Source organism: Salvelinus fontinalis, chromosome 21 (genome assembly GCF_029448725.1).
Source record: "Salvelinus fontinalis isolate EN_2023a chromosome 21, ASM2944872v1, whole genome shotgun sequence".
Classification (NCBI taxonomy): domain Eukaryota; kingdom Metazoa; phylum Chordata; class Actinopteri; order Salmoniformes; family Salmonidae; genus Salvelinus; species Salvelinus fontinalis.
The window spans coordinates 40,071,773-40,360,130 of NC_074685.1; the positions used below are offsets into that span (position 1 = coordinate 40,071,773).

The 288,358-nt window shown below is 42.8% G+C and overlaps 2 protein-coding genes and 1 non-coding gene across 8 annotated transcripts; 1 reads left to right on the forward strand and 2 right to left on the reverse strand.

The window, feature by feature from the left end:
* Nucleotides 1-9,887: 9,887 nt before the first annotated feature.
* LOC129818881 (CBP80/20-dependent translation initiation factor-like) lies at nucleotides 9,888-135,832 on the reverse strand. 5 transcript variants are annotated; one of them, XM_055875187.1, is made up of 14 exons: nucleotides 135,685-135,832; nucleotides 122,040-122,268; nucleotides 119,388-119,459; nucleotides 113,000-113,122; nucleotides 108,930-109,003; nucleotides 106,659-106,763; nucleotides 106,420-106,512; nucleotides 106,027-106,102; nucleotides 85,022-85,098; nucleotides 49,681-50,188; nucleotides 44,594-44,893; nucleotides 32,903-33,058; nucleotides 15,090-15,143; nucleotides 9,888-14,178 (listed from the first exon to the last, which is right to left on the reverse strand). In XM_055875187.1, exons 2-14 carry the CDS (start codon nucleotides 122,220-122,222, stop codon nucleotides 13,960-13,962), a joined length of 2,040 nt encoding a protein of 679 aa, XP_055731162.1. In that variant the 5' UTR covers nucleotides 122,223-122,268; nucleotides 135,685-135,832; the 3' UTR covers nucleotides 9,888-13,959. The 5 variants fall into 5 exon arrangements, with proteins under 5 accessions (XP_055731162.1, XP_055731161.1, XP_055731157.1 ...); XM_055875186.1 differs by having other exon boundaries at nucleotides 112,994-113,122; XM_055875182.1 differs by lacking the exon at nucleotides 119,388-119,459 and having other exon boundaries at nucleotides 112,994-113,122; nucleotides 135,685-135,763.
* A 40,684-nt stretch (nucleotides 135,833-176,516) lies between these two features.
* Nucleotides 176,517-176,569, reverse strand: LOC129819247 (U7 small nuclear RNA). The gene has a single exon (XR_008754078.1). It is a non-coding gene; the product is annotated as a U7 small nuclear RNA (small nuclear RNA).
* Nucleotides 176,570-248,855: 72,286 nt separating this feature from the next.
* LOC129818882 (zinc finger and BTB domain-containing protein 7C-like) lies at nucleotides 248,856-276,982 on the forward strand. Of its 2 annotated transcripts, none has more exons than XM_055875189.1 (3): nucleotides 248,856-249,082; nucleotides 271,879-273,256; nucleotides 275,201-276,982. In XM_055875189.1, the coding sequence occupies exons 2-3, from the start codon at nucleotides 271,899-271,901 to the stop codon at nucleotides 275,871-275,873; spliced, it is 2,031 nt and encodes a 676-aa protein (XP_055731164.1). In that variant the 5' UTR covers nucleotides 248,856-249,082; nucleotides 271,879-271,898; the 3' UTR covers nucleotides 275,874-276,982. The 2 variants fall into 2 exon arrangements, with proteins under 2 accessions (XP_055731164.1, XP_055731163.1); XM_055875188.1 differs by lacking the exon at nucleotides 248,856-249,082 and adding an exon at nucleotides 265,787-266,222.
* The last annotated feature ends 11,376 nt before the right edge of the window (nucleotides 276,983-288,358 follow it).

Here is a 288,358-nt window from a genome sequence, read left to right on the forward strand (position 1 = left end):
AAATTGCAACAGGATACAAATAGGTATAATACAAATAAGTTTTAAAAAGGTCATTATAGGGGTTTATTTATAGGTGTAATATCTCCTGGAGCGACAGCTATTTCATCTGGTGTGACACCGTCTTCATGTCACAACAAGAGAAAAAAGCTGTCACACCAGTGGAAATCTCAGGCTGTATGGTCCATTTTTGGCCTTATTGTCTACCATTTGATTTCACCACAACAAAAATGTAACTTCAATTTTTTCAATACATTCAAAGGCATCACACCAAATGCCTAAGAAATGTACCCCTTTTATGGCAACAGCAGAAAAGTGCAATATTATGATAAATATTTCTGTTAAAGCTCACAATCTGTCCAGACCATGTGCTCCAGAAATGTCTTGTGTACTTCCTCATTGCAAGAGTACCCTCCCCAGTGAAATGGTTCCCAAATGCTAGCTTGTTGTTAATCACAGAATTGTGTCACACAATGTGGACATTGATTAAATTTGTTCCCTAAAATCAATCAGAACTATTTGGAAATATCATGAATGGACTTGGGGACTACTGTTTCTTGACATAGGGAATTTATTAATGTTTTCATTAATAAACTTACGTTCAAAGTTCCACAAACTTAACTGGAACAGTGGACAATTACCATGTTTGTAATTATCCACTTATCAATTGTAAGTAAACAAATAATACACTGCATGAATGTACTCATGATCAAAGTAATAAAAAAAATAAGCTTTTAGTATAATGTCACAATTTTATCCAATTCATCTAAGTTTGACATTATGAACAAAAAACGCCCCATGTCAACTACCCATACACCATGGGGACACAAAACTCACTGACTGTGGTGCTTTTCTCCTGGAGTATTTCTTGTGTCCACACCTCTCCTGAGAACACCACTGTTGATGTTGGCTGGCTGAATGTGGGTCCTGGCAGAGGCTGCTGAGGGCTAGGTAGCAGTGCTGGACAGGGCTAGGTAGCTGTGTGTGTGTGTGTGTGTGTGTGTGTGTGTGTGTGTGTGTGTGTGTGTGTGTGTGTGTGTGTGTGTGTGTGTGTGTTGTATGTGTGTGTGTTACTGTGTGTGTGTGTTTATGTGCATGCATATTTCAGATGTACGTGTGTATGTATATACAGTGCATTCGGAAAGTATTTGACCCCTTTTTCCACATTTTGTTACGTTACAGCCTTATTCTAAAATTGATTAAAACACATTTTTCCTCATCAATCTAAACACAATACCCCATAATGGCAAAGCATTTATGCAAATTTATGAAAAATAAAAACTCAAATATGACATTTACATAAGTATTCAGACCCTTAACTCAGTACTTTATTTAAGTCTTTGGCAGCGATTACAGCCTCGAGTCTTCTTAGGTATGACACTACAAGCTTGGCACACCTGTATTTGGGGAGTTTATACCATTCTTCTCTGCAGATCCTCTCAAGCTCTGTCAGGTTGGATGGGGAGCGTTGCTGCACTGCAATTTTCAGGTCTCTCCAGAGATGTTCGATCGAGTTCAAGTCCGGGCTCTGGCTGGGCCACTCAAGGACATTCATAGACTTGTCTCGAAGCCACTCCTGCATTGTCCTGGATGTGTGCTTAGGGTCATTGTCCTGTTGGAGGGTGAACCTTCGCCCCAGTCTGAGGTCCTGAGCGCTCTGGAGCAGGTTTTCATCAAGGATCTTTGCTCCGTTCATCTTTGCCTCAATCCTGACTAGTCTCCCAGTCCCTGCCGCTGAAAAACATCCTCACAGCATGATGCTGCCACCACCATGCTTCACCGCAGTGTTGCTGCCAGATTTTCTCCAGACGTGACGCTTGGCATTCAGGCCAAAGAGTTCAATCTTGGTTTCATCAGACCAGAGAATCTTGTTTCTCATGGTCAGAGAGTCTTTAGGTGCCTTTTGGCAATGGCCATCTCAGTCTCTGGACTTGAACCCCATTGAAAACCTGTGGTTTGAATTGAAGAGGGTAGTCCATAAGCGCAGACAAAGGATATCAAGGATCTGGAAAGATTCTTTATGGAGGATTGGTCTAAGATCCCTCCCAACGTGTTCTCAAATCTCATAAAACATTTTAGAAAAAGGCCCAGTGTCGTTATCCTCGCAATGGGGAGGGTGCTAGAGTATTTTGACCCCTACCTTCAAAAACTTATTTTTTATTACTTAAAAAAAAACTCTCTTATCTCTGAGCAATTGTAGTAGTATCGATTAATATAAATTCCCAATTATTTTGGGTGCCAGTAATTATGTACCTGACTATGTAGGACTACAAGCCACTGTAGAGTTAGATTGAGTGTTACTCAGCAAGTTCCTAAAGCAGTGGTATCATTAAACAGTTCATTCAGGAAGCCAACAGGTCATGACATAATTTCCTCGCTGCCAGTCCAGGATGCAACAATATGAGTAACTGGTTCCACCACTGTTGATTATCAGGGCTTCTCTTACATGAAAACGTCCATTGTACAGTTAGTTTACAGAGTGAGGGACATAGGGCATCCAAAACCAATCCTTAAAGTCGAACTGACTGGGTTTTAGCTACTTTGCAGACATGAAACAGACAATTATTATTTTTATTTTTTTATTTTTTATTTTACCGTTATTTTACCAGGTAAGTTGACTGAGAACACGTTCTCATTTGCAGCAACGACCTGGGGAATAGTTACAGGGGACAGGAGGGGGATGAATGAGCCAATTGTAAACTGGGGATTATTAGGTGACCATGATGGTTTGAGGGCCAGATTGGGAATCATGATATTATAAAATTCCCAGTTTATGTTTCAAACCCAATTTTATAAGAGGTTTCAAAAATAGAACCTATTTGAGAATAGATTGATACAGTTCAATGCATGATAAATATACACGGAACAAAAATACAAAAAACGCAACATGTAAAGTGTTGGTCCCATGTTTCATGAGCTGAAATAAAAAATCCCATTTCTCCTTTGCCAAGATTATCCATCCACCTGACAGGTGTGGCATATCAAGAAGCTGCTTAAACAGCATAATCATTACACAGGTGCACCTTGTGCTGGGGACAATGAAAGGCCACTTTAAAATGTGCCGTTTTGTCGCAAAACACAATTCCACAGATGCTGAGGAGTATTTATGTCTGTAATAAAGCCCTTTTGTGGGGGAAAAACTCATTCTGATTGGCTGAGCCTCGCTCCCTGGTGGGTGGGCATTGACCCTCTCAGGCCCACCCATGGCTGCAACCTTGCCCAGTCATGTGAAATGCATAGATTAGGACCTAATTAATTTATTTCAATTGACTGATTTAGCTTATATGAACTGTAACTTAGTAAAATCTTTGAAATCGTTGCATGTTACGTTTATCTTTTTGTTCTGTATATTTGGCAGGGAGGCATTTTCCCATTCAGCTGTCAAAATGTGGGCTGGGATAAGCATGATTTCGATGGCCAACTAGCTGAAAAAGTTTGAGAGTGTATATCTACTGTAGATAGTGTTTCCTCGTTAGATTTGAGCTAATCTCTCTCTGGCTAGCATTAGTTGTTGTTGATGTGCACAGCCAATTGAGGGGGGGGGACCTTTTCATGGTTGTTTGATCAATGGGACTATGAAGTTACCAAATGTAGAAGGACTCCTGTGGTGTTTACATACACTGTACATGCAGAAATCCATTCAGGTGTATTTTGTGACTTTCGGAGAATGCGTTCTAATGATCTAAAGTTGCGCTGATGCTACTGCTACTGAACACAGAGTCCAGTTCAAAGTGAATGATGCCAGGCCCGTGTGACAAATAGTTTATTTGCAAATACAGTTGAAGTTGGAAGTTTACATACGCCTTAGCAAAACACATTTAAACTCAGTTTTTCACAATTCCTGACATTTAATCCAAATAAAAATTCCCCGTCTTAGGTCAGTTAGGATGCACTTTATTTTAAGAATGTGAAATGTCAGAATAATAGTACAGATAATTATTTATTTCAGCTTTTATTTCTTTCATCACGTGTGTGTGTCCCAGTGGGTCAGAAGTTTACTCAATTAGTATTTGGTAGCATTGATTTAAATTGTTTGACTTGGGTCAAACGTTTCGGGTAGCCTTCCACAAGCTTCCCACAATAAGTTGGGTGACTTTTGTCCCATTCCTCCTGACAGAGCCAGTGTAACTGAGTCAGGTTTGTAGGCCTCCATGCTCACACACGCTTTTTCAGTTCTGTCCACACATTTTCTATAGGATTAAGGTCAGGGCTTTGTGATGGCCACTCCAATGCTTTGACTTTGTGGTCCTTAAGTCATGTTGCCACAACTTTGGAAGTATGCTTGGGGTCATTGTCCATTTGGAAGACCCATTTGCGACCAAGCTTTAACTTCCTGACTGATGTCTTGAGATGTTGCTTCAATATATCCACATAATTTTTCATCCTAATGATGCCATCTATTTTGTTACGTGCACCAGTCCCTCCTGCAGCAAAGCACCCCCAAAACATGATGCTGCCACCCCTGTGCTTCACGTTTGGGATGATGTTCTCCGGCTTGCAAGCCTCCCCCTTTTTCCTCCAAACGTAACAATGGTTGGTCATTATGGCCAAACAGTTCTATTTTTGTTTCGTCAGACCAGAGGACACTTCTCCAAAAAGTACGATCTGTGTCCCAATGTGCAGTTGCAAACCATAGTCTGGCTTTTTTATGGCGGTTTTGGAGCAGTGGCTTCTAACTTGCTGAGCGGCCTTTCAGGTTGTGTTGATATAGGACTTGTTTTACTGTGGATATTGATACTTTTGTACCTGTTTTTTCCAGCATTGTTGTTCTGGGATTGATTTGCACTTTTCGCACCAAAGTACGTTCATCTCTAGGAGACAGAACGCGTCTCCTTCCTGAGCGGTATGACAGCTGCGTGGTCCCATGGTGTTTATACTTGCGTACTATTGTTTGTACAGATGAATGTGATACATTCAGGCATTTGGAAATTGCTCCCAATGATGTACCAGACTTGTGGAGGTCTACAATTTCTTTCTGAGGTCTTGGCTGATTTCTTTTGATTTTCCCATGATGTCAAGCAGAGGCACTGTGTTTGAAGGTAGGCCTTGAAATACATCCACAGGTACCCCTCCAATTGACTCAAATTATGTCAATCAGCCTATCAGAAGCTTCTAAAGCCATGGCATAATTTTCTGGAATTTTCCAAGCTGTTTAAAGGCACAGTCAACCTAGTGTATGTAAACTTCTGACCCACTGGAATTGTGATACAGTGAATTATAAGTGAAATAATCTGTCTCTAAACAATTGTTGTAAAAATGACTTGTGTCATGCACAAAGTAGAGCAAGCCTAACCGACTTGCCAAAACTATAGTTTGTTAACAAGAAATGTGTGGAGTGGATGAAAAACGAGTTTTAATGACTCCAACCTAAGTGTACGTAAACTTCCGACTTCAACTGTAGGCCTACTTTAGCTCTGATTGGCTATATCTGCGTAGACACCAGTCCTCGACAAGGCAGATGTTTTTAATAGGTTGTATTTACTGCAGTGTCTATTAATTGTCCAAACACACAGCTGCTTTCCCACTCTGTATTGCTATAGAATTTTCACAAATTCCTTAGTATATGTCCTTCCCAAACATTGTATGAATTTATGAAAATGACCATATCAATTAAATATCTTTTAAATTATAAAAAAGATGTACCTTTATTTTACAAGGCAAGTCAATTAAGAACAAATTCTTAAAATACCTTACTGTGATTGTTTTCCATTAAAATGGTCCAAAAGAAACAAAAATAACTTCTAGGCAATAATTTAGCTAGGGCTGTCTTAGAGTGGTCTGAGTGGGGAGGGGAAAACTGAAAACTAGCTTTTATTGGCTGACCGGGTTGGAGCTCTCTTTCTTATTGGTCTATTAACTAAATTACTTCCTGGTGATGTTACCAGGCAGGCCAAAACGCCATCCCACCAAAACAGGCTGAAATTTCAGGTGGTCTATTCAAATGGTTCTTACACTAAAAGTTCATTACTATAATTTTCACAATGTCACAGTATTCTTCCAACCTCATAGTGTGGAAATACATGTACTGTGCCTTCAGAAAGTATTCACACCTCTTGACTTTTTCCACATTGTGTTGTGTTACAGCCTGAATTAAAAATGTATACCATTTTCTCTCAAACAAGGGCTCCTTTTGGTAGAGAAAAAAAAACAGGCATTGAATATCCCTTTGAACATGTTGAAGTTATTAATTATACTTTGGATGGTGTATCAATACACACAGTCACTACAAAGACACAGGCGTTCTTCCTAACTCAGTTGCCGGAGAGGAAGGAAACCACTTAGGGATTTCACCATAAGGCCAAAGGTGACTTTAAAAAAGTTACAGAGTTGAATGGCTGTGATAAGAGACAACACCACTGTAGTTAATCCACAATACGAACCTAATGTACAAAGTGAAAAGAAGGAAGCCTGTACAGAATAAAAATATTCCCAAACATGCATCCTGTTTGCAACAAGACACTAAAGTAACACTGCAAAAAATGTGGCAAAGCAACTCCTGCATAATTATGCATTTCATACTGTGAAATGATTCAACAAATGTTGATCTCGGGAACAGAAATATTTCTTTCTTTTTTCAGCATCTCTTGAGAAAATGCGAATGTGCATGTACTGTGTTATCTTTGACACTGTTATGCAGATAGTATTTCAACCACATAAAATATGCACCCAAGCCAAACTGAAGTCTTATCAGAAACATGTTTTGTCATTTCCTCCGTTTTTAATTTCCTTAAAACCGGTGAAACTGATGATGTTTCGATTTTTTTTGCACAAAAGACCAATCTTTCCACTGCTTTGGAGCTATTGCGTTTTCTCCTCGGTCCCTCCACGAAACAGACAACTTTACCGGTTTTAACTAGATTACTAATGCATTAATTCTATCAATGCAAGACATTCTGGTGAGCACTACTTTATTTAGTCTTCTGGGGGAAACAAGTTGAGGAAGAAGAAAAGCTGCATGTATCAAACTGTAGTTGACGAACAAATGGCCTACCAAATGTCGGTAATTATAAGCAGAAACTTCATTGAAATTATAGTAGATTCATTACAGAAGGCTAAATTATTATGGAAATATTTTGGTGGATCAAACTGTGCAGGAAGCCTACTTTTTGAAGTGATTTGTTTGACAATCAGATGAAAACATCATTACACAACACCAATGATATGCGAAACTGAACCTGCGCAGATCGCAAAAACAACAGTAAACGGGATAAGAAGTGTTTACATGCCACATTATCCCAGGCGTCTTATCTGGGTTTCTCATACACCAGGATACAAGATTTTATTTCAGGTTATTGTAAATGGATATGATGTTTATATATAATACTTGAGTATCCCTAATAATAATGGGATACTGGTGTGTGATATTGGTGTGCATGTAAATGTGGTCAGTGAATGTTCCTGAGTGGCCCAGTTACAGTTTTGAATTAGATCTGCTTGAAAATCTATGGTAAGACTTGAAAATTGTTATCTAGTAATGATCAACAACCAATTTGCCTGAGCTTGAAGAATTTTGTAAAGAATAATGGGCAAATATTGTACAATCCAGGTGTGCAAAGCTCTTAGAGACTTACCCAGAAAGTCTCCCAGCTGTAATAACAGCCAAAGGTGATTCTAACATGTATTTACTCATGGGTGTGAATACTTATGTAAATGAGATATTTCTGTATTTCATTTTCAATACATTTGCAAAAACTTTTAAAAACATGTTTTCACTTTGCCATTATGAGGTATTGTGTGAAGATGGGTGAGAAAACAATCTATTTCATCTATTGTGAATTCAGGCTGTAACAACAAAATGTGGAATAAGTCAAAGGTTATGAATACTTTCTGAAGGCACTGTATACATAAAACACAGGTAAATCATGTTCATGTCTACACTGGGCCTTTAAAAACTACAGAAAGAAAAGTCCGATTGCAAAATCTATTCTCACATTCCCACGTTCAATATGAGGTCTGAGTCTTTACACTGCAAAGCCTAACCAGCCAGCTAAAATCCTTATCTAGCCTCTAGCTATTGGTTCCTCTATCACAGCAGTAACACACCTGCATCAGAGGGACTTTTCTTCTCTCTTTCTCTGCTCCAGTTTTCCTCACACGTCCTTTCACCTTTCTCTTCCGCTCCCCTTTAGGAAGACCACCCCTGCAGTACACGTCTGGCTCACTGGAGCGAATTATCTCACACACACACACACACACATAGCACGCCCACATGCACAAATGCATGCGATTCATTTTCACACACACATATATATATAAGGGTCAGAAATGAGCTGTGAATGCAGGTGGCATGAGCACACACGCATTCAAAAGCTCACACATAATCAGTGATTACAGGTACTGTATCTTCCCCTGCCCATCAGTGGCAGAGGTATAGGAGTGGGGACATCTGAATGGCATCATCAGGGGGATTGGGACTACTCAGCTGAGAGTTTGTGTGTTCATGGGGGTTGTGTGTCTCTCTCTCTCTCTCTTTGTGCCTTGTTATCAAGGACAGCTGAGTCACAGCCTCCCTTTGTCTGCCCTACACAATAGACCCAGGCAGTTACTCAGCCAGCTAGCTCACACCCAGCTCATCCATCAGTCCTGACAACACAGCCCCATCCTCTTCCCAGAAACAATGCCAAACACATCACCATTCATATTACAGTTCAACTGATGTTGCTGGCGAAGGCTTGGAATGGTGGCCGGAACGCATCCATTGCGACTGCTGATAACAATACATCTAAGTAGCTAAAACGTTACTTGCTGTCTGTCTTTTTCTTACTAATGTTTCAGCCCAGTTTATAGTTGTCATACTATGTAGGCTAATTCATCGACCAAAGATGACTCCCACTAACTCCTCCATGAAAAGGTCATAGAATGTCTGGACCATAAAGTCCCCCCCATCCCCCCTGTCTTGGTCAGTCAGTCCATGGGAGAGCTTTCCTCTTCCTTTTTGTGCAGACTGGCCGGCCAAACATCTCTTTGTGCTGCAGATAGTTTAGACAACATGAACTCATACTGTGATTCGGTAATGCGATCTAATTCACTGGAAGACATAGCTAGCTGGATGAGTCTCCAGCCTGCACGGTCATCTCCGTTCATCCTCCGACGCGCGGCAAAATTAGCCGTGATTCTAATTCAGCCTAGGGAGGGATGGAGGGAGCAGTCTCTCCATCCTACGTTTATCCATCTCCCCTCGGCCTGATGACACCATTAGCACAGGGCCATGCTCGTCATTCACCCAACATCCACATCATAAGACACACAGACTGAGGCGGAAACATGGTTGCAGATGGGGTGTATGACTGTCTGTTCACAGTATCATCATTTAATGTAAAGCCAAGAGAATCTAACCAAATCATGTAGTAATTCAGGGTTGTGTGTATCAAATGGTGTGCATTATTAAAAAGATGAACCACCAATTAGAATTTTTTATTGGGTGATATATGGTTAAAGGAGAACACAAAGTGAATACTGATACCACGCCTTGAGTATATCAGCCTTTAACTTCCTTGCGCCCTATGTTTGGAATAATCTCCAAAAGACATTTCAAGTGGATGCTTTGGTGTCCCTAAGGCAATTCAGCCAGCTGACAGAGGATTTTTATAATGAAGAATGTGTTCGTTTTAAATTTTCTGCGTTGTGTATCTTAATGTGTATATTTATCTATTCTTGCCTATTGATGTTCGTTTTTGTATGTGCAGGGCTCATGTTCAAGATACTTTTGCTCAATATGACTTTCCTGTTCAAATTAAAGATAAACACTATTCTAAAGATACTAATTTTTACATGAAGACACCTTCATATATTGAACGTGTTGTGAGATGAATTATCAATGTGTGCATTTTGTTCCTCATCGCCATAAGAGCCGAGAGGAAACGTCCACAATAAATCACAACTCGCACACATAGCTATACAAATCTTTAATGCATATTTACCAGAAATCATTCGAAAATGGAGGAGACACGAGCAGTAACATTTCACATGCCCCTTAACGTTCCCAGTATGTTTGATTCCCCTTCCCCTATATCAGAAGTAGACTACCCTCGTCTCACCACCCTTTCCTCTCCTCCCTCACCTCCCCAGACAGTGATTGATGTGGACGGACGCTGAAGGACAACCTGCCTGTGTTCCAGGGGCGAGCTCAGAGACCCAGGCCCCTGGGGGAGTGAACCCAGGCTCAGTGAGCCCTCCTGGGGGTAGACGCCGCAGGCTAGCCACGGGCTTGGGTCAGGGCCTAACAAAGGCAACGCAATGGGCCAAGGACACCCAGTCATACAACTAGTCAGACACACAGAATATAGTATAATGGCTATAGGTAATACTCCATTTTTAAAGTACGCAAAACCTTTTAACAGAGATGACATTAGTATGTAGTATGATTCATATAGGAGAGTCCAAGTGTGTACTGGGGCGGCATGTAGCCTAGTGTTTAGAGCGTTGGGCCAGTAACCGAAAAGTTGCTGGATCGAATCCCCGAGCTGACAAGGTCAAAATCTGTCGTTCTGCACCCGAACAGGGCGGTTAACCCACTGTTCCCCAGCAGGCCGTCGCTGTAAATAAGAATTTGCTCTTAACTTGCCTAGTTAAATATTGTTACAAATATTCTGTGTCTGAAGAATGAGAGCTCATTGGGAGCATAGCGACATGCGACAGAGCATATATCGAGAGGAAACAGAGCTCTTCTCAGGTATTACGTCCTTACTTACTCTGAAGAAGATTGTGTTCCGAGTCAAAGCAGTGCAACACAAGACAAGACATCTCCCCCAGACATACGAGGTGGTTTCTCTCGGAATAAAGAGGCTTTAGCGGCTGAACGGTGGCGTGAAGGGGGAGACGTTCTCAGGATATGGGGAAATAAAATTGTCCAGACAGTGAGAACGTTTAGCGGTTGCGTCAATACGGGCGCCTAATATTTCAGGCAGCGAAAAACCATAGTACAACACCCACATTTTTTACACCTCTTCAGTTAGTCAATTTTATAAAAAATTGCTTAATAAAAAATTAAATTGATGACCCACAACTTCCACAGCTCATTATCTGTGCACCATCTGTCTGGTAGTCTCGCCTCGCTGGGGTTTACAACGCCGTGATGATGCTATACCATATACCTCCCAATGTCAATGAGATGCAAATGGAGGGTGCGTCGCATTTAATAGCAGGGCGAGTCATGTGACCTAAAGGTCTAAGGTCAGAGGGCGCCGGGAGGCCCAGTGTCACAGACGAGGCGAGTCGCTCCTTTGCATATGGAATCGCCCAATAGCATTATATACAATCTCACCTTATACCACACTTACCAGGCTAGTGATCATCGGAATCACAATTTGAGTCACTGAAAATCAAAACCCATTGTATTTGATCAAACTGAAATGAAATACACCTTATAGGCAGGTGCATACCTAGACAGATGGGTTTGTATATACAGGTAATTGCCAAAATAATGGAAACCCTTGAGTAAATGAGATAATGTTTATTGAAAGCAGGTTTTTCCACACAGGTGTGGTTCCTGAGTTGATTAACATCCCATCATGCTTAGGGTCATGTATAAAAATGCTGCGCAGGCCATTATTTGGGCTACCACGGCTATGCCCCCATAGGACGACAATGCCCCCATCCACAGGACACGACCGGTCACTGAATGCGTCATGCTCGTCAAACCAATGTAAACCGGACGCCGTGGCCGTCTCCGTCACCAGATCTCAAACCAAACCGAAGCTGTTCTGGCTCACGGTAGCGCTATTGTTGGTGTTTCCTTTATTTTGGCAATTATCCGTATCTCCAAATTGTTTTCAAATACCCTATTGTTTTGGATGTGTGCCTACCTTAAAAGATTTGAATTCTTGAAGCAAAAAAAAAAAGAAAAAACCCAGAGATTCAATTCAATAGGAAATCAGAAGCAAGTAACACTAGTAGTACTAGGACTGACTGCCCCAGAAAGAGCAGTTCCTTCAACGCGAGCTGAGGCCATAGTAAGAACACATGGAAAGGCCACTTCCTATCCACACAACCACAACCCTATAGCTAATCATCATACCAGTCATTCCTTTCAAATCAGGAAAGGGAAGTGAACAAGTGCACACTTTGGATTGATAAATGGGACGTAGCCTTTGTCTCTCTTTGTCCCATGCCCTCCTAGAGCTTGCTTCGTTGTCTTAAATACGGGTATATTCTGTATATACGATTACATTTAATTGGATTACATAATGATGTTGATAATGTCAATATTGTTGTACGCACATTTGCAGAAGCCAGAGTAATGCGAATCACATACTAGCTAACTACATTGTCAAATACACATCTTTTTTTATCATCTGTAAAATGAAACAGATTTTTTCCTCTCTCTCAAAAGCAAATACTTCATCATCACACAGATAAAGAGTGGCAAAATGTCCAACACTGCAAAATGGCTGCTTGAACAGGAGAACATTTGAAGAAGCGATTTGTATCGGGCTCGTTTTTTGTTGTTGTTGTTGCAGGGAATTTAAAAAAAAAATCACCTCACTTAATTCGGTCACTCGGCAAGCACTCTCCACCTCTCTTGGCCTCGTCTTTCAAAAACAGCAAGGACACAACTCTAGAAATGTAGTTATAGTTCACAAGGCCACTAGTCTGACTGACTTCTTCAAATCCATAATTTCTTTGATTCTTCCTTCTGGCTAAACCTTCCCCTTTCTAGTCAACCAACCCCTCAAACCTATAGAGTCTTTGTAATGCTAGTATTGATCCATACCACCGCCAAAAAGTATTTTCTTCTTTTATCTTTTTGACTTTTAAAACAAGTAATCACCTTAAAACGGTGCAAAACAAATCAAACCTGTGCAATACATCTACACTAAAATATTCCATTATCATACATATTTACAGTACATGATTTAAAAGAAATAATACAACAATAATAGTAACAATAATATCATATAATTAATAACAAAGGTAACAAAAGCGTGGACAGAGAAAATTAAACCCCTCTGAAAATGACAATGACAACAAAAGCCCCACTAAAGCAGCGGTCCCTAGAAAAAGGCCCCCCTGTCCCCAATCCCTAATCCCTAGCCCCCCACGGCAGCCCCACTGGCCCCCAGGACAAACCCACTGCCCCCTTCAGTCAGCGGCCTGGCTGGGTTAGGGTTAGCCTGGGTTGGAGGATGGGTTGGCCTTGGCTGGAGTGTAGATGGGACTGGGAGGGTGTCTGCAGCCAGCCCACTGAGGCGCCAGAAGCCATCTGCTACCCAGCCAGCAATCCAGAGTGCGCCAGCCAGTGTCTCAGCCACACAAAGCGCCTCTGGGGAGTGGGGGGGGGGGACAAAGGCAGGCCTTACTGGAACCTAGCCCTGCAGTCTGCCCATTTGACCTGGCCCAGTGGAGGGAGGTCTGGGGAGGGGACAACCCAGACGGAGGCTTGCCTGCCTCCTCTCTCATCTCCCCCAGTCAGCCACATAGGCCCTGGGGTGGAAGGGCCTGGAACAGAGAGGAGGAGGAGGGGAGATAGATAAAGGAGAAAGACGGAGAAAGGAGGAAGGGTGGTTGGCACATGAACACAAAAGAGAAAGAGATCTCCCTGGACCCCCCTGCTTTTTCTCTTTTTAACCTCTGAGGAGAGACTGTTCACCAAGGACAGGCGGCTGCTGTTCCAACCCCCCCCCCCACATCATGCCGTCTCTTTGTCCTCCACCCATCTCAGTGACCAGGCACGCCCCCACAGTCGAATGTATGCAGGCTGCATGGCCAGTGGCCAGTCTCTTCTGTCTGTGTGCGTGGTGTAGTGTTGGTCTTGTTTTTGCATGGATTTCAGGTCTGTCTGTATGTGTCGTCAGTCCCATCTCCTTATACCTAAACGCATTTGCAGTCTAGTATGGGGCCAACCAATTATGTTCTGCGACTCTGTACGGTCCCATGTCTAGTCCAACCCCATGCATCTCAGCCATCAAACCAGCTCAGGCCTCCATGTGTCTGACCTGTGGGACAGGTCCTGGGTCTGGGGGGCTAGGCGGTGGTGAGCTTCTGGATGGTCCTGTTGTAGTACTGTGTGGTGAGGTCCTCTAGAGGGGTCCAGTGGTTGGCGTGCAGCTCGATGACCTCCATGAGCAAGGAGCGAGTTAGCTGGGACTCGGCTGGACACAGCATCTTGTCCCTGGCGGCGGCCAGGAGCTCTGTCATCATCCCTGGAAGCTGCTCCTCCAGGAGACGACCAGTGGACTGCAGCTGGAGAAGGAGGATAGGAGGGAGGAGGAGAGGGAGAGGAAAAGAGGAGAGGTGACTTAGCGTTGTAGTCGGGGGTTATGTCTAGCTGCCTGAATATTAAGAAGGCTAGTCTGAGAGACGGGTCGTGGCTGGCTGACTAAAGAGTGGGGGTGTCTGTCTGAGATGTGGCATGCTCATTAACAGATGTCGATCTCAGAAGGATGGAGTCCCATTATAAGAACCTTGGCCTGTCTGTCTGTCTGTTATTCCCAATTTCCCATACAATTCAAGGTGAAAATTATAGCAGTTACTGACTAGTTCCACTAGAGCTATGGCAGTCTTTTTAAAGCTACCTTTATTTAACTAAGCAAGTCAGTTTAGAACAAATTCTTATTTAGAATGCCGGCCTACCGGGGAACAGTGGGTTAACTGCCTTGTTCAGGGGCAGATCGACATATTTTTTTTAACCTTGTCAGCTCGGTGATTCGATCTAGCGACCTTTCGGTTACTGGCCCAATGCTCTAAACACTTGGCTACCTGCCGCCCCACCTTGCCTGCCCTATCACTCTCTCTTTCCCCCCCTTGGACAGAGCTCTTAGCTAGCCCTCCTTTCTCCAGCCCAGCTCCAGTCTACAGGCTGGGACTCGGGGAGTTTCAGACTCCGTTCTTAGCCTCTACACTACCTCGCAGTCACTCTATAATTCATGATGAGACAGAAGACTCCTTCAATACATCCAGAGAGCGAAAACGGACTCACCACACACACACTCTCCTACTATGGCTTGACTTACATGTGCATTCAAAACAAAATCCATCACACATACCACAACAATTCATTATTCATAAATGACTGTGTGCAGCTGTAGAAGGCATCAGTGAAGATGAAGGACCGTAGTGACATCCGGTAGTAGGGTTAAAGTCAAAGTACATACCTCCATAGAGTAACAGAGGACCGCGTCCTCCTTCACCTCTGGAGACTCCAGCAGCTGTAAGAGACAGACGGAGAACAGAGAGGAGCAGAAGATGAGATGATGGTACAGATGATGATGAGAGGATGGCTCTATAGAGATGATACTTTATTCATGGACTTCATTCTTTTCCATATATGGCTGGCTCAAAGTAACACAGCTCCACAGAGAGCGAGACAGACGGACATGCGTTGAGTACAGCAAACATTAGGAACGCCTTCCTAATATTGAGTTGCGTCCCCCCTTTTGCCCTCAGAACAGCCTCAATTAGTCGAGCACGGACAATACAAGATCTTGAAAGTGTTCCGCAGGGATGCTGGCCCATGTTGACGCCAATGCGTCATAAAGAGAGAGAGAGCGAGACAGCCAGAGAGAGAGCGAGACAGCCAGAGAGAGAGCGAGACAGCCAGAGAGAGAGAGCGAGACAGCCAGAGAGAGAGATGAGAAAGCTCGGCTCACTAAACATCCAGCTCAGTGTGTGTATGTCCAGCTCAGTCCAAACAGAACATAGATGAACAGAACATAGACGAGCAGAACAGGGCTGTACACTCAGTCAGGTCCAAACACCATAAGGATCTATTGCCGAGCTATCTGAGGCTTGTGCGACTGTGTTGGCAGGTCTTTATCGGGTGCGTAACTACAAACAATTAGATCATATGGACCAGCGAGAGGAGAGCAGAGCAGGATCTGTCCGCCTTTGTTCTGAGACTGCCAGAGAACAAATTACATTTGGTGACTCTGCTGCAAAAAACTACTTTCAGAACAGACAAGTAGGCATGCATGCGCGCGCACACCCACCTCACAAGCTAGTTTCGCTTCATCACAGGGAAATAATGGTGCACGGTGGTGCTTATAGTGCTTAAGAAGAAGTGAGTTAAGTAAGCACATTCCTACCCTGAAATACTGAGCTATTTCCCACACCCTGTAAGTGTCACAAATGGCACTATACCCCTAATAGTACACTACTTCAGAAAGTATTCAGACCCCTTAACTTGTAACTACGTTACAGCCTTATTCTAAAACGGATTAAACCCCCCCCCCCCCCCCCCCCCCCCCCCAATTTACCCACAATGACAAAGCAAAAACAGGTGTATTGAAATTTTTGCAAATCTATTAAAAATAAAAAACAAATCTCATTTACATACTGTAAGTATTTTAGATGCTTTACTCAGTACCTTGTTGGAGCACCTTTGGCAGCGATTACAGCCTCAAGTCTTCTTGTATATGACACTACAAGCTTGGGACACCTGCATTTGGGGAGTTTCTCCCATTCTTCTCTGCAGATCCTCTTAAGCTCTGTCAGGTTGGATGGGGAGCGTCGCTGCACGGCTATTTTCAGGTCTCTACAGAGATGTTCGATCGGGTTCAAGCATGGGCTCTGGCTGGGCCACTCAAGTACATTCAGAGACTTGTCCAGGAAGCCACTCCTGCATTGCTTGGGCTGTATGCTTAGCGTCGTTGTCCAGGTGCACCTTCACCCCAGTTGGAGGTTCTGAAGGAGCAGGTTTTCATCAAGGATCTCTCTGTACTTTGCTCCGTTCATCTTTCCCTCGATCCTAACTAGTCTCCCAGTCCCTGCCGCTGAAAAACGTGCGAGGTTTCCTGCAGACGTGACACTTGGCATTCAGGCCAAAGAGTTCCATCCCAAGGATGATCAATGGAAACAGGATGTACCCAAGTTCAATTTCGAGTCTCNAGGTTGCGCTTCGATGAGAGAATTTGTATCTATTTAATCAATTTTAGAATAAGGCTGTCACGTAACAAAAAAATGTGGGAAAAGTGGTCTCAATATTTCACGAGTGCACTGTAAAGGGAATAGGGCGCCAATTGGGATGCAGCCACTGAACCAACTAAGAGTGGTTTAACAGCTTAATGCACCAACCACTCCAATCGATGGCCAGCCCTCACAGAGACGTTGACCTTTCACCTCTGGGGGAATTGTGTGTGCGGGAGCCGAGAAGCTGGGTCCCGGGATAACTGCATTCCTAGCCAGCCAGTTTGGACAAACAAAAAATATTCCACATGGAAAAGGAACATCCTTAATGTGTCGTGCATGAAAAGTAGTAGAAGGGGAGAAGTGCTATGTTGTGGTGGTGGCTGGTGGGGAAACCACCAAGGAGGATGAAGGGATTTTGGAACTGTGATGGAAAAAAACAGGGTCAGAGGAGCTACTTTGTGTCCCGAGGACTTCCATTTTTGTAAACACATCCAAATGTATACATGAAATTATGCCCATGGCCCTACAAATTAACTCCTGTAACTTGGTGGTGTGCTTAAGCCATACTCAAAGCCTTGCACTAGCTAGCTCGGGCTTACGAAACTAAAGTCGGCAGGAGAAGTAGCTTTGCGCAAACTATGTATTATAACAAACACACATTAAGCCCTATTGGTAGAGATTCCTGTAGAGGCGGTAGATGGGTAGCTTGGTGCTAACTTTGGTGTGTCTCTCAGGGTCGCCCCCTGGGGGCAGTGTGGGGATGTGAAAGCTGTGTCTCCTAGCTTGGCTCTGAGGGAATTACCTGACTGACTGCCTGCTATCAGATGGTCCTCCGAGCCTCATCCCTCCACACTGCTGCACAGTACAGCACAGCGACCGCTAAGCTAACGCTCCCTGAGCTCCTGCACGAGTCCTCCCGTGCTTCTCAAATGGCACCCTATTCCCTATATAGTGCACTACTTTTGACCAGAGTCCTACACTGTCCCAGAGCAGCCAGTCACAGTGCCTCGCTGAAGGGCGTCAAGACCTCACCGGGCGGGCTGAGGATGGGGACATCACGTCTCCTGAGGGTATGGGGTCAGGTCCCACAGAGGTGAGGGGATGCAGAAAAAGAGGCCAGCGAGAGAAGAAATAACCACAATGTGCTACTTTCTACTTCCCTCAAGATGAAGCTGTGAGGAGTGGAGTCGGGGGGGGGGGGGGGGGGGGGGGGGGATACTGTGACGTTATCTAGCTAGTTATCTGGGCTGGTTGTCTTTGTAGGAGCAGACGGAATGGTGTCTGCAACTGGGACAAAAGGCTGGATTGATGGACAGACCACGGCGGATGAGAAACCTAGGCAGTCTGTGGAGGTCGTCTCTCTCAGTGATACACACACTTGCACCGACTGAGAGAATAGTGTTCAGGCAGAATGAACACTGTCTGACGAAGACTGAAACCGATTACAATGAGGTCCCTAGTGTACAGCCCGTCTGCGCGCATACAGCTCCCCTAAGGAGTGTGTGCGTGTGGGTGTCTCTCTCCCTCGGTTTTCTTACACGCGGAGGGATAAAGCATAAACGGGGGGTTGGGGTGGACATGTGCATAGAAAATGAGTTAAAGCAAATATTTTTTTGTTTGTTGCTAAACCGGCAAGACAACCGAATGTGGCGGCGGCAGCAGACAGACTAGAGAGGGGGGCATCAAACGCTAACCCCTGCTGTTCAGTAAACACACTATGCTACAGTACAGTGGCGGGAGAGAGGCGGTTTTCATCCTCTGTCTGCTGTCAGCACACACACCAATGGCACCACACACACCAATGGCACCACACACACCAATGGCACCACACACACCAATGGCACCACACACACCAATGGCACCACACACACCAATGGCACCACACACACCAATGGCACCACACACACCAATGGCACCACACACACCAATGGCACCATAAACACTGTTCATAGGAGAGCAGAGCAGCCTGATGGGTGTCATTATGCGCAACAGTGTGCGTGTTTGTGTGTGTGTGTGTGTGTCCGTTAGCCTGAATAAGTGCGTGACTGTGTCATATGTGTGAACGGTCTCATTACTAGCCTGAATGACACGCAGACGATCCTATACAGTACTGTTGTCTTCCGTTTGGTGCCTTTTGAACTCAACCTTGCTCTGTCTGGGGGTATCTACTGAGAGGACTAGCAGACTAGAGCCTGTGGGACTATGTTCGTCTGTCTGTGTGTGTGTGTGTGACCTGTGTGTGTGTCTGCATGCGAGCGCATGTTTGTGTGTGAGCGGGGCCGACAGTGAGACAAGCAGCTCTTTGTGAGGAGGGGGCCCTTCCAGAGAGAGAGGGATGATCAAAGAGACCAGGGGAAGGCCCTGGACACTGTCTGGGTCTGGCTGGGAGTTAAAATGGCTGACAAGCCACAATAATTACCCCGCCATGTGAAACTAAACTGGGGCTGCCTCCGAAATGGCAACCTATTCCTTTTATAGTGTATAACTTTGGAGCAGGGCCCATAGGGCTCTGGTCAAAAGCACTGCGAGACATATCCCTACCCAGGACACCAACCAACACCACCAGCCTGACACCAGCACAGAGCTTTCAACTCGATTACTATTTCATACACTGGGTAAAACAGAGCACACTTAAAAGGACTCAAATGTTGAGAGGTTGTGGGGTTTAATTAATAGATTTTGGACCAAATAGTAGGGAAAGAAATGTAATAAATGGTGCAATGTGAACAAGAGCTCTTTTGTTGGCCGTTTTTCCCCTACATGTTGTAATAGGGCTAGAGGTCCATAAAACATTGGATCTTCTCATTGTCTCTAACCAAAGCCTTTCCCTACTGTATATTCTGTTAGGGCCGACAGTATTCTGAATACAGCCGTTCCACTGTGGGAGTTACTGGTGGAGTTGGACATTTCCATCTAGGAGGATAAGGGGGAGATGGGAGCTTTAACACTGGTCTCTCTCACACATCGCACCAATTAAAAGGACAAGTAGCAGGCAGGGCAGGAGAGCAGGCCTAGGAGTACACAGCTGCACTACTAAGCCCACTGATGAGGCTAGCTATTCAGAACACACCACCAGCTCAACTTAGACTGCCTGGCCGGGGCCTACATACTGTACGTATCAAAGGCTAGAGTTTCCACTACAGCTACTAATAAGTCAAATAGAAACACCTGGTGTATTTGTGGATTGATTAACGTTACTAAAATGAAGCGGTGCTAACAGGTTTCTAAGAACGCTGCGGGGAAAACAACGCTAAGCTATAAATCAAAAGATGTATTACTTTCTAGATTCTAAAGTAACTGAGCAACTGCACTACGATGGTCACATGCCATTCCAGTTTTTGTCTATCTGTCAGCCGACGTCACCTGCTGAAGTGCAAGATGGTTGCTAGGAAGAATTACTGGTGATCTGTGGTAATTACTGAAGACTTCGGAGTAGTCTCAGCAGTAGGACCGGGACTAGGAAATTATTCCTAGACTGAGCATTGGGACTGGGGATATAAGCTGAGACATGCCCATAATGACATACCTGGTAGACCGACGGTTACCAAGCTCTAACGTTACTTACACTGCATTTAGCGCCACATGTGCAGGTGATCACCAGAACCCCCAACCACTCCTTTCCACATTCTCCCATTCCCACTTCCTTTCCTATGAATACTGAAAACTCCCAGATGTCCACAGACTTTCCTGCTCGGGAATCCTGTGTGACATCTTTTAAAGGTATCGTCACTCACTGACCTGTGACCTCTATGCTCATTGGTGGTGTTTTTCTTAGCTCTGTGGTCCCAAACACATCAGTCAAAAGAAACGAGGCTAAACATTTTCAGGACTTTAGAAATTGTGGTTGGGCGAGGCAGTTCCACCTTAAAAAGTGATTCTCGACGGCCATTCATTCTCACCCTGTCATTCGTCCCAGGATTAACATACACTCAGCTCCAAAATGATTGGCACCCTTGATAAAGATGAGCAAAGAAGACTGTATAAAATAAATACAAATCCTGAGCTACACTATATTGTATGCTTTTATAGTAATACAACTGCACCGGTGTGCGTGGCCAAAGAGCTCTATTTTCACGTCATCTGACCATAGCACTGGTTCCGATCCAAGTGCCAATGCCGTTTAGCAAACCACGGGCAATGGTCAGATGACATGAAAATAGAGCTCTTTGGCTTCATAAAACGGAAGTATATGCAGTACCTCATACCGACGGTAAAATATGGTGGTGGATTTTTTTTGTATTTGTATTTATTATGGATCCCCATTAGCTGCTGCTAATGGGGATCCAGCAGCAGCAGCTACTCTTCCTGGGGGCCAGCAAAATTAAGGCAGTTTATACCATTTTAAAACATTCACAGATTTCACAGCACACTGTGCCCTCAGGCCCCTACTCCACCACTACCACATATCTACAGTACTAAATCCATGTGTATGTATAGAGCGTATGTTATCGTTTGTCTGTGTGTGTGTGTGTGCCAATGTTTGTGTTGCTTCACAGTCCCCGCTGTTCCATAAGGTGTTTATTGATCTGTTTTTTAAATCTAATTTCACTGCTTGCGTCAGTTACTTGATGTGGAATGTAATCACGGCTGTATGTAGCACTGTGTGCCTCCCATAGTCTGTCCTGGACTTGGGGACTGTGAAGAGACCTCTTGTGGTCTCTTCAGACAGCTCGGTGCATTCAACATGTCAATATGAAGTCAATCCACTTTCAGCCAGGAGAGATTGACATGGATGTTATTAATATTAGCTCTCTGTGTTATTGGGCTAGTTTGCTTCCACTGGTCCTGGGGCCCTTGTTAATATTGGGCTAGTTTGCTTCCACTGGTCCTGGGGCCCTTGTTAAGGTCAACGACATCCTGAACTTTACCAAGTACCAGGACATTTTAGCCAAAAGCCTGGTTGCCTCTGCCAGGAGGCTGAAATTGGGCTGCAAGTGGATCTTCTAGCAATAACCCCAAGCACACACACAAATCCACAAAGAAATTGTAAATTTACCACAAAATAAAACATTTTCAATGGCCATCTCAGTCTCCAGATGTTAACCCCATTGAAAACCTTGTGGTTTGAATTGAAGAAGGCAGCCAATGAGGGCAGACTAAGGACATCAAGGATCTGGAAAGAATCTGTACGGAGGAATGGTCTAAGATCCCTCCCAATGCGTTCTCCAATCTCATAAAACATTTGTGACCGGATTCAGGAAAGTGGGCATTTGAAGCGAGTTCCTATTTCACAGTAAGGCCGCTTGAATAAAAAAAAAAGAAGAAAAATACCTTGTCCAGAAATGCCTTCTTGAACATGTGAACTTTCATGTGCCTTAATAAAAAAAAACTGGTATGTGATCTTAAATTACGAGCCTAGTTGAGCCAAGGAGAAAGCACTCCACTATATAGAGAATAGGACAGGATCCTCCCTGGCTTGCCCTGACAAAGAGCAATAGCTGTTTTGTCGGAACTAACGGAGGCTATCAACGCCATGGCTCCTTGGCCAAATCCTATGGGGAAATTCATGTTTTTTGGGGGAGGGGATAAACAGTCTGTTTTGTTCTATGAGATAATCTTCAGCTAACTTTTTTTTGGTGAATTTTGAACCATTTATGTCATCAACACAAGCACATAAAGCACATTTAGGCTTTATCATTTATAAGGGTCATGTTAACTGACTGATATATCATAGAACAAAACATAAGAACTACTAAGCCAGAGCTTATTTTCGGCGTATATCCCAAAACCTCATTCTTTCCCCCATAGGAACGGTCAACAAAATAGAGGTAGAAAATGTTAACTAATTTCATTTTTTTTAGGACTAAAAAGCTGGCGAGCTCTATTGGCTGGGATTTTGCAGGGGCTGGACATGCCGAGAGGTGAGTCCTGATTGGTCTGTCATGTCGCAGGCTTCTGTCTATAACAGACTGGGGCCTTCCCTGGTCAATGCATTCGGATAGTCTTCAGACCCAATTAACTTTTTCACATTTTGTTACATTCTGTTACGTTAAAGCCTTATTCTAAGATGGATTAAATAGTTTTTCCCCCTTCATCAATCTACACACAACACCCCATAATGACAAAGTTAAAACAAGTTTTTAGAAACACATTTACAAAGTAAGTATTCAGATCCTTTGCTCAGTTGAAGCACCTTTGGCAGCGATTACAGTCTCAAGTCTTCTTGGGTATGACGCTACAAGCTTGGCACACCTGTATTTGGGAAGTTTCTCCCATTTTAATCTGCAGATCCTCTCAAGCTATGTCAGTTTGGAAGGGGAGAGTCGCTACACAGCTACTTTCAGGTCGATGAGGTTCAAGTCTGGGCTCGGGCTGGGCCACTCAAGGACATTCAGAGACTTGTCCTGAAGCCACTACTGCGTTGTCTTGGCTGTGTGCTTAGAGTCGTTGTCTTGTTGGAAGGTGAACCTTCGCCCCAGTCTGAGGTCCTGAGCATTCTGGAACAGGTTTTCGTCAAGGATCTCTCTGTACTTTGCTCCGTTAATCTTTCCATCGATCCTGACTAGTCTCGAAGTCCCTGCTGCTGAAAACCATCCCCACAGCATGATGCTGCCACCACCATGCTCATGGTCACAGTCCTTTAGATGCCTTTTGGCAAACTCCAAGCGGGATGTCATGTGCCTTTTACTGAGGAGTGGCTTCTATCTGGCCACTCTACCATAAAGGCCTGATTTGGTGGAGTGCTGCAGAGATGGCTGTCCTTCTGGAAGGTTCTCCCACCTCCACAGAGGAACTCTGGAGCTCTGCCAGAGTGACCATCAGGTTCTTGGTCGCCTCCCTTCTCCCCCAATTCCTCAGTTTGGCAGAGTGGCCAGTTCTAGGAAGAGTATTGGTGGTTCCAAACTTCTTCCATTTAAGAATGATGGAGGCCACTGTGTTCTTGGGGACCTTCAATGCTGCAGAATGTTTTTGGTACCCTTCCCCAGACCTGTGTCTCGACACAAACATGTCTCTGAGCTCTACGGACAATTAATTCGACCTCATGGTTTGGTTTTTGCTCTGACATGCACTGTCAACTTTGGGACCTTATATAGACAGGTGTGTGCCTTTCCAAATAATGTCCAAATCAATTGAATTTACCACAGGTGGACTCCAATCAAGTTGTAGAAACATCAAGGATGATCAATGGAAACAGGATGCATGAGGTACATTTCGGAGTCTCATAGCAAATGATCTGAATACTTATGTAAATGAGGTATGTTTTTTATAAAAAAAAAAAAAAAAAAAATCTTCTAAAAACCTGTTTTCGCTTTGTCATTATGGGGTAAGGCTGTAAGGTAATAAAATGTGGAAAAAGTCAAGTGGTGGTGTGTTTACTTTCCGAATGCACTGTACATAATGTTTGCCCTCGCATATTTTTGGGACGATATAGCTACGGACAACTGCAAAAGTGTTGCTACGGCTCTCAACAACATTTCTGCCCTGAATTTAGCTGGTGCTCATGACCTTGTTTAGCTAGCTAGCTAAACAAAGGAGAAAAAAGAGACCCAATTCACAAAGAGACCAGTTCACATGTGAAATCCTAAAGAGATGGGTGGTGCGAAGACCTAAGAGGGCGTGAACAATGCTCAATAGGCACACACAAAGAAGAGCTCTCGAACTAGTGTTAGAACCTCAGGGGCGTTTTCAGGAGCCTTTTCTCAAAAGTGGGGTTACAAGTTTATCAACTTTTAAAGCAGCATAACATTCCCCAACTACAGTGTATGATATACAATTTTGAAGCTCTGAGTCTGTACTTTTATAAAATGTAAAAAGCCCAGATAGAGCTGGCTGGGCACATTTTTAGAAAAAGGCTCAGTGGCGTTATCCTAGCAAGGGGAGGGTGCTGCAGTATTGAAAACAGGGGTGCCAATAATTTTGACCCCCATCTTTTTTAGATTTATTGTTTTACTTGTTAAACAAAATCTCTTTCTCTGAGCAATTGTATAAGTAATAAAATAATAAAATTGTAAAAAAAAGATTGGGGCATACAATACATACCCAGTATTTGTACTATTTATTTGTCTTCTTTGCTCATTTTTAAATCGAGGGTGCCAATCATTTTGGACCTGACTGTACATCCATACAGTCTAGTACCTACCTATACACCTGTCATGTAACTACAGTCCATTCAGATACACATTCAACACACCTGTAATTATCGAAACCTGTTCTACCAGACAGCGGAGAACATGTAGGCTACGTCACACTTGGCTGGCGTGTGGAGGGAGCATAGCCGGTGAAAGCCATGTAAATAATGTCTAATATCTGACTGCCGTAAGCTATCAGTGACTACAGCTGCAGCCTGAAGTGGTGCTCTAAAGGCGTCCGCATGCTTCCCACCCGAAACAGTTCGGAACAGTTTGTGCATATGATGACATTTTGTGAAGTTTCTGTTGTTTTGGCCTTTGGCAAGGTATTTTTGGGCTGTCCGTGCACACTAAATGTTTTCGAGGCAAGCCGAAGTCTTCGCCACCTTCATTGGTGATTGGTCACCAGGAGGGATTCTTCAATGACGTGTTTGTTGTCATTCAAGGACAGACAACTCGTTTCATGCACATTTTTTCACTTGCAAAATACTGCACCAAACACATTAGATTGCACGACTAAGATCTCCTCTGCAAAAACACAAAAATGTATGACATTTCTTGAGTTGTCTTATATTAATTCAGACTATTTTGAGGAAGTGTATACTGGCTACAGTGTCTCAAGATGGACAAACAGTACTATTGCCGCTTTTTCTCATTTTTCAAGTGAAGGTCTTTTAACCCATAAGTCTAAGCCGGGGGAGGGGGTTCTACTACGCTATATGGAATTGTTTTATGAAGGTCATACCAAGTATCATTTAGCTATTTGGTTTTGAATTAAAACCCCTTGAAGTACCTTTTTTTTCTCTCTCCAATTATATGATGTAAAATTATTTTTGGCCTTACTGCTATTAGCATATAGAAATGCATTGAATAACATATTCACTACTTGGAACAACAGATAGTCCCCCCGCAAAAAAATTGTTCTGAAGTGTCTGTCCTATATCTGAGAAATTAAGAAATATCCGGAAATATTTTTTATATACATATTTTTTTTCAAACATGTATTTAACCCATTATTTTGGGAACTAAAGTGTCCATATATACTTTAATAAAAAATAAAAACTTTAACTGGTACTGGGGGACCTTCAGATGAGTCTTGTGGGCGTCCTAGAGCAAAACAGAGTCACCTTGCCACAGAGGGGTCATATTAGTGTGTAGCCCAAACTGTTTGGACGCTACAGACAGAAGTTGACAGGTCGTATGTAACAACTTATTTCTTGTACCTTTATTTAACTAGGCAAGTCAGTTAAGAGCACATTCTTATTTACAATGACGGGCTAGGAACAGTGGGTTAACTGCCTTGTTCAGGGGCAGAACGACAGATTTTTGACCTTGTCTGTTCGGGGATTCGATCTAGCAACCTATCGGTTACTGTCCCAAAGCTCTAACCACTAGACTGCCTGCCACGCCTTGGAGGACGCAGTAGATTGAGATGCGTCCAATGCAAAAAAATAATAATACTGTATCTCTAGTTTAAACTGACAGATTTTTGTATTATACTAACTAGATTTTCACAAGATCGCGGACATCGACCGTAGGTGGTTAAGGGTGTATGCGAGCACACTCGTTTGGTTCGACAGCCAAACTGAAGCACGCGGAAGCCTTAACGCTATACCCTCAGTGGGAAGCATGTTGGGACATGGAGCCCAGACCTAAATTGGGTACTCTCCTCGGCCGTGTCCTAAATGGCACCCTATTCCCTATATAGTGCCCTCCTTTTAAACAGGGCCCATGCCAGCCATTGTGACCTCTCACCTATATCTCCGATACTGAGCTCTTGCAGTAGCATCTCAGTGGTTGATGAAATACCTAACCCTGAGATAAGGATTTCTGCTGACTGCTTTAGCGTTAACTGCCATGACTCAGAGTTAGTCATTTACATGATCTGAGAGGATGATTGCTCTGTGTATTCTGTGGATTCGCAAACAATGTATATATACACAGTAGTATACAGTACACAATATACAGTTGAAGTCAAAAGTTTACATACACTTTGGTTGGAGTCATTAAAACTCATTTTTCAACCACTCCACAAATTTCTGGTTAACAATCTAGAGTTTTGGCAAGTCTGTTAGGACATCTACTTTGTGCATGACACAAGTCATTTTTACAACAATTGTTTACAGATTATTTAATTTATAATTCACTGTATCACATTTCCAGTGGGTCAGAAGTTAACATACACTAAGTTGACTGTGCCTTTAAACAGCTTGGAAAATTCCAGAAAATGATGTCATGGCTTTAGAAGCTTCAGATAAACTAATTGACATAATTTAAGTCAATTGGATGTGTACCTGTGGATGTATTTCAAGGCCTACCTTCAAACTCATTGCCTGTTCGCTTGACATCATGGGAAAATCAAAAGAAATCAGCCACGACCTCAGATTTTTTTTGTAGACCTCCACAAGTCTGGTTCATCCTTGGGAGCAATTTCCAAACACCTGAAGGTTCCACGTTCATCTGTACAAACAATAGTACGCAAGTATAAACACCATGGGACCACGCAGCCGTCCTACCGCTCAGGAAGGAGACGCGTTCTGTCTCTTAGAGATGAACTTACTTTGGTGCGAAAAGTGCAAATCAATCCCAGAACAACAGCAAAGGACCTTGTGAAGATGCTGGAGGAAACAGGTACAAAAGTATCTATATCCACAGTAAAATGAGTCATATATCGACATAACCTGAAAGGCCGCTCAGCAAGGAAGAAGCCACTTCTCCAAAACCGCCATAAAAAAGCCAGACTACGGTTTGCAACTGCACATGGGGACAAAAAGGAAACAAAAATAATACTGTTCGGCCATAATGACCATCGTTATGTTTGTAGGAAAAAGGGGGATGCTTGCAAGCCGTAGAACACCATCCCAACCGTGAAGCACGAGGGTGGCAACATCATGTTGTGGGGGTGCTTTGCTGCAGGAGGGACTGGTGCACTTCACAAAATAGATGGCATCATGAGGAAGGGAAATGTGGATATATTTAAGCAACATCTCAAGACACCAGTCAGGAAGTTGAAGCTTGGTCGCAAATGGGTCTTCCAAATGGACAATGCCCCCAAGCATACTTCCAAAGTTGTGGCAAAATGGCTTAAGGACAACAAAGTCAAGGTACTGGAGTGGCCATCACAAAGCCCTGACCTCAATCCTATAGAACATGAGGGCAGAATTGAAAAATAGTGTGCGAGTAAGGAGGCCTACAAACCTGACTCCGTTACACTACCTCTGTCAGGAGGAACGGGCCAAAATTCACCTAACTTACTGTGGGAAGCTTGTGGAAGGCTACCCGAAACGCAAGACCCAAGTTCAACAATTTAAAGGCAATGATACCAAATTCTAATCGAGTGTATGTAAACTTCTGACCCACTGGAAATGTGATGAAAGAAATAAAAGCTGAAATAAATCATTCTCTCTACTATTATTCTGACATTTCACATTCTTAAAATAAAGTGGTGATCCTAACTGACCTAAAACAGGGAATTTATACTTGGATTAAATGTCAGGAATTGTGAAAAACTGAGTTTAAATGTATTTGGCTAAGGTGTATGTAAACTTCCCACTTCGACTGTACAAAAATGTAAACATCCGGTTCGTTTCCGTCTGCATTTGATGATGAAAAATATGAGTTGATGACCCCAGAGAATTACGGCTAGAATATGTGTGAGCACGCCATACAGAGGGAGTTGGGGGTGCCTTCAGAAAGTATTGAACGATTTCAAAATGGATTAAATAGATTTTTTTCTCACCCATCAACACACAATACTCCATAACGACAATGTAAAAAATGTGTTTAGAAATGTTTACATAAATATTTAAATTTACATAAGTATTCACACCCCTAAGTCAATACATGTTAGAATCACCTTTGACAGCGATTACAGCTGTGAGTCTTTTTGGGTAAGTCTCTAAGAGCTTTCCACACCTGGACTATACAATATTTTCATATAATTCTTTCTAAAATTGTTTCAAGCTCTGTCAAGTTAGTTGTTGATCATTGCTAGACAGACGTTTCCAAGTCTTGCCATAGATTCAAGCCGATTTAAGTGAAAACTCTAACTATGCCACTCAGGAACATTCAATGTAATCTTGGTAAGCAACTCTATTTTATATTTACTTAACTAGGCAAGTCAGTTAAGAACAAATTCTTATTTACAATGATGATCTACCGGGGAACATTGGGTTAACTGCCTTGTTCAGGGGCAGAACGACAGATTTTTTACCTTGTCAGCTCGGGGATTTGATCCAGCAACCTTTCGGTTACTGGCCCAACGCTCTAACCACTAGGCTACCTTGGCATTGTGTTTGTGGTTCTTGTCCTGCTGAAAGGTGAATTAATTTCCCAGTGTCTGGTGGAAAGCAGACTGAACCAGGCTTTCCTCTTGGATTTTGCCTGTGCTTAGCTCCATTCAGTTTCTTTTTTATCCTGAAAACCTCCCCAGTCTTTAACAATTACAATAATACCCATAACATGATGCAGCCACCACTATGCTTGAAAATATGGAGAGTGGTACTTAGTAATGTAAAAAGTTAATAGCATTGCCACATTTTTTGCAGTATTACTTTAGTGCTTTGTTAAAAACAGGATGCATGTTTTGGAATCTTTTTATTCTGTACAGTCTTACATCTTTTCACTCTGTCAATTAGTTCTCTCCTATCACAGCCATTAAACTTTAACTGTTTTAAAGTCACCGTTGGCCTCGTGGTGAAATCCCTGAGCGGTTTCCTTCCCCTCCGGCCTGTATCTTTGTAGTGACTGATGTATTGATACACCATCCAAAACGTAATTAATAACTTCACCATACTCAAAGGTATATTCAACGTCTGATTTTATTTTTTACACATCTACCAAATGGTTCCCTTCGCGAGGCATTCGAAAATCTCCCTGGTCTTTGTGGTTGAATCTGTGTTTGAAATTTACTGTTCGACCGAGGGACTTATACAGATAGTTGCATGTGTGGGGTACAGAGACTAGGTGTTTCTGAGCTTTGGGGAAAATATCCAGGAGAATGCTCCCAGACAGCGCCCTCCTATGTGTACCCATGTCCTTCTGCCTGCTCACAGTGTACTCTATACCCTATATGTCCTCCAATAACTGTAAACCCAGCATTATGGTTTTAATACAGGGTATAGGAATGTGAGGCCCCCCCCCACCCTCCTACATGTTACAATTCTACAGCCCTATAGCGTCTGTGGAGGTGTTAGATTGTCGTCTCCTGGGGAGTGCCAGTGCCAGGGTGTGCAAGGCATGGCTGGCACCTCTCAGTGGTGTGTGGAGGCTGGGGTGAACAGTAGCAATGGGGGGTGCTGCATATACCTTCGCTCATCTCTCTCTCTCTCAACCCCCTGCTCGCTCTCTCTATCCTTTAATTGCTCTTACACCTTACACCCCCCCCCCCCCCCCCACCTTCTCTCGCTTTCTTTCTCTCTCTCTGGCAGGATTGTTTGTGAGTGGGCGAGTGTCACCGTGATTTCACTCCTATGCAGAGAAGAGCGGAGCCTGACAGAGACTCTAGAGGAAGACTGCGGCTAGTGCTGCCGACACCACAGAGCTTCCTGAGTAACTGCAGTGAGAGAGACGTCTGGTGTGTGTGTGTGTGTGTGTGTGTGTGTGTGTGTATTCGCGCATGAAAAGGGAGGTGCAGGCGTACACTGCAAAAGAAAGAAACTATTTCGGTGCAGCAATAGTAAATGTGTATCGCAAGTGGAATAAAATAATGACAATTCTACATCATCCAGTTATGGAGAGTGCGTGGGGTCGGGCTCTAACATACTGGAGCTCGAGCATCCCAACAGCTAAGACAAACAACGCTAGCATGTCACAGACAGGAGACCCCCAGCCTTTAGCCCAACAATGCAGAATGATCGATTGTGGTATGTGTGTATTTGTAGAGAACAGTATGTGCGTGTCTGTGTGTGTGTGTGCCACTTCAAAGCAGCGGTTGTAAAAGTGCCAGTGACATTCTTGGAGCTTATTCACTATTCCAGCCAGCCCAGGCACGGACCACACGCTGGAACCCACAGGTCTGTGTGTGTACATGGGTGGCTGGATATAGGATGCCACCCTGAAAACCAGACATAAACATCTTGCATCCCTGGGATTCTGAAGAGGTGGGCTCCAACAACTGGACCCTCCGGCAGGCAAGCATGGTGGCAGATCTCTCGCGCTCTCTCCTTACGCTAGCCCCCCCCCCCCCCTCCCCCATGACATGACACGTCAGACCATCATTAAGTTCGCCGACGACACAACGGTGGTAGGGCCTGATCACAGACAGCCAATAGGGAGGAGGCCAGAGACCTGGCAGTATGGTGCCAGGCCAACAACAACCTCTCCCACAAAGTCATTTAGACAAAGGAGATGATCGTGGACTACAGGAAACGGAGGGCCGAGCACAACCCGATTCCCATCGACGGGGCTGTAGTGGAGCGGGTCGAGAGCTTCAAGTTCCTCTGTGTCCACATCACTATGGTCCAAACACACTAACCCAGTTGTGAAGAAGGCACGACAACGCCTCTTCCTCCTCAGGAGGCTGAAAAGGTTTTGGCATGGGCCCTCAGATCCTCAAAAAGTTCTACAGCTGCACCATCGAGAGCATCTTGACTGGCTGCATCACCGCTTGGTATGACAAGTGCTTGGCATCCGACCGCAAGGGGCTGCAGAGTGAGTACGGCCCAGTACATCACAGGGGCCGAGCTCCCTGCCATCCAGGACCTCTATACCAGGCGGTGTCAAAAAAGTTTCAAAGACTCCAGCCCGCTCTCTCTGCGCCTGGAATCAACAGGACCCTGAACAGCTTCTACCCCCAAGCCATAAGACTAATAAACAAGAATGATAAATAGCTAATCAAATTCTCTTGCACCAACTCTACCCACACATACTTACTGTACACTGGACTCTACACCCCCCCCCCCCACACACACACTGCTGCTAGTCACTTTACCCCTAAACTCTATGTACATTACATACACACATTACCTCGTACCCCTGCACCCAGTACTGGTTCTCCCTGTATATAGCCATGTTATTTTCTACCTCCTATATATAGCCATGCTAGTTTAACTTCTCCTCATTATTCACTGTGTCTATATTTCTATTGTTTATATCTTATCTTTAACACTGCATTTCTGGAAAAGGACCCGTGAGTAAGCATTTCACTGTTAGTCTACACCTGTCTACGAAGCATGTGAGGAATTAAATTTGATTCTCACGCTAAGAGAGGTAAGAAAATGAAGGCTAATTGCTAACCTCGTCCTAGATCTGTTGGTGCTGTCTTGACAACTCATGTGGTCATTTTGAAAAGAAAACAACTAGGAGTTGACTATACAGCACAAACACATCTGGGTCCAGGCTATGATAGGCTAATGCTCGATTGTCTGGTGGTTTTCCTAGTATTTGATTTCACTTTAAACTGTTCATCTAAACCCTTCATCCTCCCCATCTCACTGTCTGTCTCGCATGTCTATGTCTCGACCACTTCTGTTTATTCTTTAGCGGTAAAGCCCCAGATTGCTACCGCGTCTGTCTGCGGTCTCTGGTTTTCATGGAAACGGCCGGAGCCATTGTGACAGACCACTTCTGCTGATGGGAATTGGAACTCTGAGGCAAGGCAGGTGTTACCGGAATCATCTTCCCCCTTTAGTTTTTTCCCCCAATTACTAAAAGTGCTGTGCTGTGGGGATGGGTAGATGGAACAGCCCTCTGAATGAGGAAGCGTTGTGATCGTAGCGAATGACAAGTTGTGTCTGTTCCAATATCCATCCGGAAATAATGTCCCTGCAGTGGTATGCTAGTGTAGATATTGGAAGATAGCCAACGTTATAGTACTGTATGTAGGTTACATTGCGACATAGTTGGGCAAAGATGAGTAGAGGAGGAATGTCCGTGTGCGAGAGTGTACTATCCTCTCTGCGACATGGGGGCGACTCTGAAGGGCTCTTAGGTGGTGGTGTGTTAGTGTATAGAGGAAGATGTGTGTTTATGGTGGTACGGAGTGTACTAACCTCTCTGAGACAGGTGTATATGGGACAGACCAGGACTCGGAAGGGCTCTCCGGCGCTGGACCTCATTGTTCCAAACATCTCACACAGGAAGGTGATGAACCCCAACCAGAGCTCTACGTCAGACGCCTGCAGCTCCTCCCGACGAGAGAAGTCCTTCTGTAGAGGACAGAGAGGAGAGATGTAATGTTAGGGAGCAGAGAGATGAGACACTGTCAAAACAACACAGCAGAGAAAAGTCCTTTGGTCGGGGACAGAGATGGGTGAATACAATGTTAACCAGGCTAAGGATAATTGTGTCATATTTCAATTGTTTTATCAAGGTATTTCACTTAGAAATCAGCCTCTGTTAACTTCTCTGGGGCAGGTGGGACGCAAGCGTCCCACCGGCCATTAGCCAGGGAAAATACAGAGCGCCATATTCAAATAACATGATATAAAAATCAAACTTTCATTAAATCACACATGTAAGATACCAAATTAAAGCTACACTCGTTGTGAATCCAGCCAACATGTCAGATTTCAAAAAAGCTTTTCGGCGAAAGCATAAGATGCTATTATCTGATGATAGCACAAAAGTATACAAAGAGAGAAGCATATTTCATCACTGCAAGCACGACACAAAACACAGAAATAAAATAGAAATCATGCCTTACCTTTGACGAAATCCTTTTGTTGGCACTCCAATATGTCCCATAAACATCACAAATGGTCCTTTTGTTCGATTAATTCCGTCGATATATATCCAAAATGTCTATTTATTTGGACCGTTTCATCCAGAAAAACACAGCTTCCAACTTTCGCCACTTCTCTACAAAATATATCAAAGGTTTCATGTAAACTTTACCAAAACATTTCAAACTAATTTTGAAATACAACGTTAGGTATTTTTAAACGTTAATAATCGATCAATTTGAAGACGGGATGATCTGTGTTCAATACAAAACCAAACCAAACTGAGGCAACTTTTTTCATAACATGACTCTCTCCAAAAATGTACTTCATGTGACCCTCATTTACGATAGCCCTACTTCTTCAGTACACAAAGGAATAACCTCAACCAATTTCCAAGGACTGGTGACATCCAGTGGAAGCGGTAGGAACTGCAAGCAAGTCCATTAGAAATCTGGTCTCTTTTAGATAATTCATTGAAAAGACAGTGACATCAAAAAAATACAAATTCTGAATGGTTTGTCCTCAGGGTTTTGCCTGCTACATAAGTTCTGTTATTCTCACAGATATGATTCAAACAGTTTTAGAAACTCCAGAGTGTTCTCTATCCAAATCTACTAATAATACACATATCCTATATTCTGGGGATGAGTAGCAGGCAGTTGAATTTTTGCATGCTATTTTTCCGAAAGTGAAAATGCTGGCCCCTGCCCCGAAGAAGTTAAGCAAATTCGCTTCACAACAATTTGGCTGATAGCCACACTTCCCAGCTTGAATTGAGTGCACCCTACAAGACTGAGGTATCAGGTTGCACATCCACAGCCATTGGAAGCTGGGAAGACCCGCATTAACTTTCATTCGCTGGTCAGACTGTCAATTTATGGCGGAAGGACACGTCGCACCTTCATATTCCGGACAGCGTTGGAAAACTAAGAACCTTCAGCATTGATAGCAACTAGTCCCATCGTTGTACGACAAACACAAATGGTTTAATTTCAAATTTAATTTAAAAAAAAAATGTATTTGAACCACTGTGTTCATCACAGACGGACAACTTTTACAGGAGATGAAATCTGAGATCGTATTAAATCAGTAGTCTCTGTGTTTTGTTTCTTATGTTTTGTACTTTTTGTGGACCCTAGTAAGAGTAGCTGTTAGTTCTGCAAAACCTAAAAATGGGGATCCAAATAAACTAAAAACGTTCAGGGAGGGGAGGGATGCAAAAATCACAAAGCTGTGACACAAAAATAAGGCTACTTTTTCCTACCCACTAGCTATATGATGAATTGTTACAGTAATAATGCAACTGACATGATATAGGAGGACATTTGTGAATTTGATTGTAAATATATATAGATGCGATTCTCAAATAGAATATTTCAGGCCCTATTCAACCATTTTTCATGAATGGGAGCTTAATCATATATTGATATTTCATAATTGTATATCGTATTGGTACTACAGTATGTCCTTGAGCTTGGGTCGTCAAAAGTGAGTTCATCTCAGCAATGTTTTTTTCACCAGGTAGGTGAGATTTCTTTGCATTACTATCTTGTCATGAGAAATGATCAAATTCGTGCATAGCCATAGAGACATCCAGAATGTCAGCCATTAGCATTGAACATGTTAACACAGTTATAAGTCAGTCCATATGTAGGGGACAGAAAGCACAGAGACATCTCAAAACCAAACTAGGGCACAGGGTATGCCTCAAGGTATCCTTCCGTAGCAGCTAGAGAGAGGAGAGATACTGTGACTCTGAGTCCTTCTAGGGTAGAGAGGAGATATATACTGAAACTCACTATGAACTCAGAAGATCACAAGGGGTTGAGACCGAACAGTGATGAAGATCCAATGTGATCAGAAGGTCTCTTATTGCGCAAACACACACACACACACACACACACACACACACACACACACACACACACACACACACACACACACACACACACACACACACACACACACACACACACACACACACACACACACACACACACACACACACACACGCACACACACACACACACACAATTATTGTGCAACCAGGGGATGGGGGAGGGAAAGAATAATCTATGATTCATCCATAGAAAGGAGACACTGATGTCTCAGTGCCTATCTTAATTTACGCTCATGGAAATTGGCCTATATGGATAGGGCAAGACCGAATGATACAAGACCGAATGATACAAGACCGAATGATACAAGACCGAATGCAAACAGACAGTTGATGTTATGTGCATTTGACATTTATTGCACTTTTCAAAGCATTTGTTGATAACAAAATCGGAAATCACCCCTGGATAGACTCAGTAAGACAATAAGAAGATCAATTTAAAATGTTGGAGTAGGTGCAAGATAAGGAAATAAAAAAGTATCACAAGGGTGTGAGTGAGAGGTCTAACTGGTGTCTCCAAGTGGCCCCACCTCTCCAAAGTGTGCACAGTTTCTAAGTAATTTCAATGCACTTTTATGACTCAAGGAAAGAGCATTCAATTATAAGGTGTTTTTAGCTCTCCTAGCTTTGCCATTGAGGAACTGAAGCAAGCACACTTGTTGTTTTTGTACACGATCCAAATAAGTTCCATTATATATCGCAATCTGGTTCAGGTGGGCATCATTTTAACAGTAGCAGTGCGTGGGTAATATCACTGGGCAAGCCAAGCCCTTTTTGCCGCGCCAGGACCATTCACAGTTGAGTTTGATCAGTTTAGCTCAACGCTGATTCGCACATTTTTTATACTTTTGTCAAGGGAGGCCAGATGCTCGCTGGCTTCCCTTGCCTTCAATGCTACTGTTGGCAACAATGTCATACTCGTTTGGACCAGACAGCATCAGATACAGTACATTTGGAAAGTATTCAGACCACTTCACTTATCCACAAGTTACAGCCTTATTCTAAAATGAATTAAATCGTTTTCCCCCCTCATCAATCTAGGCACAATACCCCATAATGACAAATTTTGAGCAAATTTACCCTTTACTCAGTACTGTGTTGAAGCACCTTTGGCAGTGATTACAAGCTTGGTACACCTGTATTTGGGGAGTTTCTCCCATTCTTCTCTGCAGATCCTCTCAAGCTCTGTCAGGTTGGATGGGGAGTGTTGCTGCACAGCCATTTTCAGGTCTCTCCAGAGATGTTCGATCGGGTTCAAGTCCGGGCTCTGGCTGGGCCACTCAAGGACATTCAGAGACTTGTCCCGAAGCCACTCCTGCGTTGTCTTGGCTGTGTGCTTAGGGTCGTTGTCCTGTTGGAAGGTGAACCTTCGCCCCAGTCTGAGGTCCTGAGCGCTCTGACACAGGATCTCTGTACTTTGCTCCGTTTATCTTTCCCTCGATCCTGACTAGTCTCCTAGTCCCTGTTTCTGAAAAACATCCCCACAGCATGATGCTGCCACCACCATGCTTAACCGTAGGGATGGTATTGGCCAGGTGATGAGCAGTGCTTGGTGTCCTCCAGTTCTTGGTCACCTCCCTGACCAAGGCCTTTCTTCCCCGAAAGCTCCGTTCTTGGGGACCTTAAATGCTGCAGACACTTTTTGGTACCCTTACCCAGATCTCTGCTTCGACACAATCCTGTCTCGGAGCTCTACGGACAATTCCTTCAACCTCACGGCTCGCTTTTTGCTATGACATGCACTGTCAACAGTGGGACCTTACATAGACATGTGTGCGCCTTTCCAAATCATGTCCAATCAATTTAATTTACCACAGTTGGACTCCAATCAAGTTGGAGAAACTCTCTAGGATGAGCAATGGAAACAAGATGCACATGAGCTCAATTTCAAGTCATAGCAATGTGTCTGAATACTTATGTAAACAAGGTATTTATGTTTTTTATATTTACTAAATTTGCAAACATTTCTAAAAACCTGTTTTCACTTTGTCATTATGGGGTATTGTGTGTGGATTGATGAGGAAATTATATTACCTAATCATTTTTAGAATAAGGCTGTAATGTAAGAACATCTGGAAAAAGTGAAGGGGTCTGAATACTTTTCGAATGCACTGTAGACGGCCAACACAAAGAGCGACAGAAGGGCGCTGTTTCGCTCGTGTAGATGCTTTCTCATGTGAGATACATTCAGCCTCTTGCGAATTGAAGGAAAATTATGACACAGAGAAAAATATACAAATGATTTGACGTTGAAAAAAAATAATTGGGTAAAATTTTGTTTGAAAATATGCCACTGCATTGTAAAGCTTGTTCTGTTGCCAACATGGCTAGCTAAGTTATAAAATATTATCTTACAGTGTTAGGCTTTCAAAAGGCACTTTAGAAAAACAGATTGTAATTTTGGTGGGCTTAGAATGGAGTTGTGAGTTAATTTTCTTCACAATATGACAAACCTGTTTAGGACAACCCAGGGTCATCTAGGCTTGGGCGGTATCCAGATTTTCATATCGTCCTTCTCTCATCCTGGGATTTGCGGTATTACCCGCATAACACACAAAGGGGCGCTAAAATCACAAGAAAAGCTCATCGGGGTTTCTATTACCAGAATGCTAACGAAATTAGCACAAACTAATACCAAAAATCACAGACACTGTTAGTTAAATGCCAACAAGCGGTGGGAAAAAAGGGGAAAAAATGTGCAACGGTAAAGATAACTCATCTAGAGCTCTTTGACTTCGGGCAGAAAGCCATTATAAGATAGCTGACGGCAAACACTTAGTAGTGAATTGTATACAAGTGTAACTTCATCTCTTCATGTGTGCCGCGCAACAGAGACTCGCTGATATAGAACGCTATGGACACACCAGCTTCTGGTTTCTCCCGTTGTGCGATTTACAAACAAACGTGTGATTTGCTCAACTGTTCTGGGGGAGGTACAGTAAGCTTTAAATGTAAAATAATGTGACATGTGAAATGAAGCATAAAGAAATTAAGAAACTTTTTTTTATTATCGCCTAATGTTGACTGTAGATATTAACTTATCAATGAAATAGTTTTGACTGTATTGAAAAACCATCCTGTGGCTTCTCCAAATACCTTGGTGAATGGTATACCGCCCAAGCCTAATGTCGTCCTTGTAACTGAGGATCAAACATAGCGATCATAAATGTTGATACTGTTAATGACATGAGTTTTCAAATATGGAAATGTGAAGTGCATATTTGGACTCATGGGTAGGTGGTTTGCTTGTACGACATCAAAGCGGTATTTATTATAATCCTCAACATCTCATCTTTCAGAACACATCGACTCCTCTCGATTTACAGCATTTTCCCCTCACTCAGACAACAAATGTGCAAAAGTAGCCCATTTAGTGGGAGGAACGGCGGCATCATCTTGTCACGCACAGTGCTCAAGTTTATTACTGCTGTCAATCAAAGCCCATACAGCGCTGTGAGGCGGAAAACCTGAGCTCTGAAGTCATGTATAGCATGTTAATGTGAGCCACTGCATTCCAATTTAGGCGCTTATCAATGACAAATGTATATACGGGTGAAGCCAGTCTAAACAACTTCCATAAAGCCAGAGAATAATGTCTGGTTGAGTTATAGGGGGAATCCTTGACAACCCCCTAACGGAAGAGTGGAACACAAAACAAACTCTGCTGCTCCCAAGCAATATTCGATTTTTCAATGCGTAAGAGGAGATAATAGGTTATGACTAGCGTTGCAAAGGGTCAGAAACTTTCCGGTAAATTTCCAGAATTTTCCCGGACATTTTCCATGGGAAGTTAAGCCATGGAATTTGGGGGATTTTGCTTAAATTCATTAAAAAAAAGAAGCTTATAACAGTGAACCTTTTTTTGTGGGATACAATTCTATGTCTTGTGGCATATTTTGGTTAAACTATCCCCAATTCAACAGAATTGCAACCCTCTGCATGCACAGTGCATTCTTCCATCACATGTACAGCTGATTCAAGATCTTGCACACTAACACGGAACCCAAACCGGCTGCGCGCATGCGCTATCGTGCATACATGTATTTTGCCCCCCCAATACCTATTTTGCCCCCCCAATACCTTCCAATACCTTGACTTTGTTGTTCTTAAGCCATTTGCCACAACTTTGGAAGTATGCTTGGGGTCATTGTCCATTTGGAAGACCCATTTGCGACCAAGCTTTAACCTCCTGACTGAGGTCTTGAGATGTTGCTTCAATATATCCACATAATTTCCTACCTCATGATGCCATCTATTTTGTGAAGTGCACCAGTCCCTCCTACAGCAAAGCACCCCCACAACATGATGCTGTCACCCCCATGCTTCACGGTTGGGATGATGTCCCTTTTCCTCCAAACACCTTACCCGAGTGATGTAAATTAGCCTATCAGAAGCTTCTAAAGCCATGACATAATTTTCTGGAATTTTTCAAGCTGTTTAAAAGCACAGTCAACTTAGTGTATGTATACCTCTAACCCACCTGGAATTGTGATACAGTGAATTATAAGTGAAATAATCTGTCTAAACAATTGCTGGAAAAATGACTTGCACAAAGTAGATGTCCTAACCGACTTGCCAAAACTCTAGTTTGTTAACAAGAAATTTGTGGAGTGGTTGAAAATTGAGTTTCAATGACTCCATCCTAAGTGTATGTAAACTTACAACTTCAACTGTACATTATTTGTTGTTAACTAGTAAATAGTAGCCTACAGCAGTGTGTTTCTAACTCGTTAACCATTTCTGCTAGTTGCTTGAGCTTGCTAACTGAGGAGTGTTAATTCACCTGTTTCCATACATGTTTAATTTTTAAACATTTATCTTACAAAGGAGTTGTTTAATCTAAACTGCTTAACTATTTATCTGCACCTGGAATTGTATTTATTTTTATTTTTTTTTTTTTTTTTAAAAACTCTTTTCTAATCTTTACAGGAAAATAACACAGGCATTATCTGATGTGTGGAGACATTTCATGTAGAAGGAAAAGATGTGTACATTTGCAAATACTGTGCAAAATCATATGTGAAGAATGCAACAAAATGCAGAACCATCTGGCTAAGTGCATAAATTTCCCTCAGCGCTCACAACAAGCAACCTCTGAAAAAAGTCCCTTTACTTCTATTCGAGGTGAAAATTATGAATCAGACACCTTACTGATAGCAACAGCTCATGGTCCTCCTGGAATCAGACGTTTTTTTGACTCATTGGAGGAACGTAGTCAGAGAAATGCTGTTGAATGTCTTGCTCGAGCTGTGCATGCAAATGGTTCACCTCTGATTCTCACAGGCAATGAGTATTGGAAGAAATTTCTGGACGTTCCTCGCCCAGCATACACCCCTCCAACCAGACATGATTTATCTACTAATTTGCTGGACGCAAAGTTCAACAGAAGGTCATGCAAATCATAGAGAAAGCAGACTGTATTGCAATCATCTCTGATGGGTGGTCGAATGTTTGTGGGCAAGGAATAATTAATTACATCTCCATCCCTCAAACAGTATTCTACAAGAGCAGACACAAGGGACAACAAACACACCAGTCTCTACATTGCAGATGCGCTGAAGGCAGTCATTAATGACCTTGGACCACAGAAGGTATTTGCACTGGTGACAGACACTGCTGCAAACATGAAGGCTGCTTGGTCTAAAGTGGAGGACTCTGACACACCACACCCTGCTCATGCATTGAATCTGCTCCTCAAGGACATCATGGAACTGAAAACAATGGATACCCTCTGCAAGAGAGCCAAGGAAATGGTTAGGTATGTGAAGGGTCATCAAGTTATAGCAGCAATCTACCTCACCAAGCAAAGTGAGAAGAATAAGGGCACTACATTGAAGCTGCCCAGCAACACCCGTTGGGGTGGTGTTGTCATCATGTTTGACAGTCTCCTGGAGGGGAAGGAGTCTCTCCAAGAAATAGCCATATCACAGTCTGCCAATATTGACAGCCCCATCAAGAGGATCCTCCTGAATTATGTATTTTGGGAGAGAGTGGTAAGCAGCCTGAAACCTATAGCAGTAGCCATTGCAGGGATTGAGGGAGACAATGCCATCCTGTCTGATGTTCAGACTCTGCTTGCAGATGTAAGAGAAGAAATCCGTACTGCCCTGCCCACTTCACAGTTGCTCCAAGCAGAGGAAACTGCATTTCTGAAATACACCAAAAAGAGTGAAGACTTCTACCCCAAGTATGCTGGCAAGAGCATCCTGTCTAGTGCAGAGATCAACAAGGCCTATGGCGTCATCACTACCATGTCTCGCCACCTTGGCCTGGATGAGGAAAATGTTCTTGGCAGTCTGGCCAAGTACACTTCCAAGCAAGGGCTTTGGGATGGAGATGTAATATGGCAGTCATGCCACACATCTCATCAGCCACCCGGTGGAAGGGACTTTGTGGATCTGAAGCTCTTTCCCCTGTTGTCTACATCATCCTCCAAATCCCACCAACATCAACCTCCTCAGAGCGCAACTGGTCCTTGTTTAGGAACACACACCAAAGCATGCAACAGGCTGACCAATACAAGGGTTGAAAAATTGGTGGCCATCCGGGCAAATTTGAGGCTTTTCGAGCCTGACAACGAGCCATCCTCAACAAGGTTGGAAAGTGACAGTGAAGATGAGGCCTCAGAGTCTGATGTTCAAGAGGTGGACATTGAGGAGGTCCAGGGAGAAGACATGGAAGCCTGAGAGGAAGACAACCAAAGCTTTAGTTTCTAGACTAGGATTTCACAGATGTACGCTGAAAAAGTTTTTGGGAGATGCGATAGATCATTGGGGATCATTCAAATTTCCCTTTCTTTTGTTGTTCAGTGAAATCCTCCCATGAGAAGAGTCAACTCATTTAATTAAAGTTCAATTCGTAACTAAATTGCTTTTTGTTATTTCTATTGGAAGGATTTAATCATTTGCAATGATGTCTATTTATGATAAGGTAAAAGGTTTATGTTTCTGTCTCCATATGATATGGTAAATATATCCAATGCAAAAAACAATGCAAAAATTTGCATATTTTTCCATTAGTTCCCATATATTCCCACGGAAAGTTTCCACCGCTGAATATTCCCCAAAATGTGCAACCCTAGTTATGACCGTGATCTCCTGGTGAAGTAGTCAAACGTAGGAGGGAATAAGATCCTTGAAAGAAGCAGTATTTGAAACCACTAAAGTGGTAAAGCTTTATATATATCGATGTAATGTTTATTTCGTAGTGGGCAAAACCCTCAAGTAAAAAAAGGAACCATCGTGGGTGTTGGATGTTAACTTAATGCATGCTAACTTAGCTAATGCCTATACTTTACGTCAACTTGATAATGAGAAAGTTGAGCATAAAAACATGCGGACAAAGTTGCTGGGAACATTTAATTCAATTTAAGAGAATGAAACAGCCGGTTGGATCGCAATAAAAATAACTATGGTTAATGAAGGTTAATGCTCATTGTGCACGTATAGAGATGACATAAGATGGTAGAAATAAAAGTAGACGACAGAGAATCTGAGTTGGTGAAGTCTCAGTGTAGCTCGGTATGCTCTTCGCACGGCAAACACACACTCGGTGGTCGGCGAGCCATGCCAGACAGGACAGGAAGTTCTCTGTGACTGTGCCATAGGGGAGGAAGGGGGACGGGTTACAACGTGACACCAGGGTGAGAAGGGGGACGGGTTACAACGTGACATCAGGGTGAGAAACAAGCCTAGCACTCACTTTCTAAAAGACAGCTACAGCACTTAGCACCCAGTAGACAACCCAAACCATAGCCAGCCACACACACACACACACACACACACACACACACACACACACACACACACACACACACACACACACACACACACACACACACACACACACACACACACACACACACACACACACACACACACACACACACAGGTCAGAAAGGTAAAGAGAGGGCAAAGAGGGTAGAGAAGGGAATGTTCAGATGAGAGTTTAACAGGAATATCAACTCACTACCAAAGAAACGGTCGATAAAGAGTTCATCATTTATGCATTTTTTTCAAACATACAAACAAACAAAAAATTATATAAATAAATGGGAGACTAATAAAGCAAGTTGCATGTATCCTCATTCATTTATCTTTAACAAACATACAGTTTTTGTTTTAGTCCTTTATTCTTTACTAATGAGTAATAGAAATGTTGGATTAATGCATTATGCTAAACACCACGTGATAAATTATCTAAATGTTCCATTGTGCTCATTGAGCCCGGATGATGCTTTAGTAACAGGCCTGTTTAGAAAGGTAACAGAAACCAGGGACTAGCCAGCCAGCTGTATAATAATTCTGTGGAATAATCAACTCATTATTCTCAGGTTGAAAGAGTGGAGATCTGGCATCACATCCACTAGCAACAATCTTTTCAACAGGCCACATTCGGCTGTTTATAACATTAGAAATGCGTCCATTCCCTATTTACCGCAAATGAAGGCGGACAAAACAGAGAAGAAGAAGAGGGGAGAGGGAGTACTGTGACGCAGCAGGTGGGTTAACATTTCGCCTGGCGTGTCAGCCACAGAGAGCTGGCGGGTGGAGAGAGGAAAGGAAAGAGAGAGCAGAGGGGAGAGAGAGAGAGTTAGCGCCCAGACTGTGTCTGCAACGGAGCGTCTGTCTGGCTCCCAAAGGAGGGAGGGAAGTCGTGACACCCAGGGAGGCACTGAGCCGTAGTGCGGGCCGGGCAGACGTGGGTGGGGAGAAACCTTATCTTGGGTGATGCTAGGCAAAATGACAAAAGTTTCACCAGGAGAATGTTCTGACCCACACTCTAAAATCACATACACAACTTGATCTATTTCGACTGTCAATGTTTATTACCACTGCGTTTTTTAATGATCCGTGATTGGGGCTTTTCTGAATCTCTGTCACCTTTTTTGTCCTTTTAGTGAGGTCAAGGGTCAAAGTTGAGATAATATCAGGTTTGTTACAGCGCCTACTGACATTTTCCCAACTTCACACACAGCCCACAGGGCCAATGACACCAATTAGGACCAGCCACACCCACTGAGATAGACACCACACACTGATTGTCTGACAGACACCACACACACACGCTGAAAGACATGTACGTACCCACACAACCCCACTCCCTCCCTCCATCCATCTCACCTGTAACATATTGAGTAGTAATGATCTAAACTTGGTCCCCTCCACCATGAACAGTGCCATCTTGTCACAGAGTCTGGCAGCGGTAGCGGCGAAGCTTCTGTCGCTGAGGGCCTTGCCATAGATAGTAGAGACGATCTGGGCCAAGCTCTCTTCCGACTGGGCCGAGGTCTGGGCCTCCTCCATGAAGGAGCGGAGCTGGCCGTCCACCCCGGCACTGTTGCTCCTCATGCCGTTCAGGATCTCCAGCAAGCGGTCCACGCGGCTCCGCTGGGGGCCCGCTGGGGCCACGATCGCCTCCTCCTGGAAGACACCCGATGAAGGACGGCGGTTAAAGAACGACTTACGTATGTATGTAGTAGGTAACACTTTATTTGGATAGTCCACCTATAAAACGCTCAACAAACTATCAACAACATGTCATTGTCAACTGCATGTCGGTGGACTTTAAACAACGAATAGTGTTACTACAGAAAGCATGTGGTCTTGATACTGTGCCTCTGTGTCCTTACTGCACGAACAGTATTTCAAGCTGACAACATGCTAGCTTTCTCTACCAAATAGATGTTTAACCAAACAACTTACACAAGGGAGTTGTTCCATGTCATTTCAGTAAGCCATGTCTGTATGGAAGTTGTTCAGACTGGATTCTGAGTAGTTTTTATAGTTAGAAACAGATAAGATGAGCTTTCCTGCAACATTATTTTGTTGACATTTTAGTAGATCGCTTGAGAAATTGCACCCAAATTGGCCCTTTTAATTGATAGGACTCACATATTCAATAAATATAGTAATCAACGTGCGATTTGGACCAAACTTCTTCCTACCATTTAGTAAGACATGAGGAATCCAATAAAATGGTCAAAAGTCACCCACGGACCCCCCCCACACGCCAATCCCACCCCAACAACAGTATCAGTTCTCTATGTCTGACAAGTAGTATGGAGCTGCAGCTCAGAGTATTGGTTCTCCATCCTCCAGTGCCTTCAGAAAGTATGCACGCACCATTTCTTCTACATCTTGTTGTGTTAGAGCCTGAATCTAAAATGGATTCAATTGAGATTTTGTGTCACTGGCCTACACAAGACACCCCATGATGTCAAAGTGGAATGATGTTTGTAGATTGTTTACAAATGAGTTCAAAAATCAAAAGCTGAAATGTCTTTCGAGTCAAGCATTCATCCCCATTTGTTATGGCAAGCCTAAATACGCTAAGGAGTAAAAATCGGCTTAATAAGTCATAATACGTTGCTGGGATTCACTGTGTGCAATAATAGTGTTTAACATGATTTTTGAACGACTACCTCATTTTTGTACCGCACACATACAGTTATCTGTAAGGTCTTGAATTTCAAACACATATTCATCCCCAAAAAAACATGGAGGTTTTCAAACGCCTTGCAAAGAAGGGCACCCATTGGTAAATGGGTCAAATAAAAAAAGCAGACATTGCCCTTTGAGCGTGATGAAATTATAATGACACTTTGGATGATGTATCAATACACCCAGTCACTACAAAGATACAGGCGTCCTCCCTAACTCAGTTGCTGGAGAGGAAGGAAACCGCTCTAGGATTTCATCATGAGGCCAATGGTGAATTTAAAACAGTTACAGAGTTTAATGGCTGTGATAGGAGAAAACTGACAACAACATTGCAGTTACTCCACAATACTAACTTAAATGACAGAGTGAAAAGAAGGAAGCCTGGTACAGAAAAAAAATATTCCAAAACATGCATCCTACTTACAATATGGCACTAAAGTAAAACTGCAAAGAATTTGGCAAAGAAATTATCTTTGTGTTATGTTTGGGGCAAATCCAACAACATCACTCTTCATATTTTCAAGCATAGTGGTGGCTGCATCAGCAAGGACTAGGTTGTTTTTTAGGATAAAAATAAATGGAATAGGGGAAAGATGTACAACTGAATACCTTCAACTGAAATGTGTCTTCCGCATTTAGCCCAACCCCTCTGAATCAGAGAGGTGCGGGGGGGGGGGGGGTCTGCCTTAATTGACCTCCACGGGACCTGGCGAACAGTGCCTTGCTCAGGGGCAGAACGACAGATTTTTACCTTGTCAGCTCAGGGATTTGATCCAGCAATCTTTCGGTTACTGGCTCAACGCTCTAACCACTAGGCTACCTGCCACCCCAATAGAGCTAAGCACAGGCTAAATCTTAGAGGAAACCCCTGGTTCAGTCTGCTTTCCACCAAACACCGCAAGATAAATTCCCCTTTCAGCAGGACAATAACGTAAAAAAACACAACGGCAAATACACATTGGAGTTGCTTACCAAGACAATATTGAATGTTCCTGAGTGGCCTAGTCACAGTTGACTTAAATAGCTCGAAAAACTATGGCAAGAATTGAAAATGGGTGTCTAACAATGATTAACCACCAACTTGACAGAGCTTGTAGAATTTTGTGCAAATATTGTCCTGGTGCGAAAAGCTCTTAGACTTACCCAGAAAGACCCACAGATGTAATCACTGACAAAGATGATTCTAACATGTATTGACTCAGGGGGATGAATAATTATTTAAATTTTCAATAAATTTGCAAAAAAAATCTAAAAACATGTTTTCACTTTGCCATTATGGGGTATTGTGCGTAGGTGGGCTCAATTTTTTGTTATTCAATCCATTTTGAATTGTAATACTACAAAATGTGGAATAAGTCAAGGGGTATGAATACTTTGTATGTAATGTATTCCCTGTGAATCTGGTGACGCCCCCCAAATTTCAGAGAAATTTGCCATTTAAGTCGCTTGCATAATTCACCATAAATTAGTGTGAAAGTGCCAGGTTTTGTCCAATAGATCCCTCCTGTTCCAGCTACTGCCATACTCTTTCATCAATTTAGCTGGTGTCTTGTGGTTATTCAAATGGATAGCATTTTCTTTGCAACTTTGGTTGAAAACCAACAGCTTTTGCTCATGATGAACATAAATCAAGTCAAGCCAGTCCTCCATGAAAGCAATTCAGTTTATAGTTCTCTTAACAACCTAAATGCTTCAATCTAACTCTCCTTGAATAGCCCAACAAATGGCAGCTCTCAGAGGGCTACCTGTATGGTGCAATTCTCATATGAAGACTTTTATTACAAGTCCAAAACATTGATGTACAGTAGAAATGGGCTGGTGACTAAAATGTTGTGACAAACCTAATAAAATAATACAATTATAAAATCATTGCATGGCAGTCAAATGTTTTTCAATACAATTATTAGAAAACAGCTCTATACTGTAATGTGTGTGATTACTGACATTTACCATTTAACACAACCCAACGCAATAACATTGCAATAGACTATACAGTGTGCGTTTGTGACTTTCACCATTAAAACCAGTAGAACTGTTGTTACCTAATGGTTTGCTAGTTCACCAGAAATGGTCTCTCTCAGGGATGGGCAACTTTGATGGAGGTGGGGGCCACAAAAAAATTTAACTCATCATGAGGGGCCGCAGTGGCTCGCGGGTCTGCGTACCACAGTCAACTGATTTGTGCAAACAATCCATTTGTGCAGTTAAACTACTTAACGAAATGCATTTATACCAGTAGCCAGGGCCGGCCCTAGCCTTTTGGGGGCCCTAAGAGAGATTTGGTCGCCCCCGCCTCATGGGCAAAACATTTTACTGGCCCCCGTATTGACGGCGGATAATTTTTTGTTGTTGTTTTAAAGTACATTTCCCGTAATTCTACACATTTTGCCATGAGACAGAAAATGTTGCAATTTTCGAACACATTCCAGGAAATCCGACAATTACATTTTTTCAGAGATCAAATTGCATTTAAAACCAACTGTTTCAGGAATGCAAATCTTGCTCTATAACTACAGAAATGATTTCAGCACAATCTGAGATAGTGGGTGTCGAAATCCTCTTTTCTGTGCTTTTTGAAGTGGAACTACCCATGTAGTAAAAAAGCTCACGAGAGGAAATATGATTTGACAATAGATCAATCCGATATGACATAATGAGCTGCCCATATAAGTTAGTCAACAGGGCGGGTCAGGGAATTCTCACCATACAACACAGCACATAGAACGAGCCTTAATGAGGAAAACTGGGTCTTATTCACTAGGCAGCGAACGGAAGAAAGTGGACTGAAAGAGCTACTAAGTAGATTTATTCAATTAGAAGCGCAGTTTTAGTTTTCCATTTCAAACTGTTTTGCTACGGTATGCCTTAATGAATACAACCCAGGACTCAAACGCAGACAGAGACCTGGCTGAGGACAATATCCCATGTTTCCTCCCATTTAGCAAAATTCCTCTGTGTCTGCATCCCAAATAGCACCTTATTCACCTATATGGTGCACTACTTTTGACTATACCCCTATGGGCTGTGGTCAAATATAACACACTATATAGGGAATAGCGTGCCATCTGAGACACATCCTGTGTTTTCCCTCCAGATCGGCATGTTTGAAGCTGTCAGTTAATCTCAGTCTTGTTGTCGGAGGCTGTAAGGGGGTTAGGAGCCTCGGTGTCTTAGATACTTGCATGTCTTAGATACTTGCAAACTAAACAAACACACAGCGTTAGAAATTAGTTAGGATGTGTCCCAAATGGCACCCTACTCCGTACATAGTGAACTACTTTTGACCAGAGCCCTCATGGACACTTGTCAAAAGTAGGGGCCTATATAGGGGAAAGGGTGCCCTTTAGGACGCAGGCTTAGATGGAGGGAGGAGGAAGTAGGCCTGGGCTAAGGCTGGGCTGGTTGTGGGGACGCTGGAGCTGAGACCAGCAATACAAAAGCCTAGCACACAGCAGAACACATCAAAGGCTGTTGCGCCAGCTACTTATCCTCCTCCCAACGGGAAGAGAGAAGTTTACCCACGACAGCAAAAAATCGACAGACAAGCCACCATTGTTAATCCAGACTGAACCCTTACTGAGAAACCTGTGTGTGTGTGAATGACTTTGTACGCATCTAAAAAGGTGCATTAGTTACTGTGGGTTTATATGCGTGTACGCAACGCGCTTGTGGTGTAACGTGCATGTGTGTGTAGAAAGGGGAGGGTGTGGCCATGGCATGTGATGATGATTGACAGACAGATAAGACCGTAAAGAGCTGTAGTTTACCTTGTCTTTTAGCCTCCTCCTCAGCCTCTCTTTGGACGACGGCAGAAGACTGACTTTAGGGCCACCCTGGCCCCCAGGCTGGCTGGGAGGCCCGTCATTGGGACCCCTTGAGCTCTCTGGCTCCAGCCTAGCGCTGGCCTCCTCTGCTTTTACATCATCAGTCTCTTCGTTTTTTCTGGGTGGTGCCCCCTTGTCTCTGTCTCCCGTTGGGGTTGCCCCCCTGTCTCTGTCCACTGCCGGGACACCCTGCGGTCCCTGTTCTCCTCCCTGCCCCTGTTGGTTGTGGTGCCAGCGGCGGTTCTGGCTGTAACCATGGTGGGGGGGCCCCTGGCGCTGCCCGCCGTGGCCCTGGAACTGCTGCCCATGGCTACCCCCACACTGTCCTCTGTGCTGCTGCTGGTCACGAGGGTGTTGATTGACTGTTTGTTGTTGTTGTTGTTGTGGCGACTGCTGCTGCTGGGTCTTCCTGTCTCCTCCTCCTCCACCCGGTGGTCTCTGCTGCTGTCTCCTGTAACGAGAGGAGCAAGCGGGTAAGGGTTCTGTTAACCACGTGGCAAAGCGTGACGCGGTGACGCCCAGGCTACTCTGTCTGGCCAGCCTGAACCAAGCCAGCGACCTCAGGCACCCTGTCACAGGGCCACGGCCGACTCCATGTCCATCTGTTCAGCTGCGACTCAGTCACTCCCTCTTGGTCTGCCTGCTCTCTCTTGATCATCTATTGTAACACAGTCCGACTATGTCTCTACCGTCTAACACACTGTCTCCCCTGGCACAGACATAGCTCATCTACCAGAGTCGGTCTACTTCTTTCAGTCAAATACTAAAACACCACAGATCTGTCTTCAGCTAGCAGCTATGGCCGCCTGCTACCATAAGGCATGTGAGTTCTTATAAATAATAGGTGCTTCCCCATGTGGTGTGGGTCTCTGCTTCGCAAGGAGCTGACTGATGCAACAGGATTAAGCACTTTTGTTCTGCTGTCGCCCTTAGCTTCAGATCAACAGGCCGTGTCTGTGTAAGGAGGGGGTATAAACACTAACATTCTTTCAGGTAACGACCCTCGACTAAAATCGGATTACAATGAGATGTTTGGTTTAAAAAAAAAAGTGACTTTATGAACATGCCTTCCTTTCAACTATAAGGGTCAGGCAGCCTAGCGTTTAAGAGCGTTGGGCCGGTAACCAAAAGGTCGCTGGTTCAAGGTGGAAAAAAAGGTGTGAAAAAAAAAAAAAAAAACTGCCGTTCTGCCCTTAGTTAACTCCCATGAACAACTGCTCCCCCTGGCGCCAACGACGTGGACGTCGCTTAAGGAAGCCCCTCCATCTCTCTGATTTAGAAACATTTCGTGTGAATGCATTCAGCTCTGCAACTGAATCGGTATCCCCTTTCCTATCAAACCATCGTAAGAACACAAGAACCCAAAGCAAGCAATCCCCTATGAAAACTGTCCTCAACCAACATTCTAACCCTTCAACAAAAGCCCCATCACATCCTAAACAACACTATCCCGAGATATTTCCAGCAGATTTTTTTCCACTGCTTGTGTTCAAATTCAACACCACACCCACTCTACAGAGGTATGGAAAACACGAAGCAGGCCAACACTCATAAAATCCAATAGCGCCACCATTCATCAATTCTCTCTCTTTAAAGATTGGCCAGCCAGGCAGGCATAGACCCAGGCCACGCAGAGCAGAGCTATGTGACCAACCAGCCAGCAAGCCAACCATTCAGTCAGCCAGGCTGTATTTTGTGTTTCCAGCGCTGCAGTGATTAATAATAAGTTAGCCAGCCAGCCAAACAGGGCCAGCTACAGCAATGCTATATAGCCAGTCAGTCAGCCAGCCAGCCAGCCAGCCAGAGCAGGCCAGTCAGAGCCAGCCAGTCAGTAGCCGGTTTCCATGATAAGGCAAGCCAGAGAGCCAGAGCCAGCCAGTTCCATTTGCTACATTGACATATGCCAGACAGCCAGCCAGGCAGGCAGTCAGCTAGCCAGCCTGTTTTCCAGTGCTGCAGTGATATATAGCCACCCAGTCAGGGCCAAACCAGCCAGACAGTGTTTCTCAGTACTGCAGTGCCACTGCCTGCCAAACCCCTGTGACCTACATTACATTCTCTAGAAGAGCTGGATCCTACACGGCTGGCTCACTGGCTCCACGGCTTTTAATTAGAAGACCATAGGTGTTCAGTGCTCTGCTCTCTGTTCCTTTCCCATGTTATATTTCAATGGGCTATTTATAGTGTTTATGGGACTAGGGCGCATGCAGTACTACCTGAGCTACAGTATGTTAGCCTAGCATAGAGGAGGGGAGGGCTGTGTGTGTGATTGTATTGTGTGTGTGTGTGGTGGTTATTAAACGGATATGTGACAGTAGATACGAAAGGGGGTCACGGGGAACAGGAGAGTCACGGTGCCCCGTGTGCAACAGTAGCTAGCTTCCTGAACCCCCGGGGACCAGCAGCACAGAATGATTCTTCCCTCCCCACCGTGTTTATATCAAACTATATAGAGACACGCAAGCAACAAAACACTACAAAAACACCACCACAGTCCAAACACACAGATGTTTCCACAAATAGATGTCCTACAGCTTAACACGCACAACGACAGAGTCACTCACATTGTTTTGCAATATGTCAAACAGACAATCACTGAATTTCCACATTGCATTACAACTCAGATATAGAGCAGTAAATTGAGTCAAAGACTAGTTGGGGGATGTGGTGGGTCCAGGTTTAGAAGAAGAGCCTAAAGCAATGACTGTCTGTCACACTGATCCGCTGTCAGATGTTCCCTGGGACAAGTTCCCTGAGCGTCACGCCTGGCTGCCTCAGACAGAAGAGCAGAGAAACAAACACACAAATTGCAGCAGACATACAGACCTCACTTTACCCCCAACTTAATAATGCAGGGATTTTCCTGCCATGGAAATCCTTAAGCGCTTTTTCAGGTCGCTTAAATCCAAACAGTATCATTTTCTAAATTATACATTCGCAGGATGGAAAAAGGCTTTCAGTGTTGACTTAAAGGATGTAAAGTATGTCGAAAAGATAATGGACCTATATAGTTTGAAATAATATCATATTTGAGAAATCACTCAAATCAAACCTAGGTTTCCATCCAATTGGTGAGATTTATGCGAATATTCTGAAATCCGTATAAATAGATGGGCATCTTCCCACCAGATGTGTTTTCATCAAATTTACTTGTTGGGGATAAAAAGGCTGTGCGTGATGACGTAGCGCACATAAAAATGACTTTTGCAGTTAAATGAAATGGGCTTCCATGGCATTTATCTCTACTGATGGTTTTGTCCAAAAAATTAAGTGTTATAGGTTATAGCGAATGTGCCCATTCTGGTCTTGGCACGTTCGCTCTAGCCAACAGCTCACAGATACAGTGCGGGTATAGCCTACATGATGACATTATAATTATTGGTCAAACAGCAGCCAAGCATCGATCATCACGTCACCAGAATAAGACTCTCGATATTTTTGGGGAAAGGAGCATCAAGCTCATCATCGTGCACTTTCACCACCCTGTAAAGTTCATCCTAATTTATTTCAATCTATAGCCTAATAAACGGCATGCTTTCCCGAGTCGTAGTAGGTGGACTACACGATATATCATCGCGCAACTCCAAGTTGATTTCGATATAATGGTCATTATACCAATAAAAGGTGATTCAACTGCCATTTCTCGCATGTTTTCATCAGGCCTGTCGTGACATTTCTTTATCGGACATGTACTTTACTTGCATAAAAAAGGTTGGAAGGAAACCTGGTTAGACTGGGAGAATTGAAAATTCCAAAAACAATGAATTTGTTATTATGTTTGCGCAAAAGAACACAGCATTAGCCATGGCAAAATGCATGGAATTGCAGGAAATTAGCTTTAAACTGCAACATTTTCTCTCAGCTGCATGGCAAAATGTGTAGAATTGCAGGAAATGTTCTTTAACTTCTTTGGGCTGCAGGGGCAGTATTGAGTAACTTGGATGAAAGGTGCCCATTTCAAACGGTCTCGTACTCAATTCTTGCTCGTACAATATGCATATTATTATTACTATTGGATAGAAAACTCTCAAGTTTCTAAAACCGTTTGAATTATATCTGTGAGTAAAACAGAACTCCTTTTGCAGCAAACTTCCTGTCAGAAAGTGAAAAATCGCAAATCGAGGCTCTGTTCCAGGGCCTACCTAATCTTTTGCTTGAAATCTATTAGTATACATGCACTTCATACACCTTCCACTAGATGTCAATAGGCAGTGACAGAAGAAATGGAGTGTATATCTAGATCTGAGGTCAAATAAGAGCTCTTGGCATGACGTGACACCAATTTCCTCTTTTCAGGAAGGCGCGAGAAGGAACCGGGGATTGCCTTCTGAAAAGCTGTCGTTATAGACGGCTACTATCTCCGGCTTTGATTTTATTTGATAAATGTGACAATATCGTAAAGTATGTTTTTTCAATATAGTTTAATCAGATTATTGAATTTTTTCCGGGAGTTTTGGCATGTTCCGTTCTTTGCGTTTGTTCACGAAGGACAGCTTCGCGCCACTTGGCAAGTTTTGCTTGCTCATTCGAGAGGGAAAAATGACATTCTAAATCAAAACAACGATTGTTCTGGACAAAGGACCACTTGTACAACATTCTGATGGAAGATCAGCAAAAGTAGGACCCATTTATGATGTTATTTCCTATTTCTGTGGAAAATGTGTCGTTGTGTTTTCCGCTTTGATTTTGGGCGCTCTCTCGCAATAACGTAAGCTGGATGTCGTGCTGAAGTTATTTTTTGAATTCTAACACAGCGATTGCATTAAGAACTAAGCTATCTTTAATTTGCTGTCCAACATGTATTTTTTAGTAACGTTTATGAATAGTTATTTGATTAGATTAGGTGCCTCTCCAAGATTTCTCTGGACATTATTGCATTTTGCCTAGTATTCACATTGTATAACCACGATTTGTGCCGCTAAATATGCACATTTTCGAACAAACAATATATGTATTGTGTAATATGATGTTATAGGACTGTCATCTGATGAATTTTGAGAAGGTTAGTGAAAAAATGTATATCTTTTGCTGGTTTATTCGTTATCGCTACTGTTGGCTTGAATCAATGCTGTTGTGTTTTTGGCTATTGTAGTAAGCTAATATAATGCTATATTGTGTTTTCGCTGTAAAACACTTAAAGAATCGGAAATATTGGCTAGATTCACAAGATGTTTGTCTTTAATTTGATGTACACCATGTATTTTTCATAAATGTTTTATGATGAGTATTTAGGTATTTCAATTTGGTCTCTGTAATTGTTCTAGCGGCTTCGGTGCTATTTCCGATTGTAGCTGCAATGTAAAACTATGATTTATACCTCAAATATACAAATTTTTCCAACAAAACATCGATTTATTGTATAACTTGTTATAAGACTGTCATCTGATGAAGTTGTTTCTTGGTTAGTTTGGTTGGTTCTTAGTTAGTTAGGTTGGTTTTGTGCAAGCTACCTGTGCTGTGAAAAATGTCTGTGCTTTTTTGTATTTGGTGGTGAGCTAACATAAATACACGTGGTGTTTTCGCTGTAAAACATTTTAAAAATCGGACATGTTGGCTAGATTCACAAGATGTGTATCTTTCATTTGCTGTATTGGACTTGTTAATGTGTGAAAGTTAAATATTTCTAAAAAATATATCTTTTGAATTTCACGCCCTGCACTTGAGCTGGCTGTTGTCATAAGTGTACCGACACCGGGCTGCAGCCATAACAGGTTTTAAACTGAAGAGAAAAAAAAATATCAGCTTTCTTCAAGACATTTGTATAATTGCACGAAATTGGCTTAAATTGAATAATTACTTGCCACCGCCAAGACGGGGGCCTTTAAAATGTTTCAGCCTCTCCAACAGGGTCGACCGCATCCCCTGCCACGCCCCCTGCCACTCTCACCATCTAAGCCTCTGTTTTATCCAGAAAAGCCCCTGTAAGGATCATAATAATTGACTGAATTTACGCAACGTTTTGTCCAGACGCTTATAGCGCTTTACATAGTGAGGAGGGAATGCAACCACGCCCCTGCTCACAGCCAACAAAACTTAACCTCGGTAGCCTCTTGCATGCAGCCCTCCCAGCTCATAAAAACAGGACCCCCACCACCCGGAATAATATCAACATTTTCCCCCGAAGCCTTAGTGCGAGCCTTCGAGGGTAAACGTAGCCCCGGCCAGACCAATGGAGGAGAGGCTGGGAGTCGGCCTGACAGGCTCAAAATAAAGATGTTCCGAGTCGAGGGCCCCAGGTTCCGACCGTGGCATTCTATGTCTTTATGAGTGTTAACCTCGGCCCTATCCCCAACCCCCACCCCTCCCCCAACACTGAAACATCTTGGGGGCAGATGCCTAGAAGTCTCACCCGAGCTCCTGTGTGTTTCATGGTAGAATACTCAGGAGAGAGAAACAGCACAGTCTAACACCCGGGTTTTATTTTTCAGTGGAACAATAGCCCAACTTGTAAAAGACAAAGGCACACCTGAACTGCTTTCCAAGAGGTGTTGAGTGTTTGAGTGGTCTAGTCTCAGTCCTCCTGACTTAAATCTATAGAATTTCGGGGGCAGAAAACTAAGGAGAAGTAAAGTGTTCCAGATTTCAGTAGAATGATCAGGAGCAGAGGAGAGAAACAGAACATAGTGCAATATTCATGTAAGGATTTAATAAAAAGACAGAAAGCAGCGAGTTGAGGTGAGAGCAGTGTTGGATTAATGGACAACAGTGTGCAATGTGCATGCATAATGAGTACGGGAGGGTTGAATAAAGGGATTCACAATGTGAAGAAAACGAAGGCTGCCTGTGTGTCCAAAAGTAAAACATTTTAGAAAATGAAATGCTAGCCATTCAGAACGGTAGAAAAGAGAAGTGCAGGTGCTGCTGCAGGGTTGGTTTCAACTTTCCCACAAAAGCCTGTCTGAACTCAGACATTTATGTTCAGTAACGCTTTTCAAATTCATAATAGGAGATCAACCAAGTCAGCTTATACAGACATTTTCCTGAACAAAAGTTCTTACCTTAAAAAATAAAATAAAAAATAGTCTAGCTATATCTATGGTGCCCCATAGATGTCATGGTGGCGAGAAAGAAAACAACAGCCAGGCTTATTTATTCCCATAGATTGTTATTTGTTCCCAACTTCCCTCCCTCAAATTAGTTCCCTCAATATAAAACATTTGTTCCTTCAATGAATTCATTCATTTCCTCAATGTATTTATTTGTTCCCTCGGATCAGCCGCGCAGATCGATCAAAGCGCCACTGAACGTCGACCATGGACCCAGCTCTCGATTGCTAGGACTTCTTATGTAGACTACTTCGTCATTTCGTCTAGTTTGCTTTGTTTGTCATGCATTCTTGTTAAATAGAAGTAGGCCTATACACTTCGTGCAAACTCTGATTCATGCCACATGGACAGTCCATTTTGTGCGCCTCTTTCCCATGACCCAGAGTTTTACCCCACATGCACAGGGCTATAGCTAACCTCGTCCCCAGGCTATTGAGCACAAAAGTGTTTGGGAACAAGATTAAGGCCATAGCTCACGCCCAGTAAATCATGGCACCGGCCCAAGCGCCTGAATGCGTTTATGATTGGTTTACAATTGTGTATGTGACTCAGCGGCAGAAAGGAAAGGAATGCTAATTTATTATTTATAATTTCCAGGAGGCTTCGGTGTTAACACGTGCAATGAAATGTTCTCATCCGTACACAAGGCAAGAATTTCGGGCATACTCTAGCTAGCTAGCTAGCTACCTATCCTAGCCTGAATGTTGGCTAACATCCAAACCTATTTCCCCTAACCCTAATTCTACCCATAACCCCCTAGAAATAGCATTTGACCTTGTGGGGACAAACACAATGTCCCCAGTTGGTCACATTTTTGTTAATTTACTATTCTTGTGGGGACTTCCGGTCCCCACAAGTATAGTTAAACACGTCCACACACACACACACATTTCTGGGGAAGGCCTTTGGGGTGCAGAAGAAGCAACGAATAGAAAATCTTGCCGATTCCGAGGATAATAAGATTGAGGGAATTAAAGAATAAAATTGAGGGATAAAAAAAAGAACGGTTTAACCTGGCATTTTTGTCTCCCACCATGACCACTATATATATATAAATATATATAAAAACATTTTATACCTTACTTTTCACAACAGACCTTGAAAATATGTTATCCCAATCGGAATAAAACAGCATCACTTTGATGTGTAGTTAATGGCTGTCTGAAAAGTAATTATCTATCTAGCAGGAGATAAAATAAAATGCTAAATAATTGTTTTGAAAATTAAATTGGGCTGAAATGCACCAGCATTTACAAAACACTATGAATAAAAGTAAACTTTGAATACGTAATATAGTAACAATAGGCCAACAGGTACCTGGATGTTGACTATGCTATGTATATTTGCACTTTGTGGTTGTGTGTGTACATGGTTCTCTGTGCACCATGAGGCACTAAGCATGCGGAGACAGAAGAGTGCAGGAGTACAGGACTCAAGGTGAAGGAGAGGAGAAAGCACTCTCTGCCATCTGGGTGGTACTCTCTTAAGGGAGGCGGGCCTGGAGATAATGTAGTTTGAACCTCGGGTGGATGAGGATGGGCATAGTGAAGTGTTGTAAGAAGATGCCTGTGACCCCGTCTTGCACTCTAGCTGGCTGTTTGTGGGGGGTGGGGGGGGTGTCTTGTCTACCCATCAGCCTCTCTGCTTGCCCTCCCTGGTCCCCTCTCTCAGGGAGGTAGGGGGTCATTTCAGTGTCTGCTTCAGTGTCTGTCGGCCTTCCCTACCTCCACGCCATCACACCAGATATCTCTCACTGCCATGTCCTCTACATGACTCCACACCATCCCCGTAGAGACTTGTTAGAGTTAGACCAGGGTACTGGAGGGGATCAAAAGTGGGATTTTTATTTTTTTATTTTCAATGTTTTTATGAATATCGCTAGCAACAAAAGAACGAACTGACTTGTAATTACACACCTACAGCAGAAAAGCTGAGAATATCTTCTTCCTAATGTCAACTTTATTTCTCTCTCTCAAGCAAATTACACTTATTGGAGATAATTACACTCACTGGTGAATCTGACATAGGCTTTGAAAAAGCACCCGAGTACCAGTAACTTAGGCCATTCACCAGACGCTTTTATCCAAAGCGACTTTCAGTCATGCTTGCATACATTTTTTTTTTAACATATGGGTGGTCCCAAAACCATTATCCTGGCGTTGCAACTGCCATGGTCTACCAACTGAGGTAAAGGGGACCACAGCCGAGGCAAGCTTTCTTGGCTTGGACATTCATTTTTTATCAACACATGGCTATGCTATGCGCGCGCGCACACACACACACGGATTTAGTACTGTAGATATGTGGTAGTGGTGGAGTAGGGGCCTGAGGGCACACAGTGTGCTGTGAAATCTGTGAATGTATTGTAATGTTTTAAAATTGTATAAAATGCCTTAATTTCGCTGGACCCCATGAAGAGTACGTAGCTCCTGCTTTGGCAGCAGCTAATGGGGAACCATATTAAATACAAATACCTTTGTTTAACCAGCTAAACAGCTGCTATTAGCCTCGCAGCTGCACACAAGCCAAAGATCACCATGCGCAATGCCAAGTGTCAGCTGGAGTGGTGTAAATCTCGCCATCATTCGACTCTGGAGCAGTGGAAACGCGTTCTCTGGAGTGATGAATCACGCTTTACCGTCTGGCACTGTAAAGTTTGGTGGAGGAGGAATAATGGTCTGGGGATATTTTTCATGGTACGGGCTAGGCCCCTTAGTTCTAGTGAAGGGAAATCGTAACGTTACAGCATACAATGACATTCTAGATGATTCTGTGCTTCCAACTTTGTGGCAACAGTTTGGGGAAGGACCTTTCCTGTTTCAGCATGACAATGCCCTTGTGCACAAAGCGAAGTCAATACAGAAATGGTTTGTTGAGATCGGTGTGGAAGAACTTGACTGGCCTGCACAGAGCCCTGACCTCAACCCCATCGAACACCTTTGGGACGAATTGGAACGCCAACTGCGAGCCAGGCCTAATCGACCAACATCAGTGCCCGCACTCGCTAATGCTCTTGTGGCTGAATGGAAGCAAGTTCCAGCAGAAATGTTCCAACATGTAGAGGAAAGCCTTCCCAGAAAAGTGGAGGCTGTTACGGCAACAAAGGTGGGACCAACTCCATATTAATACCCATGATATTGGAATGAGACGCTGGACGAGCAGATATCCACATACTTTTGGTCATGTAGTGTATCTACCAAATCTATTCATTTTAAATTGTAGTTTACTTCTTGCGATTATCCTTCACCTGATGATAAGACAAGTGGGACATTTAAAAAAAAACATATGGACGTCCCTGGGTTGCCGGTTTGCCTTGGCGGGGGTCCCTGGGCAAGAACAGGTGGAAGACCCGAGTTAGAATATAGTACCACTCAACCTGAATGAGATCAACGCTATCTCAACCTAATAATAGCAGACTCCACATATCTCCCTCATGGTTTTCTCTTCCTACTTACATTCATACTATACACTTACTATACAACACATCCTCAAACTAACAGGAACAGACTCCACACATCTCCCTCATGGTTCTCCTACTTAGCTAATACAGTACTAATATGAGCCGACTTCTCACATCTCCTACCTATAACACACTTATTATTCAGGATGCTTCTCCTTACTTCTCTTTTTAATAGGACGAGCAAACGTCAGATCTCCCGCACGGCTTTCTACTAGTCCCTACCTACTAAACAATACTAAGCAGAGCAGACATCACAATCTCCCTCGTGGTTTTCTCCTCGACTTCTACCTACTACAGTACAATACTAATCAGGATACTAATCCTCACTCCTTCCCTTCTCTACTCTACTAAGGACGAGCAGATACTTCTCTCTCCCACTTTGTCAAATGTACTCATTTTTATTTAACCCTTATTTTACCAGCCATGGTCAAAGACCCAGCCATGGAAAAAAAAAAAATCAGCAGAGACCTATTTTGTTCTAGGCTGGTCTAGTTAAAAGAACGAAAGCATAGAACCATGCATAATTGATCAGCAGAAAATGACATGGAGCCAATGATCTATTCAGGGGTGTAACGGTACACGTATTTGTACCGAACCGTTCTCGCTCGCTCGCACACACCACACACACGTCAAAAGTTTGGACACACCTACTAATTCAAGGGTTTTTCTTAATTTGTACTATTTTCTACACTGAAGAATAATAGTGAAGACATCAAAACTATGAAATTACACATATGGAATCATGAAGTAACCAAAAAAGTGTTAAACAAATCAAAATATATGAGATTCTTCAAAACAGCCACCCTTTGCCTTGACAGCTTTGCACACATGGCATTCTCTCAACCCGCTTCATGAGGTAGTCACCTGGGCCCTCATTATCAATGTTGCATAGAAAAGCTTCTAAATTAACTCGTATGAAGAACATTTAGAATTTTCGCAAGTAATTTTTTTTTTTGTATTTATCAATTGCTCGTACACTTGATTTACACACACCTGTAAGTATTTTGCCTTGATAAATCAGACACGTTCTAACACACTGTGTTAGTGAAGTCTCATTTACATAAAAAAAGCGCCCTAAATGACCATTTATGGTCACAAACCTTCCCTTTAAAGCGGCAAGAAATGTCGCTAATTTCTGTCCGCCAACATGGAGAAATCAAAGAAGACAAAGAAAAAACTTTTTGGACGCAGAAATATAACTTTTGATCACCGAAGTGGAAGCAAAACAAGCTCCTCCAGCAATGCAAGATTTGCCATTTTCGAAAAGTCACAATGCCTCAGTGTTGCCTTTTTTATCATTTAACTGGTTTAACTAAATTGCCACCAACCTTATATTCCACTCTCTAATTTACTTTATTATTCAATTAGGCTTAAATGGTTTCATGTTTATGAATTCGATAGCACTCTGAGAAAACTATGAGTAGCTTAAGTGTCTATAAAAGAAATACATGAATAAACTATAAATGTATGATCCTTTTCTTCATAGTTTATGATTTGGTCCAGTATTTCATTAGCAGTTTGACTTTTCTACCACAAGGTGCTGTGTGTACGCAGGGTCAGAGGTGTGCTTACATTTACACACATTCAAGTATAAGTACAAATGGATAGATCCCACATTTTGCTTAGAAATGATCGCATGCATGGTTTACGAACATTTCTGAGGACCCTGGAATACAATTCAAACAACAGGTGTCCATTTCTTAAAAGATAATTTGTTGAATTTCATTCCTTCTTGAGCCAAATCAGTAGTGTTGTGACAAGGTAGGGGTGGTATACAGAATTATGCCCTATTTGGTAAAAGACCAAGTCCATATTATGGCAAGAACAGCTCAAATAAGCAAAGAGAAACGACAGTCCATCAAAACTTTAAGACATGAAGGTCAATCATTGTGGAACATTTTAAGAACTGTGAAAATTTCTTCAAGTCCAGTCGCAAAAACTATCAAGCGCTAAGAAACTGGCTCTCATGAGGACCGCCACAGGAAAGGAAGACCCAGAAATACCTCTGCTGCAGAGGGATAAGTTCATTAGAGTTAACTGCACCTCAGATTGCAGCCCGAATAAATGCTTCAGAGATCAAGTAACAGACACATCTCAACATCAACCGTTCAGAGGAGACTGTGTGGTTGAATTGCTGCAAAGAAACCACTACTAAAGGACACCAATAAGAAGAAGAGACTTACTTGGGCCAAGAAACACGAGCAATGGACATTAAACCAGTGGAAATCTGTCCTTTGGTCTGATGAGTCCAAATGTGAACAGATTATCTCTGCACATGTGGTTCCCACCAGAAACCATGGAGGTGGTGTGATGGTGCTTTGCCGGTGACATGGTCAGTGATTTATTTAGAATTCAAGGCACACTTAACCAGCATGGCTACCACATCATTCTGAAGCGATGCCCCATCCTATTTGGTTTGCGCGTAGTGGGACTATCATGGACAAGGACAATGACCCAAAACACATCTCCAGGCTGTGTAAGGGGTATTTGACCAAGAAGGAGAGTGATTGAGTGCTGCATCAGGTGCCCTGGTCTCCACAATCACCTGACCTCAACCTAATTGAGATGGTTTGGGATGAGTTGGACCGCAGAGTGAAGGAAAAGCAGCCAACAAGTGCTCAGCATGTGGGAACCCCTTCAAGACTGTTTGAAAAGCATTCCTCAAACTGGTTGAGAGAATGCCAAGAGTGGGCAAAGCTGTCAAAGGCAAAGGTTGGCTACTTTGAAGAATCTAAAATATAAAACATATGTTTAACACTATTTCTGTTACGTGATTTCATATGTGTTGTTTCATAGTTTTGATGTGTTCACTATTATCCTACCATGTAGAAAATAGTTAAAAAAATAAAAATCTTGAATGAGTAGGTGTATCCAAACTTTTGACTGGTACTGTGTGTATATACACTACCGTTCAAACGTTTGTGGTCACTTAGAAAAGTCCTTGTTTTTGAAAGAAAAACACTTTGTCCATTAAAATGGCATCAAATAGATCAGAAATGCAGTGCAGACAATGTTGTAAATAGCTGTAAACAGCAGATTTTTAAAATGGAAATTCTACATAGGCATACAGAGGCTCATTATCAGCAACCATCACTCATGTGTTCCAATGGCACATTGTGTTAGCTAATCCAAGTTGATCATTTTAAAAGGCTAATTGATCATTAGAAAACCCTTTTGCAATTATGTTAGCACAGTTGAAAACTGTTGATTAAAGAAACAATAAAACTGCCTTTCTTTAGACTAGTTGAGTATCTGGAGCATCAGCATTGGTGGGTTTGATTACAGGCTCAAAATGTCCAGAAACAAAGAACTTTCTTCTGAAACGCATCAGTCTATTCTTGTTCTGAGAAATGAAGGCTATTTCATGCGAGAAATTGCCAAGAAACTGAAGATCGCGTACAACGCTGTGTACTGCTCCCGTCACAGAACAGTGCAAACTGGCTCTAACCAGAATAGGAAGAGAAGTGGGAGGCCCCAGTGCACAACTGAGCAAGAGGACAAGTACATTAGTGTGCCTAGTTTGAGAAACAGACACCTCACAAGTCCTCAACTGGAAGCTTTATTAAATAGTAACCGCAAAACACCAGTCTCAACGTCAACAGTGAAGAGGCGACTCTGGGATGCTGGCCTTCTAGGCAGAGTTGCAAAGAAAAATCCATATCTCAGACTGGCCAATAAAAAGAAAAGACTAAGATGGGCAAAAGACACTGGACAGAGGAAGGCCAGCATCCCGGAGTCGCCTCTTTGCTGTTGACGTTGAGACTGGTGTTTTGAGGGTACTTTTTAATGAAGCTACCAGTTGAGGACTTGTGAGGCGTCTGTTGAGTATCTAGCCTAAAGAAGGCCAGTTTTATTGCTTCTTTAAATCAGGACAACAGTTTTCAGCTGTGCAAACATAATTGCAAAAGGGTTTTCTAACGATTAATTAGCCTTTTAAAATTTGGATTAGCTAACACAAAGTGCCATTGGAACACAGGAGTGATGGTTGCTGATAATGGGCCTCTGTACACATATGTAGATAATCCATTAAAAATTAGCCGTTTCCAGCTACACTAGTCATTTACAACATTAACAATGTCTACACAGTATTTCTGATCAATTTTATGTTCAAAAAATGTGTTATTCTTTCAAAAATAAGGACATTTCTAAGTTACCACAAACTTTTGAATGGTAGTGTATATAAAAACGAAAAACACTAGGCCTATAGGCCATTCCTACGCTGCATTGTATGCCATTGTCTCGAGTAAATCTGAACTGATAAAACATTGTAGGCTACTCCGTCAAAACAACTAGAGCCTGTGCGTACGTTGTAATCCAAATTCTTATCTTAACTGGCGGATTTACAAACTATCCTTTTCTGAGGCGCGTAGAGGAACTAATTCTGTATGATGGCGAGTGGTGGGGTCGGATAAACCTGAATTGGAGGATCGTCCATCATCGTTTAAATTTCCAGTTTGGGAACATTTTGGCTTTACAGTAGATTACAACAGCAATGGAAAGAGTTGTGGGTGAACCGTTAACTGTATGTCGCCACTGCTCAATTAGATTAAATGGCCTATGCAGAGTGGTGCATGTAACGTCTTGTTGTCGGCCAATCACAAGTCATCAATTAGTCATAGAGCCTCCGTGTGCGCCAAAGCGCGATAGGAGATTATCAAATCAATGGAAAGTGGAATTAAAATGTTAAATGAGAAGGATATGCCACAATGACTAATAGTCAACAGATAGGCTGCTAATTAATAATCTGGAGGTGTTATTTGTAACTTCACATTCTGGACATGTACCACACCAGGCCTCTACAGTGCAAGCTTCTTACTTGCATATGCACCTAAATATTTTGCTGTGCGACCTGGAATTAAGATTTAGGAGCACCAGAGCGCCTAGAAGAAAAAAAAAAACTCATCCAGATGATAATTGTTGCAATGTTTACTTCACTGTACCGCAGCCCGAGTGCCATGGAGAATACACTGAGCACCATTACTATAAAGAAAATGGCTTGTTACTTGCATTATTTTTCATTGTGCTCCTATATTTTTCACATTTTTCCAGAACTTTCCCATGGGATGTTGAGCCCTGGAATTTGGGGAATTTTGCTTAAATTCAAAAAAGTTAGTTCATAACAGTGAACCTTTTTTTTAATAGGATACACATAAGGCAATTTCTAGGTCTTGTGGCATATTTTGTTTAATCGATCCCCAATTCAACAGAAGTGCAACCCTCTGCATGCACAGTGCATTCTTCCATCACATGTGCAGTGCACTCTTCCATCACATGTACAGCTGACTCTCAAGATCTTGCACACGAATGAGATGCTATTGAGCTGTCTGAGCCAAGGCCTACATGCTTTCTGTTAAATTTGATTACAATACTGGGTGGGGTGAATATATTTTATATGACATACATGATTTTTTGTTAACTAGTAAATAGTAGCCTACAGGAAAGTGTGTTTAAATCATTTCTAACTTATTAACAATTTTTGCTAGTTAGCTTTTGCTACCATGTGGGTTTTAGCTTGCTTGAGCCTGCTAACTGAAGAGTGTTAATTCACCTGTTTCCATACATGTTACATTTTAAAACAGTCTCCTGGAGGGGAAGGAGTCTCTCCAAGAAATAGCCATATCACAGTCTGCCGATATGGACAGCCCCATCAAGAGGATCCTCCTGGATGATGTATTTTGGGAGAGACTGGTAAGCAGCCTGAAACTCCTGAAACCTATAGCAGTAGCCATTGCACGGATTGAGGGAGACAATGCCATAATATTCTGTCTCCATATGATATGGTAAATATAACCAATGCAAAAAACATCTACATTTAAATCGTATTAATATTAATTTGCATATATTCCCCTTAATTCCAATATATTCCCCTTAATTTCCACGGAAAGTTTCCACCTCTGAATATTCCCCAAAACGTGCAACCCTAGGCACTACTTTACCTGACACTGACTTGTCGTTTCCCCCTGGGCGCCAGCAGCACGATGGTCCTGGATGATGTTCCTACTAGCCATGATTGCCTGAGAAAATGGATGGGCTGGACATGCCGAGAGATGAGTTCGGATTGGTCTGCCATGCAGAACGCTTCTGACTGTAACATGAGCTGCACAGTATGTGTAGGTAATCCTTTCTTATGCAGCTTTTTAGAAAGATACTACAAATGCGTTGCTAATGCTCTCCACTTTCTGGAGGACCCAGTTTTGAAATCAGTGGAATGTCCAGTGGAAGCAGAGTATGATAGCTAAGGAGATTGACGTTTGATTACACATATGCGTTGTGAGTCGAAAAGAGAACACAAAAAAAAGGCTGTTGTATAAAACACCTGTCTCCGGATTACTTCTTCAATTTAAGGGCAACCATGGCATCGTGACAGAGAGGGAGTAGCGTTCATCTTTTGTATTCAGGTAAGAGTCTAGCTAGCTACATTTTCAGATATTATACGTTTTCTAAATTTGTCATCAAGTTGTTTTTATTGCAAGTTAAAGCCTACTGTTACGTGGTCCCGTGTGGCTCAGTTGGTAGAGCATGGCGCTTGCAACGCCAGGGTTGTGGGTTCAATTCCCACGGGGGGACCAGGATGAATATGTATGAACTTTCCAATTTGTAAGTCGCTCTGGATAAGAGCGTCTGCTAAATGACTTAAATGTAAAATACTGTTAGCTAATGTTGGCTTGCTAGCTAACATTACATGTGTAGTAATATCATTCGTACCACAGAGCCATTTGCATTACTAGTTATAGCCGGCTGTTAGCTAGCTAGCTAACATTGAACCTAGTTGGTTATGCAAGGTAGTAACGTTGAGTTTGGATTATGGTTAATGGTTTAGCTAGCTAGCTAACTACGTCTAAACAAAAGACTCCACTATGCAAGTAACCAATTTACACGTTCTGTAACCTGTACATGTGACAAATAAACTTCGATTTTATTTGATATAGTGTGTGTTTACCAGAGACGGTAATGTGAAGAACAACATGACCTGCACCAAAGTCCATTAGGTTTTATATAAGGTTAGGCCAACGAGACCGTGTCCAAGTCCAACATTTTTTCGGTAGAATGTCCTGCTTTTATTCACACAATTGCAAGCTATTTTCTGTACTTGTAAATAATTATCTTGTTGTGAGTTTATTTTCCTGTAATAATGAATACAAATTAGTTAAAGTTAAGATGTTGTCAGCTATATGATATGGTCATTATTTGAATTGGCTAGCCAGCTAACGTAATGTTAGATAGCTAACAAGCTAGAAATTAACCAAAATATTGTTTCGAAAGTTGTATGGTTTGCTAGATTGACATATATTAAATTAATTTTTAAACAGATCGGTTTATTGGTGTTAAAATACACCAGATATGCTATTTTGGGCCACCGGGCTGCTGATGTCATGCAGCCTGTCATTTTTGTGTTTATACTTTTCATAACGACAAGTTTGATGTTGGACGACAATAGAATATTAATGATGTCATTGGGACAACTGTCTACAGCAGGGGTGGGCAACTCCAGTCCTCGAGGTCCTGATTGGTGTCACACTTTTTCTCCATCCCTAGCAAACACAGCTGATTAACCTCTCTTGGGAAGGGGGCAGTATTTTGACGTCCGGATGAAAAGCGGGCCCAAAGTAAACTACCTGTTACTCAGGCCCAGAAGCTAGGATATGCATATAATTGGTAGATTTGGATAGAAAACACTAAAGTTTCTAAAACTGTTAAAATTATGTCAGTGAGTATAACAGAACTGATATGGCAGGCGAAACCCCGAGGACAAACCATCAAAAAAATATATATTTCAGCCTACCACAATTTTCAATGACTATCACTTTTATTGGGGCGGCAGGGTAGCCTAGTGGTTAGAGCGTTGGACTAGTAACCGAAAGGTTGCAAGTTCTAATCCCCGAGCTGACAAGGTACAAATCTGTCGTTCTACCCCTGAACAGGCAGTTAACCCACTGTTCCTAGGCCGTCATTGAAAATAAGAATTTGTTCTTAACTGACTTGCCTAGTTAAATAAAGGTAAAATAAAAAAAATAAAAAAAATAAATACGGCCAAGTCCTCCAAGATTGCAGTTCCTAGGGCTTCCACTAGATGTCAGTCTTTCGAAAGAGTTTCAGGCTGGTTTTGGGGAAAATGAGCCAAAAATTGTAGTTTTTCTAGGTGGCTCCCATTTGGCTGTAGTGTTTCCAAGCGCATGGAGAGAGCGCGTTCTTTGGTATTTTTCTCCGGTAAAGACAATAACGATTCTACGTCTTAAATTTGATCTATTAATTGTGTATTAGGGTACCTAAGGTTTGATTATAAACGTTGTTTGACTTGTTTGTAAAAGTTTATTAGTAGCGTTTGGGATTCATTTTGTATGCATTTTGATGGAGGGAAACTGGGTGGATTATTGACTGAAGCGCACCAGCTAAACAGAGTTTTTATTGATATAAAGAAGGAAATTATTGCACAAAAGGACCATTTGTGATGTAACTGGGACCTTTTGGAGTGCCAACAGGAGATCAAAAGGTAAGGCATTTTTTATATCGCTATTTCTGACTTTCGTGTCGCACCTGCCTGGTTGAAATAAGTTTTTCATGTGTTTGTATGCGGGGCGCTGTCCTCAGATAATCACATGGTTTGCTTTCGCCGTAAAGCCTTTTTGAAATCTGACACATTGGCTGGATTAACAAGAAGTTAAGCTTTATTTTACACTTGTGATTTTATGAAAGTTAAATATTTATAATACTTCGTTTGAATTTCGCGCTCTGCAATTTCACCGGATGTTGGCCAGGTGGGACGCTACCTGCCCATAAAAAGTTAATCAAATTGCATTCTAAACTGAAGATCATGATTAGGTGATTATTGGAGTCAGGTGTGTTAGCTGGGGTAGAACTGTGACACCAATCAGGCCCTCAAGGACTGGAATTGCCCACCCCTGGTCTACAGACATGTCGATAGACGTAGTATAAACCAGCCTTTAGTCTTGAAATCTTTGGTTGTTTAGTACACTACTGTACTCACTCTGTTTAGCACATGGCCTGTGAATCCTAAAAGAGATGGGGCTAAGGGTGGGGCTAAGGCTTAAGAGGGTATGAACAAAGCTGAATGGGTTTAGACAAAGAAGAGCTCTCCAGTAGGTGTACCAAAAATATTCAAGCGCTATTTTATCAAAAGTGGGGTTACAAGTTTATCAACTTCCAAAGCAGACTGTCCCATTGTTCCTCAACTGTAGTGTACGAGTCTCTACTTTTATCCAATGTAAAAAACACAATGTCAAATTTTGCTACATCGAACCGGTCGGTCATATTTAAAGAATAGGATTAAAATAAATCAAACTTTATTTAAAGTGCATTTAAGGTTTGATTTGATTTAGTCCTATTGTTTAACTTAGATTTTTGCTTGAGACGTACAGCGAGTTTACAAAACATTAGCAACGCCGTCCTAATATTGAGTTGCACCCCCCTTTCCCCCTGAACAGCCTGAATTTTGTCGGGGCATGGACTACAAGCTGCGTTCCACAGGGATTCTGGCCCATGTTGACTCCAACGCTTCCCCACAGTTGTGTCAAGGCTGGATGGCCATTGGGTGGTGGACCACTCTTGATTCACAAGGGAAACTGTTGAGTGTGAAAAACCCAGCAGCGTTGCAGTTCTTGACAAACTCAAACCGGTGCATCTGGCACCTAGTACCATACCCCATTCAAAGGCACTTAAAACTTTTGTCTTGCCCATTCACCCTCTGAATGGCACATACACACAATCTATGTCCTAATTGTCTCAAGGCTTAAAAATCAGTCTCCTCCCCTTCATCTACCCTGATTGAAGTGGATTTAACAAGTAACATCAATAAGGGATTATAGCTTTCACCTGGTATGTCATGGAAATAATGTTTTGTTCCTAATGTTTTGTACACCTCAGTGTAGATGTGTGTATGTACTGAAATGCTAGCTATGTGTGACTAAGGTTTATGTAGTTCTGTCCTTGAGTTGTTCTCGTCTATTGATGTTTTGTTGTGAATGTTCTGTATTATGTATGTCATGTTTCATGTCAGAGTCTTCTCCCGCAAGAGGCTGAAAAGATTTGGCATGGGCCCTCAGATCCTAACAAAGTTCTACAGCTGCACCATTGAGAGCATCTTGACTGGCTACGTCACTGCTTGGTATGGCACCCGACTGGGAAGGCGCTACAAAAGGGTGGTGTATGGCCCACTGGGGCCGAGGTCCCTGCCATCCAGAACATCTATACCAGGCGGTGTCAGAGGAAGGCACAACAAATTGTCAGCATCCAGCCACCCAAGCCATAGAATGTTCTCTATGCTACAGCATGGCAAACAGTACCAGTGCACTATGTCTGGAACCAACAGGATCCTGAACAGCTTCCACCCCCAAGCCATAAGATTTATAAACAAGACTGCTAAATAGCTAATCAAATTGCTACCTGCTGCTGCTACTGTCTATTATTTATCCTGTTGCCTACTGACTTTAACCCTACTTATTTGTACATACAGTAGCTACCCCAATTACCTCACACCCCTATACATCAACTTGGTACTGTTACTCCCTATATTTAGCCATGTTATTTTTGACTCATTATTGTTATTCACTGTTAGTCTACACCTGTGGTTTTAGAAGCATGACACATACAATGTGATTTGATTTGAGAACCTTTGATTTCGAAACACTTCAGATGTGCCCCAAATGGCACCCTTTTCCTGACAGTAGTCCACTACTTTTGACAAGAGCAAAAGTAGTGGGTTGCCATTTTTGCACGTAGCCTTCTCTGACCCAGACCAGCAGATCGATCCAGCCAGCCAGCCAGCCAGACAGCTGAGAGGAAACACTCAATATAAGCACTTCAAGGTTCAAATATTTCATTATGTCCCAGACAGATTCTTTATCAAGTGTTGTGAAGAGTCACTAGATTGAATTAGCAGTAGCAGTGCAGAAGTCTTACCTATTCCTGGTTCAGTATTACGACCCAGGGTGTACAGGGGTCTTCCTAAAAATAACTGGGGTCAATGTGTGACATTAGGATCAACATTTCAAAATGGTTTGAAACAAAAACATTTAAATCATTTTTATGGTGTTCCACATGTGTACTTCAAGGAATATATACTGAGTGTGCAACACATGTTGGTGATAGCTATGCTCCCTTATTGAAGTTACTTGTTAAATCCACTTCAAATCGGTGTATATGAAGGGTAGGAGACAGCTAAAACAAATATTTGCAAGCCTTGAGACAATTGAGACATGGATTGTGTGTGTGCGCCATTCAGAGGGTGAACGGGCAGAACAAAAGATTTAAGTTCTCCTGAGTGGTGCAGCAGTCTAAGGCACTGCATCTCAGTGCTAGAGGCGTCACTACAGACCCTGGTTTGGTTCCAGGCTGTATCACAACCGGCCGTGATTGGGAGTCCCATAGGGCGGCGCACAATTTGCCCAGCGTCATCCGGGTTAGGGTTTGTCCGGGGTAGGCCGTCATTGTAAATAAGAATTTGTTCTTAACTGACTTGCCTAGTTAAAGGTTACATTTAAAAAAATAAAAAATAAATGATTTCGACACCTTGTAGAGTCCATGCTCCAACGGGGTGCAACTCAATATTAAGAAGGTGCTCTTAATGTTTGTTTACTCAGTGTAAATATCTATAAAACATAGGCGTACGACTATACATCATTTAAGCAGGGTTTATACAGACAAAGTAGCCACCCTTTGCCTTGACAGCTCAACCAGCTTCATGAGGTAGTCACCTGGAATGCATTTCAATTAACAGGTGTGTCTTGTTAAAAGGGAATTTGTGCACTTGAAATGTTCCGCATTGACTGACCTTCATGTCTTAAAGTAATTGTGGACTGTTGTTTCTCTTTGCTTATTTGAGCTGATCTTGCCATAATATGGACTTGATCTTTTACCAAATAGGGCTATCTTCTGTATACCACCCCTACCTTGTCACAGCACAACTGATTGGCTCAAACGCATTAAGAGTGAAATAAATTCCACAAATTAACTTTTAACGGCACACCTATGAATTGAAATGCATTCCAGGTAACTACCTCATGAAGCTGGTTGAGAGAATGCCAAGAGTGTGCAAAGCTGTCATCAAGGCAAAGGGTGGCTACTTTGAAGAATCTCAAATATACAATTTTTAGATTTGTTTAACACTTTTTTTGTTTACTACATGATTCCATATGTGTTATTTCATAGTTTTGATGTCTTCACTATTATTCTACAATGTAGAAAATAGTAAAAATAAAAACCCTTGAACGATTAGGTGTGTCCAAACTTTTGACTGGTACTGTAGCTATATTAATGTAATGACGTGAAAAAACACTTGCAGATATTTATCAATGACTTATCAACAGCTGTAACCAGTTGTCCAGCATAGGAAATCCTCACTGGTACACTAGTTTATAGAAAGACCGCAGGCTCCAGACAGAATACAGCAAGCATGTTTATTTATCTGTGTGTGCGTGTGGATCTGCCCTCATCTGTGTCTATATAGAAAACATTTCAGGTTATTCCGGTTGGTTGGTAGTTGAGGAAAGGCAGAAGATTCAAACCAGGTGGCGAGACAGACAGACTGGCATGTGGTAGCCAGCTCTACTCATTGACAACTTGAGCGCACACATGCAACACACACACACAGATATGCCCAACCATCAACCAATCACAGAACAGATTCTATGCTCAACACATTTACACTGGGGCGGCAGGGTAGCCTAGTGGTTAGAGCATTGGGCTAGTAACCGAAAGGTTGCAAGTTCGAATCCCCGAGCAGACAATAAAACTGCATAGTAACAGTAGTGTTTCCCCACTCTACAAAGTAAGCAAGTGGCTGATAGTGGCTTTGGTGTGTGGATATGAGTTTACAGCTGGCAGAATGACTGCTGTGGTGGCTCTCTTGATAGCACCAAAGACTTGGTTTGTGTCTTGGGCGGGGGTTATAAGAAGTGTGCTTGCTTGGCGAATTGCTAATTTGAGATAAAATGGCTACACTCCAAAGCCAGGCGTGCTGTTTTTCTCAATCTAGATCTAGATTGTCAAGAGAATATCACCTTCCAGCTAACCCATCCCAAGTAATCAGTCCATATAGGAAGGCCTTCCCTGTAGTCAGTGAGAGGTTAGGCAGAAGCCCTCAGGAGTATTGACTCTCTGAAACGTTCCAGTGTGAAAGATTAAACATGTTCCCTGAATCGAGGCAGTAAGAAGCGCATTCCTGTAAATCGGGTCTAATTTCTACCCAGTTGCCGTGTTGGCTAAATTCAAAACGTGTGTGTTTTTCTCCCTCCTTTTCAGACAGCAGCCATAGCAGCCTCAGTAGCCTCCCTCCTCTGCAATCCACGGCAGCTACCTTCCACTGACAACGAGCAAGCAAATAAAGCTTTTCAGCAGAGCCATTGTTAAGAACTTGGGGGTGTGTGTGAGCTTGCATGTTTCCATGTTAAATGTCCCGTTACATGCGATTCATATTGAAATATACAGTAGTGTGTTCATGCACGCAGGAGTTGTTTCGTTCTTGCAACAAACCAGGAACAAATTACATCTGTATACCTATACTGAACAAAACTATTAACAACATGTAAAGTATTGTTTCCATGTTTCATGAATTGAAATAAAAGAGAACAGAAATGTTCCATATGCACAACCTTGTTCACATCCGTTAGTGAGCATTTCTCCTTTGTCAAGATAACCCATCCACCTGACAGTTGTGGCATATCAAGAAGCTGATTAAACAGCACGATCATCACAAAGGTGCACCTTGTGCCGGGGACAATAAAAGGCCACACCAAAATGTGCCGTTTTGTCACAACACAATGCCACAGATGTCTCAAGTTGAGGGAGCATGCAATTGCCATGCTGAATGCAGGAATTTCTAACGTCGCTGTTGCCAGAGAATTTAATGTTAATTTCTCTACCATAAGACGCCTCCAACGTTGTTTTAGAGAATTTGGAAGTACGTCAAAATAGCGGGATCGTCTGAGACCAGCCCTGAAATCGGTCTGTAATAAAGCCCTTTTGTGGGGAGAAGGTCCTGGCTCCCCAGTGGGTGGGCCTGGCTCCCAAATAGGTGGGCCTATGCACTGCCAGGCGCACCAATGGCTGCACCCCTGCCCAGTCATGTGAAATCCATAGATTAGGGCTTCATTTATTTATTGCAATTGGCTGATTTTCTTTATATGAACTGTAAACTCAGTAAAATCATTGAAAATTGTTGCGTTTATATTTTTGTTCAGTACAGATGCATATGTAGATGCATGTCTGTGTGTTTACCCGTGTGCAAATAGACAATGATTGTTTTATGCCGTCTATAAAATCCACTTCTTAACAGTGTGAATTAGCAATGGGCTCTCTCGTTATAAGCATTTGACTAAATGGATTGTGTGCATGTTCCTCATCTGGAGGGTAGGGTTAACTGATGGATGTCTAACTAGCTAGGCCGAGGACTGCACACTGAATGTTTCAGAGCCAAATAACTTGACATGTCTGAGAGGTGACAGACGCTGTAGCAGAGACATTAAAAATAGAGTAGACGGGCAGTGCGCATCTGTGCGCGTGTGTGAGAGAGAAGATAGGAGTGCCATTCTCCTTCAAAAGCACTATAACAAATCCTATAAATTCAAATAAATAAATCTGCATTCCCACCACCCTTGACTTGAGACATAGCATATACATAAATCATCCTGAAAGGGAGATGAATATACCTTATCACATTGGGGTGTATACAATCATGGATAGTGCACACTACATACACGTGTTTATGTATAGTGATGAGGGTTAGTGTGTTTGATACAGGGGAGAACCACTGGCCACTCTCATTGAAGCCGCTGGAGTTCAAGGCTGAACGCGGTCCTTCAGGCATTGTCAGCAGGAAACAGGATCCCCATTTTATTGAATGGAAAACTGGCGGTCTTTGTGGTCAATCTTCATGTAAATAAATAAAAAGTTTGGTGGTACCAATAACTGCTTCTAATACACCAGACGTATGTCCTTGAACAGGTTATTTAAAAATTCACAGCCTACAATACCCTGGTCGACCTTCAACTTGAGTTACTCAATGAGAGGAGGCAGCACCGAGCAAGCCCGCAACATCACTTCCTGGAGTAGCTGCACGGTATGTCTCCATGAGACGGCATCTGAACAGACTTAATTTAGTTTTAATGCGCTATTGAGCTTCTCATAGGAAAGAATGGTGTCACATGAAAATAAAATCGATGACCTACGAGCAAGATTAAACGGGACATTAAAAACTGTAACATCTTATGTTTCAAGGAGTCGTGGCTGAACGAAGACATGAATAACATATAGCTGGCGGGTTTTACACTGTATTGGCAGGATAGAACAGCAGCCTCTGGTAAGACAAGCGGTGCCGGTCTATGTATATTTGTAAACAACAGCTGGTGCACGATATCTAAGGAAGTCTCAAGGTTTTGCTCGCCTGAGCTAGAGTATCTCATGATAAGCTGCAGACCACACTATCTACCTAGAAAGTTTTCATCTATATTTTTCATAGCTGTCTACACACCACCACAGACCGATGCTGGCACTAAGACCGCACTCAATGAGCTGTATACCGCCATAAGCAAACAGGAAAACACTCATCCAGAGGCGGCGCTCCTAGTGGCCGGGGACTTTAATGCAGGGAAACTTAAATCCATTTAACCAAATTTCTACAAGCATGTTAAATGTGCAACCAGAGAAAAACAACAACTCTAGACCACCTTTACTCCACACACACAGAGACGCGTACAAAGCTCTCCCTCAACCTCCATTTTGCAAATCTGAGCATAATTCTATTCTCCTGATTCCTGCTTACAAGAAAAACATTTAAGCAGGAAGCACCAGTGACTCGGTCAATAAAAAGTAGTCAGATGAAGCAGATGCTGAGCTACAGGACTGTTTTGCTATCACAGACTGGAATATGTTCCGGGATTCTTCCGATGCATTGAGGAGCACACCACATCAGTCACTGGCTTCATCAATACGTGCATTGGTAACGTCGTACCTACAGTGACTGTACATACATACCCCAACCAGAAGCCATGGATTACAGGCAACATCCGCACTGCGCTAAAGGCTAGAGCTGATGCTTTCAAGGAGCGGAACTCTAACCCGGAAGCTTATAAGAAATCCTGCTATGCCCTCTGACGAACCATCAAACAGGCAAAGCTTCAATACAAGAATAAGATTGAATCGTACGACACCGACACGCGTCGGATGTGGCAGAGCTTGTAAACTGTTACAGACTACAAAGGGAAGCACAGCCGAGAGCTGCCCAGTGACACGAGCCTACTAGACGAGCTATATTACTTCTATGCTCGCGTCGAGGCAAGTAACACTGTGCCCAAGAACACTAAGGTAACCAGCTTAAATGACTACAGACCCGTAGAACTCACGTCTGTAGCCATGAAGTGCTTTGAAAGGCTGGTCTTGGCTCACATCAACACCATTATCCCAGAAACCCTAGACTCACTCCAATTTGCATACCACCCTAACAGATCCACAGATGATGCAATCTCTATTGCACTCCACACTGCCCTTTCCCACCTGGACAAAAGGAACACCTTTGTGAGAATGCTATTCATTGACTACAGCTCAGCGTTCAACACCATAGTGCCCTAAAAACTCATCACTAACAACACATAGTTAGATAACAACACATCCGCCACGCTGATCCTCAACACGGGTGCGAGCTCAGTCCCCTACTGTACTCCCTGTTCACTCATGACTGCACAGCCAGGCACGACTCCAACACCATCATTACGTTTGCCGATGACAACAGTGGTAGGCCTGATCACCGTCAATGACGAGAAAGTCTATAGGGAGATGGGTAGAGACCAGGCTGTGTGGTGCCAGGACAACAACCTCTCCCTCAACGTAATCAAGACAAAGGAGATGATTGTGGACTACAGGAAAAGGAGGACCAAGCACACCCCTATTCTCATCGACGGGGCTGTAGTGGAGCAGGTTGACAGCTTCAAGTTCTTTGGCGTCCACATCACCAACAAACAAACAAACAAACAAACATGGTCCAAGCACACCAAGACAATCGTGAAGAGGGCACAACAAAACCGATCCCCCTCAGGAGACTGAAAAGATTTGGCATGGGTCCTGAGATCCTCAAAAGGTTCTACAGCTGCACCAGAGAGCATCCTGACTGGTTGCATCACTGCCTGGTATGGCAACCACTGGCACTCTGACCGCAAGGCACTGCAGAGCTTTCTGCCATCCAGGAACTCTATACCAGGCGGTGTCAGAGGAAGGCCCTAAAAATTGTCAAATACTCCAGCCACCCTAGTCATGGACTGTTCTCTTTGCTACCGCACGGCAAGCAGTACCGTAGCGCCAAGTCTAGGTCCAAGAGGCTTCTAAACAGCTTCTACCCCCAAGCCATAAGACTCCTGAACATCTAATCAAATGGCCACCTAGACTATTTGCATCCCCCCCCTTTTGTCCTGCTGCTACTCTCTGTTATTATCCATGCATAGTCACTTTAATAACTCTCTCTACATGTACATATTACCTCGACTAACCATTGACTCTGTACCGGGTACCCCCTGTATATAGCCTCGTTTTCGTTATTTTACTGCTGCTCTTTAATTATTTGCAACTTTTATTTCTTATTCATATTTTTGGGGTATATTTTTTAAAACTGCATTGTTGGTTAAGTAAGCATTTCACTGTAAGGTCTACACCCTTTGAATTCGGCGCATGTGACAAACGCTACCCTATTCCCTATACCAGAGCTCTATGGTAGTGCATCGAATAGGGAGCCGTTTGGGAAATAGAGAGATGCTGCTGGGGAGATAGACTACTGATATAAACACTGATCTATTGGTTTAATGGCCAATTATGGCCATTTCTCTGGCTGGTATATTCCCAGATTAGTAATGATTTATGTTTCCCTTATTGGCTGTGATCACCTATACAGTATTTATACAGGAGATATTGTGTGTGTGTATGCGGTGTGTGTGTGTAACTCTAGCTGGAGTATTGCCTCATGTGATTCTGCAGCAAGGTGTTCCTGCCAGGGGAAAGATTTGTACTTAAGCCAGAAAACTCTGACAAACAAGACCGCAGTGTCCTCCGTGCCAGCAGCACAGGCGCTCACACACACACACACAGCAGTGCAGAGAAAACAGAGCAGAGCTTTTTCCCACTGGGCACAAACTGGTTGAATCAACATTGTTTTAATGTGATGTGTTTGTGTTTTAATGTAAAAAGTATTGTGATGTGGAATCTCTGGAAAATACATTGGATTTGAAAAAAGTAATACACTTTTGTTTTGAGGTTGAAATGTCAACCACAAGTTAACATAGACAAACCTTGTATAAAATATGTTGAATTTGTACCTTTAAAAACAACGTCAGATGTTCAATGTTATATCCACTATCAGAAAAAAGAACAATAAGCTGGGCAGTACATCCTACTGGAAAATTGATCTTCAGTTGAAGTCGGACGTTTACATACACCTTAGCAAAATACATTTAAACTCAGTTTTTCACAATTCCTTACATTTAATCATAGTACAAATCCCCTGTCTTAGGTCAGTTAGGATCACCACTTTATTTTAAGAATGTCAAATGTCAGAATAATAGTAGAGAGAAGGATTTATTTCAGCTTTTATTTCTTTCATCACATTCCCAGTGGGTCAGACACTCTAATATTATTTGGTAGCATTGCCTTTAAATTGTTTAACTTGGGTCAAACGTTTCAGGTAGCCTTCCACAAGCTTCCCACAATAAGTTGGGTGAATTTTGGCCCATTCCTCCTGACAGAGCTGGTGTTACTGAGTCAGGTTTATAGGCCTCCTTGCTCGCACACGCTTTTTCAGTTCTGCTCACAAATTTTCTATAGGATTGAGGTCAGGGCTTTGTGATGGCCACTCCAATATCTTGACTTTGTTGCCATTTTGCCACAACTTTGGAATTATGCTTGGGGTCATTGTCCATTTGGAAGACCCATTTGTGACCAAGCTTCAACTTCCTGACTGATGTCTTGAGATGTTGCTTCAATATATCCACATCATTTTCCTCCCTCATGATGCCATCTATATTGTGAAGTGCACCAGTCCCTCCTGCAGCAAAGCAACCCCACAACATGATGCTGCCACCCCCGTGCTTCACGGTTGGGATGGTGTTCTTCAGCTTGCAAGCTTCCCCCTTTTTCCTCCAAAGATAATAATGGTCCTTATGGCCAAATAGTTATATTTTTGTTTCATCAGACCAGAGGACATTTCTCTAAAAAGTACGATCTTTGTTCCCATGTGCAGTTGCAAACCGTAGTCTGGATTTTTTAATTCCGGTTTTGGAGCAGTGGCTTCTTTGCTGAGCGGCCTTTCAGATGATTTTTTTTTTTTTTTTTTTTAACCGTTATTTTACCAGGTAAGTTGACTGAGAACACGTTCTCATTTGCAGCAACGACCTGGGGAATAGTTACAGGGGAGAGGAGGGGGATGAATGAGCCAATTGTAAACTGGGGATTATTAGGTGACCATGATGGTTTGAGGGCCAGATTGGGAATTTAGCCAGGACACCGGGGTTAACACCCCTACTCTTACGATAAGTGCCATGGGATCTTTAATGACCTCAGAGTCAGGACACCCGTTTAACGTCCCATCCGAAAGACGGCACCCTACACAGGACAGTGTCCCCAATCACTGCCCTGGGGCATTGGGATATTTTTTTAGACCAGAGGAAAGAGTGCCTCCTACTGGCCCTCCAACACCACTTCCAGCAGCATCTGGTCTCCCATCCAGGGACTGACCAGGACCAACCCTGCTTAGCTTCAGAAGCAAGCCAGCAGTGGTATGCAGGGTGGTATGTCGATATAGGACTGGTTTTACTGTAAATATAGATACTTTTGTACCTGTTTCCGCCAGTATCTTCACAAGGTCCTTTGCAAATTGTTGTTCGGGATTGATTTGCACTTTTCGCACCAAAGTACTTTCATCTCTAGGAGAAAGAACGCGTCTCCTTTCTGAGAGGTTTGATGGCTGCGTGGTCCCATGGTGTTTATACAGATGGACGTGGTACCTTCAGCCATTTGGAAATTGCTCCCATCACAGAACAGTGCAAACTGGCACTAACCAGAATAGAAAGAGGCGTGGGAGACCCCGGTCCACAACTGAGCATGAGGACAAGTACATTAGAGTGCCACGTTTGAGAAACAGACACCTCACAAGTCCTCAACTGGCAGCGTCATTAAATAGTACCCCAAAACACCAGTCTCAACGTCAACAGTGAAGAGGCGACTCCGGGACGTGCTTTTCTTTCACAAGGACATTTCTAAGTGAAACCAAACTTTTGAACGGTAGTGTATGTGCAAAAGTAATATCGCACAACTCGATGAAACCTTCACTCTCCGCAGACATTTAGAAACAAAATATGCCAATTTGAAAAATAAGCCACGGGAGTTTGAGTGAGAATTAAGATGACTTTCAAGTAGTAAGACGTATAAACGCAACAGACCCCATTAATAAGAAGGGGCTAGAAGCATCTTATATGGTGAGCTACTGAATGGCTAGGACAGGCAAGCCCCATACTATTGTGGAGGACTTCATTATTCCTGCTGCCACAGATATGGCTGGGACAACACTGGGGGAAAAGGACAAAAAAACTATACAGACTATGTCTTCATCAAACAACTGTTTCACGACACATCAGTGACATGGCAGGAGATGTTTTGAAACAATTACTGCTTCGCATACAAGCCAGTGAATTCTATGCATTACAGCTGGATGAATCAACAGACGTGGCGGGCCTGACACAGCTCCTGGTATATGTTCGTTACGTTTATGGGGGGTCAATTAAGGAAGACATCCTCTTCTGCAAACCAGGACAGCTTTGTGACATCAAATGGACTTGTGGTCAAGATGTGTTGGTATTTGTACTGATGGCGCAAAAGCCATGACAGGGAGACAGTGGAGTGGTAACGCTCGCACGCCACTTGGGTACACTGCAGCATCCACCATGAGGCTCTAGCTGCCAAAGGAATGCCTGACAGCTTGAAAGACGTTTTGGATACTACAGTGAAAATGGTTAACTTTGTTAAAGCAAGGCCCCTGAACTCTTGTGTATTTTCTGCACTATGCAATGATATGGGCAGTGACCATGTAATGCTTTTACAACATACAGTGTGCGGTGGTTATCAAGGGGCAAAGTATTGACACTTTTTTAAAATTGGGAGACAAGCTTAAAGTAATCTTTACTGACCATAATTTTCACTTGTCTGACCGCTTGCATGATGACGAGGTTCTAACACGACTGGCCTATCTGGGTGATGTTTTTTCTCCCCTGAATGATCAATCTAGGATTACAGGGACTCTCTCTGCAACTGTTGCCCTCTTCCTAAGAGGGCAACAACCCAGCAGCAGGACCGGTACCTCCGCCTTAGTGCAAGGAGGTGCACTGCCAGAGCCCTGCAAAATGACCTCCAGCAGGCCACAAATGTGCATAGTCGCAGAGAGCCAGGAAGCATAGGAACTGAGAAGTGGTCTGTGGTCACCACCTGCAGAATCACTCCTGTTTTGGGGGGTGTCTTGCTAATTGCCTATAATTTCCACCTTTTGTCTATTCCATTTGCACAACAGCATGTGAAATGTATTGTCAATCAGTGTTGCTTCCTAAGAGGACAGTTTGATTTCACAGAAGTGTGATTGACTTGGAGTTACATTGTGTTGTTTAAGTGTTCCCTTTATTTTTTTGAGCAGTGTAGTTGCAGAGAGTCCCTGTAATCCTAGATTGATCATTTTTTTGAGCAGTGTATATTCAATGTGTGGGACAAAATTGAGGCTATGATTAAGAAGTTGGAGCTCTTCTCTGTCTGCATTAACAAGGACAACACACAGGTCTTTCCATCATTGTATGCTTTTTTGTGTGCAAATGAACTCAAGCTTACAGACAAATGTCAAATGTGATATAGCGAAGCACCTGAGTTGGGTGTGCAATTACGCAGGTACTTTCCCGAAACGGATGACACAAACTGGATTCGTTATCCCTTTCATGCCCTGCCTCCGGTCCACTTACCGATATTTGAAAAAGAGAGCCTCATCGAAATTGCAACAAGCTGTTCTGTGAAAATGTAATTTACAATCTGAAGCCACTGACAGATTTCTGGATTGGGCTGCGCTCAGAGTATCCTGCCTTGGCAAATCGCGCTGTTAAGACACTGATGCCCTTTACAAACACGTACCTATGTGAGAGTGGATTCTCGGCCCTCACTAGCATGAAAACGAAATACAGGCACAGCCTTCTCATTAACAAATAAGGTTTTATATGTAACATGGCTAAATAAAGAGAAAAAGTATCGATTATTATACTATTATTTGTGCCCTGGTCCTATAAGAGTTATTTTTCACTTCCCAGGAGCCGGGTTGTGACAAACTCACATTCATTCTTATGTTTAATAAATGCATCGTATAGTGTGTGTGTGGCAGGCTTACAATGATGGCAAAAAACAACAACATTTGAGTGTGCGCTGACCATGGTGCTAGAGGGGGTACGCAGCTGGAGGTTAAATGTTGGAAGGGGTACGGGACTATAAAAAGTTTGGGAACCACTGATCTAGGGCTACCCTTTGGCTTACACGGGACCCAAACCGGCTGCGCGCGTGCGCCATCGTGCATAAATGTATTTTGTCCCACTCACACCAAATGAGATCACAACACGCAGGTTATAATATCAAAACAAAGTCTGAACCAATTATATTAATTTGGGGACAGGTCGAAAAGCATTAAACATGTATGGTAATTTTATAGCTAGCTTGCACTTGCTAGCTAATTTCTCCTATTTAGCTAGCTTGCTGTTGCTAGCTAATTTGTCCTGGGATATAAACATTGAGTTGTTATTTTACCTGAAATGCACAAGGTCCTCTACTCCGACAATTAATCCACACATAAAACGGCCAACCGAATCGTTTCTAGTCATCTCTCCTCCTTCCGGGCCTTTTCTTCTCTTGACTTTATAATGCGATCTGCATTTCATAAATTAGGTGCATTACCGCCACTGACCTCTTTCGTCTTTCAGTCACCCACATGGGTATAACCAATGAGGAGATGGCAACCGTGGGTACCTGCTTCTATAAACCAATGAGGAGATAGGAGAGGCAGGAGTTGCAGCGCGATCTGCGTCAGAAATAGTACTGCCTTCTATTTTAGCCCTTGGCAACGCAGACGCTCGTTGGCGCGTGCTAGCGGTGTGGGTGCAATAATTGAATAGCATAGATTTCTAAATGTATCTACACACACACACACACACACACACACACACACACACACACACACACCGTTATTACCGCACGTTAGCTGGGCCTGACGACGAGCTCTGTGAGGGGAGAAAGTGGCTCTGGCCCCGCCCTGAGAGAGATGCATTGTGGGTGTGTTTCTAGAGACAGCGGGCCGAAAGAAGACTGTAATAGCTGAAAATGTAGAGCGGGACTGTATCATTCCAGAAAAAGTAGTGAGTGAGAGAAAAGGAAGGGAAAAAAGGGAGGAAATGAGGAGAGCAGTAGGAGAGGACTGGGCCAGGCGTTGGATGTGTGTGTGTATAGAAGTGTTGGGGGCAGTGCAGGCCTGAGTGTGTGTGCTTGAACACAAGTGTGTGGAAATGCTTGGTTGGGGCGATGAGGCCCACCCCTTGGCTGAACCTCCATTCACTCCTGGCTCTGCGCTGCTCTGTGGTCGGGGCTGGAGCTGGCTGAGGGTAATTACAGTTCTGCTCTGAAAGCCACAGCACTGCAGAAAGTATGCTCCAGTATGCACATATGGTCCAGTATAGAGCAATAGAACTGCTATATATATTTTTTTATTATTTACTCTCTGAAACTTCTAAATGTAATCATAGCCCTTGGTTGTCATACTCCAACCCATACAACCATGCAATTGCAGTACCTTACTGACATAAAAGGCAAACCACACAAGAAACTGATCTTTCCTCCTGTAGCCAGAGGCAACATTATTTTCTCTCAGTAAATATTAACAATACAAAAACACAGCCAGCCCGGCAGCCAGCCAGGCAGGCAGGCAGGGCACCAAGTCGAAGCCATTACCTGTGATATCTTCCAGCCAGTTTCTCTGTAGTCTATACTAGTATACTGTGATCTGGCCTCAGCAATATTTTAATTTCACCACAGCTATTTAACCACACAATCACTGTGAATCAATTATATACCACTGGTTTTAAAATAGTAGAAAGAAAGAGAGGAATACATAGAAGAGAATATAAAATAAGTTAACTTTTCACTCTCTGGCTCAACTATCCGCCTTTCAGTCAGAGACGCAAATATTTTCTTTCTCAGTTGTTTCTTAGCAACCGGGGAGAACTTTCCAATGACGTCATGCGGAAACATTTTCAGAAGATTAAACTGCGATTAAACTAATTTCATTGAGTTAAGGAACGTTGAACGCTGCAGTGAGCAAAATAACTGAGAGACAGAGGTTCATATCGACAGTCAAGTGTGATTGGAGATGACAGTGGCTGCATCCCAAATTGCACCCTATTCCCTATAGTGGGCCTATAGGGGCTCCGGTCAAAAGTAGTGCACTATAAAAAGGCAATAGGATGCCATTTAGGACACAGGCCGTATCATTACACAGACCAGATACGTGAAGAAATAGACTTCAGTAAGATTTGTAAAAAAAAAAAAAACGAAATCTGCCTTTTCTGTCTGTGTGTAAGTGAGTCTGGGGCCAGGAGAATTTCTGCTTTGACTGGAGAGAAGAGTTAAGGGTTCTGGCCTGGCCTAGTGTTTCATCAGCGTTGCAACAACGTTCCAGGAGGGGAGAAAGTGTGTGTGTGTGTGTGTGTGTGTGTGTGCTTACCGTCGGTCGTTCCTCCTGCGACGGAAAAGCTTTTTGGTTTGTGCGATCTCAGCTTCATTAGGCAGGGGCGGGAAACCCTGCAGAGCGAGAGAGAGAGAGAGAGAGAGACTTAGCAAAACACTTTCATCTAAAGCGAGTTACAGTGTGGGCATAGATTGTACGGTCATTGTATGCACAAACTGAATTTCTGAGTGATCTTTTCTTTAGCGAACATGCGTAGTGTATATAACGGGTTGTCGTTAGATGGTATTACAGCTACGGGTGGAAGTGACGCACAAATCGGCGTCATTTCTGTGTCTTTTCTCCCAAGACAGAGAGGAATCCAGCACCCCCCTCCCCCATGTCTAGTTACCACCTTCCCTGCCCCTCCGACAGCTCAGTCTACGCCCATGCAGGCATTGAGCGACGCATGGAACCCACCGCAAATTATAGGTCCACCTCACAACCTCCATTAAGGAAGGAAGGAAGGCAGAGCCACACAGCCAATGCAGAGCTCCTCTCCTCTCCTACCCTTAACTTCTCACAGGAATGTTGGCAGCCTACAATTTCCCCAGACAAGCTCTGAAAGAGGGGAGAAGGTGGGGGGGGAGCACTTAGAAGCAGCGGGGAACCGGCTCCAAGTCAAGACAGCTATATTCCATATGTTGTGTGTGTCGGTGGATGTGTGTGTTGGAGTGTGAGTGTAATAATAATAATCATCATTTGGTGGGTGCTTATATTTGGCCTATTATTTGTACAATTTGGAATTGGTAATGTGTTATTATTATGATTCTTTTTTTGCATATGCCAACTCTCCCTGAGTCACCCTCGGGGAGTGGGGTCACGGCTGGGGTCAGCCATTATCAACAGTGACCGTGGCGCAATCAGGGTTAAGCACTTTGCTTAAGGGCAGATTTTCACTTTGTCGGCTTGAGGATTCGAACTAGCGACCTTTCAGTCACTGGCCCAACGTGCCACCCCTGTGTGTGTGCTCTAAAGGAACAACTTCATCGCTTAAACATGGCGGTTTGGTTGTTTTCAGTCAAAACTGGTTTGTCTGGGATGGAACTAGTGTCTGGTGTTGTCATGGTTACAGATGGTCAACTCCAAGTTTGAGGAGGAGGATGACTGGGGGGGAAGGGTGTTCAAACATGTGTTTTTGTGTTTGCGCGTTAAAAGTGCTGATAATGTTTGTGCACGGTTTGTGTGCCGTAATGTGTGTAACAAGATGTGTTGTACATTTCTGGGGTGGGTTCGTAGTTTCTGTTTGACATGGAGTGTGTGTGTGTGTCTACAACTTCTCTCTATTCTGCCCCTCTGCGGTGACGTGGTATGGCAGTGTGTGGCTCCAGCCCAGGTTCCAACCCTGTTATCTCGCCATCAGCAGTGTCTGCACAGGAAGCAGTGGAAACGCTCACTCTTGGGCAGACACCCTCACTCTAAACCCCCACAGCCCCGCACTTTAATTGCACTTCAGTCAACAGAAATCAGGCGTGCCGCAGAGCCAGCCAGGGTAGGGAAGAGACAGGCACAGCCCATACCGCCAACCCTCCTAACACTAACCCATCCCCAACCCTTCATCTTATAAGAAACCCAATCCAATAGGCTATGTAGCTAGCTGCACATGATGATATTGTACGATTATCAGACCCCTTGACTTTTTCCACTCTAAGTTACAGCCTTATTCTAAAATGGATTAAATCATGTTTTCCCCCTCTTCAATCTACACACAATACCCCATAATGACAAAGTGAAAACATATTTTTTTATTTTTAGAGTAAATTAATAAAATATAAAAAACACCAGAAATATCTTGCTATGAGACTCGAAATTGAGCTCAAGTGCATCCTGTTTCCATTTATTATCATTGAGATGTTTATAAGGTCCACAGTTGACAGTGCATGTCAGAGCAAAAACCAAGCCATGAGGTCGAAGGAATTGTACGTAGAGCTCCGAAACAGGATTGTGCCGAGGCACAGATCTGGGAAAGGGTACCCAAAAAAAGTATGAAGCATTGAAGGTCCCCACGAACAACATGGTCTCCATCATTCTTAAATGGAAAAAGTTTGGAACCACTAAGACTCTTCCTACAGCTGGCCGCCCGGCCAAACTGAGCAATTGGGGGAGAAGGGCCTTAGTCAGGGAGGGGACTAAGAACCCGATGGTCACTCTGACAGAGCTCCAGAGTTCCTCTGCGGAGATGGGAGAACCTTCCAGAAGGACAACCATCTTTAAAGCACTCCACCAATTAGGTCTTTATGGTAGAGTTGCCAGACGGAAGCCACTCCTCAGTAGAAGGCACCTAAAGACTCTCAGACCATGAGACACAAGATTCTCTGGTTTAATGAAACCAAGATTGAACTCTTTTGCCTGAATGCCAAGCGTCACGTCTGGAGGAAACCTGGCACCATCCCTAAAGTGAAGCATGGTGGTGGAAGCATCATGCTGTGGGGATGTTTTTCAGTGGCAGGGACTGGGAGACTAGTCTGGATCGAGGCAAAGATGAATGGAACAAAGTACACAGACATCCTTGATGAAAACCTGCTCCAGAGCGCTCAGGACCTCAGACTGGGGCGAAGGTTCACTTTCCAACAGGACAACAACCCTAAACACACAGCCAAGACATCGCAGGAGTGGCTTCGGGACAAGTCTCAATGTCCTTGAGTGGCCCAGCCAGGCCTGGACTTGAACCCGATCGAACATCTCTAGAGACCTGAAAATAGCTGTGCAGCAACGCTCCTCATTCAACCTGGCAGAGCTTGAAAGGATCTGCAGAGAGGAATGGGAGAAAATCCCAAGCTTGTAGCGTCATACCCAAGAAGACTTGAGGCTGTAATCTCTGCCAAAGGTGCTTCAACAAAGTACTGAGTAAAGGGACTGAATACTTAAGTAAATGTAATATTTCAGTTGTATTTATTTTTGCAAAACAAAATCTAAAAAAACAGTTTTTGCTTTGTCATCATGGGCTATCGTATGTAGCAATAACAAGGCTATATACAGGGAGTACTGGTACAGAGTCAATGTGGGGTTAGTCGAGGTCATTTGTTCATGTAGGTGGGGGTAAAGTGGCTATGCATAGACAAACAGTGAGTAGCAGCAGTGTAAAAACAAAATGGGGGGGGGGGGGGGGGGTCAACGTAAATAGTCTGTGTCCATTTGATTAATCATTCAGCAGTCTTATGGCTTGGGGGTAGAAGATGTTAAGGAGCCTTTTGGTCCTAGACTTGGTGCTCCGGTACCACTTGCCGTGCGGTAGCAGGGAAAACAGTCCATGACTAGGGTGGCTTAAGTCTTTGGCAATTTTTTGGGCCTTCCTCTGACACACCTAGTATATAGGAGGTCCTGGACGGCAGGAAGCTTTGCCCCAGTGATGTACTGGGACGCACGCACTACCCTCTGTAGCGCCTTACAGTCAGATGCCGAGAAGTTGCCATACCAGGCGGTGATGCAACCGGTCAGGATGCACTCGATGGTGCAGCTGTAGAATCTTTTGAGGATCTGGGGACCCAAGCCAAATCTTTTCAGTCTCCTGAGAGGGAAAAGGTGTTGTCGTGCCCTCTTCACGACTGTCTTGGTGTGTTTGAACCATGATAGATCATTGGTGATGTGGACACCAAGGAACTTGAAACTCTCGACCCGCTCCACTACCGCCCAGTTGATGATAATCGGGGCTTGTTTGGCCCGCCTTTTCCTGTAGTCCATGATCAGCTTCTTTGTCTTGCTCACATTGAGGGAGAGGTTGTTGTCCTGACACCTCACTATAGGCCTACCACTGTTGTGTCGCCAGCAAACTTAATGATGGTGTTGGAGTCGTGTTTGGCCATGCAGTTGTGGGTGAACTGCATGGCCAGTTCCATGAGGGGCCTCAGTGTTGAGGGTCAGTGTGGCAGACGTGTTGTTGCCTATCCTTACCACTTGGGGGCGGCCAGTCAGGAAGTCCAGGATCCAGTTGCAGAGGGAGGTGTTTAGTCCCAGGGTCCTTAACTTAGTGGGCACAATGGTGTTGAACGCTGAGTCAATCAACAGCATTCTCACATAGGTGTTCCTTTTGTCCAGGTGGGAAAGAGCAGTGTGGAGTGCAATTGAGATTGCGCCATCTGTGGATCTGTTGGTGCGGTATGCAAATTGGAGTGGGTCTAGGGTATCTGGGATAATGCTGTTGATGTGAGCCATGACCAGCCTTTCAAAGCACTTCATGGCTCCCGACGTGAGTGCTACGGGGCAGTACTCATTTAGGCAGTTTACCTTCACTTCCTTGGGCATAGGGACTATAGTGGTCAGCTTGAAACATGTAGGTATTACAGACTCCGTCAGGGTCTGCTCAGTTGTGCAACGGGGTCTCCCAGTCCTCTTCCTATTCTGGTTAGAGCCAGTTTGCACTGTTCTGTGACGGGAGTAGTACACAGCGTTGTACCAGATCTTCAGTTTCTTGGCAATTTCTCGCATGGAATAGCCTTCATTTCTCAGAACAAGAATAGACTGACGAGTTTCAGAAGAAAGTACTTTGTTTCTGGCCATGGTGAGCCTGTAATCAAATCCACAAATGCTGATGCTCCAGATACTCAACTAGTCTAAAGGCCAGTTGTATTGCTTCTTTAAATCAGCACAACAGTTTTCAGATGGGCTAACATAATTGCAAAGGGGGTTTCTAATGATCAATTAGCCTTTCAAATTATCAACTTGGATTAGCTAACACAACGTGCCATTGGAACACAGGAGTGATGGTTGCTGATCATGGGCCTCTGTACGCCTATGTAGATATTCCATTAAAAATCTGCCGTTTCTTGCTACAATAGTGATTTACAACATAAACAATGTCTACACTGTATTTCTGATCAATTTTATGACATTTTAATGGACAAAAAAATTGCTTTTCCATCAAAAACAAGGACATTTCTTAGTGAACCCAAACTTTTGAACGGTAGTCTATGTTCAAATATTATTAGTGTTTGCTTCAGCCTGCCTGAAGTGCCTGATGGCCAGGTTTTCATACTATTCTGAGACTATTCTATTGGTTCCATTGCACCAGGCAAGCTCGATCAAGCCCAGTTAAATTGTCTGAAATGATTTCAAATAGCATTTGAACCCTGGTCTGTTCAAGACGTAGCTCATTCAGAAGAAGTGAACCTTTCTAGAGGCCCAGACCGCAGGAGGGTGGGCTTCCTTCCCAGTCAGTCTCCCACGCAGAGTCCCCAAGCCAGGCCAGCAGTATAAAACCCTAGAGCACTAAGAGGATCATACCTGGCTTAACAGAGACACGCACACAGCACTGAGCCATTCACTTACACATAAAAACCTTCAGAACTCCACTTTAGGTTACACATTTCAGACATAGTCTGGGAGAAGTTAACCAACGAAATTAATGTTGCTGTTCTTTCGAATTTACTTCCCCACCCCCTTCTCCCTCTATCAAGTTTTCTTCCTCTGTCTAACTAAGCTGCTGTGGTGGTGCTGGGCTCTGATTGGAGGCTGATTGGATACAGATGTGCGCGGAGGCTGGAGGCAGGGGAAGGCCTTTGTAGTGTGGCATGGTGGTAATACGAGCCTGAGACACGCAGCAGAGAACCACAGGAACAGAGGCCCAGCCCCAAGCAGCTAGCCCCGGCCAGATAGTCTTGCCCCGGGGTGTAAGGCAGGAGGAGAGGGGATTCAGAAGGAAAGAGCGCCACCACACAGTACCGGTATGACAACAATGCCAGACAGCCAACACAACCATCTAGTTTTTTATTATTTTTTATTATGAAGTACCCCGGATCCCAGGTCAGTTAGAGGTGTACACAAGTACATTCTGGTGGGTAAGCAGAGGAGATACCCGTGTAGTTATCCTTCTACGGAAAATAAACACAGATCAGTGCCAGTAATATTAATTCATAATAAGTCTGCTTCATTCAGCATTTAACTGGTTAACTTCAGAGAACGCTCGGAGCCAGGGAGACAGATAAAAGATGGGGAAAGGGGGAGAAAAAGTGGGAGGGAGAGAGGCAGAGTTGCATGTTTAGCTACTGTTGTTTTCCTGTAGGATATCATTAGCTGTAATCCTGCTTCCAAATGGTTACCAGATGACTATCTCAACTCCAGTATACTCACGCAGTCATCAAAGCTGAAGAAAAAATGCAAATATTTAGAGAAACGTTAGCCAGGGAGATTTGGGGTTTGCATGGGAATCTGCCGTGACTCATTCCATCATAACTTAAGAGTTTTAAGTGCCGTAAACAAATAAAAAGCCCATTTAAAATAGACAAACTCAGACATGGACGTCAAGACTATTGTCTTCAGACCGGGTCCTGTCTGTACTCCTGAAGCGTCTTTTAGACTATGCCGATTGCATTTGGGTGTCTTTCATCAGTGCAGACAGAGGACCAGACTGATCAAAGAGGTGTGTGCTCAGCACGTCCCCTTCCCCAGCCAGGCAGTATGACCTTTGACCTAGCAGCAGACATAGGGAAGGAGCCTTGGAGGGCTCTGTGGACGTGACGACGGGCCATGGGCTTGTGTGTGTGTGTGTGTAGTATGGAAACATCACCAGGTAGCGCACGTACAGCACCACATTCCAGGGGCTGGGGTTCAGGGGTCAAGAGAAGGGGCTCCAAACTCAGACAGTAACAAACCTTCAGAACATTGAATGTATGACCATGACAACTGTTGTGGAAGAGAAGCCATAACAAGTCATATGCCACCGAGAGCAAGGAAGTCTGTTATAACACAGTTGATGGAATGGAAGTCAGTCTGGTTGAGGTGACTTCCTCTAACCCCTTACTGTGTAATTATCCTGCTAGATTAAGCTTCATTCACAAAGCCTACACTCCATTGTTCAATCTCTGCTTATTTATGCTTGTTTGGCCTCCCTACAAAAGCAATAAATTAAGGAGAAAAAAAATGGCTTAATGTCATTACAGCATGTATTATTTCTAGACTATGGCCTATACAAATTAACTTTCTTTTTGCCGCCTCGCGGTGAAAAATGTGATACGGATATGCCTTCCTCTCTGGGCAGGAAGGAAAACAGTAAAAAAAAAACACACACAAAAACATGTTGAGTCTTAAAGCTGAGATCCGCAACAGCCATGTTTTGGGCCATGTTCTCCACAGAACAAACACAGTGTCTTTAATTGTTATTGGGGACAACTGGAACTGATTGACGACCATGTCGGACACATGGAAATTTGTCCATAGAGTGTAGAGAGCGAGTAGGGAGAGGGGGAGAAAAGAAGAGAGTGAAAGAGGGGGAGAGAGAGACCGAGAGAGTGACAGAGCGCGAGAGAGATTCTTAGCCACAGCCACTGGAAAGAGAGCTGCTACTGGGAGGGAGGAAGGAAGGGGAGCAGAGTCAGGGCCGTCTGATAACAGACCTGATAACATACTGTGTGTGTGAGAGAGTGTCGCAAGCAGCCAGCCAAGCAGCTATATTCCATTTGCTGCTGCATCTTGTACCTCAGGCGGCAGCCATTTTGTAATCTATCTTTGCAGACTTTCCTCTTCAGGGGACCTATAATCAATTACAAAGGGGACTGAGGGGAATATGTGAATTATAAAACATTATCTTGCAATTACTGCCCTGTCCTTTATGTCTGCATTAAATTACTGTTGTTCAATGAGAAATAATGACATACTCCAACACTGCAAATACAATGTATGATATCCTAACAAGAATGAAGTCATACACAACCGGTCAAAAGTTTTAGAAAACCTACTCATTCATGGGATTTTCTTTATTTGGACTATTTTCTACATTATAGAATAATAGTGAAGACATCAAAACTAAACTGCGTTTATTTTCAGCAAACTTAACATGTGTAAATATTTGTATGAACATAACAAGTTTCAACAACTTAGACATAAACTGAATCAAGTTCCACAGACATGTGTCTAACAGAAATTTAATAATGTGTCCCTGAAGAGGGGGGGGGGGGGGGTCAAAATCAAAAGTAACAGTCAGTATCTGGTGTGGCCACCAGCTGCATTAAGAACTGCAGTGCATCTCCTCCTCATGGACTGCACCAGATTTGCTGTGAGATGTTACCCCACTCTTCCACCTGCAAGTTCCTGGACATTTCTGGGGGGGGAATGGCCCTAGCCCTCACCCTCCAATCCAACAGGTCCCAGACGTGCTCAATGGGATTGAGATCCGGTCTCTTCGCTGGCCATGGTAGAACACTGACATTCCTGTCTTGCAGGAAATCACGCACAGAACGAGCAGTACGGCTGGTGGCATTGTCATGCCAGGATGAGCCTGCAGGAAGGGTACCACATGAGAGAGGATGATGTCTTCCCTGTAACGCACAGTGTTGAGATTGCCTGCAATGACAACAAGCTCAGTCCGATAATGCTGTGACACACCGCCCCAGACCATGACGGACCCTCCACCACGATCCCGCTCCAGAGTACAGGCCTCGGTGTAACACTCATTCCATACGACGATAAATGTGAATCCGACCATCACCCCTGGTGAGACAAAACCGCGACTTGTCAGTGAAGAACACTTTTTGCCAGTCCTGTGGGGTCCAGCGACGGTGAGTTTGTGCCCATAGGCGAGGTTGTTGCCGGTGATGTCTGGTGAGGATCTGCCTTACAACAGGCCTACAAGCCCTCAGTTCAGCCTCTCTCAGCCTATTGCGGACAGTCTGAGCACTGATGGAGGGATTGTGCGTTCCTGGTGTAACTCGGGCAGTTGTTGCCATCCTGTATCTGTCCCGCAGGTGTGATGTTCGGATGTACCGATCCTGTGCAGGTGTTGTTACACGTGGTATAGCGCGGTCTTAGGCCCTGGCCACATCTGCAGTACTCATGCCTCCTTGCAGCATGCCTAAGGCACGTTCACGCAGATGAGCAGGGACCCTGGGCATCTTTCTTTTGGTGTTTTTCAGAGAGTCAGTAGAAAGGCCTCTTTAGTGACCTAAGTTTTCATAACTGTGACCTTAATTGCCTACCGTCTGTAAGCTGTTAGTGTCTTAACGACCGTTCCACAGGTGCATGTTCATTAATTGTTTATGGGTGATTGAACAAGCATGGGAAACAGTGTTTAAACCCTTTACAATGAAGATCTGTGAAGTTATTTGGATTTTTACAAATTATCTTTGAAAGACAGGGTCCTGAAAAAGGGAAGTTTATTTTTTTGCTGAGTATATGAAATAACACATATGGAATCAGTTAATCAAAAAAGTGTTAAACAAATCAAAATATATTTTGCCTTAATAGCTTTGCACACTCTTGGCATTCTCTCAACCAGCTTCACTTGGAATGCTTTTCCAACAGTCTTGAAGGAGTTCCCACATATGCTGAGCACTTGTTGGCTGCTTTTCCATCACTCTGCGAACCGACTCATCCCAAGCCATCTAAAATTGGGTTGAGGTCAGGGGGTTGTCATCTGATGCAGCACTCCATCATTCTCCTGCTTGGTAAAATATCCCGGAAATGTGTTGGGACATTGTCCTGTTGAAAAACAAATGATAGTCCCACTAAGAGCAAACCACACGGGATGGCGTAACACTGCATAATGCTCTGGTAGCCATGCTGGTTAAGTGTGAATTCTAATTAAATCACAAACCGTGTCACCAGCAAAGCACCCCCACACCATAACACCTCCTCCTCCATGTCTTACAAAGACACAGCAGTTGGAACCAAAAATCTCCAATTACACTCCAGACCAAAAGGACACATTTCCACCGGTCTATTGTTCATTGCTCGTGTTTCTTGGACCAAGCAAGTCTCTTCTTCTTAGCGGTGTCCTTTAGTAGTGGTTTCTTTGCAGCAATTCAACCATGAAGGCCTGATTCACTCAGTCTCCTCTGAACAGTTGATGTTGAGATGTGTCTGTTACTTGAACTCTGTGAAGCATTTATTTGGGCTGCAATTTCTGAGGCTGGTAATGAACTTATCCTCTGCAGCAGAGGTAACTCTCGGTCTTCCATTCCTGTGGCGGTCCTCATGAGAGCCAGTTTCATCATAGCGCTTGATGGTTTTTGCGACTGCAAAAATGTTCCGTTTTAACTTATCTTCATGTCTTAAAGTAATGATGAACTGTCGTTTCTCAGATTACTTGAGCTGTTCTTGCCATAATATGGACTTGGTCTTTTACCAAATAGGGTTATCTTCTGTATACGTCCTTACCTTGTCAGAACACAACTGATTGGCTCAAACGCATTAACTAAGAAATTCCACAAATGAACGCATTCCAAGTAACTACCTCATGAAGCTGGTTGAGAGAATGCCAAGAGGGTGCAAAGCTGTTATCAAGGCAAAAGGTGACTACTTTGAAGAATCTCAAATATAAATTGTATTTTGATTTGTTTAACACTTTTTTGGTTACTACATGATTCCATATGTGTTATTTCATAGTTTTGATGTCTTCACTATTATTCTACAATGTAGAAAATAGCCAAAATACAGAAAAACCCTTGAATGAGTAGGTGTTCTAAAAACATTTTGACCAGTAGTGTAAATAACTTATTGTTCAAACGACAGACACATGTAATGAAAATATGCAGAGGGGTTCTCAACAAAAAAGGGAAAGTGAAAGAAATGAACCAGCTCTTTTTCTTCAGGGCTTTGGGCTACACAGGCATAGAGCCAAACAAGCTTTGTTACTACAGCACTTGCTACTATTCCTTTTTTTAATGCGTTTTTAGATGAGGTCTGCGATCCAAATGACACCTTATCCTTTTATAGTGCACTACTTTTGACCTGGGCTCTGGCCAAAAGTAGTGCACTACGTATATAGGGAATAGGGTGACATCCCTCCCAGTTTGGTAATCTTATACTAGGACTCATATCTCACTGCCTCACCACTACCCCCTCTCTGGTCCCGACTCTACACATTGCATGTGTACTGTTGGACCATGTTGCTTGTAACCAAGCTGACGCGAACAGAACTACTTTTCATCACTGCCTGCCACGGTGAGTTCCTCAGCACGGAGGGCATCGCTTGTTTACATATCTCTCCTCTCTACCCAGGCCAGGCCCAAGTCTTACACATTCCCCCCCTCATCTTTCCCAAGCCATTGTAAGGCCAAAGTCTTGAAATGCAAAACCGCCAAGAAGTCATTCATATTGGCTAAAAATAGGTCACAGATGCTTTCATTTCGTCTCTCACATGAAGTGTACACTACACTATTACAGATACCTGTTTTGCTTGTCTTTGCCCATTTCAAACCCGCGCTAGTCTTTCATGTGTAATGCATGTGGAACTAGCACTGTAACTTGACACATCACTAAAGCGAATGGCCCATGTTATCCAACTGGTGCTAGCCAACAGGCAGCACAGAGCTACACAGGGTCCTGTACTCCACGGACGTTCCTTCTCCCGAGTACAGACGTCGGTCCAAGTTTCCCCTCTGACCTCACGGCTCACATTATTTCATTAAGTGAGGTATTCCCGGAGCCGAGACGGCAGGCGGGCGAATGGAGGCGCACACGGGAAAGAGAAGCGTCGTCGCTCAAACCAAAACAGGAAGCGCTGTGGAATGTCTTTCCACCACAGGCCAGGCAAGTCCTCCAATAGGCTACCCGCTCTCTGTCTCACAGTCCAAACCCTGGATCAACTGGGGGAGCGGGTGGACACATACAGACGCACAGGGATGCACACACACACACACACAGATGCAAACACACACAAACATTATACCCGTACAACCTCATTGTGTGCGTGATTGTGTGTGGGCAGTGAAGGGATTACAATGCCTCAGCTATAAAAAACAGACTCTGGCAACCTCAAAGACCCCAAAAACATTTGACCGTTTTGCAAAAAACAGCCACCACCTAGCCACACCAGCTAAGTTCTACTTTTACTCGGGAACCCGCAAGTAACAACCGGACCACAGATCTTGATGGGTGAGAAAATGAGGTATGCTTAGAACTGGTGGAATAATCAAGCATTACAACACACCAGTAAGAGTCATTATATTCCAAAAGCATGGATCCAAAGACCTGCAACACAGCCAGCCAATCACCACTCCAATCAGCACTAGTCTGTCCCATCAGATAGGCCTGCTGGATGGATGAGTCAGAAATAAGGATAACACAAAAATGTGAAATCTAAACATCCACTGCCTCATCTCTCCTAGACGGATATTACATTTCTATACATTACCGTGTCTGTCTTGATTCCTTTCCAGAAGGTCTGTTACATAACCTTGTCTGTCTTGATTCCTTTCCAGAAGGTCTGTTACATAACCTTGTCTGTCTCGATCCCTTTCCAGAAGGTCTGTTAGAAAAACTCAACTCTGGAGTCAGGACTGAGAAACATCAAATGGCTTATTATTCTCAGGCTCTCGTCTAATTGCTTATTATTCTGTCTTCAGGCTCTAGACTAGAGTAATGGCTTATTATTCCCAGGCTTGAGTGTTCAGTATCTAGTCTAGTAGTCTAATGGCTTGTTATTCAGGATCTAGTTTAGTGGAATGGCTTATTATTCACAGGCAGGGACCCTATGTTCTCTGTCTTTGTTCTCTGGCCAATGGTCACTGGATGCATAAGAAGCCATTATGAGTGGAGCTGCCAGTCTAGTGTCAGGACTCAGGCAGCGATCCGTGGATTAAAGACAAATGGGGAGAGAGAGACTGCTGGAGGACTGATACTTTAGTAGAGGGAGTCGAGCAGTGCTTTGCTGTTCTTCAGTTCACTCAGTCAGGCCCGGGATCAGGCTGTCGTCACAATGAGAGGCTGTAAGATAACACACCCCTCCCCCATACCCCAGTCCCCGCAACATGCAAAGTGTTGGTCCCATGTTTCATGAGCTGAAATAAAAGATCACAGAACTGTTCCATACGCACAAAAACCTTATTTCTCTCAAATGTTGTGCACACATTTGTTTACATCCCTGTTAGTGAGAATTTCTCCTTTGCCAAGATAATCCATCCACCTGACAGGTGTGGTATATCAAAAAGCTGATTAAACAGCATGATTATTACACAGGCGCACCTTGTGCTGGGGACAAAAGGCCACATTAAAATGTGCAGATTTGTCACACAATGCCACAGATGTCTCAAGTTTTGACGGGAGCATGCAATTGGCATGTTGACTGCATGAAAGGCCACCGGAGCTGTTGCCAAATAGAGAAATTAACATTAAACTACCATAAGCCACCACCAATGTCGTTTTAGAGAATATGACAGTACGTCCAAATGGCCTCACAACCATGTGTAACTACGCCAGCCCAGGACTTCCGGCTTCTTTACCTGTGGGATTGTCTGAGTCCAAAGTATTTCTGTCTGTAATAAAGCCCTTTTGTGGGGGAAAACTCATTCTGATTGGCTGGGCCTGGCTCCCAAGTAGGTAAGCATATGCCCTCCCAGGACCACCTATAGCTGCGCCTCTGCCCAGTCGTGAAATTCATAGATTAGGGCCTAATTTCTTTATTTAAATTGACTGAATTCCTTATATGAACTGTAACTCAGTAGAATTGTTACATTTATATTTCTGTTCAGTATACATAAACAAAGAGTAATAAAAATAACCATAATTATTTTGTGGTATCCAGTTGGTAGTTAGTCTTGTCCCATCACTGCAACTCCCGTACGGACTCGGGAGAGGCGAAGGTCGAGAGCCACGCGTACTACGAAACACGACCCAACCAAGCCACACTGCTTCTTGACACAATGCCCGCTTAACCCGGAAGCCAGCCACACCAATGAGTCGGAGGAAATACCGTAGAACTGGCGACCGTGTCAGCGTGCATGCGCTGGGCCCGCAGCTGGAGTCGCTAGAGCGCGATGGGACAAGGACATCTCGCCGGCCAAACCCTCCCCTAAGCTGGACGACGCTGGGCCAATTGTGCCCCATGGTCGTCCCGGTTGCAACCCGCTGCGACAGAGCTTGGACTCGAACCAGGATCTCTAGTGGCACAGCTAGCAACTGCGATGCAGTGTCTTAGACCACTGCACCACTAGAGGCCCCATATGAATCAGTTTTAACTAATGGTTATAACTAATACACTTGAATTCTATTAATGGATGATGTTTAACGATTGATTAAATTGTATTGTGTTGTTGGATATCTTATTGATCAGCCTGGGAGGCAGAGAGAGAGAGAGAACAAGACACTGCCTAATGGGCCCATATCTGACTGTCATATAATCACAGAGACACACAGTAGTCTGGTAGTCTGGTTTGGCAGGGGCACAGAGAGGGGCCTCTATAGCGGGTGGGCGGGTGTGGCCCACACAGACACTATGTTTACCTCTACCATCCACCCGTCAAGTCCTTCTCCCCTCCTCTCTCTTTCTTCCCCCTCCGTGTCCCATCGCATCCACGCAGCTCCTCTCGTCTCCCTCCATTCCTCCCATCTCTTTCTCTCTCTCAATCCCATCTCAAATCAGGCCAGTGTGGTTTGTCTGGTTTCCAGTCTCATAAATACAGGGGAAGGAGGATGACCCAAAATGGGGATCGGGGGCCATGGCGTGCAGGATATCCAGAGCTGCGTCCCAAATGGCAAACTATTCCCTTTAGTGCACAACTTCTGACCAGGCTCCATAGAGCGCTGGTCAAATGTAGTGCAGTATAAAGGGAATAGGGTGCCCTTTGGGACAGCCCAGGCCAAGCTCCCACTCCCCACAGGGGAGGTACCTCCAACAGCCAGACTGACTGACTGACTGACTATTATGATGCAATCGTCCTCGGTCTGGCCAACCAATAAGATGCCCAGGATCAGACCACCAGAAGTGATGATTATGGAGTGGAAAGTGTTCATTCATGAACTTGGATGTGTTGTTAAATGTCAAAGAATTTTGATGTATATTATATTGAGGTTTGGCGTATAAAGACATAATACATAAAGAACTAACGCATGAATTCACACACAAAAACGGCAGCGGGGGAAAACAACAGTGATTGAGTTTGAGTGCCAAATACATTGTGTGTGTGTGTGTGTCTGTATACACATCTCCTCCAGAGCATGTTCCCTGATCCCTAAAAACAGTTCCTCTGTGGTCGGTCACTGGGAGAAGAGCGAGCTCTCTGCTCTCCTCGCCGACTGACAATGGCAGGAAAAGGGAGTAGGACGGGGCTGCTCGCCGCACTGACCTCCACATTGTTCCACTGTGGACGTGAAGGAGGGAGAAGGAGGAGGACAAGAATGGAGGAGGGAGCAGACCCAGGCAGGCCTGTGTTACATACCGGCCCCAGTTAGAGTCATGAGGGCTAGCTGGCTGGCTGGCTGCACCGAAGACTCCTGCTCCGGTGCACGTAGACCGGGGGGGGCCAGCCAGTCTGAGGCGACGTCTTTGGTCTGGCCCTCTGGTCGCTTTGTTCAGCAGGAAGGAACCAGAGCGGACGGAGCGGATGTGTCCTCAGTAACTCTGTGGTCCCTGCTCGGGCACCACCGGTCAGCCCGCCAGGCCCCGACCGACTGGCTCGGTACCAAAGCACCACCAGAAAGAGAATGTGCAGGAGGGTAAGCCTCAGCCTGGGGCCAGATTAGTTTGTGTTGATCTTGTCAACTCCTATGGTCATTGACATGACAATGACCATAGGAAGTGGCAAAACAGAAAAAAAGTGATCTGGGATAAGGCTATCAGCCTTCCTCCCTCCTGGGAAAACAACCAGCCCCACTGAGACTGAGGCAGAAGACAGGGGAGAAAAACTACAGTTGATCTACTATAAGCTCCCACTGCACCTCAGTGCAAGACTGTAGTCCCTGGTTCAAATCCAGGCCGCATCACATCCGGCCGTGATTGGGAGTCCCATAGGGCGGCACACAAATTGGTCCAGCGTCGTCCAGTTCTGGCCGGGGTAGGCCGTCATTGTAAATAGGAATTTGTTCTTAAAATGACTTGCCTAGTTAAACAAAAAGTTAAATAAAAACATAAAAATCACCCCGATGTTGACCAACATTAGTTGAGTCTTCATCAGGGGTCACCACCAGGCTTCGGTTGAATCTCCACCAGGCTTCGGTTGATAAGACCATTGAGAGTTAATGAGAACAAATGGAGCGACGGACAGGAGCGCACACCGGACATAAGCACGCTTCCACGCGAGTACACGGAAACAGACGAGCCGGCTCTCACGTCAACGCAAAAACAGAGCCCTTTAAGCCACGGGAAAAGAGAGAACACGATCAAATGCGAGTAACACCCATTGAAATCAAAATGGTGCCGGAGGACTTCTGCACACAAGTCGCAGTCGCACAAACAAGCAGGGTTCACACACTTTGACAAATTTCCATGACCAATCATTTGCTGCGTCTATGCATACATGAAAAAGTAAGCATAAATGTGGTCTCTGATCCAACTTACTATCTCCTGGCGTTGCTCCCTTCAGCAAGTCACTTAACGACCCACAAAGTTGAACAGCAGCATTGTTAGGCTACCGTACAAAACACATGGTCAAACACAGCTAACAGCTAACACTCCAACGGGAAAGCTAATTGGTGTGCAGTGCAGGCTTTTGATCCAGCCCTGCTCAAACACACCCGAGTCAGCTTATCAAGGTCCTGCTGAGCAGATTACTTTTTAGAACGTGGTGCCTTATAGCACGGCTGGAACAAAAGCCTGCACATCCTGTCGCTCTCCTGGGGGATGGCTGGCCACCCTTATATAAAATTTTGCAATAAAAACACTGTCTTCTTAAAATAATTCCCTCTTTCAATGAATTGGACAGCATGGGAGTTGTTTGTCAATTAGGCTATTCTAAAAATATTTATTTAACATTGTCAGAATAACATGGCTACTGTTGAAAAGAGGGGAACCCCAGCTTTGTATTTCTCATCTCCTAATATTCCGTGCTTGAGACATTGTTTTACAACCGAAACATGTAGCACCTGTCCCGTTCACCTTCTGCACGTCGGCCATTTGAGGTTATTAACGAATGCCAGCGGAACGTTTTTAGGACATAGCGATGACGTTAACACATGCTAATAATAGCTAAATAGTCGGAGAGCGAAATAACTAGCCAGGGCACGAGCTATCTAGTTAAGAGTCTGTTGTCTAGAATTATTTTATAGGCTACCTGCTGCTGCAATGTCTCCCTTGCTCTCCGTCACCAACTGCCCATTCACATTGGCACACATACTCTATGCAGGTGATGCACATACAGTACACACGGAGACATGCCTATGGCGGGTCATTCTGATCATGGCTGATATGTAGATTTTTACACGATTGACACATTATTTAAAAAGTTTCCCTAAATGAATTACATGAAACGATTTTAAACATATTTCCATGACTTTTCTGATTGTATTATTTTTTTTCGAGGCCTGGAATACACAATTTCCAGATGGCCATGATTTTTCGAGGACTTATGATCGTACGAACCCTGAACAGGGCAACTAGATGTTAGGGTACTAAAAAAAAAGTACATATTTACAGACACAATTATCTGTCCTACCCAGTACCACACACACACACACACACACACACACACACACACACACACACACACACACACACACACACACACACACACACACACACACACACACACACACACACACACACACACACACACACACACACACACACACACACACACACACACACACACACACACACGGTTTAATTTCACAGACAGACCAATGTATGAAAACACGTCACAACAAATTCAGTTGTGTGGATGGGTTGTGTTGTTGACATGCATGCTCAGAATGCCCCAGAGCACACAGACGTATAGGCCTGTCACAATAACACATCTCCTGTTGACATCAGCCGCCAAATGCACATATAGTTGTGTATGTCACAACAGCACGTCTTCGGTTGACATCATCTGCCCAATGACTGAGCTGTCCGTCCGTCCGTCTGTCACTATAAACTATGGGAACATGAGAGGGGTCCCTGCCATGCCCTGCTCTTAAAGCTGACCTGATGTAAACCATCTCTGCTAGGGTAAAGGTGGGTGGGACCACATGACACACACCCACTCCCAGTGTAAACTATGTCAGGAGCGGGAATGAGGAGCGGGAACGGGCTTGACTCATTTTTAAAATGAAGCGCGTCTCACTCCAGCACCAGGGATTCATCCTGAAAGAATCTAACATGTCTACACTGTCATCGTAACACAGGCGCTAGGGTCGGGAGGGGTGAGTGTGTGGAGCAATCAGCTGCATTCCAGGGAAGCTAGCAGGGCTCCCGAGGGACATGTCTTGCAGAGATGTTCTCCCTCTCGGAAGTGACTTAGGAAGTGGTGGAGGAGAGGGGGGGTTGTGGGTTACGTAGTCTCTTGGCCCAGACTACCCCCTGGAGTCTAAAGGGTGAAGACTGTGGAAGTGGCAGGTCACTGTTGACTAACTGGTCTAGTCAGTATTACATTAACACACAGAGTTCTGTCTGCACAGAGTGTCCCTGTTCCCCATTGCATTGCACTCAGGGCCAGGTTCAGACATTAGGCCTACATCAGGGTTGTGTTCAGTAGGGCACGCTGTAGCAAAAAACATTTTGCAACAGACCAAAATCTGTGTTGTTATTGGATGATTTCAGGTAGTACCTCACTGTTCCAAAACATTTAACGGTGTATCCCTACTGAACACGGCCCAAAGCTGCACATACGACGAGCCCTACTCCTATTCACGATTCTGATTCGCAGGATGTACACACGTTCTCGCCACACACACAAACGTGACACTGACTGCCCTTCACCATCAGGGAGACAGAGTGGAACAAACATACAGTAAGCTTCCTTCCTACGCCAGCAGCACGCCAGTCTCCTTCCAAAACATTCGATGTGTCGCTTTACAGCCATTCTGATTTAGACTTGTGTGTTTTGGATCATCGTCTTACTGCGTGGCCCAGCTGCGCTTCAGCTTCCACCACCATGCTTGACCGTTGGTGTGAGGTTCTTACTGTGGAATGCACCGTTTTGGATTTCTCGCCAGAAATAACAGCACCCATATTGTCCAAAAAACGTCAACTCTAGTTTGCCAAAACTAGCACCTGGATGATCGTCAAGACTCCTGGAAGAATGTTCAGGCAAGTCAAAAGTGGAACTTCTTGGACGACATGGGCGTCCCGTTATTCCTGCCCGAAAACCAAACGCTACATTCCACATTTCGAACGTCATAGCAACAGTCAAGCGCGGTGGTGGTATAGTGAGGGTTTGGGGAAGCTTTGCTGCCTGGACGACTTGCCATCAAAGAAACCATGAATTCTGCTCTGCATGAGATCATTCTAAAGGGGAATGTCAGGCCATCCGTCCGTAAGCTGAAGCGCAGCTGGGTCATGCAGCAAGACTATGATCCAAAACACATGAAAGTACATCAGAATGACTGAAAAGAGGCACATTTAAAGTTTTGGAATGGCCTAGTCCATGTCCAGACCTAAACCCGATTGAGATGTGACAGGACCTGAGACGAGCAGTTCATGCTCGAAAACCCACAAATGTCAGGTAAAGCAGTTCTGCATGGAAGATTGGGCCAAAATTCTTCCATACAGGAAGTGTTCAGTTGCAGGCATTACAGCTAAAGGTGGTACAACCAGTTATTGAGTGTAAGGGGGCAATTACTTGTTCACACAGGGGCATTTGATGTTGCATAATTATTTTATTTTATTAACAAAGTTATCTAAATGTTCACGCAGGTTCCCTTTATCTAATATTAGGGTTTGATTGAACAAAAATATGCAGAGAAAAACAGAAAAAGGTGGAAATATATTTTCACGGCATTGCACACACAGAGCTCCAGTCAATCACAGAGGCTTAGCGGCCTGGCGTGGTCCGCTGCTATATTTAGTCAGGTTATCAGTGAGATAAACCCAGGGAATGACTGGCTGGACCTGGTCATAGGATCCTAGCAGGGGACAATAAAGAGCTCCATGTGGCTGTGTTACTAAGACCAACAGAGGGCAATTGGCATCAGACCCACTGAATGTCACTATTGACAAACACTGTGAGGAAAACAGGCCTGGCATTGCCAGGTCTCATGATAAATAGTATCAGGCACTGCCGAGTAGAGGAAGCATGATCATAAAACACTAATATTCAGTCATCTTGAGGAGGTACTCTCTTTGGTCTATTTTCTACTTTCTTGGCTATGATTTGAGTTTTACTTTCAGGGTCATCTGCATCCTTGCAGTCGCAGTTCCTTCCCTTACGTTTTTGTGTGGGGCGTCTGTGTATTTTAGAATGCAGTCAGGCAAAGGAGACGGTGGTCACAATGAAACGATAACAATAGCCTGGAGACTGGCTTGGCCTGGCGTGGGATGGCGTCATGGCTGGCTGGCAGGGCTGTGACGTGGGCAGGGGTGGGGGATGTGTGTGTGTGTCCTGCCCTGTCCTCATGACCCTCCAGTGCCCCTGTGCCAACATCCTGCCCGTCAGCAGACCACTGCAGAGCAGACAAACCCGACTGGCGCACAGTGACGCAGTACTGTAGACATGCAAGACCCAACCTAGTTGTATCTGTATCCTATTCCTGCCAGCAATAATTGCCCCTTGGGATGATTCAAGTTGACTGAATTGCATTGTTTTACAGTTATCTTGGCTACAGAGCTAAAGAAAGTTACACCCCCGTCTTGGTCGTAGGGATGTGTTCTATTTAGGGTTTTGAAGCGTTAGTAGGATAGATCCAGAGATCCAGCAAAGGTTAAGTCTCATCAGCACTACAGTGCTTTGGGATGAGGATGGATGGAACTTACCTTGAAACTACCACAGGGTGGCAGTAAAGGGACACCATTTCACCACTAGTAGTCAGTCCACTCACACAAGAACACTCAACAATTCTTTCACTCAAGTACGGTTGTTCAATCTTCTAACCATCAGGTGGAGCTCCCTACCAACAAGTAAGTTTATGGTCTTGATAGAAAGCAGAAAGAGGATTTTTATTTATTTATACAATTTTGAACCTTTATTTAACTAGGCAAGTCAGTTAAGAACAAATGCTTATTACAATGACGGCCAACTGGGAAGCAGTGAGTTAACTGCCTTGTTCAGGGGGCAGAACAACATATTTTTTTTACCTTATCAGCTCGGGGATTCGATCCAGCAACCTTTCGGTTACTGGCCCAACGCTCTAACCACTAGGCTACCTGCTGCCCCTATAGAGGACAGAGCTACAGATAGAAGATTTGATCTACAGAAGAGGAGAGAGATAGAAGATTGGTAACTTACAGTGAGGCCTGGCAGGAACTGCTCCAGCTCGTTCAAGTTGATCCCATCGTCACACTCAAACTTGCCTTTCATCATCCTGAAAGACAGAGACAGACACACAGATGGAGACAGGGTGAACAGGTGTGGTAGATTGGGCTCTGATCGGGACTTCCTTATACAGTGGGCTGTGGCTCAATCTCAATTCATCTTTCCTCACATCCCCTTTCCTCGCCTCCTTCTCAAAAGTCATTGAAGAAGGTTTGAGGTGGCGGACCGTCTCCAATACGGTCGAGAAGGATGTGAGGATAGGTTGTGAGGAATCGTGGAAAGACTCATTGAGATTGAGCCTACGCCCAGTACTGAGGCCGAGAGAAGTGGGGCAGGAAGAGTCTAGCAGAGGCTACAGACACCTACAGTTCTAAGTAGTAATGGAATGGACCAGCATCATCATTGTCATGTTTATCCCATGGAAGAGGATCAATGGGAGGGATGAATGGGCTTTCAGATCTGCAAAGAGGAAACATTGAAGGGTTAGGGCCAAGGGAAAAATGGTAGCGAGTGAATTAGGAGTGACCATGTTCCTCTACGTTCAAGTCAAGGAGACTTTTTTTTTTTTTTTTTTTTTTTTAAATTGAGGCTGAAGATGCACTGACCCCTCTCTGTCGATGTGTGGAAGGTGCTTTGGTGTTCCCCGGAAGGGTTTCCTGTGGAACTGGCTGAAGTCCAGCTTCTCAGGCTGGAGGTCCCACGTTGCCCCCCTACAAAAACAACACAACATAGGTGAGGAAGATGACACGACAGTTAATACACTCAGGCTGGACGCCCAACTACAACACGGGACAGGACGAGGTCTGTTAATAGCAGGAAAGACATCCACTGTTCTTGGAGCATAAACTGTGAAGTCTCCATCTACTCTACCATCTGCCCACTTCTCTAAGGCCCCAAAACAAGACGTGGGATCATCCATTTAAATCACCCCTGATGCCAAGCTGCCCCCTAATGATGCCTATAGGCAGCCTAGCTACTTTAGGAACACCCCCTGAAGATGCCCGGTCATCCGAACGACTTTAAATGACCCCCCTGATGATGCCCGGCTAATCGCTCCTTAAACTCTCAGTCAGACGACGCTACCATATGTTTCAGTGTGCCGATTAAAACGTAAATCACAAAATTTAAAGAGTGGCAGTTTTAATCCAGCCATTACATTAATCTATCATGAATCGGATACAGAATATAAAAACTTGTTGGTAAGCAAATACAGTCCCTGGTCACGGAAAAGGGGGGGGAAGTTTCTGACTGATCCAATTACAGCTTTGTCGTAGTAACAGGGTGGGCTTCCACTGTGTGTGCGTGGCTTCCTTCCTTCTATGCCAACGTGATTTAACAACCTCTCGGAGGAAAAGTTAACATGGCATTACCATGCAGCCGTCGCCACGGCAGCCTCCCGCTACACTGGCGACACCCAACACCCGCCCCCACTATGTCATCATCACATAACACCGCTCCTCTTTTCATTCAATACACCTACCTAGCTAACGAGTCACACGAGAGATTCAAGCCTTCGTGTTTTTTCAGTGCTGGTTCGGCTTCTTTTTTTAAACCCCCCCCCCCCCAAAAACGCTGGTCATCTCATCCCAGAAGAGTTTGTTTTGTATACGTGTTCATCTTTGAAGCATGTACTTGTGATTACAGAGTGAGTCTACCCCTCTGGAAGGCATCACAAACAGGCCAAGAGCTGAATCTCAGGCTGCATCCTAAATGGTACCATATTGCCTACATAGAGCCAAACTTTTGACCAGGGCCAATTGGGCTCTGGTCAAAATCAGTGCACTTGTATAGATAATAGGATTCCATTTTGGGTGCATACTCAGAACGGTGACATTGTCGTCATGTCTCCAGTAAGTAGAGAATCTCGGCTAATTGAGCTTGTAGCAAAATAAAAAACTCTGGGATCCACAGCAAAACAAATGCTGATATGACTATTCATATTGTAATAATTACTTTATTTAAACCAGAGATTACTGTTACATACTGTGCTAAATTGTACCACCCTCTGCACTACTTCCACACAAAATCAGAACAGGCCACATTTCCCCCCGTTTAGGCTGTTAGGGGGCAGAAATCATCAGCGATTGAAAAAGAGCTTGCTGATGCTGAAAGACGGCGTGGCTGTAAATGTATTTCATTTAGCCTGAGGCTAAGCCGCTGCTAATGTAGTTATTTTGTTGGAACAGTCTGGCCCCTGTGGTTGTTTTTTCTCTATCTCCAGTCTGACAACACCAAAGCAGGTAATGTTTTCCTAGCATCAGCTTGTCTGGTCTGGAGAGGGTAGCCACCACTACGAGGACAAGAGACTGTACAGTCCCACTGCCTGACGACTCATCCTGAAGTTAATTCCGCTGCTCTATCAATCAGCCTATACATTCATTCCGAAACTGCCATCCTAGTAGTCATTTGTGCCGATGTCAAAATGAGGGGGTTATAAAACAAACTATTCAGCGATTGGATAGTCTCCAACCAATCAGAGTATCAAAGCCAATGACATGATTAGTGGAGGCCTGCTCTTGCCCAACCCATCAGTTTCCGGGACCAATCAGAACGTGTTTGCATTCTACAAGACGTCGGGGAGGAATGCAAATCCACACGCAGTGAGCGTGGTGTTTGGCGGGAGCGATGTGGATGTGTCGTCAGGCTAACCTGGACTACCCATCCAACCACCCATAAAGACAATGAAGCCTATGAATGTAAACAGACTACAAGCTATACATCTGTAGAAGCTTGTAATACTGCATATTTTTCCTATCCATTGATGGGTAGGAAACGTGTCGGTCAATACATGACATACCCACGAGTCCGTGGTGTGTGTGGTGACGGGGAGCTGTGGGGTGGTGAGTAATGACTGAGTATATAGTTACATGACGTACCCATGAGAGTCCATGGTGTTAGCAGCCCAGATGTCGGTACCCAGGATGTCAAAGGACCCTTCTCTGTTCCCGTTCTGAAAGACAACGCGATACAACAGTGTATTATCTATATATCACTTCGACAGAACACGTCTACTACTGCAGCTAATATTGATCAAAAAGAGGCATCTTGGTGTCCATTATCACAGCGCTTCACTGGACTAATACTTCACTTGAGTACTAACAGTCACTGACATTGATGTAGGTGACGCTCGTTAAAGGGTGTATAACGACACATTTTAAACAGGGAAAACAACTGTTACAAATCAACCCGACAACCACCCAGTAGCCTATTCACAACCAAGAGTAATCTCATTTCACCCAAAAAAAAAAAAAAAAAAACTACTTTATGTGTAATTTGCAGAGATCCTGAAAAACAGTTGTCAATTGCTTTTGCGACATCACTGGGGGGGGGGGGGGGGGGGGGACCACTCACTACACGGGTGGCGTTGCACTGCAAACACTGTGTGCATGTTCAGCAGTTCACATCATGTAGCTGTTCTATGGAGTTATTTAGCAACAAAATGTTCCGACAATAGCCCAGTAGTCAAACTACATGTCACAGATAATTCACTGAAGTTCATGTTGATCGAGCGATAAATAGATGACAAGGTGATTTGCAAGGCTACATGCATGCGTTGCATGATCCATGTTGCAAATCTGAAGCGCAAGCCTTTGATCATATAGGCCTGTCCCATATCTGGATGCTCATAATAGATGTATTTCTATGTATAAAATCAGATATCTATATGAATGAATAGGCAGGTCCATCTTAATTCTGGTATTAGGCAATGGCCTATCGATTTCGAACAAAAATATTCATCCTTTTCCAGGTTACATCCATGGCCACTGCTATAGTAATATGCTGCAGTCGATTGACTGGTTCTTTCAGTGATGTCAAAGTCCATTATTTCAGAACGTTGAAAAGTACTTTGCAAAATGTTGGTTTAAATTTCATATTGTTTATTTTTTAGGGATGAAATGTTAATATACTCAAAAACAAAAATATAAAATGCAACAAGCAAAGTGTTGGTTCCATGTTTCATGAGCTGAAATAAAAGATCCCAGAAATGTTCCATACACACAAAAAACATTATTTGTCTCAAATTTTGGGCAAACATTTGTTTACATCTCTGTAAGTGAGCATTTCTCCTTTGCTAAAATAATCCATCCACCTGACAGGTGTGGCAAATCAAGAAGCTGTTTAAACAGCATGTTCATTACACAGGTGCACCTTGTGCTGGGGACAATAAGGCAACTAAAATGTGCAGTTGTGTCACTCAACACATGTCAAGTTGAGGTTGTGTGCAATTGGCATGCTGACTACCAGAGAATTTAATGTTCATTTCTCCAACGTCGTTTTAGAGAATTTGGCAGTACGTCCAACATGCCTCACAAAGGCAGACCACGTGTCACCACGCCAGCTCAGGACCTCCACATCCGACTTCTTCACCTGCAGGGGGTTGTAGAGTGCTGAAGAGTATATCTGTCTGTAATAAAGCCTTTTTGTGGGGGAAAATCTAATTCTGATTGGCTGGGCTGGCCAGTCATGTGAAATCCACAGATTAGGGCCTAATGAATTTATTTTGATTGAATTATTTCCTTCTACGAACAGTAACTCAGGAAAATCTTTGAAATTGTTGCATGTTAAGTTTATATTTTTGTTTAGTATATCGTGCATTCGGGAAAGTATTCAGACCCTTGACTTTTTCCACATTTTGTTATTCTAAAATGGATATTTATTTTTTTAAGTAGTATTTCTCAATCAACACACAATACCCCATAACGACAAAGCAAAAAACAGTTTTTTTAATTTTTGGGCAGATTTATTAAAAATAGAAAACAGAAATAACTTATTTGCATAAGTTTTCAGACCTGTTGCTATGAGACTCGAAATTGAGCTCAGGTGCATTGATTGGACATGATTTGGAAAGGCACACGTCTATATAAAAGGTCCCACAGTTGACGGTGCATGTCAGAGCAAAACCAAGCTATGATGTCCATAGAGAAATTGTCCGTAGAGCTCCGGGACAGGATTGTGTCGAGGCACTGATCTGCGGAAGAGTACTAAAACATTTCTGCAGCATTGAAGGTCCCCAAGAACACATTGGCCTCGATCATTCTTAAATGGAAGAAATTTTGAACCGCCAAGACTCTTCCTAGAGCTGGCCGTCTGGCCAAAATGAGCAATTGGGGGAGAAGGGCCTTGGTCAGGGAGGTGACCAAGAACCCAATGGTCACTCTGACAGAGCTCTTCTGTGGAGATAGGAGAACCTTCCAGAAGGACAACCATCTCTGCAGCACCACCAATCAGGCCTTTATGTTAGAGTGGCCAGACGAAAGCCATTCCTCAGAAAAAGGCACGACAGCCCACTTGGAGTTTGCCAAAAGGCACCTAAAGATTCTCAGACCATGAAAGACAAGATTCTCTGGTCTGATGAAACCAAGATTGAACTCTTTGGCCTGAATGCCAAGTGTCACGTCTGGAGGAATCCTGGCACCATCCCTATGGTGAAGCATGGTGGTGGCAGCATCATGCTGTGGGAATGTTTTTTCAGCGGCAGGGACTGGGAGACTAGTCAGGATCGAGGGAAAGATGAACGGAGCAAAGTACAGAGAGATCCTTGATGAAAACCTGCTCCAGAGCGCTCAGGACCTCAGACTGGGGCGAAGGTTCACCTTCCAATAGGACAACGACCCTAAGCAGAGCCAGGACAACGCAGGAGTCTCTGAATGTCATTGAGTGGCCCAGCCAGAGCCCAGGCTTGAACCCGATCTAACATCTCTGGAGAGACCTGAAAATAGCTGTGCAGCGACGCTCCCCATCCAACCCGACAGAGCGGAATGGGAGAAACTCCCCAGATACAGGTGTGCCAAGCTTGTAGCGTCATACCCAAGACTCAAGGCTGTAATCGCTGCTAAAGGTGCTTCAACAAAGTACTGAGTAAAAGATGTGAATACTGTGTGTTTTTTTATATATATATTTTTTGCAACATTTTCTAATAATCTGTTTTTGCTTTGTCATTAAGGAGTATTGTGTGTAGATTGATGAGGGGGGAAAAAACGATTTCATCAATTTTAGAATAAGACTAACGTAACAAAATATGGAAACGGTCAAGGTGCCTGGTGAAGTGTTTCCTTCTCCACGACCCCTTGTTTCATATACATCCTTTAAAGTACCATTCAGTGGAAAGATGATCATCCCATCACAACGGATATGAGGGACTTTTTTTTCTATACAAAACGTGTTTTTTCCCACATTTACTTTGTAGTTAACATTAAATTGAGAAGTTTTAGGGGAACGTTTGTTTACCCAGAAGACAGTTATCATCATCATCATCGCTAACTGGCTACATGAAGTAAATGATAGACAAACATACGCATCACACAGGCAATATTGCTGGAAATGAATTGGTAGATATTGTCTTACCTTTGGCTTTTTAAGCCAATTGTGACAAACTAGGGGTGGGATAATGTCAATGTGGATTGGATAGTAGTCGGGAGCTTGAGGTGTCTGATACGTGTGAGATTTGTTCATGACAGTTTGCGGTGGAAAACGTGAAAAATACATTCAGAATTGTTTGGCGAGCTACTCATAGGTGGGCTCCGAGCTACTGGTAGCTCACGATGGACCTGTAGGAGACCCTTGGGCTACAAGATGAATTGATGGACCACGTCAAATTGGCTAGCTAGTTACAGTAGCTAAAGACAGAGCACATCAATTTGGCTAGTTAACGAGCTAACTGTCAGGGGATAAACTAGAAAGTTATTTCCAAATATTGCTCCATTTGGTAACAGATAACTTTACCAGGACGAGTTAAACGCAAATACTTGCACATGTCAAGCTGTTTCCAAAAAAGCCTAATCTCTCAACAAGCAAGATAAATGACAAGTTGTTTGCTACATGCCAAATAGATAGGCTACCCTTCCTCAAGTATCGCAGTTTTTTTTGTTGTAACTGATGATCGAGCTAAATGTCTGGGGACGTGGTGGTCTAATGTAAAAGCAGCAGTATAGTTAGTTACCTGTACCTTGGCTGGCCCTCCGAATTGGTTGTTCCTCCCTCTGCTACCAGACCTGGAGCCTGAACCAGGTCTAGAGCCAGAGCTGGGCCTGGACCCTGTACTGCCATTACTACTGTGATCCCACTCATCCTGCAGGGAAGGGGGGGGGGGGGGTAGAGACAGACAGAAATAGATAGTGGGAGGAAGAGAGGGATTAAGATCAATACCATATCAAATCCTCCTTTGCAGAAAACACAGAACATGTGATATGCAATGCTGATTGTATTGTCAATAAGACACATTTCTATTATCTATGAGGGAGGAGAGTGGAGAGTAAGGATCTGATATATTCCCAGCCACAGTTCGTGGTTAGCAGCATGTGGGGTAATAAATTGAGATATAGACAATTACAGACCTCATGCAGTCTGCTGCTGAGTCTGAAGACCATTTACATGAGAGAGAGAGGTGTGGGTGGAGGGAGGGGCGTTGGTCATGTTGGGTAGCAAAGGGAGAAGGAGAATGCTGACAGGGCTGGTAACCCTGAGCAACCACAGTAGCTGCAAGTAGCAGCACAACTGACTGCTACTGGCTGAATAAAGGTTGCAGCAGCCAGTGACTGTTTTGTCCCAATGGTCACCGTCTGGCCCCATACCCTAGTACAGGCTGGCTGGCTGCATACATACACAGGTTGACAAATAGAGCAACCAGTCAGTGCCTTGGTTCAGTGGATGGACGGACACACACACACACACCTCTTAACCCTACTACAGCCTGCCTGCCCGACTGGCTGGCTGGGGTATTCCGCTAACCCCTGGTGACCCGTTCCCTCTCATTTATATCCAGTCCTTCTCTAGTGGTTTCTGTCTGTGTGTGTACATTCCTCAGAGCAGTTTTAGACAACCTCCCAGTTTCACAAAAAAAAATGTTACGTTTTCTCCCTGATGCACATAACCCAGACCCACAACACTGTACGCAGATACCACACAGACAGACTCAACAGGCCAGGCCAGAGAGTCATGTTCTCTGTTCATTCAATTTCATGTCATTTGATTATTTCATCAGTGCCTCTCACAAAGTCATTTGTCAGACTTAACGCAAGCCGCCTTATCCCACCAAATGACAGCCTAGTGCTTGGGAAAGGAAAAATATATATCAGGCGACGATACAAAGAATAATACGTCTCCCCTTTTCCTCCCTCTCCTTTTTCTTTTCCCACAGGAACAGCTGAGAGGGAGAAAGGCTAAAGCAGCGTCAAAAGTAGTGCATGTATAGGGATTAGGGAGCCAATTGGGCTGCAGTTTAGGCTAAAATCAACACATCCTCACAAGGGCCTGATCAGCATCTGAATAGCTCTCTATTTCTGGGATAGATCTGGGAGCAACATGAGTCATGACTGTGCTGATTGAGATGAAAGTGAAAACTAGGTCCTCTGTGATCCCAGAGAAGTCAAGCGATTCAGTTACACTGCTATCCCGAAACTGCGGTCCTCAAATCTCTTCCTCAGAAACCGACACACCCCAGACACTCTAACCTCTAATCCTCAGTCTTCACCTGACTACAACCAACCCAACTGTCCACAAGACAGCCTCAAGTCACTCTGTGTGCAAACAAGGGCTTAGAAAGGGCTCCAACTGCTTAGTTCAAATGAAAGTGAAGCAAAGAAGCAGATGACTGAATCAGTGCCCAGAAGACAGGCTGCTGCAGCAGCAGCCCAGCGTCTGCGTCACTCTCTCCAGCAACACAACCACCTCACATACCTGACCATACCGTCTATCTATGCCTTTATGACCTAAGGTACAAACTATTAATACTGACCCAAAAATAAATATTTATTTCAACCTCAGGTCACCTCACCATACAGTATCAATGTATTGTTACCATACACAACCTATAGGCCCGAACTATTGAATCATTTTTACATGCACATACTAACCACGTCAGGGCATCGACTGGAACAAAATGAAAACCTTACCTAACTCAAAGCCATCGCAGTTTATGTAAGTATCAGAGCCTGAGGTAGCTTGTATGTAGCTGAAACAGCATTTCTGGTTATGGGGAGCTCCTAAGGCAAGGGTCTCCAACCTTTCCTAGCATGAGAGCTACTTTTTAATAAACAAATAGGCACAATCTTCTCCTCTACCCTGCAATGTGTCCCCGGGCCCTTGGGGTAAAATAAATGTGTTTCTGTCAATATAGCCAGTAAAATAGTGGTTCATAAACAGTATTTGGCATAGCAGGCCTCATAAAATGCTCTATTGTATTTTTCTGCATTCTGTTCTGGGTTTCAGCAACGTGGCGTTGGTGGATGGAGCGAGACATGATGTCCCAGATGTGCTCAATTGGATTCAGGTCTGGGGAACGGGCGGGCCAGTCCATAGCATCAATGACTTCCTCTTGCAGGAACTTCTGACACACTCCAGCCACATGAGGTCTAGCATTGTCTTGCATTAGGAGGAACCCAGGGCCAACCGCACCAGCATATGGTCTCACAAGGGGTCTGAGGATGTCATCTCGGTACCTAATGGCAGTCAGGCTACCTCTGGCGAGCACATGGAGGGCTGTGCGGCCCCCCAAAGAAATGCCACCCCACACCATGACTGACACACCGCCAAACCGGTCATGCTGGAGGATGTTGCAGGCAGCAGAACGTTCTCCACGGAGTCTCCAGACTGTCACGTCTGTCACATGTGCTCAGTGTGAACCTGCTTTCTTCTGTGAAGAGCACAGGGCGCCAGTGGCGAATTTGCCACTCTTGGTGTTCTCTGGCAAATGCCAAACGTCCTGCACGGTGTTGGGCTGTAAGCACAACCCCCACCTGTGGACGTCGGGCCCTCATACCATGGAGTCTGTTTCTGACCGTTTGAGCAGACACATGCACATTTGTGGCCTGCTGAAGGTCATTTTGCAGGGCCCTGGCAGTGCTCCTCCTGCTCCTCCTTCCACAAAGGCGAAGGTAGCGGTCCTGCTGCTGGGTTGTTGCCCTCCTACGGCCTCCTCCACGTCTCCTGATGTACTGGCCTGTCTCCTGGTAGCGCCTCCATGCTCTGGACACTACGCTGACAGACACAGCAAACCTTCTTGCCACAGCTCGCATTGATGTGCCATCCTGGATGAGCTGCACTACCTGAGCCACTTGTGTGGGTTGTAGACTCCGTCTCATGCTACCACTAGAGTGAAAGCACCGCCAGTATTCAAAAGTGACCAAAACATCAGCCAGGAAGCATAGGAACTGAGAAGTGGCCTGTGGTCACCACCTGCAGAACCACTCCTTTATTGGGGGTGTCTTGCTAATTGCCTATAATTTCCACCTGTTGTCTATTCCATTTGCACAACAGCATGTGAAATGTATTGTCAATCAGTGTTGCTCCCTAAGTGGACAGTTTGATTTCACAGAAGTGTGACTGACTTAGAGTTACATTGTGTTGTTTAAGTGTTTCCATTTATTTTTTTGAGCAGTGTAGTTCTGTCAGGTAAGCCTATTTTTGTATTTAGTTGAGAAGGTTTTTGTGGAAGATATTTCTGTCTACACCATTGAGCTACCCACAAGACGGTTATCCTTAGCATCGATAACTGGTTACACACGTAGTGATAAACGCACGCACCAGACAGGGGCAATATTGTGTTACTTTTGGCTTTTTAAGCCAATAGTGGCTAACCAGGGTTGGGATAATGTCAATGTGGCTTTGGGGGTTTGCAATGATAAAAAAAAGAAGAAATGAAATGTACTTTCAGAATTGCTTGGCGAGCTCCTCATAGGTGGGCTGAGAGCTACTTGAAGACCCCTGCCCTACTAAGGTAAGGTGTGTGTGTGTGCGAGGAGAACTTTACAGGCCTGTGTTAAAAAGAATAGGATGAGCTGGTGTGAAATCGCCTGCCTTGGGTTTGCCTCCTCTCAAACGCAAACAAATATTTTATTTTTGCTAGGTAGCGTTAGCTAGCGCTAGGCGTCTGTACTTGTGTCAAAACAAATAGAATAGTCAGAATCGCTTTACATATCATATCGGGGAAAGGGGGAAAAAAGAGGACTTACCCTGGGCAAGCAGTGGTCGGTCCTACACAATCAAAACGACACTAACAATGGAACACTACCACACATTAGAGGTTGACCGATTAATCGGAATGGCCAATTAATTAGGGACGATTTCAAGTTTTCATAACAATCAGTAATTTTGGGACATCGATTATGGCCGATTACATTGCACTCCACGAGGAGACTGCGTGGCAGGCCGACCACCTGTTACGCGAGTGCAACAAGGAGCCATGGTAAGGTTCTAGCTAGCATTAAACTTATCATATAAAAAACAATCAACCTTCACATAATCACTAGTTAACTACACATGGTTGATGGTATTACTAGTTTATCCAGCTTGTCCTGCGTTGCATATAATCGATGTGGTGCCTGTTAATTTATCAGTGAATCATAGCCTACTTCGCCAAACGGGTGATTTAACAAGCGCATTCGTGAAGAAAGCACTGTCGTTGCACCAATGTGTACCTAACCATAAACATCAATGTCTTTCTTAAAATCAATACACAAATATATCTTTTTAAACCTGCATATTTAGTTAAAAGAAATTAATGTTAGCAGGCAATATTAACTAGGGAAATTGTGTCACTTCTCTTGCATTCATTGCACACAGAGTCAGGGTATATGCAACATTTTGGGCCGCCTGGCTCGTTGCGAACTAATTTTCCAGAATATTACATAATTATGACATAACATTGAAGGTTGTGCAATGTAACAGCAGTATTTAGACTTATGGATGCCACCCGTTAGATAACATATGGAACGCTTCCGTATTTCACTGAAAGAATAAACGTTTTGTTTTCGAAATGTCAGGTCATTAATATGGTCAAATCCAGAAACTAAGGCTCGTATTTCTGTGTGTTATTATATTATAATTAAGTCTATGATTTGATAGAGCAGTCTGACTGGGCGGTGGTAGGCAGCAGCAGGCTCGTAAGCATTCATTCAAACAGCACTTTACTGCGTTTTGCCAGCAGCTCTTCGTTGTGCTTCAAGCATTGCGCCGTTTATGACTTCAAGCCTATCAACTCCCGGGATTTGGCTGGCAATACTAAAGTACCTATTAGAACATGCAATAGTCAAAGGTATATGAAATACAAATGGTATAGAGAGAAATAGTCCTATAATAACTACAACCTAAAACTTCTTACCTGGGAATATTGAAGACTCATGTTAAAAGGAACCACCAGCTTTCATATGTTCTCATGTTCTGAACAAGGAACTTAAACGTTAGCTTTTTAACATGGCACATATTGCACTTTTACTTTCTTCTCCAACAGTTTTTGCATTATTTAAACCAAATTGAACATGTTTCATTATTTATTTGAGACTAAATAGATTTTACTGGTGTATTATATTAAGTTAAAATAAAAGTCTTCATTGATCATTCAGTAGTTGTAAATGTCATTATCACAAATACATATATATATATAAATAAATAAAAATTGTCAGATTAATCGGTATCGGCTTTTTTTTGTCCTCCAATAACCAGTACCGGCATTGAAAAATCATAATCGGTCGACCTCTACCACACATCATTGGTTGAAACAGGAGGAGACAGAGAGAGCCAGAGACGTGCGTGTCTCCCTGCACCCTGTGCTAGCAGACACGAGCAAATGCGCTCTGCCACGTCGTCGTTGCCAACAGGCACAGACAAACACAAAGCCAGAGGGAATGGGGGAAACCCCATCCACCAGACTAGAAGAACCCTGGCTATGAAGTCAGCATTCAGGAACATAACTGAACACGACCCTGTTCTCAGCTATAAAACCGGGCTACAACCCCCTATTTTCCACCACTGACAGAACAACACCTACTGTACCATGATATCCCAGGGTAGTTAGCTATGGAAACACACTATCACCATAAAGCCCATGCAAATAGGAAGAGGATTAGTGAGAGAGGTCTCAATTTATGAGCAGCCAGTCTGGATATGTTATCAGCCCAGCTGCCAGTATGCCTCGGTGGAAACTCACTTATGCCTACATTTTGCAAGTGATGAACACTTGTCTACATCCATCCTACACTTCAGCAGAGCCTCGAACTGAGATACATCGTAGGCAAAGCTATAAATCAGAGACGAAATAAGTTGAATTCAAAATGCATCTGGTCTCTTTTAGCATGGAGCTTGCTTATTTATGGCGGTTGTGTCCTATGGGCATTTGCTATACGACCAAAGAAGTAGACACCCAATGAAACAGCAGTAATGTGCTGTATGTCTGACTGGAGCCATATGTTAGTAACCTTGGCTGTCATTGAGATCTCGTTTCCCCCTAATCAATGACCGTACATAGAGGTTCAGCACAGCTGTGGGTTGTGTGTAGACCTTCAGCCAGCCAGCATTTCCTCCAGAATCCAGACACATCACACACATTCCAAAACACTCACTGGTTTGGTGGAGCCCCTCCCCCACGAGGGTGACCAACTCCCGTCTTTCTTGTCATTGCAGTCCTCTGTCCACTAGGTCAGAGGGAGAGAGAGGGGAAAAATTGGAATGACAATTACTCAACACTATTTTGTGATGATGGTGGAAAGAAAGAAGTTTACAAATCTCTCCTTCTCCACCCTCTGCCAGCTGGTCAATGTTGTCCCCTACTTTTTGCTTGGCTATGCATCCCATTAGGTAAACTAGCCTGCTTTCTGTGCACGTACGAGAGCCACCAGTTTTGGGTTTTCGAGTTACAGTGCCTTCGGAAAGTATTCACACCCCTTGACTTTTTCCACAGTCACGTTACAGCCTTATTCCAACTTAATTACAAAATAAAGCAATCTACACATAATACCCCATAATGACAAAGCAAAAACAGGTTTAGAAATTTTTGCAAATGTATATATATAAAAAAAATTGAAATTGAAAAATTGAATTGAAAAAAAGAAATTGAGCTCAGGTGCATCCTTTTTCCATTGATCATCCTTGAGATGTTGCTACAACTTGATTGGAGTCAAACTGTGGTAAATGCAATTGATTGGACATGATTTGGAAAGACACACACCTCTATATAAAGTCCCACAGTTGAAAGTGCATGTCAGAGCAAAAACCAAGCCTTGAGGTCAAAGGAATTGTCCGTAGAGCTCAGAGAAAAGATTGTGTCGAGGCACAGATCTGGGGAAGGGTACAAAAACATTTCTGCAAAATTGAAGGTCCCCAAGAACACAGTGGCCTTCATCATTCTTAAAATGGAAGTAGTTTCGAACCACCAAGACTCTTCTCCTAGATCTGGCCGCCTGGCCAAACTCAGCAATCGGGGGAGAAGGAACTTGGTCAGGGAGGTGACCAAGAACCCGATGGTCACTCTGACAGAGTTCTAGAGTTCCTCTGTGGACATGGGAGAACCTTCCAGAAGGACAAACATCTCTGCAGCACTCCACCAAATCAGGCCTTTAGGGTAGTGGCCAGACGGAAGATACACCTCAGTAAAAGGCACATGACAGCCCGTTTGGAGTTTGCCAAAAGGCACCTAAAGACCCTCAGACTATGAGAAACAAGATTCTCTGGTCTGATGAAAGCAAGAGTGAACTCTCAGGCCTGAATGCCAAGCATCACGTCTGCAGGAAATCTGGCACCATCACTACGGTGAAGCATGGTGGTGGAAGCATCATAACTTGGGGATGTTGTTTTGCTCTCTTCAAGGCAAAGATGAACGGAGCAAAGTACAGAGATCCTTGATGAAAACCTGTTCCAGAGCACTTAGGACCTCAGACTGGGGCGAAGGTTAACCTTCCAACAGGACAATGAGCCTTAGCACACAGCCAAGACAATGCAGGAGTGGCTTCGGGACAAGTCTCAGAATGTCCTTGAGCAGCCCAGCCCAAGCCCGGACTCAAACACGATCTAACATCTCTGGAGAGACCTGAAAATAGCTGTGCAGCAATACTCCAAATCCAACCTGACAGAGCTTGAGAGGATCTGCAGAGAGGAATGGGAGAAACTCCCCAAATACAGGTGTCCCAAGCTTGTAGCGTCATACATACCCAAGAAGACTCGATGCTGTAATCTCTGCCAAAGGTGTTTCAACTAAGTACTGAGTAAAGGGTCTGAATACTTACGTAAATGTGATATTTTTTTTAATTTTTATATATATAAATGTGCAAAATTTCAAAAAACATGTTTTGCTTTTTCATTATGGTCTATTGTGTGTAGATTGATTAAGGGGAATAAAAAACAATTGAATCGATTATTTTAAACTAATCCCGGGTCGCTAATTATTGGTTTGATAACAAACAACGATGTACAGTCACGATACCTAGCTAGCTAACAACCTGGTAACTTGACAGTAGGTTGAGGCACAGGAAGAAAGGAAAAGTGTTTGACACTCATAAGACGTGCTTGAAAATGGTAGGATTCATACAGGCCTAATGCAAGCCTAAACTATATCAAAACACCTATTTATTTCTGCTGCTTCTTAAATTGCTCGGTGCCTAACGTTTTAAAAGCTGGGAGTAGTGGGTGTGTTTGTGGGAGAGCGAGAGAGTGGTGTGTGTGTGTTTATGAGAGTGAGGGAGACAGAGTGAGGGAGGGAGAGTGCGGGTGTGTCATGTATATCATGACATGTATATCATGACATGTATATCACAGGAGGTCGTGGCACCTTAATTAGGGAGGACGGGCTCGTGTTAATGGCTGTAGCGGAATGGTATCAAACACATGGTTTCTATGCGTTTGATTCCATTAAATGAGCCGTCCTCCAGCAGCCTACACTGATGCATATTCCTTCCTACCATTCCTCCAACCAATATGAGCAAATCAGCCGTTCTATGCAGTATTCTACTATACACGGAACAGTGTGAAGTTAAATGTAATGTGTTGCATTAAGTGGAAGTGTGAATTTCAGTGCCACGTTTTTGGAGAACGGGGGACGGAGCGAACAGGATGCTCGGCCACTGATTTTTTCCCCACCATGGTATCGCGATACTATTTGGTATCGTGATACTTTGGTCTGGTATCATTTGTTAAAATGTCGGTATCGTGACAAGCCTAGACTACTTGTATCAGCATCAATGTTGCCACTCTGGTCCCGTTTAGCATTAGCCTTAGCTAACCTGTGAAATGTGGGACTGGGGCTTGTCGTCTCCGTCCAGGTACGTCTCGTTTTTGTCTCCCAGAAGGCCTTGCACCTGGTACTCCAGCACGTAGCTGTCGATGAAGCGCTCCAGCTCCTCAATCTCCTGTGAGCGCGTGCTGCCAGCCTCTGAGGACGCGGACGCCACCGACGAGTTTTCCATGGCAACCTGCTGCCTGCCCGCCGGCGGGGGAGAGAGAGGAGAGGACCTGCAGAGAGGTGCAGGAGAAATGGCTGGTTAGTAGAGAGATCAAATCAAAAAACATGACCGCAACATATCCACTTAAAAAACCACCATGTTGAGTCAAGAAGCTATAAGTGTGTCATTCAGACAGATAGTTCAAACATTTTCATTCAAGAAAAGTTCATTCAAAAACATCCATTAAGAAAATGTCAAATAGACACTGTCAGACTTCTCAGAATACTGAACACCAAATCCAAACCACGCCCATTCAGGGCAGAGCAGTAATAACACTACTCCATCAGCAGGTGAGGCATAGTGTGTTTACATCCTAGGAAGAGTTGGCCTTCAGTCCTACTGCTACACCCAGGCCCAGCAGGTGTAACAGTATCACTTTAGTCCGTCCCCTCACCCCGACCCGGGCGCGAACCAGGGACCCTCTGCACACATCAACAACAGTCACCCACGAAGCATCGTTACCCATCGCTCCACAAAAGCCGCGGCCCTTGCAGAGCAAGGGGAACCACTACTTCAAGGTCTCAAAGCGAGTGACGTCACCAATTGAAATGCTATTAGCGCGCACCACCGCTAACTAGCTAGCCATTTCACATCGGTTACACAGGCAGCAGAACAACAGTCTATTCTCACCTCCTAACATTGTCCCCAGACCAGAGCCAGACAGTCAGTTATGAAACGGGACAGCTTTGTCTCTCTGCAGGGGTTTTATAGGCACTAACTCAGCCATGGCTCGTTGGCCAAAGTCTATGGGGATATCAGACATCCAAATGAAGGTATGTAGTAAACACAGGCTTAACAGATCTTATAAATGTTGTTCTATGAAAATCTTCATCAGCCAACATCACTTTTTGTGAATTAGGAAGCATTTATGTAATCCAAACAAGCACATAAAGGCTACATATTCATACAGGTCGTGATAATACACTGATATTATCTCATAGAACAAAATGTTTAAAGATCTCATATAAGCCTCAGACCTTATTTTCCCTATTAATTTCCCCCATAGGAATGGCTGAACGAACCAAAGGTAACTCATTTCAGTTTTTTAGGACTACAAGATGGCGAGCTCTATGCCTTTCACCCTGCTTGTGTTGTCTCTTGTCGTGATGTGTGTTTCATCCTATATATATATATATATATAATTATTATTTATTTTTTTTCTTCTTTCTTTTTAATCCCAGGCCCCGTCCTCGCAGAAAGTAATTTGCCTTTTGGTATTATCGTCATTATAAATAAGAATTTGTTATTAACTGACTTGCCTAGTTAAATAAAGGTTAAATAAAAACCATAAAAATATATTTTAAAAATCCATCTTTCCTTCACTTTCTCTCCCTCTTCCCAACTCTACCTCTCCCTCCCTGTGTTTTATCTGACAGTGAAGCGCCTATGTTGGTGGTCACATGACTAAGGCCTGCTGCTAAGCTTCTTCACACCACTGCCCTGCCTGAGCACTGGCCATGCCACGCAAGAGGATTTACTATGACAGCAGAGCAGCCTGAATAGTGGTATAGTAGTAGGCCTGTGTTGAGGACTGCCTGAGGCAGTTGCATGTAGGCTACTCTCAACCAATTAATGGGGGGGGGTAAATGCAGACTAATTTTCTGATTAACACAGACTGATTAACGCTTCTTGTTCCTGTAATTTTACGTACTAATGCTCTGATCCTCATTCTATTGCTGCTATACCTATAGGTTTTAAATCTCACCGTGTGTAGACATGATTCACTAATCTGGGGCCTGATTAGCCTAGCTAATGAGGCTAATGCTAACTCCACTGATGCCTACACATTCACCAGTTGACCACATTAAAAGTAGCCTGGCTGAAGCAACTCACGTGGTCTACAGCGAGGGAGAGCTGTGACACACTGGTCTGAACAGGAGTCCGTTAACGCAGTATTCGCTAGTGATGGGAGGGGGTTGTATAGTTAAATATAGGGATATTATTTTGGATGAAATATCTTATTGTATTGACAATATCGCAATATAATTTTGCCACTAGACAGCTGTACATGCACCAAAACGCCAGTATTTTTCCTTCATAGCTTGTTCTCCATCTTTTTAAATAGGGAGCCAATTTATTTTTCAGCACTTTTCTTTCCATGACTGATCAAAACATGTTTTGTCATGGCTCTGTCTTGTCCATCTGATGCAGAAATATGGTGAGCAAGGGTTTTTTGGAACATCGAATCTCAAAATCACAGTATCGAATCGCAATGCATATAGCAGAGGCATTCAACTCTTACCCTACGAGGTCCAGAGCCTGCTGGTTTTCTGTTATACCTGAATTAATTACACTCACCTGGTGACACAGGTCTAAATAGTGTCCGTTTAAGAAAATAAATGGGGGAAAAAAGCAGTGGAACTGGCTTCGAGGTCCAGAGTTGAGTATGAGGGGCATATAGAATCTTAAGAATCGCAATACATATCGTATCAGCACCGAAGTATCGTGATAATATTGTATCGTGAGGTCCCTGGCAATTCCCAGCCCTAATAAGAACCAAAGCGTTGGTCAGTGTCCCGGTAACCCTAATCACACTTAAAACTATAAAAATGCAACAAAGATTTTAGAGTTACATATTAGGAAATCAGGCAATAGGAATAAATTCATTAGGCCCTAGTCTATGGATTTCAAATGAATGGGAATACATAAATCTGTTGGTCACAGATAGCTTCAAAAAAGTAAGTGCATGAATCAGTGGTGTGACCACAATTTGCCTCATGCAGCGCGACACATCTTCGCATAGAGTTGATCAGGCTGTTGATTGCAGCCTGTGGAATGTTGTCCCACTCCTCTTCAATAGCTGTGCAAAGTTGCTGGATATTGGCCAGTCCACGTGATATGCTGATAAAATTTTAGGGAGCCTTGTTTTCAGATTAGTTTAGTTAAAATCCCCAGCTACAATAAATGCAGCCTCAGGATATGTGGTTTCCAGTTTACATAGAGTCCAATGAAGTTCTTTCAGGGACGTCGAGGTGTCTGCTTGGTGAGGGGGATATACACCGCTGTGATTATAATCGAAGAGAATTCTCTTGGTAGATAATGCGGTCGGCTCCCTCATGTGGTACCCTTCCTGCAGGCTCATCCTGACATGACCCTCCAGCATGACAATGCCACCAGCCATACTGCTCATTCTGTGTGTGATTTCCTGCAAGACAGGAAAGTCAGTGTTCTACCATGGCCAGCGAAGAGCCCGGATCTCAATCCCATTGAGCACGTCTGGGACCTTTTGGATCGGAGGGATAGGGCTAGGGACATTCCCCTCAGAAATGTCCGGGAACTTGCAGGTGCCTTGGTGGAAGAGTGGGGTAACATCTCACAGCAAGAACTGGCAAATCTGGTGCAGTCCATGAGGAGGAGATGCACTGCAGTATTTAATGCAGCTGGTGGCCACACCAGATACTGATTGTTACTTTTGATTTCGACCCCCCCCCCCCCCCCCCCCCTTTGTTCAGGGACACATTATTCCATTTCTGTTAGTCACATGTCTGTGGAACTTGTTCAGTTTATGTCTCAGTTGTTGAATCCTATGTTCATACAAGTATTTACACATGTTAAGTTGCTGAAAATAAACGCAGTTGTCAGTGAGAGCACGTTTCTTTTTTTGCTGAGTTTATAAACAGATCTACCACTTCTTAGACTTGCTTTCAATAAGAATGACAGATCAATAAATCACATTTATGTGAATTTGGTCGGGTCGCCCAAAAAGATACATATTGCATCTTTAAGAATGCTTCCTAGAAGCACTCTATTCAGACACGCACGCACACCCTGCTGCTGCAGGTAGGATGAAATTATATTTCTTGTTTTCAACTAGCGCCGGCAGTTGGCTGTACAGCCGATTACAGACTCAATTTCAGCCAGGCACTTTCCCACTTAAATTAACTAGGCTACTTTTCAATTCGCTAGCCAGAAAAAAGTCTGCCAAGCCTTCTCCCGCTAGAATGAACATTATGCATCTTCTAGTGATCTATTGATAGGACAGGCGCGTGTCAGTCACAAAGTGAGCGATGACAGGGAAACACTGCTGGTTGGACAGTGCGCTGTCGGTCCCGCCTCTCAGTACATGGGTGTGTGTGTGCTATGGTGGCAGTCAAATTTCTCTACACGCAGGAAGAGAGCATGCATTTGTATGTCCCACAATGTGAGTGAATTTGCTTCCCATATATAATGTGGAAACAATGAGTCGAAATCCATTTAGGCTATTGTTTTCTGGCACATTCATTTATTTTCTTTCACGTGCAGATTCCGACATTAGCGCTGGCCAGTAAAAACGCGTCGGGCCAGTGGTTCTCGACAGGGCCAGTTCAACATTTACCTACTCTGTCGCAGTGTTAATGTCATGCTATTTGTATTTGAGCATATGATTGGCAGTTCATTCAAGCGCCACATAAGAATAAATACTCACCGAAAGGCAAATGGACATTATGGCCGAAATTGTTTAAGCCTATCATTATTGATTTTTGTTGTTCTCTCAAAATAAGCATTGTTGTACAATTAAGGTTAAATACACTGCATTTCATACAGTCAGCAATAATCTAATGAATGCAGGGCGTGTGAAGTTATACCTAAGCTAAATATAAGCCTTCCACAACCATAAGAACCACTAATAATGTAATGAATTTATCAAAATAGTTTAACTTGCTTTTTTTGTGCAATAATCACTGATCTGGCTTTCAAGTCTATGAAAATGCCCTTTTTTTTTGGGCTACAAATATAACCAGAACCATGCATAATGCACATTCACTAATAGTGACTAACTTCTTGCATGGAAAATGATCACGTCTCATCAACAATCCGTCAAGCCCATGTGCTAGTGATGTGCCAGCTAACCTTTATATTTTTACGTTAGGCCAACTTGAATCTATTTGCCAGCTAACAAGGTTGAACAGCGGAATTGTTATTTACAACCCCTTATGTCGGTCTCCAACTATTAGAAACGCATGTCAGCCTGCCCACTTCTTTCAGATGTTGAAGTGGCCTACCTTATTTCGCAGAATGAGAACGAGTTGCCAACATTTGTCAAAAAATAAGTCCAGTATGTTTTCTATGGGCTTATTTTGGGCCTAAGCTCGTCGCCTGACTTCCCGCCATTGGGACAACGACTCCCATTGTCATTATACACAGATCTCTGGTGTGAATAGGATAATAGCACACATCGCAGAGGATCGAAGGAGATGAGACCAAAAATACAACATGAGAACATAAACGGACATAAACGGACATAAAAAACTAAACCGGGATTCTTGCGATACAGGCATTTTGGAATATCGGGCAAAAACATAACTTCTAATTAATTTGATATATCGCCCAGTCCTATTGTATACCCAAATCAAGCTTGACAAGTTGCTATACCCTCTTGACTATAAATGAGGTGGCATGTTGCCTTCATTACAACAACATGGAAATTAGAAAATGCTTTTCAGGCTTATCAGCCCTCTCTCTCTATATGCCTGGTAACACCACAGTGTGAGTAAACAGTCCTGTGTGAGTATGAATCTAAATCTGCTAGCTTTGGTCTAGATACAGGACGTCATAGCTGTACTGAGGGGCTTGTGGGGGCGACAGGCAGAAGTGGGGGGCCCACCTTCACATGCAGTCTAAGGTGTGACAATGGGAGCATTGTTCCTCCGGTTTGACACTGGTGGGGCATTGGGAGCAGGGACTAGGACAGGGGTGTGCAGGCCTGGCAGCAGCCCCACTGGGCTTCCCTAGATGCCTGGTTCACCAACATGTGCATCAATGCCGAGGCTAAGGTATCGTCTTACAGCAAAGCCTGAGATATACATGATGCATGCAGCACGATATCATACAATGGCCTCAAAGCCAGTGGGGCTGCAGGTAGCCCAGTGGTTAGAGCATTGGGACAGTAACAGAAAGGTTGCTAGATTGAACCCCCGAGCTGACAAGGTAAAAATCTGTTGTTCTGTCCCTGAATAAGGCAGTTAACACTTTTGGTCACTACATGATTCCATAGTTTGATGTGTTCACTATTATTCTAGAAAGTAGAAAATAGTAAAAATATTTTTTTTTTAAACTGGAATGAGTAGGTGTCCAAACTTTTGACTGGTACCGTATGTTGACACCACAACTAGTGGATTCGGCTATTTCAGCCACACCTGTTGATGACAGGTTTCTAAAATCGAGCACATAGCCATGCATCTCCATAGCCAAACATTGGTAGGAGAATGTCCATACTTAAAGCAGAACCTAAATCCTTTTCCAATCGTTTCGTTCTGAACAGAAAAATATGTTGTCCCGTTCCACTGTTCCGACCAGCAAAATAAAGTTCTGAACCGGATCGAACGTCAAAAGTACCGGGTATATTTGGTCATTCTCTGTTCCTTTTTTTTTTTATACGTTTAGCCCAACATTAAAACTACACCAATCACGCAGTGCAGATAGAGCTGCTATAGATCAGTGAGGTGTTTCCATGCGTAATGGAAACACAAGATGCAACTGAAATGTTGAAGGTGGGGAGAGAGAAAGAGAGAGAGGGGGTGGAGGAGAAGGCTTGGCTTGAAGAACTGGGCATCTTGTGATGACAAGCATTATCTGAATTAGGCCCACAGAATTATACCTACAGAGGAGCGGCTTCTATGGAGGAACTTTGAATGCCTTTGAATGTCAGAGTTGGCTTAACGTTGGACCCGAGATAGATAGCTAGCTAAGAAGTGTGTGCAGAGGGGCACTAGAATTAAAAACACGTGTTACCTTTTTGTAGTTAATCCAATCCAATGTGATAACTATAGTATTTGTAACTATCATTGAAAAAGTGAATCCATACTTCTCTAAGTTAAAATCTCTCTCCCTATCTTCTGAATCACACTTGTCACGTCCGTAAGCTACAGTTTATCTTTGGAGGGGGCGGGGCAGGTAGCCTACACGCTGGACGAGGTTTCTGATTGACAGGGGAGAGCTTTGCATAGGCGCTTTGTTGCGTTTTTTTTTGTGTGTGACTGAAAGAACATGCCTGGAATGTAAAATAGTGTTATTAACCGATTCCCACAAATGTTAAAATAACAGTTCTGCGCCGGTATAGTATAGATCACTTTCGTTCCCGGTTCTGATTCTGTTCCATGAACAATTGAGGTCTTTTTTTGGATCTGTTCCCTGAACCGGTTCTAACTGTGGTGCACATTGTTAGAAACGTATCGTTCTATGTTTCGTCAGCGCATCAATTTATCGCAATATGGATTTTTGTCTATCACCCAGCTCTAATATATTCCCATACTGGACGAAATCCTTGGATTCGCAGGCAGCTTCAGACCGTAAAGCTGGGTGATAGACACGCAGCAGAAGAATGTACTCACTGCTTCTAATACACTAAAAGCCTATTCTATCTAGTACAGTTCCCTGCTTATTATAATAAAACGATGTGGGTGACTTATAACTCCTTATATAGACTAAGCAAATCATTCTGACATCCTCTCATCTATGGCTGCCCACACCACTTCCAATAACACCAAAAATATTGCCTCAAAAAAGTCTCTGTGCAACATTTAAGCGAGGGCTCATCCATCATCCCTGGCATTAGCCTAGTTTTACTTTGTTTTGTGCATCGGTAACAGTAGCGCATTCGAGGACTCAAGCCAAGGTCACATGATGATTTCCATCCAGGTCTTCACAATCTCATCACTGTAGTGACACACAGGGCCAGAGGCTGTGACCCCAGCACTGCATTAGTAAGCTACAGAAATCAATGCAGAGTGCTTAGGTTAGAGAACTGCCTGGCTGCTGTGCTGCAGCCTAAACTGACCTGACACAAAAACACTGCAGCCTAGGTTGACAACACTGCTGAAGCCCGGATAAGTTAAGCTTGGGCTGTGTCTCCTTCAACATGTTCCCTTCCCTCTGCCCTCACAGAGCAGATGTTCCCATCACTTCCCTTCACAGATCTGAGAGGACTGGATATGTGAGAGCAATATGGCAGAAACTAGGTGGCGCTCATAGTGTTGTCAGTGTTATTTTTGAAAGTAATTTCTACTTCGATACCAGATTTAGTATCACGATACTCAATACCATTACGGTTTTCGATACCAAAAAGATACTACGACAAAACAAATGCGGCGCATTAGCCAAAGTCTCAGAATGGCGCTTTGATCCAGACAGATAAAATCCGCTACTGCTCTGTTCAATAGGTGGGCATTTTTTTGTTCAATACCATTACATTACAAAATGTGTATGTCCCTTTTTTAGAGACTGCCATGTTTGCATTAATGAATCGATTTGACTTTGGTAAAAACAATCTACCTACAAAACAACATAAGGTCATTTATTTGAATGGTAAATCTCTATTGATAAACTGGGTAAATCAATATGTAGCCTAGGTCTATTCACAAGACCGGTAAATGCATATTATTCAATAGGAATGTGTGCATGCATTGAGTTACTGAGCTTGTTTCAGCTGATTTCATGGGGCTACAGATGACAAACAATCCCTTCCATTTAGGACTTAGTTTATTGTGGCAACTGTTAGCAGAACATATACTTTAAATTGCATTGATCAACAACATTTGCATTGAAGAAGCAGTCTCTTTTAGAAAAGTGTGCGCTGTATCTTTAAGAAAGTAATGATGTCATTCATGAGGCAGAATGTGGCTGTGGAGACAAAGAAGTGAATTTGTTTTTGGTGGCGAGGGAAACGATGTGAATTAATAACATGTTTTGTGGCAATCAGCTTTGAAAATCAGAGTATTTTGCGTTATGGTTTGCATATTATCACCAAAAAAGTACTAGGGTAGTGAAATCAGCTGTAAGCTTGCAAGGAAAGTTAGCCCTACAATTAAAGCTGGAAGCTACCGGTATCGTCTTGCATTGTAAAAGTGTTCTAGACTATCGACATTGTTGTGCAAACAGTTTCAACATTTCTACATGCCGTGTTGCATTATTCAAGTGTGTTAACTTCTGTGCAGCACGGCCCACCACAAGGAATTGCTAAAGCGCGAGGAGCCAAGTAAAGCCCCCCCCGGCCAAACGATGCTGGGCCAATTGTGCGCCGCCCTATGGGACTCCCGGTCACGGCCGGTTGTGACACAGCCTGGGATCGAACCCGGGTCTGTAGTGATGAATCAAGCACTGCGATGCCGTGCCTTAGACCGCTGCAGCACTCGGGAGGCCGAAGTAATCTCTTTGATAAAAGTGCGCGTGCTGTTTCTAAGACCCATGATGTCATTCACACAAGCATTTCAAGGCTGAGAAAAGATGATCTTGACTGGGAGAGATGTGAGGCGGGGGAGAGGAAGTGAATGAATGAAGTGTTTGGTGGCAATCAGCTTTGAAATCAGCAATATTTTTGCGTTATGGTTTGTATATTATAACAAACAAAGTACTAGGTTAGTGAATTGATGTTAGCTTTAGCTGTCAGCTAACAAGGAATGTTAGCTTTCAAAGCTGGAAGCTACCGTTACCTTTTGCATCGTGACGTGCTCTAGCATCTGTGGACATTGTAAATTACTGTTTGCAGAACAGCTTAAAAAATGCTACATGCCAACGTCGCATTATTCAAGTGTGTTAACTTCTGTGCAGCATTAGTGGGGAGTCCAGTGCAGGCTAGCAATGAGTAAGAGGAGCAGGCACGGTGTGCACTAGAGGTTGACCGACTATGATTTTTCAACGCCGATACCGATTATTGGAGGACCAAAAAAAGCCGATACCGATTAAACCGGACGATTTTTATATATATTTGTGATAATGACAATTACAACAATACTGAATGAACAAAAACCCTTTTAAATTAATATAATACAGAAATAAAATCTATTTAGTCTCAAATAAATAATGAAACATGTTCAATTTGTTTTAAATAATGCAAAAGCCGTGTTGGAGAAGAAAGTGCAGTATGTGCCATGTAAAAAAGCTAACGTTTAAGTTCCTTGCTCAGAACATGAGAACATATGAAAACTGGTGGTTCAATATTCCCAGTTCTTCAATATTCCCAGTTAAGAAGTTTTAAATTGTAGTTATTATAGGAATTATGACGTGCCAACTATCTCTCTATACCATTTGTATTTCATATACCTTTGACTATTGGATCTTCTTATGGGCACTTTAGTATTGCCAGCCTAATCTCTGGAGTTGATAGGCTTGAAGTCATAAACAGCGCTGTGCATCACGCATGGCTAAGAGCTGCTCACAAAAGCAGGAAAGTGCTGTTTGAATGAATGCCTATGAGCCTGCTGCTGCTTACCACCACTCTATCAAATATCAAATCATAGACTTAATTATAATAAACACACAGAATTACGAGCCTTTGCTCATTAATATGGTCAAATCCGGAAACTATCATTTCGAAAACAAAACGTTTATTCTTTCAGTGAAATACGGAACCATTACGTAATTTGTTTAACGGGTGGCAACCATAAGTCTAAATATTTCTGTTACATTGCACAACCTTCAATGTTATGTCATAATTATGTAAAATTCTGGCTAGGAAGAAACACAGTTCACAACGAGCCAGGCGGCCCAAACTGCTACATATACCCTGACTCTGCTTGCACTGAACGCACGAGAAGTGACAATATCCCAAGTTAATATTTCCTGCTAACATGCATTTATTTAAAATAAATATGCAAGTTTAAAAAAGATATACTTCTGTGTATTGATTTTAAGAAAGGCATTGATGTTTATGGTTAGGTACATTTGTGCAACGAAAGTGCTTTTTTCGCGAATGCACTTTTGTTAAATCATCACCCGTTCGGGGAAGTTGAATTAGGCTGTGATTCGATGATAAATTAACAGGCACCGCATTGATTATATGCAACGCAGGACAAGCTAGTTAACCTAGTAATATCATCAACCATATGTAGTTAACTAGTGATTATGTGAAGATTGATTGTTTTTTATAAGATACGTTTAATGTAAGCTAGCAACTTACCATGGTTCCTTGCAGCCACAAGGTCCTTTTGAAGCTGCACTCGCATAACAGGTGGTCAGCCTGCCATACAGTTTCCTCGTGGATTGCAATGTAATCTGCCGTAATCGGCATCCAAAAAGGCAGATTACCAATTGTTATGAAAACTTGAAAAATCGGCCCTAATTAATCGGTCGACCTCTAGTGTGCACTATAATAAGAGGTGGGCTGTGCTGATAGACAGGCTTGATTCATGACACACATTTGACAGACGTACCGAAAGTAACACAAATTCTAGTACCTATCAGTTTTTAATGTTTTAGTATTGAAAAAGTACTGAAGTTTTGGTATACTGTACAACACTACTAGTATGTGACTAGGGCTGTTATGTTAGAGCTGGGCGATATAGACAAAAAAGACATCACAATAAATCTAACTCTTTTGCTCGATAACGATAAATACAACGATAAACACTTATGGACAATTAGGCTTACTTTCCATTAGAGGTAGATTTTTTTGTGCTAAGTACAACTGAGATGGAATTGCCTATGATTAAAAAAGTTATTTAATCTAACATAGGCAGGTAATTCAAGATCGATATTTTGATGTGCAACCTATAGAATCCAGAATGATCAGATTTATTTTGGGCTCTTCAGAGATGGACTTGCCGACATCTTTGTGCATAGGCCTAGGCTATATTATTAGCCTATTCACCACCTGAGGAAGTGTGAACTCAAAACACTTAGCAGGTAGGCCAACTAAATATGATATTGTTGCTAGATAGATTAATCAATTAGTCTACATGGCTATCAGTAAATGTAATGCCCCACAAGACTTCCCAGTGCTAGGTCTAGGCTACTTGATGTAGGCCTATTAAGTGCAAATGGAGAGCTCTGCTTCACGGGCACTTCAAAACCATACTACATAGCCTACTCTGGTTGTAAAGTGGTGCCATGAACCCAATATACATTAAATACTCACAGAAAGCTGTGACTGCTGTCTGTAACTTGAAAAGTAGTTGCTTTGAAAACGTTATTTTTTCCACAATTGCATTTTGAACAATTGTCATATGCTTTTGCGTATAATATATCTATCCCTCTGTATGCACAGTGGGGAGAGGGAGTGAAGAGTGGCTTGCACACACAGCAGCCGACAGTAAAACAGGGACAGGCAGATACTTTTATAGATTTATAATGCATAGGTTATTACTGTTGACCAAATAATGTTTTTTTCGAACAAACAGAACAAAATCACCGAAAATTATGAGCCAAGCAAAATACTTTGGTAAGAGGAGGGGAATGTCAGTAGGTTAATTTTCTGTTTATTGTCCTAGCTTTATGTTAACATCCTAAGGTTGATGTCCACACCCCAGTGGAGATCGAATTTGCATAAGAATGTTAAGTGCCAAAGGGCACTTAATAAGGGCACATGTAAAAAAAAATATATATATAATACATACATAGTATATATATATAATGTATGTATTATTATTATTTTTTACATGTGCCCTTATTAAGTGCCCTTTGGCAACAAATTATTTTTTTAAAGGAAGTTTGTATTGTATTGTATGTATGACAGACACTTCAGAACAAACTTCCTTTTGATTTTTTTTTTTTGGGGGGGGGGGGGGGGGGGGGAGTCTACCTGTTGTTCCATGTAGTGAATATGTTATTCAGCGCGTTTGTATGTGCTAATACCGGGCCAAATAAATATTGATCATTTATTTTCTATATTTAGCTAAAATTCTAAGCCTAATTTCAGTTTGTGACAAAACAAGCAGCGTAGATAATCAGTGTACCATCTAAACCACTGAAATATATTTTCAATAACCAAAAATATAGTATTTTCAGCTGTTTGAAGCTGGTGTGCAAAATCAATAGTAAAAGACGCAAAAACTAAACTTAAGAAGGCGAAGCGTAGACAATGGCGCACACGGCAGATCTACCGCGTCTTAGACTTGCTTTCAACCACACAGATCTAGAACTACATTTATATGTGAATTTGCTCGGGTTGAACCAAAAAGTTCGATACTGCAGCGACCATAAGAATCGACTAGCTGTGTAGCTAGCTAGTTAGCAACTACTAACGTCTCGGCTGGGACAACACTTAGCGGATGGTTTGAGAGTAACACATGCTCGCTAGCTAATAATAACAACAAAAAACGTATTTTCGATATGGAATCTTTTTCAGTGTGTTTTATTTTACCGGACGCGTGCCTGAAAAACATGTTGACTATCAGAAAAAAAAGAATGACCACACATCTGTCCGGCCTCGGGCGCCATCACGCTAGTTAACGTTACTTACGTTAGTTTAATTCATGCTCAAACTCAAATCCCAAGGTTGCCTACTGTCATAACTATAAAGTTACAAGCCAGTCACAGCTTTATGTCGAGCCACAATCAGTTGAAATGTCTTTCATCCTCATCATTTAGCCACTCCAGGTCTCAGGCAGCGAAAACATGCACAACATTGGATCTGGTCACACACCGTTGCTAGCTTTAGATGAACACTCAACTGGCAAACATTATTTCAGCTAGATAGCGAAGCTAAACCATTTACAGAAAACAATATCCTCACCCAAATATTGGATTCGGACGGCTGGGGAATCCGGGATCACCTCCGGATATTAAACCCACTGTGTCATGGGTATATTTCACGGGAGAGAAACGTATTCGGAAGAAAAAGATTACGCTCCCCGACACACAAGCAGGGTGAAACGCATGAATGTGACGTGTAGTCCGGTTTGCGCGCAGGACATGTGTACGTGAGGCATGGATTCTGGGAGCTGGAGTTCTAGTGAGACATCGCAGTCTAGTTGAAATGTAAATATTTTGTAATTATACATACTTATACAGACATTTTAGAAGGATCTATGAAGTTATTGGGGGACATTTGATGTGTTTTATTATTTCTGAAGTCAATTTCAGTTTGTTGATGTTTTTTATTGTCCCTGTGTTGTGTTTTATCTAGGCCTATTCTAATGCTATTACGGTACAAATGATCCACTGTTCAAATGTTTATTTACATTTTATTTCATACAATTTATATATTTTTGTGTTTCAATAGATTCGAAGGAACGGACCTTCTCATGCAACAGCCTGCATTGTTATACAATATACTGTACCATTTATTGTTATCTATAAATAAAATCAAACAACGATCATGTTTTAAGACAAGGAGTTTTTGCTTTGTTATGGTGTTAATTGATTTGAGCGCAGTGATGGGTTGTTATCTGTGTGTCCAACGAAGTAACTCAAGCAGAGAGAATCTCTTTGTGGTGTATGTAGCTCATGTCCTGTCTTGTATTTTTTACTTAAGTCCACAAGTGACCCCTTGTGGGTACTGGATGAAATACAACTTTTGCAATCATGAATGTGCAATGACATTTTAACCAGGCAGTGTAAATATATAGGTAACTGCCAAAATAAAGGAAATACTTGAAATGAGGGATACAAAGTATATTGAAAGCAGGTGCTTCCACACAGGTGTGTTTCCTAAGTTAATTAACATCCCACCATGCTTATTTATAAAAATGCCCAGTTGGCTACCATGGCTAGAAGAAGAGATCTCAGTGAGTTACCATGGCTAGAAGGGGTCTCAAAGGAGCATAGGGGGTTTAAAGTGTGTGTGTGTATGTGTGTGCGTGTGCGTGGGTGCCTCGGTCACTAGATCTCAACCCAATTGATCACTTAGGAGAGATTCTGGAGTGGTGCCTGAGACAACGTTTTCCACCACCATCAACAAATCACCAAATAATTAAAATTCTCGTGGAAGAATGGTGTCGTATCCCTCCAATAGAATTCCAGACACTTGTAAAATCTATGGCAAGGCTCATTGAAGCTGTTCTGGCCCAATGCCCTATTTAGAAACGTTATGTTGGTTTTTCCTTTATTATGGCAATTACCTGTATGTTCCGCTGTAATGTAGCTTCTGTAATCATTCAACCCAACTGCTTTTATAGAATACTGAAACAGATTAAATTGACAGGTTGACTGGTCATCACATTTTCATGAACCTCTGAATTTGGGACATTACCATATTTAGTGTGTAGACAGCACCGTATGCTTCCAGATGAGAGGAAGAACATTTGTGTAAAAAAAAAGATACAAGTAACATGTCTTACAGCCAAGGGAGATGGTGGGAAGGTGCTGCTGGACAACAACTTACGAGGAAGTCAGGTGTTTAATTTACAGCAAAGTGGTCAGTAGTCGATTTTAATATACAAAGGATCCAGAAAAAAATACAAAAGCTATATAAATCTGTCTATCAAACACTTTTAGAGTGAACTACAGCTATTAGGTTTAGGCCTATAGAACCCCACAGTGGAGGTGTCATAATACCCATAAAACCTACTGGTCAAACGGGGAAATGGTTCCAACCGTTTTTCCACCATTGATTTTTCCCATAGGGGATTTTAGAAACACTTAAAATATGGGCTGTGTTTTGTGTAGGCTGACCCTGGCGTGACATTTTGATAACCATGTCAACCTATCTTGAACAAGGTGAGTTTTATTGACATATCCGGCTCTATTTACTCTCAGTTTTGAAAATGCTAATTAGCATCAAAGTAGACATCATGCAAAACTACAAATCCCTGCAAGCCCCTGCACGTCATCTCTAGCTGACACCTTTGCTATCAATTCACAGAATTGTCCATTGAAAGAAATGTAGCCTATTTATTCATTACTACATTTGGCTAACATGATATCAAATACATCAAACACATGGTTTCCATTGCCATTCCATTTGCTCCTTTCCGGCCATTATCATGAGCTGTTCCCCCCTCAGCAGCCTCCACTGGTACATCACAGATTTAAACTCATAACCATGGCATGACGTTCATAAATTCCTTGCCATAGATCAAAAAGGTCTACACAATTCATAAACTCAAAATATTACAAATCTCAGTGCATACATATTCTTAAAATAACAAACAGGGAGGAAGTAATCCCCTGAGCCAACATCAGAGCCTCCTAACTGGGTAGAACCCAATGGGCGCGTTTGAGCAGATCACTTTAGTCAAGTCGGTGGCTATCGGTCTGTCGTAGAAATGACCACCAAGGACTCAACGTCAAAGTTAAATGAACAGATCTTTATTATTATGGCGGGAGAGGTTACAGCAAACTTAATACTCAAAGTAAAAGCTCTGAAGGGATGTTCTCCCTTCAGCACTCTTTAGACTCATGCTCAAACTAGCCGTCTCTGCTCTCAGGGTGCAAGCTGATCATGCTGATCATGACCTTGCACACATTGTTACTTTGGCCCAAAGCCTAGAAACGATGTGTTCCATTCTTTCTGTTCTTCTATCAGTCCCCTCCCTGAGAGCAGTCACAGAACATCCTAACACAATAACGAGAAACAATACGCTACATGTAGTCACACATTTGGAGAGACGCAGAGGATACAAAACATTTCCACTACACTCCCTCCTTTTATCCCCATTTGTGATAACACATTTTTCTTTGACTTCTTAACATACATTCAGTCTATCATCAGGAGTGCATTTTAGTAAATACTGATTCTTACATGCAATAGGAATAACAATAGACACAAATCCATCTTCATATTTGATCCTTTTTCCATTACCCTTTACATTAGAAGGTTGCTGTCGTTTAACAACCTACCTTAAAACCTTCAGGTACTTAATCAAGCATGGATACTAACTAATTATTGCATATTATCATCCATTATAGGGGGAAAGGGGAGTTTCTGAAGAGTCAGCAAGTTATCAGTATCACCTTCTTTAGTACATGATAGTTGCTGAGACTTGAGTTGCCACGGAAGCACAAATGGCCTTACAACAACAAAGCAAAATGGTTAAACACATGAAACAAAATATTCCAGCTATCACCCACTGAGCTATCTGGGAGCCCCAAGCTCCAAAGAGGCCTTTCAGCCAACCAGTAAACACCGACTCTAATTTCCCAGAATGAGACTTTTCAACAGTGGCAATGTAGTTAGCAAAATCAGTCACATTTGAAGACACATCTGGGACAAAAGTCCAGCATTTATCGCCAGTACCTCCTTGACCAGCCAATAAGTAGTTAAGTGCCTCCCTGTTTTGCAGGGCGACCTTATGGAGTGCTTTCACTTCCTCGTTCAGAGCAATCAAGGCATCTCTAGTAGCATTTCCCATTTTCTCAACTTTAATAGCCAAATCTCGAATTTGATCTAAGGCACATGCAACTCCATTTTGAGGCAGCTAAACACGAGCGAAACGGGAGAAGGTTTGCACCTGACTGACATCTGCAAGGGATCGCTTATTAAAACGAGGAGTCGGCTGATGATATTCCCTGAACCGAACCCTCAATTCTGTTGCAGTTTTTCCAATGACTCTTATGGCCGGCACCACAAACCCAACAATACACTTCCCTCCCAAATTAGGTGGTAAACTAGAATAAGAAAATCGGCCACACAACCAATAGGTACTATTTGGGGCTCCTTTCAGTGCAATATACTTATTGTCAACATAAGTTCTATAACTCACATTTCCTGGTGTTCCTGTAACAGAATAATGTACCGCAAGAGAGCAGTTATTGCTACCATTAACCAACATAGTACAGTTACAAAAAATGTCACCCAAATGGTTACTTCCATTTCCTCTAATACACCAGGGGGCTACCAGGGATCCTACTATGGGGATGGGTGGGTCACTGTAATTGTTTGGTCTAGGATATAGAAGGCTGAGAACAGCATTGTACATTGAAAAATAAGTAATGGGGTCGGGTTTCATTGGGGGGAAATTGGCCAATGACAATATTGAGGACAGTTGAATAGTTAAGTTCACCCCCAAGGGAACCCCTACATATGGGAGACCCTTTCCTACTCCCACATGACCCAACCCACATACCCAACAATAAGTCTTATATGAGGTGACATTTCCCACCATTTCAGCTTGAGAGAGAAACAGATTCCCTCCCTCATCTTGAATTTTTACTTCTCATTTCCTTTGGCTGACTTCTCCTTCTGGACCACTACTCCGAGTGTGTGGAGGTTCCTTTGGCCCAGGACTTTCATCTGTAGAAGGGGGAAACAGAAGAGGAAGCAGCCAGCTTGGTCGCAAAATCAGCTTTAGCCTTCCGTTGAGAAACACTGTCCTTTACAGAAGTTTGTGCTTGGCATTTGACCACTGCAATCGATGAGGGGAGCTGAAAGGCCATAATCAAAGAGGAGACAAGATCACTGTGAGCAATAGATTTTCCAGACCAAGTTAAAAAATCCTCTATTCTTCCACAACGTGCCAAAATCATGCACAACACCAAATGCCTATCTACTCTTCAGTGTAGATTTTAACAGAGCAATCCTTACCCAAAATACATGCTCTGGTTAAACCCAATAACTCTGCTGCCTGAACAGACAAGTGAGAGGGATGTCTAGCACTTTCCACTGTTTGAACAGCGGTGACAACAGCATAGCCTACTAAAGGTTCACCCTTGTCGTTTCGCTGGGCAGAGCCATCCACAAAACAATCTTTTAGGTCAAGCCTATGTCCATAGTCAATCTCAATGGTCAATTCACAGTTATGTTCTTCACCGGCATCCGCTGTAGGAAGACAAGTAGATGGGTTAAGCGCAGAACATCTTTTCAGCTTAACGTGAGACGTTATCAACAGTATGTTCTGATAATCCAGCAATATGGCAGGCGTAAGATGGGCAGTATTAGCCTGTGTAGTACTGGCATGAACCACGTTGGGAACATGCACCATCAGCACAGTCATTGCTACAATATCAGAACATGCCAAAACCGCAGCAGTTGCTACAGCAACAGAGCAGAGGCATGAAACCATGCCTCAGATAAGTGTCTAAATGCTTAGAGTAGTACCCCAACATGCACATGGCCAACTCCGTGGTACTGTGTCAACACAGCAGACATAAACCCATGATTCTCTGAGACAAAAATATGGAATGGTTTGGTATGGTCAGGAAAACCCAAACAGGGGGTTGACATTAGAGCCTGCTTTAACTTAATCCAGGCTTATTCAGCCTCAGGTGTCCATTCCACCACTTCAGACATTTCCATCTTTCTGCCATAAATACAATCCTGCAGAGGCTTGTATTGACTCTGCATAGTCTCTCAACCATGGGCAACAGTAGCTAGCCACTCCCAACAGTGACATCATGTGCTGCCTAGTAACAGGTTTAGGCAGGGACTCTCTTTAGAGAGGGGGTGACCCTCAGAAATAATGTCATAACCCACATTTTTTTACTGAACTCCTAGACAACTGCATCTTAGAGGGGGAAACTTTGTGACCATTTACAACTAAGAAAATCAACAATGCCTTAGCATCTTCGTGACAGATCTCCTCCGACAAGGAACAGACCAACAGGTCATCAACGTATTGAACCACAGTGCTACCTCCAGGGAGAACAAAACCTTCCAGGTTCCTCGCTATTTCCTGGGGAAAATGACAGTTGATTCAACGTAGCCTTATTGCATCACCGTCCAAGTCCATTTCCCCCAAGAAACGTCAAAGAGAACCAATCCTGTGACCCGGGGTCAACAGGGATGCTGAAAAAAGCATTAGCCAAATCAATAACCAAAAAACAACATCTCCCTGGGGGAACATGGGAAAGAATGGTAACTGTGTTCGGCACCAGGGGTGCTCTTGCGTTAACAGCATCATTAACTATTCTTGTACAAAACAATATTCACCAGATGGCTTCCTAACAGGTCAAATATGGGTGTTACAGGGAAAATTTGGGCATGGGATCAAAGCCCCATTTTCAACCAGGGCCTGATGGATGGGAATAATACCATTTTCTGCTTCTTTGCAATGAGGGTACTGAGCTTTATATGGTCTATGATTATTCTTCGGGACAACTTTCACCAGAGTGGCACCTCTCATCTTCCCAATATCGGTCTTGGAGACAGCCTAGAGCTGGCACTTCATCCAGCCATGGTATGTGGGAGTTATCTCGGGACATGACCATCATACTTTCGTTAGGAGTGGTTCCTTTTGTATATCGTTCGAGTAGTAACCCAACAAGATACAACATCTTTCCATTGTCGATTGGGGGATTTCAACATACTAGTGTGGGACAGCGCCCAGTACTTCATACATTGATCTCTGCACATCAGACAGCAAAACTCCGTCAATTCCTCACCATAGTATAGTCCATCAATTGTCACTTCCACTCTGCTTCTCTGCTTTGTCCATCTTTGTTGATATTTAGGGTCTTCTTCACACGAGGCGACAGCTTCTGTGCAGGATTGTTCAAATGCCAGGCATAATAACACTGGGACGTGGACGGGTATATCCCGCTTGTAGGGGAATGGAGGGACAAGCCCTCAGCAGTGCACGCAACAGACAGGTTCATCTTGCACATCAGATCACTTCTCAGGAGGTTTACAGGGCAGGCGGAAGAGTACAGAAATCCTTGTTTCTAACTTCCATCTTCCCATTTAACGTGTAGGGGGTAAGTGAGGCATTCTTCAGAGGGAATTCCTGATGCTCCAACAGTGCGGATTTTTGTTTTTGGGGGGGGGGGGGGGATTACTTTCAGGCCAGATTGTTTCAACACTGAGATAGCAGCCCCAGTGTCTACTAGGAATGGAATCTTCTGGCCAAGTATTTCAATTTCTATCAGGGGATTTTCAGTCAAAAGTGGTAAGTTCCAGCATCTGGCATGCTTCTTGTGGTTCTTCATCATCGGAGTCTTCTTCTATTTCCACCTCATCCCATGTTCTTTGCCCACCAAAGGAATTTCCAACCTTTATATCTTCAGGTGGTCCTGGCCATTCACCCTGGTCATCTCCATCACCAGGACAGTCCCTTGGAAAATGTCCTGGGTTGCCACAGTTGTAGCAGCTCCAGTCTCTCCCTCCAGAGGCGCCTTGCGCTCCTCGCCCCATGCCTCTTCCTCCTCCTTGGCCTCGTGCTAGACCTCCACCTCCACGGTATCCTCTTTCCCCTCCTCCAGCAAAAAACATCAACTGTGCAGCTTATAGTGCAGCCGATCCATCACGACTGGACTGCCGACGTGATCTCCCGATGTGGTCTCAACAGGCTATTCTGTTACGATATCGCCAAAGAATCATCTACTAGCCCCGGCCCGCTAGCTTTTCTGAACGCTGTGTCCCCTACTTAACTAGCGTAGTAGTGACTACCAAACAGCACTCTGACTCACCTATTGCTGCTCTTTTGTCCCTATGATCACTCGGGCTACACAGCTGATGCCCCCTTGACTGTTTCAATAACACGGTACCTCATTCTGTTTACCTTTCGGCCCCAGTCTCGAACTCAGGTCCTGTACGTACCTAACTGACCCGCTCTGCCCATTCATCACCATTTACCCGTTGCTGTCTTAGCTCCCCTGATCAACACCTGTGATTGCTTTATTTCTCTCTCTAATGTCAATATTCCTTGTCTACTGCTGTCTTGGCTAGTTTTTGTTTGATTTCACTATAGAGCCCTCAGTCCCACTCAAAATGCCTTAGATAGCTCTTTCGTGCCACCCCACACACATGCGGAGACCTCACCTAGGTTAACTGATGCCTCCAGAAACGAAACCTCTCTCGTCGTCACTCAACGCATAGGTTTACCTCCACTGTACTGACATCCTACCATACCCTTGTCTGTACATTATGCCTTGACTCTATTCTACCACGCAGAGAAATCTGCTCCTTTTATTCTCTGTCACCAACACACTAGACGACCAGTTCTTATAGCCTTTAGCTGTACCCTTATCCTACTCCTTTTCTGTTCCTTTGGTGATGTAGAGGTTAACCCAGGCCCTGTAGCCCCCAGCCCTGTAGCCCCTACTCCTATTCCCCTATATGATTTGTTGACTTCTGCAACCGTAAAAGCCTTGGTTTCGTTCATGTTATCATCAGAAGTTTCCTCCCTAAGTTTTTTTTTTTCACTGCTTTAGCACACTCCGCCAACCCTGATGTCCTAGCCGTGTCTGAATCCTGGCTTAGGAAGGCCACCAAAAATTCTGACATTTCCATCCCCAACTACAACATTTTCCGCCATGTTAGAACTACCAAAGGGGGTGGAGTAGCAATCTACTGCAGAGACAGCCTGCAGAGTTCTGTCATGCTATCCAGGTCTGTTCCCAAACAATTCGAGCTTCTACTTCGAAAAATACACCTTTCCAGAAATAAGTCTCTCACTGTTGCCACTTGTTATAGACACCCCTCAGCCCCCAGCTGTGCCCTAGACACCATATGTAAATGAATTGCCCATCATCTATCTTCAGAGTTTGTACTGTTAGGTGACCTAAACTGGGATATACTTAACACCCCGGCCATCCTACAATCTAAGCTAGATGCCCTCAATCTCACACAAATTATCATGGAACCTACCAGGTACAATCCTAAATCCGTAAACACGGGCACCCTCATAGATGTCATCCTGACCCTTTCTAATCGACCTGGCCCGGGTATCCTGGAAGGATATTGACCTCATTACGTCAGTAGAGGATGCCTGGTTATTCTTTAAAAGTGCTTTCCTCACCATAAGCATGCCCCATTCAAAAAATGTAGAACCAGGAACAGATATAGCCCTTGGGTCACTCAAGACCTGACTGCCCTTGACCAGCACAAAAACATCCTGTGGCGTATTGCATTAGCATCGAATAGCCTCCCACGATATGCAACTTTTCAGGGAAGTTAGGAACCAATATACACAGGCAGTTAGAAAAGCTAAGGCTAGCTTTTTAAAACAGAAATTTGCATCCTGTAGCACAAACTCCCAAAAGTTCTGGGACACTGTAAAGTCCATGGAGAATAAGAGCACCTCCTCCCAGTTGCCCACTGCACTGAGGCTAGGAAACACTGTCACCACTGATAAATCTACGATAATCAAGAATTTCAATAAGCATTTTTCTACGGCTGGCCATGCTTTCCACCTGGCTACCCCTATCCCGGTCAACAGCTCTGCAACCCCCACAGAAACTTGCCCAAGCCTTCCCCATTTCTCCTTCTCCCAAATCCAGATAGCTGATGTTCTGAATGAGCTGCAAAATCTAGACCCCTACAAATCATCTGGGCTAGACAATCTGGACACTCTCTTTCTAAAATTATCCGCCTAAATTGTTGCAACCCCTATTACTAGCCTGTTCAAGCTCTCTTTCATATCGTCTGAGATCCCCAAAGATTGGAAAGCTGCCGCGATCATTCCCCTCTTCAAAGGGGGAGACACTCTAGACCCAAACTGTTACAGACCTATATCTATCCTACCCTGCCTTTCTAAGGTCTTCGAAAGTCAAGTTAATAAACATATCACCAACCATTTTCGAATCCCACTGTACCTTCTCCGCTATGCAATTTGGTTTCCGAGCTGGTCGTGGGTGCACCTCAGCCACGCTCAAGGTCCTAAACGATATCATAACCGCCATCGATTAAAGACAATACTGTGCAGCCGTATTCATCGACCTGGCCAAGGCCTTCGACTCTGTCATTCACCACATTCTTATCATCAGACTGGGTCTTCATAATTACTTTTACTGTTCATTTTTACTTGTAATTATACCTTATCAATTTACTTTACTCCAACAATTATCACACTCATACCTCAATCATTCTGGGATCTAATTTCCCTTTTTAAGAAAAATGTTTTTCTATTTATATTTTATTGAATATCCGAAACATACAATATACCTGCAGTGAAGCCGCTCAACAACTACATCATACCAGTCATCCAACAGACTCCCATTCAGAGCGACACACAGAAGCATCCAGGGTCAATGCCCTGCTCAAGGGCATGTTGATAGATCTCCCACTAGGCCAAAAAATGTGAACCCGAACCCTCCAAGATCCCCCCCACAGTTCCCCAATAGCTGTCCATCAAACATTCAAGACCCCTCCCACAGTCCATCAAACATTCAAGACCCCTCCCACAGTCCCCCCCAAGAACAAAAATTCAAATTAAAAATAAAATAAATTCCATTCCCCACCCCCAAGAACCCCCATAATGCACCAACAACCAAGTGAATGAACTAACGAGAAAAAAGAAAGACAGAAGAAAACAGAAAACAACAATGCAAAAAATAACATAAACAAAAATAAAATAAAAACAAAGGATATCAAGGACAACTAAAATCATAACAGCAATGTCAACAGTATATGTTTGTGTGCATGTCTGGCACTATTACATGTATGTTTGTGTTCTTGTATACGTTTATTTGAATGAGAGTGTGTGTATATGCATGTGTACAAACACCTGCATGGCATCAGCCTCAGGTAAACCAGCATTAGTTGTAAAAACACTGCCCCTCAGTGTCATTCAAACATACTTTTTATTATGTTTTATTTTGACTTTTAATCTTTGACCATCATTCTATCTCTCGCACAGCAACTCCACTCCCACTTGTCTCCAATTCCACATCCCAACCCTCAGCTTCCCTCAGCCCATCCCATCTATCTCTGCTGGCCACCCTCTTCGAGTTTCTAAGCAACACATACGTATCTTTCAACTATGCTGTGATGTTTAACATACATTCAATCTTTCTAGTCGAATAGAATCCACAGATTGCGAGTTGAAGATAAATACTTTTACTAAGAGTATTAGTACATTAGTAATTGACTGACTCGGTCTCTCCAGATCTCCTAACAGTACTATTTCTAGGGTCAATTTTAGATCAATGCTATGCATTTTCAGCCATTCCTGAACCTGAGACCAGAAACAGGCTACCTGAGGGCAATACCAAAATAAATGGTCTATTGACTCTGTATCCTCACAACAAAATCTGCAGAGCTTCGATGATTTTATGCTCCAAATATTCAACATTTTGTTGGTGGCAAAGATGTTCTTAATTTTAGCTGAAAATCACGAAGTTTTGAATTTTGTGTTGTTTTATAAATCAACTCATACACTTTGTACCATGGAATCAGTACATCAAAAATCTCTTCCCAACTATTTTGCAATATGTATGCCACAATTGTCAACATCCTGGTCCTCAAATGAAACTGGTATACTTTCCTATTTCTGCTATTTTTATTCCTCTGCCAGTTTTTGTACTTTATATTGGGCAGACAGACCAGTTCCCTACCTCTGTAATCAATTGGTTGTACTCTTGCATTGAGCATACCTTCCCGTTCAATTCTGATAACTCCATGAAGGACATAACTCTACAATTCCAATTTACAATATAATTTAAGAACAAATTACCCTTTTCAAACATCTTTCCATTAAATACAGGTATTTTGTCAACCAGCACATTTGAGTTCAGCCATAATATTTGTTCTATCTTTTCAGGTGGATGAAATGGAAATTGTAGCCAGCTCTGCAATGCTTGTTTGAAAAAGAGAGATACTTTGAAAGAGTATCATTTTCAATTAATCGAAAATGAGACATGGCAATCCGCCGAAAGGCAAAAAGGCCATTTTAAAACAATGGTTCAAGTAAAACTTTTGAATAAGTGAAGCTTTTAGAGAGAGGTTTCATATTATTCATTATATAGATAGGCACCCTTTATTTTGTCTGATTTAACATCCCAGATAAAGCAAATTATTTGCATTTAGATGGCCATAACGAATAGATATGGTAACAGCGGACACCCTTCTTTAACTCCTCTTGACAATTAAAAAAACTCTGAGAAGTAGCCATTGTTTACTATTTTACACCTGGGGTTGCTATACATTATTTTTACCCATTTTATAAGAGAATTATCAAAATTGAAAAAAATCATGGCATTTATAAATAAAATCCGCTATAAATACCACGCCTGGCTTCTTAGATGTGTCATGATGTTCTATTATTTCTAGTAGTTGTCGTATATTATCTCCAATGTATCGTCCATGTAAAAAACCTGTCTGATCAGGATGAACAATACCTGGTGAAACCCTTTTAATTCTGAGTGCTATGCATTTCGCTAGTATTTTTGCATCACAACATTGAAGTGCAAGGGGCCTCCAGTTTTTTATACAGACTGGGTCTTTATATTTTCCATCTGGGTCTTGTTTTATTAATAGAGAAATCAGACCTTCCAGCTGAGTACCTGACAGACTACTATTTCTATAGGAGTAGTTAAAACAATCTACCAATGGAGCTTTTAGTATATCAAAAAAGGCTTGATATACCTCTACCGGTATGCCATCAAGCCCTAGGGTTTTCCAGACTGAAAGGATTTAATAGCCTCAAAAAGTCCTTCCACTGTAATTTGGCCTTCGCACTGATCTTTCTGTACATTTGTTAATTTTAATTTTTTTGTATTATTTGGAAAGAATTCCTCACTGTAATCTTCATTCAGTGGGAGAGGATGAGACAGACAAGAGAACATCTGTCTAAAATAATTAGCTTCCTCTTTTAAAATATCATTCTGAGAATCATAGATGACTCCGTCTTCAGTAACGAGTTTCTGCAAATTATTTTTGTTAGCATTCCTGTATTGGAGATTCAGGAAGAATTTTGTGCATTTTTCTCCATTCCATCCAGTTTGCTTTATGCTTTATTTTTGTAATAGATGACATTAAATTGTTCTTGAATAAGTTCCTCAAGTTCTTTTTGTTTTTCCTCTAACTTATTTTGTATCTCTGTAGTATCATTTTTATTGCTATCTACCTGTACTATTAGTTCATGGATTTCCCTTGTTAGTCTTGTCTCTTTAGCCAGAAACTGCTTTTTTATTATTGATGAATATTGAGTTGAATGACTCCTGAAGGTACATTTAAAGGTATCCCAAACAATAAGGGTATTTGCTGAACCTATATTATACTGGAAAAATGCAGTTATAAATTATTTTGTCTTAGTTAAAAATAAGTTGTCCTCCAGTAAATTTACAATATCCCCGTCCACGTGGAAAATCTATAAGAGTTATGTGAATGCCAATTAGATGATGATCCGATTGCATTCTGTCTCCTATTAAAACTTTTTAAACCTTTGATGCAAGAGAGAAAGAGACAATAAAGTAGTCAAGATGACTAGCTTGATTAAGTCTCCTTCATGTATATCTCACTAGGTCGGGGTTTTTAAGTCTTAAAATATCCACTATTTCTAATGTGTCCATAATATTTGTGATTCCTTAACTACCACTTCTCTCTCCCGGATCCGGGATCCTCCTCATCAAAACAGCTGACTAGCATAGCCTAGCCTAACGGGACAGGGATATCATATAATATAATTTTCATGAAATCACAAGTCCAATACAGCAAATGAAAGATAAACACCTTGTGAATCCAGCCATCATTACCGATTTTTAAAATGTTTTACAGCGAAAACACTATGTATTTCTATTAGCTAACCACAATAGCCAAACACACAACTGCATATTTTCACCATGTTTCTACCGCATAGGTAGCTTTCACAAAACCGACAAAATAGAGATAGAATTAGTCACTAACCAAGAAACAACTTCATCAGATGACAGTCTTATAACATGTTATACAATAAATTTATGTTTTGTTCGAAAATGTGCATATTTGAGGTATAAATCATAGTTTTACATTGCAGCTATCATCAAAAATATCACCATATTATTTGGAAAGAATTCCTTACTGTAATCTTCATTAAGTGGGAGAGGATGAGACAGAAAAGAGAACATCTGCCTAAAATAATTAGCTTCCTCTTTTAAAATATCCGTCTTCAGTAACGGGTTTCTGCAAATAATTTTTGTTAACATTCCTGTATTGGAGATTCAGATGTTAGCAGATATTAATGCAAGTGTAGCGAAATGCTTGTGCTTCTAGTTCCGACAGTGCAGTAATATCTAACAAGTAATCTAACAATTCCCCATCAACTACCTAAGAAATCTAAAGGGGTGAATGAGAATATGTACATATAAGTACATGGATGAGTGACGGCCGAGCGGCATAGGCAAGATGCAATAGATGGTATAAAATACAGTATTTACATGTGATGTGAGTAATGTAAGATATGTAAACATTATTAAAGTGGTCTCAAAGTAGGCAGCAACCTCTCCGAGTTAGTGATTGCTGTTTAGCAGTCTGATGGCCTTGAGATAGAAGTTGTTTTTCAATCTCTCTGTCACAGCTTTGATGCATCTGTACTGCCCTCGCCTTCTGGATGATAGCGGTGTGAACAAGCAGTGGCTTGGGTGAATGTTGTCCTTGATGAGGTAGTTTGCCCCCGGTGATGCGTTGTGCAGACCGCACCACACTCTGTAGACCCTTGCGGTTGAGGGCGGTGCAGTTGCCGTACCAGGCTGTGATACAGCCCGACAGGATGCTCTCGATTGCGTATCTGTAAAAGTTTGTCAGGGTTTTGGGTGACAAGCCAAATTTCTTTCTAGAAGGATTGGATCTACTTTTAGATCTGTAAGTAAATTATTTTCATGACTTTATATAGCTAATTTACCATATGTATTTTGCTTTTATAAGTTGTCTGCTTTTTGTGCTTTGGATTTAGTTTACATCGGCCTATGTAACAATTCCTTTCAATGTTATATAATTCCAAAGTAGTTATTGTCACAATGGCGTGTATAGGTGGCAGAGGAAGTCAGGCGCAGGAGAGTCAAAATAGAGTGTAGCATGGAGTACTTTAATAATAGTCCCAGTAATTAGCTCCATAACACTCACGGAAAATTATAATACAAAAATCTGGGTATGAAGACCCATAGCACACCTATACACAGAACACACAACACTAGACAACGAACATAACGAAGACATCAGAGGAGACAATCACCCACAAACAAACAGTGAGAATGCCCTACCTAAATATGACTCTTGATTAGAGGAAAATGCAAACCACCTGCCTCTAATCAAGAGCCATACCAGGCAAACCGAAACCAACATAGAAACAGATAACATAGACTGCCCACCCAAAACACATGCCCTGACCATAAACACATAAAAACTAACATAAATAGGTCAGGACTGTTACAGTACCCCCCCCCCAAGGTGCGAACGCCGGGCGCACCAGCACAAAGTCCAGGGGAGGGTCCGGGTGGGCAGTTGACCACGGTGGTGGTTCCGGTTCAGGACGCTGTCCCCGCACCACCATAGTCACTCCCCTCTTCTTTCTACCCCTTCCACTGACCACCCAAACATTACCTTCCCCTAAATAAACAGCTAGCACCGGAACAAGGGGCAGCACCGGGACAAGGGGTAGCACCGGGACAAGGGGCAGCACAAAAACAAGGGGCAGCACCAGGATAAGGACCATCACCGGGACAAGGGGCAGCACCGGGACAAGGGGCAGCACCGGGACAAGGGGCAGCACCGGGACAAGGGGCAGCACCGGGACAAGGGGCAGCACCGGGACAAGGGGCAGCACCGGGACAAGGGGCAGCACCGGGACAAGGGGCAACACCGGGACAAGGGGCAGATCCCGGCTGAAGGACTCTGGCAGGTCCTGTTTGGACGGCTCTGGCAGGTCCATGCAGGCTGACGGCTCTCGACGCTCATGGCAGACTGACGGCTCTCTACGCTCATGGCAGGCTGACGGCTCTCGACGCTCATGGCAGGCTGACGGCTCTCGACGCTCATGGCAGGCTGACGGCTCTCGACGCTCATGGCAGGCTGACGGCTCTCGACGCTCATGGCAGGCTGACGGCTCTCGACGCTCATGGCTCTCTGACGGCTCTGGCTGCTCATGGCTCTCTGACGGCTCTGGCTGCTCATGGCTCTCTGACGGCTCTGGCTGCTCATGGCTCTCTGACGGCTCTGGCTGCTCATGGCTCTCTGACGGCTCTGGCTGCTCATGGCTCTCTGACGGCTCTGGCTGCTCATGGCTCTCTGACGGCTCTGGCTGATCATGGCTCGCTGGCGGCTCTGGCAGATCCTGTCTGGTTGGCGGCTCTGGCAGATCCTGTCTGGTTGGCGGCTCTGGCAGATCCTGTCTGGTTGGCGGCTCTGGCAGATCCTGCCTGGCGGGCGGCTCTGGCAGATCCTGTCTGGCGGGCGGCTCTAGCGGCTCCTGTCTGGCTGACGGCTCTAGCGGCTCCTGTCTGGCTGATGGCTCTGTAGGCTCATGGCAGACGGGCGGCTTTGCAGGCTCATGGCAGACGGGCGGCTTTGCAGGCTCCTGGCAGACGGATGGCTCAGATGGCGCTGGGGAGACGGATGGCTCAGATGGCGCTGGGGAGACGGATGGCTCAGATGGCGCTGGGGAGACGGATGGCTCAGATGGCGCTGGGGAGACGGATGGCTCTGGCCGTATACGGCACACTGTAGACCTGGTGCGTGGTGCCGGAACTGGAGGCACCGGGCTAATGATAAGCACCTTCCTACTAGTGCGTGGAGCAGGGACAGGGCACACTGAACTCTCAAAGCGTACTCTATACCTGGTGCGTGGTACCGGCACTGGTGGCACCTGGCTGAGGGCACGCACCTCAGGACTAGTACGGGGAGAAGTGACAGTGTGTACAGGACTTAGGAGACGCACAGGTGGCTTAGTGCGTGGGGCCGGAACTGGAGGCACCGAACTGGATACACGCACTATAGGGAGAGTGCGTGGAGGAGGAACAGGGCTCTGGAAATGCACTGGTAGCCTAGTGCGTAGTGTAGGCACTGTAGGTACTAGGCTGGGGCGGGGAGGTGGCGCCGGAAATACCGGACCGTGCAGGCGTACTGGCTCTCTTGAGCATTGAGCCTGCCCAACCTTACCTGGTTGAATGCTCCCGGTCGCCCGCCCAGTGCGGGGAGGTGGAATAACCCGCACCGGGCTGTGTAGGCGAACCGGGGAAACCATGCGTAAGGCAGGTGCCATGTATGCCGGCCCGAGGAGACGCACTGGAGACCAGACGCGTTGAGCCGGCCTCATGACACCTGGCTCAATGCCCAATCTAGCCCTACCAGTGCGGGGAGGTGGAATAACCCGCACCGGGCTATGCACACGTACAGGAGACACCGTGCGCTCTACTGCGTAACACGGTGTCTGCCCGTACTCCCGCTCTCCACGGTTAGCCTGGGAAGTGGGCGCAGGTCTCCTACCTGCCCTTGGCCCACTACCCTTTAGCCCCCCCCCAAGAAATTTTTGGGAGTTACTCACGGGCTTTTCGGGCTTCCGTGCAAGACGTGTCCCCTCATAATTCCGGTTTCGAGCTTGATTCTCCGGCTTCCATCCACGTCTCCTAGCTGCCTCCTTAAACCACCGCTCCTGAGCTGTGGCTGCCTCACTCTTCCCACGAGAGCAGCGATATTCTCCAGTTTGCGCCCAGGGTCCTCTACCGTCCAGGATCTCCTCCCAAGTCCAGAAATCCTTGTTGCTCCGTCGAGCATTCCCATACCGCTTGGTCACATTTTGTTGGTGGGTGATTCTGTTATAGCTGTCGCTTTCCTCATCCTCAGATGAGGTGAGGAGAGAAGGATCTTCCGACCAATATGCGGAGTCAGGGAAATATGCCATCTTTATTATTAATACGAAAACTGATGGCAACACGAAAACTAAACAAAACACTTTCAAACTACAAAATAAGAAAACGACGTACAACGGAACCTGAACATAAACTCACATCAACAAACGTAAACTCACGAACAGGAACGTACATCAAAACGAACGAACAGCCAAACAGCTCCAAACGTGAATACATCGAACATAACGAAGACATCAGAGGAGACAATCACCCACAAACAAACAGTGAGAATGCCCTACCTAAATATGACTCTTGATTAGAGGAAAATGCAAACCACCTGCCTCTAATCAAGAGCCATACCAGGCAAACCGAAACCAACATAGAAACAGATAACATAGACTGCCCACCCAAAACACATGCCCTGACCATAAACACATAAAAACTAACATAAATAGGTCAGGACTGTTACAGTTATTGTCTATGTTTCATATTAGTTAACTGTTTGCTGTTCTAGGTTTCATACTTGTAACTTTGGAGAGGCCACTAAACTCTCATGGCCATTGTTAACTTGTTGTTCTCACCTCTGCTTTGTCTCCAAAGTGTTACTGTTTGCATTGTGTGTGTGTTTCACACCTTCTATGTGAGGCACTGTACAGATAAAGTTTAGGCTTGGTGTTTTTACTTTACAACTGTAACTCTGTGTGTCTTACAACAACATATCCCTTTATTTTATTCACCACAGAGTGGAGGATGCAGAGGATTTGGATGATGACGTTTGGGAGCCACCCCTCCACAGCAAGCGCCCTGGCTGGTCAAGGTCTTCACCCCCCACTGCTATGTCAATCACCCCATCTGATGACTCTACATCCACCACTTGACAAAGGCCCCACTCCTCTTCAACCACCCCCACTGCAGTTTCAATCACCCTGTCTGATGGTTCTACATCCATCAGGGCTCCCGAGTGACGCAGCGGTCTAAGGCACTGCATCTCAGTGCTAGAGGCATCACTACAGACACCCTGGTTTGAATCCAGGCTGTATCACAACCGGCCATGATTGGGAGTCCCATAGGGCGGTGCACAATTGTCCCAACGTCGTCCGGGTTTGGCCGGTTATTGTAAATAAGAATTGGTTGTAAATAAAGTTTAAATTAAAAAAAATACACCACTCGACAAAGACCCCACTCCTCTTCAACCACCCCCACTGCAGGCCCTCTCTGGAGATCTAGGCCTCAACAAAGAAGAGGAAGAGGCAGAGGGAGTGGACATTACTACAGTAACTGCTAAAGTTAATTCTCCACAAGCAGATGGCCAAAGCAAAAGTTCAAACCCCTTTCTCCCAGTTGGCCTTCCGAGAGCAGCTGGTGTTGGAAATGGCTAAAATGGGGGCCCAAAGCAACTTCACAACCATCACAAGACCCCCCCACTCAAGGTGAGCGCCACTATCCAACACACATGCCAAAAGACAAAAGGAGGAACTGCAAGCATTACACAAAACACAGGGGGGAAAAGGGTGAAATGCCACACTTTTTGTTTCCTGGCAGAGAGGGACCGCCTCAAAGACTATCACGACATGCACAAGCTGTGGTGAAATCTAATAATCTACACCTTGGATGTAAAATGAACCCAAATGGCATTTGTAAATAGCTCAGCTTACTTCTATTTTTGCACCTTTTTTAAGTTTGTGTTTGATAAGACACTTTTATGTATTTTTTTTATTTATCTCTGTTGCTTTTATATTGTTTTTGTAAACAGTTCATTTGTATGTGGAATCAATCAATACATTGGATATGCCTAGGCTAAACATTCAGGCACTTTGGAGAGGTTGAAAAAACACTTGTCCCCTGACACCACCACAATGTTTGAGAGAGGTTAGTGTTGTAGAAATGTTGTTTTTATAGTGAACAATAACTTTTAGGTACTTCCAGTGTACAAAAACAGTGCAATTACCACATTCGGACACTATGGAGAGGTTGAAAGGACACTTGAATGTACCCTGGATACCCCATAACACCACCACAATGTTCGAGTGAGGTATATGGTAGAAATTGTGTTTTTATACTGAACAAATAGCATTTAGGGATTGCAAATATATAATAGCACTGGAATTATCTAATTTACAGACATGCCACTTTAGAGAGGTTTATGGACACTTGGAAACAACCTGTGACCTCACCTGACACCACTTACTAAAACATCTGCCCATTTATAGTTGTTAGGTCTATTAATCCCGTTTTTTCTGATATTGTTCACCTGTTGTGGAAACCATCTGATGTGTTTGCAGCTCTAGTCATCAATAATTCACTAATAGCTTGTCAATAAAATATTACTTTTTCTGATAATTTCCTCATAATCTCCCATATGTCGTCTTTCCAAATATACCAAGTTTTTGCATGTAAGAATCATGTAATTACACATGAATAGCAGTTACTTTTGGGTATGTCAATTTAGGCGGAAATCACATTACACACATTACCATTTGTTGATGAAGCCCTTCTGTGTCATCAGGGCAGTAACACGGGTCACTAGTTACCACAGCCACAAAGTCAAAAAGCCCACCTATTTCTTAAATTTCTCTTTTAAAAATTAGATTTTAAACCTAACCACACTGCTAACGTTATGCCTAACCTTAAATTAAGACAAAAAAATTAAACTTTTTACGATATAGCCATTTTCACTTTGTGGCTGTGGTAACTAGTGTAAACCCTAATTCTGCACTTTACAGATGTAGCTGTAAAGCACCCACCGGTGCTGAATACAATTAGCTATCTTTACTGGTGCAGACTTGGGGACCGACAAACTCCAAGGACCTATTCCGCATACTAGGCTCCTTTGGCAGGGCATGGAACTTGGAACTTTGGCTGTGAGGCATGGTCAACCTGTATAAGACCAGTGGTCCCTTGAACGTGATGAAACAACGGACCCCATTCAATGAAGGGTAGTGAAGTGGGTGGAGGGGAGATTTGCACGTGGAGGGGGCATGATTTCTTGACATAATTGTAGTTGAAACCCAACCTTCGTTTAGTAGTTGTGACGTTTAGTATATCGATGCCACAGGCCATTTTTCAAAGGAATGAGTTGCTTTTTAGGGTCAGTCAAAAGAATGGGCGCGTTCGAGGTGATCATCAAACTTTCAACGTTTGTTGCATTTTGGGTATAAAAATTGTCCGACTTGCGACTACATGTCGACTTTTGATTAAGTCGCCTTCAAGTCAATGCAGTTGCTTCTCAAGAACTGCAAAATGTAGCCATCACCTGCATTGTGGAGCCACTATTTGTCAACCAATCATTAGGTTGTTTATGTTTGACCCATGTGAACGTGGCCAAAGACGTGACTGAAATAGGAACCAACATTGCTACGATTTTAAAGCTACAGGGGATACAAATGAAAGTGATGTTGGAGACAACTTTCTAACCAATTAATTGTACACATGTTATATTTTCAGTTTGTGAGTGTATGATATGGGGGTACATTTTTTTTTATTTAGACATTTCTTAAATTACGTTCAGTTTACAAAAGACTTCATAAATCCTTCATAAGCACTACATACAGTTGAAGTCAGAAGTTTACATACACTTAGGTTGGAGTCATTAAAACTCGTTTTTCAACCACTCCACAGATTTCTTGTTAACAAACTATAGTTTTGCCAAGTCGGTTAGGACATCTACTTTGTGCATGACACAAGTCATTTTTCCAACAATTATTTACAGACAGAATATTTCACTTATAACTCACTGTATCACAATTCCAGTGGGTCAGAAGTTTACATACACTAAGTTGACTGTGCCTTTAAAAAGCTTGTAAAATTCCAGAAAATTATGTCATGGCTTTAGAAGCTTTTGATAGGCTAATTGAAGTCATTTGATTCAATTGGAGGTGTACCTGTGGATATATTTCAAGGCCTACCTTCAAACTCAGTGCATCTTTGCTTGACATCATGGGAAAATCAAAAGAAATCTGCCAAGACCTCATAAAAAAATTGTGGACCTCCACAAGTCTGGTTCATCATTGAGAGCAATTTCCAAATGCCTGAAGGTACCACGTTCATCTGTACAAACAATAGTACGCAAGTATAAACACCATGGGACCACGCAGCCGTCATACTGCTCAGGAAGGAGATGCATTCTGTCTCCTAGATATGAACCTACTTTGGTGCAAAAAGTGCAAATCAATCCCAGAACAACAACAAAGGACCTTGTGAAGACGCTGGAGGAAACAGGTATCTATATCTATATCCAAAGTAAAATGAGTCCTGTATCGACATAACCTGAAAGTTCGCTCAGCAAGGAAGAAGCCACTGCTCCAAAACCGCATAAAAAAGTCAGACTACACTTTGCAACTGCACATGGGGACTAAGATTGTACTTTTGAAGAAATGTCCTCTGGTCTGATGAAACAAAAATAGAACTGTTTGGCCATAACGATACGTCATCGTTGTGTTTGTAGGAAAAAGGGGGAGGCTTGCAAGCCAAAGAACACCATATAACATAAGTATAGCCAGTTATAATTGTAACGGTTTAGCAGATTATAAAAAAATAATATCAGTCTTTACATGGCTAAAAGAAAAGGAATATAACATATACTGTTTACAGAAAACTCATTCTACATCTTTAGATGAAGTTGCGTGGAATGGGGTGGTGAAATAATTTTCTGTCATGGCCAAAGGAACTCAAAGGCTGTGATGATATTAATTGACAAAAATTTCGATCTCAATGTGCAAATAGCCAGGAATGATTCGCAAGGAAGGTGGATACTTTTGAATATGAAAGTGGACGAAAAAGAGATTTGGCTCGTTAATCTATATGGTCCAAGTCAGGATGATCCACACTTCTGCGAAAACATTTATACCAATTTATTGAACTTACACATGATCTAATCATTATGGTAGGAGACGATAACACAGTGTTAAGTACCTCAATGGACCGTGAAGGTAATCACTCTACAAACTATCATCACCGTGCCCTTAAGGAATCACAAATATTATGGACACATTAGAAATAGTGGATATTTTAAGACTAAATAACCCCGACCTAGTGAGATATACATGGAGGAGACTTAATCAAGCTAGTCATCTTGACTACTTTATTGTCTCTTTCTCTCTTGCATCAAAGGTTTAAAAAGTTTTAATAGGAGACAGAATGCAATCGGATCATCATCTTATTGGCATTCACATAACTCTTACAGATTTTCCACGTGGACAGGGATATTGTAAATTTACTGGAGGACAACTTATTTTTAACTAAGACAAAATAATTTATAACTGCATTTTTCCAGTATAATATAGGTTCAGCAAATACCCTTATTGTTTGGGATACCTTTAAATGTACCTTCAGGAGTCATTCAATTCAATATTCATCAATAATAAAAAATCAGTTTCTGGCTAAAGAGACAAGACTAACAAGGGAAATCCATGAACTAATAGTACAGGTAGATAGCAATAAAAACGATACTACAGAGATACAAAATAAGTTAGAGGAAAAACAAAAAGAACTTGAGGACCTTATTCAAGAACAATTTAATGTCATCTATTACAAAAATACTGGATGGAATATGGAGAAAAATGCACAAAATTCTTCCTGAATCTCCAATACAGGAATGCTAACAAAAATAATTTGCAGAAAATCGTTACTGAAGACGGAGTCATCTATGATTCTCAGAATGATATTTTAACCTGTCTGGCTCTGGAATTCCGCCAGCGGAACTCCTCCCACATTCCACTGAAAAGGCAGAACGCGATATTCAAAAGATATTTTTTAGAAATATTTAACTTTCACACATTAACAAGTCCAATAGAGCAAATGAAAGATACACATCTTGTGAATCCAGTCAACATGTCCAATTTTTAAAATGTTTTACAGCGAAAACACCACATATATTTATGTTAGCTCACCACCAAATACAAAAAAGGACAGACATTTTTCACAGCACAGGTAGCATGCACAAAGCCAACCTAACTTCTTGTCAATAGGGGGGCGCCATTTCGACTTTGTAAAAATTCGTTCCCAAATTGAACTGCCTCGTACTCAATTCTTGCTCATACAATATGCATATTATTATTACTATTGGATAGAAAACACTCTCTAGTTTCTAAAACCGTTTGAATTATTTCTCTGAGTGAAACAGAACTCATTCTGCAGCACACATCCTGTCAGGAAGTGAGATTTCTGAAATCGAGGTCTCTGTTCTAGGGTCAGTTTATAAATTCCCATGTAAGCTATGGGGCTACATGCACTGCATACGCCTTCCTCTAGATGTCAGTAAGCGGTGAGAATTTGAATGGAGTGGATTGCACCATCTGGGGCACTATAAAAGCTCTTGGAACGGAAGGTCCGACCTTTTCAACGGGGGGCCTGACGCAGGAGGGACATCACCATGGCGTCTTGAAAAGCTTTTGTTTTAGCAGTTCTATATCTCTGGCTCTGATTTAATTTGATTTTTGTCTTAAAAACTTCATAAGGTAGTTAATTTAAACCGACTTATAGCAGTTTAAATCAGTTTATTGCGATTTTCTGGAATTTCTTTGTCACGAGCAATCGCGAGTTGGACACCTCTCCGGCACATGGCTAGCGTTAGCTGCTATTTCTACAGGAGAAGAGGACATCTTTCAACCAAAAGACGATTGTTCTGGAGACACCTTGCACAAGATTCTGATGGAAGCTCAGCAAATAGTAAGAAGTCTTTATGCTGTTAATTCGTATTTATGTTGACAAATGTTAAACAATAATTCCGCCATGAATTTCGGTGCGGTCTCGCTTTAGCGCACGCTGTATGCATAGTAATGTTCATTTTAAAAATCTAGCACAGCGGTTGCATTAAGAACTAATGTATCTTTCATATGCTGTCCAACCTGTATTTTTTAGTCAAATTTATGATTAGTTATCGATTAGATTAGGTGCCTCTCCAAGATGGCGCCGGACAGATTGCTTGAAGTTTGGCCACTAATCACATTGTATAACCACGATTTGTGCCGCTACATATGCACATTTTCGAACAAACCCTATATGCATTGTGTAATATGATGTTACAGGACTGTCATCTGAAGAAGTTTATGAAGGTTAGTCAAAAATTATATATCTTTTGCTTGTTTCTTACGATCGCTAACCTTTGCTGCTGGTAAATGGCTTGTGTTTCTGGCTATTGTGGTAAGCTAATATAATGCTATATTGTGTTTTCGCTGTAAAACACTTAAAAAATCTGAACTATTGGCTGGATTCACAAGATGTTTGTCTTTCATTTGCTGTACGCTGTGTATTTTTCAGAAATGTTTTATGATGAGTATTTAGGTAATTCACGTTGCTCTCTGTAGTTATTCTAGTCGCTTTGGTGAGAGTTGTGATGGTGGCTGCAATGGTAAACTATGATTTATACCTGAAATATGCACATTTTTCTAACAAAACATATGCTATACAATAAATATGTTATCAGACTGTCATCTGATGAAGTTGTTTCTGGCTAGTGGCTATTTATATCTTTATTTGGTCGAATTTGTGATAGCTACCTATGCAGGAAAAAAATGGTGGAGTAAAAAAAGTGGTGTCTTTTGCTAACGTGGTTAGCTAATATATTTACATATTGTGTCTTCCCTGTGAAACATTTTAAAAATCAGAAACGATGGCTGGATTCACAAGATGTGTATCTTTCATCTGGTGTCTTGGACTTGTGATTTAATGATATTTAGATGCTAGTATTTACTTGTGACGCTATGCTAGGCTATGCTAGTCAGCTTTTTTTACTGATGGGGGTGCTTCCGGATCCGGGATTGGGAGGAATTAGAGGCTAACTAACCAAGAACCAACCAAACTAACCAACAAACAACTTCATCAGATGACAGTCTTATAACATGTTATTCAATAAATCTATTTTTTGTTTGAAAAATGTGCATATTTCAGGTATAAATCATAGTTTACATTGCAGCTACAATCAGAAATTGCACCGAAAGCAGACAGAATAATTACAGACACCAACATCAAATACCTAAATACTCATCATAAAACATTTCTGAAAAATCGATGGTGTACAGCAAATTAAAGACAAACATCTTGTGAATCCAGCCAATATTTCCGATTTTAAGTGTTTTACAGCGAAAACACAATATAGCATTATATTAGCTTACTACTATATTATACTATATTACTATATTAGCTTAGCCTACCACACTACCGCATTCATTCATCAAGGCGCGTTAGCGATAGCAATAGGCACGTTAGCGATAGCGAATAAACCAGCAAGATATATAATTTTGATGACAGTCCTTTAACATCAGTCTATATATACACTTATGTTTTGTTCGAAAATGTGCATATTTAGAGCTGAAATCAGTGGTTATACATTGTGCTAACGTAGCATCTTTTTCCCACAACGTCCGGATATTTTTCGGACACTTTTTCTGACACACATATTCTGACCAAATAACTATTCATAAACATAACTAAAAAATACATGTTGTATAGGAAATGATAGATACACTAGTTCTTAATGCAATCGCCGTGTTAGAATTCTAAAAATAGCTTAGGTATAGCGAGAGAGTACCCAAACTCTAGGCGCAAACGACTAGTTCACATGTACGACAGATATATGAAATAATATCATAGAATGGGTCCTACTTTTGCTGATCTTCCATCAGAATGTTGTATAAGGGGTCCTTTGTCGGGAACAATCGTTGTTTGGTTTTAGAACGGCCTTTTCCCCTCTCGATTTAGCAAGCACACTTGCCAAGTGGCACGAATCTCTCCATCGTCAACAAACGGAAGAGAACGGAACACGGCAAAACTCCCGAAAAAAATTCAATAATCTGATTAAACTATATTGAAAAAACACACTTTCCGATGATATTGTCACATGTATCAAATAAAATCAAAGCCGGAGATATTAGTCGTCCATAACGTCAGCTTATCAGAAGGCAAATCCAGGTCCCTCCTCGCGCTCTCCAGAAAACAGGAAACTGGTGACATGTCATGCCAAGAGCTATGATTCGAGCCCAGATCAAGTTACACACTCAATTTCTTCTCTCACTGCTTGTCGACATCTAGTGGAAGACGTATGAAGTGCATGTATTCTAATATATATCAAGGACATTAATAGGCAGCCCCCAGAACAGTGCATCGATTTCAGATTTTCCACTTCCTGTCAGGAAGTTTGCTGCAAAAGAGTTCTGTTTTACTCACAGATATAATTCAAACGGTTTTAGAAACTAGAGAGTGTTTTCTATCCAATAGTAATAATAATATGCATATTGTACGAGCAAGAATTGAGTACGAGGCCGTTTAAATTGGGCACGATTTTCCCCCAAAGTGAAAACAGCGCCCTCTGTCCTCAAGAGGAAGCTAATTATTTTAGGCAGATGTTCTCTTTTCTGTCTTATCCTCTCCCACTGAATGAAGATTACAGTAAGGAATTCTTTCCAAATAATACAAAAAAATGAAAATTAACAAATGTACAGAAAGATCAGTGCGAAGGCCAAATTACAGTGGAAGGACTTTTTGAGGCTATCAAATCCTTTCAGTCTGGAAAACCCCAGGGCTTGATGGCATACCGGTAGAGGTATATCAAGCCTTTTTTGATATACTAAAAGCTCCATTGGTAGATTGTTTTAACTACTCCTATAGAAATAGTAGTCTGTCAGGTACTCAGCTGGAAGGTCTGATTTCTCTATTAATAAAACAAGACCCAGATGGCAAATATAAAGACCCAGTCTGTATAAAAAACTGGAGGCCCCTTGCACTTCAATGGTGTGATGCAAAAATACTAGCGAAATGCATAGCACTCAGAATTAAAAGGGTTTCACCAGGTATTATTCATCCTGATCAGACAGGTTTTTTACATGGACAATACATTGGAGATAATATACGACAACTACTAGAAATAATAGAACATCATGACCCATCTAAGAAGTCAGGCGTGGTATTTATAGCGTATTTTGAAAAGGCATTTGATAAAGTAAGACTGGATTTTATTTACCCGAAACCCAAAATGTTTGACCCAAGTTAAACAATTTAAAGGCAATACTACCAAATACTAATTGAGTGTATGTAAACTTCTTACCCACTGGGATTGTGATGAAAGAAATTAAAGCTGAAATAAATCATTGTTTCTACTATTATTCTGACATTTCACATTCTAAAAATAAAGTGTTAATCCTAACTGACCTAAAACAGGGAATTTTTACTTGGATTAAATGTCAGGAATTGTGAAAAACTGAGTTTAAATGTATTTGGCTAAGGTGTATGTAAACCTCCGACTTCAACTGTATGTGTAGTTGAATTTATTCTGCCAATGTGTGACTGTTGTCAAGGCCTTATTGTAGATATCGGTGACGTATGAACAAATGGGTGATAGAGCAAACAACGCAATTATCACAACAGGTTGTAATATGGATTTTTTTACTGGCTTTGCTTCCTCAGTCATTTTACTTACGCACCTCTACTGCATTTTACCCATGCACCGCTGTTACGCACGCCTCTGTGAAGAGGGAACTTAACACCTTGCTGCAACTCAACTCCCCATGAAGTGAAATAGGTATGGGTTGTAGGTGCGAGTAAGGATGACAAAAAGGCAGAATTGACCGCTTACTTGGATTTGTTTCCTTTACACGGTAATATGGGGAAAAGGGGCTGGACGGAACCAAAGCAAAGAAAGGAAATGTCAAAGCTCCCCCTCTCCTATCTAACCTGCCTACCCACTACTTACCTATCTTAGCACCGCCTGGTGCTTTAACCAAAATACAGGGGGTGGTCCGCCCAGGTCTTACCTAGTGTGCCTAGACAGTGAATATACTACGGGTATATGTATGCCCATGGGCCTCTTGCTTAAGCACTCCCTAGGTGCCTTCCCCTTCCCCCCTGGGAACAAATGAAACAGAATATTAAACAATCCACTTCACAACAAAACTGAGAAAACTAACTCAGGCCACTAAAGAAGCTCTGACAAAGCACAAACACAGAACATACCAAAGCTGCTACCAACAACAACTAACATAATACATGTTTACAATCAACATGCTATACCCCTCAGCCATCAACCTTCTCTCTCAGCAATGATCTAAGCCTGCCTATTATCTCTAAGCCTGCCTATTATCTCTAAGCCTGCCTATTATCTCTAAGCCTGCCTATTATCTCTAAGCCTGCCTATTATCTCTAAGCCTGCCTATTATCTCTAAGCCTGCCTATTATCTCTAAGCCTGCCTATTATCTCTAAGCCTGCCTATTATCTCCCTCTTTCTGAACAGAACACTGGCTTTTATAGCTTCAGGTGGCAATAATAATTAGAGAAAGCTGTATCTTGACGAGGGGGCGGGGTCAGCTCTCCAATTATCAATTGGGGCTGACCAATCAGCTGCTTGGGGTCTTCTTGCCTGACCAGAAAAACACAACTAAATTAAACCATGGGCGTGTTCAACATTGCAGCCGACTTTAAAGGCAAGATGGACTAATCTACAAATCACTTTGAATCATAAATAACGATTCAATGTTATTTGTAGATCAGTCAGTAGGTCACAATTTACCCATGATGCAGCATGGTTTTGATGCTGTCAAACACGGCCCATGCTTCAAAATGAATACGTGGGCATCCAGGAATTTTACGTATGGGGGTGAGTCAATTTATTTGAATGACATTATTTCATATGATTTAATAGATTTTATTAACAAAGTGTACTCCATTTGAAGTAGACATTTAAAATAAATGTTATTACATAAAACAAAACATTTAATAATTTTGAGATTACAGGAAATAGGTTGACCGCTATATTAAACAACTGCAGTAATGGTTGATTAGGTTATAAACAGCCTTGTGGCTATTGTAGTCTTTTGACTGTAATTAAAAAATACATGTTTCCTTCTAAACCCCAAAATCTTTTTGGGTTCTCATACACTTACAATGTTGTTTTGATTATTGTTTAAACAGTCGCTAAGATTATATTGTGTTGTGATCTTTGCAAAATACCTATTTTGGGTGCAGCAGTGAACTAGAATGCTAACGCTCATTGACATAGGCTGGATTACAAAGCTAGCCAAAGAGCCATTTTACTGGTTGAAGTTATTGTTTTTTAAGTATAATGCAGTTGATTTGCGATGACGACACAAACATTAAATCAGGACCTTATATCAGGCCATTCATACGATTCTTAAAATCCAATTATCATCCAAAAGTATTGTGAAATGCACTCATAAGCGACATGTAAATGGAAACTTTTTCTGCTGCCGTTCTATGAGAACTCTCCCGTGTTCTGCAACCAAATTGTGTGCACCGCCCTCATGTGGCAATTTTTGCAAACACACAAAGGTCTATGTTCACAGTTGCAACAACATCCGACTGTCAACCTGATACTCTGTAAATGACCGCTGCATGACCTTTCTCTGATTTATAACAAAGGTCGCAACCTGCGTTGATGTATGTCCTGCTCCACTGCCCTCCAGTCTGTCATTTGCATGGTGTCTGGAGGGACAGTGTTTCATCAATAAGAACACAGCGCGATTCTAGAGTCTCCTAAAGTCCCACACACTCCAGATGGCCCTGCCATGTTAGCTCTCACTGTCAGAGGCTAATTAATCTTCCTAGTGTGATCCATGCTCGCCCACCAGTAGCCTCCCACCCTATTCCAGCAGGCTGCATGCAGCACCCACCAGTAGCCACCCACCGACAGCTCTCCCTGCCCTCTTATTCTCTCTGCAACCCACCCATCCCTGCTTTACACTTCCCCTCCCTCCCTGCCTCCCACACTCCCCCCTTCCCTGCCTCCTACCTTCCCTCCCTCCCAGCACCCACCAGCAGCAGCCCTCGCACCAGGCTACACACATTTCCCCTGAACTAGAGCCTCCACCATAAATGAGTAGGGAGAGAAAACACTTTGAACTGGGTACTACCTAAAATTGTGCAATTACAACGCAGATCTGTAACTGTATTACATTCAGTGTAATATCTTCAAAGTACCATCAAAGGTTTTGGAATTTTGTGAGTCATTCGAAAAAGTAAGTGTAGTAGCTGGTGTGAGTGAGTATGTGCTACTGTTTACGTTTGAGACATGTTGAGTAAATTGCACAGTGCACACCCTCCTGTAATGTCTAGTTGTGCAGTACTGGATTTGGGTTAACGTTATAACCATCTGTGTTATGGCGCTAAGAAGGTCATTTTTGTTTACACTAAAAGTTTGATAGAGTAGAATAGATTATATTTGTTATTTCAGAGCGTCAATTTGCTTTACATCTGTCAGTCAATAAAAGTTTTTAAACATTGGGTGAAGAGTTACTACCAGTATGTAGCCACTAGCCCGGCTGTTCCCAAACTGGGGAACGCATAATGCCATCGGGGGTACGCCAAATAAAAATGTGGTTCACATTTTCAAACGGTCCATTTAGATTTTCCAACTTGGCTATACATTTGGGTGATATTTTTTATCTCGCCTGAGTAGCCTCATTTCACTGCCAAAAATGTAATTAAACCATCTTGTGTTCAGCGAAATAACAACACAATGTCAAATACAGGTAACCTAGTCAAATAATTAACATCCAATCACATTAACCGTTACTCTCTCGCTGGAAACCTTTACTCTTGCGCAGACATTTAGAAACGAAACATCAGAATTTGAAAAATAAACCAAGGGAGTTTTTTGAGCGAGAATTAAAATTAATTTCGAGTAGTAAGACATGTATAAAGCAACAGATACCATTAATAAAAGGGGCTAGAAGTGTCTTATATGGTGAGCTACCGAGTGGCTAGGACAGGCTAAGCCCATACTATTGTGGAGGACTTAATTCTTCCTGCTGCCGTGGATATGGCTGAGGGGAAAGGCCCAAAAAAACTACACAGACAATGTCTTCATCAAACAACACTATTTCACGACGCATCAGTGACATGCCAGGAGACATTTTGAAACAATTACTGCTTCGCATACAAGCCAGTGAATTCTATGTGTTACAGCTGGATGAGTCAACAGACGTGGCGGGCCTGGCACAGCTCCTGGTATATGTCCGTTACGTTTATGGGGGGTCAGTTAAGGAAGACATCCTCTTCTGCAAACCAGGACAGCAGGACAGCTTTGTGACATCAAATGGACTTTGATGGTCAAAATGTGTTGGTATTTGTACTGATGGTGCAAAAGCCATGACAGGGAGACAGTGGAGTGGTAACGCGCGCACGCCACTTGGGCACACTGCAGCATCCACCGTGAGGCTCTTGCTGCCAAGGGAATGCCTGACAGTTTGAAATACGTTTTGGACACTACAGTAAAAATGGTTAACTTCGTTAAAGCAAGGCCCCTTACAAAGGTGCCCTGGTTATCAAGGGGCAAAGTATTGACACATTTTTATTTATTAATTGAGAGACGAACTTAAAGTTTTCTTTACTGACCATAATTTTCACTTGTCTGACTACTTGCATGATGACGAGGTTCTCACACAACTGGCCTATCTGGGTGATGTTTTTTCTCCCCTGAATGATCTGAATCTAAGATTACAGGGACTCTCCGTAACTATTTTCAGGGTGCGGGACAAAATTTAGGCTATGATTAAGAAGTTTGAGCTCTTCTCTGTCTGCATTAACAAGGACAACACACACGTCTTTCCATCATTGTATGTTTTTTTGTGTGCAAATGAACTCAAGCTTACAGACAATGTCAAATGTGATATAGCGAAGCACCTGAGTGAGCTGGGTGCGCAATTACGCAGATATTTTCTCAAAACGGACGACACAAACAACTGGAGTCGTTATCAATTTCATACCCTGCCTCCAGTCCACTTACTGATATCAGAACAAGAGAGCCTCATCGAAATTGCAACAATTTAATCAGAAGCCAATGCCAGATTTCTGGATTGGGCTGTGCTCAGAGTATCCTGCCTTGGCAAATCGCGCTATTAAGACACTGATGCCCTTTGCAACTAGTACCTATGTGAGAGTGGATTCACGGCCCTCTCTAGCATGAAAATGAAATACAGGAACAGACTGTGCGTGGAAAATGATTTCAGACTGAGTCTCTCTCTGATTCCACCCGACCAGAGGTATGTGCATCCTTTCAAGCAGACCCTTCTTATTAACCTGTGGTGAGTTATTCACAATTTTTGAACAACAAATAAGGTTTCATACATAAGATGGCTAAACAAAGAGCAAAATTATTGATTATTTTATTATTATTTGTGCCCTGGTCCTATAAGAGCTCTTTGTCACTTCCCACGAGCCGGGTTGTGACAAAAACACTCATTCTTATGTATAATATATGTATCGTATAATGTGTGTGTGGCAGGCTTACGGCGATGGCAAAAAGCAACATTTGAGAGTGCGCTGACCCTGTTGCTCGAGGGGGTACGCAGCTGGAGGTTGAATGTTTGAAGGGGTACGGGACTAGAAAAAGTTTGGAAACCACTGCACTACCCATTATACTTATAAAAAAATCTTACTCCACCCAAGCGCATGCATATGCGTACAGCTACATTCATTAAGCTTGCATTCACCTTTCGGGTAAAGGAGTTCTAGAGTAGGTCTGTGCCGATGTTGCCCTCGCTGAACAGAACTAAGGAATTGCCAGATGGGTGGCTGGTACTAAAGCAGGAGGAGTGAGTATGGCTGAGAGGCTGGTACTAAAGCAGGAGGAGTGAGTATGGCTAAGAGCGCATGATTTGGGTTTAAGTTATAACCTTCTGTGTTATGGCAGTAGAGTAGAGGACATTTATTATCTTCGACGGGCAATTTGCTTTACAGCTGATTTAGTCAATGAAAGTAAATAAAAACAACATTGTGATGTCACTCGAGCTGTACAGAACTATAGGGCATGCCAGATGAGTGGATGGTATACAAGGCATCAATTAGCAGAGTGAGGAGAGTTAGGGTTAGGAGTGAGGGAGGAGGGTTAGGACTAGGAGTGAGGGAGGAGGGTGCATGATGATATTTCAGTGTGCCTGTGGCCAGGGCAGCAGCAGCCCCAGCCCAATCTGTTCTCTCTCTCTGTGTTATAAAAAGCAGACCATAAACATGGAATTAGACAGTACACCACAGACCTTCCACCCTGCGGCCCTGATGTGTAATGGTGCAACATTAACAACGTTCACGACCAAGCTGTCACTACCATGACTGCTTTTAAAAGACTAGTGAATTAGTGACCTGTATGTCAAAGGGGAATCTAGCTTTTTTTTACAACCAAATCAAAACAATTTATGTAAAAGAGTTCTGACACTTTTCTTTGCGATTTCACTTACCCCAACCAGCGATTCACTTCCTCATCCTCGTTGTGCAGTACAAGGGCTCTGAAAAAACATGAACAAATTCTGCTAAAACACTCAAATAAGTGCTTTTAGAAATTGAAAAGTATAGTTATGCAGGGTCTTTAGATGTTGTACACATGAAATTGTGTCATTACGAATTTTATCCGCATTGTTATACACACGGAAAATGAAACGGCTGGATAGGGGAAACTGCTCGAGTCACACCAAATGGAATAATAAAAATGAGGTGTTTATGTGTTTTGGGAAAATGTGTTCATGTTTATTCAGAGCCCCCGTACTGCACAAAGAGGACGAGGAAGTAAATCGCTGGCTGGGTTAAGTTTCTCAAAAATAAGTGAAAAATTGTCTGGACGCTTCTATAACATACCAAGGTAGTTTTCGGTCACACATGCGAGTCAGGTGGAAGAGCATTACAATATATCTTTCCTACCAGCAGGTGGGGGCAATACACAGATCAAGGCATTGTTCTGACTATAGTGCTGCTACAGTGTGTCGTGACGTCCCTCTGTGGTGCCGCCATGCATAGATATGAACCTGAAACAGGGGATCAAACTCTAATGACAGACCACCATGTCTTATTGTCCCATGGTTCATTATTTGTTGCATTTATTATTTGTTACTTTTATTTCCTATTTCTCTTCTTACACATTTATCTTCTTAACTTCTTAAAGCATTGTTGGTTAAGGGCTTGTAAATAAGCATTTCACTGTAAGGTTTACTACACCTGTTGTATTCGGCACATGTGACAAATAAAATTGTATTTGATTTTGATTCATAGATATGACAATAGGTATCTTGATTATGACGTTAGCTAATAATGGTGACAAGGCTGTGTGTAGCAGTTATGATATGAAGGTTTGGCTTGGAAAGATTTTTTCGCATGGTCACAGACAGCTGATGTGTTGTGCACTGAAGTCCACAAGTGAAGGGAAAAGGTGAAAGAAGGAGAGCGCGTAGATGCGAGAAGGAATTATAGCTACAATGATCAAAGTGATCATGCTGTTTGTATGTGGTTGCTATGAATGTGAACTGTGTATACGTGTGATCAGGGGTGAATTCATTTTGCCGATCCTGTTGAAAAACTTTATTAAACTGAAGCAAATGGAACGAAATGGGAATAAACATACCAAGAAAAAGAATTGGCCTCCCTCATCTTAAACGGCACCAACTGCCACTGGTGGAAGCACCTTTGGCAGCCACGACAGCTGTGAATAATTTTGTCACGTTCCTGACCTATTTATGTTAGTTTGTTATGTGTGTTAGTTGGTCAGGACGTGAGGTTGGGTGGGCATTCTATGTTTTCTGTTTCTGTGTTGGTTTTTGGGTTGCCTGGTATGGCTCTTAATTAGAGGCAGGTGTTTGGCGTTCCTCTAATTAAGAGTCATATTTAGGTAGGCGTTGTCACAGTGTTCGTTGTGGGTGATTGTCTTCCGTGTCTGTGTAATTGTTTGCACCATACGGGACTGTTACGGTTTGTTCGGTTTGTGTAGTCTAATTGTCCTATTTCGTGCGTTCTTCTTTTCCTGTCCCTTACTCCTTCTATGTGTAGCAACCTTTCCCGTCCAATATATCGTCCCAAGTCCATAAGTCCTGTATACCTCCCCGTTGCTCCAAATTACGCTGCTTGGTTCTGGAGATTTGGTGGGTGATTCTGTAACGGCGGTCCTCCTCCTCTTCATCTTCGGAAGAGGAGGAGTATTGAGGGAACCAAGGCGCAGCGAAGTTTGAACACATATTTATTTAACAAAACAAGAAAACGATCATGAAGCTAAATAAACGATGTGCACACACAGGCTACAAACGTTTAACATAGACACGAACTTGCATAAACTAACAAAACAACAAAACGGTGTAGACAGACCTATATGACGAACTTACATCAAAACAAGAAGAACGCACGAAATAGGAAACATAGACTACACAAACCGAACAAACCGTAACAGTCCCATATGGTGCAAACAATTACACAGACACGGAAGACAATCACCCACAACGAACACTGTGACAACGCCTACCTAAATATGACTCTTAATTAGAGGAACGCCAAACACCTGCCTCTAATTAAGAGCCATACCAGGCAACCCAAAACCAACACAGAAACAGAAAACATAGAATGCCCACCCAACCTCACGTCCTGACCAACTAACACACATAACAAACTAACATAAATAGGTCAGGAACGTGACAAATTTAAAATAAGATTCTACCAACCTTGCACAATTCTCAGATTAACGTATAACCCATTGTTTTTGTCAAAATTGCTCAAGCTCAGTAAATTTGGTTGTGATGGATGGAGAGCAATTGGGGTGTTTCCAGTATTCCTGAGTAGTCTAGTTTCAGTCCTGACTTAAATTATCAGAAACAATGTTTGAATATTGCCGTCCATCAATAGTTCCCAACTAAATTTACTGAGCTTGAGCAATTTTGACAAAAACTATGGACATATGTTGCCCTAAGAGTTGTGCAAAGTTGATATACATTTTTTCAAAATGATTCAAAGCTGTAATGGCTGCCAAACAAAGGTGCTTTAAATAAGTATTAACTCTGGGGTGTAAAGACATGCTATCGAGACATCTTTATTTTTGTTCTATGAATTTTGAAAATGTCTTTCACTTGTGAAAATGTGGAATAGGTTGAGTAAATCTGTAATCCATTTTAGATTTAATTTTAAGGCAGCAAAATGTGAAGATGGTGTGCAAGGGATGTGTAGACTTTCACTAGGCACTGTATATGGTGAATGGTCATTTACATAGATTTACATAGTGTTTCAAATGTCACTCTTAACTTCTCCTCCATGTTCTGTTCCAGGTGCCGCCTGAGATGGTGAGACTCCCCCTGGTGTTGATCTGTGGTATTGCGGTGGGATCCCTGTGGAGTGCGTTGACAGTGCTGAGCTGTGTGGAGTGTGTGTGTGTACGTGCCTGGGTGTGTGTGAGCACCCGTTGAGTAGGTGGGAGAGCTGGACGGGAGTGGGAGAGGTGGTAAGGGGGGCAGATGGCCTGCAGAAGGAAGTTCAGGAGGGACAGAGAGGGGCTATGTCCCAATTCTCCACCCTTCTCGTGAAGTATGCACTTGCACACTCCCTATCATAGATTGAAAAGAAAAGGTTTAGTGTAAGGATTAGCAGGAGGGAGTTTCCACCATTGCTAAATTGGTGCACAAAAGTGTGCAGGTGCACACTTTGGAATTAGGGTAGAAAATCGGGAATCAGCCAGGGTGTCAGAAAGAGTGGAGGGAGGGATAGGGAGAGGGTGTAAGGTACAAAGGAGGGAGGAAGGGTGTAAGGTACAAGGGAGGGAGGGGTAGGAAGGGTGTCAGGTGCTTGGGTGGGAAGGGAAGGAAAGGGACAGGGTGTCATGTACTGGGGAGAAGGGGAGCGAGGGAGATATGGAGGGAGGGGTATAGTTTGACCTTGAAGGGTTGTTATATCATCTGAATGTGTTCCTGGCTGGCTGGAGAAGGATGAGCTCCTTAGCTCTACTTCTAAGATGTGTTGCCTTCCCAGGGTTCATACTTCTTATCCAAACGCCATGTCACAGTCACCCTAGACTCATTCTGGATTTCTTTGTTAAACAGACTATAGGGGCAAGGAGGGCTGGTCAAGTTTGATGTTTATTTGCCATATTGAATGTAATAAAAATATTGGAAAATGTTACTCACCAGAGCACATTGTTCGAGAGTACAAAAGGACAGGGAAGTGAGACCTTTTCAATATGGCTCTGTAACAAATGTATCATATTCCTCTTACAAATTATTCTCAGAGTAAAAATACATATATATATATATATTTTTTTTTAATGTTATTCACTCAAAATGTTCGTGACAGATGATGACACATTTCTTGAAAAGGGACACTTTATGTCAGTGCATTTTGTCAATAAAACATGCACATTTGTTACTAGTTTATTAAGCGTCTAGCTTTGCAGGACATACGAACTTTGCAGGTTATTTGTCACTCATGCTGTCTGGACACTTCATCAAGACTAGGTCTATGACTCCATACCGCATTGTCTGTTACTGTCACATCTGTATTAGGGATTACATAGAGGACAACAAAGGGCAACACAATAACCCCCATAAAATACAAGAGAAATCCCTTTTTTTTGTAAATACTGTGCATTGAGAAAGTATTCAGACCCCTTGAATTTTTCCACATTTTGTTACGTTACAGCCTTACTGTTAAATAGTTTCTTCCCCCTCATAAATCTACACACAATTCCCCAAATGTATAAAAATAACAAACTGAAGTATCACATATACATAAGTATTCAGACCCTTTACTCAATTCTTTGTTGAAGCACCTTTGGCAGCAACTACAACCTCAAGTCTTCTTGGGTATGACGCTACAAGCTTGGCACACCTGTATTTGGGGAGTTTTTACAGATTCTCTCAAATTCTGTCAGTTTGGATGGGAAGTTTTGCTGCACAGCTATTTTCAGGTTTTCATCAAGGATCTCTCTGTACTTTGCTCCGTTCATCTTTCCCTCGATTGTGACTAGTCTCAGTGCCACTAGAAAACATCCCCACGGCATGATGCTGCCCCCACCATGGCATTCAGGCCAAATAGTTCCATCTTGGTTTCATCAGACCAAAGAATCTTGTTTCTCATGGTCTGAGAGCCATTTATAGGTGCCTTTTGGCAAACTCCAAGAGGTTGTCATGTGCCTTTTACTGAGGAGTGGCTTTCGTCTGGCCACTATACCATAAAGGCCTGATTGGTGGAGGGATGCAGAGATGGTTCTCCTTCTGGAAGTTTCTGCCATCTCCACAGTGGAATTCTGGAACTCTATCAGAGTGACCATCAGGTTCTTGGTTACCTCCCTGACCAAGGCCCTTCTCCCCCATTTGCTCAGTTTGGCTGCGCGGCCAGCTCTAGGAAGAGTCTTGGGGGTTCCAAACTTCTTCCATTTAAGAACGATGGAGGATACTGTGTTCTTGGGGACCTTCAATGCTGCAGAAATGTTTTGGTACCCTTCCCCAGATCTGTGCCTTGACAAAATTCTGTCTCGGAGCTCTGCGGACAATTCCTTCGACGTTATGGCTTGGTTTTTGCTCTGACATGCACTGTCAACTTTGGGACCTTATATAGACAGGTGTGTACCTTTCCAAATCATGTCCAATCCATTGAATTTACCACAGGTGGACTCCAATCAAGCTGTAGATACATCTCAACGATGATCAATGAAAACAAGATGCACCTGAGCTCAATTTTGAATCTCATAGCAAGGGTCTGAAAATATGTAAATAAGGCATAGGCCCCCAAATAATCATAGGCCCACTCACTTGGGAAGCAGGTCCACCCACTGGGGAGCCAGGTCCAGCCATTCAGAATATATTTTTTCCCCCTACAGAAGGGCTTCATTACAGACATAAATACTCCTCAGCAATTTATGGGATCTTTTTTTTCAGCTCATCAAAAATGTGACCAACACTTTACATGTTGTGTTTATTTTTGTTCACTATAGTCGATTTATTTATTCAGAAGAGACAAACGAGAGATCACTTTAACACAAATACCACACAAAATAATGTAAACAATACAAACAATTGAAGTGAGGTATATATTGACATATACACAAATATATTTTTTGTTTAAGATCCTGTACACAGACCATTGCAGTGACTAGATCTTCATAGAGTAGACCCATGCTGTACTGAACGCGTGTACTGTTTTCTGTGGTCCAGGCCAGCCATGTAAGGGGAGTGGTGCTGAGTCTGAGACCAGGTTGAGTGTGGAGGCTTTGAGACAGGGGATGGGGGCCTAGGTGGGGGCTCAGACCCAGGGTGTTAAAACAACCAACCCACGTCTGAGTGACTGTATTTCCATTGACACAAGTGTCCTGTCTGAATCTCAACGTAATGTTTTTAAAACGTGTGCCCCACCACTCGTCTGAGAGGCGAAAATAAAAGTTGTGTCTCCTGATGTGTTTGATTCATCCCCGGCCAAATGACAGCCCACACAGAGCTGAGAGACACTTGGGTTAGCAGGATAATGTTGAACAAAAAACTTCCCCTAACATAACCCCCTTCATATGTTTCATGGACTCAGTGTAGTCATATTCCATTTGATCATACCCATCTTGAGGCTTGGACTGAAGCCTTCTCTGTGTAATTACAGATGTTAAGATGTTTTTCTCTGCTAGCTATAGGCGTGTGTATGTATTTCTGTCTGCGGACATGGATGGTTGATTGTGCCTATTGTCGCCCATAATTGTTTCATGTTGTCGCTTCTCATCACGGATCGGCTAGGATAGGATTCATATGTACCTAAGTTGCCATGGCGTTAAGAATATTCACAGCTGTACTGTATTTTCAGCGCTCAAAGTGAAGAAGTATTTATACATTTCGATCAGTGTCTCAGAAAACAACACGGGGCTCTACAACCTAAGAGTCTCGTTAGATTTTAAATGTGTATACATTTACTCACTGGCTAGTTTTGTAATGTGGTGGTGGTGGGGCTGCAGTAAAAACATGTTGTTTTTAAGCTGGTGACTACCCTGTGTTAATGTTAGAGCCTTAGCTGAGCCTCAGGGTGCACCTGGGGGTGGGTGGTGGAACAACATGAAAAAATGCTAATAGTGTCTTTTTATTTAACTAGGCAAGTCAGTTAAGAACACATTCTTATTTACAATGACGGCCTACCCCGGCCAAACCTGGATGACGCTGGGACAATTGTCCGCCGCCCTATGGGACTTCTAATCACAGCCAGATGTGATACAGCCTGGATTCGAACCAGGGACTGTAGTGACACCTCTTGCACTTGCACCGCTGCGCCACTCAGGAGCCCTAGTGTATACTATGGTAGGAATACTATAGTATTAACTGTAGTGTTTTTGCAGACTTTACTGCAGTATTTACAGCTTACTGTAGTATAAATACTGTACTATTTAAAAATATATGTATACACTGACTGTATTATAGCAATTACTGTAGTGTTTTTGGAGACCGTTGTATACTGTAGCATTTACTGTGGCATTTTTGTTTTATTATCTTTGACATAGAAGCGTAGGCTTTCTTCTTGAGGAAACCTACTGGAGAAATACTAAAAGAGCGCATTTTCCATAACCTGTAGGTAGGTAGGTAAGACTAGGTTCTGAACAGAGAGTTCAGAGCGTCTGTTCTTTTAAAGAACCTGTAGGGGACACAATATATGGTTTATACTTGAAGGCATGTAGGTTGCTCACTTACAAGTGGCACACATTGGGATATGGGGGATCCGGGGGCAGGGTATATGCAAACTAAATACTGTAGTATTGTAACGTTCGTTCTCCTCCTCGTCTGAGGAGGAGCAAGGATCGGACCAAAATGCAGCTTGGTATGTTTCCATATTTATTTTTATAATAATAACGAAGACGAAAAACACTTAAATAAACGATGTTACAAGACCTGAACATGTGAACTTACAGACAACGAACAACGCAATGAACAGGAACAGACTAACAAACGAAACGAAACAAAACAAAACGAAACGAAACAGCCCCGTGTGGTACAAACACTGACACAGGAACAATCACCCCAAACAAACGGTGTGAACAGCCTACCTTAATATGGTTCTCAATCAGAGGAAACGTAAAACACCTGCCCCTGATTGAGAACCATATCAGGCTAATTAACAATGAACCTAAACATAGAAACACATAACATAGAATGCCCACCCAGCTCACGTCCTGACTATACTAAACAAAGACAAAATAAAGGAAATAAGGTCAGGAACGTGACAAGTATTTACTGTAGTAACAAAAGGTTGTGTTTTTGCAGACATTTCTGTTGTATTTACTACAGTGTTTTTTTGTGGATAATACTGTAGTATTTACTATATTTTTCAATAGTATACTACAACACTCTATACTAAGTACTACATATGGTCGAGGGATACTACAGTGTGTAGTATAGTATTGCACAGTATACTACAGTTTACTACAGAATTCTATAGTAAGTACTGTAGTATTATATCGTAAACTTTATTTTTTATGCAGGGAGGGTTGAGAGCTTGGTGGGTCAGGACTGGAGGGCTTGCTGTCTGGCTGGGGGAGGTCTGGCTGGGGAGGGCTGACTAACTGGCTGGCTGGTTGGTTGGTTGGTTGGGGAGGGCTGTGTGGGTTGGGATGGCTGGGTGAGTTGAGTTGAGGAGTAGGGCTGGCTGGCGGCTGGCTGTGGGAGACCTGGATGGATTGTGAAGAAAGGCTGACTGACTGGCTGGCTGGCTCCCTCCCTCAGCCTTTCTGAGGTTGCCCCACAGCTCCATGTCATCACCAGTGGGGTTATGGTGAAGGAAGGGTTAGGGTGTGTTCTGAAGTACAGCTCTCTGTTTGGACCAGCAGGGCCTCCCTACAGGGTCGCCTGAGGTGGGGTTGGGCTGGGGTGGGTGTGGGTGGGACGGTGGGAAAGGGGCTCCTCTCACGATGACAACCAGATGGCTGAGGAAAAACATTTACAGGACTGTGCGTCAATCTAACATTGTTCTATTTAATTGATAGTTTGTTTCATAAGGATTCTTCCCTTTACCTTTACCTTTTACCAATGTGCACTTAAAACATGTTTTTTTCTTTGTGTGTGTGTGTGTGTGTGTGTGTGTGTGTGTGCGCGTGTGTGTGCATTCACGTGTACAACTGAAGTTGAGTGAGTTCATGTGCAAAGCCAAAGAGAGGACGAAGATAATATAGATTTACTTTACGAGATGGGGGCATCAAATAAAAATGACAGAAATGTTTTTGGATTGAGAATGACGTACTAAAGAGAGAGAAGTTGAGTTTTTCTGGTTTTGTGGGATGGTCTTTTTAATAACAGTGAGAGAAGGAAGGCAGCGCTAGTGGCCAGTGTGGCCAGAAGGCAGCAGTTGACTTGGGGCAGTTTCCCCGTCCGTTTCTCCCTCCCTCCCTCTCAGACATCTCGTTTGGGTGAGGAACTCTGCCAGCAGGGTAGTACACATCTGTGTCCCAAATGGCACCCTATTCCCTATATAGTGCAGTACTTTTGACCAGGGCCCATACTACTATTGACTCTGGTCAATAGTAGTGCACTGTGTAGAGAAAATTGGGACTTACCCCAAGATCATTATACTGTTGCTTTGCCAGTGGGTCCTGTTATGTAATTATCCAACACACACACACACACACACACACACACACACACACACACACACACACACACACACACACACACACACACACACACACACACACACACACACACACACACACACACACACACACACACACACACACACACACACACCCTATTTCTATTTTCAATGAACATGCATCCATAGAGATACAGGCAGACTTACAGTCATGAATGAAGTTATTGGCATCCTTGATAAAGATGAATCCTTTGTGGCTGTTAGTAGAGCATTTTTTTTTTTTAAAGATGGGGTTACAAATGATTGGCACCCCAGTTTTCAATACTCCGACACCCTCCCTTGCGAGGAAAACGGCATTGAGCCTTTTTCTAAAATGTTTTATGAGATTGGAGAACACATTGGGAGGGATCTTAGACCATTCCTCCATACAGAATCTTTCCAGATCCTTGATATCTTTCGTCTGCGCTTATGGACTGCACTCTTCAATTCAAACCACAGGTTTTCAATGGGGTTCAAGTCCTGAAACTGAGATGGCTATTACAAAATGTTGATTTTGTGATCAATTAACCATTTCTTTGTGGAATTTGATGTGTGCTTTGGGTTATTGTCCTGCTGGAAGATCCACTTGCAGACAATTTTCCGCCTCCTGCAGGGGCAACCAGGTTTTTGGATAAAATATCCTGCTACTTGGTCAAGTTCATGATGCCGTTGACCTCAACAAGGGTCCCAAAACCAGTGGAAGCAAAATAGCCGCATAACATCAAAGATCCACCACCCTATATTAAAGTAGGTATGGGGTTATTTTCTGCTTGTTAGTTGCTTCTTTCAATGCCAAACCCACCATTGGTGTGTGTGGCCAAAGAGCTCTATTTTCATGTCATCTGACCACAACACGTTTATCAAACTCCACGCATTTCCATTTTTTGGATGACATCAAAATAGAGCTCTTGGCCACGCACACCAGTGGTGGGTTTGGGATCGAAAGATAGATGTGATACGCAGAAAAGTACCCCCATACCAACAACAAAACAAAAAAACTGCCCCCCCCCCCAAAAAAAAAAAAAAAAAAATTCAAAACCTTTTTGCAAAGCTGTGGTTTGAATTGAAGAGCGCAGTCCATAAGCGCAGACAAAAGATAAAAGATCTGGAAAAGATTCTATATGGAGGGATGGTCTAAGATTCCTCCCAATGTGTTCTCCAATCTCATAAAACATTATTTTTTTAAAACTCAGTGGCATTATCCTTTATTTTAAGCAGTGCTTAATTTAACAGGATCTGGCACCACTCCGTTTCGTTTCGGAACCTATTTGGCTGGATCCGGTACCTCTCATGGCAATGTAATTTTTTTTTGCAATGTAAAAATTCAAACAAACAAAAATCATTACAGTTACCTCTTATCCCCCCCCCCCCCCCCCCCACAAAAAAAACTAAACTGTGTGAAAAAGTAGATTTTCAGCCTGGTATTCTAAGAATTGATGTTAGAGACCAATGCGTGGCCGTCGCTGTGTGAGAAAAACGCCTGTATCACTCCCATAAGTAGAATGATCAATACAAAAATTTTTTTTTTAAATTTGCCAAAGTTATAGAATTACTGCTGTCTTTAAATAAATAAAAAAAATAATTCAGAATAACCTACTACACCATGAGAAGGATTAGCCCCTTTTTTTCAATTTTCGCCTAAAATGACATACCCAAATCGAACTGCCTATAGCTCAGGCCCTGAAGCAAGAATAGGCATATTCTTGGTACTATTTGAAAGGAAACACAAGTTTATGGAAATGTGAAAGGAATGTAGTAGAATATAACAATAGATCTGGTAAAAGATATTACAAAGAAATAACCAACCGTTCTTTTGTAATTTCTTTGTACCATCGTCTTTGAAATGCAAGAGAAAGGCCATAATGTATTATTCCAGCCCAGGTGCAATTTAAATTTTTGCCACTAGATGGCATCAGTGTATGTGCAAGTTTTTGGACTGATCCAGTGAACCATTGCATTTCTGTTCAAAATGTTGTATCAAGACTGCCCAAATGTGCCTAATTTGTTTATTAATAATTTTTCATGTTCAAAATTGTGCACTCTCCTCAAACAATAGCATGGTACTCTTTCACTAATAGCTACTGTAAATTGGACAGTGCAGTTAGATTAACAAGAATTTAAGCTTTCTGCCAATATAAGATATGTCTATGTCCTGGGAAATGTTCTTGTTACTTACAACCTCATGCTAATCCCATTAGCCTATGTTAGCTCAACCGTGCCGTGGAAGGGAAACCAAGATAATGTAGCCACAGAAGATCAATAGCTTATTTGTTTTAAATAGCCTAGCTGTGAATGTAGACCAATAACCAGGCATAGTCTACAGTCGGGAACACGCTGCAAATCTATCAGTAAACAACAGCATGCAGACAACAGGGCTTTTGCAATATTTCAAATACAATAGCGAGAAAACACAGGTTGAAAGGCAAATGGCTCCTGCTTAAAAGAGAAGACTAATCTGTGTGCTGTAAACTAACAAAGTATTTGATCAACTTCTAAATATTGTTTTACAAAGTAAAGCAACAGAGAGAGGCTTTTGGCACGAGCTCCACCTGGGCCATCATCAAGGGGTGAGCTGCGCATCATTGGGTGAGTCAGTGAAACTGGAAATCATTTTCTCCTCATATTGCAGCATTCAATATGTCTCCACACACTAGGCCTAGGCTGCTCCTGAGTGGCGCAGCAGTCTAAGGCACTTCATCTCAGTGCTAGAGGCGCCACTACAGACCCTGGTTTGATTCCAGGCTGTATCACAAGCCAGCCGTGATTGGGAGTCCCATAGGGTGGCGCACAATTGGCCCAGCGTTGTCCGGGTTAGGGTTTGGCCGGGGTAGGCCGTCATTGTAAATAAGAATTTGTTCTTAACTGACTTGCCTAGTTAAATAAAGGTCAAATGAAGGCTATTGATGGATTCAAGACAAGGTCGTTTTTATTGATCTCAGTTTATCAGTGTCAAAGTAGCCTGTCATGACAATCATTCGAGATTCTGCCAAAGTCTCCAGTCGTGTAAAATTAGGTAGAATTGCATGAAATCCATTCATAAAAGATCATGTTTTCCCGGGCTCTAGGCTACTAAAAACGTTCCCCATGTGTGCAACATTTGTAAGTGCTCCTACTCTACTGCTCAATGCCACTACCCAAATGCGATGATATGCACGCAATGGTTTTTATTAGGCTGCAATTTCTGTGGAAGCTAGCTCTTGAAAGAGTAGTTTGGACGTAGATGGTGAAAATCTATTGAATGATACTAAAAATGCTGTACAGGAGTTTAAAGTCCTGGATGCTTGGTTAACATTATGCACACAAAAAATCCACCAGGGCTAGTCATTTGGAGCCTGGTCTGCTTAAGTGTGCAGCACCCCTTATTGCATTGTTATCAGGAAGTGTTCCAAAAGCATGGAAATCCACATATGTGCTGCTACAAGGGAGGAGATACAAATGATCTTGACAACTATCACCCCATTTCAAGACTACCTTCTTTAGCTAAGATTCTTAAGTCCTTGGTTAATGTACAACTTCGTTCCTTTTTAGTTGATAATTGTATTCTTAATATAAACCAATCAGGGTTTAGGCCTGGGCATAGTACTACCACAGCAACCACGTTAGTTGTCTAATGAACTTATCCTCTGCAGCTGAGGTAACTCTGGGTCTTCCGTTCCTGTGGTGGTCCTCATGAGAGCCAGTTTCATCATAGCGCTTGCTGGTTTTTGCGACTGCACTTGAGGAAACTTTCAAAGTTCTTGAAATGTTCGTATTGACTGACCTTCATGTCTTAAAGTAATGATTGACTGTCGTATCTCTTTGCTTATTTGAACTGTTCTTGCCATAATATGGACTTGGTCTTTTACCAAATAGGGCTATCTTCTGTATACCAGCCCTACCTTGTCACAACACAACTGATTGGCTCAAAAGCATTAAGAAAGAAAGAAATGGCAAATTAACTTTTAAGAAGGCACATCGGTTAATTGAAATGCAATCCAGATGACTACCTCATGAAGCTGGTTGAGAGAACGACAAGACCGTGACAAACTGTCATCAAGGCAAAGGGTGGCTACTTGAAGAATCTCAAATATAAAATATATTTTGATTTTTTTTTACATGATTCCATATGTTATTTCATAGTTTTGATGTCTCACTATTATTCTACAATGTAGAAAATACAAAAAATAAAGAAACACCTTTGAAAAAGTAGGTGTTCTAAAACTTTTGACTGGTAGTGTATACTGTACTAACACATATACTGTATTAAAGCTGCAAAAATAGAATATTTTTGGTTACGGAAAAGACATTAGTCAGCAGTTTAGATGGTACATTGATTCTCTACACTATACTTGCTTGAATTCTCTCCACTAACTATTAGAATTTGAGTATAACCAGGAAACGGAGGAGCGATCTCAAAACATTAAGGTGTTCCAGCACACAGCTTTGACCTACTACCTACTACAATGTTGGTCTGTTGTACTTCAAACAATGTTTATGCAGGTTGCTTAAGATTCAACCTTCTCAAACAGCCTAATTCATACTCTTAGAGGAAGTGCACCCAATATAATGTGATTTGTACGGCATACATGTCAAAGTATTGGACTCTTCACACACCACACTAAACCATTCCACTACCTTTTTCAAGCTTTTTTTATTATATGCAAGCCAGCAATGCTTGATTGAGCGAACTGTTTTGTCTTGTAGTAATGTAGTGCCAGCCTGTATTTACTTAAACTTTTTTTTTTTTGCAAAACGTAATTGAGAAGAATATATATTTCATAACATCTCTTTTTGCTCAGTAGATGCACAACATAACAACAGCTGGGAGTTTCTCCCATTCTTCTCAACAGATCCTCTCAAGCTCTGTCAGGTTGGATGGGGAGCTTCGTTGCACAGCTATTTTCAGGTCTCTCCAGAGATGTTCAATCAGGTTCAAGTCCGGACTCTGGCTGGGCCACTCAAGGAGATTTGTCCCAAAGCCACTCCTGCGTTGTCTTGGCTGTGGGCTTAGGGTCATTGTCCTGTTGGAAAGTGAACCTTCGCCCCAGTCTGAGGTCCTGATCGCTCTGTTATTGCTGGTGTAGCGAAATGCTTGTGTTTCTAGCTCCAACAGTGCAGTAATATCTAACAAGTAATATATAACAATTTCACAACATATACCCAATACACACAAATCTAAGTAAAGGTGTCACGTTCTGACCTTAGTTCCTTTGTTTTGTCTTTTGTTTTAGTATGTTCAGGGCGTGAGTTGGGTGGGTTGTCTATGTTAGTTTTTCTATGATTTTCTATTTCTGTGTTTGGCCTGATATGGTTCTCAATCAGAGGCAGCTGTCAATCGTCCCTGATTGGGAACCATATTTAGGTAGCCTGTTTTCTGTTGGGTTTGGTGGGTGGTTATTTTCAGTCTTTGTGTGTCTGCACCAGACAGAACTGTTTCGGTTGTTTCTTTGTTGTTTTGTTATTCAGTGTTCAAGTTTTGATTATTATTAAATATCATGAACACTTACCACGCTGCACCTTGGTCCTCACCTTCTTCCACCGACGACAGCCGTTACAAAAGGATTGAAATTAAGAATATATAAATATATGGATGAGCAATGTCAGAGCGGTATAGATTAAGAGTAAAATAGAATACGGTATATATGTAACAGTATAACTTTAAACCGTCCCCTCGCCCCGACACGGGCGCGAACCAGGGAACCTCTGCACACATCAACAACGGTTGCCCACGAAGCATCATTACCCATCGCTCCACAAAGGCCGCGGCTCTTGCAGAGCAAGGGGCAACCCTACTTAATGTCTCAGAGTAAGTGACGTAACTGATTGAAATGCTACTAGCGCGCACCCGCTAACTAGCTAGCCATTTCACATCCGTTACATATACATATGAGATGAGTAATGCAAAATATGTAAAAATTATTAAAGTGGCCAGTGATTTCAAGTCTGTGTGTAGGCAGCAGTCACTAATGTGCCTGTGATGGCTATTTAACACTCTGATGGCCTTGAGATAGAAGCCATTTTTCAGTCTCTCGGTCCCAGCTTTGATGCACCAGGAACTGACCTCGCCTTCTGGATGATAGCGGGGTGAAGTTGCAGTGGCTCGGGTGGTTGTTGTTTTGATGATCTTGTTGGCCTTCCTGTGACATCGGGTGCTATAGGTGTCATGGAGGGCAGGTAGTTTTCCCCCGGTGATGTGTTGGGCAGACCGCACCACCCTCTGGAGAGCCCTGCGGTTCCGGGCGGTGCAGTTACCATACCAGGCGGTGATACAGTCCGACAGGATGCATAAGCTGAGGAACTTGAAGCGCTCCACCTTCTCCACATTGGTCCTCTCGATGTTGATAGGGTGGTGCTTCCTCTGCTGTTTCCTGAAGTCCACGATCATCTCTTTTGTTTTGTTGACATTGAGCGAGACGTTATTTCTCTCGATCCTGACTAGTCTCCCAGTCCCTGCCACTGAAATACATCCCCACAGCATGATGCTGCCACCATGCTTCACCGTAGGGATGGTGCGAGGTTTCCTCCGGATGTGACGCTTGGCATTCAGGCCAAATAGTTAAATCTTGGTTTCATCAGCCCAGAGAATCTTCTTTCTCATAGTCTGAGAGTCCTTTGGGTGACTTTTGGCAAACTCCAAGTGGGCTGTCATGTGCATTTTATTGTGGGGTGTCTTTCGTCTGGCCACTATACAATAAAGGCCTGATTTGGTGGAGTAATGCTGAGATGGTTGTCCTTCTGGAAGGTTCTCCCATCTCCACAGAGGAATTCTGGAGCTCTGTCAGAGTGACCATCGGGTTCTTGGTCACCTCCCTAACCAAGGCCCTTCTCCCCCGATTGCTCAGTTTGCTGGGCGGCCAGCTCTAGGAAGAGTCTTGATTCCATCCTTCTTCCATTTAAGAATGATGGAGGCCACTGCGTTCTTGGGGACCTTCAATGCTGCAGACATGTTTTGGTACCCTTCCCCAGATCTGTGTCTCGACACAATCCTGTCTCGGAGCGCTATGGAAATTCCTTCGACCTTTTGGCTTGGTTTTTGCTCTGACATGCACTGTCAACTGTGGGACCTTATATAGACAGGTGTGTGCCCTTCCAAATCATGTTCAATCAATTGAATTTGCCACAGGTGGACTCCAATTAAGTTGTAGAAACATCTCAAGGATGATCAATGAAAACAGGATGCACCTGAGCTCAAGTTCGAGTCTCATTGCAAGGGTCTGATTACTTATGTAAATAAGGTATTATTAAAATGTTTTCGCTTTATCATTATGAGGTATTGCGTGTAAATTGATAAGGATAAGGCTGAAACATAACAAAATGTGGAAAAAGTCAAAGTGTCTGAAAACTTTCTGAATGCACAGTCATTTATTGTCCAGCGCCCGGTCCCAAAATCATCTGAAGGATAAGTTCATCATTAGAACTTTAGTAGGCACATCGTTAAATCTCAGAGCTGTTTCCCAAAACCATCGTTACTAAACATGCACTTGAAAACACCTGCTTTTTACCGACTGCCTCAGACCACCCATAAAACAGCTGAGTCTGTAGATGTCCCCCCCCCCCTTGCGCATCACTTTATACACAGAAGATCTCCGCTAAATATAGAATCAAGATGTTTATCTGTCTCTCTGTGACCAACAAAAACTTCAGAATGAAGTTGACTACAATACAAAGTTGCCAATGTCTTTCCAATTGTTATAAACAAGCAAAGGGTAAAAATATGCTTCATATGAAAACCGAGATGACTGCATTAAAAGATAAATACAGTAGGCTACATAGGCCTATCCATTTCAATCATATTGACATCAATTTCTTGTTCAATCAATTGAGTTCTATTTTGCTAATTGTAGGCTACTATCTTACATTTTTTGCTCAATTTAATGATGTGTAGATCTAACGTGCCGAATATTCAATTAAGTGCATAGCCCAATCATTAGAATAAGCAGCCTCAATATTAGCAGCCATATGTGCCAATTTATTTCTAGGAGCTGATCCGTCGTCAGTGTTCTAATGGTAAGGGCAAGACTTGAATGGAGAACGCTGATCCGAGAGCAGCACTGCCATTATTTCGATCCTGTCAGTATCGACACATGGTCTAATGACTTACTTATTGAAAGTTCTCCCTATGTGGTCTTTTGGGAAATGCATGTGAGTTCTTCGGCCTTTCTAGAATTGATGCATCGTTAAATTTAATTTCCATCGTTATCGAGAAACCGGGCCCTGGCTATTACTTCATATACATGTCTATTTGCATTTATGCAAAACATATGGATTCTCCCTTTAAAGAGGGGAGGAGGGTGAATATCAACTGCAGCTTTACATTAAACACATACCAGTTCCTGTAAGTAACTGTCAAAGTACTGAATAAGTTAGCTGAGTGAGCATTTGGAAAGAAATCTCCCTCAGCGACCCCTCCCCCAGACCCCCCTCCAGTTTTTTACTTGTTGATGGCTACTTCCCAGTAAGAGGACCTATGCCGACATCTATGAGATTTTTTGGGGGGGTGTTCACTAACTGCAACGCACAGGCGATGTGCTAATTGCATGTGCATTGGCCAGGTTTAGATTCAAAATAGAGTACCATATTATGAGTCATAATACCCATAAAACCTAACAGTCAAACAAGGAAATGGTTCCAATCGTTTTTCCACCATTCATTTTTCCCATAGAGGAATTTAGATCCACTTAAAATAAGGGCTGTGTTTCATGTAGGCTTACCCTGGTGTGACATTTTAATAACCATGTAAATCTCTCTAGGACCGATTATTATATATATTTTTTTTTTACTTGTACGAAAGCTCAAGTCACAAAAAAGGTCTGTAACACCATGGGGCAAAAAGGTGACTGAACGCAGCCGGCCGCAACCGGGAGACCAATGGCCCAGCGTCATCCGGCTTAGGGGAGGGTTTTGCCGGCAGGGATGTCCTGGTCCCATCGCGCACTAGCGACTCCTGTGGCAGGCCGGGCGCAGTGCACACTGACAGTTGCCAGGTGTACAGTGTTTCCTCCGACACATTGGTGCAGCTGGCTTCCGGGTTAAGTCGGCAGTGCGGCTTGGTTGGGTTGTGTTTCGAAGAACACACGGCTCTCGACCTTCGCCTCTCCCGAGTCCGTACGGGAGTTGCAACGATGAGACAAGACTGCAACTACCAATTGGATACCACGAAATTGGGGAGAAAAAGGTGCAAAATGTAAATATATATATTAAAAAATATATATATATATATTTTTAAAGGTGACAGAAAATTGTGTTGTATGAACCACTTCACAAAATAACCTTCATCGGACATGACAATGACATTAATGCATGCTAATAGCTAAATAGTTAACTAGCGAGATTTCCAGCCAAACAACACTATATATGTCACGATCGTGTGGAGGATTGACGGACCAAAACGCAGCAGTAGGAAAGTAAGCCATATTCCTTTTAATGAATATGATGGCAAAAACGAAACAAAAACACTTACACACTAAACAAAACAAGAAAACGATCGTGAAGCTAAATAACGATGTGCACACACATGCTACAAACGTATCACATAGACAACGCTAGACACATGCACTACACACAACCCCATACAATACACCCAACACCCCCTTTACCATATAATCACCCAAAACCGACAAAACACAAACATTCCCCATGTCACACCCTGACCTAACTAAAATAATAAATAAAACAAAGAATACAAAGGCCAGGGCGTGACAATAGACTTTGAATTGGCTATCTAGTCTGTTGTATATCATTATTTTACCTGCAGCGCAAATGTCTCTCTGTTTTTTCTCTGGCAATGACCCACTGGCGCACACGCAGGTGATGCGCTCATCATGACCTTTCCAGTATTGCTGACAAAAATGTGCTATAACTGGGCAAATTATTATTAACTAGCAATTATTATCAACAAATGTACAAACTTGGCTCGCTTTGATAAAAAAAATGCATCTCATGACGACATGATTGAAAGATTGCTTGTGCCTGTCAATGCAGGCCTACAATAATTATACTCAGATGCGCTCTGCAGAGATTGGGAGGACAGTGAGCAAAACATAGCATCCGAAGGACACTTTGATTCAATTCTGATCCTATTCTGATCAGAGTAGCCACATTTTTTGATATAGTGATTTTTGTGTGATTTTGTTTGACTTGTCCATTCAGACAACTTAAATCTCTAATCTTCTTGTCCAACAATTATTTTACTTGCACCGGGCAAGCGGCCACGCATTAATGTCTAGCCCTGTTTATCATCCGACTAGTGATAGCTAGCTACAGCTGCTAGCCTGCTATTAGCTAGCTGCTGCTATCGCACAGCAACCGAGTTGCCGGTCCCGGTTATAGAACTCTGAGATTCAGCTGAAAAAAATGTTATGATTGTCAGAAATGCTACAGAAAGGTAGCACATGGTTGGTTCTTAATGGACAGAAATTGGCACGTGAGCGTGATAAATTCTGAATGTAATAAAAACTGTTGCACCTACATTTTTTAAGTCCAATGGTCACTTTATGGTTTTTGAGCTAGGTAGGCACAGAAAATACTCTGAGAACTCAATTGCTAATGACCCTTTAAAAAGAATTTGGTGTGTGTTTCTCGATAAAGGGCTGGTGGCTCATGACCAGATGTGGGGAGTGTGTTGTGTATCTCAAATCAAGTTGATTTGTGAATTTTCATCGAGATTGGTGTCATATTGGCTGAGATGTGATGCTTCAACGAATGCTATTCTGTTATTGCCCCAACAATAACACACATTCCCATTTACTGTAACTATTAACATCAAATAGAAGTATTGTATAATATGAATCTATAATAATCATCGTGTATAAGAGTCATCATCCTGCAATAATGGCTTCTATCCTACAGTATATAATGCTAAAGTACATATATACTGTATATATCATTCCCTCCCTGCCCTTGTCCTCAGCTGAGCCTGACCCAGTACGATTTGTCACTCTCAAACCTGCAATTGTATCCAGGGCCCAATTTAGGTTGTAGAATGCTAGGGTGGGCTGTGTATGTGTCACACAACAAAGCTTCACACAAGGGTGTTGCCTGCTTTTTAACATCCTCCCCCGTAACCTAACCGCCAGGCCATGTTGTTTGCATGGAAACAGAGCGATTGTGCGCAGTCAGGCCAGCTAGCTAGATCCCCACCCTCTACTTGAGGCCAGATTGCTCCTCCCTCCCCTGCCTGATTTAGTCTCTCTCTCTCTCACCCCCCCCCCCCCCCCCTCTCCCCCACAGCACAGAATGAGCCAGGCCTACTGCCTGCACACCACGGCACCTAACACTCAACGCTCACCACCATTCTCCCTCCACAGGCGGCCCAGTAAAGTGGGGGGAGGAGGGCCCCGGCTTCCACCTCTGGCCCCCAGTCAGCCTACACGTCTGGTCTAGTTTGGCCTCCCAGTTCTCCATTTCTGCATCTACTAGCTGTCTAGCTCTGATGCTGGACCCTCACTGAATTGGGACCCATACTGATTCTGGGTTTTAAAGCAGGATATAAATCATGTGAATGGGCAGTTCAAATAATGTCCTTACCTGACCTACATGATGTCAGGTAGTGTAAGGACTCACGAGAATGTACACGTAAATAATTTTTTGTACTGTTCAAATATAACCTTACTTAACCTAACTCAAGTTATGTACTGTATGTACAGTGCCTTGACTTTTTCCACATTTTGTTAGGTTACAGCCTTATTCTAAAATTGATTAAATAATTTTTTCTCTCAATCTACACACAATACCAATGCTAATAGGACCGATGGTAAAGGCAAATTACCCACTCGTCGCCGGATCCTTACAAGGCACCCCGACCTTCGTCCCTGATATCTCCGGGGATGAGGGCCTTGTCGGGTGTCTGGAGTAAATCCCTCTTGCCCGAATTGTTAAAGAAAATGTTTTCCTTCAATACGAGATGAGTAATCGCTGTCCTGATTACTAGAAGCTCATTTTGGTTATAAGAGACGGTGGCAGAAACATTATGTACAAAATATGTTACAAGTAACACGGGAAAAAACACATACAATAGCACAATTGGTTGGGAGACAGTAAAACAGCAGCCATTCTCAAAGGGCGTCACCACCAAGTCAACCCAGCGAGCCAGAACCCCAGTACATCCAGCAGTCCGCCCAGGTCAGCAATGTCCGTTTGTCCCTCCTGGACAAATAGGACGGGACTCCATCCAAATGCCATGGCTTCCTACTCTAGTGCTCCCTCTATTTCGCTCATCAGATGGGATCCTCCAGCACCTAGAGGTAGAAGGTTGCCACGGTTATTTCCCTGCTCACCTACCTCAACTCCGACAGGATGGCCGGACCACTGCGGAGTACGAGCTCACCTTCCGGACAGTGGCAGCATCCAGCGGATTGAATGTGCCGGCACTCCGCACCCTATTCAGAAGAGGACTGTGCGAAGAGGTCCAGATGGAGTTGGCATGCCGACACGACACACTCTCCGCGATGGACATCCATATGTGTTACGTTCCCCAGTTTCTGTGTTCTGGTTTGTATTTGAGTGTGTGTGTTTCAGGAGAAATTCCTGTAACTCCTCAAGCAGCTGATTGGTCGACCCCAGGCTAATTGATGATTGGAGCTGACCCAGCCCCCTCGTCAAGAAGCAGCTGACTCTAATCACCATTGCCACCTGAAGATATAAAAGCCAGTGTTCTGTTCAGAAGAAAAGAGATTAGAGGGAGATTGAATGTTTTGGAGAAATCATTAGAAAGAGATTAGAGGGAGATTGAATGTTTTGGAGAAATCATTAGAGAGAGAGGATGATAGGTAGGCTGAGATCTTTGCTGGAGAATTAGATTATGATATAGTGTTGGTTGTTTAACAGAAAGTGTGGTATGTAATGTGTTAGTTGTTGTTGGTAGCAGCTTTAAAATGTTCTATGTTTGTTGCTTTGTCAAAGTTTCTTTAGTGGCCTGAGTTAGTTTACTCAGTTTTGTTGTAAAGTGTTTGTGAAATTGTTAATAATTATTCTGTTTCATTTGTTCTCAGGGGGGAAGGGGAAGGCACTTTGGGAGTGCTTAGGCAAGAGGCCCACGGGCATCCATCTACCCGTAGTATATTCACTGTCTAGGCACACTAGGTAAGACCTGGGCGGACCACCCCCTGTATTTTGGTTAGGGCTCCAGGTGGTGCTAAGTTAGGTAAGTTAAGTGGGTAGGCAGGTTAGATAGGAGAGGGGGAGCTTTAATATTTACTTTCTTTCCTTTGGTTCTGTCCAGCCCCTTTTCCCCATATTACCGGGTAGGAAATAAATCCTAGTAAACGGTAAATTCTGCCTTTGTCGTCCTTTCTCGCACCTACAGTTCATACCTCTTTTGCTTCACGGGGAGTTGATTTGCAGCAGGGTGTTGCGTTCCCTCTTCATAGAGGCGTGCGTAACAATATGTTCCAACTCGGGGTCCACGAGAGCAGAGGGACCGCCCCGTGATCATCCGTCTACTGAGTTAGACGTGAGTATTCCTCATCACTTATTGACCAGGCCCTTGCCTCCTGCCTGAATATTACCTCATACCTGCTCTCCTCTTAATTTCTAGTTCAAGCGCTAGATAATCGACCACTGGGATCTTTGACTATTACACACATCACAACGCCACCACTCAACCTCACCGGGGAGTCCATGCATCAGGAAAGCCTTTCCTTCTTTATCATCACGGACTAGGCATTAAATCAAATTTTACGGTCACATACACATGATTAGCAGGTGTTATTTTGAGTGTAGCGAAATGCTTGTGCCTCTAGTTCCAACAGTGCAGCAATATCTAACATGTAATCTAACAATTCCCCAACAACTACCTAATACACACAAATCTAAGTAAAGGAGTGGAATAAAAATATATACATATAAATATATAGATGAGCAATGACAGAGCGGCAGAGGCAAGATGCAATAGATGGTATAAAATAGAGTATATACATATGAGATGAGTAATGCAAGATATGTAAGCATTATTAAAGTGCCTTTAACTTCTTATGGCTGCAGGGGCAGTATTGAGTAACTTGGATGAAAGGTGCCCATTTCAAACGGCCTCGTACTCAATTCTTGCTCGTACAATATGCATATTATTATTACTATTGGATAGAAAACACTCAAGTTTCTAAAACCGTTTGAATTATTTCTGTGTAAAACAGAACTCATTTTGCAGCAAACTTCCTGTCAGAAAGTGAAATCTGAAATCGAGGCTCTCTACCTAATCTTTTGCTTGAAATCTATTAGTATACATGCACTTCATACGCCTTCCACTAGATGTCAGTAGGCTGTGAGAGGTGAAATGGGGTCTCTAGCTCTTTCTATGGTCAAAAGAGAGCGCTTGGAATGACAGGACCCCAATTTCCTTTGTTCAGGAAGGACTTCCGCATTGGCATCTGAAAAGCTGTTGTTATAGACGGCTAATAGCGCCGGCTTTGATTTTATTTGATAAATGTGACAATATTATCGTAAAGTATGTTTTTTCAATATAGTTTAACCAGATTATTGAATTTTTTTCGGGAGTTTTGGCGTGTTCCGTTCTTTGCGTTTGTTCACGAAGGAGAGCTTAGCGCCACTTGGCTAGTTTTGCTTGCTAAATCGAGAGGGAAAAAGCCGTTCTAAAACCAAACAACGATTGTTCTGGACGAAGGACCCCTTGTACAACATTCTGATGGAAGATCATCAAAAGTAGGACCCATTTATGATGTTATTCCATATATCTGTCGAACATGTTTACTATTAGTTTGCGCCCAGATTTTGGGCACTCTCTCGCTATAACGTAAGCTGCATGTCGTACTGAAGTTATTTTTAGAATTCTAACAAGGCGATTGCATTAAGAACTAAGCTATCTTCAATTTGCTGTCCAACATGTATTTTTTAGTAAAGTCTATGAATAGTTATTTGATTAGATTAGGTGCCTCTCCAAGATTTCTCCGGACATTTTTATTGCATTTTGCCTACGTGTTCACATTGTATAACCACGATTTGTGCCGCTAAATATGCACATTTTCGAACAAACCATATGTATTGTGTAATATGATGTTATAGGATTGTCATCTGATGAAGTTTGAGAAGGTTAGTGAAAAAATGTATAACTTTTGCTGGTTTATTCGCTATTGCTAACGTGCCTAATGAATCAATGCTGTTGTGTGGTTGGCTATTGTAGTAAGCTAATATAATGCTATATTGTGTTTTCGCTGTAAAACACTAAAAGAATCGGAAATATTGGCTGGATTCACAAGATGTTTGTCTTTCATTTGCTGTACACCATGTATTTTTCATAAATGTTTTATGATGAGTATTTAGGTATTTCAATTTGGTCTCTGTAATTGTTCTAGCTGCTTCGGTGCTATTTCCGATTGTAGCTGCAATGTAAAACTATGATTTATACCTCAAATATGCAAATTTCTCGAACAAAACATAGATTTATTGTATAACTTGTTATAAGACTGTCATCTGATGAAGTTGTTTCTTGGTTAGTTTGGTTGGTTCTTGGTTGGTTTTGTGCAAGCTACCTGTGCTGTGAAAAATGTCTGTGCTTTTTTGTATTTGGTGGTGAGCTAACATAAATATACGGGGTGTTTTCGCTGTAAAACATTTTAAAAATCGGACATGTTGGCTGGATTCACAAGATGTGTATCTTTCATTTGCTGTATTGGACTTGTTAATGTGTGAAAATTAAATATTTCTAAAAAATATATTTTGAATCTCGCGCCCTGCACTTGGACGGGCTGTTGTCTTATTGAGCCCGACACCGGCCTGCAGCCATAAAAGGTTAATAAATGGATCACTAGTCACTTTAATAAAGTGGCCAATGATTTCCAGTCTGTGTGTAGGCAGCAGCCTCTCTGTGTTAGTAATGGCTGTTTAACACTCTGATAGCCTTGAGATAGAAACTGTTTTTCAGTCTCTCGGACCCAGCTTTGATGCACCTGTTGGGGGGTCTCGGACATTCTTACATAGGTATTCCTCTTTGATGCAGCGTCTGGTGGTCTCGGTCATTCTTACATAGGTATTCTTCTTGTCCAGATGGGATAGGACAGTGTGCAGTATGATGGCAATTGCATTTTCTGTGGACCTTTTGGGGCAGTAAGCAAATTGAAGTGCGTCTAGGGTGATCGGGGTCCCCAGTTCACGTCCCGGGTCTGGAAGGCGTTCATGGAGCGTCTGGGGGTCTCGATCAGCTTGACGTCCGGTTATCACCCCGAGAGTAACGGGCAGGTGGAGAGAGTGAACCAGGAGGTGGGTAGGTTTCTGCGGTCGTATTGCCAGGACCGGCCCAGCGAGTGGGCTAGGTATGTCCCATGGGCGGAGTTAGCCCAAAATTCACTTCGTCATTCCTCGACTAACCTATCTCCATTCCAGTATGTGTTGGGCTACCAGCCGGTCCTGGCACCGTGGCATCCGAGTCAGACCGAGGCTCCTGCGGTGGAGGAGTGGGTGCAGCGCTCCAAGGAGACCTGGAGGGCCGTCCAGGATTCCCTTAAACAAGCCAGTGGACGGCAGAAGAGGAGCGCTGACCGCCACCGCAGTGAGGCCCCCGTGTTTGTACCGGGGGACAGGGTCTGGCTCTCGACCTGAAACCTACCCCTCCGCTTGCCCTGCCGGAAGCTGGTTCCACAGTGTGTAGGGCCCTTTAACTTCTTTGGGCTGCAAGCCCGAAGCCGGGCACAATATGACAACAGCCACTTCAAGTGCAGGGTGCGAAATTCAAAATATATTTTTTAGAAATATTTAACTTTCACACATTAACAAGTCCAATACAGCATATGAAAGATTAACATCTTGTGAATCCAGCCAACTTGTCCTATTTTTAAAATGTTTTACAGCGAAAACACCACGTATATTTATGTTAGCTCACCACCAAATACAAAAAAGGACAGACATTTTTCACAGCACAGGTAGCATGCACAAAGCCAACCTAACTAACCAAGAACCAACTTCTTCAGATGACAGTCTTATAACATGTTATACAATAAATCTATGTTTTGTTCGAAAAATGTGCATATTTGAGGTATAAATCAGTTTTACATTGCAGCTACCATCACAGCTACCGTCACAAATAGGACCGAAGCAGCCAGAGTAATTACAGACACCAACGTCAAATACCTAAATACCCATCATAAAACATTTCTGAAAAATCGATGGTGTACAGCAAATTAAAGACAAACATCTTGTGAATCCAGCCAATATTTCCGATTTTTTTAAAGTGTTTTACAGCGAAAACACAATATAGCATTATATTAGCTTACTACAAGAGCCTACCACACTACCGCATTCATTCATCAAGGCACGTTAGCGATAGCAATAGGCACGTTAGCGATAGCGAATAAACCAGCAAAATATATATAATTTTTGACTAACCTTGATAAGAGTCATCAGATGACAGTCCTATAACATCAGGGGTAACATCAGGGGGTACCTTCACGACTCCTACCGAAGGTGGCTCCCCTTCCTGTTCGGGTGGCGCTCGGCGGTCGTCGTCACCTGTTTTTGGTTAGGTTGATTAGTGGGGCTTTATTACCCAGCAGCCCGGCCTGCTGGGTGTGCGGGATTGTTTTGTGTACAGGTTGTACATGCTTGTGTGTCACGGTTAGTGTACGTTGTCTTTTGGATTAGTTTGTTCTCATTAATGTGTTGGAGCATTTACTTGGAGTGGTGTCGTGTTCACCTCTATGTGATTAAATTAGTACGCTACTCTCAACTCTGTCTCCTGCGTCTGACTCCTTCCTCCACTACACCCCGGGCATTACACCCATTCACAGGAATGGATGACACTAGAGATCCCTCCAGTCTCCACTGCAGTTAGATGTGCTAGTGCCACTCTGGCAGTTTAAATTATTGATTGAGGACCTCTATGTAGTTGAATGTGATTGCTTTTATTAAATGTTTATATTTGTTTATTGTGATTAAATATATTGTTTTATACACATGTATGTTGTTTTAATATTCAGTTTTTATTGTAATGTGTACAGGGCTCTCTTGTAAAAAATATTTATCATCTCCATGTAACTTTTTTAAATAAAGGCTAAATAAAATAAAATGTTCCCCATCCGGGAGGAGGATGAATGGAAGACAGCTTTCAGCACAGTGTCTGGCCACTACGAGTACTTGTTATGCCTTATGGATTAGCCAATATTCCGTCAGCATTCAAGACATTTGTTAACGAGGTGTTCCAGGACATGATCGGACGCCAGGTGGTCGTGTATATCAACAACATTCTGGTCTACTCGATTACCTTGTATGATCACATCGCACACGTCCGATTAGTCCTGGAACGCCTCCTGGCTAACCACCTTTTATGTCAAAGCGGACAAGTGCCAATTCCATCAGGAATCTGTCTCCTTTCTGGGTTACCAGATCGGTCCGCAAGGAGTGATGATGGATGGTAAGAAGGTCGATGCTGTAAGGCAATGGCCAGGGGTTTGCCAACTTCTACCTCCTTTTCATCAAGAACTTTGGCTCTATCACCTCTCCTCTCAACTCTCTCCTCAAGGGTTGTGGTGGAGTCCTGCAGCCAATGAAACCTTCTGTCTACTGAAGGGACATTTCACCTCTGCCCCGTTGCTCAAACACCCAGATCCTACGTTGCCCTTCATGGTGGAGGTGGACGCTTCAAAAGAAACTGTCTCCTGCAGAGAGGAACTATGACGTTGGCGATCGGGAGCTCCTATCGGTAATGTTGGCAGTAGAATGGTGGAGACACTGGCTGGAGAGCGCCTAAGACCTGCTCCTCCTCATCGGGTCCATCCCCCTGGCCGGCGTCATCCTGCGGCTGGCGATCCAGCTAGTCCTGGCAACCTATCATTACGCACACCTGGCACCACTCATTACGCACACCTGTGCCCCCTCATTAGGCACACCTGAACTTCTAATACTCTGATTACTCCCTCTTTATCTAGCACTCCCTTTGCATCACGCTTCAAGCAGTATTGGTTCTGTGTTCATGTCCAGACGCTTCTCTTGTTTTGTACCACTCTATATTCTTTATTATTAAACTCACCAAATGTACCTGCTTCCTGACTCCCGGCGTCATTGTTACTGACATATAACATTGCAACTTTTCAAGTCTCTCTTATGGGAGACTCGAACGAAGCGCCTCCATTTTATTCTCAAGTGACTGGAGATTTGCCAATAGAACAGAGGGGCGCACCGTTCGGTTTTCTCTTCGCCTCAATTTGACCAGGACTACACTTGCTCGTTTTGGTAGCCCATGGAACAAAGGAATAGGGTCCGCTATGAACGGTGGAACAGCTGAGTTGGAGTTGAAGTCGAAATCGAGATTAGTAACTGATCTGATGTCCAGAAGTGCTTGGTGATAATAGTATGAACTTTCTGTACAAAATAAGTGAAGATAAACACGATGAAAGTCACTATATAGCAAAGTTTGGTTGGATCTCGAAAGATGTTGCTCTTGTACGTCGGCCTCATCATGCCCACAGTTGGGTTGGAAATGATTGACCTTCTTGATAAAGATTAGCAAAAATGACTGTATAAAATAAATATTTCAAATACGGAGCTATATGGGAAATTATATTATTTTATACTTATACAATGGCTCAAAGAGATTTTGTTTAACATGTACATTTTCAATTCATACCTCAGGTTTTCAATCAATTTCAAGTCTGGAGACTGAGATGGTCATTGCAAAATGTTGATTTCGTGGCAAATTAACCATTTCTTTATGGATTTTGATGTGTGTTTGGGGTTATTGTGTTGCTAAAAGATCCACTTGCGACCATGTTTCAGCCTCCTGGCAGAGGCAAAAATATTATTGTACTGTGTAATGTTCATGATGCTGTGGTCTCTAACGAGTCACCCTCCCGGATCCGGGATTCTCATCAAAAAAGCTGACTAGCATAGCCTAGCCTAACGCGACAGGGATATCATATAATATAATTTTATGAAATCACAAGTCCAATACAGCAAATGAAAGATAAACATCTTGTGAATCCAGCCATCATTTCCAATTTTTTTAAATGTTTTACAGCGAAAAGACAATATAAATTTATATTAGCTCACCACAATAGCCAAACACACAACGCCATTTATTCACCGCCAACATAGCTTTCACAAAACCCAGAAATAGAGATAAAATTTATCACTAACCTTTGGACAACTTCATCAGATGACAGTCTTATAACATGTTATACAATACATTTATGTTTTGTTCAAAAATGTGCATATTTAGAGGTACAAATCCTGGTTTTACATTGTGAATATGTAGCCATGATGCACCAAATTGTCCGGAGATATTTTGGACAGTCACGTAATCTAACCAAAGAACTCATCATAAACTTTACTAAAAAATACATGTTGTGCAGCAAATGAAAGATACACTGGTTCTTAATGCAACCGCTGTGTTAGATTTTAAAAAATTACTTTAGTACAACATACAGCATGCAATATTGTGAGACAGCGCTCACCTATTCTCCGCCTTGTTGGAGCCAACATATTCCACAAAAATACGAAATAACATCATAAATATTTTCTTACTTTTGATGATCTTCCATCAGAATGTTGTGCAAGGAGTCCTAGTTCCAGAATAAATCGTTATTTTGTTTTAGAATGTCCATTTCTTCTGTCGAATTAGCAACTTTGGCTAGCCATGTGGAGGGCACATGTCCAAGAAATCTTTGCGCACTGAACGAAAAATTCCAAAATTCCCAATAAACGTCGAATAAACTGGTCAAACTCGGTTGAAAATCCTACTTTAGGATGTTTTTATCATATGTATCCAATAAAATCAGACCCGGAGCATTTCGTCGTGTATACGTAACGCATTTCAGAAGACAATGTTAGGTTTCCTGGTGCGCAGTTCAATACTGACAAAAGAGCGGACCTGTCACTCCAAAAGCTCTCATTCGGTCTCAGATCAAGCCAGACACCCCATTCAACATTCTACTGCCTGTTGACATCTAGTGGAAGGCGTATGAAGTGCATACAGATCCATAAATATAAGCCAGTTGAATAGGCAGGCCCTGACACAGAGCCCCATTTTCAGAATTTTCACTTCCTGTTTGGAAGTTTGCTGCCAAATGAGTTCTGTTTTACAAACAGATATAATTCTAACAGTTTTAGAAACTTCGGAGTGTTTTCTATCCAATAGTAATAATGATATGCATATTGTATGATCTAGAACAGAGTACGAGGCCGTTTAATTTGGGCACGATTTTTTCCCAAAGTGAAAACAGCGCCCCCTATTAAGAAGAAGTTTTAATTAACAAGTTCCTCACGACCAGTCGATGCAAAATAGCTCCATAACATCAAAGGTCACTTGGATTGGAACCAGGACTTTGGTCAGATGACCACGCACACCAGTGATGGGTTTGCTGCTGAGATGAGATGATGAGCATAAATAATATTCATTTAGACCCCTACATATTTAAATATATAATATATATATATTACTTGTTACACAAAATCTCTTTCTCTGAGCAATTATATTAGTATTAAATAGAATTTCCCTTTTTTATGCATTCAATATAGCTCAGCATTTGAATGATATATTTTATACAGCCATGTTTGCTCATCTTTATCAAGGGTGTCAATAATTTTGGACCCCACTGTATCTTCTGCTTGGATAGTCCCATCTCTGCCACTGACTTTAATTCCAGTTTGTCTACAAATTATTAGTTTATGTTGGATTCACGTCTCCATCTCAACCAAAAATCTAACTTAAAGAATAGGACTAAATTAAATTAATTCATTTTTTTTAATTTAAAGTGCATAAATAAAGTTAGCAAATGATATGTTGGATTCACAAGTAATATGCTGGATTCACCGTCATTGTAAAATAACAATTTGTTCTTACTGACTTGCCTAGTTAAATAAATAAAATAAATAGTTCCATCTGTGCTTAAAACAATTATTTTACTTCTATTTTTGGTTGGTTGGAGACCAACAGTAAGAACAAATTGTTATTTTACAATGACGGCCTACCCCAGTCAAACCCGGTCAAACCCACCCCTAACCCGGACGACGCTGGGAAAATTGTGCACTGCCTTATGGGACTCCCGATCACGGCCAGTTGTGATAAAGCCCGGGATCGAACCAGGGTCTGTAGTGATGCCTCTAGCACTGAGATGCAAGTGACCTTAGACCGCTGTGCCACTCGGGAGCCCATCATCACTCTCCAAGCAGTAGATGCATCACCTTTTAAATGTTGATATTTATTTGAGTTGTCAACCAAACACAATTCAATATTACTTTTGTAACACAGTAACTAGCCTAAAGTTAAAGTTATCTTACAAACTAATGTAACATTCAACCATAAAATGAAGAACACATCCATGGCCACATTTTGTTGTTACTTTAACTATAAATGTGTCACGCCTACTTCCGCTCTGGCGCTCGACATTGCTGGTCTACTAACCACCAGCCCTGGCAATCTTTATTACACACAACTGCTCCCCATTGTCATGACGTGACTATCATTAATATGATGACTGTTATTTATTTTATCAAACAAATGATGTTTAATTGTTACTCGATTAAATTAATCATGTAACAATTAACTCATTTGAAATTTGGGGCACCACGGGAAAAGTTGTTTAACGAGTTACTATCTCCCGACTTAAACTCGAAAGATATACAGATATCTCTTAAATCTATAACAGTTCATTGTTAATTATTAACTCATCAGTCTCATTCTGAACGTTGCATAATCAATGGATCCGCAAGAACCCTAGCTCTTTTGAATATTCAGAACTACACAAATTGATTTAATCATTTATTTATTAACTAACTAAATAATAAAACTGAATACCATACACACTTACATGAGCTAAAAATCCCTAGTGGACTGACACGATATGACGGCTTGTTACACAATGGAAAGGGGGTGGGGAAAGATAGAGAGGGAGAAACAAAGAGAGTCAACTTATCGTACATACATTTGGAAACTACGCTCACAGTAACCAGAATACTTCGCACCCTAACCACCGCTCATTGGGATTAGAATTGCGGTATATATTTACGCATAGATGTCTTTCTCTGTCGTCTCTCTGTTGAAACCACTCGATCCGTTTATGGGTAGTGGCTTGATGTAAGACTCTGGTTGTCCACCAGAGGTCACAATGTCCTTCTTAGTTGTAGAGCTTCTCTGGTATTGGAGTGTTCGTTAGAATAGATACTTCAGGCGTACCAACAGTTGTATCAGAGGGGATTGTCTTCCTTCCCCACTCGTGTCTTTAGTCAAAGTTCTAGGAGCACTTTTTCATGCACAGCTGCAGACTGTGAATGTTCTGTTCTAGTCTTTACATTCTTCACTTGTGTTGAGAGTTTCAGAGCTTCCTACGATTTCGTAATGTTCAGCTCGTGCTGTAAGCCGGCTAGTCTGTAGAGTTTAAACCATTTTCAGCCATGTAGCCACCGGTCCATGCTGTCTGGTGTCAGTACAAAGTTTCTAACCATTTCAACTTGTGGACCAAGGCCTCATAAAGTTTTGGTCTTGTAGTTTTAACCATTCGTGTTGTCTGGTTTACACCGTCCGTCTGCTTGGTCTCCAAGGTGAGGTTATTTTGTATTGTTGTCTCTACTTTCTTGCCCTTTGTGCTGTTGTCTGTGTCCAATAATGTTTGTACCATGTTTTGTCCTGCTACCATGCTGTGCTGCTGCCATGTTGTGTTGCTACCATGTTGTTGTCATGTGTTGCTGCCATGCTATTTATTTCTTGTATGTCTCCCTTTATGTAGTGTTGTGTTGTCTCTATTGTCGTGATGTGTGTTTTGTCCTATATTTAATTTACATTTTTATTTTTAATCCCAGCCCCCGTCCCAGCAGGAGGCCTTTTTCCTTTTGGTAGACCATCATTGTAAATAAGAATTAGTTCTTAACCGACTTGCCTAGTTAAATAAAGCTTAAATACATACATCTTCTGTAGAGATTGCGAGTTTCAGAGTTAATTTAAAAAAATATATTTAACCTTTATTAAGAGTTTCACAATGTCAAACATATGGACGACCGTCCCACGTTTTCTGGTCCTGTATGTTAATTCTTAGCGAGTCCTTTTAAGCATTCTGGCCAAAGGGGCATTTCGTCATGCTGACACGAACTCTGAGCTCACTTGGGTGTGGCTACTGACTGGCCACAAGTTTATACGAAAACAATTTAGAAGGCAAAAATCACATTGCTATCTTCACAAAAGTATTCTCTTAACATTTGTATATCAGAAATTAATTTTCCGATGTCCAATCTTTTAACGTTAGAGTTTATAGGTGGGCCACACTCTCTCTAGACCAATCATTCCTTTGGTGGATACTGAAAGGCAGAGAGGGAAAGTTCCCTCCTGCTTAAATTTACAACCCAGTGTTAAGGTGTCAAGACCGGCACAGCCACCCTTCCCCTCTTCTGTGGGAGAGATTGGGTCTGGCTAACTCACCTTCTGCATTTGCTTCCTGCCTCCCGGCATATGTGTGGCAAAATGTTCATTTATGTAATCATATATAGCGTGCATGTTGAAGATATCATGCATAGGTTGTCACAGGTCTGTGGAGATCTTCACAATTGCTGCAATCACCTGTGCAGAATCTTGAACGGCATTGATCTCTTGCACCATGTACTTTTAATGTATTTGTTATAGCTGTCGCTTTCCTCATCCTCAGATGAGGTGAGGAGAGAAGGATCTTCTAACCAAAATGCGGAGTCAGGGAAATATGCCATCTTTATTATTAATACGAAAACTGATGGCAACACGAAACAAAACAAACACTTTCAAAACTACAAAATAACAAAACGACGTACAACGGAACCTGAACATAAACTCACATCACAAACGTAAACTCACGGACAGGAACGTTACATCGAAACACACGAACAGCCAAACAGTCCCGTAAGTGAAAACACATCGACAACGACGAAGACATCACAGGAGACAATCACCCACAACCAAACAGTGAGAATGCCCTACCTAAATATGACTCTTAATTAGAGGCAAACGCAAACCACCTGCCTCTAATCAAGAGCCATACCAGGCAAACCGAAACCAACATAGAAACAGATAACATAGAATGCCCACCCAACCTCACGTCCTGACCAACTAACACACAAAAACTAACATAAATAGGTCAGGAACGTGACAGTACCCCCCCCACAAGGTGCGAACTCCGGACGCACCAGCACAAAGTCTAGGGGAGGGTCTGGGTGGGCATCTAACCACGGTGGTGGCTCAGGCTCCGGGCGCGGTTCCCACCCCACCTTAATCCATCCTAGCCCCCTCCCTTCAAGAATGTCCACCCTCTTACTTCCCCCACAAAATCCTCCTAATAACAAATCTAATAGGGAAAACACCGGGACAGAGAGATAAATCAAGAAAGAGGGATAGATAAGAATATAGAGATAGATGAAGATAGAGAGGGAGATTAGGATAGAGGGGCAACTCCGGACTGAAAGGCAGCTCCGGACAGAGAGACAGCTCTGGACTGATGGGCAGTTCTGGGTATCCAGCCTCTTCAGGCTGAAGGACAGCTCATGGCTGACTGACGAATCTCGATGCTCATGGCTGGCTGACGGCTCTCGACGCTCATGGCAGGCTGACGGCTCTCGACGCTCATGGCAGGCTGACGGCTCTCGACGCTCATGGCGCTCTGACGGCTCTGGCTGCTCATGGCGCTCTGACGGCTCTGGCTGCTCATGGCGCTCTGACGGCTCTGGCTGCTCATGGCTCGCTGGCGGCTCTGGCAGATCCTGTCTGGTTGGCGGCTCTGGCAGATCCTGTCTGGTTGGCGGCTCTGGCAGATCCTGTCTGGTTGGCGGCTCTGGCAGATCCTGTCTGGTTGGCGGCTCTGGCAGATCCTGTCTGGTTGGCGGCTCTGGCAGATCCTGTCTGGCTGACGGCTCTAGCGGCTCCTGTCTGGCTGACGGCTCTAGCGGCTCCTGTCTGGCTGACGGCTCTGTAGGCTCATGGCAGACGGGCGGCTTTGCAGGCTCATGGCAGACGGACGGCTTTGCAGGCTCCTGGCAGACGGATGGCTCAGACGGCGCTGGGGAGACGGATGGCTCAGATGGCGCTGGGGAGACGGATGGCTCAGATGGCGCTGGGGAGACGGATGGCTCAGATGGCGCTGGGGAGACGGATGGCTCAGATGGCGCTGGTGAGACGGATGGCTCTGGCCGGATATGGCGCACTGTAGACCTGGTGCGTGGTGCCGGAACTGGAGGCACCGTGCTAATGATAAGCACCTTCCTACTAGTGCGGGGAGCAGGGACAGGGCACACTGTATTCTCAAAGCCTACTCTATCCCTGATGCGTGGTACCGGCACTGGTGACGCCGGGCTGAGGACAAGCACATCAGGATTAGTAGGGGGAGAATATACAGTGTGTACAGGGCTCTGGAGACGCACTGGTAGCTTAGTGCGTGGGGCCGGAACTGGAGGCACCGGGCTAGATACACGCACTACAGGGAGAGTGCGTGGAGGAGGAACAGGGCTCAGGATACGCACTGGTAGCCTAGTGCGTAGTGTATACACTGTAGGTACTAGGCTGGGGCGGGGAGGTGGTGCCGGAAATACCGGACCGTGGAGGCGTACTGGCACTCTTGAGCATTGAGCTAGCCCAACCTTACCTGGTTGAATACTCCCGGTTGCCCGACCAGTGCGGGGAGGTGGAATAACCCGCACCGGCCAATGTAGGCGAACCGGGGAAACCATGCGTAAGGCAGGTGCCATGTATGCCGGCCCGAGGAGACGCACTGGAGACCAGACGCGTTGAGCCGGCCTCATGACACCTGGCTCAATACCCAATCTAGCCCTCCCAGTGCGGGGAGGTGGAATAACCCGCACTGGGCTATGCACTCGTACAGGAGACACCGTGCGCTCTACTGCGTAACACGGCGCCTGCCCGTACTCCCGCTCTCCACGGTAAGCCTGGGAAGTGGGCGCAGGTCTCCTACCTGCCCTTCACCCACTACCCTTTAGCCCCCCCCCAAGAAATTTTTGGGAGTTACTCACGGGCTTTTTCGGCTTCCGTGCCAGACGCGTTCCCTCATAGCTCCGGTTCCTCTCTCCGGTAGCCTCCGCTCTCCTCAGTGCCTCCAGCTGTTCCCATGGGAGGCGATCTCTACCAGCTAGGATTTCCTCCCATGTGTAGACACCCTTTCCATCCAGAACATCGTCCCATGTCCATTGCTCCTTCTTCTGTCCCTTACTCCGTTTATTTTTCCCATACCGCTTGGTCACATTTTGTTGGTGGGTGATTCTGTTAAGGCTGTCGCTTTCCTCATCCTCGGATGAGGTGAGGAGAGAAGGATCTTCAGACCAAAATGCGGAGTCAGGGAAATAAGCCATCTTTTATTTATAAATGATGAACTGATGGCAACACGAAACAAAACAAAATACTTTCAAAACTTACAAAATAACAAAACGACGTTGACGCAACCTGAACATAAACTTACATAGACAAACGTAAACTCACGGACAGGAACGTTACATCGAAACACACGAACAGCCAAACAGTCCCGTAAGTGAAAACACATCGACAACGACGAAGACATCACAGGAGACAATCACCCACAACCAAACAGTGAGAATGCCCTACCTAAATATGACTCTTAATTAGAGGCAAACGCAAACCACCTGCCTCTAATCAAGAGCCATACCAGGCAAACCGAAACCAACATAGAAACAGATAACATAGAATGCCCACCCAACCTCACGTCCTGACCAACTAACACACAAAAACTAACATAAATAGGTCAGGAACGTGACAGTATTCTCAACTACAATCCAGGTGATTTGGTTCCGCTATTAGATGAAGCACAGTGGTAACGCATTAATCTGTTATACAAAATAGCAAAATACAGTTGAAGTCGAAAGTTTACATACACCATAGCCAAATACATTTAAACTCCGTTTTTCACAATTCCTTACATTTAATCCAAGTAAATTCCCTGTCTTAGGTCTGTTCAGATCAACACTTTATTTTAAGAATGTGAAATGTCAGAATAATAGTAGAGAGAAGGATTTATTTCAGCTTTTATTTCTTTCATCACATTCCCAGTGGGTCGGAAGTTTACATACACTCAATTAGTATTTGGTAGCATTGCCTTCAAATTGTTTAACTTGGGTCAAACGTTTCGGGTAGCCTTCCACAAGCTTCCCACAATAAGTTGGGTGAATTTTGGCCCATTTCTTCTGACAGAGCTGGTGTAACTGAGTCAGGTTTGTAGGCCTCCTTGCTCACACATGCTTTTTCAGTTCTGCCCACACATTTTCTATGGGACTGAGGTCAGGGCTTTGTGATGGCCACTCCAATACCTTGACTTTGTTGTCCTTAAGCCATTTTGCCACAAAGTTGGAAGTATGCTTGGGGTCATTGTCCATTTGGAAGACACATTTGCGACCAAGCTTTAACTTCCTGACTGATGTCTTGAGATGTTGCTTCCATATATCCACATAATTTCACTTCCTCAGGATGAAATCTATTTTGTGAAGTGCACCAGTTCCTCCTGCAGCAAAGCACCATCACAACATGATGCTGCCACCCCCGTGCTTCACGGTTGGGATGGTGTTCTTCAGCTTGCAAGCCTCCCCCTTTTCCCTCCAAACATAACGATGGTCTTTATGGCCAAACAGTTCTATTTTTGTTTCATCAGACCAGAGGACATTTCTCCAAAAAGTACGATCTTTGTCCCCATGTGCAGTTGCAAACCGTAGTCTGGCTTTTTTATGGCAGTTTCGGAGCAGTGGCTTCTTCCTTGCTGAGCGGCCTTTCAGGTTTTGTCGATATAGGACTTGTTTTACTGTGGATATAGATTATTTTATACCGTTTTTTGTCCCACATCTTCACATGGTCCTTTGCTGTTGTTCTGGGATTGACTTGCACTTTTTGCACCAAAGTATGCTCATCTCTAGGAGACAGAACGCGTCTCCTTCCTGAGCGGTATGATGGCTGCGGGGTCCCATGGTGTTTACACAGATGGACGTGGTACCTTCAGCCATTTGGAAATGCTCCCAAGGATGAACCAGACTTGTGGAGGTCTACAATTTATTTTCTGAGTTATTGGCTGATTTCTTTTGATTTTCCCATGATGTCAAGCAAAGAGGCACTGAGTTTGAAGGTAGGCCTTGAAATACATCCACAGGTACACCTCCAATTGACTCAAATTATGTCAATTATCCTACCAGAAGATTCTAAAGCCATGACATAATTTTCTGGAATTTTCCAAGTTGTTTAAAGGCACAGTCAACTTAGTGTATGTAAACTTCTGACCCATTGGAATTGTGATGCAGTGAATTATAAGTGAAATAATCTATCCGTAAACAACTGTTCGAAAAATTACTTGTGTCATGCACAAAGTAGATTACCTAATCGACTTGCCAAAACTATAGTTTGTTAACAAGAAATTGGCGGAGCGGTTGAAAAACGTGTATGTAAACTTCCGACTTCAACTGTAATCTGCCATTGTATTCACATCTGAAGTTTGCTGTGCTTTTAAATGTTTGAAAGCGGAGTGATGGACATTTGGGTGAAAACTAAACCAAAATACATTTTTCCAATTGGAATTTGGTTGTGCTTTAGATGGTGGAATGCATGAGGATAACGCATTGGAAATTCAACTAAGGGATGAATCAAAGTTTATTACAATGGGTACCTGGAGGATAATGGGGGAGGGTCATACTTTTTCAATTTCAGTCAACGGGAGGGTTTAGTATTTTTTTAACATCTAGTCCGGGGGAGGGTCATGGAATTTGTAACTGATGCCATTTCAATATTTCTCAGTGTTTTAGAATGAGTTGCTTATTAGGCTTTATATGTTTGTGTGCACGATGCCACCCCTCATCTCTGTTTCTCTGCTGGTCATGCAATATCAAGTGAGCATATAGGCTATTCAGTGTGGTCTCAATATCAAGTGAGCATATAGGCTATTCAGTGTGGTCTCAATATCAAGTGAGCATATAGGCTATTCAGAATGATCCATAGCCTATAGGCTATGAAGTGCATGCTCGGAGAATCACAGAGCAAAGTTATATTACTAAAATAGCTCCGGGGACGGTATAAATAAAACTAGGCTGCATTACACACCGCAATGGAAATTCCAACCCTGAGACCCGGCCTGCTATGCTCTTGTTGATCAAAAACTGTTGAACTGTTCCCGTTGAACTCCTCCTAAACTGCCACTGTGTGCCTAACCAGCCAGTTCATAAGAAGTGTCAAAGTCTTCTTCTGAAAATAAATATTGATTATTAGGTCTTGTCCAAAAAATGGAATATCTGGCAAGTGGACTAGCCTATCTTCTGTTCAGATTGAGAAGGAGAGCGTGAAGATGAGGAGGACCGGAGGTCAACTTTGATAGCTTGCTACTACTATAATCAATTTTTGTAAAAAACAATGTTTTTTAAAAAAATTTGTTTTATTTTTATATTAAAACATACAATCTACTTGCAGTGAAGCCGCTTAACATTTACATCACATTCAGTCATCTGAAAGAATCCCATTCAGAGCGACCCAGAAGGTCAAAAACGGGGACCTGAACCAGCGATCTATCAGCCACCGGCCCAAGATCCCAACCGCAAGGCCGCCAGCCCCCCCCCCCCCCCCCTTGAATCCTGCGTTGTTTTATAAATCAACTCATACACCCTGTACCATGGAATTGGTGCATCAAAAATCTCTTCCCCAATATTTTGCAATCTCTTGGCACAGCTGTCAACATCCTGGTCCTCAAATGAAACTGATATACATTTCTATTTATGCTATTTTTATTCCCCAGCCAGTTTTGATCCTTTATATTTGGCAGACAAATCAGTTCCCTACCTCCTCCTGCTGCCACCTGCATCCTACATTTTTGGGGTAATTCTGTAATCAATTGGTTGTAATCTTGGATTGAGTAGACCTTCCCATACAATTCTGCCCATGATGTATTTATCTTTTATTTAAAAAATAATAATTTAGGGGGTGGATCAGCTTTAGTATTGCAAATAGATTGTTGCTTCTATCAACATAATTGTCATCATCATTTCCAATGCCCCTTATATATTTTTATAAATATTTTAAACTAATGGACAACAACACATAAGCTTCTACTTCCAGCTGATACATACTATATACATTTTACGGGCACAGTATATTTTACATTAGTTATCTTTTGTTTGTTTGTTGCTGTATATACGGTGCCTGGCAAAAGTATTCATCCCCCTTGACATTTTTCCTATTTTGTTGCATTACAACCTGTAATTTAAATGTTTTTTTTGGTGGGTATTTCATGTAATAGACATCCAAAAAATAGTCCAAATTGGTGAAGTGGAATGAAAAAAGAAAGTTGTTTCAAAAAATGCTAAAAGATTCTAAACTGAAAAGTTTTGTGTGCATATGTATTTGCCCTCTTTGCTATGAAGCCCCTAAATAAGATATGGTGCAACCAATTACCTTCAGAAGTCACATAATTAGTTAGATTACACACAGGTGGACTTTATTTAAGTGTCACATAATTTGTCACATGATCTCAGTATGCATCACCTGTTCTGAATGGCCTGAGAGTCTGCAACACCACTAAGCAAGGGACACCACCAACCAAGCGGCACCATGAAGACCAATGAGCTCTCCAAACAGGTCAGCGACAAAGTTGTGGAGAAGTACAGATCAGGGTTGGGTTATAAAAAAAAATATCCGAAACTTTTAACATCCCACGGAGCACCATTAAATCCATAATTCCAAAATTGAAATAATATGGCACCACAACAAACCTGCCAAGAGAGGGCCGCCCACCAAAACTCACAGACCAGGCAAGGAGGGCATTAATCAGAGAGGCAACAAAGAGAACAAAGATAACCCTGAAAGAGCTGCAAAGCTCCACAGTGGAGATTGGAGTATCTGTCAAGAGGACCGCTTTAAGTCATACACTCCACAGAGCTGGGCTTTACGGAAGATTAGTCAGAAAAAAAGCTATTGATTAAAGAAAGGCCAGAGAAAAAAATTAAAAATAAGCAAACACGTTAGGTGTTCGCCAAAAGGCGTGTGGGAGCCTCCCCAAACATATGAAACAAGGTACTCTGGTCAGATGAGACTAAAATTTAGCTTTTTTTGTCCATTAAGGAAAACACTGTGTGACGCAAACCCAACACCTCTCATCACTCCAAGAACACTATCCCCACAGTGAAGCATGGTGGTGACAGCATCATGCTGTGGGGATGTTTTTCATCGGCAGGGACTGGGAAACTGGTCAGCATTTAAGGAATGTTGTATGGCGCTAAATACAGGGAAATTCTTGAGGGAAACCTGTTTCAGTCTTCCAGAAATTTGAGACTGGGACAGAGGTTTACCTTCCAGCAGGACATTGACCCTAAGCATACTGCTAAAGCAACACAAGTGTTTTAAGGGGAAACATTTAAATGTCTTGGAATGGCCTAGTCAAAGCCCAGACCTCAATCCAATTGAGAATCTGTGGTATGACTTAAAGATTGCTGTACACCAGCGGAACCCATCCAACTTGAAGGAGCTGGAGCAAAAAACCCAGTGGCTAGATGTGCCAAGCTTATAGAGACATACCCCAAGAGACTTGCAGCTGTAATTGCTGCAAAATGTGGCTCTACAAAGTATTGACTTGAGGGGGGGAGGGGTGAATAGTTATGCAAGTTCAAGTTTTCAGTTTTTTTGTCAAATTTTTTGTTTTTTTCACAATATAACATATTTTGCATCTTCAACGTGGTAGGCATGTTGTGTAAATCAAATGATACAATCCCCCCCCCCAAAAAAAAAAAATCTATTTTAATTCCAGGTTGTAAGGCAACAACATAGGAACAATGCCAAGGGGAGTGAATACTTTTTCACGCCACTTTAACATTCTATTGGTTGCAATAATTTAGTATATTCATTTAAATTGAAAAACTCAAAGTTTGAATCGGCGTTTGTTTTCAGTTGATAAAGTTTTTCAGTTGATAAAGTTTCAGTTGATAAAGTTTGTGATCAGTTGATAAACCATGTGCCATGTAATCGGTACATCAAAAATCTCCAAATATTTTGCAATCATTGTGGCACAGCTGTAACTTTTTGGTCCTTAAATTAAATTGGTATTCTTTTTGATTTATCACAATTTTCTTTAGCCAATTTTGGTATTTAATGCAGGGCTGAGTTCCTTACTTTCTCCCCCTTCCACTTGCCTCTTCTATTTTTACAGTAATGCTGAAATTAGTTGGTTGTAATTTTTGGTTGTAATATATTTTTGTTAGCTGCATGTGTGACAACTACACTAACTACATTTACTACATTTTTTTTTTTAAATCAATTGGTTTGAGTTTAACCATAATATTTGTTGTAATAATTGTTCTGTTTTTTTTCTGGTGGATTTAACTGAAATTGCACCCAACTTTCTATGACTTGTTTTGAAAATAGCAATATTTTGGAGATTATTTCATTTTTCAAATAACCGAAAGTGAGAGGTTGTAATCTGAATAAAGGGGAAAAGGCCATTCTTGAACATGGGGTGAGACATTCTTACTAATCTACTAGAGAACAAGTTCGGATTTAAGTATAGCTTTTGTGAGAGGTCTAATGCCTTAATATTTAATAATTTCTGTCCCCTGAATTCACATTCATTATTTAAATTGGTCTGTTTATTTTTCTCTAGCTCGCCGTTCCAAATCAGATTGGATATTTTTTGCTCATATATTTAAAAAACAAGTTGTTAGGTGTAGGCAGGGCCATAAGCAAATAGGTAATCTGGGATATGACTAAAGAGTTCATCACAGTGATTTTTTCACAAATAGACAGGTATTTTCCTTTCCATGATAGCAAGATCTTATCTATTTTTGCTAACTTTCTATTAAAATGTATCTTCATGAGAATGTCTTTCTTTCGGGACATGAATACGAAGTATGTCCACTTCACCTTTATATAATTTTATTGGTTAACTACACGTTTAAAAAGTAAACATTTTCAGTGATCCAATAAGTAATATAGTAAGTACACTTATCATCATTTGTTTTGTAATCCAGAGAGGTTAGAAAAATGATCTAGATCCTCTGTTAGGCTATGGGGGGATCCAAATTGTGGATATAAAATTATATATGAATCATCAACGTAACATGACACCTTTGTTTTCAACACACTCAATTCATGCAAATATGTACAAAAAGATTTAGTGAGTTTTTATGTGTTTTAATTAGTGTGAAAACACAAAACAATTGTGTGAATCAATTTGTAGGAAAATACCAATTTTTGTGTGACTTCATTCATAGGAAAATACATTTTGGGGGGCAAACTTCGGAACAATCTTTTGAAAGTTATTAGAGCAATGCATGATGGGCAATGGTGTTCTACACTACCTTTTTTAAGTGTCCCACATTTATTTATATTTAAAAAAACGAACGTTTTAAGAACCCAATATTGTTCAAACAGGTTGTCACCGAAATACTTATTTAATTATGATATATATATATTTTTTTTTAATTATTAATGCCAATACTGTTTTCTATACTTGATTTAGCTTAATTTAGCTTATTGGTGCCGCAGGTAGCCTAGTGGTTAGAGTGTTGGGCCAGTAACTGAAAGGTTGCTATTTCAAATCCCTGAGCTGACAAGGTAAAAATCTGTTGTTCTGCCCCTGAACAAGGCAGTTAACACACTGTTCCTAGGCTGTCATTGTAAATAAGAATTTGTTCTTAACTGACTTGCCTAGTTAAATAAAAAATAAAAATACTTTGGGATAGTGGTGCACTTGTTGTCAGAAAGGCCCTTTAATCTTGTAGGCCTACACAATTTTCTTCCTAACGCATTTCATATTTTGTGGAGCCTACATTACACCATTTGTTTCATAATTCATTTTTAAAAGGCAAGATAGATTTTTGTTGTGGTGTCGAAGGTATTTGATCGGGTATTTGAGGTATTTGACTGGAGAATGGGGACACATTTTTATGATGGGAAATTATAATACACACCATAATTAGCTCATTGTTAGTTTAAGATTTTGAAGAAAATAAAAATGACCCGATTATATGAAGAGCTCTAGAACAGCGCTTTGGTCCACAATGCTTTATGCTAGAAACAAGCTGTAAAATACCAGTGAAAGACGTGACTGCGATGCATATGGGGATATCATTGTTTAGTTTCTTTGACATTCAGAGGCTGGGCTACAACCTTCTACAGCCGAGGAGACAAAACAATTACTTTGCTTGGGAAGTACTGTAATTCTGTTTCTCACTATCAATTGATTTAGGCTATTCACTTTTTTTGTACAATAGAGGATGTTTAAACCCAGACATCTTTTATGGAAACACTTGCGACTTTCTCTCATTGGTTTAACCCACTGAAGAAGAGTAGCCAGCAGTTATAGCTTACATTTTTCTGAGTTTGTAGGCCTACTCTGCCTGGGGTGGAAAGGTAGTTAATTTAATTTCATTTGCAAACAGGGACATTTTCATTGTAAACAAGACACACTGATTTGGCCAAAAAATATGATAAGATGAACGCATAGGCCTATCTCTCTGTCCATTCTTAGCCTGTCATTTAGATAATTTGTGTGGTATTAAAAAAATATTCTGCTAATAGGTAAAATTATGTAGAATTTCATGAAATGTTTATAAAAGGCATTTTTTTCTAAGACCTGCAAATACGATGAAAGATTCATGCAAAGATTTTACTATAAAGGAGATCTTTCCACCCCTACGCTTGTCAATGGTGGTCTGCGAACACACAACCTCCTGGCCAGCAGCCCTGTGCACTGTCAAAATTCCTGCGTTGCCATGTAATGCTTACAGGACAAAGAACAGTTTCTAAAACTACATATTGAAGGCTCTTGTCTGTCCAAGAAGTGAGGGTAAACGGCAGACATGTTCTCTGCTATCCGATTTGTTTTAATTATTATTTGGGGTATGGGGGAGGGTCACTTGTTTATTTTTCAAGCGTTCAAAGAGTGTTTAGGTAAAATATATTTTGCTGAAGGGAGGGCCATCCATTTTCCTTTCAGAGAGGTCATATTTTCTCGATGTAACTTTTATTGTAAATAACGTTCACTCCCTAAGGGGGGGGTTGATCAGCTTTAATATTGTGGATAGATTGTAGCTTCCATCAATGTAAATGTCTGCATCATTTCTAATCCCCCATATATATACAGTGGGGCAAAAAAGTATTTAGTCAGCCACCAATTGTGCAAGTTCTCCCACTTAAAAAGATGAGAGAGGCCTGTAATTTTCATCATAGGTACACTTCAACTATGACAGACAAAATGAGAAAGAAAAATCCAGAAAATCACATTGTAGGATTTTTAATTAATTTATTTGCAAATTATGGTGGAAAATAAGTATTTGGTCAATAACAAAAGTTTATCTCAATAATTTGTTAAATACCCTTTGTTGGCAATGACAGAGGTCAAACGTTTTCTGTAAGTCTTCACAAGGTTTTCACACACTGTTGCAGGTATTTTGGCCCATTCCTCCATGCAGATCTCCTCTAGAGCAGTGATGTTTTGGGGCTGTTGCTGGGCAACACGGACTTTCAACTCCCTCCAAAGATTTTCTATGGGGTTGAGATCTGGAGACTGGCTAGGCCACTCCAGGATCTTGAAATGCTTCTTACGAAGCCACTCCTTTATTGCCACTCCTTTATTTATCGAAGCCACAATGACAGCCTACCCCGGCCAAACCCGGACGAAGCTGGTCCAATTGTGCACTGCCTTATGGGACTCCCAATCATGGCCAGATGTGATACAGCCTGGATTTCAACCAGGGACTGTAGTGACACCTCTTGCACTGAGATGCAGTGCATTAGACCGCTGCGCCACTCGGAGCAAATATAGTTTGCAATTTCATTGATCAACATCTCAAACGAATATTACCCAATTACCCAAATGGGGGTGCACACCCCCATCCACATTGAAAGGGTTCAAGTTCCTCAGTGTCCACATAACTGAGGACTTAACAAGAAGGCACGGGAATGCCTCTTCTCCCGCAGGAGGCTAAAATTATTTGGCATGGCCCCTTAGATCCTCAGGAAATTTTACAGCTGCACCATTGAGAGCATCCTGACTGGTTGTATCGCCGTTCGGAAGGCCCAACAGAGGGGTGTTGCAGATGGGGAAAACTCCCAGCCATGCAGGACGTACAAGCCAGGCGGTGTCTGATAAAGGCCTGAAAAATTGTCTAAGACTCGAGCCATCCGGGACATGGACTATTCTCCATGTTCCCGTCCGGTAAGTGGTACCGGTGCATCAAGGCTCAGACAATAGTAGTAAACTATTACTCCTGTTTACATGTATATATTAACATTATTATATGAGCATAAAAATTTATATATTCCTGCTAGTGGTCACTTTTCAGCCCTGTTTACATGTACAGTATATCATACTACCAGTTCATTTTATGTACAGTGCATTCGGAAAGTATTCAGAACCCTTGACTTTTTGAATGTTTTGTTACGTTACAGCCTTATTCTAAAATGTATTACAATATTTATTTTTTCCTCATCAATCTACACACAATACCCCATAATGACAAAGCAAAAACAGGTAAAATATTTTTTGGGCAAATGTATTACAAATAAAAACTGAAATATTACATTTACATAAGTATTTTAGACCCTTTACTCAGTTCTTTGTTGAAGCACCTTTGGCAACGATTACAGCCTCGTGTCTTCTTGGGTATGATGCTACAAGCTTGGCACACCTGTATATTTCTCTGCAGATCTTCTCAAGCTCTGTCAGGTTGGATGGGGAGCATTGCTGCACAGCTATTTTCAGGTCTCTCCAGAGATGTTCGATCGGGTTCAAGTCCGGAATCTGGCTGGGCCACTCAAGGACATTCAGAGACTTATCCGAAGCCACTCCTGCATTTTCTTGTCCTGTTAGAAGGTGAACTTTTGCCCCAGTCTGGGGTCCTGAGCACTCTGGAGCAGGTTTTCACCAAGGAACTCTCTGTACTTTGTTCCGTTCATCTTTCCCTTGATCCTGACTAGTCTCCCAGTCCCGGCCACTGAAAAACATCCCCACAGCATGATGCTGCAGCCACCATGCTTCACCGTAGGAATGGTGCCAGGTTTCTTCCAGAAATTACACTTGGCGTTCACCCCAAAGAGTTCAACCTTGGTTCCATCACACCAGAGAATCTTGTTTCTCATGATCTGAGAGTCCTTTAGGTGCCTTTTGGCAAAGTACACATCCTGGTAATCCGTCTAGCTTTGTGAATGTTGACTGGTTTAAAGGTCTTGCTCACATCGGCTACGGCGTGATCCCATAGTCGTCCAGCACAGCTGGTGCTTTCATGCATTCTTCAGTGTTTCTTGCCTCAAAGCGAGCATAAAAGGCATTTAGCTCATCTGGTAGGCTCGCATCACTGGGCAGCTCCCGGCTGGGTTTTCCTTAGTAGTCCGTAATAGTTTTCAAGCCCTGCCACATCTGACGAGCGTCAGAGCTGGTGTCGTAGGATTCAATGTTAGTCCTGTATTGACGCTTTGCCTGTTTGATGGTTTGTCTGAGGGCATAGCGGGATTTCTTATAAGCGTCCGGATTAGTGTCCCGCTCCTTCATTTGCAGGCTGTCATGTGCCTTTTTCTGAGGAGTGGCTTCCGTCTGGCCACTCTAACATAAAGGCCTGATTGGTGGAGTGTTGCGGAAATGTTTGTCCATCTGGAAGGTTCTCCCATCTCCCCAGAGGAACTCTGGAGCTCTGTCAGAGTGACCATTGGGTTCTTAGTCTACTCCCTGACCAAGGCCCTTCTCCCCGATTGCTCAGTTTGGCCGGGCGACCAGCTCTAGGAAGAGTCTTGGTGGATTTTAACTTCTCCCATTTAAGAATGATAGAGGTCACTGTTCTTGGGGACCTTCAATGCTGCAGAAATGTTTTGGTACCCTTCCCCAGGTCTCTGCCTCAACACAAAACTGTCTCGGCGCTCTACAGACAATTCCTTCGACCTCATGGCTTGGTTTTTGCTCTGACATGCATTATCAACTGTGGGATCTTATATAGACAGGTGTGTGCCTTCCCAAATCATGTCCAATCAATTGAATTTACCACAGGTGGACTCCAATCAAGTTGTAGAAACATCTCAAGGGTGATCAATGGAAACAGGATACACCTGAGCTCAATTTCGGGTCTCATAGCAAAGGGCCTGAATACTTATGTAAAAAATGTATTCATGTTATATATTTTTAATACATTTGCTAATTTCTAAAAACCTGTTTTTGCTTTGTCGTTGTAGAGTATTGTGTGTAGATTGAGGGGGAATTAATTAATATTTTTTTTTTTTAGAATGTGGATAAAGGGAAGGGGTCTAAATACTTTCCCGAATGCATTGTATAAACCCACCTCAATCACTATCCCTGCACATTGAATAAGGTACTGACACTGACCACTATATACTGTACTTGCATTCTCGTGTTTCTTTAACTCTCATCATAGTTCTTGAGTATTTTTAATTCAAACTTTTCAAACTTTTTTTTCTATATTATTATTATTCATATTATTACTGCATTGTTAGGAAAGAGCTCTCAAGGTAAGAGTTACACCGTGCTGTTTTACACGCGTTGTATGTGGCGAATAAACTTTGAAACTTGAAATGTTTAAACGTTAATGTTGAGAGATGGAAATGAAGATGATTACGATTCCTTTGCCATGGCATCCGGATCATACAACCACAGAGACCACTCTGAGTCATCGGGATGTCAGAATATGGACAGGCTGAACACACACACGCACATAGATGCAGGCACCCATGCACATGCATACACACACACACACACACACACACACACACACACACACACACACACACACACACACACACACACACACACACACACACACACACACAGTTTTTTCTGTAATTACTATCAATGACCCCTGACTAACTGGCAGGTTGCTTTCTATGGGTAACAACATGCTCTCTTTATTACGTTCTTAATGTTCTTAAACATGTGTATTTATTTACCTATTGTTTTTACATTCATCAGAGCCTAACGTTACAGACAACACTCTCCAACCAACATGTTTCGTCCTAATGGTTTTACATCCAACCACAGGACTTACCGTTGCGCCCAGACCTGAGCGCCTCCACCCCGTGGTGAGGCGACTGAAATATGAAAGTGTGTATGCAGGTGTGTGTGGAGCCAGCTGATCATCTCCATTCTTCCAGCGTGTATGTATACACACCCTTTCTTGCGTGTGTGTGCGGGCCCCTGTGTGTGTGTGTCCGCGCCCCTGCGTGTGTGTCCTCGCCCCTGGGATGGCCGTCATCTGTTAAACCAACCCACCCCCTCAGCTCACCCTCCAGGGGGGTCAGGAGAGGAGGAGGTGAGAGACATCGCCTGCCGGTTTAATTTTCACCTCCTTCACCGCGTCTCCAGCCAGGCCGCTGGTGACAGAGGTGCACCGTGGCGTGCTCTCTCTGTCTTCTCTCCTCTTCTGCTGCTTTCAGTCTCAGCAGATGTCTCAATATTTCGAAAGTTCCATCCCCGACTGTTAAGCTAGAACTCTGCCTAGGTGGCGAGCCTTGTAGCCATTTGTGTTTGTGCCACATTTGTGTCTGTTTGTGTGTGCATGCTTCTCTCTCTGTGTGTGTGTGTGTGTGTGTGTGTGTGTGTGTGTGTGTGTGTGTGTGTGTGTGTGTGTGTGTGTGTGTGTGTGTGTGTGTGTGTCTGTCTGTAGTGTGTGTGTCTGTAGTGTGTGTGTGTCTGTCTGTAGTGTGTGTGTCTGTAGTGTGTGTGTGTGCGTGTGTCCGCATGCCCGCATATGTCCGTGTGTGTGTGTTACTATGTTAGTAATGCTTTGAGAGGCAGGTAGGAGCAGCAGTGTGTCGGTCTCATCAGCTGATGAGGTGTTTACAGGGTCTGTGTGTGTAGCCTGGAGGGAGCCCAATCAGAGTGTTCTGCGCTCTGCCAGAGCTAAATAGTAATTGGACATCCCAATGCAACAAGGTTCATTACCTGCAAAATGATTTGCAATGCAGAATACACTGCTATAGGTGTGTATTGACATTTGGAGATACCCCCCTAACTAGAAATGATATGGACTAGATGCATAAACAATTTGGTTCAATATTCATGTTTTGGGGGGGAAATGAACATGAAGTTAGTCCATCATGTGTGTTGGGTTCTTATTTCCAGGAATCTCAATATAATTCTCAAACACAACATACCATTATGTAAGTGTGTCATTGTGTGAGAGAGAGAGTGGGTGAGTTGAGTTTGGCATGTTAGTCTACTCTGTGCCTGCCCAGGATGGGCATCCGACAGGCAGCTAATAGGTACAACAGGATTTTCAGAATGAGCAGCTAGTTACAGTCATGTGAAAAACTAAGTACACTACTTGGAAAGTTTGTACATATTTGGACAGGTGGATATGTCATCTTCACTTCAACACTGTTGACAGGTAAAGGCAACTTAATTTAACAAATTACACTAAACGATTATACTTTGCAATAGTTTTTTAATCAAAAGCTACAGAAATGCAATGCCATAGTGTGGAACAAACAAGTACAGCCCTAGCTTCAATAGCTGGTGTTGACCCTTTGGCTGAGATAAGTTCATGTAGCCATTTCTTGCAATGGTCTATCAGTCTCTTATATCGACTCAGAGGAATTTCTGCCCATTCTTTACAGTACTTCGTCAACTATGTCCTGTTCGAGGGCTTTCTTGCAAGCACTGCCCGCTTCAAGTCCCCCAACAGCATTTCGACAGGATTGAGTTCTGGGTTTTGAGTCGGACATTCCATAACCCTCCATTTCTTATTTTTGAGCCATTCTGTTGTAGCTTTGCTTGTATGTTTTGGATCATTGTCCTGTTGCAAGATCCATGTTTGGTTCTTTTTGACAGATGGCCTCACCTTTTTCCTCAAGAAGTCTCTGGTACAATACTGAATTCATGGTTGACTCAATGATGGCATGTTGGCCAGGCCCGGTGGCAGCAAAGCAGCCCCAAACCATAATGCCACCCCTCCATGCTTTACGGTTGGTATGATGTTCTTCTGTTCAAAGGCAGTGTTTTTTCCCCGTTTTCGCCAAACATGGCATCTGGCATTGCGGCTAAACAACTCCACCTTTGACTGTCCAGAGCACATTGTTCCAGTAGTTTCGGTCTTTACCCAGGTGTTCTCTGGCAAACAGCATTCATGTCTTGATATTCTTTTTTTGAGAGCAGAGACTTCATTTTTCCTGACCTCCCATGTAGGCCAGTTTGTGCCGTCTCTTTCTGGCAGTTGACTCACGCACTTCAACATTGACTACGGCAAGTGAGGCATGTATATCCCTTGACGTTAACCTGGGGTTCTTAGAGACTTATATGACATCTTTTGGTCAGCTCTAGGGCTGAGTTTGGTAGGATGACCTGTCCTAGGTAAACTGCCAGTGGTCTGGAATTGTCTCCATTTGTAGATGATACGTTGGTCAGTGGAATGATGTACTTCGAATTGCTTGGAAATGGATTTGTAACCCTCTCCCAGACTCATGGTCATCAATAATCTTTCTTCTGAGGGCCTCGGGTAGGTCTTGGGATCTTGGCATGATGTGTTACCACACACCCATATGGTTAAGACCAAACCAGACCAAGTTTCGAATCTTTATGGAAGGCTGGATCCTCCCAAGTTACTCTCTAATCATTGTCACCTGCTTCGGAGCACCAGATTCAAATTTTTGCCGTTTTTTGTGATGGTAAAGGTATGGGTCTGCTAACTTTTCCCCATAACGAATTTGCATTTTTGTTTATTTTAATTGCATAACATTTTCAACATTACATTTTTTTGTGTGATTTGTTAAATTGGGTTAATGAATTGGGTCAATGAATGTGGTTGGAGTTTACCTCAAATATCCATGTATCCAAATATGTAAAAAAAACGAAGACCACTTTCCAGGGGAAGTACTTACTTTTTCACATGACTGTAGTTCTATTTTAAGGGATGGAGGGTGGAGGTCAGTGAGAGAGCAGGAAGTTAGTAAAGAGGTCACCTGTCTCCTGGGGTTCCATGCTGAGGTCAGCACTGTGCCCTGGTTGGTCAGTTGGTTCCCAGGGCTGATGGGAAAAGAAGAAGGATGACGAGGGGATGGAAAGAGAAGTGGAAACTACTGGGCTCTCTCTTGCACCAGGTGAGAGAGGGTGTGTCCTGGCCCAACGTTTGTGTGTATATCAGTCACACACTCTCACACATACACCCTTATCAGCCTGGCCCTGCTTGATCTCATTTTCATGCGCTACGGTATCCATCCGCAATCCACTAAAATAGCTGGTCAACACCCCACTTACACCACACTACCCCCTCTTGGAAATGTTCTGAAATAATATGAATGGGGAGAATGCTGAATAAACTCCCTACCTGAAATCTGTACAGTTGGATATACAGAGTAGGCTAGTTAGATCTGGTTACCATCAAAGTATTCCTTAAGTCATGGTCCAAACTGGCACAGTCCATTTTAGCCTATTTGTTCTTGGTGTGTTGAGATGGATCGCTGAATTACTGGACAAAATTGCAATCCACACCAATATAGATGTAAAAAGTGGGAATAAATTTGAATTTGGGTGCATATTCGCCCCTGTGTTGCATTTTGCTCATAAACAAGGATATCTGCTAACATAGGGTGTTATTGAAGGCCACAAATTAGACCTCTTCCTCTCACAGAAACCATTACTGAAACAAAACGTTAACAAATTACTGCAATAGCATCCTCTACTGTGTTGTTCTGAGTGGTAGGTATCACTGAGGAGCAGGGCCTTGGAACTTCTGAATGTAGGCCTATGACATTTTTTTGTTTTCGAAGAGACAATCTAGCGACACCACTCGCCGACACCTTGAACGCTTTATGTTTTGCTTTATTGTTTTGATGACCACTCGTCATTGTCAATTTAGAATGCATCTTTGGCTTTGCCGAGGTCCACCACGGCTGTTTTTGTCTGTACGTTACTAAGGTTACACCACAAAGTCAACTTTACTTTGGCCCGTCAACACACTACTACTCTCTCAAACCTATCTAAAGAGGTCATCTCACACACACTGGCTCCTGATCTTTGTCATGTCTGTCTCCGTCTCTCGTACTGAGAAACGAAGTGCAGTGGCCAAGCTGAGGGTGGACAGACAACAACCGTAACAGCGGCTCAAAAATCCCCTGTGTTTTGTATTGATTTATCTACAAAGATGACACACATTCTGAAACTCAGGCGGAGTATTTGTGCCATTACATAAACTTCTTTCACCTTGGATATCCATGGTGTGTTGCTGATAAAAACAGTTGGTAAATGTTTATATAATCCCTGTTCAAACAGTGCCATCTTTACCTCTTTCTTGTCGGAATTAAGAGTAAAATCAAATCAAATGTATTTATATAGCCCTTCTTACATCAGCTGATATCTCAAAGTACTGTACAGAAACCCAGCCTAAAACCCCAAACAGCAAGCAATGCAGGTGTAGAAGCACGGTGGCTAGGAAGAACTCCCTAGAAAGGCCAAAAAGGCCTAGGAAGAAACCTAGAGAGGAACCAGGCTATGAGGGGTGGCCAGTCCTATTCTGGCTGTGCCGGGTGGAGATTATAACAGGACATGGGCAAGATGTTCAAATGTTCATAAATTACCAGCATGGTCAAATACTAATTATCACAGTAGTTGTCGAGTGTTCAACATGTCAGCACCTCAGGAGTAAGTGTCAGTTGGCTTTTCATAGCCGATCATTAAGAGTATCTCTACCGCTCCTGCGGTCTCTAGAGAGTTGAAAACAGCAGGTCTGGGACAGGTAGCACGTCCGGTGAACAGGTCAGGGTTCCATAGCCGCAGGCAGTTGAAACAGTTGAAACTGGAGCAGCAGCACGGCCAGGTGGACTGGGGACACCAAGGAGTCATCATGCCAGGTAGTCCTGAGACATGGTCCTAGGGCTCAGGTCCTCCGAGAGAGAGAAAGAAAGAGAGAATTAGAGAGAGCATACTTAAATTCACACAGGACACCGGATAAGACAGGAGAAGTACTCCAGATATAACAAACTGACCCTAGCCCCCTGACACATAAACTAATGCAACAAAAATACTGGAGGCTGAGACAGGAGGGGTCAGGAGACACTGTGGCCCAATCCGATGATACCCCCGGACAGGGCCAAACAGGAAGGATATAACCCCACCCACTTTGCCAAAGCACAGCCCCCACACCAGAGTCATAGTAATGGCATCTTTTGTAGGTACTAACTCCAACATGGCTCATTGGCCCAAGCCTTTTGGGAAAGTAGTGTTTTTTTGTAGGGTTTTTGGATAAACTTAGGAGATCTTAAACGTTTTGTTCTATGAGATAATCTTCATCAGCTAATGTGACTTTAGTGACTTCTGAAGCGTTCTCTTGAAGGTCTATGTTCCTAGCAGTGCAGAAAGGTCAGCATTCTCTGTGTTATCACTCTTTCTTTCATCCATCCAGCCATAGGATTTTACCCGATGAAAAAAACAAGTTATTGCTCGTGTATACCCTTTAATCATATATCATTGGAAAGCTGAGATTCACAGCAATCCCATGTTCAGGTCAACATAACTTTGACCTCTAGGGTACATATCAGAATTACCTGTATGAATTGCTTTAAAAAGGAAACCATGATACATTTGACACTTTGTTTGACAAGTGGTTCTGAAAGGTCATGAACTTACCTTTTAAAGTAAATTATATATAATATGTCAACTTTGAAAGCACCACCTAACTATTGTGTAAAAATAACCTATCTTGTGCAATTGGCATTAGAATGTTGGATGCTTAGCCATAGAATTCCATGTAGTGGGGCAGCTATGTTTTTGGATTGTAACTTTGGCGATAGAAACACCAAATTGCACCTTTCAGAACCACTTCAATATTGACATTGATTTGGCAAGTAGGCTACATGTAGCTCTGCGTGTGGAAAACAACTTTTTTTTATAATAACAAGGACAATTTTGATGACAGAGAACAACAATAGAATGTGTATGATTTAATGCGTGCCAAAGTTGGTAAGATGAAAGAGGTTGGCGGGAATTTTAAACATAATACCGCAATCATGACTCAGTCGTAAGGGCATAGGAGATGGGGGGGATATGTCCATCCCAATATTAGAAGCAGGTAACATGGTTTCTCACCAAATTTATTTTTATAAATTATAACTAAATTCAAATTGGCAAGACTTTTAGGACCTAATGTATGGATTTCACATGACTGGGAATACAGATATGGGGGCCTACCCAGGACAAACCCTGATGACACTGGGCCAATTGAGCGCTGCCCTACGAGACTCCCAATCACAACCAGATGTGATACAGCCTGGATTTGAACCAGGGACTGACTGGTGACACCTCTTGCACTGAGATGCAGTGCCTTAGACCACTGTGCCACGCGGGAGAAAGTCATCGGCAGGAACTGGAATACGCTGTCATACATGTCGATCAAGAGTATATCAAACATGCTCAATGGGTGACATGTCTGTTTGGTACGCTGTTTAATCAGCTTCTTCATATGCCACGTCTGTCAGGTGGATGGATTATCTTGGCAAAGGAGAAATGCTCAGTAAAAGGGATGTAAACACATTTGTTCACAGAATTTGAGAGAAAGAAGCCTTTTGTACGATGGCGCCGGAGGGAGGGGCTGCTGTGTTATCGGCTCTTAACCAACCATGCTATTTTATTTGTTTTTCACATTGTTCGTACTTGTTTGTACATAATGTTGCTGCTGCCGTCTCTTATGACTGACAAGAACTTATGGACATCAGAACTGCGATTGCTCACCTCAAACTGGATGAAGAGCTCTTCTTCAATGAGTCGGACGGGAGGGATATACTACTACAGGCACCCGACCAGGCCCAGATCCCCGTGATTCGCCTGGAGAAGGAAACATGGATTTAATGGAACAAGATCCGGGTGCCTCGTGAGGATCAGGCGACGAGAGGCTAATCAGCCATTGCCTTCCGTTCTACTAGCTAATGTTCAATCGCTAGAAAATAACTGGGACGAGCTGAAAGCATGTATATCCTACCAACATAACATTAAAAACTGTAATATCTTATGTTTCACCGAGTGGTGGCTGAACGACGACATTAAGAACATACAGGTGGCGGGTTATCGGCAGGACAAAACAGCAGCATCTGGTAAGACACTATGCGGGGCCAATGCATATATATGAACAACAGCTGGTGCACGATATCTAAGGAAGACTCAAGGTTTTTCTCGCCTGAGGTAGAGTATCTCATGATAAGCTGTAGACCACCCTATCAACCTAGAGAGTTTTCATCTGCATTTTTTGTAGCTGTCTACATACCACCACAGACTAACCCCTCTAAAACCTCGCTCAATGAGCTGTATACCGCCATAAGCAAACAGGAAAATGCTCATCCAGAGGCGGAGCTCCTAGTGGCCAGGGACTTTTAATGCAGGGATACTTAAACCTAATTTCTATCTGGATGTTAAATGTGCAAACAGAGAAAAATAAATTCTCGCTAACCTTTAATCCACACACAGAGAAGCGTACAAAGCTCTCCCTCGCCCTCCATTTGGCAAATCTGACCATAATTCTATCCTCCTGATTCCTGCTTAAAAGCAAAAATTAAAGCAGGAACCACCAGTGACTCGGTCTATGAAAAAGTGGTCAGATGAAGCAGATGCTAAGCTACAGGACTGTTTTGCTAGCACAGACTGGAATATGTTCCGGGATTCTTCCAATGCGATTGAGGAGTACACCACATCAGTCACTGGCTCCGCACAGTGACTGTACGTACATACCCCAACCAGATACCATGGATTACAGGCAACATCCGCACTGAGCTAAAGGCTAGAGCTGCCGCTTTCAAGGAGCGGGACTCTAACCCGGAAGCTTAAAAGAAATCCCGCTATGCCCTCTGACAAACCATCAAACAGGCAAAGCGTCAATACAGGACTATGATTGAATCGTATTACACCAGGTCCGATGCTCGTCGGATGTGGCAGGGCTTGCAAACTATTACAGACTACAAAGGGAAGCACAGGCGCGAGCTGCCCAGTGACACAAGCCTACCAGACAAGCTAAATAACTTCTACGCTCGCTTCGAGGCAAGTAACACTGAAGCATGCACGAGAGCATCAGCTGTTCCGGACGACTGTGTGATCACGCACTCCATAGTCAATGTGAGTAAGATCTTTAAACAGGTCAACATTCACAAGGCTGCAGGGCCAGACGGATTACCAGGACGTGTACTCCGAGCATGTGCTGACCAACTGGTAAGTGTCTTCACTGACATTTTCAACCTCTCCCTGCCTGAGTCTGTAATACCAACATGTTTCAAGCAGACCACCATAGTCCTTGTGCCCATGAACACTAAGGTAACCTGCCTAAATGACTACCGACCCGTAGCACTCACATCTGTAGCCATGACGTGCTTTCGACACCATTATGCCTCCAGGGTGTAAGGATAGGCAACACACGTCCGCCACGCTGATCCTCAACACGTGTCCTCTCAGGGGTGCGTGCTTAGTACCCTCCTGTACTACCTGTTTACTCTTGACTGCATGGTCAGGCATGACTCCAACACTATTATTTTGTTTGCCGATGACACAAGAGTGGTAGGCCTGATTACCGACAACGACGAGACAGCCTATAGGGAGGAGGTCAGAGACTTGGCCGTGTGGTGCCAGGACAACAACCTCTCCCTCAACATGATCAAGACAAAGGAGATGATTGTGGACTACAGGAAAAGGAGGACCGAGCACGTCCCCATTCTCATCAACGGGGCTATAGTGGAGGTTGAGAGCTTCAAGTTCCTTGGTGTCCACATCACTAACAAACTAACAGGGTCCAAGAACACCAAGACAGTCTTGAAGAGGGCATGACAATACCGGCTCCCTCTCAGGAGACTGAAAAGATTGTCATGGGTCCTCAGATCTTCAAAAGGTTCTACAGCTTTACCATCGAGAGCATACTGACTGATTGCATCACTGCCTGCTATGGCAACTGCTCGGCCTCCAACCACAAGGCACTACAGAAGGTAGCGCGTATGGCCCAGTACATCATTGGGGCCAAGCTTCCTGCCATCCAGGACCTCTATACCAGGCGGTGTCAGAGGAAGGCCCTACAACTGGTCAAAGACTCCAGCCAGCACCAAGTCTATGTCCAAGAGGCTTCTAAACAGCTTCTACCCCCAAGCCATAAGACTCCTGAACATCTAATCAAATGGCTACCCAGACTACTTGCACTGCCCCCCCCCCCCTCTTTTACGCTCCTGCTACTCTCTGTTTATTATCTATGCATAGTCACTTTAATGACTCTACCTACATGTACATATTACCTCAATTACCTCGACTATCTGGTGCCCCCGCACATTGGCTCTGTACCTGTATATAGCCTCGCTATTGTTATTGTACTGCTGCTCTTTAATTATTTGTTACTTTTATTTCTTTATATATATTTTTTCTTAAAACTGAATTTTTGGTTAAGGGTTTGTAAGTAAACATTTCACTGCTACACCTCTTGTATTTGGCGCATGTGACAAATAACATTCGAATTGAGGTGATTTTTTATATCGGATTCTAATTGGATCCTTGTATTGGAATCCTATAGGATTTCAATGTTTTGTTTTCTCCTATAGCATTTCTATAATTTTTTCTATAGGAATTATATCGATATTTGCATTAAAGATGCACTATGTAGAAATCCCTCCACCATTTCCTGGATGGTAAAATTCAAATTGTTCTTTCAATTTCAGTTTATACGACAAAACAAGAAAGTGTAAATGGTCGTGTCAACCAAAAAGTGGCATAGTCCATTTTTTAAATCTAAAGGATTTACCCTCAAAATGTGGCTATACACTCTACCCTCCAAACCTCTTAGACGTGAAGGTGGACAGTGGACACCTGGGTTTGTACCGGTGGTCATAATGCAAATGAATTGCAGCCTTGAATCATTCCCATATTGTGGTGGTGAATAAAACAGAAATGAATATGGAACTGTTGTTTCTAATCAATACATGTTGTATTGTACTTGAACAAATTACAACAAAATACAATTCAATGGGTTCAATTCAGATTTTAAAAAATATATATCATATGATTCTGATTGGGGTGACAAAGTCCTACAAGACTTCAAAAACCTATAGAATCCAAATGGATTACTTTTAATTTGCCTTAAGCAAAAAGTAGTCCATCAGGATTCCAATAGGATTCTGATAAAGGTGACACAAAATTCTATAGGATTGCAAGAATCCTACAGGATCCAATAGGATTACTTTTGATTTCCAATAGGAAAACATTGTGGAATAGGATTCCTATAGGATTCTGATAAGAGCTGCCACAAAATCGTATAGGATTGTGAGAATATAGGATTTTATAGGATTTTTTTGACTAGGAATATTGTAGTGTCAGCTCTGGTTTGTGTCCCAGTTCCGTGTGATGAGGGGTTGTGTGTGCAGTATGAGAAATCTAACCCAACATCCTCACTTCTATTTATCTTCGAGCTAACATAATGACACGGTGGGTCTATGTGGAGGTTGAGGTTATTCTAAAGCTCATCATTCTGGCCAAAACAAACCGTGAGTGTATACTTTTTTGGGTTGAAATGCACAGGTAGTGGAACAATATAATATAATTTTCCTTCTCCTATATCTAGCACCCAAAATTAGGTCAATTATTTTAAAGCTAAAATAAAAGAAGACCATTTAAAATCTAAAAGTGATTGACATTATTAAGAAATACATGAATTCATTTAAACCGTTTTCAAAAATGTACAGTGTACCTTCACTTCACATAATATGTATTGGTGTGAGTAAAATCTTCTGCCTCTTCAGTAAAACTCTAAAGTGGTCCCAGTATGCCCTGTTATGCTCCCTGTTATGCCTGTGGGCAGGAGTAAATGCCCTAGGAGATGGACTGATTGAAGTGTCATTTATGGCTTTTATTTATATAGTATATTGTATCCTGTAACTATAGATATGCCTACCGTAGATACAGTACAACTCAACTCATTGTTGACTATTTTTCAAGTAACAGTCTCATAACTCTGAAATGGCCAATTATGGATGTAGACTACAGAAACCTATACTTCCTTTAATGAACCTGATTGCCAGAAGCCCAGGTGGTGGGGGGGGGGGGGGGGGTTGTTGAGTTCAACTAGTTACAGTAAGTTGTTCCACGCAAAGTAACACCAAAATGTACAATCTGTACAATAAGTTTATGAGACTCAACAGGTTCACATGGGTTCATCAGGCAGGGGGAGTTTTACATACAATTTAAAGAGTTCCTATCGATCGAGATGGAGCCGCCGGTCGGTTGATGGAGACACACACACACACACACACACACACACACACACACACACACACACACACACACACACACACACACACACACACACACACACACACACACACACACACACACACACACACACACACACACAATCAGGGCCCTGAGCTTTGCCAGGTCAGGATCCCTCCCACTCCTTATTTCCCATCCTGCCTAGCATGCTGTCATCAGCGATATGAGTGCTGAGCTACAGGCTGGTGGGCGGCACTTCTAAGGTGAGTCAGGGGGTTATCGTTATCTTCATCATTATCTAGATGTGATTGGTTTCCACTGGAACAAAAGGATCTGCTAATTTTGTTATTTCTAACCCACCTGTGTCTATCTGTCTGTCTCATGGGGGGATAGTGGTCTTTCCCCAAATAAGGTTAAAGCAAACGTGTCTAACTGCAAGCTCAATTGCATCTGGTGGCTAACTGACTCTGAAGGTAGGTGGGTGGTTAGTAACTGAGAATGACATTTTCTCTCTGAAGGATGAAAGATTTGAAAGGCCGGGGCAGCATGGATCTACATAGAATCAAAAATAGTTATCCTATGAGGACAGCGTAATAACCTTCCATACTGAGCAAAAATATATACGCTACGTGCAACAATTTCAAAGATTTTACTGAGTTAGAGTTCAAATAAGGAAATCACACATTTTAAATACATTTCTTACTGGGAATACAGATATGCATCTGTTGGTCACATATACCTTAAAGAAAGGTAAGGGTGTGGATCAGAAAACCAGTCAGTATCTGGTGTGAAAATTTTAGTTATGCAGTGCAACACATCTCCTTCACGTAGAGTTGATCAAGCTGTTGATTGTGGCCTGTGGAACGTTGTCCCACTCCTCTTCAATGGCTGTGCGGGTACTGGAACACGCTGTTGTACACCTTTATCCAGAGCATCCGAAATAAGCTTTTTGTGAGCATGGAACATTTCTGAGATCTTTTACTTCAGCTCATAAAACATGGGACTAACACTTTACATGTTCTGTTTCCATTTCTTTTTCAACATAAGCGTATAGCAATTTATTGTGATTCGGAATTATGCTTCTACATTGCACATTTTTATTTTCATACTATATGGCACTTTCTACACTGGTGACGGCTAATGTCGTGAGTAAGTTGTTGAAAGATCCCTACTGCAAGAGAGAAAGAATGAAAATACAGCTACAAAGAGGAAGTCATGGAGAGCCTGAAAGTAAAAGTACCTGGGGGGGGGGATTGCTACATTGAGAGCAGCTGTATAGAGGACATGGTGGGTGGAAGTGGTGGAGCCCGTGGGTGAGCTCTACTCTGCTCTGGGCTTGACTGTCATTCGTTTATTATGAACTCATAAATATTTCCCAGCGCGCCTTGCCTTTTGAGTGAATTGTAGTTACCACTCATGACTGCACTGGTTTTCAGTACTGTAGCCTTCACCAGGGAGTGTCTTAATGAATGTGTCATCTTTAAAATGAAGCTCCTTATGACAATACATTGCATATATCATAAGGCCTTTGAAGGTGTAGTTACACACTAACCCATTTGTCTGAAACTCCTGGTTTACTGGCCATATCGAGCCTGCAATTCACATTATGCTGTCTTTTAAAATCATGTGAAATTCCTATTGGAATCCAGAGTGAGCACATCCTGTAAATGATGGTGCCAGAGGGGATGGCTGCCGTCTTATCGGCTCTTAACCAACCATGCTATTTTGTTTGTTTTTTTGCGTTGTTTATAACTTGTTTTGTACATAATGTTGCTGCTACCGTCTCTTATGACCCGAAAAGAGCTTCTGAACATCAGAACTGCGATTACTCACCTCAAATTAGATGAAGAGTTTTCTTCAATGAGTCGGACGGGAGGGATTTACTACAGACACCCGACCAGGCCCAGATCCCCGTCATTCGCTGGAGAAGGAAACTAAGATTTCTTGGAAAAAGATCAGGGTGCCTTGTGAGGATCAGGCGACAAGTGGCTAATCTGTCGTTGCCTTCCATCCTGCTAGCTAAAGTTCAATCGCTGGAAAATAAATGGGAAGAACTGAAAGCACGTATATCCTACCAACGGGACATTAAAAACTGTAATGTTATGTTTCAACGAGTCTTGGCTGAATGACAACATTAACCTGTCTAGGATCAGCGTGGCGCTAGCGGCACCCCCCCCCCCCCCCCACTGAAAAACCAGTGCCGCGAAATTCAAAAAAAATATTTTTTTAAAATATTTCACTTTCACACATTAAAGTCCAATACAGCTAATGAAAGACACAGATCTTATGAATCCAGTCAACATTTCCGATTTTTAAAATGTTTTACAGGGAAGACACAATATGTAAAGATGTACATCTATTACCTAAAAACACATTAGCATAATCCACCATCTTTTATTTGTCCACCAACACCAGTAGCCATCACCAATTCGGCTAAACTAAGATATTTATAGCCCCTAACCAACAAAAAAACTCATTAGATGACAGTCTGATAACATATTTATGGTATGGGATAGGTTTTGTTAGAAAGAAGTGCATATTTCAGGTATATGGCATAGTTTACAATTGCACCCACCATCACAAATGGACTAGAATAATTACAATGAGCAACGTGTTTACCTAACTACTAATCATCAAACATTTCGTAAAAATACACAGCATACACGAATCGAAAGACACAGATCCTGTGAATACAGACAATATTTCAGATTTTCTAAGTGTCTTACAGCGAAAACACAATAAATCGTTATATTAGCTTAGCACATAGCAATTAGCAGCCCAGCATTGATTCTAGCCAAAGTGAGCGATAAAAGTCAACATCGCCAAAAGATATTAATTTTTTCACTAACCTTCTCAGAATTCTTCCGATGACACTCCTGTAACATCACATTACAACATGCATATACAGTTTGATCGAAAATGTTTATATTTAGCCACCAAAATCATGGTTAGACAATGTGAAATGTAGACAAGCTGGTAAAGAAAACGTCCTTGCGCCACTTAGACAGTGATCTACTCTTATACATAAATACTCATAAACGTGACTAAAAAATATAGGGTGGACAGGGATTGATAGACAATTTAATTCTTAATACAATTGCGTTATTACATTTTTTAATTTATCCTTACTTTTCAATACAGTTTGCGCCAAGCGAAGCTACGTCAAAAAACATGGCGTCCTAAGCCACTAAAATGTTTCGACAGAAACACGATTTATCATAATAAAAATGTCCTACCTTGAGCTGTTCTTCCATCAGTATCTTGGGCAAAGGATCCTTTCTTGGGAGAAATCGTCTTTTGGTGGAAAGCTGTCCTCTTGCCATGTGGAAATGTCAACTATGTTCGGGATGAACTGAAAAGCGTGCCCAACTTTTCACATCGTTGCAAAAATAAATGTCCCAAAATCGCACTAAACGGATATAAATTGCTATAAAACGCTTTAAATTAACTACTTTGTGATGTTTGTAACTCCTATAACGAGTGAAAAGATGACCGGAGAAATATAACAGGCTAAACTAACGCTTGGAACAGGAGAGGGTCGGTGTCTTCCACGCGCGTTACGCAGCAAGAAAAGACTTGCTAGCTAAAGGTTTTTTTCATTTGTAGGGCCTGTGAACGAGCAATCGAGCCCGTTGGAATCGTCATCACGTAAAGGCATCCAGGGGAAGACGTAAGAAGTGTCCGTATAGTCATAGCAACGACAGAGCCCTTTTAAATGACTTCAGAAAAGTGGCCAACGTTTCTCAAATCTGACTCCATGTCAGGGAAATTGCTGTAGAATGGGCTCTGTTCCACTTAGAGACAAAATTTCAACTCCTATAGAAACTATAGACTGTTTTCTATCCAATAATAATAATAATATGCATATTGTACGATCAAGGATTTTGTGGGAAGCCGTTTAAAAAATTAGCCACATTAGCATAAATAGTCTAAACAGCGCCCCCATCCCCAACAGGTTAAGAACATACAGCTGGCAGGTTATCGGCAGGATAGAACAGCAGCCTCTGGTAAGACATGGGGCGGGGGCCTATGCATATACACTACGTTCAAAAGTTTGGGGTTACTTAGAAATGTCCTTGTTTTTGAAAGAAAAACAAAAAATGTGACCATTAAAATAATATCAACTTGATCAGAAATACAATGTAGACATTGTTAATGTTGTAAATGACTGTTGTAGCTGGAAACTTCTTATTTTTTTTATAAAATATCTACATAGGCGTACAGAGGCCCATTTTCAGCAACCATCACTCCTGTGTTCCAATGGCACATTTTGTTAGCTCCTAGTGGCCGGGGACTTTAATGCAGGGAAACTTAAATCAGTTTTACCTAGTTTCAGTCAGCATGTTAAATGTGCAACCAGAGGGAAAAAAATTCTAGACCACCTTTACTCCATCCACAGAGCCCAACTGCAAGGCACTACAGAGGGTAGTGCGTACGGCCCAGTACTTTACTGGGGCCAAACTTCCTGCCATCCAGGACCTCTATACCAGGTGGTGTTAGAGGAAGGCCCTACAAATTGTCAAAGTCTCCAGCCACCCTAGTCATAGACTGTTCTCTCTGCTACCGCACGGCAAGCGGTACCGGAGCGCCAAGTCTAGGTCCAAGAGGCTTCTAAACTGCTTTTACCCCAAGCCATAAGACTCCTGAACAGCTAGTCAAATGGAAACCCGGACTATCTGCATTGCTCCCACCCCCACCCTCACAGTCACTTTAATAACTCTACCTACATGTACATATTACCTCAATTCCCTCGACACCGGTGCCCCCGCTCATTGACTCTGTACCTGTACCCCCTGTATATAACCCCGCTATTGTTATTTACTGCTGCACTTTAATTATTGTTATTCTTATCGCTTACTTTAAAACAAAAAATTATAAGTAAGCATTTATTTCACTGTAAGGTTGTATATACCTGTTGTATTCGGAGCATGTGACAAATAAAATGTGATTTGATTTGATATCCAACAATTGGAACTTTTGACCTCTCGCAACCTGCATTCAGAATGACTGCTAGGGTAGGGAAGATTTTTTTTTGAGACTGAAGTAAATATGTAAACTGGAACAGCCATCTTAATAACAGGTGCCACCATTTCAACTACTAACAGATTGGAATAGATTTGAAAAAATGTATGGTATTTATGTTTGTGTAGCATGAGATATTAATCAACCAATCAAAGTACATGCAAAAAGACAGCTATTGAAACCAACAAATCTGAAAAATCTACCTGCCAGAGAGCATGCTGGGAACATGATAATGATGGGTGTGATCATTTTTTATATTACTCAACAAGCTTGTTCAAATACAACTGACCTCAACCAGAGTTTGTTGAGGAAACATATGCAAACACATTAGCTCAAATTCTTGTCCTTTTGAAGCCCACTCCAGTCGCATAATAACGCTGATTAAGCAATTGGTTAAGTTGACTTTAATATATATATATATATATATATATATATATATATATATATATATATATATATATATATATATATATATATATATATATATATATATATATATATATATTTTTTTTTTACAGTGTATTGGAACTGCATTCCTTGACTCTTATGCAGACCACTGACACTGTAGTGTTACTTACTGTATATGGTTGTGTTTGTATTGACAATGAAGTATTGTTCTGAAAAGCAGTTGATTGGTGTATTGTGTAAGCCTATTAGGGGAGGTGGGGCTAAGATTTAGCTGGTTATAATGTTATTCACCAGTGTTATGTGAGGTTGGGACGATGTTGCATAGACAGATCTGGCAGTGGGGCTGAGATGAGGAGTGGGTGGGTTCTACACCAGCCTTGGCTGGGTCGGGGAGTACAGAGGGAGGGAGGGAGGCTGCCCTGCCTGCCCATCTGCACCCAGTCAATTGTAGGTTGTAGCGCCGTGCAGAGAGACTCAAACTATGATAAATAATGAGAGCGGCGGATCCTGAAATAGCCGCCCCCCTCTTCTCTGCGGTCCACTCTTTGTGAAGCTCTCGTCCAGCCGTGAATTTCCAACTGCACCCTCCCTTCTGCCTCCTCCGTTCTGGTTAGCATCCCGGGCTAAATCTGTTGCCGTGTGCCTGTAATTAGGTCCTGTGTTGGAAAGAGCTCCATACACGAGCTAGGCTATACACGACTAGGCTATACACACTGGCAGCTGGTTGGCTGATGGGAGAAAGAAAACAACACACTACAGCCTCTGGGGAGTGACAGGGGGGGAGACCATTGTCTGATCAGGTGATCAATCGAAGGTCAGAGTTTAAAGGTGTCTGCAATACATTTATATAGAAGAAGCTAATCTAGATATTTCTCTCTCTTTCATTTTCTCCCTCCCTCCCTCCCTCCCTCCCTCCCTCCCTCCCTCCCTCCCTCCCTCCCTCCCTCCCTCCCTTCCCCCCTCCCTCCCTCCCTCCCTCCCTCCCCTAGTTCGCCACCCTTGAGTCTAAAGTAGGCAGTCGGCTGTGTGTGTGTTAAAGACTTAGTGAGCTGGAAGAGCTTTTTACTTGCTATATAAAAATATCTGAGTGAAATTACCTCCGTTCTCCATCCGCCCATGGAAGGGAAGGGGGCTAGCTAGTTAATGCTGTATAAAACACAGGCATTCAGGAGCGATTCCATTCCCCTCAATAGTGAATCATAAATTGCATTAGAGAGCAGCACACACCCCATACTGTGTCATACTGAACACTACAGGCTACAGTCAGAAATGCCTATTACAGGACCTGGTGATGTTATCCTATAATTAACACTGGGTTAAATGCACTTGCCTCTTGACAGGTCGTCGTTGCTCGGAAAATATAAATTCTGTATTGCAGGGTATAGGAGATGTTATGGTGTGCCCAAGGTTGCAGACAGACAGACAAAGGGCCAACAGAGCGTGGTTCTGAGATGTGACGACGTAACTTTAACAAGGTGTCCTCCTGTCTGTCTACAGAAATCTTGTCCTCTCTGTGTACTAGCCACAACGTAGACAGTAAATAGAACATGTGAACTGCAAGTACACATAAAAAAAAAACGATCACGTGAAATCACATTTGCAGTTTCACATGTAAGAAATTGGCCTGATCAACTCTATGCGAAGGAGATGTGTCGCGCTGCATGAGGCAAATGGTGGTCACACCAGATACTGACTGGTTTTCTGATCCACGCCCCTATCTTTTTTTTTAAAGATATGCAAATCTCTATTTCCAGTCATGTGAAATCCATAAATTAGGGCCTAATGAATTTATTTCAATTTAATGATTTCCTTATATGAACCTTAACTCAGTAAAATATTTTGTTCAGTGTAAGAACCTGAACAACTTCATAGTTAAGAACACTACAACAATATGGAAGAAAATGAAACATATTCTACAAGAACCAGTATCACTTCTTTTTTGAACAATCTTTGGAGAGCTTTTCAGAATTCACAGATAAAGTGGTCCACATGGAAAACTCAAGGCATAGAAATAGTAAATTACTTGGTAACAGGAAATACATTGATTTCCATGACATAATTAAAAAGTAATTCTGGACTGACCAATGTAGATAGTTTCAAATACATGAAATATTTTGGGCATCAGAGCAACCTTGAATCTTATTTGAGTTGTAAAATTTCTTCTCGCATCTATGTGCTCTCCTCCTCTCACCTTTCCCTTTCTTCCTGTATGCGCAATGGACGGAGAACCCCGCTGGCTGAATGGAAGTGGAGAGTATATCCGGAGAGAGCCATTATTCCCTGAAACATAGTATGTTACAGTCCCTGATGTCTCTCTGGATGGCCCTGAACTTGTGTACTTTTTTGTCCAGGGACTGAACGTTAGCGAGTAATATACTCAGAAGCGGTAGATGGTATGCACGCCTCCTGAGTCTGACTAAAATCGCACTCCTTATTTCTCAGTGATGGCGTCTTGGAGCAGCCCCTGCGATGAATGGAATTTGAATTTGGAATTTTCTGGCTTCCACAAATAGTCTACAAGCCACTGATACAGACCTTAGGAACATCTACATTTTTAAAAGTATAATAAATCCATGTAATATAGCCTACACCTTCACAATAAATCCATTATTTATTTTAGACAGGTCTAAAGAAACATGATATGAAGAAAATGTAGTCTATTTCAGAAGAACAGAATAGCATGAGTTGTCCTTATGTTAGGTCCTGATCTGGCTATGCCATATGGCTGTCGGCTACGCTAGTTATTTTAGCAGACCAGATTTGCTTAGAATTCCGTGGCATTATTTTATATTATTTTATAGTATGAAGAATACAATTGAACAAAGCTGAATAAAATAGAAAGGATATTTTCTCCAAACGATTTGAGAGAGTGTGCACATGCAGCGATTCTGTGTTGAGCGGTTAGCAAAGAAATAGGTACTCCTATATGCTTAATTTAGAGTTATTAATGTAACTTTAGATGTTCTACAAATGTTAGGCTCCATGTTTTGATTTTTAATGCATTGTAAGGCTACATGATGCGACTCTAATGATGATTTGAAAAAAGTTACATTAAAGGCATGCGCTCTGCTTTGTTTTGTGTACAGGCTGCACACACTTCATCAGTCTCTCATTCACAATATGACAAGCACTTGATAATGCCTCAAATTTCCTGGCGGCTTCCACTTATTGTGGTCGTAATACCCACCCCAAAAAATCCATGCCTTTTGCAGCCTGTGGCCGTTGTGCCCTTGCGCTAAATATAATAATGATAATTGCCTTCTCCCTGAGTGCTGCGTGCTCCAAAGCACCTCTCACTCACATGGCTCTCCATCACGTGATCGGGCCTTTCTCACAGGCTACAAGTGAAGACAGACATATCGGGGACGCAACTATGTGCGTCCTTATCCAAATTCCGAGGTGCATATTGAACATATTGGAAGAACTGTTAACATTTACTTTTCGTCAGACAACAACATGAGTAGGACTAGGAAAAGCAAAAGCACTAGTCATTGTCAACCTACTATCCCACATAGTACAAAAGTTGACCTATTCTGTGCGAAATAAATATTCCAAACATAGTCTGGGACAGTTGTCGGATGTAATAGATCCCAAATAAATACATCCACTAACATAAAAAAAAAAACGTTTTTATGCAATGAGGCTGACGCAACAGATCAGAACGTTTAGCTTAAAATGCTGATAAACTATTTGGCTATTTCTTCACATTATAAGCGCAGCAATGCTATAAACACGAATGTTCCAGTAGCGCAAAAACACCATTACCAAAAGTGACCACAAATGTGATTACGAATGTAATGCCTTTATTAGAGGGACAATAGAGTGCTGAGTACCAGGCAGTTAGCACGTTTGGTAGGCGACTAATGACCATAAGCAGCATCAGAGCTTGGAGAAGCCTAATTACTGTGACTAAACGGTCACATGGAATTTGACTGCCTTCATGACTCGTGACCGCCGGTGTGGCGGTAATACAGTCACCATAACAGTCCTGGGTGAGTCAACATGTTTTTTTCTACTTGCACGCGCGTGTGCACACACACACTCACAAACACACAGAAATCAGTACAATGGACAGCCACATCTTATTTAGCTTACGTTGATTTGACTAAATCGTTTTTTGGTATCTTTTAGTTTTTACTATATTAGACTAAGCATAGGCGATTAGATGATGTTGAAATGTTTAAGTTGAAATGGTGCTAGAATAGTGGAGGAAGCGCCTGTTTACTTTGCAACTTGCGGTAACTCTCCGTGGTTCTAAATCAATAGATGTTTAGCAGTCTGAACATTTCGGGCCTTGCTGTAGGTCATGTAACTGTTTGTTACATGCAATATGTTTTGTGGACTTCACCAGACCACTGTTGCTCTCGGGTTTTGTGATGAAACAAAGGTGTGGTTGAATTTATTCTGCCACTGTGTCTTCTTATTGTCTAGGCCTAGACAGTATCACAGTGTCAAGTAATATGAACTAACAGGTTATAGTGTCACAGTGTCAAGGAATATGAACTAACAGGTTATAGAGCAAAAAACTAAGGTTAGTTGTAGCTGTTCATTGGTTTTTGTTTGAAAATGTGTGAATGTGTTTGTTTTTGGGATGAATGTAAACACATTGTCACACCCTTATCCGTTTCACCTGTCCTCGTTATTGTCTCCACCGCCTCCAGGTGTCTCTTCTTTCCCCCAGTGCATTTATCCCTGTGTTTCCTGTCTCTCTGTGCCAGTTCGTCTTGTATGTTTCCAAGTCAACCAGCGTTTTTCCCATTCTCCTGCTTTTTGCATTCTCCTTTTCTAGTCCTCCCGGTTTGGACCCTTGCCTGTTTCTGGACTTTGTACCCGCCTGCCTGACCATTCTGCCTGCCTTGACTTTGAGCCTGTTTGACACTCTGTATCTCCTGGACTCTGATCTGGTTTTGACCTTTTTGCCTGTCCACGACCATTCTCTTGCCTACCCCTTTGGATTAATAAACATTTTGAGACTCCAATCATCTGCCTCCTGTGTCTGCATTTGGGTCTCGCCTTGTGCCTTGATACAGATACTTTTCTACAAAGAGATGATATTGAATTAGGGCTGTCAAAGTTAATTAGTTAACTTTTTGTAATATTTATTTTATTGTGATTAGTCTCATTGTCTGTAAGCATTTCAAAATACACTGAAAACATCCAAAATACATAATCTATATAGCTAAAAACAAGAATGTGATGTCAGAATGTGATCTATACATTTTTCTTGATTTTGCTAAACGTTACTTTGGACAAAAGCAAGACATCAATATTATTGTAATGCTTTTTGTATAAAAAGCCTTAAATTACAGCTCAATTTGATCAAATTCAGAATTTGTGATTAATCGAAGCAAATCCTGTGATTATCTCAAATACATTTTAAATGTTTGACAGCCCTATTTTGAATTGGACAGTCAGTAATCTGAGATTGAGCGATATTAATACTAAATATACATTGAGAAACCCAGTGTTGGCCCCCCTGGACAAGACATTGGCTTGAGACCTGGGTTCTACTCTGGCTGGTTTGAAAAACACGTGAAATGTAGAATATCACGTGAAATGTTTGGAAAGCTCATGTGAAAAATCTATGTAAACCTTCACACGTGTCTGACTCATGTCAATTTCATACGTGTCAGACTTGTGATTACTTGTTTTTACGTGATTTGTTCATAAATGTTTGTTTATACTTGTCACGTTCTGACCTTAGTTCCTTTTTTATGTCTCTATTTTAGTTTGGTCAGGGCGTGAGTTGGGGTGGGCATTCTATGTTTTGTTCTATGTTTTGTATTTCTGTGTTTGGCCTGGTATGGTTCCCAATCAGAGGCAGCTGTAAATCGTTGTCTCTGATTGAGAACCATACTTAGGTAGCCTGTTCCCACCTGTGTTTGTGGGTAGTTGTTTCCTGTTTTGTGTTGTGTCACCTGATAGGACTGTTTCGTTTTTTCGTTGTTTCACCTTTGTTAGTTTGTGTTCAGTTTAATAAATTTAACATGGACACGTACCACGCTGCATTTTGGTCCGATCCTTCCTATTCCTCATCAGACGAGGACGAAGATCGTTACAATACTATTTTTTCTTATTGCGTTTTTATGTGTTTTTTTTCATGTTTCATTTTTTGTTGTTAGGGAAGTAGCCACTCCTCGCTCTCCTCGCCTGGCTATTTTAACAGCTCTCCACAGCTAACCCACAATCATATTCACTGACCAGTCCAGCCCTCTCCTCAACCATAATCATTATGTAGGATATTGATAGTCAACGCTGATGATTATGTACTGAATCTATATTATATTGTCCCCACATGTGGCCACTCAATCTGGAAAACCGTAAGCAAGTAATCATGGGTAACTACTGGACAAGTCTGTTTTGATAATGCCCGAGGTAGAGGTGAAGTCCCGGCTGACTGACCGACAACTGCCCTGGTTTTATTACTGGTTTATTCTTTATTTTTAAGCTTCATTTACTTCTTATTACTTATTGCGTTCCACAATAACCCCTTCATGCTCAGAATGAAAAAGATTCTGTGGATCCACCTTGTACTGTCTGTATATGCTCAATATCATGGGTGCGACACTAACTGCACGAGACGGTAAAGAAAATATTGCAACCCCTTTCTACAGGGTGTATTCGAGTTCTGTTAACCCCCGCATCTTTTAATCAGAAATATGAAGAAAAAAAATGTTTTGGCTATCAGACACTTTCCTCTTTTCTGAAAAGTGTGTCTCGTTGATTTGTGCAGCTCTGAGAAGATTTGATGAGATAGAGATGCTCTGAAAAAAGCTCACCTCTCCTCCTGTTTCTTAACCACAGCAACGAGGTGATGGCACAGTGAGTCCTGATAACAAACACTATAACCTTTAGAGATCTCTCTATTAACCCAGACTCACATCCTGTCTCCCCAATCACATAAGATCATTCTCTTACAGAGAACTAAGAAAATAACCCCATGAGAGTTGAAAGAGTGAATGAGTATTATTATAACAATGTTGGGGACTACTAATTCAAGTAATACAATAAATGTTTCACGATTGTCAAGGTGTTGAAGTCACATACAGTTTAAAAGAAGCAGTTCACCTTATTCATAAGACACAGACAGTATACTCCCCTTGTCTGGAGAGGGGAGTTATCTTGGTCTGTCAATCACAAGACTATGGGAGGGGCATGGTCCCTGGTCCCCATTGCCTGTGGTTCAGTAATAGGGCATACTTATGAAAATACCATGTTTGTCACATTGTATATCTAAATACTGTACATTAACTCATGTCCATACATTCAAATAACTCCAGCCTGGTATATATACTGTATATTCTCTCAACACAATGCAATGACAGGGTTAAGTTGATACAAGTGCTCCCTCCCTCCCATCCTTATCCTGCCTCCCTCTGTTCTCTCCCTCCCTCCTGCAGCTGCCCAACCAACCCCTCCTCCAGCTACAGGGTGGGTAGGATGTATGTTGAGAGAGGAGCTCTGTGAAAGTGTGTAGGAGAGGCTAAGAAAAACATTCCGGGCCTGGCAGGAATATCATTAGAGAGGAGGAGTGGAGGAACGGAGGGAGGGGGAGAACAAGGAAGAGAGAGAGAGAGAGAGTGCCAGGGCTGGTGGATGGATGGGTGGGGGGTGAGGCAGGTGAGGGTGTGGATGCAGGGGGGTGAGGTAATAACTTGGGGAGAGAGTGTGTTTGGTGAGATCACATTCCTCTCCCTGTCTTGTCATGCCATTGATTTTGGGCCTGGCTGGGAGAGTGAGGGAGGGAAAGAGAGCTGCTGGTGTGAACCAGTCCGACCACGCCAGGGGTGTAGCCTTGGCATTGCCTCAATGAGAACTGTTTCGTCTCTATCCTACCCCTCCCTCTCTCTACCCCCCTATCACTACTCCCCCCCTTTTGCTCTCTCTACCTCTCTCCACCTCTCTCTCTCTCCACCTCTCTCTCTCTTCACCTCTCTCTCTCTCCACCTCTCTCTCTCTCTCTCTCTCTCCACCTCTCTCTCTCTCTCTCTCCACCTCTCTCTCTCTCTCCACCTCTCTCTCTCTCTACCTCTCTCTCTCTCTCCACCTCTCTCTCTCTCTCTCTCTCTCTCTCTCTCTCTCTCTCTCTCTACCTCTCTACCTCTCTACCTCTATCTCTCTCTCTACCTCTCTCTCTCTCTACCTCTCTCTCTCTCTACCTCTCTCTCTCTCTCTCTCTCTCTCTCTCTCTCTCTCTACCTCTCTCTCTCTACCTCTACCTCTCTCTCTCTCTCTACCTCTCTCTCCACCTCTCTCTCCACCTCTCATTTTTTATAGGTGTGACATTGGTTTCCTAGCCAGACTTTGCTCGTGGTGGTGGATAAGGGCCTGTTTTGCCAGTTCTATGGAGACTATGGGACAATGTCTATGGCACATACCAGTACACATTGTTGCTTGGCATGGATGTGAATTGTACTGCTTTCACCCCTTCTCCAATAGCAACAAACCCTGGATAGCGTTAGGGCACCTAGTCGCGGAAGAGGGAGCTGGGGGAGAGGGAGCTGGGTGTGTTCCACTTGACATGTGTATTGGTTAAGGAAGAGGTTGTGGGCTTTGTCATCTTGACTCTATAACTAGTGCCACAGGATAGAGACACCTCTGTGAAACTCATAGCCAACTTCGGAATGACATAGCCAACTTAGGAAAGATATGTTTTTCAGAAAAAAATAGACAGACAACTCCATACATTTCTGAATAAAACAAAGCCTAATTAGCCCACATTCTAAAAACACTTCCAGAAGAGTCTGGCTTTTTACAAGTGTACATTGTGTGATCTCCAGAATTATTAAGCCTATAGCACCCACATGGAATAGTGAACCTGACCTGAACTGTATGTACACACCCATACTGTAATCCTCTCTTCCTTGACATGACACTTGTCATACTGTAACTATCAACCACATAGTTTAATTATGTGAATTAAAGTTGCCCCAATGGTGGCAGGTTGTCTGACTATGATAAGAATGTAGACACAGCGCTTCACAGGTAATGCCATCCTTAACGGCAGGTTGTTTAAATACACTATGCTGTCAGTCTCAGGTGAGTGCAGGAGTCAGATGATGCCAGGTGAGGCCAGGGGCAAGGTGGGACCGGACAGTTGGCAGATATGGGAGAGAAGCCGGGAGCAGGGTGTTTGCCTTGGGTGTGTCTCAATAAGACAACATCCTTACTCTCACCCACCCTTATTTTATACCCTACCATCACCCTACCCCTCACCCACCTACCTACCCTTACCTTATACCCTACACTCACATTACCCCTATGAACTCCCTACCCCTCAAAGACTGGGCTAACTGAGAAAGAGAGCATTTTAAAAGTCTATTCTCTGTGCAGTTATTATCTTTTGGTTGTGATCGGTAATTGAAAAGCCAACAGAGATTAGACAGGAGACCCTGCTTAGGGGTTTTAGGTTAATCTGTGTAGTGGAGTAGGAGCACCGGTAATTGCGTTGTTTTAAATGACTGTGATGAGAGGGACTCATGACATTTTCAATGATGTTTCACACTTAAATGACTGTGATGAGAGGGACTCATTACATTTTCAATGATGTTTCACACTTAAATGACTGTGATGAGAGGGACTCATTACATTTTCAATGATGTTTCACACTTAAATGACTGTGATGAGAGGGACTCATTACATTTTCAATGATGTTTCACACTTAAATGACTGAATTTTGGAAATGTATTCGTAGAAGTTACAACAAGCAACAATTAGGATAATAAACAGATAATAATACACAGCACACCTGTGCCCAGATTCACAAAACCTTCTTAAGAAGAAATGTCTTCTTAACTGCCCTTTTGTCCTGAACTATAGACTTTAGAAGAAAGTTAACCAAAGTTGCTATTCATCAAAAAGGTTATTGGAAATGTTCTTGAGCTATTTCTTATGTTTTTGCTTCAGCAAACATTTAAGAAGATATGAGATTCTTGAAAATAAAGTTATTGAAAATGTTCTTAATTCCAAGATAGCTAAACCCTTGTCTTAAACTTCATCTGAAAGTTTCAGTATTGATTATTTTAAACCCAAGATGGAACGGTCATCGTTGCATGAAGAAGTGGACCAAAGCGCAGCATGGTAAGTGTTCATGATTTATTCTCAAAAAACACTTGAACAAAGTAACAAAGAGCAAAACGACAACAAACAGTTCTGTCAGGTGCAGAAACACAAAATAACTACCCACAAAACACAGGTGGGAAAATGCTCCCTAAGTATGGTTCCCAATCAGAGACAACGATAGACAGCTGTCCCTGATTGAGAACCATACCCAGCCAAAACAAAGAAATACCAAAACATAGAAAAATGAACATAGAATGCCCACCCAAATCACACCCTGACCAAACCAAAATAGAGACATGAAAAGCTCTCTTAGGTCAGGGCGTGACACAAGAACATGTTTTATGTTTTACAGTCATCTCAGTAAGAAATATGCTAGCATGATCGCCATTGATTGCTAGATAAGAAGATTTGTAAGAAATTTGAGAAGTTCGTAAGAAAATCATTAAATCTTGATATTGTTGAGAAACTGCTCTTACGTACTATCTTATGAAGCTTCTTAAGTTTTTGCATTTTCTAAGGTAACCAATGAAAACCAAACATCTGGTTTTGGGGCCATTCAATTTCAGTGCCCAACCTGATAGGGCCTCTCCCTTATCCTCTGTGCTTTGCGAGGATAATACAGTGAGACATAAGATAGGTTTCCTTCCAATTGGCAACAGATTTTCACGTGAATATTCAAAACTCTGCATTAAGAAAACATGCAAATATTTCCACCAAACAGACTTGACGTAGTGCACACAAAATGTAGTGCACACAAAATGTAGTGCACACACATTTTCAACTCTACCGACTCTGTGTTACGTACGCTCTAGCCAACAGCTTGTTGTGCGGGTACGCTAGTCTACATGATGAGATTATTATGGATAAGAGCAAGATTTTTTATGTTTGTCATTCGGAAGTTAAGCACCAATCACCATGTCACCAGAATAAGGCCCTTGATATTTATTGGAAGGAGCATCAGGCTCATCGTCGTGCACCTTTCACCACCCTGTGCAGTTCCTCATCATTTATTTTATCGGTAGCCTAATAAACTGCATGGTTTCCTGACTCGTAGTGGGAGGACCACACACCATATAATCGCGTATCTCCAAGTTTACTTTGATATGATGGTTATTAAATCGATATTTGCGCAGAAAGGCGTTTCCACCACCATTTCTCGCGTAATACATTTTACATATACAAAAAGATCCCACCATGTCCAACAAACAAATGATCTGTTGGCAATTATAGAATTGTACCGGAACTTCCTGATTCCATCACAGCTGATTTTTTTTGTATACGGTATGACTTTGCTCGCATAAAAACTGTGGATGGAAACGTGGTTACAGATGTCATTTTACAAATGAATCAAAAGACACATTCCAAATTTACAAAATGAAAAAAATGAAGCAAAGATTTGTCACGTACTATTGTATTATTTATATACTTGTAAAATGAAATGCAATTTTGGGAGATCTTAAAACACATCACTTCATATCATTCCATAAAGTCTAAGGCCGTCCTCAGTTGACCCAAGGAATAACTGCCAAAATAAAGGTAACACCAACATAACACGTCAGTGCAGTGCAGTCAAAAACGTGATTTTCTTGTGTTTTATAAACAGTATACAGTATTTCCACACAATAAGGTTGGACTAATACTGTGAAGTTGTAAAAATACTGATAATGCCCTTTAACTCCCCAATTTCGTAATATCCAATTACAATCTTGTCTCATCGCTGGAACATGGGAGAGGCAACGGTCAACTTATGCGACCCCAGAAACATCTGACCCGCCAAACTTATCACCTGCCGGCTTAACCCGGAAGCCAGCTGCACCAATGTGTCGGAGGAAACACCGGTCAACTCAGGACTGAAGTCAGCCTGCAGGCACCCAGCCCGCCACAAGGAGTCGCTAGAGCGGAATGAGCCAAGTAAAGCCCCCCTGGCCATAACCTCTCCTATGATGAGAGGATGATTCTGGGCCAATTGTGCACCGCCCTATGCGACTCCCAGTCGAGGCCAAACGACTCCACCAATAAGTTTGTTTTCAGTTTTCTCCTCCCCACTAAGACCAGTCTCAGACAAATTCTTGCTTGAGAAATTTCTCTTTGCTAAGAAGCTTGTATCTTTTTTACAATTTTAAATAAAATCAATCGCAGTAAGGCCTTAATTGATACGCAGAAATGATTTGATATTGAGATAAAAACGGCTGCATTGGACCTTTTAATAGGGCGTTGGTCGCTTCAATAGACCTGAGCATAGATTCTACAAGTGTCTGGAACTCTATTGAGGGAAGCGACACCAGACTTCCACGAGAAATTCCATAATTTGGTGTTTTGTTGATGGTGGTGGAAAACTATGTTTCAGGTGCTGCTCCAGAATCTCTCATGAGTGGCCTCCCGAGTGGTGCAGCAGGTAAAAGCACTGCATCGCAGTGCTAGAGGCGGTACTACAGATCCGGGTTCGATCCCGTGCTGTGACGCAACTGGGAGACCCATGAGGCGGCGTACAATTGGCCCAGCGTCGTCCTGGTTAGGGGCGGGTTTGGCGGGCTGGGATGCCCTTGTCCAATCACGCTCTAGCAACTCCTTGTGGCGTCCGGGTGCATGCACTTCGATCGCCAGCTGTACTGTGTTTCCTCCGACACATTGGTGCGTCTGGCTTCCGGCAGTGTGTCAAGAAGCAGTGAGGCATGGCGGGGTTGTGTTTCGGAGGACCTTTACCTCTCCTGAGTCTGTACAGGAGTTGCAGCGATAGGACACGACTGTAACCAATTGGATATCAGAAAAAAGGGTAAAAAAAATATATATAAAAATAATATTACTATCTCCATGAGTGATTAATTCGGTTGAGATCTGCTGACTGAAACACACACACACACACCCTTTAAACCCCCTATGCACTTTTGAGACCCTTAATTAACTCAGGAACTACACCTGTGTGGAATCACCTGCTTTCAATATACTTTCTATCCCTCATTTACTCAAGTGTTTCCGTTATTTTGGCAGTTACCTGTATGTATACAATAGGTCTATAGTTGGCCTTGACATCACTGATCACACATTATTATGTTCTCATTACGTTTCTATAGAGCCTTCACAATGACGTGTGTGTTCTTTCCTGCTACCAGGCACCGACCGACACACACCAACCCACACCCAACACACACACACACACTCAGATAGCCCACCACACCACAGCACACACCCTGACCCAACACACTGAGGTAGGTAGCCCACTTATCCCATTCTCTGTTCTTTACTTTTGTAATTATATAGCTTAATACCTGGTGGCAAAGGTATTGTCTTGAGGCCTTGCCATCTCTGTTAAGAGGTTAATGCCCCAGCCCCGGCATCAATTCCAACAGCCTTAATAACCCCAAACCCAAGCTCAGTCCCAGTTCTAGACCCCGTCCAAGATGATACTGTATAAGCCCAAGTCACAGTCCCAGTTCCATAGCCCAAATCCCAAACCAAAAACAAGTTATAGTCCCAGCCCCAGCCCCATGCAGGTAATGTGTGAGCCCTAGCCAAGGACCAGGTTAGTTACCAAGCTTTGCCTGTGTGTGTGTCACTCCGCTCAGCACAGCACAGGTGGACATGTGGGGAACGCTGCCAAATACTTTTGGTTTAGAGGGAGGGAGGGGTGTTGGTTGTTGGGTGGGTGTGCACTTTTGTTTTGTCTTTTTTATGTAACAGTTTGGTGGTAAGGTTAATTTTCCTCTCCCTGCCGAAGGTGACACACCTTCAGTGAAAATTTGATCTCTTCTATCTTCTCTTACTCACTCTCTCTCTCTATATATCTCTCTCTCACTTGTGCATGCCTGCCACAGAGGACAGGACTCTGCTTCCTGACAGACAGGGACCGAGAGTAGAGTGAGAAGAAGAAACTGAAATACAAAAACACCTGTCTGTGTTAAAAGGTCAGTAACTCTCTTTCTGTTTTTTTTCTTCTCATTTCAGTCTCATGTTTTTTTAAATTAGTTCTCACAGACTCATTAGTAAATATTTCTAGTGGAGAGATTGTAGTGCTATTCAATATTCATGTATCATGCATGGTATACCCTCAGGGTTAGTTACATACTGTACATTATAGGGTCTGCAGTGCATACCGACTCATCTACTATGTGCTTTGCCTCGGTATCAAGTCACTACTCCTTTCCTACACACGGACAGAGTGAGTGCATTTCAATCAGTTCAACATGCTTTCAAATGTTTCCAAAGTGTGACTTTCTAGTAAAGGAGAGGCTAGGAGAGACTTGGACAACTTTGCTAAAAAAAAAAAGTCTCACTGTATTTCGGAAGCCATTCAAATGATGAGGACTTTATGAATAGATTGCAATGCACTAAATCTGGCATTGTGTGTGTTTTTTTATTGACAGAAGTACGCAATGACTTAATAATTACACAATTAAATCATGCACATGAATGTCTTTTTGTGTAACATGATAACCTGGCATGACATTTTCTTATTGTCGTTATACTTCCTCAAGAGCATACTTGAATGGTTTTAACAAATAGGTGACACACTACATTAAGACAATGACAGGATACCAATTTGGAATTATTTATTCAAAATGTTATTTCAGGGAAACATTCTATACAGTTGGAGTTATATGTCCATGACATCAAATGAACAGATTTTACATCAAATAAATCTCTCATTGCCCAAAAACAGCTAGAATCCAACCTGCTCACAATTGTCAAGGCCAGAGATATCTATACATGGTTATATAAGGTGTGAATCGAAAGTGGACCATCACACTCTCCCAAAAGCAGTGAGTGGGTGGGTGGGTGCTTGCGTGTAGTCTTTTGTTACGGCATACCGGTTACTTGTTCACAAACATTTTGGGAATAGCCTCCCTCCCCTCTATTTGCACAGCTCTAGTGTGGTGTGTGGGAATGCAACAGGCAGTGCAACAGGCAGTGCAATAGGCAGTGCAACACAATGCCCAGGCATTCAGTATCTAGACTCTAGAGTGAGTGTGGTGCCAACATCACACATGGTAACAGCACTGCCTCTTTCTCTCGTTCTCCCCTGGTGCTGTGACTCAAAATCACAATATTTTTACTATCATGTCAAGTCTCTTCATGTTCAGTCGGTTAGTGCTACTGCAGGACTCGACATTAATCCTTGTCCTCTTGCCCGGGGCAAGTAAAAAACGATCAGGCTAAAATCACAATATCACACAATTAGGCTACTCCGATCAGAATCAGATCAAAGTGTCCTCCCAATCTCTGCACAGCACATCGGAGTATAATTATTGTAGGCCTGCATTGACAGGCACAAGCGATCTTTCAATCATGCAGTCAGTCGCAAGATGTGTTATTGGATCAAAGCAAGCCGCATTTACACATTTGTTGATAATAATTGCTAGGGCGTTGTTTGCCCAGTTATATAAAATGTTTGGTCGGCAATGAAAATCCTGGAAAAGTAATGTACTCATGTATAACCACAAATGGCCAACATTCAGTTGATAGGGGTGCGCAGTTGATGAAACCAATGCTGCACACTCCAGTTGTAAAACCGTCTCTCAAGCACTCAAAATTGGCTAGGATACTCATCTATTCAATAGTTACAAAGTTAAAAAACATTCATAAAGTAGCCTAATTTACAAGGAACACTTATGCTGTCGTAACCTTACAAATAGATAAACATCTTAGTTAGCTACCTCGTCCACCTCAGCCATTTGTTCCCTAGTTCATTGAATGAGGGAATTATTTCATAAAGACCATAACAAGTATTTGGTTGTAATTATAATGTTGCAGAGCAAACCAACCCTCGTCCAGGAGATTCCAGGAGAGCAATGTGGTGTGCAGGCTTTTGCTCCAGACCAGCTCGAACACACCACATTGTAAAAAAAAAAATCAGCTGCACAACAGGACCTTGAAAAGCTGACTGCTGTGTTGGAGCAGAGTTGTACAACAAGCGTGCACACCCGGTAGCTCTCCAGATTAAGGTTTGACAGACCACACCGGTTTTATACAGTAGCCTATCAGAGCAGTATTTTACTTTATAGGGGGATAAGTGCCTAAAGAATGGCAGGAGATACAATACATGGGATCAGAGAGCAGCAGCCTTCCATAGTCAATACCAGTGATAATAATGAAGGTTATTTTGTGAAGTTGTCCTTGCATCTTACAACACAATATTCAGTCACCTTACCCTTTTTTTTCCATTTTTTTTCTCCATTTTTGTACAAGTGACTAGCTTTCAGACAAGTAAACAATCTGTCCTACTTGTCTAAAGGACAAGTAGGACAAGTGTCTAAAGGACAAGTGGCTGAAACAGTTTGTGTCAAGACCTGTACTGTAAATGGCACATAATAGCTGCATGGTAGAATAAGAGTAATGCAGTATGGGAAGAAAGACGGGCTCCCGTAGGCCTACCACTGTCCCATCTCTGCACTGTGTGAGTGTGTGATCGTGAGCGTATGTGTGAGTACGATCCTCCTCCTCCACCACAGCGTGGACACAGGTTGTGTGTGTGTGTGTGTGGATGTGTGTGTGTGTGTGTGTGTGTGTGTGTGTGTGTGTGTGTGTGTGTGTGTGTGTGTGTGTGTGTGTGTGTGTGTGTGTGTGTGTGTGTGTGTGTGTGTGTGTGTGTGAGAGAGTGAGTAAACAGCCATCACAGAGCAGAGCAGCTGAATAGAGGGTGGGAGGAGGCTTGTAAGAGGGTATCGTGGGTGGGAGGCCTGATCCGTGCCAAAAAAGCAAGTTTGGGGGATTTGTGTACTTTGTGTTACTCACGAACAAACGCCTTTCTTAAACCTTCAGGCATGCACTCACACACCCAGAGGTCTCTCCTTCTTTCTTTCTCTTCCCCTTCCCCCTCTCTCCTTCTTTCTTTCTCTTTCATTTCCCTCTCTCACTCCTTCTTTCTTTCTCTTTCCTTTCCCTCTCTCTCCTTCTTTCTTTCTATTTCCTCTCTCTCTCTCTCTCTCTCTCTCTCTCTCTCTCTTAATCAATCACGTGAGATTGTCCTCAACTAACCCTGTCTTTTCCCCAATGATAAAGGCATCTAAGATTGTACTTGGTAATAGACAACTGTGAACCAAGACTGTCTTTATAGTATGGTAAAATAATGGTATTGGCTTAAGATTGGTATTGACATTTACAGTAAACTACTTATAATAATTTTAACTGCAGTAGAATTTCAAACTCCAAATATATATGACATCTAAAGATCTTCTTGAATGTCTCCTTTATTGAAACACAAATCATTCTGTATCTGACGTGATAGTGATACTGTAAGTCCTTGAGAAGAGTTAGTTATATGTAGGTGTTTCCTGTGAGGCCAACCGAGCTCATCAAAAATAGTCCTGGTAACCACTGGCAACCCCTTGAGCAGAGCTCACTTTCCACCTCTCCTATCTTTCCTCCCTCCACTAAATTACACAAATACCTTCACAGGCACGACTCTCAGACGATCAAGTAAAATGAACTCAAAGTGAATTAACAAAGACAACAACAGATGTAGAATGTTAAGATTAGAGACATTTATTTATTTATCTTTTTTGTCCAGGGACAGAACAGAAACAGAAAATTAGACCACATTAATTTCGGAATGCCTTTCAAAGATCTGGGTTGAAGAAGTGGGTCCACCCACCTGTGCGATGCGGGTAGGGGATGGCAGTTTAAAGAAGACATGAGTGTGTGGGTTAGCATTGCTCTGTAGCGTGCTGTACTTCGGAAGGCTGCATTGATCCACCCACCCACCCCAGACGCACAGCAGCTTGTGTGGTTCATGAAAGCACATTACTGTACATTCTCATGCTCAGAGAGGACATGGTCACAGTCTGAAGATAGATACAGTAATGTACAAGATGATCCAGTAGACTCACACAAGATGGCCCAACATGTACAGTAACTGATAGACCTAAAGCAACTGAAGGCATACTGTGTGTGAATGCTTGTTTTAGAGTGTGTGTGTGTGTGTGTGTGCGGGAGGGGGGGCTATGTGCGTGTGTGTGTTCATGCTTGTACATGCATGGATGTCTGTGTGTATGTGTGTGTGTAAATCCGCGCAGCTGTGTATTCATATTTTTTTGTCCGTCTGTCTATGTCTTTCTTTCTGTATGTGTGTACCTGTCTCTGTGTGTATGTTCCGTAGTTGTGTGTGTGCCTTGGTGTGACAGCCATCTGTCTCCCTTGCCCTGCAGCCTGGCTGCTTTTAATTAGGAAGTGCCAGAGAGCCCCGGGGCAGACAGAGGTTCTCCCTACTCTCCTGTCCCTCCTCTCCTCTCCTCTCCTCTCCTCTCCTCTCCTCTCCTCTCCTCTCCTCTCCTCTCCTCTCCTCTCCTCTCCTCTCCTCTCCTCTCCTCCATGCCTCAGCATTGCCTCCCCCACGTTATCACCAACAGCGCCGGGAGATGTCCTCACACACATTAACGCACGCGAGTTCGCAGACACACACAGTGTAAACACACACACTTGTACACAAACGCTTTTATACAACTGCGACCACCTGTGAAATAATCCAGCCAAGGTAGTGCCACCTCTTTCTGGCTGGCTATGCTTTACCATGGCTGTGAATAGATGCTGTCTTACAGAATGTCTCTCAAGAGCATGCACAGTCTGTATGTACGCGCCGGTGCCTCCCCTCTGGCAGAAGCCTCCCGTCCAGATTAGGGTGTTCAGAAACAGACAAAACAAGAGGAACTCAAAGCCGAAAGAGATACATTATGTCAGCAGAAAAAAGCTCTGAACCTCAACTCACCCTGAATAGTGGGCCGCTCCCAGGTGAGCTGTCTATTGACCTTGTTGAAGTGTGTGTGTGTGTGTCTGTGTGTATGTTTGTCTGTGTCCTTGGACATGTTTTCTAAGGAGGTCTGCCTGGCTGGTGGAAGATGAGAGCGGGTCTATCTACAATGGGCATAATAGCTGGCAGAGATGAAATGTGGGGGTACCTCCACTGCCTCGGCCCTGTCTCCCTGCAGCTTCTTTCCCACAGCAACCTTGTCCTTCAGACAACAAGAGGCATAGGGTGAAGAGTGGAGGTTGTGGCAGGTGGGTGGATTGGGCGGGGAATGGTAAACTGACTGGCCTCTGGGTTAGTCTACTCTTACCCACAAAACAGCACAGACCCCTACAAGTCAAACAGAAACATACAGTTTTTGAATGACCTTATTGGTCTAAAAGGCCTTATCTCCCTTGAAATCAGTTAATGTTGTGGATGATCGAGATCGAGAAAGCCCTGTTTGCCTAACTAACTTTAGACTGTGCCTTTCTGCCAGCCCCTCCTCATGGGTAAGAGACATGGAGCCGATCTGGTGCTGAGTGATGAGTTCTCTGGCTGAGCTGTCATGCTGTGAACTCAGCGGGTGGCAGCAAACAGGTACACCAGTGCCCAACACTTACTCAGACCCAGTCTCCTGCCTCCTGCTCCTGAGCTGAGTGAGAACAGACTGCACAACGAACCCTGTAAGACAATTCAAACTGAGATAGACCAGTAGTTAATAACCCTTTACAGCATGTGAACTGTCTAGTGATAGAATTGCAGAGAAGTTGACATTTGATAACATTATGTATGTCATATGGAAATCCAACACTTCTGATGGTACAATGTTCAGTCTTTCCAGGATTCCGCAATTCTGTGATTGGAAATTGTCTTTTGCGAAATTGACAATTCCCCGCATATTATGTGAGGGCGTTGAAATTTCACCAATCACTGCACTATTTCTGCATAAAACAGTCAAATCATCGCAATATTATATTATAATGATCCATCACCGCAGTATAAAAAGAGGACTCACAATTTCAACCAATCACCGCACATTTACCCAATAAAATGGTTCAATCAAGCCACACGTCAACAACCTTTTTCCCCCTTCAGTGCATTTTTGCAATTTTTTACATATCTGTAAAATATTCAAGTTCTCAGATTTAAAATTAATAGATTTTAGATGTGTATTAAAATGGAGTTTGTCACGAAACACTATACACTGAGTGTACAAAACATTAAGAAAACTTGCTCTTTCCATGACTGACCAGGTGAATCCAAGTGAAAGCTATGATCCCTTATTGATGTCACTTGTTAAATCCACTTCAATCAGTGTAGGTGAAGGTTAAAAGAAGGATTTTTAAGCCTTGAGACTATTGCGACATGGATTATGTACAGTATGTGTGCCATTCAGAGGGTGAATGGACAAGAAAAAATATTTAAATGCCTTTGAGCGGGATATGGTAGTAGGTGCCAGGCTCACCGGTTAGTGTCAAGAACTGCAACGCTGCTGGGTTTTTCACGCTCAACAGTTTCCCACGTGTAGCAAGAATTGTCCGTCACTCAAAGGACATCCAGCCAACTTGACATAACTGTGGGAAGAGTCCCATGTCCCGCCGAATTGAGGCAGTTCTGAGGGCCTCAAAGTGGAGATTACAGCGTTTTAACTACTTTGCAGATATGAAACGAACAGACAATCATAATATCAGTCAAAAATATCCAATTCTCAGTTTATGCTACAAGACCAACTTTATAAGAGGTTTTAAAAATAGTTTTTTAAAATTCTATGACATACAGTAAGGAATTGATGGCAGAATAGATGGAGGCAGTTCAATGCATGATTAATATAATTCACCAATACATTTCTCAGTAGTCCCAAAAATATTGCTATCAGGTTGTAAATCACAGCCGGCCTCGTATGTTGTTTGCTGATTCCATTCGGGATGTTTCAGTTTTCGTGACTCAATATTTTGGACAAAAACAGATGAATGTAACTAAGGCTAGGAATGTAAATACAATACAAATTTGCAAAGGCAATGATCACAAGTCAGTCATAATGTGGCTAATAGGCTAGCATATCTATTTATTTGGCAAGCTAAAAACACGTAGCCTAGCGTTAGTTAGCTAGCTGCTAACTAGTCATGTCATGTCATTGGAGGAGTTGGATGAGTGAATGACTTTTTCCCCTTCAATATAGATTTTCGGTGGCTATGCACAGCTAGAGATGAAGGTGTCATTTGGTTAGCTAGCAAGAACTTGAATATCTGTTATCCAGTTAACAAATAGCAAATTCACTCTGGCTATGTGTGGAAAGCTATCATCAAAGCAAAGGGTGACTACTTTGAAGAATCTCAAATATAAAATACTGTATATTTTGATTTGTTTAACGCTTTTTTTGGTTACGACATGATTCCATATGTGTTATTTCATAGTATTGATGTCTTCACTCTTATTCTACAATGTAGAAAATAGTAAAAAATAAAGAAAAACCCTTGAATGAGCAGGTGTGTCTAAACCTTTGACTGGTACTGTATATTGATGTCACAGATGATTCCTTTGAATAGGTCTTTATTATAAAATGTATTATTTGTCACATTTGTCTGTGTAAAACCTTGCAGTGCTACTTTTTTCTCTGAGAGTGAGGCGGATATACACTACAGTTAAAAAGTCTGGGGTGACTTAGAAATGTCCTTGTTTTTGAAAGAAAAGCACATTTTTTGTCCATTAAAATAACATCAAATTGATCAGAAATAGAGTGCAGACATGTTGTAAATGACTACTGTAGCTGGAAACGGCTGATATTTTATGAAATATTTAAATAGGCGTACATTATCAGCAACCATCACTCCTGTCACGCCCTGATCTGTTTCACCTGTCTTTGTGATTGTCTCCACCCCCCTCCAGGTGTCGCCCATCTTCCCCATAATCCCCTGTGTATATATACTTGTGTTCTCTGTTTGTCTGTTGCCAGTTCGTCTTGTTTGTCAAGCTTACCTGTGTTTGTCCTGTCAGCTCATGTTTTTTTCCCAGACTCTCTTTTTCTCACACTCTCGCCCTCCTTGTCCTCTTGAGCTTCAGCCCTCTTCCTTCCCCTTGGATCACTCCAAGATCGCCTCATCACGCTGATGTCCGGGAGGGCTCTCACCTGGGCTACTGCCGTGTGGGAACAGCATCCAGCCATATGCGCTAGTCTGGAGGGGTTTGTGGGAGAAGTGAGGAAGGTCTTTGAAGCCCCGTTCTCCGGGCGAGAGGCCGCCGGAAGCTAATCCAGCTTCGGCAGGACTCCCGTAGTGTAGCTTTGGTGGTGGATTTTCGCAAGTTGGCAGCGGAGAGTGCTTGGAATCAAGAGGCGCTGTTCGATATGTTCCTGCACAGCGCCTAAGAGGAGGTCAAGGACGAGCTTGCAGCCCGAGAGTTACCTACGTAGCTCGATTCCCTCATCGCTTTGACCATCCGTATCGATGGGCGATTACGGGAATGAAGGCGGAAGAGGAACTTGGATTTCGCTCGCACACCCAGGGATCCCACCTTGCCTCCGATTCAACCCAGAAGCTCCCGACGGTCTCGTTGCCGAGAGGACCCAAGGCTTCCAGACCTACCCCGAGGGCTGCCGAAGACTGCCGAGACACCGCTTCCTGAGCCTATGTCACTAGGCAGAGCTGAGCTGTCGCCAGCGGAATGGCAATACAGGATCGTCATCTGTATTGTGGGACTCTTGGTCATTTCATGTCCTCTTGTCCTTTAAAGAAGCCAGGCTCACCGGTAGGATCAAGGACTCTGGTGGGCCATATGGAGAACGTTTCTGCTTCCCCTGCTCGCACCCCTTTTCATGAAATTCTGCTGTGGAGAAACCAGTCCAAAACTCTCCGGGTTCCCATTGAATCTGGGTCTGATGAGAGTTTTTTGGATGCCACCCTGGCATCCGAGCTGAACATCCCCACTCACCCACTACACCATTCCCATCCACCTACGGGTGTCAGGGAACCACAGCAAGGCTATCCAGTTCCTGCCCATCGAGTCCCCTCTGATTCCTGTGGTATTGGGATTCTACTGGCTCCAACGACACAATTCCCTCATTAACTGGTTTATTGGTGCCATCATGGGCTGGAGCCCATTCTGCCACGCCCATTGAATGAAGTCAGCACAACCTGACCCGGGATGTATTCCTGGGGGCTCGGAAGGTGCCCTGGACCTCTCCACCATTCCCGCGGAGCACCAGAACCTCCGGGAGGTGTTCAGCAAGGACCGGGCCATGTCGCTTCCACTGCACCGACCCTATGACTGCGGGATTTACCTTCTCCCTAGCACCACGCCGCCCCGGGGATGTCTGTACTCTTTATCGGGAGTGGAGACCAAGGCTATGGAAACCTACATTGTGGACTCCCTAGCTGCTGGATTTATCCATCCCTCTTCCTCTCCCACAGGTTTCTTCTTCATGGAGATAAAGGACAAGACCCTGCGCTCGTACAATGACTTCAGCAGACTCAACGACATTACGTTTAAGAACCGTTACCCACTACAACTCATCTCCTCGGCCTTCGAGCCGCTCCAGGGGGCCACTGTGTTTTCCAAGCTGGATCTACGGAACGCCTACCACCTGGTGCGGATACGAGAGGGGGACGAGTGGAAGACCTCCTCACCAATGCCCCTGCTATGTTCCAAGCTCTGGTGAAGGATGTTCTCCGTGACATGTTGAACTGGTTCGTCTTCATCTACATTGATGACATCCTCGTCTTCTCCTGCTCCACTCATGAACACGTGCTCCATGTCCGGCAGGTCCTTTAACACCTTCTGGAGAATCAGCTGTTTGTGAAGGCGGAGAAGTGTGAGTTCTATCGCTCCACCATCCTCTTTCTGGGTTACATCATCTCTGATGGGAGTGTCCAGATGGATCCCGGGAAGGTGAGAGCTGTGATGGATTGGCCTCAGCCTACGTCCAGGGTGCAGCTGATAACCGCATGTTAATTCCTGACACCGCTCCGAGGTCCTGGAGTGGGCCCACTCCTCCAGGTTGGTCTGCCACCAGGCCACCCGTCGGACCCTGGCCTTTGTACGACAACGCTTTTGGTGCACAGGACAAGACTCCTCAGGAAGCTTTGGCTGGTCTTCTCCAACCTCTGCCTGTCCCCCATCATACCTGGTCTCACATCTCCCTGGACTTTATCACAGGTCTTCCCCTATCTGATGGCAACACTGCCATCTTGACCGTGGTGGATTGGTTCTCTAAAGCCGCCCATTTCGTTCCTCTCCCCAAACTACCCTCTGCCAAGTAGACGGCACCCCTCAAGGTGCAGCACGTCTTCCGGATCCATGGACTGCCCATGGACATGGTCTCCGACTGGAGTCCTCAGTTCTCTTCTCAGTTCTGGAAGGCGATCTGCACCCTCATTGGGTCATCAGCCCTCCTCAAGACCACCTCCAGGTATCGATGACAAGCAGATCGCCATTGGACCCCGGCTTCCCTTTATCGTCTCGGGCAGAAGGTAAGGCTGTCCACCCGGGATCTGCACCTCCGGGTGAAGTCTCGTAAACTGTCCCTTCGGTTCATCGTCCCTTTCCCTGTCTCCAAGGTCATTAGCCCCTCTGCTAGCCTTCTAGGCAGAGTTGCAAAGAAAAAGCCATATCTCAGACTGGCCAATTAAAACAAAAGATTAAGAAAAAGTGCACAGACACTGCACAGAGGAACTCTGTCTGGAAGGCCAGCATCCCGGAGTCGCCTCTTCCCCGGTTGACCCTGAGACTGGTGTTTTGCGGGTACTATTTAATGAAGCTGCCAGTTGACGACTTGTGAGGCATCTGTTTCTCAAACTAGACACTCAAATGTACTTGTCCTCTTCCTCAGTTGTGCACCGGGGCCTCCCATTCCTCTTTCTATTCTGGTTCAAGACAGTTTGCACTGTTCTGTGAAAGGAGTAGTACACAGCGTTGTACGCGATCTTCAGTTTCTTGGCAATTTCTTGCATGGAATAGCTTTCATTTCTCAGAACAAGAATAGACTGACAAATTTCAGAAGAAACTACTTTGTTTCTGGCCATTCTGGCCTGTAATCGAACCCACAAATGTTGATGCTCCAGATACTCAACTAGAAGGCCAGTTTTATTGCTTCTTTAATCAGAACAACAGTTTTCAGCTGTGCTAACAAAAGGGTTTTCTAATGATCAATTAGCCTTTTAAAATGCTAAACTTGGAATAGCTAACACAACGTGCCATTGGAACACAGGAGTGATGGTTGCTGATAATGGGCCTCTGTACGCCTATGTAGACATTCCATTCAACATCTTGCATTTCCCGCTACAATAGTCATTTACAACATTAACAATGTCTACACTGTATTTCTGATCAATTTGATGTTATTTTAATGGACAAAAAATGTGACCCCAAACTTTTGAACGGTAGTGCATACCATTTTGCATTATTTGTTGCAAACTGAAATGTCACGTTCCTGACCTATTTATGTTAGTTTTTGTGTGTTAGTTGGTCAGGACGTGAGGTTGGGTGGGCATTCTATGTTATCTGTTTCTATGTTGGTTTTGGTTTGCCTGGTATGGCTCTTGATTAGAGGCAGGTGGTTTGCGTTTGCCTCTAATTAAGAGTCATATTTAGGTAGGGCATTCTCACTGTTTGTTTGTGGGTGATTGTCTTCCGTGTCAGTATGTTTGTTCGTACCACACTGGACTGTAGCGTTTGTTTGTTTCGTTTCGTTTCGATGTCGTCTGTTTCCTGTACGTGAGTTTATGTTTAGTTATGTAGGTTTATGTTCAGGTTTCGTTCGACGTCGTTTTCTTGTTTTGTTATTTCGTAAGTGTATTTGTTTTCATGTTGCCATCATTGTTGTTAAATAAAAGATGGCTTATTTCCCTGAAGCTGCGTTTTGGTCTGAGGATCCTTCTCTCCTCACTTCATCCGAGGATGAGGAGAGCACAAGCCGTTACATGAAATGAAACCAACAAGTGATTCTAGGTAGTTTTAAACAAAACTACTTTGAAACAAAAGTATGCACCTCACACATGGTTATGGGCTTAAAAATAAGGAGGCATTTTCAGACAAAGAGTTGAAATCTATTACATTTTGAGTTTTCATCCCAATATTACACTTTCTACATCACAGAACACTGAAATGTAACAATACTGTTTGACATAGAAACACTGTATTTTCATCGTTAAAAAAATATATTCATTAATGTTGAATTTATGAAAAATATTAATAACATTCCACCCATGATTCCAAATAGGGCGCTTTTGACTGCAGGAAAGGGTTACGACACAGGGGCCGGCCTGCGTTGATGGAATCAGAAAAGTCTGAGCCTTTTGGGTAAAATCCTGTACGGAAATGCACCGTTTAGTGTTAAAGGCCCAATGCAGTCAAAAACATTTTTCTGTGTTTTATATATTTCCACACTATGAGGTTGGAATAATACTGTGAAATTGATAAAATTAGGATAATGTACTTTTAATGTAAGAGCTGTTTGCAAAGACAGCCTGTTTTGGTGGAATGAAACATTGGACTTTCCATCGTGACAGTACCATACAGTAAAAATGTGTTAATAGACCAATAAGAAGAGACATTATTTGATATTGAGATAAAAACAGCTGCATTGGACCTTTTAACTTTTTTTCTGAAATAATTGTTAAAACAAGCCTCAGATTGTGACAATAATAACTTAAGTTTGAAGTATTGGGAATGATTTGTCTTTAAAATCTACAGTTGAAGTCGGAAGTTTACATACACTTAGGTTGGAGTCATTAAAACTAGTTTTTCAACCACTCCATACATTTCTTATTAACAAACTATAGCTTTGCCAAGTCGGTTAGGACATCTACTTTGTCCATAACACAAGTCATTTTTCCAACAATTGTTTACAGACTGATTATTTCACTTATAATTCACTGTATCACAATTCCATTGTGTACATACACTAAGTTGACTGCGCATTTTAACAGCTTGGAAAATTCCAGAAAATTATATCATGGCTTTAGAAGCTTCTGATAGGCTAATTGACATAATTTGAGTCAATTGGATGTGTACTCCAATTGACTCAGTGCCTCTTTGCTTGACATCATGGTAAAATCTGAAGAAATCAGCCAAGAACTCAGAAAAATAAATTGTAGACCTCCACAGGTCTGGTTAATCCTTAGGAGCAATTTCCAAACGCCTGAAGGTACCACGTTCATCTTTACGAACTATAGTACACAAGTATAAACACCATGGGACCACACAGCCGTCACACCACTCAGGAAGGAGACACGTTCTGTCTCCAAGAGATGAACGTACTTTGTTGCAAAAAGGGCTAATCAATACCAAACAACAGCAAAGGACCCTGTGAAGATGCTGGAGGAAACAGGTACAAAAGTATTTATATCCACAGTAAAACGAGTCCTATATCGACATAACCTGAAAGGCCGCTCAGCAAGGAAGAAGCCACTGCTCCAAAACTGCCATAAAAAAGCCAGACTACGGTTCGCAACTGCACATGGGGACAAAGATTGTAGGTTTTGGAGAAATGTCCTTTGGGCTGATGAAAGAAAACTAGAACTGTTTGGCCATTGTTATGTTTGGTGGAGAAAGGGGGAGGATTGCAAGCCAAAGAACACCAACCCAACCGTGAAGCATGGGGTGGCAGCATCATGTTGTGGGGGTGCTTTGCTGCAGGAGGGACTGGTGCACTTCACAAAATAAATGGCATCATGAGAAAGGAAAATTATGTAGATATTTTGAAGCAACATCTCAAGACATCAGTCAGGAAGTTAAAGCTTGGTCGCAAATGGGTCTTCCAAATGGACAATGACCCCAAGCATACTTCCAAAGTTGTGGCAAAATGGCTAAAGGACAACAAAGTCAAGGTATTGGAGTGGCCATCACAAAGCCCTGACCTCAATCCTATAGAAGATGTGTGGGCAGAACTGAAAAAGTGTGTGTGAGCAAGGAGGCCTACAAAACTGACTCAGTTACACCAGCTCTGTCAGGAGGAATGGGCCAAAGTTCACCCAACTTATTGTGGGAAGCTTGTGGAAGGCTACCCAAAATGTTTGACCCAAGTTAAACAACTTAAAGGCAATGGTACTAAATACTAATCGAGTGTATGTAAACTTCTGACCCACTGGGAATGTGACGAAAGAAATAAAAGCTTAAATAAATCATTCTCTCTACTATTATGCTGACATTTCACATTCTTAAAATAAAGTGGTGATCTTAACTGACCTAAAACAGGGAATTTTTACTCAGATTAAATGTCAGGAATTGTGAAAAACTGAGTTTAAATGTAGTTGGCTAAGGTGTATGTAAAATCCGACTTCACCAATATATACAGCATGATTATTGCACTTATAAATAGTACCTATATACCTATACATTTACAGTATATTACAGTGAAACCTGCATAGAGTTTCTATGACAACAGCAGACAAAGCATTTAAAATAGGATCATAGCCAGTGTCTGAGTTTAAGTGATTATTCCCATTTTGCGTCATCATGATGATGTGGCCGGTGACACTTTGCTTCTTGAAAGTCCAATATCTTAAAAACTTTACTGTTAACATGCAAAACGTATTGGGATTGAGTGGATTTTCTTTGTAACAAACGGTAAACAAATAAGTTTGCTTTACAGAACTTCTACACATTTTGCCTTGACTTATGCCATGTTATTATCTATCTGAGTGAGAGTGATTAACAAAACCAAATGGGGGCACTCTGGAGGTCAAGGTGTGCCGGGTCGGTAAGGTCAGGGAGTGATGGCTGCCGGGTCGAAGAGTTCGTGGTGCCGGGTTTGTAATTCTGCCATGATTAGGTAACTACAAGTTTCGATAGCTGGCTAGACTAACTACACTAATTTACCACTCTAAAAATGTTTAACCTACATGGGCTAACTGAGTGAATGTCAGTGAGTGACATATATAACAAGAGGAAACTGCCGATGACCAAGTTTCGAAATTGCACCTTGTGTGTTCTACTATTCTAACTCGCAACAATAATTTGAGACCCTGACTGAGTAGAAAAAAAAGAAGAAAAAAGACAGAGGTCCGGACCTCAGTGTCATCATATGTAGCTACGGACCTTCCTGAATAGGTTGTGATTGTTGCTTGTCTAGCCGGCTGGCTGGTCTGCTAACATTTAGTGGCTTCCCTGTTTATATATACCAACCTCCATCTCAGTATACTTAAATTCTCGCCAACTACGAAACACTGCAACCACCAAGAATAAGGCTGTGGTTTCGCTACGTACTCCCTAGGGGATGTTGGCCTATAAGCATGAGTACAAGTCTATCATACTACAGAATGTGAAGAAACTTGCGAGCAGCCAAATACTAACATAACACATGCTTACTCCTACAATGACACAGCCATGCACTTTAAATATGTCAGAACCATCTAGGTTTTTGGCAAGAAACATTTTATAGAAGTTTATTTGATTTAACCAATACAGGCTTGTTTATTAAGATTTATTCTGCTATGCCAAATGCCATATTTGAACATTTTCTGTCATTTCTAAGAACTGACCCAGTGCAAACTGCTATTATGCTGAGCATTACAAAATAAGCGTTGATGTGTTGATGTCATTTAGGAAATCCTTAGTGTCCCAATGGGCCAGACTGTCAGTAACAGAAGCTATCCTGTGAAAGTGTCCTGTAATGTGAGTCGGGAAACACTGTGAGAGGATGAGAGATTTACATTGTTCTGTTAGTACTGGCTGTGATGCCATAGACACTGAGTTCATTGTTAGAAGACCGAGAAAAAACTGCTTTCATTGTCTTAAAGCTTAAAGTTCATAGGAGAGCCCACCCCTCTGAGCGAATGGTTGGTTTTTCTCAGTGCCTCCAGCTCTCTCTCTCGCTCTCACCCGCCTATCAAAGTCCACATGCCAGACTGATCATTTCCTTTTCTAAATTGAAGAGGAGGGCGACCACATCTTTTCTCTGTTTCTTCTTTCTGTTCTGTGTAAACACCCTGGTCCAAAGAGGCTGTCGTTGACCTCTACAGTCAGAGGGAGCTGTATAATATACTCCCACTGCTGTGATCACTGACTCAAAACAGAAGAATCTGTCACCTCTCCTCTCTGATCCTTCCAACCTTCTTAACTTCAGTTTGAATCATATACAGGAAGTCAAACAAGAGGTCAAATAATTGATTAGATATACTGTCGATATCTAAATTCAAATGGTTTGTTTTTATGTTGGATTTAGTCTTGTACAAATGTATCTGTATTTTTTATAAAATAAAATAGAATATTATTACAAAATTGTAAAAACCATCCAAAACATTCAGGTGAAGGATGCAGCAGCGTTTGACGAGACATGAATCAACAGGAAACAGACAGGCTAGAATGGAGAGCTGCTCCAGATTGTAAACTCAGATTAGCAGTCTGTCTCCCAGCCCACACTGAGCTCAGACTGAGTTTGTGGTAAAAACGGAGCTACAAATAAGCAATTTCCTTTAAGTGTGTGAAAGAATGGAATGGCAGACATTTGTCCGAGTTGAAATTTAGGCCGTTGAAGGGCTACAATACTGTACTGTATCATGTCCAATTCGACAAAATTAAACATTCATATTTTGGTTTTAATCTTAAATCTTAAAGTTGTTCATCAACAGCAACACTGTCGCTTCGTCTGTGATCTTCCCTCGTTTGAATTCTTAAGTGGCCAGTTTGAAGTCTTTAAACTTTTGTCCTTTAAAAAAAATAATATACATTTTAGTTTGATCTTCTTTTATTTTTTACCCTCGCTTCCCTAAACAAGCCCTAGCAGCTTCACCCCACTCCCTCCATCCCTCCATACTGAAATTCACTCTAACAAAACAAAAATGTCATTTTGTCTGACCTAAATCAGAGGGTGTCTGAGCCATGAGCTTATTACATAGTGTGCTTAACTTGTGTTGTGGAGGAGGGCTGGGGTATTATTATCTTTCAGCTACCCACCCTGCTATAAAACCCGACATCTCCACATTGCAGGAGTGCTGCTCTGCTCTCCCTCCCTACTGTGAATCTGACAAGCCTGCCTGGTTTCCCTGCCTGCCTTCTCTCTCTCAACTCCACTATTGCTTTGCTCACCAGCCCGTTTAAGCCTGACAGGGACACCCACACTTCTCTCCGCTCCGATGTTCTACTGTTCCACTACACTAGCAGTTCCTCATCTTTGTTTTGGTGTTGGATGGGCGTGGATATTCCCTGTTATTCCCTGTTTTTGTGAATGGGCGTCCGATGCGAGGTGGCTGTGACTGACTGACTGACGGACGGACGGACTGACTGTCATCTCTGGGTACTCTACTCCGAAGAAGCAATGTGACAGGTCACTGGACGTCACTGGTAGACTTGGAATAATAGACAAAAAAAGAAAGGAAGTAATTAAGAAGGTAGGCCATGATTATGAGGATTATAGTTTGGAATTCTGAACATTCTTCATCTGTATATGTGTAAGTTTATGTGAGTGTGTCTGCTTAGTGCTTGCAGTGTATCGGTCTTACTGTGCTACGGTACATGTGCACCTGTTCAGTCTGCATGCGTTCGTGTACTCTGACAGAGACACAGCTCTGTGTGTGGATATGGTAATTTGATGTCTGGTAATCATCTGGAAAGCACTCTGAGACGCAGTCTCGAGAAAACGCCGTGCTCTTATTGCAGATTCTGCAGTAATTCCTGGAACAAAAGTCAATGTTTTTTTGAACAAAAGTTAAAGTTGGAGTGTTGACAGAATGAGAGCCTGTTATGGCGGCGAGTGGTATAGAAGACTGTTGTTGGTGACACTCTTGTTGTGCGTTATCTCATGACACTCTGGGCCTCATCTGCTTACAAAATATAAGGATTAGGCGTGTTTGTTTCACAATGGTTGCTTGTTGTCTAGTTAAAACGTTTGTGGGGTACTAATAGATGTTCAAGTAAAATTAACTGTGTAGATTCGATTTACAGAGGAGCAAATATGAAAATGTATTTTGCGAGAAAAATGTCTGTATCCGTCGACTATAGCCTCATCTGCTATCTGGTCGACTTTTACTGATAATTATTATTATTATTAATTTGTCATAAATCACTAAAGCTATGAGATGAGGAAAGGTGGTGAACTTGACAAAAGTGGTTGTCAAGAAGACACCAACAATTCTCCCAAACTATAAAGTCTGCTGTGGCTCATCAATAATTTCATTCAAAGCACCGGTGATCTAAATTAAACTCATTAATTAAAACAGAACAGCCCGTAATCATGAGAATATAAATTAATGTCTGTTTATTATATATATATATCATGTATCTATAGATTAATAATAGCCAGCCAATAAACTAATTATGAACCCTTTATAAAGATAACCTTATTGTAAAGTGTTATTGGAATGGGATCAATAATGGAATGTTCCGAAATGGAATCAATAAACCAAAGGTTGACCTCTGAGACCTAATAAACCACAAAAACAGTACCTGTACTGTATAAGATAGATAATGGCGTGAACCTTCAGGCTCCCCTGGAGACTGAGGGATGGCCTGATAATAAACTGCTGTACCATTGGCTTATAGGTAATAATTTGTCCCCCACAATAATTCACAACTTTTAAATCTTGGTCTATTAAATGTAATCACTCACTGTCACAGGTGTACTTTTCCCCTATTATAATGAACAAGACAGTAGTTAGACATTGTTTTCCTCTACATTCTGTGTAACAGATTGAAATGGCATGTGATCACGATTGAAGTTTGTATAAAGATTACAGGGCCATTTTCTTTAACATGTGGCAAAGTAATGGCATTCATCATTTTCTTTAAGAATCGATGGGTATACTGTATCATTAAGTTAATGTTGAAAAGATCTGGACATATCACAGTGTGGGTCTTTAGAGCCACGTTATGGGTGTTATAACAAGCATCTAATTCTAAACAACAGGCTGTAGAATAATAGCCAATTTTATAGTCAGTGTAGTTTTTTTCAAAACGAGTGTTTCCCCCAGACAGTGGAGCTATTTCTATCCATAACGACTCATTTTAAATAACAGGCTGTAATTATTGGCTCTGAATGCCAATTGTATAGTGTAGCTTATAGTCCAGATCAGTATTTCCCCAGACAGTGGCCCTTGGTGGCCTGGGTTCACTAATCAGAAGTGGGGATGTGGGGGTTGGAGACACAGAGAGAGCTGTGTTACTGTTAGCCCCCTAGTTAGCCACTGTCTGGCCCCTGGCAGCCTCTAATGATGACACTGCCTACCACAGGACTGGAGGCAAGCAAGGACACAGTGTTGGTTGTGGTGACACAGAGTTGGGGTGGGCGAAGTGGTAGTGGGCAATAGTCACTCACTGTGAGGTGTCGGAGAAGAGGAGCTGTGGACAGGCCAAACTGCTCTCTCACAGTGCCATTTATCCTTGTGGAGTGTATTTCAAAACATCAGATTAACCTCTAGGGTACGTGGGACAGTAGCGTCCCACCTGACCAACATCCAGTGAAATTGCAGAGCGCCAAATTCAAATACAGAAATACTGATTACAAAAATTCAGAAAACATACAATTGTTATACATAGGTTCAAAGATTAACTTCTTGTGAATTCAACCACGGTGTCAGATTTCAAAAAGGCTTTACGGCGAAAGCATACCATGCGATTATTTGAGAACATCGCCCAGCAGACAAATCATTACAAACAGTAACCAGCCAAGTAGAAGAGTTACACAAGTCAGAAATAAAATTAATCACTTACCTTTGATGATCTTCACATGGATGCACTCAGAAGACATTAATTTACTCAATAAACGTTTGTTTTGTTCGATAAAGTCTCTAATTTATATCCAAAAAACCTCCGTTTTATTTGCGCATTATCTTCAGTAATCCAGAGGCTCAAACGCAGTCACAACAGGCAGACAAAAAATCCAAATTGTATCCGTAAAGTTCATAGAAACATGTCAAACGATGTTTATATTCAATCCTCAGGTTGTTTTTAGCCTAAATAATCAATCATATTTCAACCGGACAATAACGTCGTCAATATAAAAGGTAAACAAGAAATGCGCGCTCTCGGGATTGAGCATGAAAAAGCTCTGTGACATTTTAGGGACCAGTCATTCAGACTGGTCTTACATCCTCATTTTTCAGAATACAAGCCTGAAACAATTTCTAAAGACTGTTGACATCTAGTGGAAGGCATAGGAACTGCAATTTGAGTCCTAAGTCAATGGATACTGTAATGGCATTGAATAGAAAACTACAACAATAAAAAAATCCTACTTCCTGGATGGATTTTTCTCAGGTTTTCGCCTGCCAAATCAGTTCTGTTATACTCACATACAATATTTTAACAGTTTTGGAAACTTTAGAGTGTTTTCTATCCAAATCCATCCATTATATGCATATCCTAGCTTATTGGCCTGAGTAGCAGGCAGTTTACTTTGGGCATGCTTTTCATCCATAGGTGAAAATAGTGCCCCCTACCCTAGAGAAGTTTTAAGGCTTGTTCTTCCTGCTCACTATCAAAGATATACAGTACAATTAGGATTTTAATTTAATCAAGTAAAAACAAATGTTTTAATCCAAAACAATAGTGACAGTGTTTTTTTACATAATTGTTTCTAATATGTGCATTATCTGGGACTATTTAACAAAGCAAAGTGGAACAGCTTTGATGTGGTCTATGGGGTCTATTTAGTACAAACACAGGATCAAAGGTGTCTTTCCATGGGCTGACAGACAAAACAGGGAGAGACTGCCAGAGCAAATCACAAAAAATAAGGGGTTATCAGGCCCTTTGACAAAGGTTTACAAGTGGAGTCCCCACCCTGACTGTTTTGAGGGGAGGGAGAGAGGGAAAGGGTGATGAAACAGTGATCCATCCAGGACCTTGCGTTGGATAAGCAGTGCCCTCCTCCCCTCTCTGTCCATGTGGCACATCCTCCTCAGATCCTCTCCAGTACATAGTAATTAGCCCTGGTGTGTTAGCACTGTGTGAGTGAGTGAGAGAGAGCGAGAGAAAGCGAGAGAGAGCGAGAGAGAGCGAGAGCGAGAGAGAGCGAGAGAGAGCGAGAGCGAGAGAGAGAGAGAGAGAGAGAGAGACGCACGCTGGCTGCTGCCTAGCCTGCAGCACATGATCCCAGGGTGGGGGTAACAGTCTACATCCCAAATGGCACCCTATTCCTTAGCACTTCTTTTGACCTGGGCCCATAGTGCTCTGGTCAAAAGCAGTGCACTATATAGGGAATAGGGTGCCATTTAGGATACTTATAGAGACCAACCATGGACTCCCTCCTGGCCCTCCCTGGCCCCTCTCTTATCCACTCTGTTGTTCTAAGTTCCACACCAATTGTTTGACTTGGCTGGGTTTTCCAGGGATGGGCTTCTAGTCCTTCACAGCGTTAATGTTTGTGCAACCTGTTAGGGAACTTTTGGGCTCTCTATATCTCTTGCCCTCTCCTTCTCTGTCTCTCGCTCTCTCGCTCTCTCTCATCAGGTATTTATTTGAACTATTTCTGAAAAAAACGTTTTAATATGTACAAAACGCTCTGGAAATGTGATTCCACTTAAAGTAGAATAATAAATAATATGGTATAGCAGGTGATGTATGTTAGACCTCACTGTCCTAGAGGTTATAGCAGTCTGTGTTAGGTGAAATTAGTGACAGTTTAGGCTAATATAGAATATTTACTCATGGGCTACTCTTAGTACATACTCGTAGTGTCCATATTGACAATATGATACATATTTGACAATGTTGCAACTTCCTGTTCATACTGACTGTCATTTACTACAACTCTGAAAGCAGCACATCAACTATCATCTAACTGAATTCCACTTGGGCTTTTGCTGTAAGCTGCCCACCAATGTTTTTTCATAATGCACAGCGTGTCACATCAAATCAAATCAAAGTTTCTTTGTGACGTGTGCCGAATACAACAGGTAGACCTTACAGTGAAATGCTTACTTACAGGCATTAACCAATAGTGCAAAAAAAGGTGTTAGGTAAGTAAAGAAATAAAACAACAGTAAAAAGACAGGCTATATACAGTAGCGAGGCTATAAAATTAGCGAGGCTACATACAGACACCGGTTAGTCAGGCTGATTGATGTAGTATGTACATGTAGATATGGTTAAAGTGCCTATGCATATATGATGAACAGAGAGTAGCAGTAGCGTAAAAGATGGGTTGGCGGGTGGTGGGTGGCGGGACACAATGCAGATAGTCCGGTAAGCCAATGTGCAGGAGCACTGGTTGGTCAGCCCAATTGAGGTAGCATGTAGCAGCAGCGTAAAAAGAGGAGGTCTCTAACCTAGGTCTTCTACTATAGGTATCTTCCACTGTGTATAGATACTGTATCTGTATGATAATCATAGAAACTGTTCCCTAGCAACAAGATCGAGAATATTACATGTTTAATTGGTAACTGATCAGCACAATTAGCATAATAAAAAAATCTCCTCCCCCCGGCTTAGACAAGGGCTTAGACTGCAGATGGATACTATTAACTCATAGCTTATTTACTCTGGCTTTATACTGTAACGTAGCATAAGCTGTGGACGATTTGGAACCAGTCAACAATGCAGTTGTGGTAAGAAGCCATCTGAACGTATCTATCCACATGCCTGCTGTAACCGCTGAGGAGCGGACAGCTGCAAGTTGAAACTCTATTCATAGACAGGACATGAATGGGCGAGACAACGGCCAAAAACATTTCATCACTCACTGTAAACATCTTAGAGAATTAACAACGTGTTCACAAGATCCTCCATAGGATAGCATTCAACACTTCACTCTTCTCTATAATCTAAAGAAAATTCACCTTTCATCAACTGTGGTCTGTGCAGCTCTGGAAAAGCGATTTTGTTTTATCACTAATCTATGAATGAACTTGCCTGGTGAAAGAATGGTTTAATAAAATTAAAAGTCTACCTCCATAGAAATTAGACTTGCTTGGCACTGTGTTTCTGATTATTTTTGGATCTAGGCTGAGTAAAGCAGTATGTGACAACTGTTGATGTTAAAAGGGCTTGAGCGATACAATTGATTGAAAATAAATGCTATTGTGTTTCTCTCCATGTGTTGTAAAAAAGCAAGAGAAGGAGAGGAGAGGATGGCCCACACAGAGGATGACCTGATCGGGATTCCGTTCCCCAACCACAGCAGTGACGTCCTGTGCTGCCTCAACGAGCAACGCCGCGCCGGGTTACTCTGTGATGTAGTCCTTGTTGTACAAGACCAGGAGTACCGTACCCACCGCTCGGTCCTTGCCGCCTGCAGCCAGTACTTCAAGAAGCTCTTCACCGTGGCCTCTGACGGAAGGGACCAGCACGGGGTGTTTGAGATAGACTTTGTGGCCCCCGAGTCGCTGACTGCAATCTTGGAGTTTGCTTACACGTCCACGCTGACGGTGACGGCGTCCAACGTAAAGGAGATCCTAGGAGCGGCTCAGCTGCTGGAAATCCCCTGCATCATCAACGTGTGTCTGGAGATTATGGACTCTGGTGAGGGAGGAGGTGGAGGAGGAGAGGAGGAAGAGGATGAGGATGTAGAAGAAGAGGAGGAAGATGATGAAGAGGAGGATAAAGACATGGATGAGGATGATGAGTCAAGGAAGGACGAGCAGGAGGATAACGAGGAGGATAATGCCAGTGAGAGGTCAATAAGGTCGTCAGAGAGTCAGGACCAGGTTGGGTCAGAGAGAGGAGCAGCTCCCAGTCCACCCAATACTTCCCAGTACCAGCAGCAGTACGAGCTGCAGCAGAATGAGAGGAAGTGTCGGGACACAGACTCTCAGTGTGAGAAACCCCGGCAGGAGCATGAGAGCATGGAGAGTCGAGCCCTCAAGGACTTTTCCATTGAATCCCTGCTACAGGAAGGGCTATACCCTAAAATGCCATCAGTCCTGGACAGGAGGGCTAACTTTTCCCCTCTGCTCCCCGGCTTCTACCCTCCCATGTGGACCACAGAGTTCCCAGGCTTCCCCCAAAAGGTCCTAGACCCCAACCACCATGCCCCGACTCCCCGCCCCTCCTACCCCCCTCAGCTGGACAACAGACCCCTAGACCTGGTTGTGAAAAGAGAGATCATCAAGGAGGAACTAAAGGAGGAAGTCCCGCCCAGCATGCTGCATGGGGACTTCCTGAAAAACTTCATGAATTCCGGCCTATCAGGTATGGGAGTTGAGATGGGGGTAGTACGGTCCGAGAGGTCTCACCTCCATCTGGGCCAGATAAAGGACGAGGCAGACTTCCGCTCCTACATGGGCTTCCTGAGCACGTCAAGCCACCTGGGGGCGCTGTTCCCTCCCTGGCAGCTGGAGGAAGAGCGGAAGATGAAGCCTAAAGCCTCCCAGCAGTGTCCTATATGTAACAAGGTGATCCAGGGGGCAGGGAAACTACCCAGACACATGAGGACCCACACAGGAGAGAAACCATACATGTGCACCATCTGTGAGGTGCGATTCACCAGGTATGACAAATTCATATACACTGTGTCTAAATATCCATACTTGTGTTTGAAATTGTTGTTTTTTGGGTTAAAAAAAATAAAACGGTTTATAGTATACATACAGGGACTTCAGAAGTATTCATACCCCTTGACTTATTCCACATTTTGTTCTTACAGCCTGAACTCAAAATTGATTACATTTATTTCATCTATGTACACAATAATGACAGTGAAAACATGTTTTTAGAAATTGTTTTTTTTAATTGAAAATGAAATACAGAAATATACAATTTACATAAGTATTCACAACCCTGAGTCAATACATGTTAGAATCACCTTTGGCAGCGATGACTGCTGTGAGTCTTTCTGGGTAAGTCTCTAAGAGCTTTTCACACCTGGATTGATGTTTTTAAAATTCTTCAAGCTCTGTCACATCGGCTGTTGAGCATTGCTAGTGTCTTGCCATAGATTTTCAAGTATATTTAAGTCAAAACTGTAACTTAGCCACTCAGGAACATTCGCTCTTTTTTTGGTAAGCAACTCCATTGTAGATTTGGCCTTGTGTTTAGGTTTAGTGCCTTGTTGCGAACAGGATTTTTCTGAATATTGTTTTTGCTGTACAGAATTCCTTCTTTTCACGCTGTCAATTAGATTAGTATTGCGGAGTAACTACAACGTTGTTGATCCATCCTCAGTTTTCTCCTATCACAGCCATTAACTTCAACATTGGCCTCGTGAAATCCTTGCATGGTTTCCTTCCTCTCTGGCAACTGAGTTAGGAAGGACGCGTGTATCTTAATTACTTCACCATGCTCAAAAGGATATTCAATGTCTGTTTTTATAATTATTTTTACCCATCTACCAATAGCGGCATTGGAAAACACTCCCTGGTCTTTGTGGTTGAATCTGTGTTTGAAATCTACTGCTCGACTGAGGGATACAGAGATGAGGCAGTCATAAAACAATCATGTTAAACACTATTTTCTGAAGGCACTGTATGTGAAACTTAGAAAATTCAATATACTTTAAATGCCAGGATTTCATACTCATTTAGGATTTTCATCTAGTAGAATTCACTCCATGCAATTGAGGAAGAGAATCGTGTTTGTCAACAGCTGATAATGAGATAAGAGGACGGGCTCTATCAAAATGAACGAATGGTGGGAAATTCCGCATCAGATGATGCATTCTCAGTATGAGTCTAGTATGTTGATACTTGTTGCTTACTGCTTAAGTATGAAGTGCGATTAATACACAGTATGTAGTTTTAGTAAGTAGTAGGCAAGACAGATTTCGGACACGGCACTTTCCTCGCACTGTAATAGGTCTTATTAGTCCTATAGACTATACAGAATATGGATGCGTAAAACAAAGTGCTTCCCAATCATCTTTTAATCGATGTTACTTGTATGTAAACCCGTAGATAAAAGGCTTCCAAAACTGTTCTTCGGCTGTCCCCATAGCAGCACCCTTTTTGGGTCCAGGTAGAACCCTTGTGGGTTCCATGTGGAACCCTCTATGGAAAGGGTTCTAATATGAACCCCAAAAAGTTCTACCTAGAACCAAAAGGGTTCTACCTGGAACCAAAACGAGTTATTCAAAGGGTACTTCTATTGGGACAGCCAAAGGACCCTTTTTGTTTTAGGTAGCACCTTTTTAATAAGAGTGTAGCAATCATGTTGACACCGGCATTTGAGATCTTTAAAGGGCAATGCTATTAGGGCAAGGGAGCAATGTGTTTTTGTGGTTCAGGCTAATTATTTTTATCCTCTCATCTGAATACCACTTGAGAGTCGAGACCTAAAAGGTGGAAACTGGAAACCCCCTTTAATGGTTTCTCATTTCCTGCCTCTGTTATGGCACGATAGTTTCACCTTCCATCTAGTACCCCAAAGTATACCTATGCTTTCATCTCTCTTCCATTTTTTCAAAACACAGAATATAACTAATTTCTTGTCTTTCCAGGCAAGACAAACTGAAGATCCACATGCGAAAGCACACAGGCGAGCGCCCCTACATTTGTCTCCACTGTAACTCCAAGTTTGTCCATAACTACGACCTAAAGAACCACCTGCGTATCCACACAGGGGTGCGGCCCTACCAGTGTGAGCACTGCTACAAGAGCTTCACACGCTCAGACCACCTGCACCGCCACATCAAGAGGCAGAGCTGCCGCATCTCGCGCCCTCGACGGGGCCGCAAGCCGGCCGCTTGGCGCTCAGTCAACAACTTCCTGCAGGGCCCTCCGTGCTCGGCCAATCACCACGAGGGCGGCAAGACGCTGACTGAGAGGTCGGGCGGATGCCGGCTTCTGCCCTCCCACGGGGGAGTTAGAGGTCAAAGTCTGGGCCTTGGGGAGAGAGAAAGACGGGACCTGGGTCTGGGTGGTAAGAACCTGCGGTATAAGGACTTGGACAGTGACAGCAGAGAGAGCAGAGAGAGTCGGGAGGCTCGGTACCGGTCAGACAGGAAGCACGTGGTGGACGAGGTGGAGATGGAGAGACAGAGGGGCGTGTTCACCTTTGCCCTGGCGGGGCCTGGGGAGGAAGTCCTCACTCACCCTCCATTTTACATCCCTGACCCCTGGACCATGAGACTGGAGAATCCCACCCCTAAAATCCCTGAGCCGGCCAACTAACATTTTTCCAACTGACACTTCCAAATGATAGCTAACTGACACTTCATTTCAGAGCTCTAAGAATCGTACAGAACAGAGAGAGTTCTCTGTCTGGTAGATTTCCCACCTGCTGTTTAGAGATATAAGGGGAGTGATGTCTGGGAACATACGTAGGTATATAGCAAACAGGGTAATTACTTGGAAAACAGTTGAACATCTCAGATCAAAATCTTTTGAGCTGCCATCTTTACAATCGCAAGGATTTTGATTAAAAACATTTAATTTGGGGAAGTAAAACTGGACGAATACATTTTGTATGTTCCAAAAGTACTAAGTTGAAAAATATTATACTCTCAGGACATGATATCTGTTTATTTTTGGATTATTAATGTAAACGTGTAATTCATAGTGTAATTAATTAAGGTATGGCAATACGTTGTTTCCTAAATTCCCAGTCTATAAATGAATACTGATATTAGATAAGAAAGCTCAAAGCTATTTATAAGCCACAAACTACGGATTCCAAATGTACCCAAAGTCTGCAACTTTGGGTACAGTGCTAATAAACGGGGTAGTCTAAGCCACCGAAGAACATTCAAAACCATGAGAAATGATTCACTTGACAAAAAAAAAATCTACATCGAAAACATGTTTTAGCCCTTGTTCTCAGATTTTGTCTGCACTATTGTAAATATATACAAATGTTTTAAAGAATTTGACCATAGTTATGTTGATTATTGTTGTATTATATTTGTTGTTTTTTATAGTCGATAACCCCTCCAAAGACGTGGAGTTTGATATTGCACAAACTTGAACAAGCCTTGTGTTACATTGCATACAGTATGTTCTGTGTTTCTTCTAAAGACCACGATGTGTAAATAATTTGTGAAACAGATAGATCCTTGCTTTAGCTATGTCCTGCTGGTGCTTTGATTGCTGCAGTAAGACATTTAAAAAGGGTTTCTACCCTATTTTCTAATACAGATTTTTTCTGATCTGTGTATAAATGTTGTTATTCACAATTATTTGAATTGAAATGGGATACTATTTTCTTGGTATTTATGCATATTTAAATTAGCCTTGGCTATATTTTGCAAATATGTTGTTTTATAAAGACACTAAATGTTGTACTCCTGTGGGTCTGGGAGTTTAATTCCTGTGTGTGTGTGTGTGTGTGTGTGTGTGCCTGCGTGTGTGCGTGCGTGTGTGCGTGCGTGCGTGCGTGCGTGCGTGCGTGCGTGCGTGCCGTGAGTGTGAGAGAGCGCGCCTTTGGTGCAAATCTTTCATAACTGGAATTATGGTTTGGATGCCATTTTAGAGAATGACACACAACATCCTCAATCATCTATTGAGCTATAGCTTGTATTCAAACATCAATATTATAATCACTGTCTTCATAAAAGCATACACAACACCTCGACGTTGCTATCAAAATAAGCTGGTGATAACAATATCACCATGAAACAGAAAATAAATTGGATGCTTTGACATTGTAAAGATTTTACATAAATGTATACTTTTCCAAATAAATTAGGGCTGTGGAATTTTGACACGTAAAAAATGTTATTTGATTGTTGGATAAAAATATACTTGCATTAAACGTTTATAATGCTGTAAAACAGTATATATATATATATATATATTTTTAAATTTTTTTAATATATTTTTTATTTACAAATTACCACATTTACTTAACAAAATTGCCTAAATATGTTGAACAGTTTAGTTAATGTTCTTTACAGCTGGTCTTCTTCATCTGAATTTATTTGACTGTGTAAATAGAAGTCCACCCTTATATACCATCAAGCTCTCACAGTCTCACTGCAAAATTAGATGTTTCTCCATGTTTCTCCAAATTTCGATGTGTTTGTTGACACCGCACTGCCTGTCACTGGGATTGAACATGCAACCCTCGGATCCTGAGTTCTAGAAAAACCCAAGCCTACTTGATGGTAATAGCGCTAACCGCTGCCCCTAGTGGTGACTTGGGTGAAGTTAAAGGCATTGTTAAGGGTTTAATTAAACTACTGCACCATCCATATTGAGTTGGAAAGGCAAGTCTTAATTAATGCCGAAAGTGAACCTTGGAGTGTATATGTTTTAATCCTATCCCATCCTATCCTTAATTAATTTAACCAATCGGAATGGATGCCTGACTTGTAAACCAATTAGAATTAATGCCTGAATTCTTAACCTATCGGAATTAATGCCTGAAGTTAATTAATCCTATCCCAAACCTTAATCCTTAATTTAACCAAACAGAATCAATGCCTGAATTGTTAATCAATCAGAATGAATGCCTGAAGTTAACCCTAGAGTTGTTTCTGTAGCCCAACCCTTAACCAACCCTTAACCCTTAAGCAGCAGAGTCCTGTTTTATAGACCTGGGTTCCATCCCAGCTTTTTGCCCCTAGTGGAAGGTTTTGCTCGGAGTTTCCTTATGTCTTGAGGACCTTCAAAAACATCACATTTCGACTTGAATCTGGAGTGATCTCACTGGATATGCATGTACTTGCCTATGCCTCCCTATAGAGGTCTGTGCAGGACTGATTAATTAAAAGCCAATTTATGCTTGATCCAAAAATGTGGCCGGAGGCTTTGTATGGAGGGTGTGATGCAATTGTGGAGCCTCCGCCGGCATGCAGAGACCAAATCCACCTCCATACTGCATCCCTGTGTGTCTCTCAAACTTTATTAAAGGAGCTGCATTGTCAATCTGACATCTGCATTGGTCATGGCATTCATACTTCTTGCGCTTTGCAGAGCTGTTGATCTGAGCTGCTGTGAAGGAAGTGAGTTTGTGTTTATACAGGACCTCCCGCCCCCACCTACATGTCAATGTGGGGATATACCTACGCATTGTTACACAATTTGGGAGGCTGTCACGTATACTCCCTCTCCGGCCTCTAGGTCATCAGGCTGCTGATTATCCCGCACACGTGTCACCATCGTCAAGCGCACCTGCGCCTCATGACACTCACCTGGACTCTATCACCTCCTTGATTATCCTTCCCTGTGTCTGTCACTCCCCTTGGTTCTTTCCTCGGGTTTAATTGACTCTGTTTTCATGTCGGCGCGTTGTTTGTGTTTCGTGTTCATTGTTTCTTTTATTTACTAAAACAGTCACTCCCTGAACTTGCTTCCCGACTCTCAGCGCACTCATTACAGAAGCGCACCGCAATGCAGTACGGAGCTCAATTTGGCCTCTGCATGCCTCCATATGGAGCCACTGACCACATTTGCAGATCAAGCATAAATTGGCTTTAACAATGCAGAGGGCTCCATTATTGGTTTGAAAGTAGGTTGAGACTGTACCTCCTCTACAAACACAAAATCACTTCCTTGACAACTTCCTTCTCAATAGCTGTTCTGCTCTTCTAAGCTCAAGAAGTATGAAAATCGTGATGTCTGTGGAGGCTGCTTTGCAGTAAATGCTGTATGGCCACTTCAGATTGACTTAATTCATTGCTCCGCCCACAACTGCAGCAGGCCCACACCCACTGGCTTTCTGTACGACTCCTAACTGCTACCGCAAGGACTGGTCCAGGACCCAACCACAGTCCCGCAATGTTATTTTAGGCATATGTGACACAGCTCACTTGGCAGCTGATAGGCAATACAAAATGCGCAAAAATAACCTAAGAAACAGGTTACATTACCATAGATTCTCACGTGTCCCATTATAGACACAGTTTGAAGAGAGCTGATTTGTAGACTTTCATTTTCTCTTTAGCTACCTTTTAGGAGTGGGCCGATTTTCAGACGGAGACAAATATGGGTGATCAATATTTATTTACAGGCAATGTAGTAAACTAAACGCCTAATAATATTTATGAAGAAAAATGTGTTGGAAAGATAACTGCCCTGTTATCTTTATAGGCTATAGACTCTATTAAATTAAGACCTGATCTCACAGTATGGCTACGCAGCCTGGTCTCATAGACTAGACGTAACATAGTGCAGGTACATTCGGGACACTCAAATTAGTATAATATGTTAGGTTTGGTATGGTTACATATGACAGATGGTTACTTAACCTGTCTAGGACTTGGGTTCCGCTAGCCAACAGCCAATGAAATTGCAGGGCGCCAAATTCAATCAAAAGAAATCTCATAATAAAATTTTCTCAAACACACAAGTATTAGACACCATTTTAAAGATGAAATTCTTTTAATCCATACACAGTGTCCGATTTCAAAAAAACTTTTAGGCGAAAGCAGAACATATCATTATGTTACAGCGATTTTCCAACCAAAGAGAGGAGTCACAAAAAGCAGAAATATTGATTAAATTAATCACTAACGTTTGATATTCTTCATCAGATGACACTCCCAGGACAACATGTTACATAATACATGTATGTTTTGTTCGATCAAGTTCATATTTATATCCAAAAACCTCAGTTTACATTTGGTTTTGCCTCCAAAACATCAAATCACAGAAATACTCATAATAAACATTAATAAAAGATACTAGTGTTATTCACAGATTTAAAGATATACTTCTCCTTAATGCAACCGCTGTGTCAGATTTAAAAAAAACTTTACGGAAAAACCAAACCATGCAATAATCTGAGTACGGCGCTCAGAGACCAACACAACCCAAGAAGACATCCGCCATGTTGGAGTCAACATAAGTCAGAAATAGCATTATAAATATTCATTTACTTTTGATGATCTTCATCAGAATGCACTCCCAGGAATCCCAGTTCCACAATAAATGTTTGATTTGTTCCATAAAGTCCATCATTTATGTCCAAATTCCTCCTTGTTGTTTGCACGTTCAGTACACAATCTAAACTCACAATGCGCGGGCAGGTCCAGGCAAAAGTTCAGACGAAAAGTCGTATTACAGTCCGTAGAAACATGTCAAACGAAGTATAGAATCAATCTTTAGGATGTTTTTAACATAAATCTTCAATCATTTTCCAACCGGAGAATTCCTTTGTCTGTAGTAAAGCAATGGAATAGAGCTCGCTCTCACGTGAACGAGCGTCACGAGCTCAAAGCATTCTGCCAGACCTCTGACTCATTCCCCTCTCATTCGGCCCCACTTCATAGTAGAAGCATCAGACAAGGTTCTAAAGACTGTTGACATCTAGTGGAAGCCGTAGGAAGTGCAACGTGACCCATATCCCACTGTATCTTCAATAGGGAATGAGTTGAAAAACGACCAACCTCAGATTTTCCACTTCCTGGTTGGATTTTTTCTCAGGTTTATGCCTGCCATATGAGTTCTGTTATACTCACAGACATCATTCAAACAGTTTTAGAAACGTCAGAGTGTTTTCTATCCAAATCGACTAATAATATGCATATATTAGCAACTGGGACTGAGTAGCAGGCAGTTTACTCTGGGCATGCGTTTCATCCAAACGTGAAAATGCTGCCCCCTATCCATAACAAGTTTTAAGGCAAAAACGAAAGTAGGGTGGTTGGTCAGGGTGGATTGGTGGGCTACTGAACTTGAAGCAACAAGAATGATGAGAGAGGACACTTGCACTTTCTTTTGAGCTACGTTTTTCTCATATGATATAGCCTACCTTTTAGGAGGACGATTTGCAGTCAGAGACAAATAAATGGGTAATCAATATTGAATGAAATTGAAAAGGGCCTTTTACTTTGTAACGATCAGCAAAATATTTTGCACCTCGAATCACGTTGGTTGAGTGCCCTCCTCTTCTTTCCATTGTCAATATTCATTTACAGCCACTGTAGTAAACTATAGTCCAATCCAGTGGTGTATTGCTGCCTGGAGAAGTGGGAATACTCAAATTTTTCCTAAGTATTTCCAAACTTCCGGCTTAGGAAATGCGCCCTGTGTGAGAAACAGTGACAAACACTCTGAATTACCTAAAATTATAAATCCCATATTGGTCTTTCACACCAGGCCAACCCGAGCTATACTGTGCAAGTAGGCTAATAGTAGGCCTACCATTGAAACAGATACATGTGAAAATATTTTCCTCATTTTCACTCACACCTGAGTCAACTTGTCAACTAATCAACTAACCTTCAATGAACTGAATGAGGCGTGGTTGTCCAGGGCTACAGAGCATTTAGAAAGTATTCAGACCCCTTCACCTTTTCAACATTTTGTTACGTTACAGACTTATTCTACAATTGATTAAATAGATCAATCTACACACAATACCCCATAATGACGAAGCGAAAACAGGCATAAAAAAAAAAATGCAAAAGAATTATACATATTTACTTACTTATTTTTTATTTATTTATTTAACCGTTATTTTACCAGGTAAGTTGACTGAGAACATGTTCTCATTTGCAGCAACGACCTGGGGAATAGTTACAGGGGAGAGGAGGGGGATGAATGAGCCAATTGTAAACTGGGGATTATTAGGTGACCATGATGGTTTGAGGGCCAGATTGGGAATTTAGCCAGGACACCGGGGTTAACACCCCTACTCTTACGATAAGTGCCATGGGATCTTTAATGACCTCAGAGAGTCAGGACACCCGTTTAACGTCCCATCCGAAAGACGGCACCCTATACAGGACAGTGTCCCCAATCACTGCCCTGGGGCATTGGGATATTTTTTTAGACCAGAGGAAAGAGTGCCTCCTACTGGCCCTCCAACACCACTTCCAGCAGAATCTGGTCTCCCATCCAGGGACTGACCAGGACCAACCCTGCTTAGCTTCAGAAGCAAGCCAGCAGTGGTATGCAGGGTGGTATTTACATAAGTATTCAGACCCTCTGTAGCACATGCGTTGGTGTATGAAAAAGAAACAGCAATTGTAGTGATGCAAATAATCATGTTATCATTCTGACAGGTAAGCGTAGGCTACTTTCTACGCTTACCTGACAGGTAAGCGTAGGCTACTGTAGTTAACATTTAATAGAGAAGGTTTTTAGGAAAGCCTTTCCATCTACCAGAAGAAGGTTAGGCCTATCATTAGCATTGCTATATTTCTTCTATTCCTTAATTGTTTGAAACCTGGATATTTTACTTCATATTATGGAGGAATGTCTTACTTTACTTAAAACTAGTCTATAGCCAAAATCCTGTACCTACACTAAACTACTTTGGTATGATCAGTGGGGATTAAGAAGTGAGTATACGCAATGCCCACAAAAAAATAAGTGGGTAGGCTATAGGCCTAGGTTGTATGCCTGCGTATACCCTCCACTACACCATTGGTCTAATCATATTTAAAAACATTTCCTTGTGAAGATAACTGCCAAGTGATTCTCTGCCCATGCATAGGCTATTTCATTGAGACCACACATATAGGCAACATAGCGCACGTGATCTCGCAAACCCAATTGGAAGAGGAGAGGTAGGCTGAAGAAGCCAATTCTGAGAGTGTGTGAACACGGTGACAAAGATGTGCATATAATACAATAGGTAGGCCTAGGCTAACGCATAGAAAAGATCAGAAAGATCGTTCCAAATAATCTGCAGGACAACAAAAATATGTTCATCCCAAAGTTGTCTGTTTGAACGCCCACTCCCAACCGTAGCATGAGAAGAAATATATAAAATAAAGAATGGCCTGGGATGTTCTGCACACTTCCCTGTCATGAAGCAGTGGGTCATAATGTATCTTTCCTCAATTCCTCACGGTCTCTCTCCTCGCCTCCTCAAAACGGATTGGAGAAGAAGGTCAGAGCGAGGGATCTTGGACCTTTTGGCAAAGAGATAGGGTGTGTGGAATCGAAACTAGCCACATTGAAAAAGAGCAGGTAAAGAGTTTTTTTTAATTTAAAAACTATTTTGGTTCAGGTGAAAATGTATGAAATAAAACGGATTTTGGCAATCAGTTACAGTCCACTGTCTGGTTTTGTCTTCCTGATGGACAAGCAAGAAGGGAGGCTAGCAATGTTTTTACAGACACAGACATTTTCCTCTCACTGTCCAGACTTTATTCATCTGTATCTATCCACTGCCGTCTACTGGGTGATTGACTATACTACAGTTTCAATGCACAGGTTTGTCGCACACAACCTCTCCACTGTGATGCAGTTTTGCTCCTTTAGAGGGTGTTATAGTATCACTCCCTGATTAGAGTTGAACAATGAACAAATTCAGTGGAACTGGCTTCAAGGTCCAGAGTTGAGTTCGAGGGTCATAGGGCATAGGAAACACTCCGTAAAGCCCTGAATTAGTGATGCAAAGAAAAAGTCAAATGAAAAAAGTTGTCCATTGACTAACAATAATTTATGAATAAGCAATATCAGCCCTTGAAGTTCATTTTCTGTTGGCCTTTCTGTTGGCCATGAAGACATGGGTCTTTGCACTGGCAGTCCCATCTTTAAAACATTTTATGGGGAACCACATGTATGTCCGTATCTTATATTTAAGTTGCCGTTGCAGAAACGTGGTCCCAAAGGAGACTTCTGTATTTTCAATATGAAACTAAACAGATACCGTAGGAATGACAGTATGGTACATGTTGCTGTGAGGCTGTGTGACCCTAGAGCACAAAAACCATATGTGCAGTAGATTGCTGTTTTGAGCAGGGAGAGTCTGTGTTAGCCTTGAGGCCGGTTCCCAGTCATGATCATGGCACCTATTTCCTTATATTATTTACAGTGAGAGAATAAAGCTCCTAAAATATACTGAACAAAATGTAAACGCAACATGTAAAGTGTTGGTCCCATGTTTCATGAGCTGAAATAAAAGATCCCCAAAAATTTCCATACAAACAAAAAGCTTATTTCTCCCAAATGTGTTTACATCACTGTTAGTGAGCATTTATCCTTTTCCAAGATAATCCATCCATCTGACAGGTGTGGCATATCAAGAAGCTGATTAAACAGCATGATTATTATCATCATTACACAGGTGCACCTTGTGCTGGGGACAATAAAAGACCACTCTAAAATGTGCAGTTTTGTCACACACCTCAATGCCACAGATGTCTCAAGTTTTGAGGGAGCGTGCAATTGGCATGCTGACTGCAGGAATGTTGACCAGAGCTGTTGCCATAGAATTGAATGTACATTTTTCTAACTTAAGCTGCCTCCAAAGTCGTTTTAGAGAATTTGGCAGTACATCCAGCCGGCCTCACAACCGCAGACCACGTGTAACCACACCAGCCCAGGACCTTCACATCTGGCTTCTTCACCTGCGAGATCGTCTGAGACTAGCCACCCGGACAGTTGATGAATCTGTGGGTTTGCACAACCAAATAATTTTGGCACAAACTGTCAGAAACTGTCTCAGGGAAGCTCATCGTCGTCACCAGGATCTTGACTTGACTGCAGTTCGGCGTCATGACCAACTTCAGTGGGCAAATGCTCACCTTCGATGGCCACTGACATGCTTGAGAAGTTTGCTCTTGATGAATCCCGGTTTCAACTGTACAGGCAGATGGCAGTATGGTGTCGTGTGTGCAAGAGGTTTGCTGATGTCAACATTGTGAACAGAGTGCCCCATTGTGGCAGCGGGGTTGTAGTATAAACTACTGACAATGAACACATCTGCATTTTATCGATGGCAATTTGAATGCACAGAGATACCGTGACAAGATCCTGAAGCCCATTGTCGTGCCATTCTTCCGCCACCATCGCTCATGTTTCAGCATAATAATGCACGGCCCCATGTCAAAAGGATTTGTACACAATATCTGGAAGCTGAAAATGCCTCAGTTTTTCCATGGCATGCATACTCACCAGACGTCACCCATTGAGCATGTTTGGAATTACATTTACATTTACATTTAAGTCATTTAGCAGACGCTCTTATCCAGAGCGACTTACAAATTGGTGCATTCACCTAATGACATCCAGTGGAACAGCCACTTTACAATAGTGCATCTAAATCTTTTAAGGGGGGGGGGGGGCAGAAGGATTGCTTTATCCTATCCTAGGTATTCCTTGAAGAGGTGGGGTTTCAGGTGTCTCCGGAAGGTGGTGATTGACTCCGCTGTCCTGGCGTCGTGAGGGAGTTTGTTCCACCATTGGGGTGCCAGAGCAGCGAACAGTTTTGACTGGGCTGAGCGGGAACTGTACTTCCTCAGTGGTAGGGAGGCGAGCAGGCCAGAGGTGGATGAACGCAGTGCCCTTGTTTGGGTGTAGGGCCTGATCAGAGCCTGAAGGTACTGAGGTGCCGTTCCCCTCACAGCTCCGTAGGCAAGCACCATGGTCTTGTAGCGGATGCGAGCTTCAACTGGAAGCCAGTGGAGAGAGCGGAGGAGCGGGGTGACGTGAGAGAACTTGGGAAGGTTGAACACCAGACGGGCTGCGGCGTTCTGGATGAGTTGTAGGGGTTTGATGGCACAGGCAGGGAGCCCAGCCAACAGCGAGTTGCAGTAATCCAGACGGGAGATGACAAGTGCCTGGATTAGGACCTGCGCCGCTTCCTGTGTGAGGCAGGGTCGTACTCTGCGGATGTTGTAGAGCATGAACCTACAGGAACGGGCCACCGCCTTGATGTTAGTTGAGAACGACAGGGTGTTGTCCAGGATCGCGCCAAGGTTCTTAGCGCTCTGGGAGGAGGACACAATGGAGTTGTCAACCGTGATGGCGAGATCATGGAACGGGCAGTCCTTCCCCGGGAGGAAGAGCAGCTCCGTCTTGCCGAGGTTCAGCTTGAGGTGGTGATCCGTCATCCACACTGATATGTCTGCCAGACATGCAGAGATGCGATTCGCCACCTGGTCATCAGAAGGGGGAAAGGAGAAGATTAGTTGTGTGTCGTCTGCATAGCAATGATAGGAGAGACCATGTGAGGTTATGACAGAGCCAAGTGACTTGGTGTATAGCGAGAATAGGAGAGGGCCTAGAACAGAGCCCTGGGGGACACCAGTGGTGAGAGCGCGTGGTGAGGAGACAGATTCTCGCCACGCCACCTGGTAGGAGCGACCTGTCAGGTAGGACGCAATCCAAGCGTGGGCCGCGCCGGAGATGCCCAACTCGGAGAGGGTGGAGAGGAGGATCTGATGGTTCACAGTATCGAAGGCAGCCGATAGGTCTAGAAGGATGAGAGCAGAGGAAAGAGAGTTAGCTTTAGCAGTGCGGAGCGCCTCCGTGATACAGAGAAGAGCAGTCTCAGTTGAGTGACTAGTCTTGAAACCTGACTGATTTGGATCAAGAAGGTCATTCTGAGAGAGATAGCAGGAGAGCTGGCCAAGGACGGCACGTTCAAGAGTTTTGGAGAGAAAAGAAAGAAGGGATACTGGTCTGTAGTTGTTGACATCGGAGGGATCGAGTGTAGGTTTTTTCAGAAGGGGTGCAACTCTCGCTCTCTTGAAGACGGAAGGGACGTAGCCAGCGGTCAGGGATGAGTTGATGAGCGAGGTGAGGTAAGGGAGAAGGTCTCCGGAAATGGTCTGGAGAAGAGAGGAGGGGATAGGGTCAAGCGGGCAGGTTGTTGGGCGGCCGGCCGTCACAAGACGCGAGATTTCATCTGGAGAGAGAGGAGAGAAAGAGGTCAAAGCACAGGGTAGGGCAGTGTGAGCAGAACCAGCGGTGTCGTTTGACTTAGCAAACGAGGATCGGATGTCGTCGACCTTCTTTTCAAAATGGTTGACGAAGTCGTCTGCAGAGAGGGAGGAGGGGGGGGGAGGGGGAGGAGGATTCAGGAGGGAGGAGAAGGTGGCAAAGAGCTTCCTAGGGTTAGAGGCAGATGCTTGGAATTTAGAGTGGTAGAAAGTGGCTTTAGCAGCAGAGACAGAAGAGGAAAATGTAGAGAGGAGGGAGTGAAAGGATGCCAGGTCCGCAGGGAGGCGAGTTTTCCTCCATTTCCGCTCGGCTGCCCGGAGCCCTGTTCTGTGAGCTCGCAATGAGTCGTCGAGCCACGGAGCGGGAGGGGAGGACCGAGCCGGCCTGGAGGATAGGGGACATAGAGAGTCAAAGGATGCAGAAAGGGAGGAGAGGAGGGTTGAGGAGGCAGAATCAGGAGATAGGTTGGAGAAGGTTTGGGCAGAGGGAAGAGATGATAGGATGGAAGAGGAGAGAGTAGCGGGGGAGAGAGAGCGAAGGTTGGGACGGCGCGATACCATCCGAGTAGGGGCAGTGTGGGAAGTGTTGGATGAGAGCGAGAGGGAAAAGGATACAAGGTAGTGGTCGGAGACTTGGAGGGGAGTTGCAATGAGGTTAGTGGAAGAACAGCATCTAGTAAAGATGAGGTCAAGCGTATTGCCTGCCTTGTGAGTAGGGGGGGAAGGTGAGAGGGTGAGGTCAAAAGAGGAGAGGAGTGGAAAGAAGGAGGCGGAGAGGAATGAGTCAAAGGTAGACATGGGGAGGTTAAAGTCACCCAGAACTGTGAGAGGTGAGCCGTCCTCAGGAAAGGAGCTTATCAAGGCATCAAGCTCATTGATGAACTCTCCAAGGGAACCTGGAGGGCGATAAATGATAAGGATGTTAAGCTTGAAAGGGCTGGTAACTGTGACAGCATGGAATTCAAAGGAGGCGATAGACAGATGGGTAAGGGGAGAATCTGGATCGACGTGTACGGCAGCGTGTTCCAGTTCCTGCCAATATCCACGCAAGATATTGACTGGTTTTCTAATCCATGCCCCTACTTTTTTAAGGTA

Excerpts from the sequence above, each read along its gene's own strand:
- LOC129818882 (XM_055875189.1), top strand. The coding sequence starts at position 271,899 with ATGGCCCACACAGAGGATGACCTGATCGGGATTCCGTTCCCCAACCAC. Across the intron at positions 273,257-275,200 it reads TGTGAGGTGCGATTCACCAG|GCAAGACAAACTGAAGATCC; the intron begins GTATGACAAATT and ends TTGTCTTTCCAG.
- LOC129818881 (XM_055875186.1), bottom strand. The coding sequence starts at position 122,222 with ATGGAAAACTCGTCGGTGGCGTCCGCGTCCTCAGAGGCTGGCAGCACG. Across the intron at positions 113,123-119,387 it reads GGAGGGGCTCCACCAAACCA|GATGAGTGGGATCACAGTAG; the intron begins GTGAGTGTTTTG and ends CCTTCCCTGCAG. Across the intron at positions 33,059-44,593 it reads TACTACTCAATATGTTACAG|AAGGACTTCTCTCGTCGGGA; the intron begins GTGAGATGGATG and ends TGTCCTCTACAG.